General features: G+C 41.3%; 7 protein-coding genes and 3 pseudogenes across 10 annotated transcripts; 3 read left to right on the plus strand and 7 right to left on the minus strand.

Moving 5' to 3' along the window:
- Positions 1 to 5341: 5341 nt before the first annotated feature.
- On the minus strand, positions 5342 to 64205 carry UBXN7 (UBX domain protein 7). The gene is made up of 11 exons (XM_045903084.3): positions 64027 to 64205; positions 44870 to 45017; positions 41497 to 41564; positions 32684 to 32749; positions 29617 to 29729; positions 21378 to 21524; positions 20067 to 20157; positions 19283 to 19410; positions 13818 to 14211; positions 13601 to 13680; positions 5342 to 12102 (listed from the first exon to the last, which is right to left on the minus strand). Exons 1-11 carry the CDS (start codon positions 64187 to 64189, stop codon positions 11941 to 11943), a joined length of 1560 nt encoding a protein of 519 aa, XP_045759040.1. The 5' UTR covers positions 64190 to 64205; the 3' UTR covers positions 5342 to 11940.
- LOC123834926 (U4 spliceosomal RNA) lies at positions 23056 to 23138 on the minus strand (annotated as a pseudogene).
- On the minus strand, positions 29736 to 32671 carry LOC123863484 (mitochondrial pyruvate carrier 2-like). The gene has a single exon (XM_054504251.2). It carries the CDS (start codon positions 32255 to 32257, stop codon positions 31907 to 31909), a length of 351 nt encoding a protein of 116 aa, XP_054360226.1. The 5' UTR covers positions 32258 to 32671; the 3' UTR covers positions 29736 to 31906.
- A 16359-nt stretch (positions 64206 to 80564) lies between the features above and the next one.
- Positions 80565 to 138738, minus strand: RNF168 (ring finger protein 168). Its single transcript, XM_064576052.1, has 6 exons — positions 137723 to 138738; positions 118479 to 118555; positions 112180 to 112359; positions 109976 to 110097; positions 101653 to 101734; positions 80565 to 99349 (listed from the first exon to the last, which is right to left on the minus strand). The coding sequence occupies exons 1-6, from the start codon at positions 138021 to 138023 to the stop codon at positions 98405 to 98407; spliced, it is 1707 nt and encodes a 568-aa protein (XP_064432122.1). The 5' UTR covers positions 138024 to 138738; the 3' UTR covers positions 80565 to 98404.
- A 5646-nt stretch (positions 138739 to 144384) lies between these two features.
- On the minus strand, positions 144385 to 151293 carry SMCO1 (single-pass membrane protein with coiled-coil domains 1). Its single transcript, XM_045903088.3, has 3 exons — positions 151111 to 151293; positions 147517 to 147666; positions 144385 to 147092 (listed from the first exon to the last, which is right to left on the minus strand). Exons 1-3 carry the CDS (start codon positions 151158 to 151160, stop codon positions 146648 to 146650), a joined length of 645 nt encoding a protein of 214 aa, XP_045759044.1. The 5' UTR covers positions 151161 to 151293; the 3' UTR covers positions 144385 to 146647.
- Positions 151294 to 162349: 11056 nt separating this feature from the next.
- LOC135362289 (U1 small nuclear ribonucleoprotein C-like) lies at positions 162350 to 167573 on the minus strand (annotated as a pseudogene).
- A 7116-nt stretch (positions 167574 to 174689) lies between these two features.
- On the minus strand, positions 174690 to 186232 carry WDR53 (WD repeat domain 53). Of its 3 annotated transcripts, none has more exons than XM_064576384.1 (4): positions 186085 to 186199; positions 184747 to 184853; positions 180249 to 180744; positions 174690 to 175569 (listed from the first exon to the last, which is right to left on the minus strand). In XM_064576384.1, exons 3-4 carry the CDS (start codon positions 180726 to 180728, stop codon positions 174973 to 174975), a joined length of 1077 nt encoding a protein of 358 aa, XP_064432454.1. In that variant the 5' UTR covers positions 180729 to 180744; positions 184747 to 184853; positions 186085 to 186199; the 3' UTR covers positions 174690 to 174972. The 3 variants fall into 3 exon arrangements, with proteins under 3 accessions (XP_064432454.1, XP_064432423.1, XP_045759045.1); XM_064576353.1 differs by having other exon boundaries at positions 184747 to 184856; positions 186085 to 186131; XM_045903089.3 differs by lacking the exon at positions 184747 to 184853 and having other exon boundaries at positions 174692 to 175569; positions 186085 to 186232.
- A 34-nt stretch (positions 186233 to 186266) lies between these two features.
- Positions 186267 to 203644, plus strand: FBXO45 (F-box protein 45). The gene is made up of 3 exons (XM_045903092.3): positions 186267 to 186873; positions 194744 to 195100; positions 199418 to 203644. The coding sequence occupies exons 1-3, from the start codon at positions 186550 to 186552 to the stop codon at positions 199601 to 199603; spliced, it is 867 nt and encodes a 288-aa protein (XP_045759048.1). The 5' UTR covers positions 186267 to 186549; the 3' UTR covers positions 199604 to 203644.
- Positions 203645 to 234538: 30894 nt separating this feature from the next.
- On the plus strand, positions 234539 to 235552 carry LOC135362178 (large ribosomal subunit protein eL8-like; annotated as a pseudogene).
- A 4753-nt stretch (positions 235553 to 240305) lies between these two features.
- On the plus strand, positions 240306 to 266742 carry NRROS (negative regulator of reactive oxygen species). 2 transcript variants are annotated; one of them, XM_045903093.3, is made up of 3 exons: positions 240306 to 240412; positions 261115 to 261232; positions 264424 to 266742. In XM_045903093.3, the coding sequence occupies exons 2-3, from the start codon at positions 261128 to 261130 to the stop codon at positions 266392 to 266394; spliced, it is 2076 nt and encodes a 691-aa protein (XP_045759049.1). In that variant the 5' UTR covers positions 240306 to 240412; positions 261115 to 261127; the 3' UTR covers positions 266395 to 266742. The 2 variants fall into 2 exon arrangements, with proteins under 2 accessions (XP_045759049.1, XP_064432581.1); XM_064576511.1 differs by lacking the exon at positions 240306 to 240412 and adding an exon at positions 240429 to 240579.
- The last annotated feature ends 21616 nt before the right edge of the window (positions 266743 to 288358 follow it).

Here is a 288358-nt window from a genome sequence, read left to right on the forward strand (position 1 = left end):
CCTTAAAGGACCAAACTTCTTTGGGGCTTTGTGATAGCAGCTGTAGGTTTTTGTTCTTTAGGGTAAATGTGTGACAGTTGAATTCAACGGTTAGCCCTACAAACAAGATACTTCTTTTAGAAACTACATACTTGCAATAAGCAGTTTTACTAAGTAGGGCCAGCTTTAGTTCAAGTTCTTCACTTCCCTGGGTTACACCTCTACAGTTGCAGAGGCCTGATGAATGCTGACGCGAGCCAAGCTACTCATGCTGTTTGACAAGGTCCAAGTATGGGGGACGATCCTGAAAACAGGAGACTCCACAGCTGGCTCCTGCTATTCTCTTTCATTCTGTTTATGGCAATCTTTGTAATTGTGGGAATATTTCTGGGGTTTCATGATAAAGTGACTACTCATCTTAGTTACGCCTATCTAAGCAATCATAATGAAGCTAATTCCACGAGGCCCCCCAAGCGCCTCAGAAGTGGCAAGATTCTAAGAAAGGAACAGCTTAAACTGTTCCACAGTTCACTATATTTCCTGCGCTATAGAACAAAGTAACAAGACGGTCACGCTCTGTCTAGCACCTTTCTCTTTGCGTATTGTTTTTTAGTTTTAGCGAAAGTCAGTAAGCGGAAATCAATAAAGGTCATGTTAATCATTACAAAGGAAAGATGAAAGAAGGCTATGTCTGTAATCCAGAAAATGATCTAAGATTATCTCGATAAATTGTAAAAAAAACCATAATCACATGTTACGAAAGTATGGAAAAACAAAAAAAACCCTTACATATAAATAAAGTTCCTCCGAGGCTATCAGGAGGAGATGCTTGCAACCTGATCCTGTGTCTGTGTCTCCTCATTCGCCGACGCCGTCCTGTCCTACGAGAGACCCACCCCGGCTGGAGCTGGACTCCGGCAGAATGCCACGATAGAACTAAACATTACCTTTTTACAGATGTGTCAATAATCTTAGAACTTGGCTTGACTGGGGGCGCCTGGGTGGCTCAGTCGGTTAGGCAACTGACTCTTAATCTCAGCTCAGGTCTTGATCTCAGGGTCGTGAGTTCAAGTCCCATGTTGGGCTCCACACTGGGTGTGGAACCTACTTAAAAAACAGACAGACAAAAAATTTGGCCCCACTGGAGACACAGCTACTAGTCACCACTTTGGTGGTGATAGCTCTAGGGAGAAGCAAATGGGAGTCTAGGAAGGGCACAGATTAGAAGAATTTGCCTAATACCATTAACCAAGACTGAAAGGCTTACAAGAACAGGATAGACAGATGTTCCATTCCAAGGGATACTGTGGGGTCTGGAGGTGGGGTCTGAGCAAGGAATAGAGGAAGTTGAGAACATTTCACTGGTAGAAGGGAAGGGGAAAAGATGATGACCATCAGGCCAGTGTTCCCCAAATATGAGTGACAGACTATCAGCTTCCTGTGGGCGGGCTCCAACCTCCGCTTACAGCTGACTAAACAAGAGAGCACATTCCCTTAATTGGAGGGAGAAAAAAAGGAAGATAGATGTTGAAAGAATTGCCATTTACACTAGTCCACTAAAGAGGAAGTATTGTGTTTTCTGTATTAGTATAAAAATATTACAAACTTCAAGCCACCCCAATTAGGCTTCTGTTTCCAACAGCACACTGAGATGGATCTTGGTCTCCAATGACTTTTTCCGTCTAATAAACACTTCACTGTCCTTCTTACTTGACCCCAAGACAGAATTAGGCATAGTTGGCCACTAGATCCTTTTTGAAATTCTTGCTCTTGGCTCCCTTAACCCCCCACTCTAGTGTTTCTCCTCCCTCACTGACTGCATCTCCTTGACTGGGCCTCTTTCTGTTGGTGATCTCCAGACGTAGGTTCTGGACCCTCTTTAACTTTCTCCTTAGTGACCTCATTCTCTCTCATGGAACTAAACTCCGTCTGTAACGCTGATGATTTTTCTAATCTCCAATTCCAGTCTACCTCTCCTCCAAGCTTCATACTTACATGTCCTATACTACTCCTACCCTTGGAAGTTTCATGATGAACACATCCAAAATGATTTCTTCTCCACCAAACCTGCCTGATCACATCTTCCCGCCTCAGTAATGACACCGCTACATACCCACCGCCGGAAATGAGTCGTTCTTGATTTTGCTTTCCTTCATTCCCCCACATTTTAAGTCTCTCCATTTCTACCTTCATAGCGCATCTCTACTCTATACCCTACTTCCCAGGTGCTCTGCCACTCTCTGGCCCAGGTGACCTCTGTTTTACAGTTTGATCATTGCAACTGTCTCTACTCTTGCTCTCCTCCAATTCACTGTCCACTTAATAATGGCTTCTCATTACACTTGAAACATGATCTGAGCTCCTTACCAGGGCCTAATAAGGCCTCTATGATCTGGCTTTTACTCACTTTATGCCACTCCCTTTGCTCGCCACATGCCAGACCCATCTGCCTTCTCGAAAGACCTCAGATCCATCAAAAACTTTGCTGCTCCCCAGCCTCTGCAGTTGTTGTCCTGCTTGGAAGTTTTCCTCCTACTCTTAGCATGGCCACCTTCTTTGCATCCTTCAGGTCTCAGCCTAAATGTTAACTCCCCAACACCTTATTTAAAGCAGAATTCTTGGGGCGCCTGGGTGGTACAGTGGGTTAAGTGTCCAACTCTTGGTTTCGGCTCAGGTCATGATCTCAGGGTCATGAGATCCCGTGTTGGGCTCCGTGTTCAGCAGAATCCGCTTCTTTTTCCCCAAGATTTTATTTATTTATTTGACAGAGAGAGAGACAGCGAGAGAGGGAACACAAGCAGGGGGAGTGGGAGAGGGAGAAGCAGGCTTCTCACCGAGCAGGGAGCCCAATGCGGGGCTCGATCCCAGGACCCCGGGATCATGACCTGAGCTGAAGGCAGATGCTTAACAGCTGAGCCACCCAGGCGCCTGACAGAGTCTGCTTAAGACTCTGTCTCCCTCTCCTCCCCCCACTCTAATAAATAAACAAATCTTAAAAAAATAATAAAAATAAAGCAGAATTATCTATCTGCTTTTCTATTTTTTTTTCCACAGTCTTTGAATCAAATCAGTATTTTTCATTTGTTTATTGTCTGCATTCACTGAAAATAAGTTCCCTGAGGACAGGACTGTGTACGTTTTGCTCATCACCATATTTCTATATTTGGCACACAGTGAGGCTAGTTAAGGTTAAGGATAAGCATTCTGTGGCTGGAAGAATGGGAAAGAATCTCTCAATCCAATTTAGTATTTATGCCCACCCCTTGGCTGGTCCATGTGGCCAGGGAGACAAGGTCTTGGAAGAAGATGGCAAGTCCCATCAGAATACATTGCTGAAGCATGGGGACGAGGAATAGTTCCACAAGAGGAAGAGGAATAACACAAACTGATTCCTGGGGTTACTGTGAGCTAGGCAGTGATCTCAATTTCTATAACACAATATAATCTATCTCCTGGCTTTTCTCCCATTAATTTAAAAATTCCTTTTTTCTTCACTTATTAGAGTTGTGTCCTTAGTCATTATTCCTGGTCTGAAAGACTACATGCTGGAATTGCCCAAGTATGAGTTCTAGACTCCTACTTTCCTAAAAAGCTAACTCACCCAGTGATTTCATGACGCAACCAACATTTACAAAGCAATTACCATCAATGTTCAACATACTACTAGTAGCAGAGAATCTAGCAAAATTATCCTTGATAATGCGATGAATTAACCTATGTCAATAAATACACTTCAGTGTCCTACTAAACATGAGAATATGAGGGCAAGCTCTTGAAACCTGAATTATATTAACTGAAATAATACCTAGGGAGTCTTATCTCACAAAAACAGTACCAAAAAAAAAAAAAAAAACTAATACTGAAAAGTTTTTGATTTTATTTCCAAGATCAAATATTACAACAGGACATTTACATGTATTTATAAAAAAATGCAGCAGTTGAATTTATAGATCAGAGGTTTCCTTGAGTTTGGTCCCTCTCTCAGCACAGTGAGCTGATGTCTTCAAAAGACTTATCCCACTCCCCTCCCTCCCCCACCCCAAATGTCCCACCCCACCCCCCATTCAAGTTGCAGTACCAATATAAAGCAACTGGGTACAACACAGCAAGGATATTCACAATTTGGTACAGCCAAAACCAGAGGATCACCAACTGAAAGACCCTCTTTTTAATTATTTACCTATAGAGTATGTGTATCTATAGATATATCACACCCAGTTATCTAAGATTTCCCTGGTTTTAGAGCAAGTGGAAGTTCCATTGAGTCTTAGCCAGCAGTTACAGCTCTGCTTCACCTAACGGCATGTTTTTCTCCTCCAAGTTTAGATTTTCTACGGCCTCCATGTGTCTTCAAATTTAAGGCTTTCCCTAGCACCTTAATTATCACTTACTAGATATACAGGAGGGTCTCTAGTGTGTGGTGAACAAAAAAATTTAGTGGATGATCCAGTTGCCCCTTGCTCACTGGTCCCAAACCCTTCCTCCCACTTTTGAGAAGAGCTGCAGAAACAAATTATCTCCTAGCACCATGGGATTAAAAGCCCAGAAAACTGACAACTATATGTGCATTTTAGGGAGCACTTGCCAGAAACATTACAATAGGAGCACTGTCTCTGTCCATTATCTTCTTGGATTCAATAACTAAATTACACTACAGATTAAATTTCGAGCCTGTCCTGCATTAAAAACGCAAATCTCACTAAGACCGCCACTTTGTCCAGAATGAAGGATTCCCAGGGAATCTCTAAATACTGTTAGGAACTGCTTGAGAAACACTTTAAAGCAAATACCCCAAGCTGACTTCACTCGAGTCCCCAACCCACCCCCATCCCTATTCCCCAAACAAATTTCATTCCTTGATTAACCTCTCTGAATAAGATGGGAATTGGAAAATGACATGAAAAATGTTTTAAAAACACAATTAGTGAGGACATGCCAGAATCGGGACATCCCAGATGATTCAAAACGCATTATTCAAACTAATGACAAAGCATGCAGAGCCTACAAACACTCCTGAGAGTATCCATGGAACAATCAATACCTACTCAAAAAAGGACTTTTCTTAAAGGGTTAAAAAAAAAAGACACCAGATGCTTAGAAGTTGTTAACAATCAAAAGGAAAACCGTTCTAGAAAAGATTTTTAAAGGAGTGAAAAAATTGTATCTAACAGATTCATGCCAAAGCTTGGATGAAAGCCCCTCAAAGTCCAAGTATCATGTTAGCATCAACTGGTACTCATTTCTCTGTATCTAAGTCTAGAGGATTCTATCAGAGCTTCACTGTCTGTTTCCCAGCAAGAGTTTGAAATAGCCTTTCCAAAACTGAAGGGACAAACATTAGAAAGTAACAAGGCCCAAGTCCCAAAATGGGTAAGATAAACAGCCGCTAGTACAAGCTTGCTACACTCATTAACTAAAAAGTGGAGGTCACATACTACTTTCATTCTAATTAGCAGGTAAAAGGGGATTTTCTGGTGACAATGGTAACTTCATGTGAGGTTTAACTTACAGGGCAATAAATCAAAAAGTTGTTAAGAACATATGATTAGGGTAAAAAACCTATTTAATATTTTGAATCACACCATTTAATGTATTGATATTTTTCATTATTAAGAACACAGAAATCTGAGAACATACTATCAAACCATTTTGTTGAAAGCAGTTTTCTGAGCATCAGCATTGCAGTGTCATTAATTTGAAACAGAAATCTAGTGACATGTACTCTTCTAAAACCAGCAAGCTTGACAAAAGAAAAAAAAAGAATGGCAGGGAATAGCTCCAGACCAAAATCTCTCCCTTATTAGTTAAGATGCTCTTACTGAGTCTAAGAAAAAAGCAAATAAAAAAGATTTTAAGAAAAGGAGAATTCCAGGTCAGAACTATCCAGTGATTTGAAATGCTTCCCATTTTATTTACCACATATTATAAATGAATGATTCATGGTAGCCCAGTTAGATTAATAACTTGTTTTGATACAGATAAAATTTTTCTTATGTTCAGTCCCATGTAGCTTCACTATTCTTCCTATTTGAAAACTTAAGTGACCCCGTAAGGGATATAAAAATCTCAGGGCATTTTGATCTCTATACAGGAAATACCAATAAGCAAACAACAAAAATTTGCTGTTTGTGGCCACAGAATTAAGTACAACAAGGCAACTTCCCCATATTTAGAGATTAATGTGGGATTGTTCTTGGGCAAAATACTACCATTGGTATTTGTATCTCTAATCCAAGTAAACCTGGCCATCTCTTGAAAATACTTTCCTGAAATGTTAAATCGTTTTACTGAAGTAGTTCATATTGGACTGCCCAACTCTACTAGATCATATGGCAAAGAAAGGCTTGAACCAAAAATGATCATGTTTAGGAGAATGACTGAGACTCTAAGCAGTACAACAGCATTCTGTAGGCCAAAGAAAGGGGAGGGGTATCATGGTGCTAGCTGTTCTATATTTGGAATAAGAATTTTTAGGTAGAGAGAGAAAATGAGCTATGAAACTCTTGTTTTGAAACTATTGTTTCAAATTGTTCCCTTATATTTTATGAAAAAATTTTTAAGTGTTATTCAAACTTAGAAATGGAATTTCTTATAGTTAATTTCATTAAAAATCATGACTAATTTTCAGTGAATGGATGTCCAAAAAAATTGAGAATAGAGAATGACAAAGTAAAAGAGAATGTAGGATGAAACGATTTTCTAATTAACAGTCTCATCATCACATCCAGTAATTTAATCACAAGTTCACTTCATGGGGAAACTATCAAGGTTGTCAAAATCTCTATAAAAAAATATTCTTGATTCTAAGCTGTCTCTCTAGTAGTGTTCAAAGACTAAAATACTAAACTTCTATAGAATAGGAGAAATCAAGATAGTGCCTTGATATTCTGTTGGTTATTTTCTGTACGAAAGAACATTCTTGCCACCAGTCTAAACCGTGTACAATGCAATACTAAGTTTCAAGTCAAGACAATAATTGATAATGCTATGCGAGGCAAATCAATGAAGCTGAATATTCATGGGACACAGCTGTCTTTAAGTAGCCTTTTCATTAAGGCTTGTAATACTGGACAACTGCCATGTTCATCAGTTAAGGTTGGTTCTTCCTACTCTCATTTAGTTTGACACAAGCCATCACTTACTCATCAACCAGTATCCTATGATTTACTATTGAGTAGTTAACTCAAAGAGGGCCAGAGACAGAGAGAATATGAATGACCTAATAGAGATATACTCTGTGAGATAAGAAATATTTTTGAAAGTCAGCCTAATTGAATCTTGAAAAAGTTGTTCCTGCCAAAACCAAGTGTGAATTCTACAACTTACACAAATCAATTTCCTAACAACTGCTCAGCCAGTAAAGTGCTTTGTTTAAGCACACAGGTAAAATAAATTTAACTCTGGTGTCAGTGAAATATTTGGTTCTCATTAATTACATTTTAGTCATACTTAACACCGATTAGAAACACAGCATGAAGTTTTTAAATATTATGAATTGTGTTTAAAAGCTCATTACTAGATCTAGAACTACGATATTTTCCTTTTTGGAGATTTTAGTCATCACAGTGAGGTTAGATTAAGTTACTGGGCAAATGAAACTTGGAAACAAAAAAAATACAGGAAGTGATTAACAAGAAAATTTTTAATTAGCCTAGGGATAATATAAAGAGAAGAAATTAGAAGTATAAAATTTTAGAGTGGAAAGAACTTCAAAGATAATCTAATTTGGTGGTCTACAGTCTGTGGGTTCCTGGAGTTTTTGCAAAGGGTCTGCAATTCCATACGCACATTTACATTTTCCTCATCTATGGACATAATGTTATTAATAATTAATCCCACAATTCCCCACTCTTGCCGAATTTTAATATTTTAAGTCCTTTTACTTGAAAAGACTGAGAACCATTGATCTAGTCCAATTCTCTATTAGCAGCAGCGCTGTTACCCAAGTGCACTTACGCCTACACATAGTGCCCCTTTATACACTTGATTTGTACCTGGGGAGAGAAATGAAATCTTTCCTTCACTTTCCAGTTCCTAGTGGCTCCCTCTGGTATTTTCCTAAGTGTCCAAGTGAGATCCTTGCTAGCTAAAATCTTTAGTCCTGGGATCAATAATCCTTTCCTACTTGGGTGCTGGGTGTACCTTACTGATAAAAGTCATGCCCTAAGTCTAGTAGTTACAAAAGGTGGAACTAAAGAATGAATACAGGTGAGTCAAAAACTTTGAGCTACAGTGTTTGCCACTTTTCGGTTTTATTTATTTATTTTTTTTTTTGTGGACTTTCCTAATGAAAGCCTAAGTCTTTCCCCTTTCTAAACTTTTACTGTAATTATTGTTCAGCACCAAAAAGGTAAGCATTTACATGTTCTTCAATGATCTCATGTGTAGTGTATCTTTCCAACTGGATAAAACAGAAGAAACCAGGTATTAGACTTCAAGATATTTCCAACTTTGATTAAGGACTCAGTAAATACTTGTTGACTTTTAGAGTCAAGGAAGTAGAATGTTATAGGAGATTTAAAAACATACACATAGAGAGTTCAATAATCTGGTATGGGTGGGACAAAGAAAAGATAACTCTATCTTTTCCCAAAAATGGTTAAAAAAAGATAAAATTATTTTTTACCCTTTCCATTTATTCTTGGCAAATAATGCCACATATTTTCCTTTCACATTTTCATCAGTGCATCATTTTTTTAAAAAGCAACCATCAGTCCCTCAAAACAGTGGTGTAAATAAGAATTTATAGGCATAGTGCAAATCCCACAAGCTTTAAGGAAACAAAACCAAATGATAATTTACAGAGCCAAACAATAGGAAGATAACCTTTTGGGTAAACTGATTCCCCTGTTGTAGGAGACAACAGCAAGGGAGTGAAAAAAACATGGACTCTGGATGCCAATTTTGATTTTGCCAATTACTAGCTCTGACATCCTGAACATATTCTCTAAACTTCAATTGTGTCCTATCTACAAAATGGGGAGAATATACACTTTGTAGAGTTCTTAGGAAGATTAAAGGAGAAAATGCACAGGAAGTACCTAGCACATGCTAGTTACTCAAAATTAGTTTCCCATTCTTCCCTCATTTGGCTGTTCTCTCTCTTCTCTGGTTCCTTTCTAAATTACAATCAAAAGGTGTTTCCTGTCACTTTCTTCCCCCACTAGTTTTCATTCCATCTCCCTGTATTTGTTTCTTGTCACTCTCAAAGTCTCTCTTGTCGTTTTCCAACCCCCCTGTTCTTTCGAGCTGTTTCCAACACCTACAAGGAATGGCTATTTTTAACTAATCTTACTAGCTTCATTTAATCTATTCAATAAAATCTCTCCTCCACAGAGCAAAGGAATTTGCAGAGGAAATAAGACAAACTGGAGGAAGCTTACTCCTTTAGTGAATTAAGCTCATGAGCGAAGCGATACTCCTTATTTACTCTCCCCATGGGCCTCTGTATCAAACCAGGGATAATTACACTTCTGCCTCACAATAAAAGAAAATCCTCAACATCTTGTACTCTAGACACACCCGCTGTACCTAAGTTGGATCAGTATCTCATGCCCTAAGTCTTTGATATGCTTACTTGAATCATTTTATACATACTCGGGTCATCTCACAGTAAAATCCATGTTGAAAAGTCCCTTTGGTTTCTCATAAATGGATATGCCACGGCTGACCTCATCAAAAAGGCAGAACTACATCCTATCATTAATGAACATGCCTCAGGTTTTTGAGACGTTTTGTAAAGAGAAGTTAGTAAGCAAAAGGATGAAAGAGTCCCACAGGGAAAATTCTTGACTTCACATTTTTGACAGATTTGGGCTTCAGCTGTGACTGCAGAGAGCGGGGCACTGCCATCACAGCACCAAAGCTGGGCATGCCCGCAGTTCTTACCCTGTGCCTCCCTGAATTTTTGCATTTCTGACCTTGTCTACTCAACATGTTTTTAACCCTCTACTGCACCTTTGCTACTATAGAGCTCTATTCCTCAGATAGCAAGTACATTATCCAAGTTGAGAGATACAACTGAGGAACATGAAAACCACGTTTCCTCAGTAAATCAGAAGCTGCTAGTTACTCGAGAGCCTATGAAAAAACACCGAAATGGTATTACTCAGTCACCAATCTAAAGAGAGAACTTTGACTCAAGGTATAAATGAAATTGTAATTATATAAATATATTTATAAATATTTATACAATTATATACTTATACATAAGCACTTACACAGACTTAGAAAAAAATGTAAGAACATTAATTCAAAAGGACTCACTGAAGAATAAACAGAATTTTCCATGATTTCCTTGAGGAGATACATAACTCATTCTTTAGGAAGGATCCCTCTAAATCCAACCATTAGAAACCACATTCTCTAATTGTGTACTAGCAACACATGAGCATCTTTTTTTTTTTAATCCCCTAGTTGCCAAGAGAGTGATCTTAAAGTAGATGGGAACCTAAAGGTCTCTGAGCAATAGCAATTTATGTTCCTCAAGTAGAAGAATCGATCGATCCAAATCCCCAATTGACAAAATAGGCCCATTCTATATAACAAGGTTAAAATTCTGATTTTGCCACCAGAATCATTACTACCCCTTCAGAGGACCCTAAAGCTCAAAATAAGAATTGAGCATACAGTGAAGGTGCTAAGTCAAACAGTATTACATAGATTCAAGATGGCCTCTTCTAAGTAATACGGAAAAAAGCTTTCACCAACTACATTTTGAATGTGGCTTTTGTTGGCAGAAAAACCCCACAACATCTCAAGACTCCTGATAATCTTCTCCACCTCCCTTACTAAATGTTGTCTTATAAATTGAATTTAAAGGTCTTCCCCTTACAGAGGCTTTCAGTTTTGATACCTTTTGCAAGAAAACAGTAGAGGAATTTAAGCTCATTCAGTCACCAGAGCCTTTTAGAAACTACTCCAACCGGGGCTAAAAAAAATGAATCATTCTAACCGCAGGAACATGGTTAGCAACTCTCAGCTGCATCTTCTTCTTTTTCCCCCCAGGACATACATAAGTATGCCTTAAAGCCCATAGGACGATCAATAACCATAGTGGTTACAACTACAAGCCACTGGACTGCATGATTACTGAACAGCTGCCTTCCCATTGATCACTTGTGGACCCAAACAATGGAAGGGCCAAGGGAACTAGTATGCTGTACTGGCAAAAACAGCAAGCACCTTCCTATTCTAATTACCACAAGAGCCTCACTAAATGTCCTTTTCAGGACTAGCAGGATCAATACAGTTTATAAAGTAATAATGAAGAAAGCTGTTTCAGGCTAGGATATTGAAAGCCACCCCATGCTACTCACCCTACATTTAACACTCATTCTGCCAATAACACATACCATGGAAATAATTCTAGCTGGGAACGTGGGAATCCGTTGAAAAAAATTTTAAATATGATGAGCAATAATTATAAGGGATGCTTTTTCCATGTAAACGGAAGCCTGGATATTTTGTCACGTGATATTTCTTACATGAACAACAAAACAAAACATGTGTTATAGAGTTTCTTTTCCCTACCAAAAATGGGGCTTACAAAAAAGGGAGGTTGTTCTTATTCTGAATCTAGCCATTCCTTTACCAAAGGATCTGAGGAGTAACATTATCATTTGATCCCAAAAAAGTGCCGTGCAAGAGACCACTTATTGGAACACACATTTCCTGCTGCCAGTACTAGGAGGTCTAATCCTTACACTTCCATTTGGTCACCAGATTAGGTAAGAAAGAAAGAATAGTAGGAAAAAGAAGAAAATAGAAGAGGACTGAAAAGGTGGGGGGAGGGGGAAAAGAGACTGAATATAGGAGAGAGCAAGAAATAAAAGAGAAGGCAGGTGACTTGCTTGCCCAACTTGGCTCTATGGTCCTATGAGCCAAAATGCATACTTAGTGACATGGTATCTCACAGGAAAGGGAAAAAAGGGGTAAACTGAGAGAGGTCAGGCCATGATGTTAATTTCTTTCCTGTACAAAGACAGTCTCTTGAGGACAAAGGCCTGCCTCCTGTAATGTAATGTCATAGTCCAGATGAGAGAGTTTTCTTCGAGGGAAGTTGGTGAGAAGTTCAAAACGTTCATTTGGATATCCTTTAGACTGGACGTGCTTCACCAAAGCCTATGAAAAATAAGAGAAAGACAAAGCTGTTAGATGGAAATACAAAGAAAGAATATATTAAAGAATTAAATATCTTATATTCATTTCTATCATATCAGATAAGATACGAAGTTATTCTTTTTTTTTAAAGATTGTATTTATTTGAGAGAGAGAGTGAGTGGGAGAGACAGCATCAGCTGGGGGAGGGGCAGAGCAGGGAGCCCGATGTGGGGTTCAATCCCAGGACCCTGGGAACATGACCTGAGCCAAAGGCAGACGCTTAACCGACTGAGCCATCGAGGCACCCCAATTTTAGTTACGCTTTCACACAACCAAAGCTTACCCTTGTGGAAGGGCCAATATAACTCTTTGGATAGGACGATAATAAACCTGCACCCAATAACTTAGGGCCATTAAGTGATACTGAAATATACAGGGTTATGTTTGTCTCCCAAATACACAAACTCAATTTCTATCTGTAAAATTATCATCCTCTTTTTAAACATTTTACCATTTTTCCTTTTTATCAACAATCTGTCCTTCAGTCCACCTGCAGACATCCGTGCCACCTGCGCATTGAATCCCTTCTTCCTTCTCCAAAACCGCGCCACTATGATATCCCCTTTTATAGGTACCTTCAACATCTCACTCTCTACAGATGATTCCCCTCAGACTTAAAGATGCTCACTCTCTCCTTCAGTCATTTTTCCCCTCTGATTATTGCCCATTCGCTACCTCTAGCTTCACAACCAAACTTCTCAAAGAAGTGATCTATACTTGTTCTATCCACAATCTCATCTCCCATTCCCATCCAAATACTAGACCAGGAAGATAGTTCTGGGTATCAGAACCTTCTTGCACTTCAGTCATCCAGTCTTGAAGAATCAGATTAATTATCTCCAGCCACAGCAAGTGGCTAGGTGTGGACAACTGACCCAAGGGGGATTCACTCATAGGCTAAGCTAAGCTAGTCAGACCCATTCTCTTTTCCAGGAGTCAGAAACAGAGGGAAGCCCATTAGCTGTGGACTTTAGACGAAAAGGCCCTCAGCATCACTATGATGAACCATGTACAAGTTGAGAGGTAAACAAAACCCACCAGTATACAGAGAGAAGAATGGTATGAAGCAGAAAATCACAAAAGGGAAACAAAACAGGCCCCATGAGAAAAACACAGAAAAATACTTTCGGTTTTCAACCACTTTGCAGGGTCAGCTACTAGGACACCCAGGAGCCCCACGGATACGATAAATAACTCCACTCCCCTTTTCCAGGTAATAATTTCAGTTGGGTTTCTATACCATGCAGCCATGGAATAGAAAATCTTGACTAGACAAACCCTATGTGACTTGCCTAAGATAATCTGACAAGGAAATAAAGTAATCCAAAGACGCACCACAGTTAAGTTTCCAGTTAGAGGCCAGACTGAATACCATCTATTTCAAAGATTCACAAAGCCAATTATGCCAATTAATTAGTTTCTCTGCTTCTAGTAAACACCTCCAATCAGATATACTTACCAACAGTTTAGCTTGCTCTGGAAGAGTGATCTGTTCCCTTTTTCCATCTGGATACCGCAACATCAGCTGTGCTTTTGGTCCTAAAGGAAGGGTTAAAAAGAAAAGAAAAAAAGAAAAAAAGATAAGAGCTTAAGACATGAGACTAACTTAAACAAATAAACAAACCCCTTCAGTAACATTCAAGTTTTAAGTAAAGCAGGTCTAGAATGTAACTCACCATTTACATCTATGCCCTCCACTATTCCATCTGATTTTTCAGGTGACATCTCCAATATTTCTGAATCCACGGCTGGCAATCCTTGGTGGTTTGTGGCTGCTCCAGGCTCAGTTCTGGCTGGGGGTTCAGTTAGTGGCCTTCTGTTCTCCTCTTTTCTATGCCCCAAATCTTTGTGGGGAGATTTTCTGGACTTGGCAAGATTCTCTATCTCCTCTTCTTCATCAGAGCCACAAACGGATATGAACTCCTCACTGCCAGAAAAAAGTTCAGATTCAGATTCTTCATCTGAGCGGCTATCCTGTTTTGTCTGTGTTGAATCAAAGTGTGTCTCTTGCAAGGAGGCTCTGATGGCAGCTTCTAGCTGGCTGTCTTCACTTGCATCTATAAGGCTCTCCTGCGAGATGCAGTCATAAAACGTGGGTGGAAAGAAAAAGAAAACAGTTAAATCAAAAAATAGATAAAGTCAAACAGGACATAAGAAATTTAACACTCAAGACGCCTAGGTGGCTCAGTCGGGTAAGCGTCTGCCTTTGGCTCAGGTCATGATCCCAGGGTCCTGGGATCGAGTCCCACACGTCGGGCTCCCTGCTCAGTGGGGAGCCTGCTTCTCTCTCTCCCCACTCGTCCTCTCTCTCTCAAATAAATAAATAAAGTCTTAAAAAAAAAAAAAGAAATATAACAGTCAGCTTGACAATATTACTTTCTGCAGAATGTATCTCTTTACTATAGTAAAGTTTAAGCTATTTGAGTACAACAACTTTGTCTTACACAGCCAAGTTGGAATGTATATTTTAAAAACAAAAACTACCACCTGGCATAATGGTGTTGCAAGCGCAGGTTTCCTTTATAGCAAAATGAATAGAATCAAGAAAACAGTTTATTCCCGGCCCAGAAAAATACAAGAATTAAGGTTTTAAATATAAAGCCAAAACATTAGTTTTTAAAATGACTCAACACAGAAAAGGATGTCTACCTCACTCATCACTATATTCTTCAACTAGCGCTGCTTTGACACAGAGGAGGATATCAATAAACTCAGTAATCATCATTTTGCAAAAAACGTAACAGATCTCTAACATTTGTTTTTTGTTGTTGTTTTGTTTTTTAAAGATTTTACTTATTTGACAGAGAGAGTGAGAGAGCACAGCCGGGGGAAGAGCAGAGGGAGAGCAAGAGAGCAGGCTCCCTGCTGAGCAGGGAGCCCAATGCAGGACTCGATCCCAGGACCCTGGGATCATGACCTGAGCCGAAGGCAGCCACTTAACCAACTGAGCCACCCAGGCGCCCCTAACATTTGAACCAAAACAAAACAGCATATAATGAATAGGAAAAACCAACAACTATGTTTCCCCAAACTTAATTACAATGAAGGGTTTCACTGTGATCATGAGAAATGCAAATTTCAACAGTTTTCCCCCAGGTAAAGTTCTGTCACAAATATTGCTAAACTGATTGAGTTGCAAAATATGGGTTGTCTGAGTGGAACTTATTTCGATCTAACTCAAATTATTAAAAAAAAAACTTTGTAAGGTAATCAAAAGTTGAATACTAGACATCTCATGATACTAGGAATTGCTGCTAATTTTTTAAAGGGTGTATCACTAGTATTGTGATTGTGTTTTAAAAAAATAGTCTATCTTTTTTTTAAAAAGGTTTTATTCATTTATTTGACAGAGAGGGAGAGAAAGAACATAAGCAGGGGGGAGCGGCAGGCGGAGGGAAAGGGAGAAGCAGACTCCCCATCAAGCAGGGAGCCCGACGTGGGGCTTGATCCCAGGACCCTGAGACCACTACCTGATCTGAAGGGAGACGCTTAACCGACTGAGCCATCCAGGTGCCCCAAGAGTCTTTATCTTTTAAAGATACATGCCAAAGTATTAATGAATGAAAAAATGAATTCTGAGATTTGTTTCAAAATAATGTGACTAAGATGAGGTATGAATGAAACAAGACTGGCCACCTGCAATGATTACTGAAACTAGTTAATGGATACATAGAGGCTCAATAAATTCCTTCTACTTTTGAATATGCTGAAAATTTTCCACAATAAAAAGGTAAAAAGTATGGGTCGCTAACAAAAACTAAAGGAACCTCATTTCAACTTTTACTATGTGCTAATCATAAAACAAAAAAATTAAGAAAAAAATGTTGAATAAACCTAAGGCTAATCTACCACCAAAAAAGGGCAAGTGCCCACATGACCTGCAATGGCTTTTAGGTGACTGAGCCACCCAGGCGCCCTAAGTCTTTATATGCTAACAACACGACTAAGTCTTTATATGCTAACAACACGACCATCTACATAGAAAATTCTGAGGGATCTACAAAAAAACTAATAGAACTAATTAAATTTAACAAGGCTGCAGGCTACAAGGGCAATGTACAAAAACTGTAAAACACTGCGGAAAGAAATTTGAGACAAATAGAGAGATCGTGGATTTGAATACTCAATACTGTTAGGATGTCAATTTTCTCCGAAATGATCCATAAAGCCAACGCAAATCCAATTAAAATCCCAGCAGCTTTCCTCACGGAAAGTGACAAACTGATTCTAAAACTTATATGGATCTTGGGGCACTTTGTCAGAAAAGCATGCCACTCAGGGTTGTGAGTTTGAGCCCCACATGGGGTGTAGAGATTACTAAAATAAATAATAAACTTAAAAATAAGTAAATAAATAAACAAAGCTTATGTGGATCTCTCTGCCATAGATCCTTCCCATGTTAAAAATAAAAAAATTTTAAAAATTAAAAAACAAAAACAAAACATACGTGTGGAAACACAAAGGACCTGAAATAACCAAGCAACTATAAAGAACAGAGTTTAAGAATTTATACCATGCAATTTCAAGACTTACAGAGCTATAGTAATCATTAAGACAGAAAATATTAGTGTAAAGAAAGACATATTAATCGAAAAGAGTCCATAAACCCACACATATATACGATCATTTTTTGACAAAGATGAGAAGGGCAATTCAGTGGGGGAAAGGACAGTGTTTTTTAACAAAAGGTGCTAGAATAAGTGTACAGCCATATGCAGACAAACAAAAAACCCCAACTGAACCCTATATTGATACTGTATACAAAAATTAATTCAAAATGGATCACTGACTTAAGAACTAAAATATAAAAAAAATGGGATAAAATCTTGAGTTAGGCTAAGATTTCTTAGATACGAGACAAAAAGCACAAAGCATAAAAGTTTATAAATGGGACTTCATGAAAATTTTAAAATTTGCTCTTCAAAAGACTATTATGAAATGAGTAAATAAGCAACAGACTAGGAGAAAATATATGCAGGCCATATGCCTAACAAAGGCTTATTATCTAAGGAACTCTTACAACCCAGTAAGAGACATACAACTCAATAAAAAAATGAGCTGGAGATCTGAGTAAACACTTTAACAAAAGAGATAGTATAAAAGCACGTGAAAAGATGCTCAAATCAAAAACTATAACTTGTAAGTTTTAAACATGCTATTTACTGCACATTAACTATACTTCATAAAGCTATAACTTTTTTTTTAAGATTTCATTTTATTTTAGACAGAGAGAGAGACAACGCCCGAGAGAGCCCACGGGGGGAGGAGCAGAGGGGGAGGGAAAAAAAAAGGGAGAAAGAATCCCAAGCAAACTCTGTGCTAAGCAGGAAGCCCGATACAGGGCTTGATCTCAGGATCCCAAGATCATGACCTGAGCCGAAACCAAGAGTCAAACGCTTAACCGACTGAGCCACCCAGGTGCCCCTATAACTTTTTTTAAATAAAATAAACTTACGGCTAACTTATCACACACACAAAAGCAAACAGATGTGCCTATACGACATGTAATGGCTTAGACTGACTACAGATAGTAACACTGTGTACCATGTAGGTTGATTTTGAAGAATGACACTATTATGGACACTACTAATTTCCTATATCACATTCAGTCTTCTTTGCCTCCTTAACAGAACCTCAACTGTATTTGTCCAAGGACATGTGTCCAGCTAAAGTAAGCAGAATTCTTATCTGTAGCTGTTTACTTTTGTATAGAGGCACTACCCCCTTCTTCCTTGTCCATGCTTGGATATAATGCCTGGGAGCACAGCATCTATACTGTGAACATGAGAACAAAAAGCCAATACTAAGGATAAAGGAGGGGGTGGGGGCAAGAGGAGGAATCTGGTTCCTTGATGACATCCACAGGAGTCATGTCCTAGACTGCCTATGTCAACTTCTTGTTGAGAGAAGAGATGTCTTCCTTGTTTAAGTCATTATTTGTGGGTGTTTCTCTTGCACACAGTTGATCCGTATTTGTAACATTCAGAGAATTTAGTATCAGAAGTGGGGTCTGAGGTACTAGTTACCCCAATCACCTCTATGTATTTGTCCAATGTTATGGTCCCACTCTCCCACTAAAAGCCTTACTTTTGTAAAAGACCTGGTGAAGTTGTAAACTCAGTTTATGTTATTGTAATTCAGCAACTCAAAAGCCCAGTCTCTGGTTTTTGAGAGTAACAGCCTTATGACTACAAAGGATAAGAAACTCTCTGGGTTTTTTATGCCTTAAAAAAGAATTCTACTTAAGTAAAACTTCTCTGGGTAATGAGAAAAGCAAACCAAACCAAAACAAAATACAAAACAAAAACCCCCAAAATACTGCATCTATAGATAAAGATGAAACAATGTTTTTGTTCTGCAGTACTATGTCTACCTAAATAAAACTGCTCTAAGGGGGGAAAAAAAAGAATTCTATACCACTCCTTGGCAAGCACCCATAGCATTTTGTGCCTGTGGGTACTTTATTCTAGGTGATAACTTAAGGAACTGTGTTTCACAGATGCATGATATGGACTGCTCAAGTCATATCCTCTGAAACGAATTTTATTCTCACTGCCATCAAACCCAAATAGCTCCTACAACCAAATGTGAGATTCCCATATCTTTGAAGCTCTCTTACAGGACACTAATCTTGATTCCAATTATCAAACAGGTCTGCCTCATAATAGCATATTATAGAAATTACATATAGAAATAATCTGAGTGGGCCAGAGAGCCAAGCCCCAAAGCTATATAACCAATAATAATGCCCAGCTATACCACCATGAAAGCTGTCTAGGAAAAATACCATTTCCACTGGCAGTGCTGCCCCTGAAGGAGTGGATTCCTCTGTCACTGGGCTTGCCACAGCAGTCGTCCTGTCCACTGCTACATGTTCACATTGTTTACTTCTAAATCCGGTCTCAGGTCACATGCCCGTACCCTAACTGCAAGGGAGACTGGGAATACGAATCTTGTAATTTCACTGAGAAGACTGAACCCTAATGTGGGAAATTATCCAAATATAAGGAGGGTGTCTAAGGTGCTGTGAAACTGTAACTGTCCAAAACTTACGTTATTATATTTACTCAAAACATTTTACACAAGACATTCATATACAATTACACTTAACTGCCCATCACCACTTCTCAGTCATACTTACTGAACGGGCACATTTTTTGGGGGGACTGCTAGAAAGTCCATCCAGTTGCCCATGTTCACCCAGAAATCCTGTCACTTGATCCAAGAAAGAAGATACATCTAATTGGTGCCACTCTACTAGCTTCTGACCTAAAAATTAAAAATGAGGATATATAATAAAATTAATTCTGAATATTCTCATTAAATATTTCTTTGGCACATGCATAATTAAAATTTGTATGGGAACATACATGCCACCCATCAGCATAAGTTACATACTGTCTTCATAAACTAGAGGATACGTTAATTATAACCAACCTAAGAGACTCCGAGCCATCATGACAGGGGCAGCTACTTTATCTGCTGGTATCGCTTATTGCCATTTAAGAAAAAGAGATTCAGACAAAGCAGTATCTATATGAAGCTCAATTAAAATAATAAAATTAGCTCTATCCCCTGCTTCTCTGGTGGGATTACAACCAGTAATTGAACAATCAATATTTTAATGATAGAAAACCTAAGGGGATCCCTTATAAAAGGACAAGAAAGATAAACAACTATTCTTTGAAAGGACAGAACTGTACAAAAATATAAAATACTACCATCTCCCAAAGTTACCAGAAACAGACTCTTAAATACATACTTCACAGATATTTAAACATTTCAAGGGCATGAACAAAAACCCTTTATCTAAATTATTACAAATAATTCTGAAACTGGATCCAAGTCCAATAGTAAAGATCAATTATTGAGAAAACTGAAAGATAAATGAGAGGTTAAAGACTGTAAGCTGACATAAATCTTACCTGTCCGTGGATCCAGGATGGAAACATAGGGGAAATCCCCCAGCTTATAAAACTGTATGTATCTCTGACCTTCCTCACTGTCATGATAAACCTGTTAAATCATTGATATTATAAAAAAGGTCAGCTTCTAACCTTTGGTATATATAAGAATCTTATTCCTACATTAAATAGAAAATGAAAGTTATCTGGTGTGAATTTCCTCAACTTCCTGCCCTCAATCCCTCTGGAAACTTACAGAAACATAAAATCTGTTCTTCCTCCCTTCCCAGTCTATTGCCCTTCCTGCTTATCTGTCCATCTGTCATTCCTCTCAAACATATACATCTTAATAAATCACAATATATTAAGATTATATGGCTCCAGTGCCTAGCATAGTGCTAGACAAAGAGATAACCAATCAACAGGTGCTGAATAAAAGAGTACCATTCAGAAAAATCATACTGAATTTAGGGGCCTGCAACACATGAAAAGGCAAATTAATAACATTAATAGCATAACTTGCATTGGGAAAATAATTAAGTTCATTCAGAAGTTTTTATTTTCAGTTAATTTTTCATAAAATAAAAAATCAGAGCAAGGTCATCTAACTTTAGCTTGATAATTTATATAAAAAGTAATTACAGCCAGCAAGACCCTAAGTGACAAGTCTAAGGACATACAGATGGGAGTATCAAACTCAAGCTAAAATCCAGGCCTTAGGCAAATGTTTTTCCATTACTCCAAGAACTTCTACATCTGCACTGTCAATTACAGTAGCCACCAGAACATGTATCATATTGAAGTACCTGAAATGTGGCTTGTCTGATACTGCTAAGTATAAAATACACACCAAATCTTAAAGACTTAACACCAACAAAAACCCTTGATATTTTAATACTAATTATATATATATATATTTATATTTATAGAGTGAATTTTAAAAATATATTAAAATTAATTCCACTTATTTCTTTTGACCTTTTTAAATGTGGCTACTAGAAAACTCTAAATTACTTATGTGGCTCATGTTATATTTCTCCCGAACAGTGTAGTTGTACATTCTATCAAAATATATAAACTCTTCTGAGATATGAGTATTATATGCTTTACATGGCATGGTTCTTTCTTCCTCCTTCCCCTAGGAGTTCTTCATTGCTGCCCTTATTTTCACTTGTCCTTACTATTTCAGCCATTAGGTGGTTTTATTTTTTCATATGTCACAATTTAACTGTTATTAATTTTTCCCCATTTTATAACCTAATGCTTCCTCCCCAACATCCCATACTACAAAAGTAAAATACCACAAAAATTTTGATTAACTCTCCATCTCACCTGCCAGAAAATGAAATGTTCCCGGATAATATTCTTCACAGCTTCATTGCTCCATACATCACGGTTGAGGCACTGGCATGCAAAGTCTTGTACATTCTGAATGTTTATCATTAGCCACTTATTTTGCATCTGGCCGCACTCTTTGGCCTGCAAGAGTAAAGTAACATAACATTTGTTAGAATCACTTTCTACTTGTAACTGATGTTTCAGAATTCAGAAGCTGTCTTCATATAAATACTAAGTTTTTTCCTCAAGTACAACATCTAGAGTTTTCAGTGTCTATACAGCATTTACATTAATTTGCATATTTGTATATAATTATACTGTCCATTTTCAAGCATTCTTCAAATTTAAATTATCTGCTTTTCATTTATACACTGTTACTTATTTAATGGCTAAATTTCTACTGTACAATTAAACATCTTGACCTAAAAAAGACTCCACAAACAAGGTCAACAAGTCATATAATGTTATCATATTGTCTCTTCTGATCCCTATCCATAAATATCTCCCCTTTTAAACAGATATAAGCAGTATGTATTACTTTGTTGTTTTCTTCTCAATATTTCCATACATGCATATACATACTTCAAAATGTGTTTCCAATACACAGTTCCAAATACCATTTTCATCCCAATTATCAGGCACGTGCTATTTTACAGAATCACCCTAAACACTTCAGTAAGAGCTGCCGAGGGTGTCTTCTCTTAAGGTTGTTATTCCTAAAGGTGGATTTCGAAACCTGAGATCACAGGATCACAGAATATTTCAGAATGATCTCCAAGACTCCCCAGTGTATGGTACAAATATCAATCATGAGTGTGCACTTTTTGTTTCACAGTTCCTCATCACCACAAAGACCTAAGAAATAATGCCAAATAGGAAAAGAATAGCAGGAAGGCAAATAAGCAAATGCTACCTCAAACCTCTACATAAGAACTGAAATGAAAGGCATAGTTTTGAATAATTTTGCCCTGGAATAATATTCTTTTCCTATGAGTTTGACATGGGAAAATCTTAACGATCAATTAACTTAGATTAATGACATCTGAAGAACATAAACATTTCAAAAGTATTATAAGATGTAAAACTAAGATTATCTTCTCTATTAAGGCTTACACAATCTTGCAAATACTGTTATCCTATTTTTTTGTATAAACCCCCCAGAGAAAATAATTTTCTAATATTCGCTACTTATTCCACAAGTGAAAACCCAAGTTCTAAAAAGAAGTATCCATGTATTGAGCCAGGAAGCTGTATTTAACTGGTCAAAGCCTTATTTTAAAGTATAGTATAATAAAGAATCTTATTATATAAATATAATAAAATACCTCCTTGCACCTAGGAAGTAAGAGTGCTCCACTTAACTTCCTTACCTATAGCATTCACATAGATTTAATAAATGGGTGGTAAGTAATTATACTGTCTTAACTGAAGAAAAGTATTTGAGGGATACCTGGGTGGGTTAAGCACCCAACTCAGTAGGTTAAGCACCCAACTGTTGATTTTTGGCTCAGGTCATGATCTCAGGGCTGTGAGACTGAGCCCCGCATTGGGCTCCATGCTGAGTGTGAAGCCTGCTTAAGATTCTCTCTCCCTCTTCCCCCCCATGTGCTCTCTCTCTCCCTCTCTAAAAAGAAAAAAAAGGAAAGAAAAGAGAAGAAAAGTAAAGTATTTAAGAATAAAGGAAAAATTTTCAATTAGCAATAATTGCGCCTCGGATAAACCTCACTGGCTACGATATTGCCACTGTGCAAAGCTTGAGAATAAAGGAAAAAATTAACACACATTCTAGAGAGACAGATTGGAGAGAACATATCCCTTTAATAGGATAAATTTACGTGTCTGCCTCAAATACAAAGACTAAGGAAATAGGAACAAGGAAAACAAGGAAAAAAATGTGTAGCACCAAAAATAATAAAAGTTCAGAGCTTAGGGGTGCCTGGGGTCACTCAGTTGGCTAAGTGGCTGACTCTTGATTTTGGCTCAGGTCATGATCTCAAGGTCATGAGGTCAACCCCCCCTTCCACCCGCCAGTGGGCTCCACGCTCAGCAGGGAGTCTGCTAGTCCCTCTCTCTCCCTTCTGCCCCTCCCCCACTCTATCTCTGTAAAATAAATACATAAAATCTTTTAAAAAATAAAGTCCAGGGGCGCCTGGGTGGCTCAGTCGTTAAGCGTCTGCCTTTGGCTCAGGTCATGATCCCAGGGTCCTGGGATCGAGTCCCACATCGGGCTCCCTACTCGGCAGGAAGCCTGCTTCTCCCTCTCCCACTCCCCCTGCTTGTGTTCCTGCTCTCGCTGTCTCTCTCTCTGTCAAATAAATAAATTAAGTCTTTAAAAAAATAAAAAAATAAAAAAAATAAAAATAAAAATAAAAAATAAAGTCCAAATTCAAAAATGATGCAGAATCATTTGTTTTCTGTGTTTAAAAAATTCGTTTATTAACATTCATGCTTTCATTAATTCAGATTCATTTATGCAACAGACACTGAGAACCTACAATGTTTCAGGTACAGTTACAGATGCTGGCTTATAGCAATTACCAAAACACAAAAATCCCTGCCTTCATGAAGCTTACATTGGGGGGCAAAACCTTATACCAGCAAAAACACCTGAAGATCTGGGATACCTGGGTCACTCAGTTAAGTGTCTGCCTTTGGCTCAGGTCATGATCCCAGGGTCCTGGAATCAAGGTCTTCATCGGGCTCCCCACTCAGTGGGGAGCCTGCTTCTCCCTCTGCCACTCTCTTGCTTTCTCTCTCCCTCTCTCTCTGACAAATAAATAAATAAAATATTTTTTATTTTGTTTTTTTTTTTTTTGTTTTTTTGTTTTTTTTTTAAGATTTTATTTATTTATTTGAGAGAGAATGAGAGACAGAGAGCATGAGAGGAAGGAGGGTCAGAGGGAGAAGCAGACCCCCCGCTGAGCAGGGAGCCCGATGCGGGACTCGATCCCGGGACTCCAGGATCATGACCCGAGCCGAAGGCAGTCGCCCAACCAACTGAGCCACCCAGGCGCCCAATAAAATATTTTTTAAAAACCAAAAAAACCACCTGAAGATCTATTAAGAAATTATTGCTAGAAGGAAGGAGCCAAAGAAGATACAAATTTCATGCAAAGGAACAATGTCTGGACAAGAGGTAAGAGTCTTAACACAATCTCACTAAGTATACAAATTATATGAGTCAAGGACTAGAGGTGAGAGTGGACCATGGGACAATAATGAATCTTCCCTCTTGGAATCTATTAGGCTGTTCTGAGTCAATATTCCAAAGCCATTACAGGGAGACCCAAGGGCAAGTGTGGCTACACCAAACAGAGAGGTATGTGATGGGATTTATCATGACAAGTGGTAACAGTAAAGACTAACCTCTCTCTCAGTCCCAGACAGGTCAGGAAAGTACAAAAAGTAAGGATGTAGAAGAAAAATAATTTTGTTCAATAACAAATATATAGCCACAAAGCTAAAAGGGAAATATTAAAATATGCACAGTACTTTCTTATGGAAATGTTAATTACTTTCACCCACATTTATAGCAAGTACTTTTGAAATTAATAAAGTACTCTTAGTGATTAGGACTAGGTGCATGTGTAACTGAACAACAATTTTAACAAATAAATATGCATTTATTAAAATAAGGAATATCAAGAAAATTGTTTGGATTCTTTCTGTACAATATACTCCAGATTATGCCATTCATTCAATCATTTAATGAAAATTTAATGAGTGCCAACTATTGCCAGAAACTCTTCCAGGCACTGTGGAACGGTAAATAAAACAAAGTCCCAGGGCGCCTGAGTGGCTCAGTGGTTAAGCGTCTGCCTTTGGCTCAGGTCATGATCCCAGGGTCCTGGGATTGAGCCCCCCATCAGGCTCCCTGCTCAGTGAGAACCCTGCTTCTCCCGCTCCCACTCCCCCTCCTTGTGTTCCCTCTCTCCCTGTGTCTCTTTCTGTCAAATAAATAAATAAAATCTTAAAAAAAAAGAATAAATAAAACAAAGTCCCTGTGTTCACGGAACTTAAGGGCTAAATGGAGAAATAAGAAAACCTAAGGGGCGCCTAGGTGGGTGGCTCAGTTGGTTGAGCATCCGACTCTTGATCTCAGCTCAGATCTTGATCTCAGGGTTGTGAGTTCAAGACCTGCAATGGGCTCCATGCTGGATGTGGAGCCTACTTGAAGAAAAAAAAAAAAGAAAAGAAAACCTAAGAAATGTTCCACTGCCCAGGTCAGATCATTCATCCTAAGTGCTTTGCTCACTCAGCTCCAACCACATTGGTTTTCTTGGCTGTATCCGAACTAGGCCTAGGTCTTTCCCGTACCAGTTCCTTTACATTTAACTGTTTTGTCTACTCTTCCCCTGGACCTTTATGATTCACACTCCCTCATTCCATTCAGGTTTCTATCAAATCTCATCCTTTCTTAATCTTCCCTCATCTTCCTACCTAAAATAGTTCTGGGGCACCTGGGTGGCTCAGTCGGTTAAGTGTCTGCCTTCAGCTCAGGTCATGATACCAAAGTCCCAGGCTCGAGTCCCACATCAGGCTCCCTGCTCAGTGGGGCATCTGCTTCTCCTTCTGACCCTCCCGCCCCCCCACCCCCAGCCTCATGTGTGCTCTCTCAAATAAATAAAATCTTTAAAAATAAAATAAAATAGTTCTGTCCCCTCACAATTATAAACATATGTGAAATTTATGAAATCAACCTTGCTTTCAATTTACCGGTAAGAACACTTGTGCTTAATGGCCCCAAACAAACAAAAAATAACCCTCTATCTCCTTCCCTTATTCTATTTTACTCTTTCTCCCAGCAGCTACTGTAACCTGAAATTTCTTCTCTCTCTCCCTCTCCTTCCCACTCTCTCTATATATACATATCAAACATGCATATAAAATACATGCATGTTATATATTGTTTATTGTATGTTTCTCCCTCTAGATTATAAACTCTTTGACAGCAAGAACTTTGTGTAGTTTGTTATCCGCTTATAAGTACCAAATACCCATTTTCCCCTTCTCCCTCTTAGTAACAGAGCCTCCAACTTTTTGCTAAGCATCTGGATTTCCTAGTGTCTCTTGCAGCTAGGTTTGGCCATGTTGTCAAGTTCTGGTTAATGGGATATGAGCAGAAGTGATGATGAACAACTTTTAGGTCGTGCCTTTTTTTTTTTTTTTTAAAGATTTTATTTATTTACTTTTGAGAGAGACAGAGAGAGAGTGAGCACGAGCGGGGGAGAGGGGCAGAGGGAGAAGCAGACTCCCTACTGAGCAGGGAGCCCGATGCCACACTCGATCCCAGAACCCCGGGATCATGACCTAAGCTGAAGGCAGTTTAACTGACTGAGCCACAGGAGGCACCCTAAGTTGTGCCTTTAAAGGGAAAAAGTGTGCCCTTCTCAACCCCTTCCCTCCATGCTGGTTGGAAAGCAAACAAGGTGGTAAGCCATCTTGACTCATATGAAGAGAAGCAAGCAAGACCTAGGGAATAGCAGTGCAAGACAGAAAAAACCACACTTCTAATAACTTTATGTAGCAGAACCACTCTAACAGTCTGGACTTCTATCTTATTTAAGCTACTGTCTGCTTTATTCCTAGTGTCTCTCTCATATGCAGTCAAATCTTTAGCCCAACAAATATAATCCCCATTACCTAGCATAAGGCCTTGTAATTCAAGGCTTCAATAGTTACTGAGTAAACAAGTGAATTAATCAGTCTCTCATGTGGTTAGCATGAACCACAACACTTGAACATACTCTACTTCTAGTTACACTTGTCCAGTTTCTAAACCTGTCAAACTGTGGCTCAAATCTATATCTAAGATGGTGCCCAAACCTATGGGCCCTGCCTGAGCACCAGAGTGTTCCTCTAATTTTCAATATTCACTTTCCTAATCTTCAATGACTTAATTCTGCATATTACCTCCCTAATTTTTATAAAACTAATATACATCCTTAGTCATAATTAAATGCCTACCTTTTGTTAAGTATTTGTCATTTGTAGATTTATAAACAATGAAGTTTGAAGTTTAGTATTATCAGTGAATAAATGGATTGCTGTGAATAATACAGGTCATGAAATACAAAGAATATAACTTAACAAAATAAATCAAAAAAGATTCACATTTTCCCTCAAAGAACAAGCAGCAGAGTAACTGCTTTTATGAACCCAAAGTGATCAAATTAAATCAAGCTCAGTTACTTCATTAAGCCCTAGAGCAACTCAGAAGCTACTAAAAAATGGAAAACCTGGCAAAACAAACACAGATCCTTTTTGTCTTTCATACTGCTGCTATTCTCTCTCAATGGCTGAATTATCACCAGAACAGCAAAAAGGATAGGCAGCTGCCATATTTAGATCACCAGGCCAAGAAAAAGAAAACATCTTTGAGCTGACTAATGAATATCAAAGACTCTCAACTCTAGTCTCATTTACATGACAAAAAGAAATGCTTGGGGCTTCTGGGTGGCTCAGTGGGTTAAGTGTCTGCCTTAGGCTCAGGTCGTGGTCTGGGGTCCTAGGGTGGAGCCTTGCCCTGCCAGGGGCTCCTCGCTCAGTGAGGAGCCTGCTTCTCCCTCTGCCTGCCCTTCCCCCTGCTTGTGCTCTGTCTCTACCTCAAATAGGTGAATAAAATCTTAAAAATATAAAAAAGGAAGAAAGAAAAGAGAAGAGAAGCTAAGCTAAGCTAAGTTTATTTGGTCAAATCATTATCATCTGGATTTTCTGTTACATGTTGCCAAACACTTTCAGGTTTTACAATTCAGAAAATTAAAACTGAAGAACAGACTTAGTTAAATTTTTAATCCTCAGTATTTCATTTAGGCTACTCTAAGAGTATGTCAAAGTACAAAATCTTTTAAAAAACAATCATAATTCACTTCCAAATATGCAGCTACAAACATCATTTTTCTGAGTACTGATTGGCCTACTTTATGCTAACAGGTAAGACCTGAAATTTAAGTAATTTACATCTATGGAAATGCTATTCTGACTCAAAAGAGCATTAACATGCTAGTTAACACACAAAAGCAACTGTTTTAACACTTCAACAGAATATTTAAAATCCTAACCAAACTCATTCATTTAACAGATACTATGCTTCTGTAAAATACTAGAAACTGGGGGCACCTGGGTGGGTCAGTCGGTTAGGCGTCTGCCTTTGGCTCGAGGGGCGGGGAGTGTCCCTGTTCAGCCAGAGTCTGCTTTTGCTCTCCCTCTGCCCCTCCCCCCCAGCTCCTACTTTCTTTCTAATAAATAAAATCTTTAAAAAAAAATCCCAGAAACTGGGTCCCAAGGATTACCAAAATAAAAAGAAACATGTTACCCCTGCCCTCATTACACTTAAAATTTACCAGACAATCAAGTAAACCTGCTCTGGAAAGCTTTTCTTTGGCTTTAGCCAAATTAAAACCAAAAAACTGAAGGAGAATATCTTCTGCAACTACATAGATACTTTTTTTTTTTTAAAGATTTTATTTATTTATTCATGAGAGAGAGAGAGAGAGAGGCAGAGGGAGAAGCAGGCTCCCAAGGAGCAGAGAGCCCGATGCGGGACTCGATCCCAGGACCCTGGGATCATGACCTGAGCTGAAGGCAGATGCTTAACCATCTGAGCCACCCAGGCGCCCCATAGATATTCTTTTAAAATACAACAGGATCCCCATAAAAATATGGGCAAAAGATACCTACAATTCACAAATCGCCAATAAACACAGGCACACTCTTCTCAGTAGTAATCAAAGAAACACAAACTGAAAAAATTAAGATTTTTTTTTTTCAAAACTACCAAATGGCAAAGATTCTTTTTTTTTTTTAAAGATTTATTTATTTGACAGAGAGAGACACAGCAAGAGAGGGAACACAAGCAGGGGGAGTGGGAGAGGGAGAAGCAGGCCTCCCGTGGAGCAGGGAGCCCAATGTGGGGCTCGATCCCAGGACTCTGGGATCACGACCCGAGCTGAAGGCAGACGCCCAACGACTGAGCCACCAGGTGCCCCCCAAATGGCAAAGATTCTAAAGTGATATCACACAAGGATAATGAAAGGATTTTATGAAACAATCTCATATACTGCTGGTAGAAATATAAATCAATGCAACCTTTTAGCTATTTCATACTTGTGTCATACTTACTAAGATGACAATTCTCTATATTCTGGAAACTTTTTTGTTCTTAGAAAGAAAAAAATGGCATTGAAAATGCAAAAGGATTCATAGCTAAGGCTTACAATTTCCAGCAACTTACTGTTTCAAAGCTGCCTTTATGCATCAAATCAATGGGTGGCCGGAAGAGATCTGCAAGGGTAGTTAGTTTCTTATCTATTGCTCCTCCATTTCTTAATTCCTGTTCTTGCCGAACTGCAACACAGGAGGATAGGAAAGTTTCAGTTAGCCAGAAAATAAAAGCCATGAATCTCAAAATATAAACATGCATCAAATGCAAGAATTACTGAACAATGTGCCTGACCTCATGCAAATGCAAATATCTAATGCTGATTCTGAAAAACACACAAAGCATGGTGGGGAGGGAGTCTTAAGACTTAGTGGTGCTCTCAATCCAAATGTAAGGACAAAAGCTGAAAATTACAGTAGAGTCACCTAATCAAAATATTTCCTTCTCATATTCCAAGCGAACTTGAGCACAGGAGAAAAGTTTCATCTCCATTTACCCAGTTCTGAAAGTAAGCCTAATATCTCTGTTGTTTCTACCTACACTGCCAATCTTTAAAGATTCTGGCAGTGAAAGAGAAGGACCACCTGTTGTCACCTTCTCCTGGAAGGGTACAGACTTCCCTGGATGACCTGAATCAGTTTGGGTTCCCCTCTTCAACTCTCTCCAAAGTTACAAGACCTACCTGTGCTGCAATGAGCTCATTATAAATCAACTACAAAATCAAGCATGGTCCAACAGTTTTCCATATATTCTCTAAACAACTTTCCTTTTTTTAAAGATTCCATTGCTAAATCACCACTAAAGCCTCTAAAAGTATAAGGCCAAGAATCTCATTCTAGCTTATTCCACAGAAAGATACACATCTATTCCAAACAACTATAGCCAAAAGGTTAAGAGTGGCTGCTTTGGGTGGTATGGCTTTTTCCTCTTCTATTTTTCAATCCCCTACAATAACCATTTTCATTGTGGTCATTCCTTTAAACTGACAGATACCAGGATTTCTTTTTTTCCACCAATTATTCATTTATTGTTTTAAAGTACAGTTGACATACAATATTCTTTTAGTTTCAGGTGTACAACATAGTGATTCAATAATTATATGCATTACAAAATGCTCACTGTTAAATGTAGTTACCCTTTGTCACCATACAAGTTATTACAGTATTAAGTGACTATATTCCCAATGTTGTAGCTTTCATCACTGTGACTTATTTTATAACTGGAAGTTTATACCTCTTAATCCCCTTCATCTATTTCCCTTATCCTCCCACTCCCCTCTGGCAACAACCAATTTATTCTCTGTATTTAGGAATCTCTTTTTCACTTGTTTGTTCATTTGTTTTGTTTTTTAGATTCCACATATACATGCAATCATACGATATTTTATTTGTCTTTGTCTTTGATTTATTTCACTTAGCATAATAACCTCAAGGACCATAATGTTGCTGTGAATGGCAAGGTTTCATTCTTTTTTGTGACTGAGTTAATATTGCACTGTGTACATAATACCACATCTTCTCTATCCATTCATCTATTGATGGACACTTAGGCTGCTTCCATAACTTGGCTACTGAAAATAATGTTGCAATAAACAAAGGGGTGCATATTTGTTTTCTTAGGATAAATACCCAAAATTATAATTATTGGGTCATATGGTATTGCTAGTTTTAATTTTAGAGGGAACCTCCATATTGTTTTCCATAGTGGTTGCAATCCCATCAACAGTGCACAAGAGTTCCTTATTCTCTACATCTTTGCCGACACTTCTTATTTCTTGTCTATTTCATACTAGCCATTCTGACTGATGTGAGGTGAGATGTCAGGATCTTGAGGGAAACCATCTTTTTCTTTTATTATAGTCAGCATTTAAGTGCTCATTCAAAAGCTAATTAACTTTGTAAATTACCAGATTTCTTACATTTCTCCATCACCCATTTTTTTTTTTTAAATTAAAAGTTTGCTTTCGGGGCGCCTGGGTGGCTCAGTCATTGAGCGTCTGCCTCCGGCTCGGGTTGTGATCCCAGGGTCCTGGGATCGAGCCCCGCATAGGTCTCCCTGCTCAGCAGGAAGCCTGCTTCTCCCTCTCCCACTCCCCCTGCTTGTGTTCGCTCTCTCACTGTGTCTCTCTCGGTCAAAATAAATAAATAAAATCTTTTAAAAAAAAAGTTTGCTTTATTTTTCTGTTGAATCAAGTATTAGCCCCCAGTTTACAGTTTTTTTATGCCTTCCAAACAGTAGCACAGTTAATATCACCTTATCAACAGCCAAATAATAAATCAAATTAGTCCCAGTGGGTATATCCACATCTAGATTGTTCGGGTGGTCAGGAACTCTTGTTTGCTTTAGCTTTTAGTTCTTGGTTTTATCTCCAAATACGAAAGAGCTGAGAAGCTTCTGCTACCCCCACAAAGAAATTAACAGCAAAGAGACTCCAGTTTTTTGGGATAATTACAAGTGAGTATCTAGACCAAATAAACCCTGAGGCCATCAAAACAGCAGACTGAGCTGTGCGGAGCTTCTCTGCAGGTCTGGCCAGGTCAGCCAATCCAGCAAACACCAACCCCCATTTCATAATTGGAGCCCCCCAAAAAACTGTTTTGGGACCTGCCGGGTGGTTGTACAACGGCCTCAATTTCTCCAGCAGCAGGAGCTCCACTTTATTGAGGACCCAGTGGTAGGTGGCCCGAAGGCCCCGGGCACCAGCGGCTGACATCTCTGCGGACAAGTTAGTTGTGGGCGGTCGAGTGGGAGAGTGGCCGAGTGCTCCTCCCACCAGGTAAGCAGGAGCCCAGAAAAGATTGAGGGGGCGGAGGCTCTGTGACCTCCATCACTCTTAATATTCTTCTATCACCAGTTAGGTTAGCATTTGGAACAATTTAGCATAAGGGGAAGTTAGTAACAATCACAGACTGAATTCATAATTTCCTTTTACAATAAGGTGACTCCTCAAAGTAATTAGGCTTGATATTAATCATCTTTTTCTTTTAAGAAAAACTATATAAACCAGGATCCTGATCTCTAGGGGAGCAGTTGGGTGCTTTTCCATTTTGTGGTTTTCTATGTGGGAGGAAGAGAGGGGAGGAGAAAATGGAGAATGAAGAAGCGAGAGAGATATAATAAACTGGTACAAGATACTTACTAGTTTCAGTCTGAAAATCTCGGAAACCATCAAATATTGAACGTGCAGGCCGTCGTCTTTTAGGAGCTTTAGGGGAAAAAAATAGAAATGATACAAAAATTTAAACCTTAATTTTGAAATGGTTCTAAAAACTTCCCTATCTGTAAGTATTTCTTGTTTTAAAACAAGAAACAAGGGAACACTCATAGATTTATAAAGGTGTCCTTCAAAAAATAAAATATTTAAACCATGAGAGATGATGGACTCTGAAAAACAAACTGAGGGTTCTAGAGGAGAGGGGGGTGGGAGGATGGGTTAGCCTGGTGATGGGTATTAAAGAGGGCACGTTCTGCATGGAGCACTGGGTGTTATACGCAAATAATGAATCACGGAAAACTACATCAAAAACTAATGATGTAATGTATGGTGATTAACATAACATAATAAAAAAAATGAAAAAAAAATATTTAAAAATCTTCAAGTCATTCATATAAAATTAAGTCAACCATGTTCAGCCCAACCATTCTGTTTTACAAATAAGAAAATTAAGGCCCAATTAAGAGACTTAACCAAACTTGTGTAAAAGATAAGAACAAAGAAGATTTTAAGGATGACTCCCCATGGTGGTGAAGCTACATACATGCTGCAAATATCTAATTCAGGTTAGCCTAACGGATCTGACTATCTTTTGGTGTAACACCTGAGTGAGTACCTACCTTCTAAACCATATTTACGAAAACTTCTTAGTCAATGGATACACATGTAGAATTATAAACACCAAAAATATTTTTAATTTTGCAAGAAAAATTTTTCCACAGTTACACAATGGGTTAGTGAGAGAAAAGTACACAGAACCAAGATCTTCTGATACCCAGTATAGTATCTATTACACAATCCTTAAGTATTTTATAAAGTCTAGAAAGCAATAATAAAAATGTTATCTTCCTATATGTATATGTTCAGATCATTTGCCAGATCATTTATATACATTACAATAAACAAGGACATTTAACAATTCCTTCAATATGGGTAACAGTTATTAAATTGGCTTATGGCATGCCTGGCCAGCATGTAAACAGAAGAATGCTTCATGTTAATAAATGATGAATAGCAGTAAGATTAGGAAGTATCAAGTCCCCACCCCATGTCAAAGCATCTTTCCCAAAAGTCTGTGTATGCCATTATATAAGATAATTCTTTCTATCCAAGAACAATTAAGTAAAAAGCAAAACAAAATGCAGAACCATATATTTAAAAAATCTCATTTTTGTTTGAAGTATCATCTGTATATAATTTATGCACATTTGTGTATTTATATTAAAGAATCACAATATTATCTCAAGGAAGAGATTTGATTTAAAAGGAAAAAGAAACTTCCATGTTTTAGTTCTATATTGAATTTTATTTATATTTATTTAAACTGAAAATTTTTAAATTTAAATATTTCATTATTTTCTCCTCCCTTCCTCTTTCCCTCCTTTCCTTTATAAAGCAGCAGCAAGGAATGTTATTCTTTCCAATCTTGTAACTATTTTTAATCAAGAGTTCCTATTTCAAATGTATAGGTTTCTAGTAGGAACAATATGGCCTCTCAAATAATGCCTTCTTAAAACTCTTTAGCAGATACTTTTAACCATAACAATTAAGAAAGTAAGGATATCTGATGATAAGGCACAGAATGGCTGCCTAAACAGAGTATATGATTATTGGGGAGGTAGTACACAAAAGGTAACTTTCTTCTACTTTGAAATTGCCAAAGGCAGGCCACTCAATATTCTACATTATTTCACACACACCACCCACTTTCTTCCCACTTTAGCCCTTCTATATCAGGCATCTGATCTCCTGGGAGTCTCCTACTTCCTCTTTTGCTAGCTTTGGATTCAACCCCTTTTACTTCTTGGGCTCATAACCTGCTCCCATTTGTTTCCTCCTTATTTATGCTAAGTCTAACCAAGAACTTCTCCTCAGGCCACACACAACACCTCTAGTCCTAGGACCATTATTATAGGCATACCCTCAGAGATAATGTATTGTTTGGTTCCAGACTACCACAATAAAGCAAATATCACATTAAGACGAGTCAAATGAATTTCTGAGTTTCCCAGTGCATATAAAAGTTATGTTTACACAAAGTTTACCACTGAATAATACAGATTTGAACTGCACGGGTCTACTTATATGTGGGAATTTTTCAATAAATACAGTACAGTACTGCAAATGTGTTTTCTCTTCCTTATGATTTTAGTAACATTTTTTTCCAACTTACTTTATTGTTAAGAATACAGTATATAATACATATAATATACAAAATATGCGTTCATTGACTGTTTACGTTATGGTAAGGCTTCCAGTCAACTGCAGATTACTAGTTAAGTTTTGGAGCAGGCGGGGGGAGAACGGGGGAGGTCAAAAATTATATGCAGATTTCAACAGCTTGGGGGTCAGCTCCCCTAACCCCTGAGTTGTTCAAGGGACAACTGTATACTGTAGCCCATTATGTGTGCAATAGTACTATGTCTAAAAAAATGTACACATTTGGGGCACCTGGGTGGCTCAGTCGTTAAGTGTCTGCCTTCAGCTCAGGTCATGATCCCAGAGTCCTGGAATCGAGCCCCACATCGGTCTCCCTCCTTGGCAGGAAGCCTGCTTCTCCCTCTCCCACTCCCCCTGCTTGTGTTCCCTCTCTCGCTGTATCTCTCTCTGTCAAATAAATAAATAAAATCTTAAAAAAAAAATTACACATTAATTAAAAATATTTTATTGCTAAAAAATGCTAACCATCATTGGAGTTTTCAGCAAGTTGTAATCTTTTTGCTGGTGGAGGGCCCTGCCTCTATGTTGATGGCTGCTGACTGATCGTGGTGGTAGTTGCTGAAGTTGGAGTGGCTGTGGCAACTTCTTAAGATAATGAAGTTGGCTGCATTAATTGACTCTTCTTTTCACAAATGATTTCTCTGTAGCATACAATGTTGTTTAATAGCATTTTACCCACAGTAGAACTTCTTTCAAAATTGGAGTCAACCAAGCGGCACCTGGGCTGGCTCAGTTGGTGGAGCATGTGACTCTTAATCTTGGGGTTGTGAGTTAGAGCCCCACAGTGGGTACAGAGATTATTTTTAAAATAAATAAATATTAAAAAAACAAATTGGAGTCAATCCTCTCAAACCTTGCTGCTGCTTTATCAACTAAGTTTATGTAATATTGTAAATCCTTTGTTGTCATTTCAACAATCTTCACAGCATTTTTACCATGAGTAGATTCCATCTCAAGAAACCATTTTCTTTGCTCATCCATAAGAAGCGACTCCGCATCCATTTAAATTTTATCAAGAGACTGCAGTAATTCAGTTACATCTTCAGGCTCTACTTATAATTCTAGTTCTCTTGCTATTTCTACCCACATCTGCACTCACTTCCTCCACTGAAGTCTTGAACCCTCAAAGTCATCCATGAGGGTTGGAATCAACTTCTTCCAAACTCCTGTTAATGATGTTATTTTGAGGGGCGCCTGGGTGGCTCAGTCAGTTAAGCAGCTGCCTTCGGCTCAGGTCATGATCCCAGCGTCCTGGGATCGAGCCCCGCATTGGGCTCCTTGCTCAGCGGGGAGCCTGCTTCTCCCTCTCCCTCTGCCTGCCTGCTGTTCCCCCTGCTTGTGCTCTCTCTCTCTCTGTCAAATAAATAAATAAAAAGTCTTAAAAAAAAAAAAAAAAGATTTCAACCCCTTCCCATGAATTGTGAATGTTCTTAATGGCATCTAGAATGGTGAATCCTTTCTAGGTTTTCAATTTACACTGCCCAGATCCATCAAAAGAATCACTATCTATGGTAACTATTGCTTAACAAGATGTATTTCTTTAATAATAAGACTTGAAAATAAAAATTTCTCTTTAATCCATGGGCTACAGAATGGATGCTGTGTTAGCAGACATGAAAACAACATTAATCTTGTTGGACAATAACATCAGAGCTCTTAGATAACCAGGTATGTTGTCACTGAACAGTCCTATTTTGAAAAGAATCTTTTTTCTAAGCAGTAGGCTTCCACAGTTGGCTTAAAATATTCAGTAAACCATGTTGTAAACAGATGTGCTGCCATCCAGGTTTTGTTGTTTCATTTATAGGACTCAGGCAGGGCAGATTTAGCATAATGCTTAAGGGCTCTAGGATTTTCAGAATGGTAAATGAGCATCAGCTTCAACTTCAAGTCACCAGCTGCATTAGCCCCTAACAAGAGAGCCAGCCTGTCCTTTGAAGATTTGAAGCATTGACTTCTCCTCTCTAGCTTTGGAAGTCCAAGACAGCATCTTCTTCCAATAGAAGGTTGTTTTGTCTACATTGAAAAATCTGAGCTAGATCTTCCGGATAACTTGCTGCAGTTTCTATATCAGCACTTTCTATTTCACTTTGCACTTTTATGTTATAGAGACAGCTTCTTTCCTTAAACTTCATGAACGAACCAACCTCTGCTGGCTTCAAATTTTTCTTCTATAGCTTCCTCATCTCTCTCAGCCTTCAAAGAATTGAAGAGAGTTAGAGTCTTGCTCTGGATTAGATTTTGGCTTAAGGGAATGTTGTGGTTGGTTTGATCCTCGATCCTGACACTAAAACTTTCTTCTTATCAGCAAGCAACAGGTTGTTTCACTTTCTCATCATTCATGTGTTCAATGGAGTAGCACTTCTCATTTCTTTCAAAAATTTTTCCTTTGCATTCATAACTTGGCTAACTGGCACAGGAGGCTTAGCTTTTGGCCTATCTCAGCTTTCAATATGCCTTCCTCACTAAGCTTAATCATTTCTAGTTTTTTATTTAAAGTGAGACACGTGCAACTCTTCCTTTCACTTGGACACTTAAAGGATACTGTAGGGTTACTGACTGGCCTAATTTCAATATTGCTGTGTTTCAGGGAATAGAGAGGCCCAAGAAGGAGGTGAGAGAGGGAATGGCTGGCTGGTAAACCAGTCGTATCAATTAAGTCCACCATCTTATACGAGTGTGGTTTGTGATGCCCAGAAACAATTATAATAGTACAATCAAAGATCATGGATTATAGATCACCGTAACAAATATAGTAATCATGAAAACATTTGAAATATTGCAAGAATTACCAATATGTAACAAAGAGACATGAAGTGAGCAAATGCTGCTGGTAAAATGGCGCTGAAAGACTTGTTCAACACAGGGTAGCCACAGCCATTCATTTGTAAAAAGCACAATATTTGTGAAGCACAATAAAACAAGGAATGCCTGTACTCCAACCTGCCTCTTCAATATGTGTTTTCTGACTCTTCAAGCAATCTGCTATACAGCAAACATCAGTCCTTTGTATTCTCACTCTATTGCCATGTAACAGAAATGCTGGTCACTGAGGTCTAAGAGGCTAAGCTACAAAATGCTAATAAAAGATTCAAAATGAGATTCATAGAATAGGGGAGTGGGACAGGTGGAGAATAAAAATTTAGTTAGAAGAGTGGCACTGATCACATTTTCACAACTCCCTGTTAATAACTGGCTTAAGAGAAGACATCTGGATTTTCAGATCTGCTTCTGCAATCCGTTGTTATTCCCATAGCTCAAGTAAATGAAGGAAATTAAAAGTCAACCTAACACAGATACATAGTTGTAAAGGGGAGCAGTATTTTAATAGTGTTTTGAGATCACTGTGAATATTCTCCTTTGATACTGTACCAAAACTCAACCAGTAGTAGTTTCTTAAAGGTTAACTGCAGCATGGAATCTAAAATCTTATCAATGAACTTTTCATTATCTGTTCCATTAAAATCCATTGGTCTATGTGGTAGGCAGTCTGCAGGATGGCCTCCAATTATCCCAATTTCTCAATATTCATAACCTGTGTGTGAATATCTTGAATATGGGCAGGATCAAATGGAATGTGGCAGAGGTGAGATGATGGGTTGTCACTTCTAATAAAGATGGTGGCTTTTAAAATGGGCTGCCTTCTCTTGCTCTCTCATTTGCTCTTTGGTAAGGAACTCATGTCTTTAGTCAACCAACAGCCACATGAGTAAGCTTAGGAGATCCTCCTCTACTCAAGCTTTGAGATGATTATAGCTCTGGCTGACATCTTGATTATACCCTTGTGAGAGACCCTAACCAAAGATATCCAGCCAAGCCACACCTGGATTCCTGAACCACAGGAACTGTGAGATAACAAATGTTTGTTGTTTCAGGAAGCTAAATTTTGGAACAATCTGTTACACAGCAATAGATAACTAATCTATCCATCTATACAATTTATCTCGTTGTCTGTCATTTCACATATGCACAGCTTTGTAATATGGTGCACTGGTCAGGGGCGCCTGGGTGGCTCAGTTGGTTAAGCGACTGCCTTCAGCTCAGGTCATGATCCTGGAGTCCCAGGATCCAGTCCCGCGTCGGGCTCCCTGCTCAGCAGGGAGTCTGCTTCTCCCTCTGACCCTCCCCCCTCTCATGGTCTCTCTATCTCATTCTCTCAAATAAATGAATAAAATCTTTAAAATATATATATATATGGTGCACTGGTCATCTGAAAATATTAGTTCAGGGGCACCTGGGTGGGTCTGTTGGTTAAGCATCTAATCTTGATTTCGGCTCAGGTCACAATCTCAGGGTTGTGAGATCAGCCCTGCATCGGGCTCCGCTCTGGGCACGGAGCCTGCTTAAAGATTCTCCCTCTGTCCCACCCCCGACCCCCACGAAAGAAAAAGAAAGAAAGAAAAGAAAAGAAAAGAAAGAAAGAAAGAAAAAGAAAATATTTCTTCACTGAGTTATGCAAACATTCCAAACACCGACCATTTCATTATACAGTAATAATAAAAAATCAACATCTGTTAATGACACCACTAATCTCATCAGAAAGCCTTTAAGTAATGGGAAGTTATCAAGCTCCTAATCATGGATATAAACTTTCTAAAATTCTAATTTTTGCCTGAAAGCTCTTTTTAAAAAAAAAAATAACTGGTAACAAACAATGTCAGTTGTTTGTCTTAAAGCAGTAACAGACCTTTGTTCAGATCCAAGAAAATGTCTGCCAAATGCCTAAGTCTACATAACCATAGTTTGTCAGGAATCTTTCAAGTAAAAATAATGTTCCATAAAAAAAAAAACCAGCTAGTTTAGTTCACAACTCAAACAACTATAAAATTGCTTTTCCTTAAAGTAACCACACTACTTCAGTATGCAGAAGTGCTTTATGTACACATCCTATTTCATAAAACAGAATAGTTTTAAAATGTGTACTTAGGAGTCAAGATTTAATGAAGTTAATTTTTTATTGCTTCATCAAGAACATTATTAGTAAAATAGGTTTATTTAAAAAAAAAAATTGTGAGTGTATGGCAGTGAAGAATTTACAGTTTAGTGCCACTGCCCTGACTCAATTCAGATGCAGCAGTCTGATCCATCATTGCCTCTGAACCATCAGGCCAAATATCAACAATGTAAAAAAAGGCAAATAACTTCTTATGAAAATTATTATGAAAATAGTTTTCACCTTACAGACCCCCAGACCACACTTTGAGAATCACACTTTAAATCAATACTGTCCTAAGAAGAAAATAGTTCTCCAAAGACCTTTATCAAGTTATAATAAGATCTAATAATGAGTGTTAGGACTGACTTCCTAACTCTACAGTCATTCCCATTCCCCTCTTCAATGTCTATTAAACCAGACGTAAAAGGAGGAAAGAGGTTTCAAACGGGAACTCTTTTGCCTCTTTACAACAGTAAAAGAGCACAGAATTTATTTCCTGTAGTCTACCCCACTCAGAAATCCTGCCTTATTCCTTGCAATAAAGAAAAGATAAAGCGTCCAAGGGCTTCACCCCTCAATTTTAAAATCCATTCATAACATTTATATGAAAAAAATTATGAACAATGTTTTATTACTTCTGGTATATTAACAGCACAATGACTGGCTGAATCAAAGTCCAGAAAGCCCATATTATACTTCAATATTCAGTTCTTACAGTTTTTTTCCTCCCATCTTTATTTCTAATCTAGACAGTATATTCTGTTATTTCTCACTACAGTAAACTCTAAAGCTGCCAAGACTGATCTTAAAAAAAACTCCCAATTACAGTGCTTTTTCAAATTAAAACATACCATTTATATAATTTTCTTCATCCTTTTCTTATAATTTATTTCTTCTCCTTTATTCAAGTTTACCTACAGAACTTTTTATTTCTCTGCATTACTGGTATCAATATGTACAAATACATTTCTATGACTTTGCCTACCCACGTTATAACTTTATTTTCTATTTTTTTAATATACCTATTAATACCTAAAATATTTAGCTTGCAAAAGGTAAATAAGTGCTTATTAAACTAAAAGTTTTCTTTAAATCTAATTAAATGTTCCATTTTCTACTGTCTCTCTATGCACCCAGACTGACATCATAATTTTTTGCATGGATTAGGTATTACTTTCTCCTTTGTTCAAAATAGGAATAGCGCTTCTGGAAATTTAGAAAGAGTAAAGACAAGGCATATCAAGACAGTAAGGATATGGTAGTCAAGTAAGTGCCCCCCAAAACAAAAAGTAATCGGATCTTTTATCTAATGATAGATTTGCTTCCATTACAAGGCAGTATTTCTTTTTGCTAATTTTCCTTCTTTTGGCCTTCTACAACAAATATTTTAATCTGGTTCTCTACTTGTAAAGAAGCAACTGTGCAATTTTCCTGAAGGGAGTACAGAATTATGAGATTAAGAACTGACTCTACACTTAAAAGTAATAATCTCTAAGGAAGTCTTCACATCTTTTGATAACTTCATTAAAACCCTAAGGTAACAACAGAGTCCAATAAAACTAAGAAAAAAAGATGAACTTACCACCAAACAAAGGTTCTGGTTCCACCAATATTTCCTGTTTCTGAGGAATTGGGGCACGAACTTCTTCTCTATTAAAAGAAGTAGGAAAATATCAAAAGGAAAACTGTTTTTTGCTACATGTTCTCTCCATAACTATTGTGAATGCATCCAAATTAACAAGTTATATGAACACCAAACTTAGTGACTTTTAGGAACCATGGTGTTAAATAATTGTTAGGTTTCCATACAGAGGTCACCTGGAATAAAAGTACCTGGCATAGATGGCTCAAATGATTTATAAAGAAAGAGAACAAACAGAAAAGAAAAAATATTTCCCCTTTGCTCTCAAGTTCCCTACCCTAGATTCTTTACAGGAAAAAGGGGGGGGGTGGCTTACAAAAAAACAAAAACAAAAAATCAGACAAAAAATGGAAAATATAGGCATAATAAAAGCAGTTATTACATTACTACTATATCAAACAATAGATCATTAAATCACATGTATTAAAATAAGTTTAGGGGTGCCTGGGTGGTCCAGTCTTTGTTAAGTGTCTGCCTTCGGCTCAGGTCATGATCCCAGGGTCCTGGGATTGAGCCCCGCATTGGGCTCCCTGCTCGGCGGGAAGCCTGTTCTCCCTCTTCCACTCCCCCTGCTTGTGTTCTCTCTCTCGCTGTGTCTCTATCAAATAAATAAATAAAATCTTAAAAAAAAAATAAAAATAAAAAAATAAAATAAGTTTAAATAAACAAGCAGTAAATTTTATGCTAGTTATGAAGACAGTTAACATAGGTATTACCTTGGATTATTTATTAAATAAACTCCAATATATCCAGAGCAGAAGTAATTACTCATCTTTTAAAAGCCTATAAACTCGGGGCGCCTGGGTGGCTCAGTCGTTAAGCGTCTGCCTTCGGCTCAGGTCATGATCCCAGGGTCCTGGGATCGAGTCCCACATCGGGCTCCCTGCTCTGCGGGAAGCCTGCTCCTCCCTCTCCCACTCCCCCTGCTTGTGTTCCTGCTCTCGCTATGTCTCTCTCTGTCAAAAAAATAAATAAAATCTTTAAAATAAATAAATAAATAAATAAAAAATAAAAGCCTATAAACTCTTCAAAGTTTACCTCCAGAGGATTTATTAATAACCCATCTCCTCCAGTAGAAAATACTCATTTAGAAATACTGTAAAAATGGCTATGTTCTTTTAAGTATCAGTTTATTTTATAGTTTTAACTAAAATATTAATCTCTGCTGATTAATGTTCATAGCAAGGAAGAGTATGCTCCAAATTTATTGTGTCCTACTCACATGTTAATTTAAGTAAGGCGTAATGTTTTCCATTCAGGTGTTTCTAATAGTAATAACTGAGCTTAAGGCCTTCTTTTTTATATCTAATAGGTAGAACTCCAAAACATACTTTATAAAATAAAGTATGAATACTCATTTGTCAACAAGAACATCCTATAATCAAAGAACTAGTTTGACAGAGAAATCTACAATAAGTCAAAAGATGAAGGATAAAATGTAATTCAAAATTAAGTACATCTGAAGGAATAGATAATGCATCTAAAAGAGGAAACTCTATTAATCCTCTTTCATCAAAGAGAAATAGTCCATTTTCTTAAGAAAATTAAGAATTTAGAAGACATCTTTTACCTAAATAAGTCTTTCCATGATTTCCATGATTTTATAGTATATATATAATTATCTAAATCTAAAACAATTTAATTACTCAGAAAACAAACCTTAATCTGATGAAATACATCAATTAGGGGTTTAGATTAAGTAGTAGTCCCTATACAGAAAAAGTTGATTACTCCATGTTTGAGGGTATCTGTTCCAAGATTGCTAGCTACCCAACAAAATGAAAAAATGGATCAGAAAAAAGAACCATAAAGAGTGAAAATTATAGTTTAGGACAATCAATTAGCAATACAAATAACCTAAGTCAAATTATAATGTAATTCAATAGGATAAGACATTCATCGATCAAAATTATTATTTTTTAAAAGTAGGTTCCACATCCAATGTGGGGCTTGAACTCACGACCCTGAGATCAAGAGTTGCATGCTCTACTGACTGAGCCAGCCAGGCACCCCATATCAAAACTATTTTTAAACACAATTAAAAAAAAACACGTTTTATACAGTGAGAACAGTTATGTTCCCCCAAATCAGCCATGAATACCTGTTATTCAAGTTTCTGTAAACTAAATCATGTTTTCATATTGATTTCCATGAAAAATTTGAGCTATGTTGGGGGAAATGGGATACCAACATCTTAAATATGTAGCCAATACTGATAAGAAAAAACTTTATGAAGTATTAATAATGATCTCTAAAGTTCACTCTTCATGTGGAAACAATTAGTACTCTAGAACCTGGAACTAGATCAATGAAGTAACTATGTCTTGAATATTATTTGGCTTTTTAAATCTATCTCTAATTTAAAAATAGTATCTATGTCTATCTATTCCCTTAAACAGGGAATTCCCCTTGTTTAGTATCTCATGTTGTAAACACTGAGCGTTACAAAGGGCTGTAAGCATTAAAGTCTTATTTAAGGATCTGCTTAATTGTTTCAAAAATCAATGGTTTTCCTTTGAGTAGCATTCATCTCTAATATTTTCCAAAGATGTGGAATTTTGCCCATAAAGTATTCATTTCAAACTCTCACTGGTATCAAATATAAAGGGCAAAACACACAAATTTGTTCACCATTTATTATCATTCTCTACAGAATACAGTTCCATATGCTAAAGGTGCTTCCAATGATTAACCACATGTAACTATCATTAAGGTATAAAGGACTAGAACTATTTTTCAAAAGATTTTCCTGGCAACTCAAAACTCACCTGGGACAATGTAAGAAAATTTAGAATTGGGAAATCAGAGCTTTATTGGGCTTTATTGCCGTATCTGCTATGTAATTACTGTGTAGCCTGGGAAAATGGCTAGCCTTTGCTTCCTCATCTGTAAAATGTAGATAATAATGTCATCCCGTAGGGTTCTTTTGAAGATTAAATAATAGACATGACAGTGCTCTAGAGAATTTAAGGCATATAAGTATAAAAATGTACACAAGACACTTTTTCAGATGCTTTCAGCTTTTAAGTTTTTCAAAACCAGAGAATTAACCTAACTGATAAAAATGCAACTGCTGTAGGGCGCCTGGGTGGCTCAGGTGGTTAAGTGTCTGCCTTCAGCTCAGGTCATGATCCCAGGGTCCTGGGATCGAGCCCCGCATCAGGCAGGAGCCTGCTTCTCCCTCTCCCTCTACTGTTCCCCCTGCTTGTGCTCTCTCGCTCTGTCAAATAAATAAAATCTTTAAAAAAAAAAAAAAAAAGCAACTGCTCAATTTAGGCGGGGTTGCTCCTAACAATAAATAATAAATTCATACTCTGTGTGTGGTCTGACTGTGGAGACACTTGCTGAACTGGTACTGGGCTCTTCAGCAATTCCTCCACCATCCAAAAACATAGTGACTGCCATCTCCAGATTATTGTTGCAGGCTTCGAGCATATGTTTCCCTACACTTTCGCTTGCACCTGAAAAAGCAAAAAGACAGGGAAAAAGTTAAAAAAAAAAGACACCTTCTTACTAAAGGTTCATATTAAAATACAGAATTCCCAAGCAAATTAATAATACCTTTTCCCTTTTAGGATGAATGACTTCTTATTTACATTTACAATGTTAGCTGATTAGTAAATTACACAAAGCTAGAAAAGAAACTACCAGCATTAAAATAGTGGTCTTCCTTCATAGTAACACCAAACTAAATAAAGCATGTCTTTAAATGGACCAACTAGGGGTGCCTGGGTGACTCAGTCGTTAAGCGTCTGCCTTCGGCTCAGGTCATGATCCCAGGGTCCTGGGATCGAGCCCCGCATCAGGCTCCCTATTTGGCGGGAAGCATGCTTCTCCCTCTCCCACTCCCCCTGCTTGCGTTCCCTCTCTTGCTGTATCTGTCAAATAAATAAATAAAATAAAAGGACCAACTATATATTTGTTAGAAACTGAAAAAATGATAAAGAAAAATGAAAGACTACATTCTAGAAAGTTAGAAAATATTTTGTTAAAAAGAATGCATTTCAGTTAGCATTTGTTTCCATTAAAAAGAAAAGAAAGTTTTAATAACAAAGGGAGAGCAGTGAGATGGGACATTTTGTCAAAACTATAACCAAGTCAAAATCTGGTAAGAATGTCAATCTTCAGGGCACCTGGGTGGCTCAGTCAGTTAAGTGTCCGACTTTTGATTTTGGCTCAGGGCATCATCTCAGGTTTGTGAGATCGAACCCTTCATCCAGCTCAGCGCTGGGCACAGGAGCCTGTTTAAAATTCTCTCTCACTCTCCCTCTGCCTCCCCAACCCCCACCCCCACTCTCTCATTTTCTCTAAAAAAAAAAAAAAAAGTCAATCTTCATCATTTAGAACTGACCCTACACACATTTATTCATTTGTAAAACCAGCATAGTCTGTTAGATGCAATGTATATTGGTAAAGCCCTTTACAAAACCAATTTTAAAACATGTATCAAAAAGTACTCCTTCCTTTGTTGACCCAGTAATTTGGGTTTCTAGCCAAAAAAACACTTTTTTTTTTTTTTAGATTTATTTGAGCGGAGTGCACATGCGCACGCTCGGGAGTGGGGCGAGGGGCAGAGAAGAGAATCTTCAAGCAGATTATTCCATGCTGAACGCAGAACCCCACGCAGTGCTTGGTACCACGACCCACGAGATCATGACCTGAGCCAAAAACCAAGAGTCAGACGCCTAAACTCAGCCACCTAGGCACCCCAAAAGATTTATTCTTTTATCTATTCCATATCAAATACTACAAGCATAAATACATCCATATACGTGTCCAATATAGTTTCAGTTAATATTGAAAAACTGGAAACATAAATGTCCAATAATACTAGAATCTAAATTGTAGAATTTATTTGATGGAACATTTTGTGACCATTAAAACACATTGCAGGTTTTCCATCTGGGATGACTTTCCTTCTACCAGAATCATGTACCTTATAATTTCCTTCTAAAGGGGGTGTGTGCGTGTGTGTGTGTGTTTGCTCTGAAAATGTCTTCATTTTGCTGTCATTCCTGAAAGATAATTTTACTGGATATTCTATTTTCAGGCTGATAGCTATTTTCTCTCAGTAAAGACCACATTCCAATGTCCTCTGGCTTCTGTTGTTGCTGCTGGGAAATCAGTTGCTAGACCAGAGAAAACCTTTTTTTATAGCAATCTGTTGTTTTTCTCTAGTTGCTTTTAAGATTTTCTGTCTTTGGTCTTCTGCAGTTTCACACTAATCTGTCCTGGCTGATTTTACTTATCTCCTTGGGATTCACTGCACTTCCACCATGTAAGGATTGTTATCTTTTATCATTCCAAAAAATTCTCAGCTATTTCTATTTAACAATTACCATGCTCCTCCATTCACATTTATTTCTTTCTGGAACTCCAATCAGATCACTCTATGCTGTGCCAGTCTGTTCTTTTTGTAGTTGTTGTTTTTTAATCTCTTCACTGGGTTTTTCATTTCAGTTAATTTTTTTAAAAAATTTTATTTATTTGAGAGAGAGAATAAGAGAGAGAGAGAGCGGGCACCTGGGTGGCTCAGTTGGTTAAGCAACTGCCTTCGGCTCAGGTCATGATCCTGGAGTCCCAGGATTGAGTCTCGCATCGGGCTCCCTGCTTAGCAGGGAGTCTGCTTCTCCCTCTGACCCTCCTCCCTCTCATGCTCTCTCTCTCATTCTCTTTCTCGCAAATAAATAAAATCTTAAAAAAAAAAAAGAGAGAGAGAGAGAGAGCGCATGAGAGGGGGGAGGGTCAGAGGGAGAAGCAGACTCCCTGCTGAGCAGGGAGCCTGATCCCAGGACTCCAGGATCATGACCCGAGGCGAAGGCAGTCGCTTAACCAACTGAGCCACCCAGGCACCCTCATTTCAGTTAATTTTTTTTTAACACACTTTTTTTTTTTTTAGATTTTATTTATTTGACACAGAGAGAGTGAGAGAGAGAGAGCATAAGCAGGGGGAGTGGCAGGCTGGCAGAGGGAGAAGCAGGCTCTCTGCTGAGCAAGGAGCCCGATGTGGAACTCGATCCTAGGACTCTGGGATCATGACCTGAGCTGAAGGCAGCCGCTTAACCGACTGAGACACCCAGGTGCCCGATTTCAATTAATTTTTTAGAACTACAAGTTCCATTTTTGTTTTTTTCCTAATATGCCTAGCCATGTTTCAGAGACCCTTCCTTTATACTCATATTTCAAACTTCTCATTCCTTCAAACATATTCATCAAATTTATTCAAATTACTAAGACAAAACAAACTTTCTGTAGTCTGTGGGAGTCATCCTCTCTTGTTTCTGCTGGCTCTTGTTCATGTGACATGGTTTTTGCGCATTTTGTGATTTTTTTTTCCTGTGATCTCATGTGCCTTGGATTTTTAATTCTGTCGATTTTTGAAGTGAGGGTTGAAGATACATTCCTCCTAAGAGGGTTTGAATTGGTAAATTTTGTAAGGCACCTGTGGGCACTACCAAAGACCATTTTATTTTTTTTTAAGATGTTATTTATTTATCTGAAAGAGAGAGAACGAGCAGTGGGGAGGGGCAGAGGCACAGAGAGAAAGAGAGAAGCTGACTCTCTGCTAAGCAGGAAGCCTGATGCAGGGCTTGACTCCAGGACCCGGAGATCATGACCTGAGCTGAAAGGCAGATGCTTAATGGACTAAGCCATGCAGGAGCCCCAACAAAGACCATTTTATATACATTCTTGACTTAGGGTATTTAAGCCCTCATGGAAAATGTGACCCTATAAAGACCCTTGTTATAAATTCTCAGTGACTATCTCCTGCCACTCTCTAACTGCCAAGGTTGAAACAAAGTCTCAGCTTCATGAAGGGGAAGGGTCTCCTATCAGACTCTTCTCCTTAGGAAGACTACAGGCATTGTTTCCCGTTTCCTGGGTCCTATGAGGCTATCAAAGGAGAAGTTTAAAACCATTCAATTTGGGCAGATTCCACCAGGGTGAAGGCTTCCTTTACATCTAGCTAACATCTGCATTCCCATTTCATTTCATTCTTAGCCTCAAAGTATTCCTTACTTTCTCACCAGCCCATTGATGTGTTTTCAAAAAAAAAATTTTAATACACATTTCACTTAGGATTTTTCTCAGCAAGAGGGTTATTCATGAGCTCTCTCTAGTTTACCCCTAATGCCAGAAATGGAAGTGCTGATTCTCCTCTTAATTTCTTTCATTTGTTTTCTCTTTTCTGTTAGTTTTTTTTTTTTTTTTTTTTAAGAGTTTATTTATTTGTCAGAGAGAGAGAGAGCACACGCACAAGCCTGGGGTAGCAGAAGTCTGCCTGCTGAGAAAGAAGCCTGATGCAGGGCTCGATCCCAGGACCCTGGGATCATGACCTGAGCCAAAGGCAGATGCTTAATCACTGAGCCACCCAGGCGTCCCTCTACTATTAGTTCTAAGGCTTTAAATGAAGCCCACAATACTTCTTACCTAGATTACTACAACAGACTCCTAATTGATCATCATTCTATCTTCTACCTTGTTGCTGCAGCTATGCTCCAAAATACAAGTCTGATTCTCATTCTCTCTCTCACACACACACATCCACTTAAAACTCTTTAATGGCTTTAAAAAAAAAAGTCTTTTTAATGGCTCTCTGACACCACAGTATACAGTATAAATTCCAAAATCCTTATGATCTGGAAAGTCCTTTGTGACCAGGCCTCAGCTCATCCCTCTGGTTTTCCCTCTCCTCTTCCCCATCCTACACAATTCAGTATAGTCATACTGAATTACATGCTTGGAAGGTCCTTATATCCTCCTCATCTCCCCTTCATCCAGTTCATGCATGCTCAAGAACCACCCTAAGTGTTACTTTGGGAATTTGTGTGCTAAGCATTCTCTACAGTACCTCCCCACTCCCATCTCTATGATACACTTCTATTATATACATCAATACACTACTAAGTAGTAAATGTTGGTTTACTTTCTGGCTCCAAGGAAAGAGCAGAAGCTTCTTAAACACAGGCTTTTGTCTTGGTATCCCCAGCACCTAGCATTGTGTTTGCTTGCACATGATCCATGTCTAATAAACTGACTTAGAGCTATCTCACAGTACTTCAGTTCACTAGTTGATATACCAGGAAAGAAAGGTCGGGCTTCAGCCAAAACAATACTTCCATATCCTTTGAATTTTATACCGTGTGCATATCTTAATTCTTTAACTTTCATTTATAAAGTAATATGGTTACACTGTGGAAATCACAAACAACAAATGGGTACTTAAGATCTATCCATGTTCTTAAGATCAAATTTCCAGTGAGAGCATCACATACAAATTTTTTTTTTTAAACCATAAGAGACTTTTTTTTTTTAAGACTTTTTATTTATTTATTTGACACAGAGAGAGAGAGAGTGAGAGAGAGACCACAAGCAGGGGGAGCGGCAGGCAGGCAGAGGGAGAGGGAGAAGCAGGCTCCCTGCTAAGCAAGGAGCCCGATGCGGGGCTCAATCCCAGGACCCTGGGATCATGACCTGAACCAAAGGCAGCTGCTCAACTGACTGAGCCACCCAGGCGCCCTGTCATCACATACAAATTTTAAAAGCGCTCTATCTCAAACAATGTAAAGTGAAAATCACATACTCAAAAAACAAAAACAAAAACCTGTCAGATGACGAAGTAGATACTGCTTTGTCTGATAGCTGACAAAGACATATCTAAGATGCCAGTGAAAAAAACTGAACAAAATTATTTCCTGAGGGGTGCTTGGCCTACTCAGCAGGTAGAGCATGTGACTCTTCATCTCAGGGTCTTGAGTTGGAGCCCCATGTTGTGGGCAGAGTTTACGTAAAGAAAAAGATTTGAAAAAAATTATTTCATGAAACACAAGTGGAAAAACCATGAATACATTATATTAGGATTTAATGTTAAATCAATTTAAAAAATTACAGAAAAGCGTCTGATCATTTGACTTAAGTCCCTAGAAATTTGCATATTTATGTTGGTGAGAAATCTTTTTTGGGAATTGGACACAGAATTACCTTTCATTTGGGGTTGGCTGTATATCTGGGTATATATATGGTCATTTTAGTTACATAGGCCCAGGGAGGCTTTTTCCTTTAAAAAGGCTTCATATATTACTCAAATTTAAGAAACTTCCAACCCTTCTCTCTCCTTCAACTGCAAATATCCCATCAGTCAAACAACAATTCCTACAGTTTCCATATAGATGAAACCACTCCGACCCATCCTTTTCGCTCTGCATTTATCGCTGTAGTCTTCGTTCAAGCCTTTATCTCTTACATGAACTAGTGCATCTCTCTGCTCTTGGTCATGTTCCTTTTGACAGACCTTCTACACTGCTAAATAATGTAAATTTGATTGTCTTCTCTGTATCAATCTGCATTGCTGACTGGAAGTTTTCATCTTTCTTAAGCTGCCAATAAGATTTGGCCCTTATTTACTGCTTCCAAATGATACCCCTCTGCTCTCATTTCATCCCTATACCATTCCCTCCAGCCACACAGGTCTATATAATCTAGGCAGATCCCTTGGTGTTACTTTAGAATGCCATGCCTTTGCATAATATAGTTATATCAAATCAGTCCCCTCATTCACTAAATACCCACTTCCCTGTTAAGTTTTAGACCTTCCTCCTCCCCTCCTCACCCTGAAGTAGATAAACAGATGTATACTTTTCCATGAAGTCTCAATCTCTATCCTTGTCTGTGCTAGCTTTTCCTTCTTGCAAACTTTAAAAACTCACTGAACTTGCCCAGGTCTCACTCTTCTCATACCAGTTCTCTCTCCCTAAGGTCTCAATCAAGCTGAACTAAAAGTTCTCAAGTTCTAGTATGTACAAATTTACATTCTCACCATTAGTAAACGCACTTTTATTTTTTATTTTTTTAAAGATTTTTTATTTATTTGACAGAGAGAGACACAGCGAGAGAGGGAACACAAGCAGGGGGAGTGGGAGAGGGAGAAGCAGGCTTCCCGCTGAGCAGGGAGCCCAATGCGGAGCTCAATCCCAGGACCCTGGGATCACGATCCGAGCCAAAGGCAGATGCTTAACAACTGAGCCACCCGGGCGCCCCAGTAAACACACTTTTAAAAAATGAAATTTCAGGGTGCCTGAGTGGCTCAGTCAGTTGGGGATCTGACTCTTGACTTCAGCTCAGATCATGATCTCAGGGTCGCGAGACTGAGACCCGGGTTGCATTGGGCTCCACACTCAAGCCTGCTTGAGATTCTCTCTCCCTCTCCCCCTCTCCCACACATACTCTCTCTCTAAAATAAATAAATAAATCTTAAAAAAAAAATTTTTCAAAATGCAACTTTTTGAGGGGAAGGAGTTCAAATATCCCAACAGCCAATCTTAGATAATCTTGGGGCAAAACCAGCACAAATTTGATGAACAATTTTGAGACTTATGTGTTTCCATATTATTTGTCATAAAACCTGAGGCTTTGTTTTAGTGCCTTCCTAATACTTTTCCATTATACTTCTTAAATGCTAGTCTAAAAATTCATTTTTAGACTATTGTACTCCATTTTAATTTACTAATCTACACAGCAATTCTGAAAGTTAAAAGGTTCCTATAGGCAGACCGCTCTGGCTGCTTGTTCTAGCAGAGAGATGCATGAACTGTTATATTTGCCTCATAATGAACCCTAAAATACCACCTTCACAAGGCATCCACTAATCTTTTCCTTTTCAGAGAATTAAATCACTGAGTTCATATCATTTTTGGCTCTTGTCTTTCTAGGTGCTCACACTGCACTAAAGCACCATAAAAAGCACAAAGGATATGTTGGTGGGGGAGTGAAACTCCCTCTGCCATAATAGCAACTAATGCTGGCTGCTTTCACTCCTCTGAAATGTGTTCACAAGGAAATTCAACTTAAAAATGACCACTGCATACAAATAGTTGTTGTCAACCTCTCTACCACCCTCCAACTATCAGAACTCCAATACAACTGACTGGAAACCCTTCAGAGAATTTACGGGCTCTGAAGTAAAATAAAAGATGGTATGAAAATCAGGAACTTGTAAAGTCAATCCTCAGGCAAGCTCGCCTGTCAACAATATGGTCTGCCTATCCTAAAAGGTCTAACTGCCTACATTTTTTTTTTCACTTTATTATGCTGCCTAAAATGCAACCACTGAAGAGATTAATTTAGGTTAACAAACATGCTTTTTATTTTATTTATTTATTCTTTTTAGAGGTGGGGGGCAAGGGGAGAAGGGGAGACTCCGCACTGAGTGCAGAGCCGGAGGCAGGGCTTGATCTCACAACCCTGAATAACCACCTGACCTGAAATCAGAGTCGGACGCCAAACCAACTGAGCCACCCAGGTGCCCCATCATTTATTAACTTCTTCATTAGATGTTGAGCTACTCCCTAAAACCCTGTAAATTGAGAGCGAAAATAAGAGATTAAGGGAGTTGCGTTAGGAAAAAAGATATCAGTAGCTTTAGCACCCAGGTGCCTTTTGGAGGAGAGCTAAGGAAGGCCTACCAGAAGTGCTGCATTAGGGTGGGAGGTACCTTAGAGCATGAAAAAGATACTGGGTACCTGAGCATAGAGACACCAAACAGTTGGAATGAAGGTATCAAATTTTTCCTCTGGCCAGTCCTAAACACTGTAAGGAAGAAAAAACATTCTTCATGTTCCCTTCAGTTCCCAGTATAGATATTAAGAGCATGAATACCACTCAAATAAACCTGAGTCTGACTCCTAGTCAAGTTGTGACTTTGATCTAGTTACTAATTTCTCTATAGCTCTCAGTTTCTTAGTTATAAAATGGGGATATTACCAACTTCATGAAGTGCTTGTGTAGATTAAGAAAATTCGTATTAAAGAACTTGGCACAGCTCCTTATTGGCAAATAGGCAAGCAGAGCAAGACATCTCAGTTTTCTCTCGCTCACTCATCTGATGCTATGAACATGTGCTTCACTCATGTTAAACACTCATTTTGTTTTTGTTTTTTTAAAGCAGGAATATAACGAGAAATAATCACTCTAGAAAAAAAAAAAGAACACTCTAAAGAATAAAACAATACCAAAAGATATCTGCTTTAAAGAAACCTGGAAGTAAGAAGCATTCCAGGATGACTGAGAAGCATCAGGAGTGTTGTAGTGGCAGGAGAAAATTTAATAGAAGTATAGGTAAGTATTCCAAAGTTTCCTAGGTCCACAGGTTTATTGAACTATAGATTAAAATATAATTTATTAAAAGGGATTCTACAGGGAATGACTTTAAGACACAAAAATAAAGCTATAATAAAGGAAATAATAACTGTGATATTTTGGGGGCAGACAGTGTCAACACTCGAGGCCCAGAACTGCCATCCTATTTATAATCCTTACTTAACTATTTAATGCTAGAATCTAAGCTGTAGGCAGCATATCCCAGAGACAGCCCTATCATATCTCTGTTGACAATGTGCAGGATAACTTGCATCACTGGCGTTTGTCAGCGACCTGTAAGAAACATTCAAGAAGAAAGAGGAACCTCTACCTATGAATATTTTTTTAAAAGGAAGCACATGCTAAATCCTGGCAAGACTGAAGAAGGTAGTATTTGAGAGGGGCCCAAGAAACAAAGTACACCACTCACTTTCTTAAATAAAGCCAAATTATCTGAGTCATCTTGCTTGTATAATCATTCTTAAAGTATCGCTTGTATCACTTAGTGCATCATTTTATTTATTTTAAGATTGCATTTATTTATTTGAAGAGAGAGACACAGCGAGAGAGGGAACACAAGCAGGGGGAGTGGGAGAGGGAGAAGCAGGCTCCCCGCCGAGCAGGGAGCCCGATGTGGGACTCGATCCCAGGACCCTGGGATCATGACCTGAGCCGAAGGCAGACGCTTAACGACTGAGCCACCCAGGAGCCCCAGTGCATCATTTTAGAAACAGAAGACAACAGAGAGATAATTAAAGGTCCCAGTGTCCTTAATGTCGGGAAGTAGTAGAGCATTCAGTAATGTGAGAGACCATTTTTGGTGTTTCATGACTGGGGGCTAGGAGAGCACTACTGGCATTTAGTGGAGAGAAGACAGGAATGCTGTAGGACATTGAAAATGCCTCCCCTCCCACAAAGACTGCTCACACCTTCATTTCAGACTTATGACCTCCAGAACTGTGAGAGAATAAATGTGTGTAAAGCCTTGCAGTTTGTGGTAATTTGTTACAGCAGCCACAGGAAATAAATACAAGTGCTACATCTTCTGAAGCGGATAGAACAGTCCTACACAACAAAAAACTGTCCCAGCCAAAATGCCAATAACACTCCCACTGAACTAAATAGGAATATGAAGAAGTGAAGGTTAACTGAGGAGGCAGAGAAAAAGTATGGAGAGCTAAATGATATAGGGGAAAGGAATAGTGATCAAGTTTAATCAAGTTGCAAGTTCTACCTATACATTCAGAGGTAATAACTATTTTTGATGGGTCAGCTGTAAAAAATTTGAACTTCTACCTTATTATATTCAGAATAAAACACCTATCTTTTTTAAAGGGGCGGGACTAATAACACAAGTTTGCAGATTTAAACTATCTGTACACTTGTTTATATAGGCTTATTTTTTTCCCCAAAGATTTTATTGGCTTATTTGAGAGAGAGAGAGAGAAACAGCATGAGAGGAGAGGGTCAGAGGGAGAAGCAGGCTCCCCACCGAGCCAGGAGCCTGACGTGGGACTCGATCCCAGGACTCCGGGACCATGACCTGAGCCGAAGGCAGTTGCTTAACCAACTGAGCCACCCAAGCACCCCAAATAGGCTTATTTTTGAGGTCTCAATATTACAGGCAGCAACAGGATGGCTTAATCTAACCCTGCTTCTTAGTGTGTTCAGGCTGCTCTAACAAAAATACCTTTGACTGTGTGGCTTAAACAACAAACATTTATTTCTCACAGCTCTGGAAGCTGGGAAGTCCAAGATCAAGGGTCCAGAAGATTTAGTATGTGGTACAGGCCTGCTTCCTGGTTCAAAGACAGCTGTCTTGGGGGCACCTTGCTGGCTCAGTCAGTAGAGCATGCGACTCTTGATTTTGGGGTTGTCAGTTTGAGCCCTACACTAGGTGTAAAGATTACTTAAGAAAATAAAAAAAAATTTTTTTAAGTATATTAAAAAAAAAAAAAAGAACAAAAACAGCTGTCTTCTTACTGTGTCCTCACAGAAGGGGCAAGAGTTCCCTGGGGTCTCTTTTTTAAGGATACTAGTCCCACTCATGAGAGCTCCATCCTCATTACCTAATCACCTCCCAAAGGCCCCCACCTCCTCATACCACCACATAAAGGGTTTAGGATCTCAACATATGAAATCTGGGAGGGGCACACAAAAATTCAATCTATAATCTATGGCAGGAGCTCCACTTTACTATTTCTCACTACATGAACCCTTTTCATTTACTCCTTCTCTTCCTTGCATCTGTTTTAAGCCTGCTAATGGCACCAAAGTGTATTATTCAACCCAGCCTGTGGTATACAATTCACCAGTGGCCATTTCTTTGCTGCTGCCTCTTAGTTCACACTCTCTCCATTAATGACTTGATATAGGAAATAACCCAAAACCTGTAATGCAGTTATCTCCACCACAGCTGAAGAAAGAATCAAGAGATTTTCCAAACTATAGTAGTCCCTTATGCCTATCCTCTATATCACTTTCAAGTGCCAAAAAAATTAGTCTCTCCTCCACTACTTTCAAGGAACCAAAGTAGAGCAGTCAGACAGAGACAGAGACAGAGACAGAGAGAGAGAAGAAAAGAAAAAGAGAAGAATCCCTCTGTAAAGCCCTTATTATCCCAGGATAGAGAACGGAAAAAATTAGTCTCTCCACTACTTTCAAGGAACCAAAGTAGAGCAGTCAGAGAGAGAAAGAGAGAGAGAGAGAAGGAAAGGAAAGGAAAGGAAAGGAAAGGAAAGGAAAGGAAAGAACCCCTCTACAGAGCCCTTATTATCCCAGAAGGATAGAGAACAGAAATGATAGAGACCCAAAGAGACTGCTTTTTAGTTCTACCTATCCCCCAGAAATGATAACAAAGTAAGCTCGACTGTCCACCTAGGAAACAGGAGTGAGTGGCAGTTGCAAGAAGTAAGGTGAAAGCTAACCTCATCAGTCTCCCAGCCTCAAGTTTTTAAGCATTCAGGAATTGAAAACATTAAAAAACAAAAACAAACAAACAAACAAAAACACCAAAAATTTATACCCAGAAAACTAAATTTATTAAGTATAAGAGAAACGAAATGACTGAGTTAGCGGACAGATAAACAAAGCTCATTTTTGTTGGATCAACAAAGGAAACTATAGTGAGGGTAGTAGTAATATGGTGAAAAATGCATAGGCTAGGAGTAAAGACACCAGAATTCTAGTCCCTATTCTGCCATTACCTAAGACCATGCTACCCAAAGTGTGGTCCTGAGACCAGCTATCTCTAGTCCATGACAAGATTAAAAGAGAAATTCTAAAAATAAATAAGTAAATAAATAAAAGAGAAATTCTAGTGTAAGCATTTCGAAACTTTTCTAACAATTTGATAGAGTAATTTTATGTCTGTGGAATCTAATAATTAAAAGTTCAGGCTTAAAAGATTTATGGACGGCAAATTATCATATGAAAAATGCCCAATATCATTAGTCACTAGGGAAATGCAAATTAAAACCACAATGCTATACCATTATACACCTATTAAAATGACTACAAAATATTAAAAATACCAAATGAACAAAAAATAAAATAAAAATAAAAATAGAGGGCGCCTGGGTGGCTCAGTAGTTTAGCGTCTGCCTTCAGCTCAGGTCATGATCCCAGGGTCCTGGGATCGAGCCCCACATCGGGCTCCCTGCTCCTCAGGAGGCCTGCTTCTCCCTCTGCCTGCTGCTCCCCCTGCTTGTGCTCTCTCTCTCTCTGTGTCAAATAAATAAATAAAATCTTTAAAAAAAAAAAAATAGAATAATAAAAAAAAAAAAAACCAAATGGGCAACTGAACTCTCATACATTGCTGATGGGAATGGTAATCATGACCTTGGAAAACAGTTTAGCAATTTCTTAAAGTTATATACCTATCATATAATCCAATTATCCCACTTTAGGTATTTATCCAAGGGAAATGAAAACTTACATTCACACACTTGTATGCTAATGTTTTTAGCAGCTTTATTTATAATCTCCCAAACTGGAAACAGCACAATTATCCATTCACTTAATGAATGGATAAACAAATTGTAGTATATCCACTCAATGGTATACTATTCACCAATAAAAAGGAACAACGATATGAATGAATCTCAAATGCAGTATGCTAATTGAAAGAAGCCAGACTCAAAAGGCTACATACTGTGATTCCATTTATATGACATTCTGGAAAAGAAAAACAATAGACAAAAAGATTAGGCTATAGGTGGGGGGAGGGATTGACTACAAAGGGGCAGGAGGAATTTTCTGAGGATGATAGAACTGTTTTGCAACTTCACTGTAGTTACAGAATTGTACACAGTTATTAAAATTCATAACTACACATTTAAAAAGGGCAGATTTTACTGCATGCAAATTATACCTTAATTTTAAAAAGAATTTGGGCTTATATTTTCTGTTATTTTTATCTCATTTTTCAAGCAATTAATTTTTATTGTATTTTATAAAAGTACTGGTCGGGGTGCCTGGGTGGCTCAGTCGTTAAGCGTCTGCCTTCAGCTCAGGTCATGATCCCAGTGTCCTGGGATCAAGCCCCGCATCGGGCTCTCTGCTCAGCGGGAAACCTGCTTCTCCCTCTCCCACTCCCCCTGCTTGTGTTCCCTCTCTCGCTGTGTCTCTCTCTGTCAAAGAAGTAAATAAAATCTTTAAAAAAAAAAAAAAATTTTAAAGTACTGGTCCTTGAAGACTGAAAATTAAAAAAAAGGGGGGGGTCCTTTCCTCCAAAAAAGTTTGAAGAGCACTGACCTAGTCATATAAACCTAAGTCACTTTACTGCTCATTTGATTAACTCAGAAATGAGTCAAGATGGTTTTTAAGATATCTTCCAGCCCAGGGGGCACTGGGTCACTCAGTCAGTTGAGCGTTGGGCCGACTCTTGATTTCAGCTCAGGTCATGATCTCAGGGTTGTGAGATCCAGCCCAACATCCGGCTCTGCGCATGCCATGGAGCCTGCTTAAGATTCTCTCTCACCCTCTCCCACTGCCCCTCCCACCCTCTTAAAAAAATCTATGAATATTCAATGATTTCTGGTTTCCTCAAGTGCCTACATAATATCTGAGTTACTACCATACTCCTGATGTTGGAAGTACCATTACATTCTCCTGATTTTCCTCTTAAATCTTTGGTTTCTCTGTACTTTCTTCTTTGCACTGTGTCAGATGTTAGTGTTCCTTCAGCTTTGTGTCTTGGAGCCTACTGTATTCTCAGAGTACACTCTCCCCTGCAAAATGCTATTCACATTTACACTTCAACCGCCATCGCTACAACTCCTCAGATGACACTCCTCTTTCTAGACCCAAATAGTCATTTGTTTATTGAACAGTCCACTTGGAAGTCTCAGGCAGCAACTTATCTGAAACTGAACTAATCATCTTCTCCCCAAACCTCTTCCACTATCCCATATCCTTCACAAATAGCACCATTATATACCTAGATGTCCAAAACAGAATCCTAAGCTTCATTCTGACTCCTCTGACTTCTTCCCATATCTTTCTTCCCTTATCTTCCACTTCTCTGCCACAAACTTATTTCAATAAGGACACCAGTGTCTTTCTTGGATTAAAGCAACAGTTTTCTACTTATCTCAATGCCTACCTCTTCTCCACTATAGCCAAGTAACTCTTTCTAAAAAATCTAAATCTGGTTATGTCATTCCCCCAATTAAATTTTTCATTGACTCCCCACTACACTAGAATACAGCCAAGATTTAACATGGGTTACAAAGCCCTTCCTAATCTGGCACGCCCCCCACTATCTCTTCAGTTCAATTTACTGCATCTCCCACTAACTATGCCCTATTCATTTGGAATTATCATCAACTCCCTAAATCTACTGTCTCTTCTTTCTTGTGTCTTGTATGTGTGTTTATCTGTCCCTCTCTCCTCCAGGCCTTTGTACATGTTCCTCCTGTAGGAAACATCTCTCCTGCAAGTTTTTTTTTTTCTTTCTTTTTTTTTTAAATTAAGTTTTAGCTAAGAAATTATTTCTTCTGGGAAACCTTTCTTTACCTCCATCTTTTGTGCTCCCATAAGAGCTACCTACCATTCTCCCATTGTATTATAATACCTATGTATGTGTCTGTATTCCCATTAACCTTTATGCTTTTTGAGCACAGACACCTTGTCTTGCTCATAGTAGTATTTCCAGGATCTGAACCATGCCAGGCACATAGTAGTCCATCAATACTGAATTTATTAGTAAGATTCCATTGACAACTCAAAATTTATTACCTCTCTAAATTCTGCTCAAACATCATCACCTCCTGAAATAGTTCTTACAATTCCAAGAGTTTCCTCTTGATATCTAGAACGCTTACAACCATCTTTCCTGACAGAGAACTTAAACACAGTTTAATACTAACCCAAGAGAAATGTATTGTAGAAAAGAATATGAATCGAAATTGGCCACAAAGCCAAAAACTCCACATACCACAGTTTCTAATTTCTGTAACAAATATGCATTCATATAACAGTTTTAGACAAAGTTAAACTAAGGTCTCTTCTATAATTTCATTAAGTACATGAGTGCCCACTATGCATGAAGTTTTATGGAATTCTATACTAACTCCTGTTTTCTTCTCAGCCTCCACTTTCTGTTCCCTCACATTTTGTCCTTACCTTCTATTGCCTGTTTATTTTTACCAATTCTATAGAGCATCTATATATTCCCTCATCTCATGAAATTATTCTGATTACATCTGTGCATTTTGTCTATGTGTGGCTGGATGTCAGCCCAAGCTGGTGTTAATGGAATACTGCCATGGTTCAAAACATTAAAAATTGTTCTTTTGGGGGGTACCTGGCTGGCTCAGTTGGAGAAGCATGCAACTCTTGATCCTGGGGTCGTGAGTTCAAGCCCCACACTGGGTGTAGAGATTACTTAAATAAATTTTTTAATTGTCCTTTTGGAATTACATTCAGATCCAGCAGCACATTCCTTCCTCATGTTTTAAAAACTGATACGACTTTTGAAAGCAGTTAACAGTCATTCAAACCCAAGTACGGTGAATATCAAGGGAGATCAAACTGATAATACTGTAAAATGTAGTGGACTATAAAGTAACAGGACTGGTTTTCTATGCAACTTCAAATGACTCTAACATCAACGGTAAAGATATACAGTTTCTCAATGTGAGTATTTCAAAGACTGTCACTTCCCTTGGCTTATCAGAGTTTGATCACAGAAAAAATATTTATGATGTAATATTAATTGAAAAGCTATTCTAGGGGCACCTGGATGGCTCAGTCGTTAAGCATCTGCCTTCCACTCAGGTCATGATCCCAGGATCCCAGGATGGAGCCCCACATCAGGCTCCCTGCTTGGCGGGGAGTCTGCTTCACCCTCTCCCTCTCCCTGCCGCTCCCCCTGCTTGTGCTCTCTGTCAAATAAATAAATAAAATCTTAAAAAAAAAATTGCTGTTGTGAGAGATTAGTTTTTACTTTTTTCAAAATCATTTCATGTTATGATTTGTGTGTGTGTGTGATTTTTTAAGTATTTTTTTTTTTAAATCAAGGGTCAGGGTGCCTGGCTGGCTCAGTCAGGAGAACACATGACTCTTAATCTCAGAGTCGCAAGTTCAAGCCCCACATTAGGCATGGAGCCTACTTAAAAATAAATAAATAAAAATAGGGGCGCCTGGGTGGCTCAGTCTGTTAAGTGTCTGCCTTTTGGCTCCGGTCATGATCTCAGGGTCCTGGGATGGAGCCCCGCCTTGGGGACTCTGATTTTCCCTCTCCCTCTGCCCCTCTTCCCTGCTTGCATTTGTGTGTGTGTGCTCTCTCTCAAATAAATTAAAATCTTTAAATAAATAAAAATCAGTCAATACACCTGAAGCTAAAATAATATCATGTTGAACTCTATTCAAATAGAAATAAGAAAAAAATCGAGTCATTACTTCATACTCATAAATCATATAGAGAGATGTGTTCTACTTAGTGAGAAATAAGACTTAAAATTGTTTTCTGTTCTATTTTTAAAGCCACAGAAAAGGTAAGGCTCACATTTTTGAAAATGCATTGCTTTCACCAGAATGTTGAGCTTCCAGAAAGTAAAATCTTTTTGAAATCACAGCATAAGCTCTTAAGGTCAATTTAATTCATCCAGCAATGAGTAAGTATCAAATACCTTTTTATCATAAAAACTACAATTTTAAAATATATGTGGAAAGAACCCCAAACTTTCCTTTTTAATATATGTGAAAAAGACCAAAGGGGTTAATCATGTGTTTCTAACAGTTAATCACTGTCTTGTAAAAAAAAAAAAATCTCCAAAGTTATTATTTTTTAAAGTTTTTTTAATTTATTCAAGTAATCTCTACACCCAATGTGGGGCTCGAACTCACGACCCTGAAATCAAGAGTCGCATGCTCTTCTGACTGAGCCTGCCAAGAGCCCCAGAATCCTCAAAATTATTAATAGAAATTCATAATACATTAAGAACAATCTAAGGTATTTTCCCTTTTGCAGACTTCCAGATACCATTGTCTACTAAGGGTCTCCGACCTGATTCAGGAATAGAAAGGCCTGTGGCCAGGAAACAAGCCATGTAAGCTAGCATAGAATTAAACCAAATAAGTGAGCCATTTTATCTCACCACACTTTGGGTTTTGTCCATATTTAACAAAAACGCTGAATTAGAAGAAATAATGTGAGGTTCTGAGTTCCTGAAGGGGTGGTAATTAACATAAAAAACTGAAATTAAATAGGTGGCATCTTAAACCAACTCTAGAAAAATCTAAAAATTAATAATAACCACTTCTATATCTGATTCACTACAAAAATTTTTCTATAGAAAAATAATGCTGCAATATTAACTTATATACACATTAATTTTCTAATTTTCCCAATAACAGCAATCTGCTTAGACACTGGGAAATGCATTAGATCTTTAATAGTCCAATCACAAAAGTTTTAAAATATTAAGAAAAGTTGATCATTCCATCCCTCATCCCAATTTTACTTCAAATTTTACTTTACCAATTTTGACGTGATGTTTCATGCCCACCAGCTAGATAATGCATCAAACGTCTAGTTGTCATTGCAGAGCAAAAGAAAAAACTAGCTTTAAATTATAAAACAGCAACGTGCATACAACCTGTCTGGTTAGAACAATATAAAATTTTACTTAACCAGATCTTATATGTCAAACTCTAGGTACATTAACAGTAGAAACATTCTCTGCACCCAACAAATAACCAGATAAAGTACAGATCTGCTCAGAAAGGGAACTAACATTCTAACCTCCTTCCAAAATGACAAACTAGAACGGCAAAATTACACTCAGGCACATGGAGTACTCTTCTCTCAAATCACTCCACAGAGAACTTCATCATTTGCTCCGCCCTCTAATAACTCATGCAAAAAAAGTTCAGCACCATCAGAGAGAAACAAGGCATAGAGAATTCATAGAATGGCTTAGGGCCTTTCCTCCAGGCGGCAAGAGGATCTGCGTGTGCCCTTCGCAGGGGTCCAAAGGAAAATAACCGAGGATTTGGGGGATGCTGACACCCAAAAACTGACTTTCTCTCAAAGAAGTTTCTGCCGCCATCCCTATTTTATCAGCAGGAGGCTCCGGCGCCATCGTCCCAGTCTTTATTATTTTATTATGGGGAGGTGGGAAACGCCACCCAGGATTCCTCCCGGCCTTCCCTATTAAGGTTGGGGGGGTTCCCCCTCATTCTTCTCTTAAAACCTCTGTCTTGAAGGTGCTTCTCAGCACCCCCCCTTTCTAGCGGCCTATCCCCCAGGATCGGTAAAGGCACTGCCGAACCCACCAGCCTCGTCGTTAAGGCGGGAGGGCCCGAGCACGCCAGGGCCACGGCGATGGCTCTGAGGGGCCCAGAAAGGGGAAGGGCAGGCCAGGGACTGGGGGAGAATGACCTGGCCGAGGAAGAATGGAAAAAGGAGGTGAGAGATGCACTGCACCCCACGGCTGCACAGAGAAGAGAAGGTAATGAAGGAGGAGGAGGGCGGTGGCCCGGGTGCGGCCCCCCACCTCTCCCGCCCCCAGGTCCCCGGGCCGGCGGGGGCGGATGAGATCGGCCCATTCCCCGGGTCTTGGATGACAATGGGGGCATTGGGGGTGAGTGGGGGTGTCTCCCTCCACACTGCGAGAAGACCGAGAACGAGGTATGGGGTGCGCGGGGGGGCTGTCTCCCGCCTGAACCCGGAGACCCGACGCCGTCGTCGCCTCTTCCTCAGAAGGGAGGACGGGAGCTGTGGGGAAAGCCCGAGGGAGAAATGCATGAAGGTAAGGGGAAGCCCGGGGCGGAACGGCCGTCCGCTCCAGACCCCACTCTCCACCTTCCGGTAACCGCGTCTCTTACCGGTGATGGCGGTGAACTGCTGAATTAACCCCTTCAGCGCCGAGGACGCCGCGGAGCCCCCGTGGGCAGCCATCTTACCGCCGCCGCCGCTGCCGCCGAACAACAACACAGACACACACGGACCGCCCTCCCCCACTTCGCCGCGCCGTTTGCGCAGGCTCATTGACCGCCCCCAAGCTCCGCCCCCCGCCCCCCGCCCCCCCCCCCGCGGAGATCGGCGCAGGCGCACTTCCAGGCCGGTCCGGGAGCGCTATCTGCTCTCCCGGTTGGTTGGCTGCTCGGTAGCTGCCTCCCGGCAGCATCCTTTACAACCTCTGGTGCCTTCCTCTTCAAGCTCCAAGGCCAGTCTCATAGATGTGATATCTGTTCCTGGTTTCCGAGATAAGCTTCAGCGAGCTCGGCAGATAGTAGGCTCTTTGCGTTTCAACTTCACAAGTTTTATTGACAGACCCAACTGCCGATGACAGTTTTTCCTTCTTTTTTTGCAGCTCCATAGCCCTCTGCTAGGTTTCCTACAGCTCTTATCAAAATACAAATCCTACATCATCGCACTGAAGCGTCTCTCGCACCTGCTCCCCAACCTCCAAACTAATTGCCTAGCTTTCCTTCAATAAATTTGTCAACCCATGTCTCCCCTCAAGGTCTCAGTTTCCTCACCTATAAAACGAGGAGGTGTCATTTAGGTAAAAATAAAACGTGTATTTGTATATATAGTATATGTATATATGTATAGAATGAGCACTGGAAAGTTGTACTCAAAAGGATACTGGTGACGCCTAGAGAGGGGAGCAATAAAGGGGATGGCAAAAGAAGACTCTGAGAGTTTTTTTATCCTTTTTTTTTTTTTTTTAAGATTTTTAAAATTTGGAGTGCCTGGGTGGCTCAATCCTTAAGCGTCTGCCTTCGGCTCAGGTCATGATCCCAGTCAGGGTGGAGCCCCACATCCGGCTCCCTGCTCCGCGGGAAGCCTGCTTCTCCCTCTCCCACTCCCTCTGTTTGTGTTCCCTCTCTCGCTGTGTCTCTCTCTGTCAAATAAATAAATAAAAGCTTAAAAAAAAGATTTTTAAAATTTATTTTAGAAAGAGCGAGCGTGTGGGTGAGTTGGGGAAGGGCAGAGGGAGAGGGGCAAGCAGACTCACTGAGAGCTGAAAATGTTGGGCTGGATCTCATGACCCTGAGATCATGACCTGAGCAGAAATCAAGAGTCAGAGGCTCAACCCACAGAGCCACCCAGGTGTCCCTATCTTTTATTTTTAAACAAAGATAATATTAGTATATTACTTATATTTTTAAAACAATTATAGGGGTGCACTCAAATCTGATGATCTCTCCCTTAATTTATGAGAACAAAATTAAGGAGACTCAATTTAGAGTCTAACCTCCCACCCACATATTTTGCATCTACATAGGAAAATGGCCCAGTGAAAGATGAGAGGAGTCATGTGGAGAACTGACCCATCCTAAGAGTGTGTAAATGTGCTATTGGGGTGAATTAAGAAATAACTAAGTCAGGGGTGCCTGGGTGGCTCAGTCGTTAAGTGTCTGCCTTCCGCTTAGGTCATGATCCCAGTGTCCTGGAATCGAGCCCCGCATCCGCATCCAGCTCCCTGCTCAGCGGGAAGCCTGCTTCTCCCTCTCCCACTCCCCCTGCTTGTGTTCCCTCTCTCGCTGTCTCTCTCTCTCTGTCAAAATAAATAAATAAAATCTTAAAAAAAAAAAGAACCAAAATAACTATAGGGTTATAGCTTCAGGAAGATATGACTGATATCTTACGATTGAAGATATGATTGATACGATATCAGAAAACAGACTCCTGATCAAGAGTATTGTCAATTAAATGACAAAGAATTGGTCCTAGCACCACCTCCAGATTGCTGCAATTCTCTGGGTGTGTTGAGGAATCCTAAGGACCAGTCATGGATTTGGGAAGCTGTTTGGCTCACATTGACACAGAAATGCAAAAAAGGAGAGGAAAACAAGGGCAAGAAACAGTGTGACCTCTTCCTTATTTTTTTGAGAGTGAGTGATAGAGTTTTATTAAGTGAGGATATAGGAAAAGCTCTCAGGAGTGAGAAGGGTCCTGACAGGGTCCTTTCCTTACTATTTTTTTAAAAATCTTTTTTTTTTTAAGTAATTTCTACAACCAATGTGGGACTTGAACTCACAACTCTGGGATCAAGAATTGCACACTCCATGGGGCACCCGGGTGGCTAAGTCGGTTAAACATCTGACTCTTGATTTCAGCTCAGGTCATGATCCCAGGATCCTGGGATTGAGCCCCGTGTGTCCGGCTCCCTGCTTAGCATGGAGTCTGCTTAAGACTCTCTCCCTCTCCCTCTGCCCCTCCTCCCTGCAATTTCTTTCTCCACCCCCCTAAAATAAATAAATAAATCTTCATTTTTTTTCTTTAATTTTTTTCTTTTTTTAAAAAAGGTTTTATTAATTTGAGAGAGAAAGAGAGTGAGAGAGAGAATGAGGGGGGCGGGGATGGGGAGGGGGCAGAGGCAGGGAGAGGGAGGAAGAGGACCCTGGGATTATGACCTGAGCTGAAGGCAGACGCTTCACCGACTGAGCCACCCAGGTGCCCCATCCTCTCCCTTCCTAAAGGCTGTGTCACCATAGCCAACCATGCAAAATCAAGCTCCAAATAAAATGGTAGAACACCACTGACTACAAAAACTAGATGTAGTTATTACTGCAACTAGGACTGAGACCTGTAGATTTATTTCCAAGGTATTAAAATTCAGATATAGCAGTGTGATTTTTCAATTAATCTTGTGAAAAAGTGGTCAGGGTTATGCTATCCACAACTCTAGGAAAGATTCTGTGGAGACTAAAAAATAATCTAAAAGAAAAGGAAGCGGAAATTAATAATACAACTTTGAAAAGCCTTTTTGAATTATTAACAAATATGAAAGATCTTTAGAATCATAAGAAAATTTATTTATTTATTTTTAGAGATTTTATTTATTTGACAGAGACACAGCAAGAGAGGGAACATATGTAGGGGGAGTGGGAGAGGGAGAAACAGGGAGCCCGAAGCGGGGCTCGACCCGGGATTTAGGAATCACGACCTGAGCAGAAGGCAGACGCTTAACGGCTGAGCCACCCAGGCCCCCAAGGAAATATATTTAAATACCTTCTTCAAATCATGGAAAATATGTTAAAAAAAAAACAAAACAAGGACTATTCTCAAAAAAACTGCAAAAATATTACTATTGAATAATGAAAAATTAAAAATTTTTTATTAAAAATTTTATTTATTTAAGAGATAGAGATAGAGCATGAGCAGGGATGAGAGGGAGAAGCAGGCTCCCTGTTGAGCAGGGAACCCCATGTGGAGCTCGATCCCAGGATCCCAGGACTATGACCCAAGGCAGACAATCAACCGGCTGAGCCACCCAGGCACCCCGAAAAATTAAAATTTTTAATAACAAAGAGCAAATATCCCAAAGCTAAATATCAGTTACTATTTGAATTATTTCACCAAATTACACTAGGATTTTGTTTTTAATTTTAGGTCTGGTTTTAAGACTCTGTCTCAAAACAATCTGTAGCATGTTACTGTAATTTAATGGAATGACAGAGTAAATGAGCTAGAAGGGATAGTCAAGATAATCTGATTGGGGCGCCTGTGTGGCTCAGTTGGTTAAGTGACAGCTTCCGCTCAGGTCATGATCCTAGGATCCCAGGATCAAGTCCCACATCGGGCTCCCTACTCAGCGGGGAGTCTGCTTCTCCCTCTGACCCTCCCCCCTCTTAAGCTCTCTCTCTCATTCTCTCTCTCTCAAATAAATAAATAAAATCTTTTTTAAAAAAGATAATCTGATTCAACACTAACATTTTATCATGACTCTCCTGAGACTCAGAGTTTGAGAGAGTTGTTCAAGGTTACAAAATGGTAGGGTAGAGCCTAGAATCCAAATCCCTTAAATCCTAGACAAATGTAGTATACTTTGATTGTAAATGACAATATTTCTTTTGTCTAAAAAATGGATAACTATATTAGATAGCTTTTAAAAACCCAACTGTTGACACAAGACATAGCTAAAACATAAGGATAAAGGTTGGAGGGAAAAGTAAAAAAGATATACAGAGGTAGTATTAAGGAAACGAAAGCTGGAGTAGCTGTATTAATTTCAGACAAGATAGATTTTTTTCCTTTTTTTATTTTTTATTTCAGACAAGATAGATTTTAAAGCAAAATGTATCATTAGAGATAAAAAGGGTCACTAGATAATGACAAAAAAGAACAAATAACCAGAAAGATAAAACAATTCTAAACCTGTATGCACCCAGTAACTCGAGTATATAAAGAAAAATTAATGTTTAAAGAAGAAATTTGACATATGCAATTATATAACACCCTTCTCTCAGGCAAAAGTAGTAAAGATACAGAAAATACTTATTCTATTCAAGCATATGTGGAACAAAATAAAAATTGACCGCAAGCAAGTCTCAACAAATGTCAAAGAATCATTATAATATAGAACATGTTCTCGTAATACGTATCGGTAAATTAGGACTTACTTTAAAAGAATAACTTAAGGGCGCCTGGGTGGCTCAGTCGTTAAGCGTCTGCCTTCAGCTCAGGTCATGATCCCAGGGTCCTGGGATCGAGTCCCACATCGGGCTCCCTGCTCAGCAGGAAGCCTGCTTCTCACTCTCCCACTCCCCCTGCTTGTGTTCCTGCTCTCGCTGCCTCTCTCTCTGTCAAATAAATAAATAGAATCTTAAAAAAAAAAAAAAAAAAGAATAACTTAAAAAGAAACTCATATACCTGGAAAGTTAAAAACAAACTTCTAAATAGCTCTTGGACCAAAGACAAAATAAAAATGATGTATTGTCCAGAGTACCAACAGATAACAGATGTCATTCAAATGATTTATAAAGGAACACATTTTAAAGATTTTTTATTTATTTATCTGAGAGAGAGAATGGGAGACAGAGAGCATGAGAGGGAGAGGATCAGAGGGAGAAGCAGACTCCCCGCCGAGCAGGGAGTCCCATGCGGGACTCGATCCCGGGACTCCAGGATCATGACCTGAGCCGAAGGCAGTCGCTTAACCAACTGAGCCACCCAGGCACCCCAAGGAACACATTTTAAAGGTGTAGGTGGTATATGTGGGAATCAAGGGACAGTGGAGGATCTGGGACCTGCAACAGCAGAATAGTCACAATTTGTAGGTCCAAAGGGATGAGAGAGGTCTTACCAGAATCCCAAAGGACAGAGAATCGTATTTGTAGAGCAGGCCACCTTTTATCAAGTATGACCTCTCAAGGGATATAATCAGCCTGAGGCAATCTCAGAGAAGAGACCAAAGAAATAAAAATTCTGACCTTGCTCTCCTCCTCTTTCATCTCCTGCCAGTAATCCCCACTGGCAGAACCCAACCAGAAGACAGAGGGCATAGCAGCCCACTGATGTCTATATAGGCAGTCTGTGGGCCAGAGAGCAGGGTAAAGAAGGGAGGAAGTGAGTAGATGTGGAGGGGCAAAGGGAAGTTGATAGGCATTAATGGAAAATGGAAAATATTTAAAACTGAATGATCATGGCCATATAGATCAAAATTTGTGGGATACAGTTTTCGCAGTACCTAAAGGAAAGATATGTAAACATAAATGTTTATATTAGAGAAGATTAGAAAATGAGTAGTTCAACATCCAGTGAAGTAGTTAATAAAGGATGGGGCACCTGTGTAGCTCTAGTTGGTTAAGGGTCCAACTCTTGATTCTGGCTCAGGTCACATTCTCAGGGTTGTGGGATTGAGCCCCACCTCCGGCTCTGCACTCAGGGAGGAGTCTGCTTGTCCTCCCTTTGCTCCTCCCCCCACTCACATTCTCGCTCTCTCTCAAATAAATAAATAAATAAAATCTTTAAAAAAAAAGAAGCTAATAAGGAAACAACAGAGTAAACCTAGGGAAATTTGAAGGGAAAAATGCAGGAATCAGTAAAGAAAAGAAAAAACAGAGGATCCACACACCAAAATCTGGTTCTCTGAAGTTACAAGTAAAATTTAAATCCTTTGGCAAATTATATTATGAAAAAAAGAAAAAGACAAACAATATTAGGAATGAAAAAAAGGAACATAGCAGATACAGCAGTAATTTTTAAAATAAAGGAATATTATGAACAATTTTATGCCAATGAATTAGGAAATGAATAAATGGCAGCTTCCTGGAAAAATATAATTTATCAAAACTGACTCAACTATGAGTAGACTTATGACAATGAATGAAGTTGAATCTACCATACAAATAAACAGCCAGACCCAGATGATTTTACAGGCGATTTCTATCAAAAAAATTAAGAGACAGATAATCCCAATATGCAATTATTATGCATAAATAATATGCAAATTATTTCAAAGGGGACAAATAATTCCTTCTATGAGGCTAAGATAACTGTAATATCAAAACCAAACAAAGCAGCAAATGAAAGCCTCACTTAAGGTTACCAAAACAAAAATATTAAACAAAAATTTAGAAAGCCAGTTACACACACACATACCTGTATGCACGTATATATTTATTTTTTAATTGGATTTATCTTAGGAATGCAAGCATAACTTTACAGTAAAAGATCTTTCAATGTAATTCATGGTGGTAGAAAAATAAAAGAAGCCATTTGATCCATTTGATCAGATACAGAAAAATCAATGATATGAATCAACATACCTTCACAAAACAACAACAAAAAATACTTAATAATCTAGGTAGAGAAGAAACTTCTTCAACCTAATAAAGTATATTTACCAGAAGCACAGAGTAAATAAAATTATACTTAATAATAAAACATTTAAAGTATGCACTCTATCACTATTTCTAGTCAACCAATATAATGGAAATTCTAGCCTTAGCAGTAAGACAAGAAAGAATATGGGATGCCTGGGTGGCCCAGTCAGTTAAGTGTCTGTCCTCGGCTCAGGTCATCATCCCACTTTGGGCTCCCTGCTCAGCAGGAAGTCTGCTTCTCCCTCTCCATCTGCTCCTCCCCCCTGCTTGTGCTCTCTCTCACCCCCCCAAATAAATAAATAAGATCTTTAAAAAGAGAAAAAGAGGGTGCCTGGGTGGCTCAGATAGTTGAGCGTCTGCCTTTGGCTCAGGTCATGATCCCAGGGTCCTGGGATCAAGTCCTACATCAGGCTCCCTGCTCCTTGGGGAGCCTGCTTTTCTCTCTGCCTCTCTCGCTCTCTGTCTCTCATGAATAAATAAATAAAATCTTCTAAAAAAAGAGAGAGAGAAAGAATATGTAAAACAATTTTAAAAGAAATTAAAAAGTATTATTATAGATTATATGATTACATAGAAAATCTAAGCAAACCAACAGACAAGTTTTAGGACCAATAAAAGAGTTCAGGTATATTTCTGGATATATAACCAATATACATATTTTATTTTATCTTATCTTATTTTTTTATTTTTAAGTAGGCTCCATGACCAATGTGGGGCTTGAAATCACGACCCTGAAATCAAGAGTCACATGCTCCACTGACTGAGCCTGCCAGGCGCTTTCCTCCCCAGTATACATATTTTAAAACCGTATTCCTAAACATGAGCAGCAAATAGTTTGAAGCTATAATTTCTTTAAAAAAACCCATCCATAATAGCAACTAAGAATGTTTACATGAAGCATGTACCTAAGCATAGATTTAACAAAAATATACTAAGTTTTTTTGTTTTTGTTTTTAAAGATTTTATTTATTTATCTGACAGATAGACAGTGAGAGAGGGAACACAAGCAGGGGAAGTGGGAGAGGGAGAAGCAGGCTTCCCGCGGAGCAGGGAGACCGATGCAGGGCTCAATCCCAGGACCCTGGGATCATGACCTGAGCCAAAGGCAGATGTTTAACGACTGAGCCACCCAGGCACCCAAAAATATACTAAGTTTTATGAAGAAAATTATAAAATTTTATTGATAAACATTAAATGAAGAAATCTATATTCATGTACGGGAAGACTCAATATTATAAAGATGTCAATTTTGTATATGTCAATCAATAAATTCAATGTAATTCCAATTAAAATACCACAGAGTTTCTCAAGTATTTTAATAAGGTGATTTTAAAAGTCAAGAACAAAAGATCAACAATAGTCAACACACTTTTGAAGTAGAAGAACAAGAGGGAGATTTACCCTACTAGATCCCAAGAATTATTATAAAGGTATAGTAACTGAGTGTGTGAGGGATTGGTGGGAGATAGACAAATAGAATACAGAGAGTCTGGACATAGACACAAACATCTGTGACAGAAGTGACCACAGATCAGTGAAGGAAAGGATAGACTAACAGATCCATGACCCCGGGACCAAATAAAATTGGATCACAACTCCATATAAGATACAAAAATAAAAAGATTTAAGAAGAGTGAAACTCTACAACCTGCAGAAGAGAATATAGGGGCCTATGGGAAAGACTTGAAGTCTAATAGAACTGCTTCGCACAACTTAAGGAGGTGATGCCATGCACAATTGGTGCTCCAGGGGGCGCCATTCTCGTGGAACAGAAAGTGATTGCAGGAAAGCCTTCAAGTGGATCACAAAAGTACCGATTAAGGAAGGGAAAGATTTCTTCAAGAAGATATAAAATCACAAATCATAAAGGGAAAAAGTGATCAATTTGACGACATTAAAATTATAAATGTCTGTAATGTAAGCGGTGAGGCTGGAATTTAAACCTAAACAAAAAGGAGCTGACGAAAATGCTGAGAAGTGGTGTGCACAGTAACTATAAAAAGAAAATCCAAAGAATAAAAATATTTTGGTTATTTTTTTCAGTCTCTTTCAGGCGGACCCAGTATTACTGCTATCAAAAAGGTGTATTATCGTGAGACAAGCATTAAGTCATGTAGGGTACTATGTATTCTATCAGGAATCCCTAACTCAGCTGGCTTAAATAATAAGAAAAGTTAGGGCAGGGTCTCTGTCCAGTACCACAGGGCCCCAGCTCTGCTTCTGTCTTGACTTTCCCTCATCTGGCTGATCTTTGTCCTATGCTGGAAGCAAGATAGCAACAGCAGTTCCAAGGATCACATTCAGAGGCAATAACATCCAGAGAAGGAACTACTTACTCACTTTATCTCTTTTAACAGGTCTTTTTTTTTTTTTTTTTAATTGAGAAACATTTTCTAGAAGTCCCTTGGGAGACTTTCCTTCAAAATTTACCAGTCTGAATTGAGTCACAATTTTGTTCCTAAAGCCATCCCTGCCAAGGGATGTGAGAGAAACATAACTGGTTTAGTAAAGCATATGGCGTTGTGGAGGAAGGTGGATGCCTCCTTAAAGTCTGGTGCTTTTAGGAAGGAAGAAGGAGGGGAATGGATGTTAAGTAGGCAATCAGAATCTGTCCCATTCATAAAGCTTCACTCTGAGCATGATGAAATATTCCTCTACTTCCCCCTTGTTCTGATTCTACCTTTACCCAGAACCATCTGAATGATAACCTGTCTCCAGGCTTCTTGATACCAGGAAAGTGGTGTCAGAGTATGTTGGTCACTGGAAACTTCTACTTCTAGTATGAGACTTAAAAATTGGTATTTTGGTGTAGGGTTGGGAGTTTTCTGTTCCTGTGATTTTTACTATTTCCAGAATGTTCTATAAATGAAATTATACAGGATATACCCTTCTGAGTCCGGCTCCTTGCACTTAGCATAATGCATTTAAGAGTCAAGCATGTTGCTGCTGTGTCAGTATTTCATTCCTTTTTATTGCTGAGTAAAATTTCATAGTAAGGATGTATCCACAGTCTGTTTATCCATTCATCAGTTGAAGGTCTTTTGGGTTGTTTCCAGTTAGGGGCAATTATGAATAAAGCTGCTAAAAACTCATGTGTAAGTTGTGTGAACATAAATTTTCACTTCTCTTGGGAAAATACCTAAGTGTAGAATTGCTGGGTCATATGGTGAATGTATGTTTGACGTTATAAGAATCTGATAAATTGTCCAGGGATTTTTAAATTCCAATTTGAGGATGGTCCGGGAATCAGCACCTTAACCAAGTGATCATACTTAATAGGAACTAAGAATGAGACAACTTCATATTTTGTATTCCTATTGTAATGTGTTAGGAAATACACAGCATCACCTATGACATATTCTTGGCAAAATTATTACCCTGAATCTAATCAAGTTTCTAGACCTAATTTTCAGACTACAAGAAATACAGGAAAATCAAGAAAAAAGTTATAACTGAGCCAACCAAGCACCTGAAATAGCTGAAAAAATTTAATCAAAAAAATTTAATCACTGTATTTTTTTCATTTCTGTAAGTTCTATTTATATTTCAAATCTGGTTAATCATTTTTTTAAAAAAATTTTATTTATTTGTCAGAGAGAGAGCACAAGCAGGGGGAGCGGCAGGCAGAGGGAGAAGCAGGCTCCCCGACGAGCAAGGAGCCCAATGCAGGACTCGATCCCAGGACCCTGGGATCATGACCTGAGCCAAAGGCAGACACTTAACCGAATGAGCCACCTAGGCGGCCCTGGTTAATCATTTTTTTAAAAACAATTTCTTGGGGCGCCTGGGTGGCTCAGTCGTTAAGCGTCTGCCTTCGGCTCAGGTCATGATCCCAGGGTCCTGGGATCGAGCCCCACATCGGGCTCCTTGCTCAGTGGGGGTCTGCTTCTTCCTCTCCCTCTGCCTGCCGCTCTGCCTAACTGTGCTCTCTCTCTCTGTCAAATAAATAAATAAAATCTTAAAAAAAAAATAAATTAAAAAATAAAAACAATTTCTTGTTTCTTGAAGATGCTTTCAAGCTAGTATCTTATTTCTTTAAACATGATAATCATAGCTATTTTTTAATCCATGTCTGATAATTCCAGTATCTATTCATTCTGTCTGGTTTATACTGCTTTTCACACATGGTGCCTGGGTTTCTGTGTGTGTGCTTAGTTTTTTGTTTTGTTTTGTTTTGTTTTTTACTGTGAGGTGCTTAGTTTTTGCAAAAGTATTTATGGGAATTCTTTGAGGTCTAAGGTGAAGGCACGTTTCTGTCAAGGAGATTTACCTTTGTTCCTGCCAACCATTTAGGGGTACTACCATACTGGGACCAATTTAAGTTAAACATTATTTTCAGGCTTTCTTTTTTTTTAAAGATTTGTTTATTTATTTATTTATTTATTTATTTATTTATTTATTTATTTATTTATTTGAGGGAGAGAGAGCACGAGTGGGGTGAGGGGCAGAGGGAGAGAGAGAAGCAGACTCCCTGCTGAGCAAGGAGTCCAATGTGGGATCATGATCTGAGCTGAAGGCAGACGCCTAACTGACTGAGCCCCCCAGGTACCCCAATTTTGAGGCTTTCTGAATCACACAAGTGATATGAATTTGGGCCGCAAATCAACATATGAGAGCTGGTCTGGGGCTACATGTTCTCACAGACAGCCCCACTCTCCATTACCCATCTCCAAGACAAGTTTCCCTAGAGCCCCATGGTGACGGGAGGCAGACAGGGTATTTATTTCTGGTTCTCTCTCTCTTACCAGAGGTGGCCTAGTGCTATGGGGAATGTTTCATATTTCGCTCCTTTTATGGGCCAAATTATGTTCACTTCCCTGCCCAATTCATATGTTGAAGTTCTGACTCTTAGTACCTCAGAATGTGACTGCATTTGGAGACAGGGACTTTAAAGAGGTGATTAAATTAAATGAGACTGTTAGAGTGGGTCATAATCCAATCTGACTGGTTTTCTATATAATGAAGAAATGTGGACACAAAAGGAGATACCAGGGATGCCCATGCACAGAGGAAAGACCATGTGAGGGCACAGGGAAAAGGCAGCCCCATCTGCAAGCCAAGGAAAGAAGCCTCAGAATTAAACCAAACCTGCCAACATCTTGACCTTTGATTTCCAGTCTCCAGGACTGTAAGACAATAAATTTCTGTTGTTTAAGCTCCCCAGTCCAGGGTACTTTGTTATGGTAGTCCTAGCAAACGAATGCAACTCCCCACCTTGCATGGCCCTGGCCTTTGACTTCTTTATTGCACACCCCAGGGGAATGTGAAAATTGTAGCTCACATGGGCCAGATTTGGCATATGCCCTCAAAGAAAGGAGACTTCAGTGTTCCTTTTCCTTTCTGAGATTCTACATTCTCTTTGACTTTAGCCCAACAATTCCTTACTATCTTTTGTCAGCTCTTCAGTGGTTTTAAGAAGTTTTGTTTTAAAATAGTATCCAGGATTTTTAGTTGTTTTCTGTAAGACAGTCTATCCAAATACCTCTCTCCACAGACCAGCTTTGTGGGAACTGCAACTCCTTCGTGGTGAGGAGTTAATGTAAAGACATCCACAGTCCCAGTACTGGGAAGACTTCAAGAAGGAAAGAGGAAGGGAAGAGGAAGGAGAGGAGAGAAAGGAAGAGAAGGAGACAAGTGGAGAAAGAAGGAGGGGAGAAAGTGGAAAAGAGGGAGAAGGAGAGAGAGGGAGACAGAGTTGGGGGTGGTGGAGAGAAAAGAGAAAAGTCAAGAAATAGCAGATCAAACATGAGATATGAATAACAGAGAAAAGCAAAGGACAACTTCAAAACTTCAAGCCTAGGAGAAGAAAGAACAGTGGTTTCCATCAAGAAGTCTAGAAGAAAAGTGAATTTTCAGAGAAAATGACCACGAGTACTGTTTAGAGTGATAGTAAGACATCAAAGGGTAAGACAGGAATAACATTTTTAGTTAAATGAGAGCTACTGTATAGTAAGTATAAATCTTAGTGCACAAACTTATAGAACAAAATATATAATTTTATTTTTCCATAACTCCATTTAATTTTTATTATTTCCAGACCAGGGGATCTTCCTGTAGTCCAGAGGTAGAGTAGCCTGGTAATTAATCATCAGTTGATCTCCCAGATCTATAGTCCATCCCCTGGGGGTTTTCTTTTTTTTTTTTTTTAAGATTTTATTTATTTATTTATTTATTTATTTGAGAGAGAGAACACAAGCAGGGGGAGTGGCAGGCAGAGGGAGAAGCAGATTCCCCATTGAGCAGTGAACCCCATGTGGGGCTCCATCTCAGACCCTGAGATCATGACCTGAGCCGAAGGCAGCCACTTAGCCGACTGAGCCACCCAAGCGCCCCTTATTTTTGCTTTTATTTACCACCCTGAGGCCTAGGTTTTAAAATTCAGAAGCCAAGCATTGATTCCTTTCCTTTTCCTGCTTCCTACTTTGTGTCGGCATTAATTAGGAATGGTTTTGGCTGTCTATAGCAAAAAACTTGAATACCAGTGGCTTGAGTACTAGGGAGTTGTAGGCTGGTACTGGTTTGGTGGAGACAGGGCTGATAACCCTTGGCCTTTTCCTCATACTCGCAAGATAGCTTTTGCTGCTCCAGACATCACATCTATGTTTGAGGCAGGAGGAAAGGCAAAGGCAAAGCAAAAACTTTCCCAGAAACCCCGAGCAGATATTGTTGTTTTTCTCATTGGCCATGATTATTTTATAGGGCATAATTGCAGAAAATGACTTTTCATCCAAAAGTCCCTGACCTTCATGATGATGGGACCTGAGTATATGTCCCAAATTAGATTCCACAACGTAAGAACTCCCTCTTATAGGGACGCCTGGGTGGCTTAGTCGGTTAAGCGTCTGCCTTCGGCTCAGGTCATGACCCCAGGGTCCTGGGATCGAGTCCTACATTGGGCTCCCTGCTCAGCGGGAAGCCTGCTTCTCCCTCTGACCCTCCCCCCTCTCATGTGCTCTCTCTCATTCTCTCTCTCTCAAATAAATAAAATCTTTAAAAAAATAGAATGCCTTTAAAAAAAGAAAAGAACTCCCTCTTATAAAGCAGCTCAGTGCTGTGTTCATGATACTATTTGTGGTGGTTTAAAAAAATATCTAAAAATTCTTCGACATGCCTCCCTTCAAAAAATGGCGACTAATCACTCTCCTCTTTAGTGTGGGCCAGATTTAATGACTTGCTTCTAATGAAAAGAACATGACAGAAGCGGTAGCATGAGACTTCTGAGCCACAGTCATGAAAGGCACTGTACCTTGCTCCACCTTGCTCCCTCTTGGATCACTTGCTTGGTGGAAACCAGCTGCCATGTCATGAGAACACCCAAGCAGCTCTGTGGAGAGACTTACTCAGCAAAGAACTGAGGCCTCCTGCCAATAGCCAGCACTGACTGACCTGCAAGGCTCAGTCAAGGCTTTATTATTTCAGTTGAGCCTTTATTATTACTTTTTAAGATTTTATTCATTTATTTGAGAGAGAGAGAGAGAGAGACAAAGATAGCAAGAGAGAGCACGAGCTGGGAGGAGAGAGAGAAGCAGGCTTCCCCCACTGAGCAGGAATTCTGATGCGGGTCTCCATCCCAGGCCCCTGGGATCATGACCTGAGCCAAAGGCAGACGCTTAACCAACTGACCCACCCAGGTGCCCCTCAGTCAAGTCTTTAGATGACTGAAGTCCCAACTGCCATCTTGACTATATAACCTGATGAGAGCCCTAGGCAGAACCACCCAGCTAAGCCACTCCAGAATTTCTGACCCACAGAAACTATGTGAGATAATAAATGTTTACTGTCATTTTAAGTCACTATGTTTCAGGTAGTTTGTTACATAGCAATCGATAACTAATACATTGCCTCTGGGCTCCTCAGATTCTTAGGTAAGCCTGGATCCAAGGTGATTTACTCCCCTGCAACCATTTGAATGATACCTCTTTGTTATCCCCTGAATAGCCTTCCCACTGGAATTTTGGTTCCATTCATTGCACTCCCCAAAGATGTGTCCTTCTTCCGAGCTGGGTGAGTCCTCTGATGGGCCTCGTACCCCTAGACAGAAGAGTGGGGCCATTGATTCAGTTCAAAGGTAACAGAAGCCTGATCTTTCAGCCATGCTATTTGCCTTCTTCCTTCTCACACTGCATCGGCCAGTCTCAGGGCCTAGGCTATCTACCTAAGAGCGAAGATGTGTACTAACCAAACTGGGTATGTGGAGACTCTCTGGTTATTTTCCGGCTTCTGAGAGAGTGTCTTCCCCAAGGCCTGACTTAGTTTCTGCATTAATAGCTGTTTGGGAATTTAGGAATTGTCCATTTTAACCACTAAGTAGTAGAGAGGCAGAAAGAGAGAGAGAGAGAGGTGCTTGCACTTCCCTAAACTTATAGCAGCAATCCTAAGGTCCTAAATAATTTCTCATAATTCCACCCCTGGGTGCTGGGAGCTAGACAGTGCTGTAGAGACTAGCTTCATCCTCCAAAACTCAGTTTCTCCCCACATATCCAGGCCACCATTTTTATAGCAGATTAAGAGGTGTGCCAGATTGGGAAAGGTTTTTTGGGCTTCTCTACTCTGGCAGCTGGGGTAGGTGCCATTGAAATTTCCCTTCTTTTCCTGAAAAGAGGCTCGATATTTTAGAAATTCACCCTGACGCAAGGGTATTATAGAGGCTGTATTAGATTCCTGGAGCTGCTGTAACAAAATGCCACAAGCCGGGTGGCTTTACACAACAGAAATTTATTCTCTCACAGTTCTGGAGGCTTAGAAGTCCAAAATCAGGGTGTCAGCAAGATCACACTTTCTTGAAGGTTCTAGGGAAGAATGTATTCCATGCCTTATTTTAGATTTTAGTGTTACCGCCAGTCATTGGCATTTCTTGGCTTACAGCTATATAACTCCAATCTCTACCGCTGTCGTTACATGGCATTCTTCCTGTGTGTCTTTGTGTGTTCACATGGCCTTCTTCTTTTTTTTTTTTTTTAAGATTTTATTTATTTATTTGAGAGAGAGAGCACATGAGAGGGGGGAGGGTCAGAGGGAGAAGCAGACTCCCTGCCGAGCAGGGAGCCCGATGCGGGACTCGATCCCAGGACTCCAGGATCATGACCTGAGCTGAAGGCAGTTGCTTAACCAACTGAGCCACCCAGGTGCCCTGGCCTTCTTCTTATAAGGACATCAATCATATTAGATTAGGGGTCCACCATAATCCAGTCTGACCTCATATTAACCAATTACAACTGCAATGACCTTATTTCCACATAAGGTCACATTCTCAGGGACTGGGGGGTTAGGACTTGAACATATCCTTTTTTAGGGGAGACACAGTTCAATCCATAACAATGACCTTACTTATCTTTGATTTAGGAAATTTATTTATTTATTTATTAAAGATTTTATTTATTTTTTGACTGAGAGAGACACACGAGAGAGGGAACACAAGCAGGGGGAGTAGGAGAGGGAGAAGGAGGCTTCCCACTGAGCAGGGAGCCCAATGCGGGGCTCGATCCCAAGACCCTGGGATCATGACCTGAGCCGAAGGCAGACGCTTAACGACTGAGCCACCCAGGCACCCCTGATTTAGGAAATTTAATCATGAAGGCAAATTCTAACATGGTAGCCTTCACCGTCCCTTATCAATCATTCTGTGTCTGTCTAGGGAATCTCATCATTCTCTAGGACTCTTTCATGCTCCTTCTCATCACTCTCCACTGGTATTTCTGAATCGGCAAAGGCTGCTGAGGGGTTGCATCAGCTCTACACACCAAATTTCCAACCAGATCACAGCCTTTGTCTCAGGATGACTTGGCTCTAATCCTGGTCTAGGGTTAGTATTCAGTCTTCGAGCAGATATAGGCTACCCCAGAATTCTAAGACATCCTGGATGAGCCCCACAAATAGCCAATACTGATCATGAACCAGAAAGAGTTGTATACTAGCATTACTCCTCTATAATTCAATTTAGTTTCTGCTGGGAGTTCCTGTCTTCTGGGGTGGCAAAATTTAGTTGCACTTAAGTTACTAAGTTTATTTCTTCATGCTTTACCTAAACTGTGTCTAAGCTCTATGGGGTCTTGCATTAGGCCCCCAGGGGGATGCATGTGGTCCTTGCTTGTCATCTCTTCACACCAGCATCTCTGAGATATTGGCACAGCCTTGTTTAGTGTTCCCCCAGACACCATGGGGTTCTCCCTTGTTCCCATCTGCAGGATTTCTTTGGGTCCAAAGACCATCTGGGCTACATGTCTGCATCACCTTTGAGCACACGGGAAATGTTTTCCTGCTCCCATCCCGCAAATGGAGCAAGGGAAGCACTAAGGTTGTCTCTTCTGTTTCCATGTTGTTTTGAAACATATTTCTGAGACATGTAGGGGTCTGGGGCAAAGGGTCTCTCTCTCTAAGGACACATATTACCTGCACTTGTAATACTTCTCCTTCTCCCCCTCTACCAGCCCAGAGATTCCTTATTTGGTCCTAGAACAGGGAATCCTATCTTACTCATGTGGGGGGTGGGGGGATTTAGTCCCCTTTATCCTCTTAGTTCTTGTACTAGGACCATGTAAATTAAACTGACAAAAAACAGATTAATGAGAGGGGGAAAAGTTTATTTACATATGCAACACACATACATGCTAGAGAACTTAGTGATGAGTAACTCATATGAGGGCTTAGAATTTACGGCTTATATACCGTCTTAATAGGTAAAGAGGAGTGGGAAGAGAGGCACTTACACGAAGTTAAATGACTTTTTAGAAAGATAAAAAATGGGGCTCCTGGGTGGCTCAGTCGGTTAAATGTCTGCCTTCAGCTCAGGTCATGATCCCGGGGTCTTGGGCTCAAGCCTCGCATCGGGCTCCCTTCTTAGCAGGGAGTCTGCTTCTCCCTCTCCCACTGCCCCTCTTTTTCTTTCTCTTTCTCTCTCTCAAATAAATAAATAATCTTTTAAAAAATAAGTAATTAAAAAAAAGGAAAGATAAAAAATGTTTGGGTTTGGGGCACCTGGGTGACTTAGTTGGTTAAGCATCTGCCTTCAGCTCAGGTCATGATCTCAAGGTTCTGGGATTGAGCCCCACATCAGGCTCCCTGCTCAGTGGGGAGTCTGCTTCTCCTTCCACCACTCCCCCTCCTTGTGCTCTGTCTCCCCCTCTCTCTCTCTCTCAAATAAATAAAATCTTTAAAAAAAAGATGTTTGGTTTCCAGGGGAACAAATAGGAAATAAGAAAGTTGCAATAATGCTTGTCTATACCGTTATGAGTGGTCTTTCTGTTTCTTTCAGGGCCATAAAATTTCCCTGGAAAAGGAATTTAGGGTAGGTTTTGTTCTTATTCTCCCTTTTGGGAGTAAATCTTCCCTGAAGAGGTATTTACGGCGGCCTTATTTCCTAGGTGTTGTTGCTTTTAGTCACATAAGCTCTGAGAAGGCTATTTTTCTGCAATTGTTGAATCTCAAATGTCTTTACCTTAAAATAATCTTTATACTAAGTGGCATATTTTGGGGTGGCATATTGTGATCTCCCTCACTCAGCATTAGGTATTCTTACAAATTTATTGTTCTTGTGTTGAGTTCTCTCTGGGGGCTAGATTTTGAGACTCAAAAGCCTAAAACTAACTTCTTTTTCCTCTGTTATTTCCTAGGTGAACTTTTCCTGAAGAAATGAATGTCAAGTGGTGCCTAGGTGGTTCAGTCGTTAGGCGTCTGCCTTCGGCTCCAGTCATGATCCCAGGGTCCTGGGATCAAGCCCCGCATCGGGCTCCCTGCTCAGCGGGAAGCCTGCTTCTCCCTCTCCCACTCCCCCTACTTGTGTTCCCTCTCTCGCTATGTCTCTCTCCGTCAAATAAATAAATAAAATCTTAAAAAAAAAAAAAAGAAATGAATGTCAAATAGCCTCGATGACTACATGTGACCAAATAATGCAAGGACAGAATAAAATATTGGTTCCTATCTCAAAAACTGACCCTGCCATACATATGCGGTATCACTGCACCTTCTCAGCCATTCTGTGAGGGTTTATTGTCTGTTTCACAGTTGAGGAAATACTCCGAGAAGTTAGGGCTTCACAGCTAGAAGGTAAATTTGAATCCACATCTATCTGATTCTAGAACTCTATTCTTGTCACTTCACCATAAACTATGTATCGACATTCGGAAGTGTAACCTGAAGGCTCCAGGCCTTATCAGCCGGGGGGGGGGGGGGGCGGGTGTGTGTGTGTGTGTGCAAATGGGGTTACATTAGCACTTACCCAGGTCAGTTGCTCACACAGGATCTCAGCCCCTTCACAATGTCTCCCGAGGAGATTCTCGTAGATGTACGAGAACAAGTATGAAGTATGGCAGCTCTCTTGGCTCCTCTCCGTGGCCCGGAGAACTTACACGGAACTGACGCTCCCACTGCCTGCTGTACCAGGAATAACGACCCAGCAGTCTCGGGGCTTCCGCCAGCAGCCGTGAGACAGTCATAGGCTCACTTCTGAGCTTGCAAGTAGGGTCAGATCACACCGCAGACCGGCCGCCGGGCACAGGCTGGTGGCCAGGTGCGACGTGGTGGCAGCCACACGGAGCAGCTGGGAGCCCAGGCTGAACCGGTTGCTGCCACAGTGGCTGGAATAAGAGGCAGGTAAAGCCAAGGGAATCCAAAGAGATGATGACATGTCCCTACTACGTTTCTCTCTCCCCAGATCTTGGGCAGCCGCCCTCCCTGCTCACTCTCAACTGAGAACCTGAAAACTGGAGCCATCAGGCAAGAACTCCATTGACCTGGAGCCACTCCGCGCACAGATATGGCCGTGTTGCTTGACTCGTCCTGTCCCCTCCCACGACAGAAAAGCCAGCTCTCCTCCTGCTCAAGATCTATCCCTTCTTTTGCCTTTGTGTGGAGAGCACAACGTTCCTTCTCAACGGGACCCTCTCCACTGGCACTTCAATGTGCCCACGTGCGCTCCCCTTCCCACCAGAGCTACACACTAATCGCTCCCCACCTCCTCTCAGAACGAAACCTCCCTACATTGTTGTCCACACAACCACCTCCGTTTTTCTCCCCTCCTACTCACTTCAGAACCACTCCATTTGGAATTCTGCTCACATTGCACCCAGTCTGCTGTTACTGGGGTCATCTAAGACCTCAAAGTTGCTAATTCCTATAGATGTTTATCAGTTTTTGTCTCAACTGAATTTTCAGTAGAATTCGGCATTTGCTTACTCCTCCTTCTTTTTTTTTTTTATTAAAGATTTTATTTATTTATTTGAGAGAGAGAGAATGAGAGACAGAAAGCAGGAGAGGGAGGAGGGTCAGAGGGAGAAGCAGACTCCCCGCCGAGCAGGGAGCCCGATGCGGGGCTCGATGCGGGGCTCGATGCGGGGCTCGATGCAGGGACTCCAGGATCATGACCTGAGCCGAAGGCAGTCGCTTAACCAACTGAGCCACCCAGGCGCCCCTGCTTACTCCTCCTTCTTAGAACAGTCTCACTCTTAGCCTCCGAGGTACCACACCTGCTGATTTTCCTCCTATCTCTCTGGCCCTCCTGCCCTCTCTCTCCTCTGAGGTGTGTTCTTCCCTGGTAGCCATTCACTGTGTCCTCAGGCCTGCCCAGGCCCATCCCTGTTTTCCTTTGTACCGCAGGAAATCTTATCATCGCCGCAGCTTTAAGCACCAGAAATAAATGTGACATACACATTCCAGGTGTTATAAAAATATATTAAATCCTTTTATTTATTTTATATAATTTATATTTAGCAAGGCAGCACATTTTGGGCCTCCTGGGTGGCTTGGGTGGCTAAGCCTGTTGAGCATCTGACTCTTGATCTCAGCTCAGGTCCTGATCTCAGGGTTGTGAGTTCAAACCCCACACTGTGTTCTGTGCTGAGTGTGGAGCCTACTTAAGACACACACACACACACACACACACACAAACCAAAAAAAACAAGGCAGCACATTTGACTTGAAAGAACTGGGTTTTAGACTCCGATCTGGATATAAATTCTGACTTTCCACTTACCGTCAGAATCCCCTTGGGAAGCGTCAACCGCCTGGGTCTCAGGTTCTTCCTCTATAAAATGGGGCATACCATCCCCCTTACTAGGTGTCTATAACTGCACACAATCCCTTCCTTTTTTTTCCTTTGAAATTGAATCTTCACTTATTCCCTTTCTGAACAGAAGAGAGTCAAAAGACCAGTCTGAAGAGTCAAGCAGTCCTCCGTTCAAATCCTTACTCTGCCTCATTCTTTCTGACCTTGGGCAAATTACTCAATCTCTGTAAGTTTCCTTCATCTGTAAAATGGGCATAATAATAGTATCTACCTCACAGACTTGTTGAAAGGATTAGATGAGATGTTAAGCATGTAGCACAGTACCTAGCTCACAGCTGATTTTCAAAAAATGTTAACTCAGAGATATTATCTCATATGTTTAGGCAGTCATATTTCAGTTTTGAGTACCTGAAACTCTAGAATTGTCCCCAAACAAGATGTAATTTAGAAGTGATAAATGAAATTGAATAGCTCGAGGAAGTTGGCACACGTTTTACCAAGGATAATAATAGAATAAGTTAGACTCCTGGGTATGACTCAGAGGAGTATCATAATCCAAAACTCAAACATTTGAGGCCTGTAATTGGGACTTTTTTTTTTTTTACATATGATCATTTAATTTTTAAATTTTATTTATTTATTTTAAGTAAGCTCTATGCCCAGTGTGAGGCTCAAACCCATGGCCCCTAGATCAAGAGTCAAATGCTCTACCAACTGAGCCAGCAAGCCACCCCAATAAGCTATCTTTTTTATAGTGAGGGTGGAGGAAGCTAATAGCTTCTGAATTTAACATTTTTACCTTTATAACCCAAAGTATGTGCGATTAGTAGTGCTGTCCTTGACTAATGTCCAAGTTATAATAAAGACCAATACGCCCTAAGATCACATGATGTCTCTCTTCCTTGAAACTGCTCCTGCATCCCTCCTCACCCAGAGCCCCAGTACCATAGGGGGCATAAATGGGAAAGGGGTTTTGAAAAGCAAAGACAATTCTGGAGAGAGTGACTTGAGGGGGAGAATGGATGCTGGCATCATCCCAGGCAAAGTCTCTCTTCAACAGCATTTCCAGAAAAGCTCTGAATTTTTTTTTTCTTTAAGTAGGCTCCGTGCCCAGCATGGAGGCCAAGGTGGGGCTTGACCTCACATCCCTGATATCAAAATCTGAGTTGAGAGCAAGAGTAGGACGCTTAACTGGCTGAGACACCCAGGCACCCTTACTCTAAATTTTAATTTGCCTTTAAATACCTGAAAATTGGGGCGCCTGGGTGGCTCAGTCATTAAGCGTCTGCCTTTGGCTCAGGTCATGATCCCAGCGTCCTGGGATCGAGCCCTGCATCAGGCTCCCTGCTCTGCAGGGAGCCTGCTTGTCCCTCTCCCCCTCCCCCTGCTTGTGTTCTCTCTCTCAATGGGTCTCTCTGTCAAATAAATAAATAAATAAATAAATAAATAAATAAATAAATAAATACCTGAAAATTCGTCATTGATATGAATAAAAAATATTTTGGAAACAATAAGTAGTCACATAATTGTACAGGTGAATAGGGGCGCCTGGGTGGCTCAGTCAGTTAAGCATCCGACTCTTGGTATGGCTCAAGTTGTGATCTCAGGGTCGTGAGATGGGCTCCTAGTAGGGCTCTGAGGGAGTCGGCTTGAGATTCTCTCCCTTTGCCCCTCCCCTACTCACGCGAGCGCTCTCTCTCTCTCCCCATCTCTAAAATAAGTAAATCTTTTTTTTTTAAAGATTTTATTTATTTATTTGAGAGAGAGAATGAGATAGAGAGAGCATGAGAGGGGGGAGGGTCAGAGGGAGAAGCAGACTCCCTGCTGAGCAGGGAGCCCGATGCGGGACTCGATCCCAGGACTCCAGGATCATGACCTGAGCCGAAGGCAGTCGCTTAACCAACTGAGCCACCCAGGCGCCCCTAAAATAAGTAAATCTTAAAAAAAAAAATAGTACATGTGAATAGGTGCCCTCTCCTCCTCACTACTGGTTAAAAATAGCTAAAATGAGGGATGGCAGAGAGAGAAGAAATAGATGACAGTCTCCAAATGTAAAATGAAACTGTCATTTATTAAGATCTGCAGACAGGATGGAGAAACAGGTGAGGTTCAGTTCTCTTAATTATTACCTTAAAATTACAAGCTTAAAAAAAAAGTCCTTTATTAAGAACAAATAAGTGGAATGAGTATAGTAACTTCAGGAAGTCATAAAGATTTTATTTTCCTGGGACACCTGGGTGGCTCAGTCAGTTAAGCATTTGCCTTCGGCTCAGGTCATAATCCAAGGGTCCTGGGATAGAGTCCTGCATTGGGCTCCCTGCTCAGCAGGGAGCCTGCTTCTCCCTCTCCCTCTGCCTGCCACTCCCCCTGCTTGTGCTCTCTCTCTCTCTCCGACAAATAAATAAAATCTTTCCAAAAAAAGATTTTTTTTCCTCCCTGTTAACTATTTTCCTCTGTGGTTCAGGGATCTCTTGAGACACAGGGGAGCATGTAGGCAGGGGTGTCTTGTGATATGGGAATTATGCTAAGGGTCATTGAGTGACCCATAGGAACCAACAGGCATGGGTTACAGATTTCATGGACTATTTTTTTTTTACTTGAGATATTAATTAATTAATTAAAATTGAGATATAGGAACGCCTGGGTGGCTCAGTTAGGCATCTGCCTTCAGCTCAGGTCGTGGTCCGGGGTCCTGGGATGGAGCTCCACATCTGGCTCCTTGCTCAGCGGGGAGCCTGCTTCTCCCTCTCTCTCTGCCCCTCCCCCCTGCTCATGCTGTCTTTCTCTCTCTCTCAAATAAATTTTAAAAAATAAAAATAGGGGCACATGGGTGGCTCAGTCGGTTGAGCATCTTCCTTCAGCTCAGGTCATGATCTCAGGGTCCTGGGATGGAGTTCCATGTCGGGCTCTCTGCTCAGTAGGGAGTCTGCCTCTCCCTCTCTCTCTGATCCTCCTCTGCTTGTGCTCTCTATGTCTGTCTGTCTCAATAAATAAAATCTTAAAAAATATGAAAATAAACATAATAAAATAAAGATGTAATTTACATGCAATAAAATACATACATTTTAAGTGCACTGTTCAATGAGTTTGCAAGATATGGAACATTTCCATGATTTTCAGTAGCTGGTATGCTTCCTAGTCTAGTTAACAGTACCACTCAGGGACCTGGCAAGAGATAGATGGCTCAGTTAAAACTAGATAATTTGAGAAGAGGGATTATTTATAAAGGCGTGGGCATGGTGTGGGGAAAGCACAAGATGGTTCCTTGTAGCAATGCCAGAGAGCTGTTACCACTCCTAGATCAGAAGGGTGGAGAGGAGGAAGCAGTTACCAGACCCAGGAAAGAGAGGCTGTGTGGTGAGCACTTCCTTACAGGAGCTATGACTCAGGTGAGGGGTGCAGCCAGCCAGACCAGCGTGATCCTGGGGAGGGGTGAGGGAGATAACTATTCCAATCATACCCTCCTCTCCCTCTTATTTCCTGCTAAATACAATTCAACTAGAAGTCAGAGGGTAAGCAAGGCCCCTTACAGGTGATGATCTTCTTGGGGCATTCTTAGGACAAGAGTGAAAATCTGGAAGGGTAATCAGAAAATGTGTTATAATGATGAGTGAGTTTAAGGGAAAGGGAGCAAGACTTCTTGTGGGAAGGTTTTTTTGGGGAGTGGCAAATGGGAAGGAAAGGCCATTTCAAACTCCGCAGTTTCTCAGGTCATATGATCTATATGGGTTAACTACTGATGCATAACAATGTAATCGCAGTGTCTTCAAACAACAGCACATAGATTATTACACAGTCAGAAGCTGGGCACCGCTTAGCTACATTTTCTGCCTGGGGTCTCACAAGCTGCAATCAAGGTGTTGGTGGGGGCTGGGCTCTCATTTGGAGGCTCCACTGCGGGCAGGATCTACTTCCCTGCTTGTGTGGTTGTTGGCAGCATACTTCTCTGCTTCAGTTTTTGCTGGCTGTTGCTTTGAGACTGTCCTCAGCTCCTAGAGGCCACTCACACTTCCTTGCTATGTGAGTTTCCCCAGTATGGCTTCAAACCCTCTTTGCTACAACAGCCAACCTGTGGAGCTAAACAGGTGTAGTGGATCTGGAGCGTGTCATTGGGCAAGAAAGGGAAATGCCAAGGGGTCCTAGAGGTGGCAGATCTCAGAAAAACATCAGCAAGCATTCATTTTCAGAAGGCGAGGGCCCCTGTGGGCCGAGGAACTCCTGTGTGCAGGTCTGGGAACAAATAGGGCCAGGCATAAGCATTGCAGGGGGAGGCAGCGGCAGGCAGGGGGAGGTAGGGGGAGGCAGGGGAGGCAAGTAGAGAGGAAAGGTGAGAAAATTACAGTCTAGTGGTGGCGAATTTGACAGGGAATCCCTTTAGAAAACAGAGGCAGCATCCTTGGCAGCAGCTACTGTGATTGAAGGAAAGGAAGCAGTCAGAGACAAGAGACTGCCAGAAACCGAATGGGATTCTAGTTTGTATGGAAAAATACAAGAATAGCCAGGATATTGTGAGAAAAAAAGAGCAATGAGGGGTGACGTGCTGTATCATACAACTTCAGTAGTTAAAACAGTGTGCTAACAACACACGGATGGAGAGCATGACAATGAAACAGAAGAGGAAATCCAGATATAGACCCTAATATGTTTAGCATATGGTAAGCAGGCGTCTCAGATTAGTGGCAATAATAGGCTTCTTTAAAAAAACGTGATGGGAGGATGCCTGGCGGCTCAGTCGGAAGAGCCTGCAACTCTTGATCTCAGGGTCATGTGTTTTAGCCCCACACTGGGTGTGTAGAGATTAATAAACAAACAAACAAACATTAAAAAATAGTGATGGGAAAACTGAATAAACAATGGGGGAGAAAAGTTGGACGTACTTACTCCCTACACCAGGTTAAACATCCAATGAGTCAAAAATTGAAATGTAAAACACACACACACAGACACACACACACACTTAATTGAGGGGGGAGGAAGGGTAACACCTTTATAGCTGTGGAGAAAATCCTTTTAACAAAAAAAATCAATATTTGTTTTTATAAATGATTGAAAAATCAAATTATATAAAGATAAATTTCAGCGTGGCAAAAAAGAAAGCTTACTAAGTCAAATGACAAATTGGTGTCAAAATATAAGATTAACACTCAGTAACTAAGACCTCAAATCTGAGTTTATTACTTTAGAAATGGACAGGTATGTTGGTGGTCAGGTGATCAGCATTTCACAAAGCAAACTGTCAATCACATATAGGGGAGTGTGATAGTATTGATTATGTTGGAAAGTGTCTACTGGCAGGAGACCACCGATGATTAGTTGACTTTCAAAGCATAAGGCTGTTACTGATTGGTTGGTTTTCAGAGGTGTGTTCAATGAACCAAGTTGTCATTGATTGATTAGACAGGCTTATAACCTGTTCTGGTAAGGTTACTGGTTACCATGGCTATAGAACAATCCATCTTTCTCTCAGAGTGTGGGGACTCTTTTATTCCCATTGGGAAATTTTTTTGTAACTTATTACAAAGAAAGGGCCAATTTTCCCAATACATAAAGAGCCCCTAGAAATCGAGAAGCCCAATAACACAATAGAAAAATAAGAGCGCAAACAGAAAAAATAAATACTGTTCTTAGGGCATTTTAAATGCCTAAAATAAAAAAACTCACCTCAACCTCATTCAAAATAAGTGTTTTCTATAGTAACTGCTCTTAAGACTCTGGAGAAAAACACAAACCACATTCCATAAAATTAAGGTAAAATGACAAAATAATTGTTTCTCTCTTCCCCGACCAAAATAACCTTTTGACATTTAAAAACAATTTAATGGGGTGCCTGGGTGGCTCAGTTAAGCATCTGCCTTTGGCTCAGGTCATGATCCCAGCGTCCTGGGATCAAGCCCCACATCCGGTTCCCGGCTCAGTGGGGAGTCTGCTTCTCCCTCTATCTACGTCCCTCTGCCCCCCTCTCGTGCTCTCTCTCTCTTTCACTCTCTCTCTCAAATAAATAAAATCTTTTAAAAAGATAAAAAAAAAAGGGGGGGGGGCGCCTGGGTGGCTCAGTCGTTAAGTGCCTGCCTTCGGCTCAGGTCATGATCCCAGGGTCCTGGGATCGAGCCCCGCATTGGGCTCCCCGCTCAGCGGGAAGCCTGCTTCTCCCTCTCCCACTCCTCCTGCTTGTGTTCCCTCTCTCACTGTCTCTCTCTGTCAAATAAATAAAATCTTAAAAAAAAAAAAGATAAAAAAATAAAAATAAACAATTTAATGCAAAAGCCACCAAACTTAGAATAAATGTTTCAGAAAAATACATGATACTCAAAGAGTTTTTTAAGCCAAAGAAAAGTTGAGTTCAGTTTTTTTTTTTTTGTACCTTTTGCTACTATGCAGCATTAAAATTGCTACTTCTCCCCCTCCCCCAAAGACTTAGGTAATTAGGCCACTTATCTATTTTTTGGTTTGTGACCTGTTCTTATCAGCAACCCCCCCAAAATCTTTTTCTAAAAATAAGTCAGTTAATATAATTTTTAGCTTTATGCAAATAAAAGCTTTAGGCAGTTTGCTAAGCATTTGCCAATAGAAGGAATCAAGTAAATTTTTTTGTTTACAAGATGCATTTGCAAACAGGCAATTATTCTTGAAATGCTGAGGTTTTGAACACTTTTTAATTCAGTAAATTTAGAATACGGTTGTATAAATTACAGCACTTCTAGCTCTTTGGAACAATTCTCTCACACGTTAAAACCAAATTGATCTAGTATTCTCTTAGTGCCTCTTGCTAAAATTATACAATTTCTCTGCCATCTGATTTTTTTGTAATCTAGGTTTACTCTGGAGAATTACTTCATTATGATCTACTTCAATTACTCAAATGCCCTCCTTTAAATTTTATCCAGGTGTTCTAACTCTAGTATCTCTGAGATGTACCCAGAAATACACTCCTAGGAGCTCTGGGAATTTGGTGATCATGCTGGAGGCCTTAATTTTCCAAAAAGAAATTTTAGAGAGGGGTTCTTGGTGTCCCCGTAGGTAAGGAACTGGGAAGCTGGTAGGGAGTCAGGACAATGGTGGCTTTAGGTGATGTTAGTCTGTGTGATGTGATGCACACAAAACTTACTCTGAATAATCAACTCTGATCGAGATGGGGACACTCAGATATCATGAGGGCAATAGAAACTGACCAGTTGGGAAGGTTCTCCAGTTTACTTCCATAGATCCTTAACAAAGTTTTACTTCTGCATGTTTGTGTTTAAGCATTTTCCCACACATATTACTCCATTTTGTCAGGGTAAGAGCTTTCTGTGGTTTTGCCTTAGAGATTTCAAGACATCGCGCGCCTGGGTGGCTCAGATGGTTAAGCGTCTGCCTTCCGCTCAGGTCATGATCCCAGCGTCCTGGGATCGAGTCCCGCATCGGGCTCCCTGCTCCTTGGGAGCCTGCTTCTCCCTCTGCCTCTCTCTCTCTCTCTCTGTCTCTCATGAATAAATAAATAAAATCTTTGAAAAAAAAAAAAAAAAGAAATTTCAAGACATCTTAGTCCCAGAATCCACTGAAGGAAATCAGTGTGAGGGGAACCACACCTTCTTCTCTCTCAGTTCCGAGCCTGCCATCCCAAAGTCTGCAATGCTATGAAGGACACTTTCCCACTCTCCCAGCCTCCTCCATCAGCAAGCTTCCTGCTCAGTTCTATTATAAGTAGTAGGAGGAAAGGCAGAAAGGGGAGTCTTGTTTTTTACTGTTCCTATCAGTGTTACCCCAGCAGTGGCAGTTGACTCCAATTTCCAAATCCAGCTTTTCTAGAACTAGACTCACTTGACCCTTTCAGAGCACCAGCAGCACTTAAGAGGTTTCTTTCTCAAAGGTCTGAACGCCAATTCCGCATTCCCCCTCCCCCACCTCCTAAGTGCCTCATTCTAGTAACCCAAACTCTTCTGTTTCCCAGCTTTGAAGGCAGTAGGCACTTCCTGCAGTTATCATCTTTGGGTTATCTCAGTGTTCCTTCCCTTTTGTTCTAACACCTGTCTAACCGATTCCCTACACTCTATACCCTCTGTTGAAATATTGTGTTTTTGTTTTCTTAACTGGACCCTGATCAATACACATTTGTCTAGTATAAACCTGAGCAAGGAGTGGGATTCTCATCCTCATCCTGGTACTCAGGAAAGTCTGTGGTCAGTGTAACCTGCAGTAAAAGGCGGACACCCAAACTTTTTATGGGACTTAAGAGATGGAGAGGAATGATACAAAAAATGGACACTCCGTTTATGATCCCCTGCGACAGAAAGCCTTCTGAACTGAACTAGTTCCAGGGACAGAGCCTGATTGTGGCAACCTGGAACTACAAAAGCCAAGTTGAAGAGAAATGTAAAGTAAGTAAAATGTAGAGTCCCCTCAGCTGAACTCAAGGTTGCTCCAAGTCCTGCCAAGACAAGGCAAAATATTCTAGAGGGGAAAAAAATCAGACTCAAAATTTGAAGTCATAATTGTTTATTAAGATCTTCATGCAGGGGGCACCTGGGTGTCTCAGTCGGTTAAGCGACTGCCTTCGGCTCAGGTCATGATCCTGGAGTCCTGGGATCGAGTCCCGCATCGGGCTCCCTGCTCGGCAGGGAGTCTGCTTCTCCCTCTGACCCTCCCCCCTCTCATGCGCTCTCTCTCATTCTCTCTCTCTCAAATAAATAAATAAAATCTTAAAAAAAAAAAAGATCTTCATGCAGGAATAAGAAATGGGTATAAGTAGTGGCTCAAGTCCATCTTTTTAATCTCAAAGTTTTTAGTGTTTCACACACCTTTATCCATACCAGCTGTGAACTAGTACAGGGATTTGCAGACGCCACTTAGGATTTCTGAGAATTCGTTTCCTCTGGGGCCAAGGACTCTTGTGACCTGGGGCTTATAGGCAGGGGTCTCTTGCGATGCAGGGAGCTGCAGACACGCTTGGCAGAGGTGAGTGGAGTGTTCACCAGTAGACAGAAGGTAACTGCAGCTTATTGGATGCCACATTTGGGGATTTATGGGAGCACGAAGTCACTGGATGAAGTGAGACTCTTTCAAAAGTGGGACTGGTGGAGTAGTGAGGTCAGAGAAGAGCCAGGGGGAAGGAACCATCACTTATTCCAGTTCTTTTTTTGAATCAAGGCCTGTGCCAGGTGCTTACCTCTTGATAGCAACTAGGTTGGTTACATTAGGATTCCCATTCACAAATTAAGAAAGTGAGGTAATGAAAGGTAAGCAATTCACCTAAGGTCATATAGGTAGAGACCAAATTCAGAAGGGAATTCTAGGGGCACCTGGGTGGTTGGGTCCATTAAGTGTCCAACTCTTGATCTCAGCTCAGGTTCAGGGTCGTGAGTTCAAGCCCTGCGCTGGGCTCCACACTGGGTGTGGAGCCTACTTCAGAACCAAACAAAAACCATTCTTAGCCCACAAGCCCTACAACAACAGGCAACATGCAGATTTGGCCCCTGGGATGTACTTTACAGACCCTGTGCTAGGGCTTCCAGTTGAGGTCCTGGTGTACTCAACAGGCTCCCTTCCCTCAGGAGGTCATGAATGCTTTTGTCTCATCAGCAGCGTGAGCCTGATGACAACTCTCTGCTTTTCAGAGGTTTTCAGTCTTTGAGCCTCTGCCTGGAGCAATTTCAAAACTCGGCAATTACCTTAATGGGAAAATTGGCCTTGTGTCCGATGACCCTCAAGTCTCCAGTATTGTTATTCCAGTTTCATCAGAAGGCCAAGAGCTCTGCCAGTTTCTGTTCACTAGCAGCAGCCCTGATTCTTGTCCTGCATTCACAACAGGCACATGCTACCAGCAAAACCACTTTTTGGTTGCAAATATCAGTTCACTTCTCATTAAGTCTCCCTTCTCTCGAATCTTAACCCTGAACTTAGTCCTCATTGTTTCAGTAGCTCTCTGATGCTTTTCAGTAGGCAATTTTACCTTTCTTTCTTTTTTTTTTTTTTTTTAAAGATTTTATGTATTTATTTAATCAACAGAGAGAGAGACAGCAAGAGGTAACACAAGCAGGGGGAGTGGGAGAGGGAGAAGCAGGCTTCCCACTGAGCAGGGAGCCTGATGCAGGGCTCAATCCCAGGACCCTGCGATCATGACCCGAGCTGAAGGCAGTCGCTTAACCAACTGAGCCAAAGCAAGAGAGACCACAGAGAGAGAGTGAGAAGCAGACTCGCTGCTGAGCAGAAAGCCTGATGTGGGACTCGATCCCAGGACCCTGAGATCATGACCTGAACCCAAGGCAGAAGCTTAATGGACTGAGCCACCCAGGTGCCCTGGCAATTTTACATTTCTATCTCGCTCTTCTCATTGCTCTCAGCAGGAACGCAGGCCTGCTGCAAAGCTACCTGGAAAGCATAAGTCTTGCTTTTCAGATAAGTTAAAAATAGTACCTTAAAGCTAAATACATTCAAATCAACTCACAATACTCTATTTTTTTCCACTGAAAAAATCTTCCTGAATTATTTTTAAAATGTAAAGGCAAAAAATACCCTTCAGAGTGGTGCAGGCTAAGATTAATAAGCTCCCTTTATCTTGCAATATATATTTTTTATATAAGTTTATTTTTTTAGTAATCCCTAATATTCAACATGGTGCTCAAACTCAAGAACCTGAGATTGAGTCCCGTATACTCTTCCAACCGAGCCAGCCAGGTGCCCCTATCTTGCAACATTTTTTTAAAAAAGATTTATTTATTGATTTGAGAGAGAGAGAGAGCACGCACACGTGCAAGCGGGAAAGGGGCAGAGGGAGAGACCCAAGCCGACTCCCTGCTGAGCAAAGAGCTGGATGCGGGGCTCAATTCCAGGACCCTGAGATCATGACCCCAGCCGAAATCAAGAGTCTGTCACTCAACCAACTGAGCCACCCAGGCGCTCCTATCTTGCAACATTTAAAAAACATTTAAATTTTGACTAGATGATATATTCAGTATGATTGAAAATTCAAAAACTAGAAAAGAACACAGACTGAAAAGTCATTCTTCCCCCCATCTCCCAGCCCCACGGTTTCTCTCCCTGATGGCAACGTTAATTGCTTCTCTTTCTAGACATTTTATGCAAATACATGTATATATCTTTTCATACCAGTAAAGTGGTTTTGCTGTTAATTGCTACATAGTATTTCATTGTACCATCATTTATTATCTACTGATGTGACATTAAGGTTGTTTCTAAGCTTATTATTATAAATAGTGCCATACAAAAATATTTTATACATGTCATTCTACATGTAGGAAATTCCTAGAAATAGAATTGCCAAATTTGGAATTGGGATTTTTAATTTTCTGCTGATACCAACCAACAGATAACAGTGCCTATTTCCCCACACTCTTGCCAAGATTTAAACACACATACATACACAAAAGCAAAACAAAAAAACACCTTTATCTTAACTAATGTGAAGGGTAGAAAAATGTATAAACATTAGTTTAAGTGACATTTTGCATCTTTTCACATATTTAAGAGACATTTGTATTTCCTTTCCTGGGAACTATGTTTCTTGGGAACATTTCTAATTTTCCTTTCGAGTTATTAATTGTTTTCATAATGTATCAGCAGATACTTTGCATAAAGGAAATGAGCTCTTTGTGATGAACTGCATCTACTCCCCGCCAACCCTCCCGCCATTTGCCATGTCTTCCAATTTTCCATTATGGTAGTAGTTTTTGTTATGCAGAACTTTTTATTTTTATGTAGTTAATTTTTATTTTTTAATTGTGGTAAAATACATGTAATAGACCATTTTAATTTTTATTATTTTAATTTTCAGATTCTCAACCTCTGCACTGTTCTAGTGCTCCCTGAGAAGTTAAACACTCTCCTATCCCTCCACAAAAGTGAGAGGAAAAAGTAGCAATATACTCTAATGACTGACACAAAACATTTATTAGTTTCTAACGAAAAGGCATATAAGGTAGGGCTATCAGAAAAACTAACAGAGAAATGAAAATTTATCTTAAGGTCAGGAAAACTTCTTCACAGACAAATAAGTGGTTAAATGTATAAATCCTATATATGTCACACTATTTTTTCCCCTTTTTGGTCATGGACTATTCCAGGAAAATTTAATTATACAACTTTTGAGGAGTTCTAACAGTGTCCACCCTAAAATGTTAAGTGAAATTGCTCTTAGAAAAATACTGGTTTGATGAGAAGACAGATATTAGTGTATTCTGGAGAAATTTGGTTAGTTTCTGACTAGACTTCTTTCCAGCACAATCATTACTCAGAGGGCAATCACTTTTTTTTTTTGAGAAAGGGCAAACTAGATTTTAAATTAGCATCAGAATTCTACCCATAATTACCCGATCAATATCAGAATAGATGCCATTAACTATGCAAAGACTAACAGAATTTCAGTTACAAAATTTGGAGGAAAAAAAATCTTAATAATGTACAAAAATATTGACAAATTTAAGCTAGAATTAGCTCTAGAATGTTTTATTTTTACTTTAAAAGGATGGACAACTAGAGATCAGCAGAAATGCTGTTAAAACTGCTATTTGCTTAAAACTGTTTATATTAATGAAAAAAAGATTAATAGTCTCCAAGTTAAATTTCACAAAATGAAATCACTGCCTTCTGATTTAACTTTCAGGGGTAAGATGGCAAAACCCAAGCATCAGACTCTCTTTTTCTGCCCATAAACACATATAAAAGTCAGCATCAATACAAATGATAATATAAGGAAATAAACACATGGTTATGTCTCAGGTCCCACAACAAAAGATATTATATTTAACTCTCCTACAGTAAAATCCCATTTTTTTTTCCTGGAATAGCAGATTAATAGAAATGTGAAATCCCTAAATTTCAGGCAATTTAGCAATTGATTTTGATTTTGATACCAGATACTATGATGTGAAAAGCTATAAAACCCAAATGTTTTCCATGTCATTTAGCAAAGAAAGGAGGAGGGAGAACCCTCTACCAAACTCCACCGGCTACTCCCTCTGAGGCCCAGTTTCTGAACCCTCACTCAGTTCCAACACTTCCAAATGGTCAACCTGCCCCCACAGAGCTGCACCCCAACTCTTAACTCCTTTTGCATCAAGAGCCTAGTTTCCTTTCTGTCAACTGATTCCTAATTTTCCAGGAAACTCTGATTTTTCTGATTACGCATTGATCATAAACCATTTTAAATTGAAGAAAATGCTATAATGGTTAAAATAATTAAAGTGGAGATGAAAACTAGATTACTTTAGTGTTATGGAAGATGCATTTCAAGTGCTCTGCAAATATATGGGAAAGTGGCAAGAAAACTCACCCTGCCTGGGTTCCTAACTACTCCGTATAGTACCATCTTGCTTTGATTACTAGTTAGGACAAGAAGGGAAGCAAAGGCTGTAAAACATGCATTTCTGGGAAACAGAATGGCACTTGAAGATTTCTTGGGAGTTCACCAAGGCATTTTTATATCCGTAAGGATTGTCAAACTTAGTACATCATAATTATTAAAAAAGCAAAGGATTGGGACTCCTGCTTACCACTGAGTTTGGCAGAAACACATTTATATAGTCCTCCCTTGTAATCACACAGTCCTTTATAGACGATGAGTGTGACCATTATAAAGAGTCTATGACAGAAAAGAGAGCTTCATAATCCAGCTTTACTAGATTATAAAACACTCCTTCTCCCCATGCATTACTTTGTATATCTCTGAAACATCTGAAAAATACTTTTCTGTGACTTACTAGGCTGTAGGGAACTTTTAGATACATTACAATTATCTCTAGAAGAATTTGGCACCTTTCTCCCATTAACTGAATGTTTCAACTGGATCTTAAAAGATGGCTGCCAATTTTCATTTTTTGAGCCTCTCCAAGATTTTGAATGCTCTGTATCAGTCTGTTTTTTGAAGTTCCTATCTTTGGAATTCTTGCTCTGTCCATTTAACAATTTGTCTGGAGGTGAAGATGTAGGACGTAAATGATACTCATCTGGGGATCCTTTTTGCCGGTTTGGCTTCTTTTGTTCTTTATCTACTTCTTTCTGAAGCTGTAACGCTAATAACCTATCCTGTTCTTCTTGTTTATGTCTCTCAAAAAGTAAGTGTTCCAAATCTATCAGTTTTTGGGTAAAGTTGATTTCTGTTTCCTCTTGATCTGAGGAAGCTTCGGGGAACATTTTCCTTCTTTTTGCAGAAACGCATGGATCCCTGACTGCTTCAGACAAAGATTCCGGGTTTTTTCTTTTGGAAATATCTTTACTGATCGATAGACAAGAGTCTTCATTTTCTGTCTCAACTGTATTACTTCCAATTATCTGTGTCATACCTGATACAGTGCACCCACTCTCTGTTTTGCCATAAGGCTTAACTGCAGCTTCCCCAGAGCAGGGAACTCTGCCTTCAGGTCCCTCATGATTTAGGACACTTAGCTCTTTATCATGATTCGTTGGTCTCACTTTGACTTCCCCTTCAAGGCACCATTCTCCACCATCAGCACATAACTGAGGCATGGGTGACTCTGAAGACTTTTCACCCTGTTCTTGAATTTCCACGCATATTTGCCGAGAAAGTATTGGCATATCTTCCTCAATTTCTGTATCTTGCCATGCAGGGCTCTTTACAACACTACTGTCAGTTTCCTGTAGAAAACAGAAAAAGACGGAGTGAACCACAGGAAAAACATCAAGTCATAATACAGAAGTCTAATATCGTGATACTCTGAGTGTTCACTACAGGATAGCATCACTACTAATAACGCATATTAATTCATAATAGTATTTTTATTCTGTGTGCCAATTTAGATTAAGGCATTCCTTCATTTTAATTCCCATGAAAACCTACAGATTAAAACCCACAAACTAGATTCTGTGTATGGTCAATAAGCTCTCACCGGGACCTGACCTCTCTTTCACCTTATACCTCTAGCCCAGAGGTTTTTAGTCCCTTTTTGTGCCACGGACTCTCCACCTTTCAGCATTTTGGTGAAGCTTACAGACCTCTTCTGAATACTTTAAAATATAAAAATAAATAAATGGGATTACAAAGGGAATAATTTATATTGCAACACAATTATATCATTCCTCATGTAATGTGCATCCAGTAATACATTAAATAGTAAGATCTATTGGGGCAAGTCTAATAACTTGTAATGCTGAAGTAGGATGAGTAACAATGGTATTTCAAGAAACCTGCCACAAACATAACATGATAAAAACCTGTGCTTTCCACTGATGACCAAAGGCACAGCTTTTGCTAACAGTATTATGGCTCGATGTCTACATTCGTAATTAAAGGAATGAGAGGTTAGGTGAAAGTAAAGATAAACCTTTTCCTCCATTTAAGTTCATATGTACTCTCTGGATTCTAACCACAGTCCTAGACCTTAGGTTAAGAACACTTGCTTTAAAAAAAAGAGAAAGAAAGAAGAAAGAAAAACAGAAAGAAGAAGAAGGAAAGGAAAGGAAAATGAAAGGAAAAAAAAAAGAACCCTTGCTTTTGCCAGTATGTTTTTCTTTTCACTTATAGGTCTTAGGTAAGTGAAGACCTAGGATTCGTTCTGACCATAGAAAAGCCTTAAGAAAGGCTTTGGTGAAAATCTGACTCAGAACAAAAATTACTCCTTGTTGTTAGAGACCTTAAATCTGTTCTTTTATCTACTTTGCTTTGTCTTTATCATTCCTTATAGCATTTCTTATGAACCAGTCCAGTTTGGACTGGATAAATTCCAGGTTACTTATCTAGTTTTGCTGTGAATATGAACACCAGGGTAGGACAAATATCCCCACCCTACAAAGCCTCTTCCATCCTCAGTTCTAGTATGAGCCAGACCATCTGGACTTGAATCCTCCCTCCAGCATCTCTACTTAAGGGACTCTGCACAAGTCTCTTATCTGCATGTGCCTTAGTTAATTCCTAACTGTAAAATGGGCACAAGAATGAATACCTTACCTTACAGAGTTGGTGCCTGGAGACTGAAGAAAATAATACATACATTATCTGGCACATGGTAAATGCCAATTAAATGATAGGTTTTAAACTACCTAGCTGAGTTTTAAAAAAATTTAGGAACCTCCTAGTGAAGGGTTAACAAAACTTCTCTGTAGGAAATGAACCTTGGTGTCAGCTCACATTTCCTAGTTCTATTCTCCTGGAAACCTAGTGACCTGTGTTACTAGGCCACATAGCTTATGGTAAAAATGACCTTCCTGGTGAATTGCATCTATACTAGGAGAACTATGAGTGATCTCTAAGTACCCAATGGGAAACCAAATCTTGGGGCTTCTGTGACTTACAACTCTTCCGACCTGCTGTGTTCCTTCCCAGGACCCCTGGAAGCTACACCCATTGGTTGTTAATAACTGACTCTTTATGGAGCACAGGGCTTCTAAGCCAGGGTGATTACCACATTCTCTGCATTGTCTCATTCCCAGGCTCTCACTTAGGAGCTCTATAGCGAAGACTCTTGCTGCACAGACATGCCTGACGCTACCCTACTAGCATGCTTTGTTTCTCATCCTCTAATTCTCCCTTAAACTGAAGCTGGGACCAGGGGTAGCCTATTTGGTTTTGCGAGTTTGATTGTCTAAGCCAGGGATCCACAAACCATGGCCCATGAACCAAATTCAGCCTGCTGCTTGCTTTTATAAATAGTTTTACTTGATCAAAGAGAAGTCTATTAGTTTATGTATTGTCTATGGATGCTTTCACACGAAAACAGCAGAGTTGAATAGTTGTGACAGAGACCACAGGGCCACAGAATATTTATTATCTGGCCCTTTAGAGAAGTTTGTTGACTCCTAGTCTAGGTGAGCCTAAGATGACTAAGAAAGGGTATTCCATATACCAGAGTGACTAAAAAAAAAAAGTTAGGAAACTACAAATATTAGCAATCTATAGCATTAGTAAACTTGCCAAACTGAGAACATCTTTAGTATCCACATACCTTAGACGTGGAGTCCTTCCTCCTTTCTTGTACAATTTCAAACTGTGATGCTGACCCAAACTGAGATTTAGGTGACAAATACCTTACCCAAAAAAAAAAAAAAAAAAAGGTTTACCAAAGTTTGAATGGTTTGACAGACAAGTGGCATGTAACCAACATAATAAGCCAGATTACCTACTTATGTAAAGGTTGTCTGGTCTGCTGTTTGGCTGACTGATCAGAAAGAATGTATTTTATCTCCTTGTCTCAGGTTATTTTGGCCTAATTCCCAAGCAAAACTTAAAAGGCTGAGTACTATATTTTAGTGAAAAACAGCAGAAAAGGAAGTAAAAGTCAAATCTAAATATTTCTTAATTCTCAAAAAAAATTTCAAAAGGTAGATTAGCATCGAAACAACGCAAGACTATAAAGTCTTTCCAAAAGTAATGGAAATGACATTTTAAATCAGGAGAAAGGAGATGTTTCTTTTTAATGCCACGAATTCTGGCTGTTTACTACATTTTTAATGTCTACTATTGGGAAAGCACTCATAATTAGATTCTCTACCACTTTGGTATACAGATTTTCTTAGATACATATTTTATATCAACTGTCTGCCTAGAGAAATACAGATACATCAATACATGAGTGTAAGGGCATCTCTAAACTTCTAAGCATCTCTAATAGGCTGTTTGCCACTGAAAACATGAAAGTTTGTACTCTGATGAAAAATGCTGTAAAAAAATGGGAATAAAAGGACAGGTTATGAGATGGTAGGTATACTTAAAAAACTGTAAAAAATCTAAACATATATACAACTATGCTTAAAAATGGCAGAAATGTCCTAAAATGTTGGCTGTCTTCAAGTGGTGGTAACTTTGGGTGATTTTCAAGGAGTATCTAGCTGTTGTTTTTATAATTAAAGAGAACAACAGAAAAATGTCTGATTGCAAATAATATGTAAAACCATAAGTTCCACTGTGTCCAAAGTACCAACGAGTATGTGGAAAAATAAAAATCTAGACAAAGATGTCATATAAAGAGCAAAGAATAATATCCCTTATAGATTAGAGTACCTACACCACACATTTAGTTGATTCAATCTAAATACTTACTCTGCAAACTTGTAAGTACAAGAACTACCTTTTCAATTGATAAGAGAAAACAGGAGCCCAGGGTTAGTCCCTTTTATTTATTTATTTATTTATTTTTGAGAGCATGCGCACGTGTGTGCACATGAGGGTAAGGGCAGAGACAGAGGGAGAGAGAGAATCTTAAGCAGGCTCCATGCCCAACAGAGCCTGACCTGTGGGACATGTGGCTCGATCCCAAGACTCTAAGACCATGACCTGAGTCAAATCAAGAGTTGGATGCTTAACCGACTGAGCCACCTAGTCTCATTTTGTTTCCCAAAGCCGAAGAATCCCTTCTGCCAAAGTTGGATATTAGTTACCAAAAAAGAATTACTATAGCATAATAGTTTTTTTTTGAAATCCATAAGCAGAGAAAACGTGACCAGATACTTATTCAACATAATCAAGAAAGATTTATGAACTGTCCTGAATATTCTTTATGATAACTGGGTAATGTATGAATACATGCTCATCCTAAAAAAGTAAACAGAAATATAAGACATATATACCATCATCCCTTTCCATTCCAATTTGCTTCCTCATACGTAACCAATTGCTTTAAAAATATGATTTCTATATAATACGCACTATCTCTTTTTTAAAACAATCATATTCTGTGACTTCCTTTTTTCACTTAAGTTCTTAAAGATCTAAGAGAGTATGTCTCAGTCTACATCATGAAAACAAACGGTTTACAAGAGAAGAGTTACAAAACATATGTAAGAATACATAGTGGTTCAGGGAGAGGGATACTGACTGGGAAAGGATACCAGTGAACCTTTTGAAAATATTCTGTAGCTTAATCTGGAGGATGGTTTATACATAGGTAAAAATTCACCAAACTACGCTTAAGATTAGTGCACTTTAATATATGTATGTTACCATTTTTAAAAGTTTTAAATCTTTATATTATCATAAAAACCCAAAACTTATCAATGGTTTAAGTGGGGGGGGATCACTGATTTTAAAATCCTTTATGGGGCCTCCTCTTTGTCCCCCACCTCAGAGACAATGACTATCCAGAGTTTTTTCTTACTTTTAAAATAGTTTTATCACACATTTGAATCCCTAAACATGAATTGCTTAGTACTGCATTTTGACCTTTACATATACAGAATCATACTACATGTATTCTACCAGCTTTTTTTCTTCACCCATTTTCATGATTTATGCATGTTGTCCTCAGCTAGATTCATATTGACTGTTGGATAGTACTCAGCTCTACTTGGAGACATCTGGCTGCTTTGGCTCTTTGCTATTATGAATAGCACTGCTGGGAACATTCCTGTACATATCTTCTAGGGTTTCTTTGGCATCTACACCCCAGAGTCCTAGAGTATCAACCTTTTACATTTCCACCTAATATGTAAGTGCTCCTTATCGTCTATGACACTTAATATTGCCAGAAAGCTTAATTTTTCCAATAGGATGAGCTTGAAATGCTACCTCACTGTGATTTTAATTTGTGTTTCCTTAATTACTCATAAGGTTCAATATCTTCTCAAATATATATTAACTTTCAGGTTTCGTTTTCTATGAAGTCAAAATTTTTTACCTATTTTTCTACTGATCTTTTTCTTACTCAGAGGTGGGTATTTCTGTAATAGTACATTACCTTTTTTCAGTTAAGTAAGTTAAAATTTCTTTTTCTTTTTTTTTTTTTTTTGTAAGTAGGTTCCATACCCATCGTGGAGCCCAACATGGGCCTGAACTCACTCATGAGATCAAGACCTGAGCTGAAATCAAGAGTCAGATGCTTACCTACTGAATCACCAAGGCGCCCCAAGTTAAAATATCTTCTTATAGATCATCATTTTATCCTCTAAAGGTGTTTTGATAAAAAACATTCTTAATCTTATAATCTAATTATTTTTTGCTCTTTAAAATATCCTTCCCCAGGACACCTGGGTGACTCAGTTGGTTAAGGATCTGCCTTCAGCTCAGGTCATGATCCCAGAGTCCTGGGATCCAGTTCCGCATCGGGCTCCTTGCTCAGCAGGGAGTCTGCTTCTCCCTCTCCCTGCTGCTCCCCCTGCTTGTGCACACGCTCGCACTCTGGCAAATAAATAAAATCTTCCAAAAATAAAATATCCTTCCCCAAAGATAATCTCCTTCATTATCTTTCTAAAGTTTTATAGTTTGTCTTTTTAATAAGATCTTTCATTCGCCTTAATTGTTATATATAGTATGAGTAGAGATCCAAGCTCATTCTTTCCTCATACAGTCCATTGTCCCAGCAGCATTTATTGACAAATTCATCCTTTTCCCATTGCTCCCAACATGAGCAATGACAACTACTGTACTGGTTACTCAAAGTACCCCAAAACTTAGTGGCTTAAAACAACAAACATTATCTCACTGCTACTGAGGGTCAGGAATCCAAGAGCAGCTTAGCTGGTGGTTCTAGCTCAGGATCTCTTATCAGGGTCTAGTGAAAATGTTGGTCAGTCATCTAAAGGCTTGACTGGGGCTAGAGGATCACCTTCCAAGAAAGCTCACTCACAAAGGTTATTCTGGAGGTCCCACTTCTTTACTGGCTGTTGGCAGAAGTCCCCAGTTCCTTACCATGTGGGCCTCTCCATAGGGCTGCTCACAACAGGGCAGCTAAATTTTCCACAGCAAGTAATCCAAAAGAAAAAAGTCACAGTGCCTTTTAGAACTTAGTCCCCCAAATGTACAATGTCTCTTTGGGTAATTCTATTTGTATACTTAAGTCCAGCCCACATTCAAGGGGTGGAGAATTGGGCTCTGTCTTTTTAAGGGAGTAGTATCAAAGAATTTGTGGACATATTTTAGAAACACCAAAGCCCTCACGGAGGCTGCATAAATTGCTGTATTTCTAAACTATTACATTGCCTCAATTATTTTGTTTATCCATCCCTGTGCAAATACCACATATATTTACTTGTACATTTTAAAGCATCCAACTCTCCACCACACATTTTATCTCTCTTTGGCAGTATCTGAAAGCCCTTTCTCTTCCATATAAATTTTTAATTCAGTATGTCAAGTTTAAAAAAAGGTTAGGATTGGGGGGAGACGAACCATGAGAGACGATGGACTCTGAAAAACAAACTGAGGGTTCTAGAGGGGAGGGAGGTAGGAGGATAGGTTAGCCTGGTGATGGGTATTAAAGAGGGCACGTTCTGCATGGACCACTGGGTGTTATGCACAAACAATGAATCATGGAACACTACATAAAAAACTAATGATGTAATGTATGGTGATTAACATAACAATAAAAATTTTTTAAAAAAGGTTAGGATTGTGATTTCAATTGCACTGAATCTGTTGATCAGTTTGGGGAGATCTGACATTTGGCATCACTGTAATATTAGATATCTTCCAATCCACGAATCCTGCATATTTCTTTAATATGATAAAATTTTATAATATTCTCCATAAGGTCCTACAGATTTTGCAGTAAATTTATTTCTAAGCACTTTTTATTTTCTAATGCTATAATAAACTGAATCTTAAGTTACATTTCCAACAGACTTTTTGTAGATTTTGCATCCACCAAACTTGCTAAACTCTTGATTTTAAAAGTGTATCTCTGACCTCTCAGATTTTCAATGTATTTGCTATATTCCACCTCTATTAAGAATGGTTTCTTTTCCAAGCTCATTACCTTTTGTTTCCTTTTATTGTCTTACTGTGCAGACTGAAATCTCTAGCACAACACTGAACAGAAGTGGTAAATGGCAGGCCACCTTTGTATTTTCCTTAACAGGAATGATTTCCATTTACTACCATAAAGTATGATATCTGGTATAAATTTCCTAGTAGATATCCTTTAACAGGTAAGTTTCTTCCTATTCCCACTTTATTAAGAATTCTCATTCTCATGCTTTTGATATTTAAATGGTTAATAGTTAATAGGTTAACATTAAATCATCATCTAATATTAAGCCAGCAATGTATTCCTGGAATTGTCATTTTAAATATATTCTTGGGGCACCTGAATGGCTTAGTCAGTTAAGTGTCTGACTCTTGGTTTAGGCTGTCATGATCTCAGGATCATGAGACAGAGCCTTGCACTGGGCTTTGCGCTTAGCTCAGAGTCAGCCTGGGATTCTTTCCCCTCCCACTCCCTCCCGCTCTGTTCCTCCCTCTGTCTCTAAAATAAATAAATAAATGAAGGAAGGAAGGAAGGAATAAATAATTTATTTTCAGCCTTTCTCCCTTTTCTTTCTTTTTTTGAAATATTTTATTTACTGTCGGAGAAAGAGAGTATAAGCAGGGGGAGCGTCAGGCAGAGGGAGAAGCAGGTCCCCTTGCTGAGCAAGGAGCCCGATGCGGAACTGGATCCCAGGACCCTGGGATCATGACCCGAGCCGAAGGCAGACACTTAACTGACTGAGCCACCCAGATGTCCTGTTTCTCCCTTTTTCTGATATGTCATTTAAGGTTTTCTAAATACCACTTCAGTTACCTTCCAAAAGTTTGGATGTATAATACTTTCAGTTCTATTATTTCCATCAAGATTTCTTTAACCAATGAATTACTTAGCAGTTTTTCTTAATTTTCAAACACTTGAGTGGTCTTTTTGTTAATCATTTTAAATTTGAGATGAAATCCTATGACACAAAATTAACCATTTAAAAATGTACAGTTCAGTGGCATCTTAGTATGTTTATGAAGTTGTAAAACCCCATCACCTCTACTCAGTTCCAAAATGCTTTCATCATCCCCAAAGGAAACCATGCATGTGTTAAGCAGTAGCTCCCCATCCCCACCACTCCCCAGCCACTGGCAACTACAAACCTGCTTTCTGTCTTTACACATGTACCTACGCTAGCGATTTCATATAAATAAAATTGTATAAAAGGCAGCCCCTTTTTGTCTGGCTTACTTCACTTATCATGTTTCTGAGGTTCATTTATGTTACAGCATGTATCAGTATGTCACTCCTTTTTAGAGCTGAGTAATATTCTGTTGTATGGATTATACCACATTTTGTTTATCCATTCATCCTTCAATGGACATTTGCATTTGTCCATCCTTTGGCTGTCTGAAGTGCTGACAGAAACATCTATGTACAAATATTTGTTAGAATTCCGGTTTTCAATTCTTTTGAGTAGATAGGTAGGAATGGAATTGCTGGGTCATATGGTAATTCTGTTTAACCTTCTGAGGAACTATCAAATTGCACCATTTTATTTCCTCACCAGTAATCGTACAAGATTCCAATTTCTCCGATCCTTGCCAACACTTATTTTCCTCTTTTTGGATTATAGACATCCTAGTGAATATGAAGTGGTATCTAACTGTAGTTTTGATTTGCATTTCCATAATGACTACTAATATTGGGCATCTTTTTCATGTGCTTATTGGCCATACATACATCATTGGAGAAATGTCTATTCATGTCCTTTGCTCATTTTGAAACTGGGTTGTCTTTTAAGTTATATAAGAATTCTTATATGTTCTAGAGATTAGACGTTATCTGTTTTTAACTTTGCTTTAACTTTAATCTACTAGTTTCTCAATTTCTTTAATTTCTGCTTTTAAATTCACCTGTCCATTTTTGTATTTCTAGTAAATTTCTATCTTTATATATTTCAAAGTATATATTTAGGTACGTGAAGATTCATGACAGTTACATCCTTTAAGCAGAACAATATTACATCAATATGAAATATCTCTGCTTTTCTCTTAATGGTTTTTCTCTTGATTTCTACTTTGCATAACATCAGCATTAACAATACTGATACTGAGACATCTGTTTTTCTCTTTCAATAGCAATCTCCGGGGCTCTTGGGTGGCTCAGTCGTTAAGCGTCTGCCTTCAGCTCAGGTCATGATCCCAGGCTCCTGGGATCGAGCCCCGCATCGGGCTCCCTGCTCCGCGGGAAGCCTGCTTCTCCCTCTCACACTCCCCTTGCTTGTGTTCCCTCTCTCGCTGCCTCTCTCTCTGTCAAATAAATAAATAAAATCTTTAAAAAATAAAAAAAATAAAAAAAAATAGCAATCTCATTTAACTGCCCCCCCAAATCTCCATCTCCCTGCTCCAAAATGAAAATTTCTATGAGTTTTGGAAGGAGGTAAATTACCTGCACATATTTATTCAACTGAGCCAAAACCCCTTACATATTTTTACTAATTTATTTTTAAAATAGGCTCCACACCCAACGTGGGACTTGAACTCATGACCCTGAGATTAAGAGTTGCATGACCTACCAACTGAGCCAGCCAGCTGCCCCTGTTTTTAAACTCTAGATTGTGGTTCTTAAACTTTTCCAACTGTTAATTAGTATGGGAAAGCTTATATACTAATAAAATCATCAACTCTACCTGCTCCTGGAGGGGCACTGTGAGGAGACTAAATCCACACCACTACTAAATCACTACTGACTACCTGACTCATGTTTTTTGTATAGTAGAGAAGAAATATAGTGCATAAACTGAGAAAAAAAGGGTGGGGGAATGACCTAGATGCCAAGTTATAAACTTTTTCAGTGAGGATGACCTTGTATGGGACTAGCTTTTCTCATGTGAATCTAAACCAAGAGAAAAAGGAATCCAAATGGTTAATTCTGAGAAAATAGGAACATGAAAATCCTGAGGCATCAAGATAAAAAAGACTTCAGGGACACCTAGGTGGTTCAGTTGGCTAAGCATCTGATTCTTGATTTTGGCTCAGGTCATGATCTCAGGGTTGTGAGACTGAGCCCTGTGTCAGGCTCTGCGCTGGGTGTTGGTGCCTGCTTGGGATTCTCTCCCTCTCCCCCTGCCTCCCCTTCCCCACTCTTTCCCCTCTCTCTTAAAACAAAACAAGACTTCATATCTCTCTTCAGGATAACCAGGCATCTAAGCTAGCACCCTTATTTTCACTTTACATCAATCTGAGACCATCTCAGACCACCTGGAGAGTTTTCAGGCAAAGTTCATGGACCAAATTTTAACAATCAGCAGACTGTATAAGCAAAAACACCAGCATACAGTAAGTGATCAATAAATAACTGATAGGGGCACCTGGGTGGCTCAGTCAGTTAAGCATCTGACTCTTGATTTTGGCTCAGGTCATGATCTCAGGGTTGTGAGATCAAGCCGTATACTGGGCTCCATTCTGGGCATGGAGTCTGCTTAAGATTCTCTCTCTCCCTCTCCCACTGGCCCTCCCCAACCCCCTATCTGTGCACACGCTCTGTCTTTCTCTCTCTCCCTCTAAATACATACATACATACATACATATTCATGTTCACTTACTTATGAATATCTCCAGTATTTGTTTGTTTGTTCTTACTTTTCTTTTGAGACTTGGTTGTGACTGTATCAGATTTTCTGGAATTCAAGGGAGAAGCCAAGACACTTCCATCACAGAAATTGTTCTTCAACAGAAAAAGCGTAACAGACATTATTTAAAGAAATTGTAATAAAATAGGCTATTATTTTGACTAATTCAGAATCCACAATGAAATTTTTCAGGAATTATGCTCACATTTAAATTTTACACATCCTTTGAATAACTGACCATGCATAAATTAGTATAAATAGGATTATGTCCATCCAAGTTGGTCTACATTAATTACATTTTTACTTTGCATTATAAAGCACAAAGGGCATGATGATACAATAATAATCATTTTTCTAATGAATGGCTTCATATAATTATAGCTACCATTTTTCTAATGAATGGCTTCATATAATTATAGCTACCTTAATCTATAGGGGAAAATTCAAAGAGTTGTGGATATACCTGGAATAAAAGGTAATTTTATGTAAAAATAATTTAATTTAGGGATTTAAGAGCATACCAATATCATAAATATTTACTTGCTATCCCAGTCTCACAAGCTTCTCACTACACTACTGGAGAAATTAATATACTTAGTGATGGTAGACATTTGGCCCTGGACCACCAAACTTTCTCAAGTAAACCCAGAATTCTTATAAAATATCAATAGATCTACTGTTTTAATTCCTGTTAAAAACAAGAAGGTTTGGAACAAGACCCTTGACAGGTAAAGATGACCCCAAATTCTCCTCTTTGATGTATTTTCTTACCTATGTCATTTGTTTTTCTATTGATCAATGTCTTTAATTTCCTGATTGTGTACCTTTTCAAAACTATTCTACTAAAATTTTAAAAAGAAGATATATATATATTAAAGAGGGCAGGGGTGCCTGGGTGGCTCAGCTGGTTAAGCTTCTGACTTGACTGTGGCTGAGGTCATGATCTCCAGGCCCATGTTAGGCTCTGTGCTGGGCATGGAGCCTGCCTGGGATTCTCTCTCTCTCCCTCTAAAAAAAAAAGGGGGGGGGGGCATATAATCTAAAACTTGGGTACACTATTATGAATAGTAGGCCTCTCAAAAAAAAAAAAAAATCCCAATTCTGGATATACTTTGTTTGGGTAAGTATATTTTAAGGTATTTGTTGTTTAAAAGCGGAAGAATTATTTTTAGAGGCTCTCAAACCTCAATGTACACCAGGCTTCCCTAGATGCCTCTGGGAATGGTATTCCCTAAATCCCAACCCAGAGAATCTGATGCAGTAGATTTAGAACAGGTACGGGAATTTGTATTTTAAAAGAACCCCAGGTGATTCTGCCAGGTTCTTCCAAATCACTGGGTCCCACTGTACCCTCAAGTCTTAAAGTATGGTTTTATCATCCTTTCTTCTCTTCATGTAGTAATTTAACTACAGCAAGATAATAAAATCCAAGTCTAGTGTATTACTTAAAAATTTAATGTGCTTCACTTTCAAAAAGTGATTTGCATCCATACAATGGAATATTATGCCATTCTTAAAAAGAATTAGATAAGACTATATGTATTTACAGGAACAATCTCTAAGATATATCAAGTCAAAAAAGGCAAGGAAAAAACAGTGTGATTGATACATTCTTTTTAGGTAAGAAAATATAAAATATAGAAGTTAGCACTGTTAATAGTGCTAACTTTTGGGGAAAGAGACTAATTTAGTAATGGAACAGGAATGAGAATACAGAAGTGGGAGGGGAGAGAGGAAGCTTTCACTTTTAATAGCTTTCCTACATACTCTGAATTTACTAACAGAGCAAATATGTAACATGCAAAAAATTTAACAATATGCAAAAAAAAATTTGTTTTAAGTAGAGCAAATATGTCAGAAATTGCTTCTAGTCATGGTGAACACTTCCTCAGATCTTTAAAAACCACATAGTCAGGAAGCGCAGTTGGTTAAGTGGCTGACTTGGTTTCAGCTCAGGTTGTGATCTCCGCGCTCGGGGTGGGGTCTGTTTGAGATTCTCTCTCCCTCTCCCTCTGCCCCTCGGTTCATGCTCTCTTTAAAATAAGTAAATCCTTTAAAAAAAAAAAAGAAAGAAAGAAAAGAAAAGAAAAGAAAAGAAAAAAGAAAGAAAGAAAGAAAACCACATAGTCTAAAGCAATAGGAACATTAATACTTCAAAGTTCTCTCCTAAAACTTACAATATTAATGCTTAGCTTCCTTGCTAGTTCTTCATCACTTTTCACTTGTTCTTCCATCTCTCTTCGCCTTTTTTCTGCCTGTCGTTTTTCCTCCTCTTCCTCCTCTGCTAATAATCTCTGTATGTATTCTTCACTGGCTTTGTTTTCTTCTTCCTCACTGGCTCGTCGCTCTGCCTCCACCTTAAAAATGATTAATAAAGAACACTTCTCTGAACTTTTTTTTTTTTTTAAGATTTTATTTATTTATTTGAGAGAGAGAATGAGAGGGGGGAGGGTCAGAGAGAGAGGCAGACTCCCTGCTGAGCAGGGAGCCCGACGTGGGACTCGATCCCGGGACTCCAGGATCATGACCTGAGCCGAAGGCAGTCACTTAACCAACTGAGCCACCAAGGCGCCCTTCTCTGAACTTTTTTAATATACTTGCAACATTCCTTTTTTTTTTAAAGTAGGCCCTATGTCCAGTGTGGAGCCCAACACAGGGCTTGAACTCATGACCCTGATGCCAAGGTCTGAGCTGAGATCAAGAGTCAGACACTTACCCAACTGAGCCTCCCAGGTGACCGTATACTTGCAATATTTCTTTCTTTTTTTTTTTTTTTAGTTTATTTACTTATTTGAGAGAGAGAACAAGCAGTGGGGAGAGGCAGAGGGAGAGAGAGAGATAGAGAGAAGCATACTCCCTGCTGATCAGGACCCCGAGACAGGGCTCGATCCCAGGATGTGGAGATCATGACCTGAGCTGAAGGCAGACGCTTCACCGACTGAGCCACCCAGGCACCCCTTACTTGCAATATTTCTCAAGAAGAATGGTAAAAGTAATAAAAAAGAACAAATTGGCAAGAATTAAAATGTTTCAAATGGAGTACAAATCTGAAGGCAAATTCCTGCCAAACAGTTCAAGATGTCTCTTCAAGGAAGCCTTCCCTAATCAGCCCAATGGAAATCTTGATCAAACCACCATCCCTCTTCACCGCAGTCCTACCAAACTTTCAACTACACTGTTATAATATTTGTGGAAATGTCTCTAGGTAATACCTTTCCCTGGTTAACTCAATGCTATGTGCTTACTAACTTAGGCCCAGATTTCTGAACCAAACACTAACAAAGGGGATGGAATGATAAAAACTGAGACTAATCAGGGTCTAACCCTGAAGTTAGGAAGAATCCCTCAGGCCTAGTTGGCAGGAGTGGAGTGGCTGCTGAAGCAGCAGCCACAATGGTGATTATGTGATTTACAGATGAGGAAACAGACACAGAAAAGCAAGTAACTTTCTTAGATCATTAATTGGCAGAGTGGAGACTCAAACTCAAATTCTAAGACTTAAGGCCATGCTTGTGGTCATTTAAACTATACTTCCTGAAAGAAATAATACAAGAACCATTTTAGAAATCCAAAGGATTTGACTCAAGAATAAGTCCTTGATCCAGTTCAAGTGTAGGAGACATAAGGGTAAGTTTGTTAAAGACAAAGTTTTCGGGGCGCCTGGATGGCTCAGTCGTTAATCGGCTCAGGTCATGATCCCAGGGTCCTGGGATCGAGCCCCGCATCGGGCTCCCTGCTCCGTGGGAAGCCTGCTTCTCCCTCTCCCACTCCCCCTGCTTGTGTTCCTGCTCTTGCTGTGTCTCTGTCAAATAAATAAATAAAATCTTTGAAAAAATAAAATAAATAAAATAAAGACAAAGTTTTCTTGCTCTTAAAAGAAAGTCATAGGAAAAGACTGCTGTTCCTTCCTCCGCATGTTGGATATGCACCTGAGGTTCAAAACTGTGCAGCCATTTTGCTATTAGCCTGAACTAAAGTACCTGACAGAAGTTAGCAAAAAAATGGAGCTAGAGCTCTGAATGAAACCAACCCTGAAGCCCCTACTACCTTTGGAATTCCAGTTAATTACAATGTTCTTATTTAAGGTAGTTTAAGTTGGGTTTCTTTTACTTCTAGTCAAAAGCATCTTTATAGAACCTATTCTCACAACACTGTTGTAAGGACTAGATTATTCCTTTAAAACCTTTACTTAAGGGACGCCTGGGTGGCTTAGTCGGTTGGGCATCTGCCTTCGATTCAGGTCATGATCCCAGGGTCCTGGGATCGAGTCCTGCATCGGGCTCCTTGCTAGACAAAGGAGCCTGCTTCTCCCTCTGCCTGCCGCTCCCCCTGCTTGTGCTCTCTCGCTCTCTCTGACAAATAAATAAATCTTAAAAAAAAAAAAACCAAAAAACCCTTACTTAAGGAGGCACCTGGGTGGTGCAGTCAGTTAAGCACCCAACTCTTGGTTTCAGCTCAGGTCGTGATCTCAGGGTTGTGAGCTTGAGCCCCACGTCAGGCTCCAAGCTCAGTGTGGACTCTGCTTGAGATTCTTTCTCCCTCTCCCTCTGCCCCTCCTGCTCATGTTTTCTCTCTCTCAAATAAATAAATCTTTAAAAAAATAAAATAAAACCCTTACTTAAGGACACTGCTTAGACCATATGTTGACAATTAAGTTAACCATCATAACTATTTATTTATTTTTTAAGATTTTACTTATTTATTTGAGAGAGAGAGAGAGTGCACAGCGGGGCGAAGAGTAGAGGGAGAGGGAGAAGCAGACTTCCCACTGATCAGGGAGCCCGATGCGGGACTCGATCCCAGCACTCCGGGATAATGACCTGAGCCAAAGGCAGACACTTAACCGACTGAGCCACCAGGTGCCCCGGCCATCATAACTATTATTTTAGGTCTTCTGGAACTTGCACGGTCCAATACAGTAGCCACTAGCAAAGGCAGCTGAGTAGTTGAACTGTGACTAGTCCAAATCTATACGTAGTATTAAGTACAAAATACACAAAAGGTTTTGAAGACCCAGTAAGAAAAAATAATGTAAAACCTTTAGATGTTTATACTTTATATGCTCTTCTGTAAACATTACCCCCCTCTTTTCCCATTAGGTTCTTCACAATTAGCCCTTCATGCTCTCCTCATCTACACTCATTATTTGTGTCCCCCAAAATTCATATGCTGAAGCCCTAATCCCTGATGTGACAATATGTGGAGGTAAGGGCCTTTGGGAGGTAACTGGGTTATAAGGGTGAAGCCCCTATGAAAGAGATTAGCATCCTTATAAAGAAGAAACATGAGAGAAATAATCTTTCTCTCCCATGTGAGGACATAACGAATAGGCAGCTGTCTGCAAGCCAGGAAGCAGGCCATCATCCAACAGCAGATCTGCCTGTGCCTCAATCTTGTACTTTCCAGATCCAGAACTGTGAGAAATAAATGTTTTTTGTTTAAGCCAACCAGTTTATGGTATTTTTGTTATAGCAGCCCCAATGGAATAAGATATCCATAATCTATCACCCTTTTTCCATCCTTTAAGCTCAAAGCTTCAGGGAAATGAAAAAAATCTTTCATAATTAAATGCTTAAGAATCACTATCAAAAACTAACTCAGGGCGCCTGGGTGGCTCAGTTGGTTAAGCGACTGCCTTCGGCTCAGGTCATGATCCTGGAGTCCCGGGATCGAGTCCCATATTGGGCTCCTTGCTCAGCAGGGGGTCTGCTTCTCCCTCTGACCCTCCCCCCTCTCATGTGCTTGCTCTCTCTCATCCTCTCTCTCTCAAATAAATTAAAAAAAAAAAAACAAACTAACTCAATAAAAAATTCACAAGCTAGCAAGATATAAAATAAGCAAAACTCAATTACATCCACATAAAGAAATAATAACCAGTTAGTAGTTTTAACAGGTGAGAAGACAAAAATGATGTAGAAAAATTGGCAAAAGACATGGACAATTCACCCCGCAAAAATTATAAAAATATCCCTTAATTATATGAAAATATAATTTTCCTCATAATAAGAAAAATAGCAAGTAAATCTGCACAGATACAACTTCCAGCTTCTAGTAATGCTGGAGTAAAACACTGGTGGAAGACATCTTCCAACAGAATAGAATTTTAAAACCTGGAAATTAGGGCGCCTGGGTGGCTCAGTTGGTTAAGCGACTGCCTTCGGCTCAGATCATGATCCTGGAGTCCCAGGGTCGAGTCCCGCATCGGGCTCCCTGCTCGGCAGGGAGTCTGCTTCTCCCTCTGACCCTCCTCCCTCTCATGCTCTCTGTCTCTCATTCTCTCTCTCTCAAATAAATAAATAAAATCTTTAATAAAAAAATAAATAAAAAATAAAAAATAAAAACTGGAAATTATATAATAAGCAACCACCAAAGGAACTGGAGAGTGAACATAATCAGACAAACTGCTCCTCCTAGTTTTAAGCCTGGAGCTAACATAATCTAACACCCTTGGAGGAAACTGACCCAGACTTAGGGTCACTTGATATTCTAAAAGGTTCACAGACAATTTACTGGGGAAAAGATGCTCGTTACAATACATGGGGGTAGAATAAGGGAATATTTGTATGAGGAAAAAAAAAAATCAATCTCAACTCCTACCTCATGTCATACTCAAAAACTAACTGAATGGATTACAGATCTAAACACAAGAACTAAAACAAATTTTGGAAGAAACTTTTGTGACCTTGGGTTAAACAAAGTTACCAAACTGCATACCGGGCGCCTGGGTGGCTCAGCTGGTTGAGTGACTGCCTTCAGCTAGGGTCATGAACCTGGAGTCCTGGGATCGAGTCCCACATAGGGCTCCTGGCTCAGCTGGGAGCCTGCTTCTCCCTCTGACCCTCTCCCCTCTCATGCTGTTTCTCTCTCTCTCAAATAAATAAATAAATAAATAAAATCATTAAAAAATTTTTTTCTTTAAAAAAAACTGTATATCTAAAATTAGTAAATTTTCCTATACTGAAATTTACTACAGATAAATTCTACCTCAACAAAGTATTTTTTTAAAAGAAAAACTATGCCAATACCATTTCTCACCCATCAGATTAGCAAAAATTTAAAAGCCTGACAGTACTCTGTTGGCAAGGGTGTTTGGAAACAGGCATTCTCATTGAAAATGCAAAATGGTACCCCTATAAAGGAGAATTTGGCAGTTCTAACAAATCTACATGTCATTTACCTGAAACTTGGCAATCTCACGTCTAGAAATTTACCCTGAAGATCTATATGCACAGTATTGCAGTATTATTTGTAATTAGAAAATACTGGAAACTATCTTACTATCTTACCCTCTCTTGAATAATATGGACTGATTTCCAGGGGATATTACCAAGTAAAAAAAGCAAAGTTCAAAAGAATATATAGTATGCAATATTCAATAAACAAGAGTAGTTATATATCTATTGATCTTTACAAAAAACACCAAAGGAAGGATAAACTACACAGTGATAAAATTAGTTATCTACAGTGTGGTGGACACAGGGTGGATAAGGTACAGGAGGGAGTATCCACTCTGAGAATAACTTTTTATGTTATTTTTACTTTGGGGTGCATGTTAATATTCTACACATTTAAAAAATATACAACTAAATTAATAAAAATGGGAAGGGAAAATGAAAAAAAATCTATCACATAAGAGCACAAATTATATATAAATAAAGCTAGTAACTACTGTGAACAAATGTAAAAAACAGGGGCGCCTGGGTGGCTCAGTCGTTTCACGTCTGCCTTCAGCTCAGGTCATGATCCCAGGGTCCTGGGATCGAGCCCCACATCGGGCTCCCTGCTCAGCGGGAAGCCTGCTTCTCCCTCTCCCACTCCCCTTGCTTGTGTTCCTGCTCTCGCTATCTCTCTCTGTGTCAAATAAATAAAATCTTAAAAAAAAAAAAAGAAAGAAAGAAAAAGAAAAAAAAATGTAAAAACCAGAGCCTTTGTAAAGTACATTAAAATTTATATTTCGGGCGCCTGGGTGGCTCAGTTGGTTAAACCACTGCCTTCGGCTCAGGTCATGATCCTGGAGTCCCGGGATCGAGTCCTACATCGGGCTCCCTGCTCGGCGGGGAGTCTGCTTCTCCCTCTGACCCTCCCCCTTCTCATGCTCTCTCTATCTCATTCTCTCTCTCAAATAAATAAATAAAATCTTTAAAAAAAATTTATATTTCAATATATATTATTTATACAGGCATATATGGGGCACCTGGGTGCTCAGTCAGTTAAACGATTTTGGCTCAGGTCATGATCTAAGGGTTATGGGATCAAGCCCCTCATGGGGCACCGCACTGAGTGCTGAGCATGGAGCCTGCTTAAGAGTCTCTCTCTCTCTTTCCCTCTGCCCCTTCCCCCACCATGGTACATGCATACACCCTGTCTCTAAAAATGAATAAAATATTTTTTTAAACAAACACAAAACTGTATGTAAAATCTGAAACTGAAAACACAAGAGAATTCTTCCAAAAAAGAATAACTACTTAGTACCTACCTTGCTTATCTCCTCCTCATACTCTCTTCTCAATTCCCCGGGTCTACTTAATAAGCGAACTGGCTGACAGTCATCAACTGTTTCAGATCAAGAAAGAAAATAATATTATAGGCAACACAGAATTTTATGGCTAGCTTTGGTTTTTCATTAAACCTGTATTAATATGAAAACGTGAAATTAGAATAAATGTACAATTATTAATAGCTATAGCAATACCTTCTCTGTGGAGTGCCATTTTATTTTTTTCTAAAGATTTTATTTTTAAAATAATTTTAAGTAACTCTACACCCAACATATAGTTCAAACTTACAACCCCGAGATCAAGAGTCGCACGTTCTACTGACTGTGCCAGCCATGAGCCCCTATGAAATTCCACTTTATTTTATTTTTTAAAGATTTATTTATTCGAGACAGCGAGCATGCACACAAGTGGGGGAGGGGCAGAGGGAGAAGATGACTCTCCCCTGAGCAGGGAGCCCAACAAGGGGCTCAATCCCAGGACCCTGGGATCATGACCTGAGCTGAAGGCAGACACTTAACCAACTGAGCCACCCAGGCACTCCTGGAATTTCATTTTAAAAGAAAGTCCAGGGGTGCCTGGCTGACTCAGTCAGTGGAGTGTGTAACTCTTGATGTTGGGGTCGTGAGTTTTTTTTTCTTAAGATTTTATTTATCTATTCATGAGAGAGAGAGATGCAGAGGGAGAAACAGGCTCCCTGCTCCGCAGGACCCTGCCCCAGGACCTTGGGATTATGACCTGAGCTGAAGCCAGTCACTCAACCAACTGAGCCACCCAGGAGCCTTGGAGTCATGAGTTTGAGCCCCATGTTGGGTGTAGAGATTATAAACTTAAAAAAAAAAAAAAGAAAAAGAAAAAGAAAGTCCAGAGGTTTTCTGGTTCAGAATGGCACATGAATACATATACTTAACTCTTGTTCTAGAATCTATTAAAATAACAGTATTAAAGGCATTTTTAAAAAGTAATCTTACAACAGCAAAGAGATTAGGGAAGGGTCAATCAGTTAACAGGAAACTTTAACAAATTTCTAGAAAATGGGATGGTGATGTAAAAGAGACAACTTATACATCAGAATGAAGAAAAATGCAACCTTTGGAAAGGAAAGTGAGTTAGGAGATCTGCCCCGTATACTGGAAGAGCAGCTCAGACTCAAAAACACAAGGCACAATAGAGACCACAGTGAGTAAGTGTGGGACAGGGAATTAAAAGTTCACCATCTGTTAAATCAGAATACTTGGCTGGTAGGCATTTCTTCCTACATGTGTGTGTAAGTGCATATATGCACACTCAAAAGTTATTTTTATTTATTTATTTTTTTAAAGATTTTATTTATTTATTTATTGGAGAGTGAGCGAGAGAGAAACAGCACGAGAGAGGAGAGGGTCAGAGGGAGAAGCAGGCTCCCCGCTGAGCCGGGAACCCGATGTTGGACTCGATCCCAGGACCCTGGGATCATGACCTGAGCCGAAGGCAGTCGCTTAACCAACTGAGCCACCCAGGTGCCCCTCAAAAGTTATTTTAAAAATTTTATTTATGTATTTATTTGAGAGAGAGCATGAGAACTTGCGTGAGCAGGGGACGGGGAAAGGGAGAGAAGCAGATTCCCCGTTGGGAGTGGAGCCTGACCAGGGGCTGAACCCCACAACCCTGAGATCATGACCTGAGCAGAAATCAAGAATCAGATGTTTAACCCACTGAGCCACCCAGGAGCCCCTCAAAAGTTATTTTTTAAAGAAACTGAATTGTCTGGACAGGGCCAGAGAGCTAATATGAGAGGTGGTGACACAGAACAAAGCCCTCTAAAATGTGGCACGTACGGTGGCGAAGCGTAACAGCCAAGCATAACCTCAAACAATGTCTGCCAGTCACCACTGCCAATATACGTACAAGGAGCGTTATTCTAGGCCCTCATTTTTATTTATTTTTTTGAAGGGCCTCATTTTTAAATGTGAAAGTAAAACCAAGGATCATCGGACATTTCAAACGAATCTACAGGATTAAAGAAACACTAAGTCACAATGAGGGGAAAAAAATCATCTCGAGTTAAATCTAGAAAAAGAGAACACAACTGCTCTTTTACAGGGGCAGCTACTACTCAACTCCAGCTGACTACTGCCCCGGGGAAACTTGGGTCGTCCTTGCCATATTTTCTGATTTTTTCAAAACAATCCGGAAATCCGTATTTTATTTTATTTTTTTAAGATTTTATTTATTTATTTGACAGAGAGACACAGCGAGAGAGGAAGCAGGGGGAGTGGGAGAGGGAGAAGCAGGCTTCCCGCAGAGCAGGGAGCCCAATGTGGGACTCGATCCCAGGACCCTGGGATCATGACCTGAGCTGAAGGCAGACGCTTAACGGCTGAGCCACCCAGGCGCCCCCTGTAGTTTTCTTTTCAACAGAAGTTTTGATTGTTGTTGTTTTTATGGTGGTAAAATGCATATAACAGAAAATTTACCACTCAAATCTCTTTTTTAAAGATTTTATTTATTCATTTATTTATTTATTTATTTTAGAGAGAAAGCGAGTTGGGAGAGAAGCAGAGGGAGTGGGAGAGAGCTCTCAAGCTGACTCTCCACTGAGCGTGGAGCCCCAGGCAGGGTTCAGCCTCATGACTCTGAGATCATGACCTGAGCCGAAATCAAGAGTCCGGCCAAGTTTGGCCTTCATATTTTTTTGTAAAGGAAGTGTTATTGGAACAGAGGCACTCATCTATATCAATGGCTGGTTTTGTGCTTACAATGGCAGGAGTTGAGTCACTGCAACAAAGACTACATTCATTGCCCACAGAGCATAAAATATTTATTATCTTGCCCTTTATGGGAAAAATTTGCCACCCCCTGAGCTGTCACATCTGGTATTACACTACCTCTCTACACATACCCTATCCTCCTTTTTTCAAAGTGCTATCATTGAAGTGCTGCTGTCCCTCCTGTCTTCCTGGGCTTCGTTTCTAGCCCCTACTATTTTTTTCAGGAGACATATATTTCTCACTCCTGTATTTCCCACTGTATTGCCTCAAATGAATCCTTCTCAACAGCTTAAATAAGAATTTGACATACTTCATTGCTACCTGTTACGGAGTTACATTACTGTTTTTAGTTCTTCTACGAATTTGCAAACTGCTGGTCTGCAAGCCATGTAAAGCCTGCAGACATGTGTTATGTGCCCATTCAGTGCCAGCATTTAAAATTGGGAGATTTCTCTCTCTGTCAAATAAATAAAATCTTAAAAAAAAAAAGGGGGGGGGGCGCCTGGGTGGCTCAGTCGTTAAGCGTCTGCCTTCGGCTCAGGTCATGGTCCCAGGGTCCTGGGATTGAGCCCCGCATCGGGCTCCCTGCTCCCCGGGAAGCCTGCTTCTCCCTCTCCCACTCCCCCTGCTTGTGTTCCCTCTCTCGCTGTATCTCTCTCTGTCAAATAAATAAAATCTTTAAAAAAAAAAAAAAAAGAGGGGCGCCTGGGTGGCTCAGTTGGTTAGGCAACTGCCTTCGGCTCAGGTCATGATCCTGGAGTCCCTGGATCGAGTCCCGCATCGGGCTCCCTGCTCGGCAGGGAGCCTGCTTCTCCCTCTGACCCTCCTCCCTCTCATGCTCTCTGTCTCTCATTCTCTCTCTCTCAAATAAATAAATAAAATCTTTAAAAAAAAAAAAAAAGAAAAAAAAAAAAGAAAAAGAAAACTACAGGAGGATGGTTTGTTTCCTTCCCTTAGAGAGTAGCATGCTCTTTGTGGTCATTTTGTAGAACAAAAGCCACCTTGGATAATCACCCATTGTTAATGTTTTGGGTGGCAACACTGGATTTTTACTTAAAGATTTAAAATGGCTTTGGAATAAACATTAAAAAAGAAAAGAAAAAAGAAAACCACAGGGCTATAATGGAGACAGTTAAGGTTCCATAACAGTAAACCAAGATTTAATATCTAACCTAACTTCAGCTTCATCCCCCTCAAATGTAACCTTTAACCACCCAAACTGGAATTTCCTGTAGGCAATACCCTGAGAGGCCCCTTCCCCTTAGGAGGGCGACCTTGCCTAAACACTGCATTCCTTGCTAATAAATTATTATTTGTTTTTATGCTTTAAATGTTTTAAAATATTTATGTGTTTTTAATTTATTTTAAATATTTATCTGTTTTTATTTAAGAGTGAGAGTGGGTGGGTGTGGGGGGAGAGGTTCAGAGGGAATCTCAAGCAGAATCTCAAGCCAACTCAACGCTGAGTGCCAAGCCTGATGTGGGGCTCGATCCCACAACCCTAAGATTGTGACCAGATTCGAAATCATGAGCCAGACTCTAACCAACTGAGCCACCCAGGCACCCCATTATTTTTTAAATGGCTCTTCTCTGCCTTTCCTTCCCTGCAGCTCAGAGGAGCCCTCTACTGCTTGCTGGGTGAGATGCTGCCCAAGTCATGAATCGTTCAATGAAGTCAATTACATCTTCAAATTTACTTGGTTAAATTTTGTTTTTTATTTTTTATTTTTTTTTTTTTACAGATTTTTTCCCCAGTTTCTTTTTATTATTTATTTATTTGTTAGAGAGAAGGAGAGGCAGGCAGAGGGAGAAGCAGGCTCCCCGCTGAGCAGGGAGCCTGATGTGGGACTAGATCCCAGGACCCTGGGATCATGACCTGAGCCGAAGGCAGACGCTTCACCGACTGAGCCACCCAGGCATCCCTAAATTTTGTTTTTTAATACTTCTATATGATATCAAACATTACAAAATTAAAAACAAACAACAAACTGGGAGGAGTTATTTGCAAATACATAAATCAATAGAGAATTAAATTAAATTTTCCCACTGTACTTAATATTGCTGTCTTACAGTGAGTGTTCTTCCTGAGCAGCCAAGATTCACTAAAGGAATTTTATCCTCGGGCGCCTGGGTGGCTCAGTCGTTAAGCGTCTGCCTTCGGCTCAGGTCATGATCCCAGGGTCCTGGGATCGAGTCCCACATTGGGCTCCCTGCTCGGCAGGAAGCCTGCTTCTCCCTCTCCCACTCCCCCTGCTTGTGTTCCTGCTCTCGCGCTCTCTCTCTGTCAAATAAATAAATAAAATCTTTAAAAAAAAAAAAAAGGAATTTTATCCTCATACTCTTTATTTTATTCTGAAAGAAAAATCCGAGTTAATCAAAGAACTGAATGTTCAAAACTGGACCAAAACCAAAAATCACAATAAACCTAACTTGAACAATTAAGTTGTTTATAAAATTACTTTCATCACTCAATTTGATTCTGCTTGCATCATCATGGAAATAAAGTTTTCTTCTCCCAATTAAATTTGTTCATCTAATCTTCTTCTAAAGCCTGTAGGGTTCCTTGATTCTTCTTAGTTTCTGGTGGTTTACCAGCAATCTTTGGTATTCATTGGCTTGTAGATGAATCACTCGAACCCTCTGTCTTCACAAACAATCCGGAAATCCATATTTTATTTATTTATTTTTAAAGATTTTTTTTTTAAAGATTTTATTTATTTATTTGACAGAGAGATAGACAGAAGAGCACAAGCAGAGGGAGTGGCAGAGGGAGAGGGAGAAGCAGGCTCTGCACTGAGCAGGGAACCCGATGCGGGACTTGATCCCAGGGCCCTGAGATCATGACCTGAGCCGAAGGAGACACTTAACCATCTGAGCCACCCAGGAGCCCTTTTCTTAAGATTTTATTTATTTATTTGACAGAGAGACACAGCGAGAGAGGGAACCCACTGTGGATTTTTATATCATCCTCCTTCTGTGTGTGTCTGTCTCTGTTCAAATCCCCCCACCTTTTTAAAGATTTTATTTATTTGACAGAGAGAGAGAGACAGTGAGAGAGGGAACACAAGCAGGGGAAGAGGGAGAGGGAGAAGCAGGGTTCCTGCCGAGCAGGGAGCCCGATGCGGGGCCCGATCCCAGGACCCCAGGACCACGACCCGAGCTGAAGGCAGATGCCCAACGACTGAGCCACCCAGACGCCCCTCAAATTTCCCTTTTTTTTTTTTTTTTAAAGATTTTATTTATTTGAGAGAGAGAATGAGAGAGAGAGAGCACATGAGAAGGGGGAGGGTCAGAGGGAGAAGCAGGCTCCCTGCTGAGCAGGGAGTCCGATGCGGGACTTGATCCTGGGACTCCAGGATCATGATCTGAGCCGAAGGCAGTCGCTTAACCAACTGAGCCACCCAGGCGCCCTCAAATTTCCCCTTTTAATGAGGACACCAGTCACAATGGATTAGGACCCACAACACCAATGACCTAAACTTGACTAACTCTGTAAAGATTCTATTTCCAAATAAGGTCTGAAGCATTAGAGGCTAGACTTCAACATATCTTTTTAAGAAAAATACAATTCAACATATAACAACATATAATTGGTCCTCAACAAAAAACTATAAAATATTACTGAGAGAAACTGAAGACCTAATGAATGGAGAGAGAGCCTATTTTCATAGGTACAAAGGCTCTATGTTGTTACAATGTCAATTCTCCCCAAATTGATCTAAAGATTCAACACAACCCAAATCAACCCCTACTATGCTTTTGCTAGAAAATGACAGGTTGATGAAAAAAATCTACATGAAAATAGAAAGGACCTAGAATACCCAAAACAAACATGAAAAATAATAATAAAGTTGGAGAGCTATTACTATGTGACTTCAAGACTTTCTATATGGCCACAGCAATCAACAGTGTGATTTTAACATTAAAATCAACAAATCAATGGAACAGAATAGACCCAAACTGTGTAAGGAAAGCCGTTTCAATAAAGATACAGGAATAAGTGATATTCGTATAGGAAAAAATTAACCTCAACCTCTATCTCACACAATATTCAAAAAATTTGAAATGGACCATAAACCTAAACAAAAGCTAAAACTTTATAAAGATTTTAGAAAAAAACATAGAAATACTTTTTTCAAAGATTTATTTGAGAGAGAGTGCAGGTGTGTGCGTGGGGGTGGTGGGGTAGGGGATGGGAAGAGGGAGAGAGAATCCCAAGCAGACTCCCTGCTGAGCCCAGAGCCTGATGTGGGGCCCAATCCCATGACCCATGAGATCATGACCTGAGCCAAAACCAAGAGCTGGATGCTTAACTGACTGAGCCACCAAGGTGCCCCAGAAATATTTTAATATTACTACAGAGGATAAAGTTTTTTAGGACACAGAAAGTCATAACCATAAAAGGAAAAGTTCATTAATTAGACTTCATGAAAATTAAAAATTTCAGCTCAGGGCGCCTGGGTGGCTCAGTCGTTAAGCATCTGCCTTTGGCTCAGGTCATGGTCCCAGGGTCCTGGGATAGAGCCCCACATCGGGCTCCCTGCTTTGGCGGGAAGCCTGCTTCTCCCACTCCCACCCCCCTGCTTGTGTTCCCTCTCTCGCTTTGTCTCTCTCTCTGTCAAATAAATAAATAAATAAAATCTTTAAAAATAAATAAATAAAATAAATAAAAAATAAAAATTTCAGCTCAAAAGACTACCTGGCTGGCTCAGTCAGTGGAGCATGAGACTCTTGGTCCTGAGGCTGTGAGTTTGAACCCCACGTTGGGTGTAGAGATTACTTAAAGAAAAAAAAAAAAAAAGATCTTGAAAAAAATTTTCAGCTCATCAAGACACCATTAAGAAAATAAGCACAATAAGTAAATAAAATCTTTAAAAAATAATAATACACAAAGATAACTTAAGAAGCAAAAGATTCAGACACTTCATAATGGAAGATATATAAATGATTCAACACCATCAGTCACCAGGAAATGCAAATTAAAAGTACAATGAGATTGGACTACAATCAGAATGGTTAAAATTAAATAGATAACACCAAATGTTGGTGAGCATGTTGTAAATGAACTGAAGGTGTCCCCCCGACAAATTCTATGTTGAAACCCTAATCTAACCCTATAGTATTTGGAGGTGAAGCTTTGGGAAGTAATTAGGTCAGAAGGGTAGAGAGCCCTCCTGAGTGGTTTTAATGCCTTTACAAGAGGCCGGAGAGTGAGCCAGCTTTCCACCAGGTGAAGACATAACCAGGAAGAGGGCATCCACAAAGAATAAGTCAGACAGCATCTTGATCTTACACTTCCCAGACGCCAGGACTATGAAAAAATAAATTTCTATGTTAAAGCCACCCAGTCTATATACTTTGTTACAGCAGCCCAAACTAACACAGATGCGCAGAAACCAGAATTTGCAAACACTGTTGCTGGGATTAGAAAATAATACAACTATTTTGGAAAATGATAGTACATAGTTTCTTATACAACCAAGCATGTATCTACACCGAGCAATTCTACTCCTAAGTATTTGCCCAAGAAAAAAATGAAAATACATGGCTATAAAAAAATAAAACAACAACAAAAAACTATTACAAGAATCTTCAGAGCAACTTTATTCCTGTTAGCCCAAACCTGGAAACAGCTGAGACACCATGAAGTGCAGAACTGCCAACAAAGTATAATATAGTCAACCAGTAAGATGATACTTAAAAATAAAAAGAAATAAACTACTAATACCCACAAGATGAATCTCCAACTTTATACTAAGTAAAAGAATCTTACGCTAAAGATATACACTGCATGATTACTATTATAGGTTGAATTGTGTCCCCCAAAAAGATACGTTGAAGTCCTAATACCTGTATTAAGAATGGGACCTTACTGGGAAACAGTTGTTGTGGACATAATGGACTTCATATTGGAGTAAGGTAGGCCCTTAATGCAGTATTAATGGTGTCCTTATAAAAAAGAAGAGAGAGATACAGAGTTGAGACAGTCATGCAGAGACAAACACAGAGGAAGAATGCCATGTGACTACGGAGGCAGAGATTGGAGTTATGCAGCTGCAAGCCAAGGAATACCATGAACTATCAGCAACACCCATGAGCTAAGAGAAAGTCACGAGAGAAGAGAAGCGAAGAAAGAAAGAAAGAGAGAGAGGCATGGAACAGATTCTCCTCTAGAGCCTTTAAGAGAACACATCCCTGTTGACACCTTGATTTTGGGCTTCTAGCCTCCAGAATTGTGGGAAAATAAATTTCTGTTAAGCCACCTAGTTTGTGGTACTTTGTAATGTCAACCCTAGTAAACTAATAGAATTCCATGTATATGAAATTCTGGAAAAGGCAAAATGAATCTATGGTGGGAAAAAATAGAAACACTGGTCGACTTATGGAGGGTAGGGGTAGAGATTAACTGGAAAGGAATGAGGGTACCTTCAAGGGTGATGGTAATATTCTTTATTTTTATAAGGGTTCATGTTACAAAAGGTTATACAAATGTGAACACTCAGTGAAGGTACAACTAAGATTTGTGCATTTCACTGTATGTAAATTTACATTAAAATGAGTTATAAGCTAACATTGATCCCTCATAATATGTGTACTTACATTATTTAAAGGGAAAGTGAAATAAATGAAAAAAAAGATAGACTGACAGATGGACAGATGAAAGATCTGTGACACAGCAAATATAAAATACTGTCACGGGGGGGGGGGGGGGCGCCTGGGTGGTTCAGTCATTAAACGACTGCCACCCGGATCCCGGGGTCCTGGGATCGAGCCCCGCATCGGGCTCTCTGCTCCGCGGGAAGCCTGCTTCTCCCTCTCCCATTCCCCCTGCTTGTGTTCCGTCTCTAGCTGCCTCTCTCTCTCTGTCAAATAAATAAATGAAATCTTAAAAAAAAAAAAAAATACTGTCACGGGACACCTGGGTGGCTCACTCAGTTAAGTGTCTGCCTTTGGCTCATGTCATGATCCCAGGACTCTGGGATTGAGCCCCGCATCAGGCTCACTGCTCAGCAGGGAGCCTGCTTCTCCCTCTCCCTCTGCTTGTGCTCTCTCTCAAATAAATAAATAAATAAAATTTTAAAAATAAGAGAAGAGAAAAGAGGAAAAGAAGAGAAGAGAGGAGAGAAGAGAAAAGGAAAGGAAAGGAAAGGAAAGGAAAGGAAAGGAAAGAAAAGAAAAGAAAAGAAAAGAAAAAAGAAAAAAAGAAAATACTGTCGGGATGCCTGGGTGGCTCGGTAAGCTAAGAGTCTGCCTTCAGCTCAGGTCAAGATCCCAGGGTCCTGCTTCTCCCTCTGCCTGCTCTGCCTGCTGCTTCCCCTGCTTGTGCTCTCTCACTCTCTCTCTAACAAATAAATAAATAAAATCTTTAAAAATAAATAAATAAAAATAAAAATAAAATATTGTCACATCTGGTTATGGGTATATGAGAGTTCACTATAAAATTCTTTCAACTTTTCTGTATGTTTAACATTTTTCATAAAAATTTTTTTCATAATAAAATGCTGAAAAAAATAAGTATACTACCAAAATTTCTTAAAAAAAAAAAAAAGAAAACAGGGAAAATTGGACAGCCACATGCAGAAGAATGAAACTTGACCATTCTCTAACACCATTCACAAAGATAAACTCAAAGTGGATGAAAGACCTCAATGTGAGACAGGAATCCATCAAAATCCTAGAGGAGAACATAGGCAGTAACCTCTTTGACATCGGCCACAGCAACTTCTTTCAAGATACATCCCAGAAGCTAGTGAAATAAAAGCAAAAATGAACTTTTGGGACTTCATCAAGATAAAAAGCTTCTGCACAGCAAAGGAAACAGTCAACAAAACAAAGAGGCAACCCACAGAATGGGAGAAGATATTTGCAAATGACACTACAGATAAAGGGCTGGTATCCAAGATCTATAAAGAACTTCTCAAACTCAACACCCAAAAAACAAATAATCAAGTCAAAAAGGAGGCAGAAGAGATGAATAGACACTTCTCTGAAGAAGACATACAAATGGCTAACAGACACATGAAAAAATGTTCATCATCATTAGCCATCAAGGAAATCCAAATCAAAACCACACTGAGATACCACCTTACACCAGTTAGAATGGCAAAAATGGACAGGGAAAGAAACAAATGTTGGCGAGGTTGTGGAGAAAGGGGAACCCTCTTACACTGTTGGTGGGAATGCAAGTTGGTACAGCCACTTTGGAAAACAGTGTGGAGGTTCCTCAAAAATTTAACAATAGAGCACCTATGACCCAGCAATTGCACTACTGGGTATTTACCCCAAAGACACAGATGTAGTGAAAAGAAGGGCCATATGCACCCCAATGTTCATAGCAGCAATGTCCCCAATAGCCAAACTATGGAAAGAGCCAAGACGCCCTTCAACAGATGAATGGATAAAGAAGATGTGGCCCAGGGGCACCTGGGTGGCTCAGTCGTTAAGCATCTGCCTTCGGCTCAGGTCATGATCCCAGGGTCCTGGGATCGAGCCCAGCATCGGGCTCCCTGCTCTGCGGGAAGCCTGCTTCTCCCTCTCCCACTCCCCCTGCTTGTGTTCCCTCTCTCGCTGTGTCTCTCTCTGTCAAATAAATAAATAAATAAATAAATAAAATCTTAAAAAAAAAAAAAAAGATGTGGCCCATATATACAATCGAGTATTACTCAGCCATCAGAAAGGATGAATACCCAACTTTTACATCAACATGGATGGGACTGGAGGAGATTATGCTAAGTGAAATAAGTCAAGCAGAGAAAGTCAATTATCATATGGTTTCACTTATTTGTGAAACATAAGGAATAACATGGAGGACATTAGAAGAAGGAAGGGAAAAATGAGGGGGGGGAATTGGAAGGAGAGATGAACCATGAGAGACTATGGACCTGAGAAACAAACAGGGTTTTAGAGGGGAGGGGTTGGGGGGAGGGGTTAGCCTGGTGATGGATATTAAAGAGGGCACGTACTGAATGGAGCACTGGGTGTTATACGAAAACAATGGATCGTGGGTCACTACATCAAAAACTAATGATGGATTGTATGGTGACTAACATAACATAATAAAATTTAAAAAAGAAACAAAGTAAAACCAAGTGTTGCCAGAATGTGGTTCAGCTACAACTCTCATACACTACTGGTACGAGTATAAATTGGTAAAACCACTTTGGAAAACTGTTTGGCAAGATCTCCTAAGGCCTACCCTACCTGTAACACCCACCATGGGGTAGTCTTAGGCTGTACTAAACATTTAAACTCAGAAAATGACCACAGGACCACATTTGGCATTAATCTAACAGCATGAGAGCAAGGAAGCCAGATAATTCTTGCTCTACAACAACCAACATTTCTTACAGCAACAATAAAGGCACAGGTTCCCCACAAGGAACATGCTCAGTTACAATGGTCACTGTGCTCAGAGGAGCATAAAGCACAATATCCCAATCAGTATTTATAATTCCTGCCAATAGAGGGGCAATTTGTCAGCTGAGGATCATATTTCCCATTAAACAATGTTGCCTAGTAACATCATTAACATTCTTACCCTCAGGTTTTGGGGAAAATAAAACTAGAGATTTAATCAAAGGATGGATTCTCATCTAGCACAGGAAAGGATTTAACTTTTTTTTTTTAAGATTTTATTTACTTGTCAGAGAAAGAGAGCACGCACAAGCAGGGGGAGTGGCAGGCAGAGGGAGAAGCAGGCTTCCTGAAGAGCAGGGAGCCTGATGTGGGACTCAATCCCAGGATCCTAGGATCGTGACCTGAGCCGAAGGCAGACACTAACGTATTGAGCCACCCAGGAGTCCCAGGATTTAACTTTTTATTCACACTCTGTGACCCCCAAATTCCATGCTTAGATATATGAATATATCCAACAGAAATGGAGACATATGTTCACCAAAATACAAGTATAAAAATGTTACAGCACTATTCATAACAGCCCAAAATGCCCAGTATCAATGGACACAGAATTTTCCATTGCTTTCACTATTTAATATCCACACAACATAGTACTATACAGCAATGAAAACAAACTGCATCACATATATCATGGATCAATCTCCCAATATAATGGTGAGCTAAAGAAGTCAGACACAAGATACAAGATTCCATTTTTAAAAGGTTCAGAACAGGAGCGCCTGGGTGGCTCAGTCATTAAGCGTCTGCCTTCGGCTCAGGTCATGATCCCAGCGTCCTGGGATCGAGCCCCACATCGGGCTCCCTGCTCCTCGGGAGGCCTGCTTCTCCCTCTCCCACTCCTCCTGCTTGTGTTCCTGCTCTCTCTCTCTCTCTCTCTCTGTCAAATAAATAAATAAAATCTAATAAATAAATAAATAAATAAAATCTAATAAATAAATAAATAGTTCAGAACAGGTAAAAGCAATCTATGGTGTTACACATCAGAACAGGAGTTACCGGGATGGCAAGTGACTAGACTGGACCACAAGGAGAACTTAGGCATTCTGGTAAAGTTCTGGGTCTTGACCTGAATGCTGGTTATATAGACACTTTCACTTCAAAAACTCACTGAACTACAGATTTATGATTTGTACACTTTTTTTTTTTTTAAAGAGGGAGAGGAGGTGGGGAGAAAGAGCGTGCTGGAGCATGTGCACATGCACTTGGGCAGGGGAGGGAGGGGCAGAGGGAGAATCCCAAGCAGGCTCCATCTCACAACCCTGAGATCATGATCTGAGCCAAAATCAAGAGTTGGACACTTAACTGACTGAGCCACCCAGGAGTCCCTGATTTGTACACTTTTGTATGTATCTTATACTTAAATATAATTTATATGAAAAACAAAGCAAGGAGAACTAACATCCAGAACACTAAAGTGAGGAGATCTGTAGACCAGTTCTTCAACAAAACAACTACAACTGGAGAATGGTATAAATAACTGGTCATATAAAAATCCCTGGAAACTGTCCTAGGAACATACAGCAAATGAAGAAATATTTCCCCCAAATTTACTAAATCTCAGTAAGAAAAATGAGAATCTTCGGCACTTGAGCCACAACCTCCCCCCAACCCCCACTACCAAGCTAAACAAGATGGAGGCTCCACTCCAAGTGGGGTGGCCAAGCCAGGGCTCCATGTCTCCCCAGCTCCTGGTATAGGGCTATGGCATCCCTCTGGGAGGAACAAACTGCCAGCATGTCTTATCCCTTCCAGCTCACTGTTGCAGAGGCTGAATTCCAGGTAAGTGGACCTGAGAGACTGTGGGCTCCCTTCCTCCATCCACTTCATATGCACAGAAAGGAAGCATTACCCTAGGCACAGCAGGTAGAGAATACTAGGGCCCCATTGCCCTCATCACAGTTCATTCATAGGGCAGTTTCTAGGGCAGGCAAGCCAAGAAGACTGGAGGCTACTATGCCAGCCATCTGTCCTGTTCATAAAGAGAGAAGCCAGCCATTGTCTCTGCCTCTAGGTCTAGAGCACTGACGCAGATTTTGCCCAGGGAAAGAGGCAGACCGTAAGAACTGAGAGCTCCAAAGATCTCCCGCAAAGAAAATAGGTTTATTTAGAACCGAATGTGGAGAAGTCCAAGCATAACACCAGTTTGGGCACCTGACCTGGGTGACTCAGTTGGTTAAGCGTCTGCCTTTAGCTCAGGTCATGATCTCAGGATCCTGGGATGGAGCCCGCTTCTTCCTCTCCTTCTGCCCCTCCCCTACTCTCGTGGTTTTTTTCCCCTTTCTTTCTCAAATAAATAAATTAAATCTTTATTAAAAAAAAAGAGAAAATAACACAAATGTCAGTGATAAGCACTTAAGAGAAGGCTGATGGAGAGCTGTCAGCAAAATGGCAGAGCAGGCAGCTCCAAGCTCTCATCCCTCCATAGAAATAAGAAAAACCAAGCAGAAACTATCAGAGCCAACATTGTCAGAACTTTGGAAAACAAAGGTTTACAGCAACCAAGAAAATAGTGAAGCAAGAAAAAGGCAACTTCAAAATAGTAGGAAAGTTTTGTGGCATTTTTACTCTTGCCCACCTCCTCCTCAGTGTAGTGGCAGTCTTGAAGGATATCTACATTCTGAGAATGGGACACCGGTTCTGGAGGGGGTGGAGCATACCCAGGGAAGACACAAGCTCCAAAAACACACAAGACCCCCAAACTTTCACCTTGGGCTGATTCCCTAGGCTCAGTGCAAGTCTGGCTAAGAACTGAAGGACTGCCTCCGCACTGAACCAATGTTCCAAGACAAAAAGGTGCTTTTTTTTGTTTCTTGTTGTTTTTTTTTTAGCTCCTGACATGCAAGGAAATCTGTCAAAATGCTAACTGAAAACAAGCTAAAGCACAGAGACACAGATGACCACATACAACAAGGCATATAGTCTTTACAAAAATAGTTTGGCAAAGTTAGTAAACAAATGGACTATTACAGCCTTCAACAATCTAAAAAAAAAAAAAATGGTAAACTGGGATGCCTGGATGGCTCAGTTCATTAAGTGTCTGCCTTCGGCTCTGGTTATGATCCCAGGATCCTGGGATGGAGCCCCACATCGGGCTCCTTGCTCAGTGGGGAGCCTGCTTCTCCCTCTGCCTGCCACTCCCCGCCCCCCCCCCCCGCTTGTATGCTCTCTCTCTCTGACAAATAAATAAATTAAATCTTTAAGAAAAAAAAGGTAAATTCTGGGGAAAGGGAAGACTGACCTACAGTATCACCACACTGTTACAGTCAAATGTCCAATTTTCGGGCGCCTGGGTGGCTCAGTTGGTTAAGCGACTGCCTTCAGCTCAGGTCATGATCCTGGAGTCCCAGGATCGAGTCCCGCATCAGGCTCCCTGTTCAGCGGGGAGTCTGCTTCTCTCTCTGACCCTCCCCCCTCTCATGCTCCCTCTATCTCATTCTCTCTCTCAAATAAATAAATAAAATCTTTAAAAAAAAACAAAAAAAATGTCCAATTTTCTCAAAAAAAAAAAAAAACACAAGGCAAAGAAACAAGAAAGTATGGACAATTCAAAGGAACAAAATAAACTAATAGAAACCATTTTTGAGGAGGTCCAGACATCAGATTTACTACCTAAAAACTTTAAAACAGCCATTTTATCAACAAATGGCACTGGGAAAACTGGGTATCTACATGTAAAAAAATGAAGTTGGACCCTTACCCCATACCATATTTAAAAAATTAACTCAAAATGAATTGAAGACCTAAATATAAGACCTATAAAGTTCCTAGAAGAAAACAGGAAAAAAGCTTCATGACATTGAAATTTAGCAAAGATTTCTTGGATATGACACCAAAAGCACAAGCAACAAAAGCAAAAATAGACAAATAGGACTACATCAAACTTAGAAACTACTGTGCAGCAAAGGACACAATCAGCAGAGTGAAATGTCAACCTATGGTATGGGAGAAAATATTTCAAATCATATCTGATAAGGAGTTAACATCTAGAATATATAAAGAACACCAACAACTCAACAATAACAAAAAACCAAATAACCCAATTAAAAAATGAGCAGAAAAAGACTTGAATAAACATTTCTCCAAAGAAAATATACAAATGGCAAAAAAAACACATGAAAAGATGTTCAACATCATTAGTCATTAGGGAAATACAAATCAAAACCACAATGAGACAGCATCTCATACCTATTAGGATGGCTCCATTAAAAAAAAACAAAACAGGGGTGCCTGGGTGGCTCAGTGGGTTAAGCGTCTGCTTTCAGCTCAGGTCATGATCCCAGTGTCCTGGGATCAAGCCCCATGTCTGGCTCCCTGCTCAGCAGGGAGCCTGCTTCTCCCTCTCCCTCTGCTGCTCCCACTGCTTGTGCTCTCTCACGCTCTTTCTCTCAGATAAATAAATAAAATCTTTAAAAAAAAAAAAAAAAAGCAAAACCCAGAAAGTAAGAAAGTAACAAGTACTGACAAGGATATGGAAGAATGGAGTCCTTGCACATTGCTGGTGGTAATGTAAGAGTACGGCAGTCCCTCAAAAAACCCCCATAGAATTAGCATATGATCCAGCAATTCCCTTCTGGGTACATACTCAAAGAAGTTGAAAACAGGAACTCAAAAAAATACTTGTACACCACTGTTCACAGCAGCATTACTCACAATAGCCAGAAGGTATAAGTAACCCAAGTGTCCACTAATAAACAAAATGTGGTAAATACATTCAAGGGAATATTCAGCCATAGAAAAGAACGAAACTCTTTTTTTTTTTTTTAAGTAGGCACCATGCTGGGCATGGAGCCCAACGAGGGGCTTGAACTCATGACCCTGAGATCAAGACCTGAGCTGAGATCAAGGGCTGGATGCTTAACCAACTGAGCCACCCAGGCGCCCCAGAAAGGAATGAAATTCTAACACATGCTACAATATGGATGAACCTTAAAGACATCTAAGTGAAATAAGCCAGACACAAAAGGACAAATACTATGATTCTGCTTATATGAGATACCTAAAGTGGTCAAATTCATGGAAACAGGAAGTAGAATGGTGGTTAAAAGGGCTGGAGGGAGAAGGAACTGGAGAGTTACTATTTAATGGGTATGGAGTTTCAGTTTGGGAAGATGTAAAGAGTTCTGGAGAAGGATGGTGGTGATGATTGTACACCTGTGTGACTATACTTAATGCCACTGAACTGTACGCTTAAAAACAGTGGAAATGGTAAATTTTGTGATGCATACTCTACCACAATTAAAAAGACACAGACACTAGAAAAATAAATTAAAAATAATAAATTAAAAAGACACAGATACTAAGATACCACTTCACACCTACTAGGATGGCTATTTTAAAAATAAAAATAAAAAACACCAAAAAACCAGAAGATAAGTGTTGGTGAGGATGTGGAGAAACTGGAACCATTATACATTGCAGGTGGGAATGCAGAATGGCACAGCCCCGTGGAAAAGTTTGGCAGTTCCTCAAAAAGTTAAACATAGAATTACCATATGAGGAATGCCTGGGTGGCTCAGTCGGTTAAGCGTCTGCCTTCAGCTCAGGTCATGATCCCAAGGTCCTGGGATGGAGTCCTGCACCAGGATCCCTGCTCAGCGAGGACTCTGCTTCTCCCTCTCCCTCTCTGCCACCCTCCCCCCGCCCCATGCATGCTCTCTCTCAAGTAAATAAATAAAATCTTAAAAAAAAAAAGTTTTGGAAACATAGTGATGATGGTTGTACATTGTGAATATAATTACTGCCATTGAATTGTGCACTTAAAAGGTTAAAATGGCAATTTTTATGCTATATAAGAGCGCCTGGATGGCTTAGTCGTTGGGCGTCTGCCTTCGGCTCAGGTCATGATCCCGGGGTCCCGGGATCGAGCCCCACATCGGGCTCCCTGCTCCGCGGGAAGCCTGCTTCTCATTCTCCCACTCTCCCTGCTTGTGTGCCTTCTCTATCTCTCTGTCAAATAAATAAATCTTAAAAAAAAAAAAAATTTATGCTATATATATTTTACAATTCTGAAAAACCTAATGATGTGAAATACCAAAACCAGTGAACTGTACACTTAAAATGTATCAATTCTATGTGCAGATATCAATAAAGCAGTTTTAATAAAGTGTAACTACTGTTGAAAACATCATTAAATGGCAAGTATGTTATATATATTTAGCACAATAAAAGTAATTCCCAAAAAAAGGCAGGTACACCAGAGCACAGGCACCATATTCAAAGCCTAGACAAGAAACACTGCGTGGCTTATTGATCACATTAAGTGTGCTAGAGTCAAGTGTTCAGTATGGGGCACAGTGAATAGCTGCTGAGTCTACAGGGTGGAGGGCTTTAAATAAGAATAACTGAACTAGATGGAACTGGTCACTGAAAGCTAGTTGAGGTTCACTGCATGCTTAAGGGAAGAATTAAATGAATGGAGATGTAGTGCTGTAATCAAGTAAGTTAAGGAAATAACTGGGGCTTCTGGGTGGCTCAGCTGGATAAGCCACTGCCTTCAGCTCGGGTCATGGTCCCGGGGTCCTGGGATCAAGTCCCACATCAGGCTCCCCCTGCTCTGCACGGAGCCTGCTTCTTCCTCTCCCTCTGCCTGCTGCTCCCCCTGCCTGTGTTCTGTGTGTAAGTAAATAAATAAATAAATAAATAAATAAAATCTTTTAAAAAAAAGAAAAGAACTGACAGTTCTTTATGGAGTTCAGTAATACAGGAATCCAGTGCTTTTTGTACTTCTGGGGTTGCTCTACTGACTACTGCTTATCTGTGAATATTTATATAACTTTCCCATGACTGAAGGCTCCATGTGGGCCATTCTTCTGGGTTTGTTTCTTTGTTGTCATTTTCAACCCAACAAACAACTGAACACAGCCTGGGCATTCTAACAATGAACAAAATGTTACCATCGACCTCAATCAACATGTTGGGGCCCATAAAACCCAAATCCCCGAGAAAAATTTAGACAAGTATTAATCGGCTTTTTATCCTTTCCGAAAATGGATTAGTGGTGATTCACTTTTTAAAGGATTTTGATTTTTCAGACAACACGCACGCTGGGTTTTACTCACCGATTTCCTCTGACTCCTGCCCAGAAACTCTAAGCTTGCATTCCTTTGGATAGTGTTTTTGGATTAATTCCCACAGTTCCATGTTGACAAGAGAATTTCTTCGGGTATGGTATCGGGTCCACGAAGAGACCCGGCGGCGACAGAAGGGACAGCATAAACTCGCCTTTTCGACAGTCGATTGGAAGCATGGGTTACAGAGCGTGTGGTTACAAGGCAGTGTTACGGGCTCGATTAGGATTTCCACACAGATGCGGCACTGGCATTCCGACAAGGAGGGGATGGCGGTTTGGGGTACAGCCATTTTAATATGCTAAAAAGGCATGCTCAACATCAATACCTGAAAGAGAGAGAATCTTATTTCCGGCCCAACTACGAAGAAAGGAAATAAACACCTTTGTGTTTAATATTATGCCCAGCAGCGTATCAGAATTCAGAGACTGGGAGCATCACATAACGTCTTGAAGCAAAAAGGCGCTCTGCGATCCAGGGAAACAGGACTACTCTGGAAGGCGGCGTATTTATCCATGTTTAAGACAAATGTCGGGTAAGGAAACGAACCTTTCCGTCGGGAGACCTAGGCTGCTCCGAGGCATTAACACAACCGTTGTGGCAAGGCTGGCAGTGCGCTCCAGCTCTCCCGCGCGGCGGGAGGTACGCGCCAAGTCCCCTCCTCCCTCTTACCAGCTGAGGGTGCTCCCTTAGCTCCCGGCAGCCAAGCCCGAGGCCGCCCAGGCCCGAAGCTTCGGGGCCTCAGCTCCGAGAAGAACGCTGTTTCCGCCCGGACGCCGAGCTGCGCGGGAGCAGGACTTCCGTTTTACCGTTGTTGTGGCGGCAGCACGCGAGCCCCCACATTCCAGCTTTCGTGCACCTGGAGCCGTTTACCGGCGCTCTGAGCCCACAGTCCCCTTCCTTAGGTCCGCCAAAAATTCCTAATCTTAGCAGTGGTGCCGTAGCAACCCGACAAGTCTAGCGACGTCACAACTGCCCACCCAAACGGCCCCTCCCACCCAGAGAACGACGCAAGGGCCGACACAGCTGACGTTCGGCGGGGCGGGACTTCCGGGTCCTGTGAGCGCCGCCCGCCCCGCCCCGGCCCGCCCCCTGCCGGGTGGAGGGCCCTCCCCTCGCGTTGCAGTGCCTTCCGCTGCGGAAACTCCTGAGTGTCGTGAGGATCATCTCTGGCAGAAAAAGGGAAGCCTCGAGGCAAATTAAAGACCAAACAGAAATTTTAAAAATTCTTCCCTCTTCTTAAAATTCTAGTCCTCAGGCTACTATTCTGTTTCTGCTATCTTGTACCAAACCTCTTAGGTCGCTTTCTAGAGTTCTTAGGAAGCATCTCCTAGGTTGATCTCCTAGAAAGGATGTGGCCAGAGAATTCGCAAACTTGATACAGTTTAACACGCACTGCCCGTGCCTTCTCTGACACACCCCTTCTGAAGTCTGAGGCCTAGGGATAGGTTGTTTTAGGATTGCCTTCCCTTCTAAGTGTTGTCCAAAACTGACTTCTTGTGTTCCGGGGCCGAAATTCGTAAGGCAAAGACAGAGCTTGGGTATAAAGAAGGAAGATAGTTTATTGCTTCGCCGGGCGAAGGAGGCTGCAGCAGGCTGATGCCTCCAAGACTGCAAGCCCGCCCAGGGCAAAAGGTTGAGGGATTCGGTAGGCATTACAGGATCTGGGCAGTTTCGACAGGAATCTGGTACGTGCTGTCCCCACGTTTCTTATGTTTTCAAGGTGGTCTCAGGACTAGCGCTGCCATGGGCCATCCAAGTCTCATTACTAAGTATCTACATCACCCAGTTCTTGGAACAAAAGGTTCTACAGAAAAACAAGTGAAAGGGAGGGGAGGCCTCAAGAATGAGGAAGAGAACAATTCGTGCAGTTTAAAGTCAAGATTTGCTGAAGCATTAGTGTGTCCATCTTAATTTCCATCCATTCATTTCTTCTTTATTTTTATTTTTTAAATCATGTTATTAATTTTTTAAATATTTGTTTCAGGGGTACAGGTCTGTGATTCATCAGTCTTATATAATACCCAGTGCTCATTACAACACATACCGTCCCCAGTGTCTATCACCCAGCCACCCCATTCCCCCACTGCCCTCCCCTCCAGCAATCCTCAGTTTGCTTCCTAAGATTTAGAGTCTCTTATGGTTTGTCTCCCTCTCTGGTTTCATCTTTTTTCATTTTTTCCTCTCTCCCTGTATGATCCTCTGCCTTGTTTCTTAAATTCCATATATCAGTGAGATTATATGATGATTGTCTTTCTCTGATTGACTTATTTCGCTTAGCATAATACCCTCTAGTTCCATCCACGTCCTTGCAAATGACAAGATTTCATTTTTGATGGCTGCGTAACATTCCATTATATATATATATTCCATTGTATATATATCACCACATCTTCTTTACCCATTCATCTGTTGATGGACATCTAGGCTCTTTCCATAGTTTGGCTATTATGGACATTGCTGCTATAAACATTGGGGTGCAGGTGCCCCTTCAGATCACTACATTTGTATCTTTGGGGTAAATACCCAGTAGTGCAATTGCTGGGTCCTAGGGTAGTTCTATTTTTAACCTTTTGAGGAACCTCCATACTGTTTTCCAGAGTGGCTGCACCAGCTTGCATTCCCACCAACAGTGTAGGAGGGTTCCCCTTTCTCCGCATCTTTGCCAACATCTGTCGTTTCCTGACTTGTTAAGGTTAGCCATTCTGACCAATATGAGGTAGTTTCTCATTGAGGTTTTGATCTGTATTTCCCTGATACCGAGTGATGTTGTGCACTTTCATGTGTCTGTTAGCCATTTGGATATTTTCTTTGCAGAAATGTCTGTTCATGGGGCGCCTGGGTGGCTCAGATGGTTAAGTGTCTGCCTTCAGCTCAGGTCATGATCCCAGGGTCCTGGGATTGAGTCCTGCATTGGGCTCCTTGCTCAGCGGGGAGCCTGCTTCTCCCTCTCCTTCTGCCTCTCCCCCTGCTCATGCTCTCTCTCTCGGTATCTCTGTGTCTCAAATGAATAAATAAAATCTTTAAAAAAAAAAAAAAAGAATGTCTGTTCATGTCCTCTACCCATTTCTTGATTGGATTATTTGTTCTTTGGGTGTTGAGTTTGATAAGTTCTTTACAGATTTTGGATACTAGTCCTTTATCTGATATGTCATTTGCAAATATCTTCCCCCGTTCTGTTGGTTGTCTTTTGATTTTGTTGACTGTTTCCTTTCCTTGGCAAAAGCTTTTTATCTTGATGAAGTCCCAATCGTTCATTTTTGCTTTTGTTTCCCTTGCCTTTGGTGACGTGTCTAGCAAGAAGTTGCTGTAGCCGAGGTTGAAGAGGTTGCTGCCTGTGTTCATCTCAAGGATTTTGATGTATTCCTGTCTCACATTGAGGTCTTTCATCCATTTTGAGTCTATTTTTGTGTATAGTGTAAGGAAATGGTCCAGTTTCATTCTTCTGCATGTGGCTGTCCAATTTTCCCAACACCATTTGTTGAAGAGACTTTTTTCCATTGGACATTCTTTCCTGCTTTGTCGAAGATGAGTTGACCATTGAGTTGAGGGTCCATTTCTGGGCTCTCTATTCTGTTCCATTGATCTATGTTCCTGTTTTTGTGCCAGTACCATACTTTCTTGATGATGACAGCTTTGTAATAGAGCTGGAAGTCCAGAATTGTGGTACCTCCAGCTTTGCTTTTCTTTTTCAACATTCCTCTGGCTATTCGGGGTCTTTTCTGGTTCCATACAAATTTTAGGATTATTTGTTCCAGTTCTGTGAAAAAAGTGGATGGTATTTTGACAGGGATTGCATTGAATGTGTAGATTGCTCTAGGTAGCATAGACATTTTAACAATATTTGTTCTTCCAATCCATGAGCATGGAATGTTTTTTTTTTTTTTCATGGAATGTTTTTCATTTCTTTGTCTTTCTCAATTTTTTTCATGAGTGTTCTATATTTTCTGAGTATAGATCCTTTCCCTCTTTGGTTAGGTTTATTCCTAGGTGTCTTATGGTTTTGGGTGCAATTGTAAATGGGAGAGAAACTCCTTAATTTCTCTTTTTTCTGTCTCATTTTTGGTGTATAGAAATGCAACTGATTTTTATATCTTGCCACTTTGCTGAATTCCTGTATGAGTTCTAGCAATTTTGGGGTGGAGTCTTTTGGGTTTTCCACATAGAGTATCATGTCATCTGCAGAGTGAGAGTTTGACTTCTTTGCCGATTCAGATGCCTTTTATTTCTTTTTGTTGTCTGATTGCTGAGGCTAGGACTTCTAATACTATGTTGAACAGCAGTGGTGATAGTGGACATCCTTGCCATGTTCCTGACCATAGGGGTAAAGCTCTTAGTTTTTCCCTATTGAGAATGATATTCGCTGTGGGTTTTTCATAAATGGCTTTTATGATTTTGAGGTATGTACCCTCTATCCCTACACAGTGGAGAGTTTTTTGGGTTTTTTTTAAGATTTTATTTATTTATTTGACAGAGACACAGTGAGAGCAGGAACACAAGCAGGGGGAGTGGGAGAGGGAGAAGCAGGCCTCCTGCCGAGCAGGGAGCCCGACACGGGGCTCGATCCCAGGACCCTGGGATCATGACTTGAGCCGAAGGCAGACACTTAACTAACAACTGAGCCACCCAGGTGCCCCCAGTGGAGAGTTTTAATCAAGAAAGGATGCTGTACTTTGTCAAATGCTTTTTCTGCATCTATTAAGAGTATATCATATGGTTCTTGTCCTTTCTTTTATTTATGTAGCGTATCACATTGATTGATTTGCGGATGTTGAACCACCCTTGCCGCCCAGGAATAAATCCCACTTGGTCGTGGTGAATAATCCTTTTAAACCATTCATTCATTTTTTAAAAAAATATTTTGTTTAGGGCGCCTGGGTGGCTCAGTTGGTTAAGCGACTGCTTTCGGCTCAGGTCATGATCCTGGAGTCCCTGGATCGAGTCCCGCATCGGGCTCCCTGCTCGGCAGGGAGCCTGCTTCTCCCTCTGACCCTCCCCCCTCTCATGTGCTCTCTCTCTCTCATTCTCTCTGTCTCAAATAAATAAATAAAATCTTTAAAAATATATATATATTTTGTTTATTTATTTGACAGAGAGAGAGATAGCGAGAGCAGGAACACAAGCAGGGGGAGTGGGAGAGGGAGAAGCAGGCTTCCCGCAGAGCAGGGAGCCCAATGTGGGGCTCGATCCCAGGATCTTGGGATCATGACCTGAGCTGAAGGCAGATGCTTAATGACTGAGCCACCCAGGTGCCCCCATCCATTCATTTCTATAGCAGTTTCATAGGGCTTGGAAAACAAACTACAGGGCTGCCTCGATCCTGGGGCTTAGCTGTCATGTGCATCATTTATGGTGTACTCCTGTATTATTAAATTTCAATCTAGAACAATCAAAATTACAAAGGAGGTAAAAAGTATTTTAACATTTTATGCATTCTGAAATAAGTTTTTCCACTTTGATACTAAGTTCTTGTGCTGACACCTGATCCTACCATTTTGAATTCTATGAAAAAAGTAGGTTTTGGGACACCTGGCTGGCTCAGTTGGTAGAGCATGCGACTCTTTTTTTTTTTTCTTTTAAGATTTTATTTATTTATTTGACAGAGAAAGACACAGCAAGAGAGGGAACACAAGCAGGGGGGAGTGGGAGAGGGAGAAGCAGGCTCCCCGCCAAGCAGGGAGCCCGATGCAGGACTCGATCCAGGGACTCCAGGATCATGACCTGAGCCGAAGGCAGTCGCTTAACCAACTGAGCCACCCAGGTGCCCGAGCATGCGACTCTTGATCTCATGTGATCTTGGGCCCCACGCTGGGTGTAAAGATTACTTAAAAATTAAAAAAAAAGAAAAGTAGGTTTTGGCTAGAAAAACCACAGGAACGAAATAGATTGATCCCTAGTACTTAAGAACCAAACCAAGAGGCAGAAAATAGAATGATCGTTGCCAGGGGCTGGGAGAGTTACTGTTTAATGGGTACAGAGTTTGTTTTCAGATGGATGGTAGTAATGGTTGCACAATATTATGAATGTATATAATACACTGAACTGTCCACTTAAAAATTGTTAAGGTGTTAAATTTTGTTATATGTATTTTACCACAATAAGAAAAAATTTTTAAACAACAAAACCAAAAGAAAAGGAAAGGAAAAGAAAAGAAAAAAAACAACCTGAAAAAAAACCGAGGCCTGAGTTTTTGAGGAAATGTTACATAGATGTGGAGGAAGAGAAGAAAATCACTGTGTGAATACAGTCTTTAAGGTCTTTTGGGTTTGCTGAGACCATTCAGGTTGGCCAGATGGTTTCAGATGGAGATAAACCAAGGATGTGTGGGCCCTTGGTAGAGAGTTTTGGGAACTTTCATTTTGTTTTAATGTGAATTCAGAAACCTGTTGTTGTCAATCCACTTGTCCATGATATCAACACTTTAGCCTAAAATTTCAGCTCCCTAATATGGTCCCAACCTTCTTTTCCCTGTGGAACCCCCCTTTATTCTTTCTTTTTTTTTTTAAGGTTTATTTGAGAGAGAGAGAGAGCATGAGCGCAGTGGAGAGGGGCACAGGGAGAGGGAGAGAAACTCAAGCAGACTCTGTGCTGAGTGTGGAGCCAGATTTGAGGCTGGATCCCATGTCCCCAAGATCATGACCTGAGCTAAAACCAAGAGACGGACACCCAACAGACTGAGCCACCCAGAAGCCCCCTCCCATTATCCTTTTATTTTTTTAAAAATATTTTATTTATTTAACAGAGAGAGACACAGTGAGAGAGGGAACACAAGCAGGGGGAGTGGGAGAGGGAGAAGCAGGCTTCCGGCTGAGCAGGGAGCCTGATGTGGGGCTCGATCCCAGGACCCTGAGATCATGACCTGAGCCGAAGGCAGACGCCTGACAACTGAGCCACCCAGGTGCCCCCCCCATTATCCTTTCAAACATTCAACTATGATCTAGTCGCTAGCATCCAGATCTTGTGCTTTCAGGCCATAGTTTGAAATCTTAACTCATGAGTTACTTTGGTGCTTTGCCTACTTGAAGGATCAATTCAATGTGCTTCCTCCAGGAAGTAGTCCTCAATCTTCAATCACACAGTGATAACCCTCCTCTGAACTCACCTAATCATGTATTGCCTACTGATAGTGGTTTTTACTGTAGTCTTATTATTTAACTCTTAACATTTTAATTTATATGTTCAGGTATTTATGTCTGTGTAATGGATACATTTTATGTGCTTCCTCAGATTTCCTTGGCCTTGTTTACTTTCTGGACCCATAGTCCCATCGCTTCTCGGCCTTTTGACTAAGATCAAGTGTGGACCCATAGTCCCTTGCTCTGCCTGGGGCTGACCAGTTGCATTTCTAGAATCTCTAGCTCTTTCTACCACTTCTGGACTCCAGTGAAACATTGCACTGAGCAAGGCAGGCACTGGCTTTCTACTGGCTGCTGGGAGGACTTAAATGATGCATCCTGGAAGTAGAGTGGTGGGGGCAGTTACTCCCCATGGAACAAACTTCAGCCAACTGAAAACAGTAGACTAAGTGAGCATGACAGAGAAATTCCCTTTCCATATTCCTTCCAAGGCATGGTTTCTCCAGTGTGTCTGGGGAGGACAAGGAAAAAAAAGTGCATTTTTTTTTCAAGATTTTATTTATTTTTTATTATTTATTTGTTTATTTGAGAGAGAGTGAGAGAGAGTGAGCAAGGTGAGGAGCAGAGGGAGAAGCAGGCTCCCCGCTGAGCAGAGAGCCCAACACGGGGCTCAATCCCAGGATCCTGGGATCATGACCTGAGCCGAAGGCAGCCGCTTAACCGACTGAGCCACCCAGGCGCCCCTCAAGATTTTATTTTTAAGTCATCTCTACACCCAACATGGGGCTCAAACTTACAACCTTGAGAGCAAGAGTCTAATGCTCTACCAGCTGAGCCAGCCAGATGCTCCAAGACTGAGTGCATTTATCTACCAAGCAAGCTGCTGTGTCATGGCTCATTTTCAAAGAGGGCCAGCAAGGTAATACATCATATCGTATTACTTCGAATCCTCTACCTAACTCCTTCCAGAATGTTACCTCATTTTGGTTAATCTGAATTTGTACCTCCCAAATAATGCATAAGCACTTAACCTTTACCTGGAAGACAGGGTCCACATTTTTAAATGTTTCTGTTATTCACAGCACCTAGTACATGGCATTTGGTGTTCAATAAAATTTTTTTAAGATTTTATTTTTAAGTAATTTCTATATCCATTATGGGGCTTAAACCTACAACCCTGAGATCAAGAATCATGTGCTTTATCAACTGAGCCAGTCAGGCGCCCCAGTAGATACTTTAATATATAGTCAATGTGTAAGAGTTCCCTTTCCAGTGTAAAATAACTATGGTAGTGTACTGGAGAGAAAGTGCATAACATACAATATATATTAGGTGTTTTTATTGTTTTTTTGTCTTCTAGTATATAGTACATTCACATGGTTCAAAATTCAAAATGTACAAAATGGAGTAACAGTGAAAAGAATTCCTCCTACCTTTGACCCCTAGCCTCTTCATTTTTTTCCCTGAGAGAACCAATGTTCTTACTTTCTAATGTATCTCTCCAGAAGAAGCTTATGAAGTTTATGGATATATTAGCTTGTGTGTGTGTGTGTGTGTGTGTGTTTGTTTTTGCCCTTTTTTCTACTTAACAATATATAGGAAATATTTTAAAATAATACATCTTGGTAATAACTCCTTATCATTTTACAGTTACACAAAGAACTTCTTCATTCTCTTATATTGCTACACAGAAAGTATCCATTGTATCAATTTATCATAGTTTGTTTAAGGCTCCCCCCACTTTTGCTATAAAAATAAGCCTGTGATAAATTGTACATACATCTTCTTTTCTCCATTTGCAAGATAAACTGCTAGAAGTAGAATCTCTTGGTCATCAAAGTTAGCTTCTGACTGATGGCATCAACTCTTTTAGGGATGACTTTTGCTCTTCGGGGGACCTCGCTGCTTTCCCCTTCCCAATGACCTGCACAGCCCTCAGCAAACTATCCTGCAGAGCCTGGTTCTTTACCATGTTAGTGATCAGGAAAGTGACATCCCTGATATACATCTGCCTCACTTTAGCACCATAGTATTCTGCCTTGTTACCATGGGCAATAAAGAAGGTACAAAGTGCTGTGATATCTCCTTCTTGCAGCCCACACTCCTCCAGGACAGACTCCCACATGACTCTAACGCGCTGGTTCTTGACTTTTCGTTTCAGGACAGAGGCTAAGGTGGGAAGACCTTGCACCAGGTCTGGCAGCTTCTCAAGCACACGAGTGTGCAAGCAGATGAGTACTTCGATGACGTAGCTGTATAAAATATTCAGTTCCATTGAAGTGAATCTACAAAAAATGTGGAGAGCTTCTTAATCAGTAGAACTCCTTATGTACAAACATAAAGCTAATTCTATCAGGATACAACCCACGAGAAGAACCAGCGGTTGTATTTTAGAAAATATTTTAGAATAGGGCCTGCGCTACATGGGATAGCTTCGTTCTCAGGCCCCTCACACTACACATTTCTCGACAGCAGAGGAGTTATGTCACCCATCTCTGTGCTAGCAAGACACTGTCAGACGAGAGACACTGTGACGAGATGTATATGGCAGTACTGGTGAATCAATGGGTGCTCAAATTAATCTTTTTTGAATGAATTGACCTCTGAAAATATAATTTCTTCACAACCCATTGAAGTTTAAGTTTAGAATGACCACTGCAAGCTTTCACAAAGCCACATAATTCCACCTCTTTCTCACTGGATACTCACTTGGTTGCCAGAACTGCTCTCCACAGCTCATCTTGGGCTGCCTGGCTTGCCAGAGCCTTGCTATGCTCTTCAAATCTCTGGGTCAGACCATCCTTGGTGCAGTCCAGTTCTTTAAACTGTGCTTCTAAAGCTTGGAGTTTGTGGTCTACTCTATAGGATGAAAGAATCAAGCGGGACTTTAGGACAAGGGACAAAACCTTAGTTTTGCCTTAAGGTAAAGCTCTAATACATTGTTTATAACCGCCATTAATTTGGGCAGCTACTTAAATGATGAACAGATGTTCCTATTTGCCGTTCGCTCTAACCATCATCCTACGTCCTATATTCCTTATATTGCCAAACCTTTTAATCGTCTGATTACTTGAATTATCTGCCATGTCTTGATTTTTCTATTGTACTTTATATTTTCAAAAGTATTTTAGGGGCACCTGGCTGGCTGAGTCAGTGGAGCCTGCAACTCTCAATCTCAGGGTCTTGAGTTCAAGCCCCACATTGGGCATGGAGCCTACTTTAAGAAAAGAAGTACTTTTTTTTTTTTTTTAAGATTATTTATTTATTTATTTGACAGAGAGAGACACAGTGAGAGAGGGAACACAAGCAGGGGGAGTGGGGGAGGGAGAAGCAGGGTTCCCACCGAGCAGGGAGCCCGATGCAGGGAGCCCGATGCAGGGCTCGATGCAGGGCTCGATCCCAGGACCCTGGGATCATGACCTGAGCCGAAGGCAGGCGCTTAACGACTGAGCCACTCAGGCACCCTGAAAAGAAGTACTTTAAATACAAGCATTACTTTGATTCTCACAACAACCATAAGAAATGAAGCAGTCATTTTTATCATTTTACAGATAAAGAAATTGAGGGGTGCCTGGCTGGCTCAGTCAGAAGAGCATGAGACTCTTGATCTCGGGGTCATGAGTTCAAGCCCTACATGGATGTAGAGATTACTAAAAAAAATAAATAAACTTTACAGATAAAGAAATTGAGTCTCCAAAAGATTGAAACCTAATGTCATAGCTAGCTAGTGCTGGGACCAGTATTTAATAAGGTGTATTTCTCTATTCTGACTGCCCAAATTCTATCCTACCTTCAGGATAAGCTCATTTCCACTGTTTGCTTGAATTCCCTAGCCTTTCTGCCTGGAGATCACCCTGCCGACTTAATTTTCACAGGGACTGCCTTCATTACCTGTCACTCCCCACCTCCAGCTTTATTTTTAGAGTTAGCATTTCATGAATGAAATTGTAAGCTTTTGGAGGGAGGGAATCAGAGACTATTTCTGAGACATCTTTTAAAAAAAAATTTTTTTTTTTTTTAAGATTTTATTTATTTGCGAGAGAGAGAGAATGAGAGACAGAGAGCATGAGAGGGAGGAGAGTCAGAGGGAGAAGCAGAGTCCCCACCGAGCAGGGAGCCCGATGCGGGACTCGATCCTGGGACTCCAGAATCACGACCTGAGCCGAAGGCAGCCGCTTAACCGACTGAGCCACCCAGGCGCCCCTCTGAGACATCTTTATACCTGTCCCCTAATACCTAGCAAAGGCCTTAGACAGAAGTAATAAAATAACGTCTCATCTGATTCACATCCCTGATGTGAATGAGTTGCTGAGCTGTGTAACCCAACATGGGCATTTGGGGTAGCTCTGAACAACCTTAATCATCAGGGGGCGCTGTGGCACCAGAATTATGTCAAACTGAATCACAGGGAACTGAAACAACACAACTCACTTGCCTGAAGACCCCCACATTGTTTTTCATGAAAGAAGTGATAGATAAATACACATACCACTTCCCTGAGCTTCCAAGTCCCCAGTGACCTGAATACTCTTAGAGTTGCCCAGGTTCTGTCCTTGGCCATCTTTTCTTCTTGGTCCTCACTTTATCTCAAGGCTAATTCAGCTTCAGGTACCACATCTCTCCTAAGCTCTAGACCTGTTATCTTTAACTGTGTTTTGTGCATCTCCACCTGGATGGAGACGTCAAACTCAACTGTCCTAAACTGAACCTGCTAACTATCCCCCCCAACCACCCCAATCATCAGAAATTACTATGGTGGAATTTTCTCACTGTTTTGGATATTTTATTTACATATAGATAAGGCCCTCTATGAAATGTGTGGTGTTTCGTAGGAGTGTAAGCCTGCAGGACCTAATATGGCAGTAGTCTCCGTTTGCATGTGGAAACAATGTCATCTGGCATACTGTTGGTATTCACTTTGACACCTTTAAGACTATATTGCTTATAGGTCATCTCTAGGTTGAACTCTGGAGGGAAACTCTAGCTTGTCAGTCAGTATAAAAGTTCACAATGATTAACAGTTTTTGGGAAGCCTCTCACCAAAAGGCATTCCCACACCATTCCAAATAAATCCTAAACAACATGTCTGCAAATCCAAGTCTGCTTTCTACTACAATCCCCCAGTTTAGTTAGTGATATCACCATCTATTCAATTGCTTGAACTAGAAATCTCAGAATAATTTTTACCTTTTTTTTCCTTCCTCTCCATTAATGCCTCTAAACTATCCCTTCCTCTCCATCACCACTAAACCAGTTAATAACTATTTTCACTTTGACCTAGGATTATAGTAGCCTAACTGAATCCTTGCTTTCAATTTCTGCTACTTCTAATCCATCCTCTAGAAATATGCTTCTTTTTTTTTAAGATTTTTAAAAAATTTATTTATTTGTCAGAGAGAGAGGAAGAAAGAAAGCACAAGCAGGGGAAGCATCAGGCAGAGGGAGAAGTAGGCTTCCCACTGAGCAGGGAGCCCAATATGGGGCTTGATCCCAGGACCCTGGGATCATGACCTAAGCTGAAGGCAGACACTTAACCAGCTGAGCCACCCAGGCATCCCTAGAAATATACCTCTAAAACACAATTCTGTTCATGTAACTCAACTGATTATCTATGTTGTCCATTGATACAGTTAGAGCCAAATTGGATATCCTCAGGAGGATGAACATAAAGCCCTTAGCCCTTTGCTCCCTTCTTCTGACAGTCCTCTCATATCCTAGTCACTAACCACTTGCGACATCTAGCAGCTGACTGAACACAGCACACGATTCCAGGCTTCTGTGGCTTCCAAGTACTTTTCCTCACTCCAGAATTCCTTCCCATATTTTTCTTTCTCATAACTTTTTACTCATACTTTAAGGTCCAGCTTAAATGTCTCTCTGTGAAGTGTTCCTTTTCCTAGTATAAAAGGCAAAATTAATTGATCCTTTCTTCATGTTCTCATAGCCCTTTAGGAACATTACCATCGTAAGGTCATAAGGTCAATCACATTCTAGTATTTATGAATACTTCTGTTATCCATATAGGCTTTGAGCTCCTTGAGGACAGAAACCGTATTTTACTTATTTTGTATACCTAGAATATAGCACATGCATTAATTGAATGGAATTCACCTGGGAGTAATTTTTCTTTCTTGTTTAGTTATATATATTTTTAACCTGGAAGACTTAAACCACTTTAAACAGAGACAGAATTCTAATTAGCATGTCTATAGTTCTTTGCCTATTTTTATTCTTTATTCTTCTCTTACCCATCTTCCCAGAAAAGCAGGCAATGCTTGCTCCCTCCCTGTAGCCCTTAGCAACCTTTTCATTGCCTCCTTCAAGGATATCAGGGCTGTGGTCTCATTGTTCATCTTCTTAAGGCAAAATGAAAGGAAACCAAACAAGGAAAACAAAAACCTAATGGAGGTTTGAATCCAGGGTTTTCTGCTGTCTTCCACTCAGCAACAGGCAGCAGCAGTATGAGTATTTGATCTAATTCTGCCTGAAAGGTCACTCAGTACAAGAAGCTTTTAATAGCTTGTACATCCAAATATAGTTCCAGAGAACTCATCTTGTGAGCACAGGTGTCTTAGAACGCACATATTTGCTTTTGTAAAATGAGCCATAGTACATCAACATAGCAAAACAATCAGATGTAATCGTGGCTCTGTGTGTATTCCAATAAATGTATATATGGTTATATACAAGGGTTAAATTTGATGGAAATATTACTCTCAAATTTTAACAGCTTCATTATTCAACTATAACCTAAATTAGGTTTAAAGAGATCCCCAGACTTTCTATGATGTATTGTATCAATGCTAAAAATCTAATCATCCTTAGAAACTAATAAATATAATTTATTATATTTATATATATAAAATATAAAACTAATAAATACTTATTGAGAGTTTCTAGTATTAGATTAAGTATTGAAAATAAAAACAGACAGGGGTGCCTGGGTGGCTCAGTCAGTTAGAGGTCCAACTCTTGATTTCGGCTCAGGTCATGATCTCGGGGTCGTGAGATTGAGCCCCGTGCTGGGTGTGGAGCCTGCTTAAGATTCTCCTCTCTCTGTCGTGCTGTCTCTCTCTCTAAAAATAGATACATACATTCATACATACATATGTATATATATAAATACATAAATAAGGAAATAAACACAGACATAAAACAGGACCCCTGAATTCAATGTGTTTAAAGTCTAATTGGGAAGACAGGACATATACTTAAAAAGAAAATGTATATAAAATGTTGTGCACCAAATAGGTACAGACCATAGAAATCATAGATGAGAGAGTAAGTCACTAAAGCCTTGGGTAATTGAGAAATGCTAACATTGAAGGTAGGATTTGGGCTTAGCCTTAAAGGAAAAGTAAGTCTCTGATTATCAGAGAAGATAGAGAAGGGTATTACCAACTGGAGTAATGTGCGCAAAATCACAAAGCAAGGTACATGGTGCGGTCAGGAAACAATGGGTGGATATGCCTTAAGCAAAAAATTCATGTGAGGAAAAAAACAACATTTAATAAGATCTTAATACAATTTTATTTATTAAAAAAAATCTAATAGAATCTTAATATTTATTTATTTGTTTGTTTGTTTGACAGAGAGAGAGAGCACAAGCAGGGGGAGCAACAGAGGGAGAGGGAGAAGCAGAGAGCCCACCATGGGGCTCGATCCCAGGACCCTGGCATCATGACCTGAGCTGAAAGCACATGCTTAACAATCTGAGCCATTCAGGTGCCCCTGTATAAATAAAATCTTAAAACAAAAAACAAAACAAAACTCAGCCACGTTTTACCATTTTTAAGTGTATGGTTCTGTGGCATTAAGAACATTTACCCTGTTGCCCAACCACCACCACCATCCTTCTCCAGGACATTTTCATCTTCCCCAGCTGAAATTCTATACCCATTAAATACCAACTCCACATTCTCCCCTCTCAGTCCTGGAAACTACCATTCTACTTTTTGTCCCTATGAATTTAAGTCCTCTAGGTCCTCATATAAGTGGAATTGTATACTATTTGTTCTTTTGTGACTGGGAAGAAAGCTTTTCTGGTGCAAAACACACACACATAGTAGAAATGGTCTCTCTTCATCCCTCCTATTGTTGAATCTTCATGTAATGCCTGGTACTGCAGCAATCACCCTTTTATGACCGTGAGGGGAACCAGCCACAGAGAACAAGCCAGGACAGCAGAGCAGACAGATGAAAAGAACCTTTCACAACGCAAAGTAGTATGAAAGTTCCTCAAAAAATTAGAACTGGAAATCATATGATCCAGCAATCCCATTTCAGGGGATATATTAAAAAAAAAATTGAAAAGAGGATGTTGAAGAGGTATCTGCACTCTGATGTTCCTTGCAGCATTACTCACAATAGCCAAGATATGGAAATAACCTAACTGTCCAGAAAGAAGGAAATCCTGCTGTTGTTTCAACATGGATGGACCTTGAGGGCATTATGCTAAATGAAAAAGCCCAACAGAGAAAAACAAATACTGCAGAGTATCACATATGTGGAATCCAAATAAAAAGTGAAACTCAGAAACAGAAAGTAGAAAAGTGGTTGCCAGGGGTGGGTGATGTGGTTTTGAAATATAGGTGAGGTTCGGCGGGGTGAGGTCCAGAGCTGATGAGCAAGAAAGAATTTTGAGACGTCTTTGGTGCAAAATGGTGGTTTTATTAAAGCATGGGGACAGGACCCATGGGCAGAAAGAGCTGCAGCACCGGGGTTGTGAGGGGTGACTGATAATATACTATGGGGTTGGGGGAGGTAAGGAAAAGGGAGGTTTTCAAAACAACTTTCATATGCCAAAGAGGACCGACCTACAAGATACCAGAGGCCTTGCCAAAGAGGACCGACCTACAAGATACCAGAGGCCTTGCCAAAGAGGACCGACCTACAAGATACCAGAGGCCTTGCCAAAGAGGACCGACCTACAAGATACCAGAGGCCTTGCCATTGTCAGGTTAAGGTTGTTTTCCCCTCTAGCAAGGTATTAACATTAAGATAGTTGGGAGAGGGCGCCTGGGTGGCTCAGTTGGTTGGGCGAGTGCCTTCAGCTCAGGTCATGATCCTGGAGTCCCGGGATCGAGTCCCGCATCGGGCTCCCTGCTCAGTGAGGAGTCTGCTTCTCCCTCTCCCGCTCCCCCTTCTCGTGCTCACTCTCTCTCTCAAATAAATAAATAAAATCTTTAAAAAAAAAAAAAAAGATAGTTGGGAGATTCCTGGAAGAATGTCACACACGTCCCACCCAGGAGTGGGGGGTGGGTGTAGGCTGCCGGGTGTCAACTTATACTTTGTCTTCAGCTAGCCTTTTACTCCCTCATCAGTGGGGAGTGGGGGAAATAGGGAGAGGCTGCTAAAAGGGTAAGAAAAAAAAACCCCAAAACCAGAAACCTGTCCCAAATTTACCTCCCCTAGAATAATTCCATTGCTAGTGTGCTTATTGTAAGGAGTAACTTTGCCTTATTGATTACGCCTTTTTTATTTGGGCTTCTGTACTTTTGTTTTTTAAAAATTTATTTATTTGACAGAGAGAGAGAAAGAACACAAGCAAGAGGAGCTGCAGGCAGAGGGAGAAGCGGACTCCCCACTGAGCAGGGAGCGCGATGTGGGATTCGATCCCATGACCCTGGGATCTTGACCTGAGCCAAAGGTGGATGCTTAACTGACTGAACCACCCAGGCACCCCTTGGGCTTCTGTTCTTAAGGCATTAACAGTTCAGTGAAGGATACTTTATATATCAAGTTCCTCTTTGCTGAGGTTTCTTCTGAAGCCCTTCATTTGTTTTCTTATGGGTAGGTCAGTGGCCAGAACCTTGACAAGGAAATAAAACAGAGAAGGAAGGAGAGAATGGTGGAGACTCTGATTTAAGCTGGTATCTCTGTCTTCTGCTCACTCAGAATAAGGCATTGTGGAACCCTGTCCCCAGAAGAATGTTTAAAGCAGGGCAAAGAGTAAAAAGTTCTGCTCTGGGGTCTCAGGTCATTACCTGAGCTGAAGGCAGACGCTTAACTGACTGAGCCACCCAGGTACCCCCCACTGACTGCCTTTTGTCTGTGTAGACCTAAGCAATACCTGCCGATCACTCCATCCTTGATTGCCCGATTGCCTTTTATCTGTCCAAACTTTTGTTATTTCCTGATCTTGTCTGCTAGGCTCATCTTTATTTTTTAACTAGTGAATTTGATTTTTCATTTATTTTTATTTTTTTAAAGACTTTATTTATTTATTTGACAGAGAGAGAGGGAACACAAGCAGGGGTAGTGGGAGAGGGAGAAGCAGGCTTCCCGCTGAGCAGGGAGCCCGATGTGGGGCTTGCTCCCAGGACCCTGGGATCACGACCTGAGCCGAAGGCAGATGCCCAACGACTGAGCCACCCAGGTACCCCTAATATATCTTTTGTAATAAATCAGTAATAATGACTAAACTGTTTCCCTGGGTTCTGTGAGCCATTCTAACAAATCATCAAGTTTGAGGAGAGGATAATGGGAACTTCTGATTTATAGTCAATCAGAAGTGCTTGTGACAACTTGGGACTTCTGATTGGTTTCTGAAGTGGGGACAGTCTTGTGGGACTAACTTGCAGGGTCTGCGCTAAATCTTGGGAGTTAGTTTTAGAATTGCATTAAATTGTAGGACACCTCGCCAGTGTCTTCCAAGAACTGGAGAATTTCTTGGTGTGGAAAATCCCATACATTTGGTGTCAGAAGTATTGAGTATAGAGAGGAAATGGTGCTTTTCCTTTCAGACTTATCACAAAGTGAACACCCTCATGTAACTTTAGCCCATATCAAGAAATAAAATATTGCCAACATGCCAGAATTGGCCCGGACCTCAGGGGCCCTCCCAATGATTGCTCTCCCTCTCTTCCCAAAAGGTAACTACTTACGTAGTTTTATAATGTCGGTGAGGTTTGGTGGGCTGAGGTCCAGAGCCGACAGCCAAGAAAGAATTCTCAAGATGTCTTTGGTGCAAAATGGTGGTTTTATTAAAGGACAGGAAAGAGCTGCTGCACCGGGGTTGTGGGGGTGACTTGGAGTTGGGGGGGGGTAAGGGAAAAGGGAGATTTTCAAAAGAACTTTCATATGCTAAAGAGGACCTACAAGAGACTGGAGGCCTTGCCATTGTCAAGTTAAGGTTTTCCCCTCTTGTAAGGCATTAACATTAAGATAGTTGGGAGGGGCGCCTGGGTGGCTCAGTGGGTTAAGCGTCTGCCTTTAGCTCAGGTCATGATCCCAGGGTCCTGGGATCAAGCCCCACATCGGGCTCCCTGCTCAGCGGGGAGCCTGCTTCTCTTCTCCCTCTCTCTCTGCCTGCCACTCTGCCTACTTGTGTTCTCTCTCTCTGTCAAATAAATAAATAAAATCTTAAAAAAAAAAAAAATTCAGATAGTTGGGAGCTTCCTGGAGGAATGTCACACATTTCCCACCCAGGAGTGGGGGGTGGGGGGCAGTTTGCAGGGTGTCAGCTTATGCTTTGTCCTCAGCTGGACTTCTGCTGCCTCATCAACTACTCTGTCTCATTATATGTTAGTCTTGCCTATTTTTTTACCTTTTTGTAAATGGAATCATACAGTATGTATTTTAACAGCTTTATTGAGATATAATTTGTATATCATATAAATGACCCATTTTAAATGTGCAACTCAAGAGTTTTAAGCATATTCCCAGAGTTGTGCAATCATCACCACAATCAATGTTGAACATTGACATCACTACAAAAAGAAATCTTGTACCCATCAGCTGTCACTCCCCATTCCTTCCTAATCCCTCCACTCCCTGCCCAAGGATTAGCAACCATTTATCTACTTTTTGTCTCTATAGATTTCCTTGTTCTGGATATTTCATATAAGTGGAATCACACAATATACAGTTTTTTGTGACTGCTTCTTTTACTTAGCATAATATTTCCAAGATTCATCCATATTATAGCATGTATCTATATTTCATTCTTTTTTATTGCTGAATAATATCTCATTATGTGGTGCAATGGACTGAATTGTATCCCCCAAAATTCATATGTTGAGACCCAGTGTGACTGCATTTTGAAATAGGGATTTTATTTATTTTTTATTTTTTTATTTAAAAAATTTTACTTATTTATTTGAGAGAGATAGAGAGAGCAAGAGCAAGGAGGAGAGGCAGAGGGAGAGAAAGAAGCAGACTCCCCACTGAGCAGGGAGCCCGACATGGGGCTTGATCCCAGGACTCTGGGATCACAACCCAAGCTAAAGGCAGATGCTTAACTGACTGAGCCACCCAGGTGCCCCGGAAATAGGGACTTTAAAAAGGTAATTAAGGTTATGTGAGGTCATAAGGGTAGAGGCCTAATCCAATATGACTAGCGTCCTTATTAGAAAAGGAGATACCAGGGATGTGCATGCATAAGAGAAAAGGCCAGAATGAAGACACAGTGAGAAGGCAGCCATCTGCAAGCCAAGGACTGAGGTCTTGGGAGAAACCAAACCTATGTACACTTTGATATTGGACTTCCAGCCTCCAGAAATATGACAAATACTATTTGTGGTTTTTAAGCCATCCGGTCTCTGGTATTCTATTATGGCAGCCCTTGTAGGCTAATACAAGAACAAATGGAAATTCTAGCACTGAAATATGCAACATCTGAAATTAAAAATGGACTGGATGAATTATGAGCTAGAGATGAGAAAGAAAATGATGAAGGATAGTTGGAAGAAAAGCAGGCAGGGACAAGGGGCACATGCCCTAAGAGGAAACCACCCTTAAAAAGATTTTATACCACCCTGGAAAGAGCCCTCTACCCTTTCCCACATGATAGGTGAATGACAAAAATCTGATTGGATGACAGGCTCATGAAGGGTTAATCAGATTGAAACAGCCCACCAACAAGCCCATAAAAACCCCTAGACTTAGAAACGACGGTGGCAACCCTCTCGGGTCCCCATCCTCCTCGGGAGCTTTGTATTATCACTCAACAAACTTTGCTTTACTATCACTCAATAAACCTTGCTTTGCTGCCTACCACTTTGTCTGGTCTACCTTTTCATTTTTCAAAGCAGCGTGACCAAGAACAGTGGGCACTAAAGGAAAAGAAATCCTGTAACAAAAAGATCAATGAATCTGAAGACAGGGCAATAAAAACTCTTTAAACTGAAGCACAGAGAAGTAGGGCTGAAAAATAACAGAGCCTCAGTAAACTATGAGACAATATCAAGAATTCTTACATATGTATATATTAGAGCTCCGGAAAGAGAGGGAGGGAGGTAGAAAAAAATATTTGATGAAAGAAATGTTTCCAAATATGACATATGACATATATAATTCCATGAAGTTAAAAGAGGCCCAAGCAATGTATGTATGTATGTATGTGTATATATATATAAAAACATACCAAAGGTGACAGTATTTGATAACACTGTGTTGCATAATTGAAATTTGCTAAGAGAGTAGAAATTAAATGTTTTCACTGGAAAAAGATAAATATGTAAGGTGATGTATGTGATAATTAACTACATGGGTGGAATCCTTTTACAATGTGTGCATATATCAAATCATCACACTGTGCACTTTAAATATCTTATAATTTTATTTGTCAATAAAGCTGGAAAAAAAAGAAAACCATACCAAAGCACATCAAAATCAAATGGTTGAAAGATAGTGATGAAGAGAACATCTTAAAAGCACCAAAGGAAAAAAAAAAGATGCATTAAATACAGAGAAATAAAAATAAACATCACTGCTGATTTCTCATCAGAAACAATACAAGCAGGGGAAATTGGATTATCTTTGAAAACAATTAAAAACAAAGGGAAAAAAACTACCAACCTACAATTCTCTATCCAGAAAAATATCCTTCAGAATTAAAGGTGAAATAAAAAGACATTCGTAAATAAGAAAGATAAGATTGGAGTAGGGTGGGCCCTTAATCCAATATGACTTAGTATTGTCTTAGTTCTTTCAGGCTGCTATAAAAAAATATCACAGAGACCCGGTAGCTTATAAACACAGGAATTTATTTTTCATAGTTCTGGAGGCTGGGAAGTCCAAGATCAAGGCACCAGCATGGTTGCCTTCTGGTGAGGGCCCTCTTCCTGTTTCGTAGCTGGTGCCTTCTTGTTGTATCTTCACATGATGGAAGAGGCTAGGGATCTCTCTGGAGTCTCTTCTGTAAGGCACTAATCCCATTCACAAGGCCTCCACCCTCATGACCTCAGCACATTACAAAGGCCCCACCTCTTGATACCTTTGGGGTTAGGTTTCAACATATAAATTTTAGGGGGACATGTTCAGACCATAAGTGTCTTTATAAGAAGGGAAGAGACCCAGAGAGACACACATAAGGGCAGACTGTCATGTGATGACAAAGGTAGATTGTACTCCTAGAGGCTGTAAACCATGGAATGCCAAGGGTTGTTAAACTAGGAAGATGTAAGGAAGGATTCTCTCCTACAGGCTTCAGACCCTGATGATAATTTGTTTGCAGACTTCTAGTCTCCAGAAAATTCTTAAGACATATTCTTTTATGTCTTAAGCCACCCAGTTTATGGTACCTTGGTATGGCAGTCCTAAGAAACTAATATGCATGTGTCCCTAGAGAAATGAAATGTATATCCAGAATATATTTATATTATGAATATTTATAGCAGCTGTATTTATAATAGCTTAAACTAGAAACATCCTGTTTCCATCAATAGGTGGATCAATTGACAAAATGTGGTATATTCATACAACAGAATATTACTCAGCATTAAAATTTAATTTGCCATGGATAAATACAACAAAATATACAAATTTCCAAAACATTATGCTTAGGACAAGAAAAGACACTATGATATATGATTCTATTTTCTTGAAGTTTGAAAATAGGCAAAACTTATCTATCATGAGAGATAGTGGTTCTATGATAGTTATGCCAACAAATGGTTGTAAACATTTGTTAAAATTCAGCTATATACTTAAATTTTTAATTATGTAAATTATACCCAACATGGTTGATCAAAAATACATACTGTAAAAACTTGTAATGAATGTTCATAGTAGCATTATTCATAATAACCAAAAAGTGGAAACAACCCAAATGTTGTCCATCAATTGATGAGTAGGTAAATAAATTGTGTTTTAGCCATATGTGTTAGTCTTTTGTGGCTATCGATATGATTTTTGGAGTAGTGTGGGGGTCTGGAGCCAACAGCCAAGAAAGAATTCTTGAGACATCTTTGGTCCAAAAAGGTGGTTTTATTAAATCATGGGGACAGGACTCATGGGCAGAAAGAGCTGCTGCTGACTCGGGATTGTGAGGAGTTATTGATTATATACTTTGGGGTTGAGGAAAAGTAAAGATAAGGGAAGTTCCAAAAGGACTTTCATATGCTAAAGAAGACTCACAGGTTCCTGGAGACCTTGGTATTGTCAAACTAAGGTTGTTTTTCCCTCCAGCAAAGCATTAACATTAAGACAGTTGGGAGTTTCGTGGAAGAATGTTACACTCTGCCTATCTCAAGTATTTGTCAATGGGGTGCAGGTTATAAGGACATTTAATTTTATCTACAGTTCCCTCTGCCTGTTTTCCACATCAGCTACCATGTAGAATACATATGGGCTGGATGGCATTTCATTTTCTCGTAGTTTTGGTGGCTGGAAGTCCAAGATCAAGGTGTCACAGGTTTGATTTCTCCTGAAATCTCTCTCCATGGCTTGCAGATTTCTATCTGCCTTCCTCACATAGCCTTTTCTCTTGTTCATGCACCTCCCTGGTGTCTCTTCTTCTTGGAAGAACAGTAGTTATAATAGATTAGGGCCCCACCCTTATGACTTCATTCAACCTTTATTACCTCTTTAAAGTCCCTACTTCCATATATAGTCATATTGGGAGTTAAGGCTTCACCATATGTATTTGTGAATGTTAGGGGAACAATTTAGTCCATAACGTTTTTTTTTATAGTTTTCATTTCTGTCCTTATTTATGTTTTCCTTAAATCCTGACAACATTTATAATACCTTTTTTAAAAACAGACTTTAAATGCCATTTACTTCTATCATATATGTCATATAAAGTTCTGTTTCTCCTGACTAATTTTTCTCCTGAGTATAGGTCACATTTTCTTGATTTTTCAACGTCTATAGGATTTTTTTTAAAAAGTTCACCCATGTGAAGTGACAATTCAGTGGATTTTAGTATATTCACAAAGTTTGTACAACCATCACCAAATCTAATTTTAGAACATTTTCATTCACCCAAAAGGAAATCCCATACCACTAGCAGTCACTTTCCATTCCTTTCATGCCCCCAGCCCTAGGCAACCACTAATCTACTTACTAGCTCTAGTAAGAGAATGAATTTGCCTATTCTCACCATTGTCTAGTAATTTTGTTTGGATGCTTGTCATTATGCCTGTTACATTGCTGATTTTATGGATTTTGGTGTGTTCCTTTAAAAATGTTGAGTTTGGGGGCACCTGGGTGGCTCAGTTGGTTGAGCGACTGCCTTTGGCTCAGGTCATGATCCTGGAGTCCCTGGATCGAGTCCCGCATCGGGCTCCCTGCTCGGCAGGGAGTCTGCTTCTCCCTCTCCCACTCCCCCTGCTTGTGTTCCCTCTCTCGCTGTGTCTTTCTCTGTCAAATAAATAAATAAAATCTTTAAAAAAATAAATAAATAAATAAAAATGTTGAGTTTGGGGCAGTAGTGTGGCCGAGTGGTCTAAGGCACTGGATTTTGGGGAAAAGAATTTGAGTTTTATTCTGGTAGTCTGTTTAGTATGAATTAGAATGGTCCTTTCAAGGCTTGTCATTAAGCTTTGTGATGATGGCTCCAGAGTAGCCTTTTCTGTAGGTCTCACTTAGTCCTACTGAATGCATCAGGTCAATAAAGTTTCTCAACACCAGTCTCCCAACAAGATCTCCTAACACCAAGGTCTCTCTGATGGTTGTTTAGCTTACAGTTCTCCAGTAGGTTTTCTTTGCTTAGCCTCAAGGGGTCTCATCCTACCTTTGCACAGCATTGTATTTGGCCAAAGACATAAGGAAACTCCTATGCAGATTTGTGGATCTCATTCTCTGCATAGTTCCCGTCTCTGATATTCTGCTCTATAACTTTTAGCTGCCTCAGTTTCTACAGGTTTTGACTTTTTTCTCCTCAGCTCATCAACTCTGCCATGCCTTACTTGGGATCCTCCTTTTTTTTTTTTTTTTTAAAGATTTTATTTATTTGAGGGGTGCCTGGGTGGCTCAGTCAGTTAAGCATCTGCCTTCAGTTCAGGTCATGATCCCAGGGTCCTGGGATTGAGCCCCACATCAGGCTCTCTGCTCAGTGGGGAACCTGCTTGTCCCTCTCCCTCTGCCTGCCACTCCTTCTGCTTGTGCAAATAAATAAAATAAATAAATAAATAAAATCTTAAAAAAAAAGATTTTATTTATTTGAGAGAGAGAGAGAACATGAGCAGAAGGGAGGGTCAGAAGGAGAGGGAGAAGCAGACTCCCTGCTGAGTAGGGAGCCTGACATGGGGCTTGATCCCAGGACCCTGAGATCATGACCTGAGCTGAAGGCAGATGCTTAATGGACTGAGCCCCCCAGGCACTTCTCCTTTTTTTAAAAAATTTTTTACGATTTATCTATTTATTTGAGAGAGAGGGAGAGTGCACGCAAGCAGGAGAGGGGAGAGACAGAGGGAAAAGGAGAGAATCTCGAGCAGACTCCATGCAGAGCATGGAGCCTGATATGGGGCTCGATCCCATGACCCCGAGATCATGAACTGAGTGGAAACCAAGAGTCCAATGCTTAACCGACTGAGCCACCCAGGCACTCTGGAATCCTCCCTATGCTGATATTTGGTAAATGCTACCAGGAAGAAAGCTAGGGAAATTGTAAGGCTCACTTCATTTGTTCCCCCTTCTCTCAGTAATCACTGTCCTGTGCTGCCTGTGGTACAATGACAAAAATAACTATTTTACATTGTTGTAGTTATCTAGTTGTGTATGACAAGAGGATTAGTCTGATACCAGTTACTCTGTCATGGCTAGATGTGTGTATTATTTTTTGACTGGTTCCTTTTTGCCCAATATTATGTTTGTAAGATTCATGCTTGTTTTTTGTTTTTTAAGCTTTAAAATTATATTTCATTTATTTATTTATTTTTAAGTAATCTCTACCTCCAATGTGGGGCTCGAATTCACAACCCTGAGACCAAGAGTCACATGTTCTACTGACTAAGTTAGCCAGATACCCCTCATGCATGTTGAGTGAAATATTTAGCTCACTTTTTATTTCTGTATATTATTCCATAACTGAATATATCACAATTTACTTGTACATTCTATTGTTGGACATTAGAGTAGTTTTCATTTTGGAGCTTTTTTTTTTAAAGATTTTATTTATTTATTTGACAGAGAGAGACACAGCGAGAGAGGGAACACAAGCAGGGGGAGTGGGAGAGGGAGAAGCAGGCTTCTTGCCGAGCAGGGAGCCCGATGCGGGGCTCCATCCCAGGACCCTGGGATCATGACCTGAGCCGAAGGCAGACGCTTAATGACTGAGCCACCCAGGCGCCCCCATTTTGGAACTATTTTAAATAATACTGCTATAAACATTCTTGTACCTGTCTTTTGGTATATGAATTCCTTTGGGTATGTATCTAGAAATGGAATTGCTGGATAGGCTATGCATATGGTCAGTTTTACACATACTGCCAATTAGTTTTACGAAATAGTCGTACCTGTTTTCACGCTCATGTGCAGTTGTATGTGAGTTCCAGTGACTCCATGTTTCAACACTCGATACTGTCAACTTTTTATTTATTTATTTTTTTTAAAGATTTTATTTATTTGACAGAGAGAGACGCAGCGAGAGAGGGAACACAAGCAGGGGGAGTGGGAGAGGAAGAATCAGGCTTCCCACTGAGTAGGGAGCCCTATGTGGGGCTCGATCCCAGGACCCTGGGATCATGACCTGAGCCGAAGGCAGATGCTCAACCGACTGAGCCACCCAGGCGCCCCGATACTGTCAACTTTTTAAATGTTAGCCATTCTGGTGGGTGTGTTTTAGCTTGTACTTTCTGGTTTCCAATGCAGTTGATCACCTTTTCATATGTTTATTGCCCTTTTGTATGTCTATTGGCCTATTGATATCTTTTGCCCATTTTTCTATTGGGTTGTCTGACTTTTTTATTAATTGATCAGTTAATCAGTTATTTTTTCATTCTAGATTTCAGTCCTTTGTCAGTTACATGTGTCCCACATATCTTATTCCACTCTGTGGCTTGCCTAGTATCTTCTTAACAATGTGTTTTGATGAACAGAGGTTCTTAATTTTAATGTAGCCCAATTTATCAAAGTTTTCATTTTGATGTCTTCTATTTGAAATCTTTCCTACTTCAAGGTCATGAAAATATTCTTTTTCTTTTAATTCAGAAGGTTTATTACTTTACCTATCATATTTAGATCTGAAGCACACCTAGAAATAATTTTTGGATTAGTGTAAAGAATCAATATTCATTTCTTCTCCATATGGACATACAATTGACCAAATCCCATTTATTGCAAAGACTGTCCTTTTCGCACTGCTCTGCAGTGCATGTTTGTCATTAATCAAGTTTGCATGTTCATAAATATCTATTTCTGTTCTCTATTCTGCCCCATTGGTCTATTTATCTATTCTTGTGCCCATACCACACTCTTAGTTATTGCAGCTTTATAATAAGCATATCATATAATGTGAGTCCTCCACCTCCATTCTTCAAGTTTAACTGGGCTATTCTATATTCTAGACCATTTGCATTTTTTTTAAAGATTTATTTATTTATAAATAAATAGAGAGAGAGGGAGAGAGAATCCTCAAGCAGGCTCCTCACTCAGTGGGGAGCCTGACAGGGGGCTCGATACCAGGACCCTGAGATCATGACCTGAGTCAAAATCAAGGGCTGGCCACTTGACTAACTGAGCCATCAAGGCGTCCCTAGACCATTCGCATTTTCGTATAATATTTACAACAATCTTCCTAATTTTTATAACAGTACTAGCTGGGATTGATTAGAATTACACTGACATCTTTATATTATTTAATCTTCTAATTCATGAACATGATAAAACCCTTCTTTTAGATTTTCTTTAATTTTTCTCGATCATGTTTTACAGTTTTTATCTGTAGGGTTTTTGTACGTTTTTCATTATATTTATTAGTAAGTATTTGATGTTTCTTGATGTTATCATAAATGGTATTTTTAATTTTTCCTTTATTGTTGCTGTTATATAAGAACACAACCATTTTTTTGTATATTTATCTTTTTATTCAGCAAACTTACTAAACCCATTTTTAATTTTAGCAATTCGTCTCTAGATTCCTTTGATTTTCTGAATACACAATCATGTCTGTAAATAACTGTTTTACTTCTTTTTAATTCTTACGGCTTTTATTTTTTTTTCTTGCCATATTGTACTATCTAGGACCTCCAGTAGAATGTCAAATACAAATAATTGTGTAGATATCTTTCTCATCTCTTGTTTCCAATATCAGAGGGAAATGTGTCAATATTTGCCCTGTTCCTAAATAATTCATGTATCAAAGAATAAATCACAATGAAAATTTAAATTTTATATCAAAACAATAAAAATAAAATGTTATATCAGAACACTAATGAAAGTGTGGCACATAAAACTAACAGGATATAGCTAAAGCCATACTTAGAAGAAATTGTATAGCCTTAAATGCATATATGCTAAAGGTTGGGGAGGGCGCTAAAAAATCAATGAGCTAAGTGTCCATCTCAAAGTGTTAGGAAAAGAGCAAATTAAACCTGAAGATTGCAGAATGAAGGAAATAATAATTGGAGCAGGAATTAAACAGAAAACAAATAATAGTATTATCCAAGGCAAATATTGGTTCTTTGAAAAGGCTATTAATATTAATAAAAACTCCTGACAAGGGGCACCTGGGTGTCTCAGTTGGTTGAGCATCTGACTCTTGATCTCGCTCAGGTCTTGATCTCAGGGTCATGAGTTCAAGCCCTGTAGGTTCCATGCTGGGCATGGAGCCTACTTAAAAAAAAACAAAAAAGCAAAAAAAAACCCCTCATGACAAGACTAATAAAAGAGGATATTACAAATTCATGACACTAATTTGAAAATACATGAAATCCAGTTTGCTGTATGTATCAATAGTTTGTTCCTTTTTATTCTGAGTAGTATTCCACAGTATGGATATATCAGCTTGTTTAACCATTTACCTATTTAAGGAATCTGGGCTAATTCCAGTTCGGGGCTATCCATGAATAAAGCTGCTATAAACATTCATGTACAGGTTTTTATGTGAACATATATATATATATTTTAAGATTATTTATTTATTTATTTGACAGAGAGAGAGAGACAGTGAGAGAGGAACACAAGCAGGGGGAGTGGGAGAGGGAGAAGCAGGCTTCCCACAGAGCAGGGAGCCAGATGCAGGGCTCGATCCCAGGACCCTGGGACCATGACCTGAGCTGAAGGCAGATGCTTAATGACTGAGCCACCCAGGCACCCCTGAACATATGTTTAAATGCCCAGGAGAGCAACTGCTGGGTCATATGGTTTTGGCATATTGTTTGGTAGGAAAATGCCCAACTGTTTTCCAGAGTAGCTGTACCATTTTACATTCCCACCAGTGACAAATGAGAGATCTAATTTCTCCCACTTTCTTTTTTTTTTTTAACTGAAACGGTTGACAATTTTATTTTCACATTTCACAATACCAGTGAAAATTGCCTTTTTTTTTTTTTTGGTCCCACTACTCCCCGGGCAAAAACTATTCTCTCTTTGATAGGAAGGGGGAGCAAGTCTTGTCCTGCTGTGAGAAAACACCCAGAGTCACAGCACCATGATCTCCTGGTGAAGTAGAACAAGTAATATAAAATGAATAGAAAGAGGTCCTGTCTCTCCTTATCTGTCTGGTCGAGTCCTTCCTGGCAAAGTGGGCACCATCATAGGACGGGCAGGAGGTCTCATCATTGGGGGCCCAGGCATCATTGGCATGTGGCCTCCCACAGGTGGCCTCATTCCAGGAGCAGGTCCCACTGGCATCATCCCAGGAGGAGGAGGGCCCATCATTGGCATCATGGGAGGGCCCCCCATATGGGGCGCTGGCATCATACCAGGGCGAGGAGTAGCCGGGAGACTGGGGGGAGGTGGGGGAGGAGGAGGAGGAGCAGAGAATGGAGTAGGAGGTATCTTCCGTTGTTGAAATGCGGCGGTTGTTTTGTCAATCAGGTCCGAGCCTGCTCTTCCATCCATTTCTGATAGTAGTCTTTCACATTCTCTTTGTGTTTCCTACCACTGCAGTGTAGGAGAGTCATGGGTGAGGTACGTGTCACAGTAGTCACAATAAAACTTAGGCGTGTTGCTCTGCAGGCCATTAGCCACTCCGTCCAGTGCCGCCCGGAAATGACGCTTCTCCCACTTTCTTACCAGCATTTGGTGTTGTCACTATTTTTTATTTTAGCCATTCTGACAGGTATACAAATCAATTTAAAAATATTTCATTCAGATTATTTAGTATTTTTTAATGATTTTACTTTTAATTAATCTCTACACCCAGTGTGGGGCTTGAATTCACAACCCTGAGATCAAGAGTCACATGCTCCACCCACTGAGCCAGCCAGGCACCCCCCACATTATTTAGTATTTTTTTTTTTAAGATTTTATTTATTTATTTGAGAGAGAGAATGAGATAGAGAGAGAGAGCATGAAAGGGGGGAGGGTCAGAGGGAGAAGCAGACTCCCCACTGAGCAGGGAGCCCGATGCGGGACTCGATCCCGGGACTCCAGGATCATGACCTGAGCCGAAGGCAGTCGCTTAACCAACTGAGCCACCCAGGTGCCCTATTTAGTATTTTTGAAGGGTGAGTTGATCTGCAACATAATGAATCTCTGATGGTACTAAATTAGGTTTTTGAGGGATAGGACTTGGGCACCTAGATATTTTTCAAATCTTTACTGGTGAATCTGATTTGCAACTAAGATTATGAAGACATCTTGGTCTCAGAGGACAAGAGCTTTGAAGGAAAAGTCATCCTTTGAAGAAACAGCCATATCCATTGATGGGAATGTCATAGACAATGAAAATATGTGGTAGGATAGTAGAGCTGAATGACATTTCAGAAATACAAACAAGGATTCTATAACCCTGGAAAATAATATTTTTGGAAAATAGTTTTTTAAACTTTGGAAAATTCAAAAAATTAATTTTATTTCTTTTAATTTTTTTCCTTTCCCCATCTCCAAAATGGAGGTCTACTTAATTTTAAATTTTGGTATCTAAATAATAAATGGTTACTCAGAGCCATGAAGAATTCCTTACTAACAAGAAAGAAAAAAGAAAGTTAGTTGATAAAAAGATGTATAATTGTCCAACTCACTTAGAAAAGAAAAAAATAGAAAAAAGTTTAGATAGGGACTAATCCAGTTACCTGACTAATTTGAGGCTACCAAAATCTGTGAACACCAGGAAAGTTATGAATTATGTCTCTAGGGGGCGCTGAATCTCTACAGAGCAATGCAGGAAAGGAAAATACTGAAAATTCTAAGAACCAAAAAAGGTAATGCTTCATGAATAGCATCGATTAGAAAAATAGAGCGTATTATTAAGAAAGAAGCAATGCTAAGAGTAAGCGATTTAAGGGAAACAAAGAGAAAAGAGAAATGTCTGCCTAGTCCCCACTCTGGCTTAAGGAGTCCAGTAATACTCCAAATCACCCCTGCCTCTCCAGTGCAGCCAGACTCCTGACTAATAACAGCTCTGTGCCATTTTGGAAAGCTGATGGTAATGACACCAGAATGGCAAGGACCAGTCTGGGCAGATAAGGTAGGTCTAAGTAGCCAAACCTGCCCAGCTTCTTGTGCTCCCTACGTGGATTTATGGCCCTAGGACCCACCCAGTCACTGAAATCAAAAACTTGGGCTTCATTCTTGACTCTAATACCTCCTACTGATTATGTGACTAGTTCTCCTATCTGGCCATTTTAGAATTTATTTTGAGCAATCCATGTTTCTCCAAAATATCCTCTTCCACAGCAAACTACTGGTTCCACCCTTGCTATTTCCCCACATTCTCCGGCAACATCACTTAGTGCTAGTCTCACATGGAGATGCTAAAGGCCACTCAAGAAGATTTTCAGGAGGGCGCCTGGGTGGCTCAGATGGTTAAGCGTCTGCCTTTGGCTCAGGTCATGATCCCAGGGTCCTGGGATCGAGTCCCGCATTGGGCTTCCTGCTCCTTGGGAGCCTGCTTCTCCCTCTGCCTCTCTGTCTCTGTCTCTGTCTCTCATGAATAAATAAATAAAATCTTTAAAAAAAAAAAAAAAAAGATTTTCAGGACTCTACATGTTCATGCATTCAAGCTTGAGTACTGTATGTTGGGTTTTTTTTTTTAATTTAATTTTTTTATTTATTTGACAGAGAGAGACACAGAGAGATAGCAAGAGAGAGAGAGAGCACAGGCAGGGGGAGCGGCAGGCAGAGGGAAAGGGAGAGGAGAGGGAGAAGCAGGCTCCCCCGCTGAGTGCCCACTGGGCTCGATCCCAGGACCCTGGGGTCATGACCTGAGCTGAAGGCAGACACTTAACAACTGAGCCACCCAGGCACCCCGAGTACTGTACGTTTCTAGAAGAAAAAAAATATTAGGCTTCTAGGATTAGTAATTACTTATTATATTGAAATTACTTTTAGTGTAATGTTGCTTAAATATGTCCAAATGCAACATTAGGTATCAACTTCTTTTAACTCTTACGTGACTATAAAATGAAAAGAAACATACATATTAAATACAAACTAAATTACAACTAATAAAATTAAATTGTCAACATTAATTTATTGTGATAGCTGGTGCTGTTTTGCTGAAGCTAAATTACCTCTCACATGAATTTGGCACTAACTGCTTTAGAGGAGGTTCTTTTGCATTGGGCAAGTTGATAACTACCTTGGACAGAGTAATGACTCAGTTATAAGACATTTCTCTAACTGAATTACGTGCCTCACTTGGTTCATGCATTCTTACTTTATAAATTTTAGATTTACAGAATTTTGTAAAAAAAAAAACTACTTATACCTGGTATTTATTTTAAAGCATTTTTAAAATTTCATTCCTTCCTTCTCTTCTCTCTTCCTTTTTCTTTTTCTTCTTTCTTTTCTTTCTCTCTCTCTTTTGTAATCTCTACATCCCACATGGGGCTTGAACTCATAGCCCCAAGAACAGTCACATGCTCTTCCAACTGAGCCAGCCAGGCACCCCTAAAACATTTTTAGATTTTATTAGTTTTTTTCAGCCAAAGATACTCTATGACATGATAAATTCTTCCTGTTAACTTCTGCTACTGCTGTTACTGGAGAACTGATAACAGCACATTGGAGAGGGGGTTTATTGATGCTTGTATTTAGTGACTATTGGCTCTGGGGGACTGGTGTCTGTTGAATAACAAACCAAAGTGTTTCTATTGAACACAGTCCCAGTTTAAACTCTTGTATTCATATTTCTAACATCATAACTTTCAAATTAGAAAAAGGATGGAAAAAACATTAATTTGGGGCACCTGGGTGGCTCAGTCGTTAAGCGTCTGCCTTCAGCTCAGGTCATGATCTCAGGGTCCTGGGATCGAGTCCTGCATCGGGCTCCCTGCTCCACAGGAAGCCGGCTTCTCCCCCTCCCATTCCCCCTGCTTGTGTTCCCTCTCTTGCTGTGTCTCTCTCTGTCAAATAAATAAATAAAATCTTAACAAAAAAAAGAAGAAAAAAACATTAACTTGAATTGTGAAACCTAAGGGAAAAAAATCCTAATTTTAAGTGAAAAATTAGTAGTGATAGAGCAAGACACACATTAATGGTGTGAGAGCTCTAAACTTTCTATTTACAAGGGCTTTGGTGGTTACAGGTTTGGAAAGAGCCCTAGGACACTTGTCTTGAAAATGCACTTTTTGGGGCACCTGGGTAGCTCAGCCAGTTGAGCGTCTGCCTTTGGCTCGGGTTACAATCCCAGGGTCCTGGGATTGAGCCCCGTGTCAGGCTCCCTGCTCAGCTGGGAGTCTGCTTTTCTCTCTCCCTCTGACTGCCGCTCCCCCTGCTTGTGCGCTCTCAAAGAAATGAATAAAATCTTAAAAAAAAAAAAGAAAATGCACCTTTATAGCCTGCAGCCTTTTTAAAAAAATACATTTTGAATATAATTTGCATACAATAAAATTCAATAATTATAAAAGTATGATTTTTTCAGCTTTGACAAATATTTAGTCATGTGACCACAACCACAATCATGATAAAGATCACAGAACATCACCCCTATCACCCTCAGAAGTTCTCTTGCACTTTTTTGCAATCAATCCTATACCATACCTCTGACCTCTGATAATCTTTGTCTACTTTCTTCTTTTCCTTTTCTAAAATGTCTTATAAATAGAGGTGCCTGGGTGGCTCAGTTGGTTAGGCAACTGCCTTTGGCTCAGGTCATGATCCTGGAGTTCCGGGGTTGAGCCCCGTGTCTGGCTCCCTGCTAAGCGGGGATTCTACTTCTTCCTCTGACCCTCCCCCCTCTCATGTGTTCTCTCTCAAATAAATAAACTCTTAAAAAAAAAGTCTTATAGGGGCGCCTGGGTGGCTCAGTTGGTTAAGCGACTGCCTTCGGCTCAGATCATGATCCTGGAGTCCCAGGATCGAGTCCCACATTGGGCTCCCTGCTCAGCGGGGGGTCTGCTTCTCCCTCTGACCCTCTTCCCTCTCGTGCTGTCTCTCATTGTCTCTCTCAAATAAATAAATAAAATCTTAAAAAAAAAAAAGTCTTATAAATAGAATCATACAGTATTTTGTATCCAGCTTCCATCATGTATTTTTTTTTTTTAAGATTTTTTTAATTTAAGGGGTGCCTGGGTGGCTCAGTCATTAAGCAGCTGCCTTCGGCTCAGGTCATGATCCCAGGGTCCTGGGATCGAGCCCCACATTGGGCTCCCTGCTCTGCGGGAAGCCAGCTTCTCCCTCTCCCACTCCCCCTGCTTCTGTTCCCTCTCTCCCTGTGTCTCTCTGTCAAATAAATAAAATCTTAAAAAAAAAAAAATTTTATTTATTTAAGAGAGAGACCACAAGTGGGGTGAGGGTCAGAGGGAGAAGCAGACTCCCCACTGAGCAGGGAGCCCAATGTGGGACTGGATCCCGGGACTCCGGGATGACGACCTGAGCCGAAGGCAGACACTTAACCAACTGAGCCACCAGGTGCCCCGGCCATCATAATTATTATCTTAGGTCTTCTGGAACTTGCACGGTCCAATACAGTAGCCACTAGCAAAGGCAGCTATTGAGTAGTTGAAATGTGACTAGTCCGAATCTGTATGTAGTATAAGTACAAAATACATAAAAAGTTTTGAAGACCAAGTAAGAAAAAATAATGTAAAACCTTTAGATGTTTATACTTTATATGCTCTTCTGTAAACATTACCCCCCTCTTTTTCCATTAGGTTCTTCACAATTAGCCCTTCATGCTCTCCTCATCTACACTTATTATTTGTGTCCCCCCAAATTCATATGCTGAAGCCCTAATCCCCGATGTGACAATAAAATTCTATAATCATAAAAGTATGATTTTTTGAGCTTTGATATTTAGTCCATAGCTTGCCTTTTTTTTTTTTTTTAATTTTATTTGAGAGAGAGAGTGCAGAGTGAGTGACAGAGAGAGAGAGCACGAGCAGGGGTGAGGGGCAGAGGGAGAGGGACAAGCAGACTCCGTGCTGGGCAGGAACCTGATGCAGGGCTCGATCCCAGGACCCTGAGATCATGACCTGAGCTGAAGGCAGATGCTTGACTGACTGACTGAGCCACCCAGGTGCCCCAGCTGCTTTGGTTGTTTATGGTTTACCTCATTAAAGACTCAAGTGAAGCCAAGCTACATTTCTGCTCTAGTAAACTAGAGAATTCTGCTCCCCATGCCCTAATAGTAAACTTCCCTTTTGCTTAAGCGGTCTGAGTGGGTATGTTATCAGCAAGCAAAATAAGTTTAGGGCTGATGTTTCAACTCTGGTTTAAATACTTCTTACCTTATTCCCATAAATTTATTCAGACTCAATAGCTAAAATGATGCTGTACTTGGGTAATTTTTCAAAAGATCCCTCTAAAACCTCCAGAGATTAGCCATGAGCATTAGTCCCTCCTGATATTTTAATATTAGAATCACTGGATAAGCATCATATTATGATGATGGTATTTTCATTTCATTTAACAGTGGCATGAAAGGTACCTTAGAGGATTTCTAATTCAAGCCCTTCACTTTCAAGGACACTAAAGCCCAAATTGGACAAGAGCCTTGCCCAGTGCTGGAATTAGAACCTTGTTTCTGTCATTACTCAGGCCAAGGTCCTTTGCCAATAATAATTTTTTTTTTAAAGTAATCTATGTGCCCAACATGTGTATCAAACTCACAACCCCCAGATCAAGAGTTGCATGCGTCACCAACTAAGCCAGCTAGGTACCCCTACCAATGAATATTTTAGGGCCAAGATGGTATTGTCCTTTCCTCAAATTCCAAGTGAGATCACTCAACAATATTTATTGATGGCCCACTTAATTGATCAGGACTCTTAGTTGCAAGTTAAAAAAAAAAGGCTCTAGGAATACATTTCTTTCAGGTAAGGTTGTTTCAAGGCTCAAAATCACTGAGTATTCTCTCTCCCCACCTCTAGGAAAGACTTTCCACAGGTTGGGAACCTGTAGACTCACATCTTACCAGCTTATCTATCCCAGCAGTACATGCTGGATTATCCTTGGACTTCTCAGTTATGTGAGCAAAAAAACTACTTTTTACCCCCTTAAGCCAATTTGAATTTGGTTTCTGTCACTGAACAAGTGTTCAGACTAAAATCACACTTATTAAAGAATTCTCCACAAACAAGGGTAATGATAACCAGATTCTCTTCAAAACCTGGAATGTAAGAGTAGTTAGTATAGGGGCACCTGCGTGGCTCAGTTGGTTAAGTGCCTGACTGTTGATTTCGGCTCAGGTCATGATCTTAGGGTTGTGAGATCCAGCCTCCATTGGGCTCAACACTGGGTATGGAGTCTGCTTAAGAATCTCCCTCTCCCCCACACCCCCTGCTTGCCCTCAAGCTGTCTCTCTAAAAAAAAACAAAAACCAAAAACAATAGTAGGCAGTATAAGTAGAAGCAGAAAGAACATGTAGAGAAGAGAGCAAACCAGGCCATGATGAAAAGGAAATTACTCTTGACATACTATCTTGGTTTCTATTCTTTTTTTTTTTTATAAAGATTTTATTTATTTACTTGAGAGGGAGGGAGAAAGGGAGAAAGAGAGAGAGAGAGAGCACGAGTACACGTGCAGGGGGAGGGACAGAGGGAGAGGGAGAATTCCAAGCTGACTCTGCGCTAAGCCGAGTCCGATGCTGGGCTAGATCCCACCACCGAGATCATGACCTGAGTCAAAACCAAGAGTCGGATGCTCAACTAACTGAGCCACCCAGGCACCCCATATTCTTTACCTCTTCTATCTCTTCTCTACTTTTTATCTTCTTAGTCAGAACTTCTTATTCATAACTTCAGCCTATTCTTGGTTCTATCAGCACCACAGCTTGGATTACTGCATAATATCCTAAAGCTGATTTGACCCTGAAGCCCTTTTCTCAGAAACAACAAAAAGTAATTGTCAGCAAAGCCTTCTGGGCTTAACACAGAACAAGCAAGAACAGGTTTCCTCTTCCAACTTGGTAAGACTCCTTATGACATCCTAGGATCGGAAATAACCAGTTATAACTAATGTGGTGACTACATTTGGAATAGATCACATGTGGGCTTCCCTGAAGCAGGAGGCTTGACAAGACAACCACAATCCTTTCCAGGTAAGTAATCATGCCTGCAATCTTCCTCATTCTTTGTTACTTAATATCTTTGAGTCTCGATTACTGTAGCAATAAAATGAGGGAAATCACCCACATCACGGATTTGGAAGAAGAAATGAAACCTGTAAAATGGCTGGTATATGGCCATTACTCAGTGAATATTAGTTCTCTTCCCTCAAATTTTAATATGTCATTTACTATATAAAGTATTACCCAAATGCCTTATAATTTATACGATGGAACAGTACTATTCCACATATGACAAACATTAAGAATGACAAGAATGAAGAATCAGGATTTTTTTTAACCTATAAAAAGTTGCTGCAGTTTTTCAAATAATTTTATTGGATTTAAAATTCTTTTAAGGGATATACAGATATACAACTAGTTTGATCAGCTACTAATATATTTTGGTATCCCTTTATTCTTGTACTCAGGAGCCAGTTCACCTTTTCTCCATGTTCAATACTTAGCTTTGGTAAAATTTTGCCATGTTCTTCTTCATCTGCTACTGGAGCATGAGTGCTTCCACCCTGCTTGGTATAAGCTGCTCTTTTAGTTTTCTTCCTGTGAGTAGGTTTTGTAGGACTCTTCTGTTTTTTTTCAACTTCACTGCTTACATCCCACAACATTATCTTCCCATCATTCCCTCCAGTAAGCAGCAAATAGGATTCTGGCAAAAAGCAGACCTGGGATACTCCCAAAGAATGGCCCTTAAATCCCAGTTCTTGTTCACACTTAACTCCCATCACCCTAAAGATTCGAACCTTACCATCTTCTGCACCACAGCTAAAAATATTGCCACATGATGCCACAGACACAGAGTGGGCTAAAGCAGGGTTTAAAAGCTGACCAGGTGATTGTGGGCTTTCCATCTCTTCTGTTTCATCTTCCTGCAAATTTGTAATCCAGAGTGGCCGTGCTTTATGAAGGTTCCACAGCATTACCTTTAAATAAGAGGAAGTTACATAGTCAAACAGAGGTTTAGCCATTTTGCTCAACTATTATGCTTACTCCACTTCTAATAAAGTCATCAAAGTAGTCTGACAATAATTACTATGACACAGTTCCAGCAATATTAAATTTTTATTTTCTTTCTTTAAAAGATTTTATTTATTTATTTATTTATTTGACAGAGAGAGAGAGACAGCGAGAAAGGGAACACAAGCAAGGGGAGTGGGAGAGGGAGAAGCAGGCTTCCCACCGAGCAGGGAGCCCGATGCAGGGCTCGATCCCAGGACCCTGGGATCATGACCTGAACCGAAAGTAGACGCTTAACAACTGAGCCACCCAGGTGCCCCAACAATATTAAATTTTTAAAAGTTCATATGGCACCACAATATGCCAGTGGAATGCTACCCTGGTGCCAAAACTAGGATGCCAATGGGCAGTAAGGTAGAATTTAGAGAACAAGATCCTAAATAACTTCTGATTAACAACCCCATTAAAGTGTAATCCACATTCTTAAGTTTCTTTAAGTCATTGTACCCTCATCTCTGCAAGTAAAATAGAAGACTATGAAATTTATCTTATTTTTAAATATTTCATTTATTTATTTGACAGAGAGCACAAGCAGGGGGAGCAGCAGAGGGAGAGGAAGAAGCAGGCTCCCCGCAAAGCAGGGAGTCCAATGTGGGGCTTGACCCTGGGATCATGACTTGAGTTGAAGGCAGACACTTAACCAACTAAGCCATTCAAGAGCCCTGAAGATTATGAAATTTATTAATTTTAGTCTATGCCGGTTTCAAGTCAAAAAGCCTGTCAATTAAATAAATGAAATCTGGAATACTTTCTCTTTCCTTTCACACTACCTAAATTACCCATTTTAGGGGCTTACCTCTCTATCCCTCTAAGAAGGCTTTCCTAACTATTCCAGCCTGCTTCTCTCTTTCCCATATTTAATTTCTACACTACTAACTAACATATACTACTAGCTTGTCAGTTTGAGATTTAATTCTTCTTTTTAAAAAATTTTAAGTAGATTCCATGCCCAATGTGGGGCTTGAACTCATGACCCCAAGATCAAGAGTCACATACTCCACTGCTAAGCCAGCCAGGAGCCCTGAGATTCAATTCATCTTTGCTAATGTCTACACCCAAAGTGTTTTCAGCAGATTCAACATTTTTTTGTATTTACTGAAATCATCTAAATGTGTTAACAGTCATCCCAGATTCTACCAATCCAAGAATCATTTCCAAGTACTGAAGATTCCCAGACTGTTCTTGCCTGGACATTCTCTATACCACTTTACTCTTCCTAACTGCCAAAGATTCTACAATGTTTTACAATTTCTCAACCAGTGGTTCAAGCGGTATCACCCTAAGCAAGAAAGCAAGAGATACTGAGAAACGAATACAAAAGTTTGAGGTATATGGTCCTAAAATATGTCAGAGGGGGAGAAAGTGGAAAACTGGCAAGTGTTCAGAAGTGAATGCAATCACATCCAAGTGACCCTGCTTAGGAATTTTTCTCACCACAAAAACATTTCTTTCCACACAGGAGAATCATCTTCAAGGAAAAAAAGCCTCTTCTACCATCCTGATCCTTAAGTGTTGGTACTAGTGATCTTTCAAACTCCGGAAAGAATAACTAACCTTTGAACCATTTATTTTCAGATGTGGAAAGGAAGGGCAAAAAAAATCAATGTGTATGCCACAGAAATATATGATGGTCTTAAATTTCCAAAGGTCTTTACGAGAGAAAACTATATTTGAGTGATGGCCACTGATGTATTTATTTAATTTTATTCTTATACTTTACACACATATCTTATAGCTACTTAATAAAAATTAAGCAGTCTCGGGTACCTGGTTAAGCGTCTCAGTCAGTTATGTGTCTGCCTTCGGCTCAGGTCATGATCCCAGGGTCCTGGGATCAGGCCCTGCATTGGCCTCCCTGCTCAGCGGGGAGTCTCCTTCTCCCTCTGCCTCTGCCCCTCCCCCAATTCATGCTTGCACTCTCTCTCTCTCTCAAATAAATAAAATCTTAAAAAAAAAATTAAGCAGTCTCAAATGTCTTAATAAATCACTTTAAGGTCCCTGCCCCTCCAAGTGTGCTTTGCTTAATTATTTAAACCTATCTAGATTGAAGAATATAATTTCTATAATTTCTGTAATAACAAAGATAGGTACACTGTGTGTGGCAATAATTCAATTCCTGCTTTGAGATAAAATATTTGTTCAGAGAGAAAGCGCTCCCCAAATTAATCTTATAAGAATTCCCTTCTACTACTATACCTATATTCTTGGACCCTTCCATAGGCTGGCTGTTCTTAAAGTTCATTTTTTTATTTTTAAAATATTTTATTTTATTTACTTGTCAGAGAGAAAGAGAGAGCACAAGCAGGGAGAGAAGCAGGCTCCCCACCGAGCAGGGAGCCCGATGTGGGACTCGATTCCAGGACCTGACCTGGGATCATGACCTGAGCTGAAGGCAGATGCTTAACCGACTAAGCCACCCAGGCGTCCCCTTAAAGTTTAGAATCATACTGGATAACCAGGTTTTAAGAAGTAAATTGTGGAAGATATTACAGTTTCAACTTCAGTGAAGGAAAGTAATTTCCTAAAGGCATAGTTGTGCTGTCTTACCACTGTTGTTACAGCACAACCCAATAAAGAAATTAATCTACAGTGAATTTTTAGCAAGTCTTGGGAGTCAAATCAATTATGTAATCTAAATCTCCTTCTCACAAAATATTTATATCCTCTACTGTTCTCTAGCAGCTGTCTGCCACTCTATCATCTTTCCTAGAACTGGAGGCAAAATGATAAATTCTGGATGCCCATTTCTTACTAATCTGAGAAGTACCATGCCTAAGTTAATGAACCAGTGACTGACAACTGGTATAGGTTAAGGATAAAAGAATGACTAGTCAAAGAGACACTGTACAATCTGTCTACTAAAACAGATATCCACCTGGATGTGTTAGGTCTTTCTGCACAAGCAAGTAGGCAGGTTATACCACGAGGGTAGAAAATGCAGGTTTGTAAGGGCTTGGTCAAGACCTACGAGTGGAAAAGGAGTTTACAAGTCATAGGATCATTGTGCACCTCAAGTGTAGAATGAGTCTCAGTAGAGGAACTATACACATTTTTGGTAAGACAATTTTTTATTGTTTCGGGACTGTCCCAGCGCTGAAATCATCATAAGACAGCCCCTGGTTCTGCCTACTAAATACCAGTAGTCTGGGGGAGGGTAACAGCAGTCATTATGAAAACAGCAACAACCAGCCTCGTTTATTTCTAACTGATGAGGGGGTGAAGAGGGTAGAGAAGGGAGTAGTAAATACTGCTGGCCGAAAAGGCAGAAAGACAAATCTTTGATGCTATTAATGGAATCATACTCTTGAAAGATACACAGTTAAGAATGTAGATTAAATGCCTAGAACAGTGCAGGGCACAGAGGTCATGAGTCGACAATGGTTCTCTTTCTAGGAGTCACCTGTTCCCAAACCAAGAACTTCTTCTACTACATTACTCATGATATCCTGCCTGGCACTGCTGGCGTCACAGAAAAAACATACAGGCTTTGGAGCCAGAGAGACTGAAGTTCGGAATCTCAATTCAGGCAGCTATGTGGACACTTATTTCAAACCCCAGTCTCATTTCTAAAAAAGAAAGAGTGAGTATCAGGGTGCGACTAGAGTGAAAACCAATATATGTAAAGCACTGGCAAGTACTAAGTGCTCACCAAAGAGAAGCCATGATCGTTCTCACTCCAGTGATACAAGATTTACTTTTAAGAGCAAGTACATCTGCTATGGGAAAGTTCAAGCTATCTGAAAGCTCTCCTTTATTAAGCTAAAATCTGGGGGTGCCTGGGTGGCTCAGTCAGTTAAGCGTCTGCCTTTGGCTCGGGTCATGATCCCAGGGTCCTGGAATCGAGTCCCATGTTGGGCTCCCTGCTCGGCAGAGAGCCTGCTTCTCCCTCTCCCCGCTGCTCGTGCTCTCTCGCTCTCTCTCAAATAAATAAAATCTTAAACAAAAAAACAAACTCTGCTTCCCTAGGACTTCTGTTTAGACTAGCACATTCCACTTTTTTCTCTCATGAAAACCAAGAATTAAACACTTCCATTTCCCCCACAAAATGGAGTTTCTAGATATATCTAACTCTCCTGATGCCTTTCCTCTGCATTTGGTCTATTTGTGATGTTCCTTTTAAAACTCATTGAATGCAGTGCTCTGACCTTGATCACCAATACACAATACTTCAATTGATGTACCACAGAATTTTAAAGAAAAAATCCCAGTCCCTCATTAAAACAAACAAACAAAAAAACCCCCACAAAAACAAAACAGAGTTTGTAGAGAGTGGGTGATAACGTCTGCCTTCAGCATGCTCTTTTGTTTAAAGATATTAAAATCAAATATTCAAATTCCAGAGTTTATCACTTTTAAGCATAGAGAAAGGAAGGCTAAAGGATAAATGATTACTTTGTGAATGAAACCTACTAGGCTTTGTCAAGTTAGCATTAAACATGCAGTAGAAGTAAGGCTTATGATTCATACATAGAAAAGACATGTCAGTAGAGAACAGAAAATGCAAAGATATATTTAGCCTGATCAGTAATCCGATCGTTACCAAACTCATTTAGAAATTACCCAAGTACTCTCTGCAAAGCATTACCTGCATATCCAGTCCACAGGATACCAGGCTCTGAGGCCTTTGAGGCCGAAAAGCTACAGAGGAACAGATATTGGAATGTCTCTTCAGTGATCTGCTAACTTTCTTATTTTCCAAGTCTAGGATTTTAATTGCCCCGGAGTCATCAGCAGAAGCCAGCAGGTTTTCAGTTTCATTCAATGAGAGACAATTGATTTCTTCTTCATTCACATGAAAATGGTCCAAGGAACCTTTGAGGGATCTGACATCCAGTAAGCTAATGGTTTCTCCATGTGATGCATAGAGCTTGGTGGGGCAGGAGGGAGAGAATAAGACACTGGTAACATCATCAGCCCCTTGGAAGCGTGTATGTCCTAAAGGAGTCCCATCTTCACCCCAGGCCATGAGATCACCGCTCTCTGCTCCAGAAGCCACTAATCCTTCCTGACTTGCATTCAGGCAGAGAATAGGAGAAGAATGTCCACCAGTCCACTTGACTGCCATTATGGCCCAGGAGACTCTGTGAAGAGGAGGGGGGAAAAACTATAATCTCTTATTTATGAACCTGATGGTAGCAGACTAATGCAATACGCAGTATTTCATTTAAATATTTTTAAAAGATATCTAAAAAAAACTTAATTTTAAAAAAGACATTTGAAGATCAAGTCTACAAAAGCTTAGTTGGACACAGGATTGTGGGGTACCTGGCTGGCACATGCATAAATAGGTTTTTTTTTAAGATTTTATTCATTTATCTGACAGAGAGAGACACAGCAAGAGAAGGAACACAAGCAGTAGGAGTGGGAGAGGGAGAAGCAGGCTTCCAACACTGAGCAGGGAGCCCAATGCAGGGCTGGATCCCAGGGCACTGGGTTCATGACCTGAGCCGAAGGCAGACGCTTAACTGACTGAGCCACCCAGGCGTCCCTTTTTTTTTTTTTTTAAGATTTTATTTATTTGGGGCGCCTGGGTGGCTCAGTTGGTTAAGCGACTGCCTTCGGCTCAGGTCATGATCCTGGAGTCCCTGGATCGAGTCCCGCATCGGGCTCCCTGCTCGGCAGGGAGCCTGCTTCTCCCTCGGACCCTCCCCTCTCTCATGTGCTCTCTCTCTCTCATTCTGTCTGTCTCAAATAAATAAATAAAATCTTTAAAAAAAAAAAAGATTTTATTTATTTGACAGAGAGAGACACAGCGAAAGAGGGAACACAAGCAGGTGGAGTGGGAGAGGGAGAAGCAGGCTTCCTGCGGAGCAGAGAGCCCAAGGCGGGGCTCGATCCCAGGACCCTGAGATCATGACCTGAGCCGAAGGCAGACGCTTAACGACTGAGCCACCCAGGCACCCTCTATTTTTTTTTTTTAAGATTTATTTTTTAAAGTAATCTCTACACCCAAAGTGGGGCTCAAACCCACAACCCTAAGATCAAAAGTCGCATGCTCCATTGACTGAGCCAGTCAGATGCCCCTCACTTTTCCTATTTTTATTAGGCTGGTCAAAGCGGCATCATAGATCTACACCAGTGATGCTCCAAGTTTGGCCTCCAGACCAGCAGCATCACCTAGGAACTTATAAATATAAATTGCCCAATACCACCCTGGACCAACTGAATCAGAAATGCTGGGGTTGGGGCCCAGCCATGTGTTTTAAGAAGTCCTCTGGGTGATGCTGATGTACACTAAAATTTGAGAATACTACACCAATAATCATCCAGGGATTTGGTTAAAAATGTAGATCCTTGGGTTTTACCACCAGAGACTAATTCAGTACATTATTTAACTTTATTCTCAACACAACCCTTCTGTTTAGTATTATTCCATTTTAAAGATAAAACTTGAGTTTCAGAAATGTTAAATAATTTGATCAAAGTCATCTGGTCCTTAGGATTTGTACATGGGATCCAATGTAAAGGGATCCCAAACTTTTAAATACGAAGACCATTTTCTAACAATTCCACTTGACAATAGTTTTTAACTTGTTAGTATTCTCTGAAAGTGCAGAAAATAACCAAAAGCCACAAATAATTCATTACAGCTTTTAAATGTACTCAGGTATTTTTATTATTTTTTGAAGTTTATTTATTTATCTCTAGACCCAACATGGGGCTCAAATTCACAACCCTGAGATCAAGAGTCACATGCTCTACTGACTAAGTTAGCCAGGCACCCCACACTCACATTTTTTTTTTTTTAAGATTTTATTTATTATTTGACAGAGAGACAGTGAGAGAGGGAACACAAGCAGAGGGAGTGGAAGAGGGAGAAGCAGGCTTCCTGTCGAGCAGGGAGCCCGACGCGGGGCGCAATCCCAGGACCCTGGGATTGTGACCCAAGCCAAAGGCAGACACTTAACGACTGAGCCACCCAGGCGCCCCTACTCACACATTTTTAATTACCTTATTACCCACTTATACTTAACAGTACTTATTGTACTCATGTACTTACGTACTTATGTACAAAATTTAGACTTCCTGATATACTAGGCATCCCAGACTTATACAATGAAATTGCCACATAATTCTACCCTGCCTCAACTGTCTGTTGGGTAAAGCAAAAAAAGGAAATAAGGGCAATTTATATAACTCTAACTGTTCAGACAAAAGGAAGCAAGCAAATCTACCTGAACAAATTTAATGTTTCATTTCACAAGCCAAGGGAGAATTTCTCTAGTGAGAAACTGCCATAGTTGCTTTCATATTTTCAGATATGATACCTGAATTCAATCCAATTGCAGATAAATTTCCTAATATTGTTTTGAAAAATAATTTAAAATACTGGCAACCTGCCTAAAGTTTCTATTCCCGACACAAAGCTTATTTCCTCCCATTTTTAGGCACTTACACATACACAAAATAACGAACTAGACTGCTAAAAAAACCTCTAATCTTTCAGTAATCAAAGTAACAGAGGGGTGGGGGAGTAACAGAAACATGGTCACAAAATCATATACAGCAATTTTCATAAAGACAACAAAATGGGAAAGACAAAAATATACTTTATTTCAGCAGAAGCACTGAATTAGAATACAGAGGAAACTAATTTCGAGACTGAAGCAAGTAAGTTTTAAAGGAGAGGTCTGGAGAGGAAATGACTCAGAGAGAGGTAAAGACAGGGAACTCTGGTGGTTGGATTTTTGCTGACAAGTAATGAAATAGTAGTTAATTTTCTACCATAAAAAAGACTTTTGCCAAATGTTCAAGATAAACCAAGAAAAAAGGACACTTAGCACAATTTAAAATGAAAGGTATTAACAATATTTAGGCCTAGGGACTGCCATCTGTGGTGACTACTGACTTGTCATATAATATAGATAATATACTACCTTAAAATACGAAGTTTGTAGTAACCATTGAAAAAGCCACTTAAGTTACAAATAATTTTAACTCCTTTCTTTAGAGATCTGATCATTTATTTCCTACATTAGTTTTAGTTTTTCTACAGTGAAATCAACTTTAAAGTCCTGAAGTCTGCCCTCTACAGCTTTAGGATTTTGTATGCATAGAGGTTTTGGATCCCTACTGGGATTTTAGGTTTTATCTAAGACGAGAATGAAATAGGGTTTCTTGTACTTCTGTTTCTCCATCACATTATCTACCCACAGGGGACCTAAGTAAATGCTGACTGGCAGACAAAGTTTTAGTATTTTCTTCTGAATATAATTTTTTTTAATGGAAAAGATTAATTCAATTTTAAAGACACATTTGGTTAAGCTCACCCCAAAGTGTGAGACAATAAATGGATTTTGTACTTAAACGAACTATTATAAATAACAACACTGTTCCCATAAAATTTTCCATAATGGAACCAGTAGTATCTATTAATCTCACAAGAACAAGGTCAGCTCTACCTTCACCTCTTAAACAAATTAAACTTCTAATCTCTGCATCACATGGATAATATTTACTGATCACCAACCTAGTCAGAAAAATAAAAATGGAGACCTATTATCTTATGCAGACTATTAATCATTGAGTCAACCAGAGCCCCCCAAATCACATGTTTAGTCTACAAAATTAAAATTGTTATTACTTAAAACATACCCAAAGACCACCATGAAAAACTATTAAACAACAGACTGCTGTGGTAGAAGGCAGTGGGAAAAAAAATGTAATTGAATCTGGGTTAAATGAAAACAATCTTTCAGAAATGAGTTGTCAAGCCACTGTTTCTTGTTTTTCTCCTACTGGGACTGGAAAGCCTACCAGAAATAGGTAAGTGCCATTATCTCCATATTCAGGTATCAGGTCAACAAACTTCTCATAGGCAACGTCTAAAGGGTAATGTCTAAACAGCAATTAATCATGTCCTACTGTGAATTACTCTAATTAGATAATAGTTTCCTTCAACACCTAATGAGATCATGGAGTGGGCAGCGAAGGGTGGGGTATCTTGAGAGCAGTTTTAGAAAGGGTGGAGGGCAAAGATGGAAATTCTGAACAGTCAAAGTGCAAGGGGGAGGGGCAAGGTCAGGAGGGTGATCTGTAGAAAGAAAAGGACCTAGTCATAAAGAAAATCTTTTCCAGGGCACCTGAGTGGCTCAGTCGGTTACGCATCCGACTCTTGATCTCAGCTCATGTCTTCATCTCAGCGTGGTGAGTTCAAGCCTTGCATTGGGCTCCACACCGAGCATGGAGCCTACTTAAAAAAAAAAAATTAAAAAAAGATTTAAAAGAAATTTAAGTGCCTTCTCAGACAAACCTAGACCTCCTTCCTTGGATGTCCTATAGTTGAAAGTTGAAAAATGAATAATAAAACTCCCTAGCCTGAGATTACACTACCATTCAAATAATATAAGGTAATCATTATCACTATAGTAAGTATAAGTCAACTTTTCTTCACATGTTTGGGTTTTCCAAAGTTGGTCTTGATGTGGAGAAGCTGGATAGCAACCAAAATGATTGAAGGCCTGTGGCATCAGCACTAGTAAGGAAAGAATCTGGGTTACTAAGCTGGGAGAAAAAAACATCTGGGAAGAAGGAACTAGCAAATAATAACCAAACACCATTTACCAGAGAGTAGAGAAGATAGTTGCTGTTGTTTTTAATGGAGAACTAGAAATGTATTATACACGGCAGGGGAACTACTGGAAAGATCTCTTACTACGTAAAGGCAAGACAGTGGAGTTAACTACTAAGGAAATCTGTGAACCCTATAATTATCTCAGAGTTGTTTTGAAAATTATATAAAACCCGAGTAAAGGACCCTACCAGTGCCTTGTTCACATGATGGTTAGTATTTTCTCTCACTAAGCATTCTTTAAAGGCTGTCAGAAAACTTTTGGCCACCTAGGAAAACGCAGTATGACCAAATAATGCTTAAATTCTTTCTCTTCCCAGAAATCATCTATAATTACAGCCTTCACATCATTCTCCCTATTGGAATGTCTAATTATATAAAAACACGCTGCCTTGATCCGCCCACTAATCGGGTTAGTAGGAAAGAATGGGAAAGGCTACATTTTGTCCAAAAAATGCAGTACTTAATCAGCAATTACACGGCACTTTTAGGCTATCCAAACATTTGGGCGGGGGGTGGGGGTGATTCAAATGACGACCTTACTTGCCGAATACACGCTAGGACACATGTTCTGATTAAGTACCACTACCAATAAAGAACAAAAGGGTCTGACCAGGAGAAGACGACCTCAGCTGCCGAAAGTAAAGGAAGAAGATCCAATTCAAGCCGAAGGTGGCGGAGCTAGGAACTGGCTAGCAAAGAGAGGGAAATTTCATGCGTTAGGTTGGAGTCTGAAGCAGAGACATGACACAGGGAAAGGGGCCCAAGAAGGCCGACGCGAGAGCACTAGATCAAAAAGAGGAAAAGGCACCAGAGGACAGCCACAAAGCCACAGGGGCCAGCCTCATACCTGCGCTTCCCGCTTCCCTCCTCGGCGCCTCGTGATGACCTCACCCGTGGGCGCCCAATCCCACGTAGCGTTGGGCGCGGGGCGCCTCAGCCAAACAGTCACATCCGGGGCCGAGAGGAACCGCGAGCGAGCTGGGCGTGCGCCCTTGCTTCGTGCCCTCAACCAGTATGGCGGAGCCGCGGGCGCGCCGCGGGGAGGCCGTGCGAGTCCGGCGGTTCCGACGCCCGCGCTGAGCCGGGGAGGAGGGGCGGGGGACGCCCGTGCGGCCCGTGCGTCTGCCCTCAGTGAGGCGGGGCGCGCGGCGGACGCCCCCGGGCAGGGGCGGGAGTGGTGGAGGGCCGGTGGTTGGCTGTGAAAGGGGCGGTGAGCGAGGTGCTCCGGTCTCAAGGCGAGGCTTGGCCTCCCCAGCAGAGACGGGGGGAAGCGGCAGCGGCAGCGGCGGCCCTTGGGCCGGCTGGTGAGGCGATGGCGGCGCCAGCCCCGGGGCCTGGGGCAGCCTCCGGCGGCGCTGGCTGTAGCGGCGGCGGCGGCGGCGCGGTCGGCGGCTCGGGCTCCGGGTCCGGGTCCGCGGGGGCAGGGGGCCGGCTGCCCAGCCGGGTGCTGGAATTGGTGTTCTCCTACCTGGAGCTGTCCGAGCTGAGGAACTGCGCCCTGGTGTGCAAGCACTGGTACCGCTGCCTGCACGGTGATGAGAACAGCGAGGTGTGGCGGAGCCTTTGCGCCCGCAGCCTGGCAGAAGAGGCTCTGCGCACGGACATCCTCTGCAACCTGCCCAGCTACAAGGCTAAGGTGAGGGAGCCCCGGGCCACGCCGCTGCCCCCAGTCCCGCTTCTCTGCGCCGCTCTCAGTCTCAGTGCTTCTCATCTAAGCTCTGAGTCAGACGTCTCACCTCACCATCCCGCCTTTGCACGGCTGCAGTCAGTACCTTACCTACCTCACCTCCCCCCTCCGTAAAGATCCTCTTCTCTTTCAAGTTCTGCTCCTTAACCCACCCCACTTCCGAGATGCACTTTTTAAAGGACCACATAGTTTGCAATTCCTGGTTTCCACCACTCATTCCACTTTCCACAGTCTTCTCCCAAAAAGATAGACCCCCCCCAACCTCCCCATTATTGTACCTTTCAATACTCTTACCCTGTTTTTTATTAGATCATCTCAGCTGCCTTAACACCGGCTTAGTTTCTAAGATCTTTGCTTTCATCCCACATTCACCTCACCTTTTCCAGGCTCTGATTTTTAACTGTTTTTTCCCCCCCTATTTTCTCCTAAGTTCTCTAATTCCCTCCATTATGTTTCAGGCTTATAAGTGAGTGTGGTCCTAGACATTCTGCTAACTTTCAAGATACAGGCTTTAATAGAACATTCCCCACTTCCCCCATGGGCACCACTTAACCATCCTAATGCTGCCTTGTGCCACTATTATTGGCTACTTCCCTGCCAACTTTTTCATAGTTCCACCTTGGTGGTGTGCCTCTTCTGTTTCATTTGTCATCTAACGTGCTGATTGCAGTTTTGCTGCCTTTTTGCCTCCTAGATTCTTGGGCATATTCCTGCCTTCTTCATATACAGATAAAACTGTCAAGTAACAGGTAATGGTAAGGTTGAGAAGATTCTTCAGGCAATATAAACAAAGGCCTGAAGCTTGAATTCAGTTGGATGGATAACAGCTATTCAGTATAGCAGTCACTGGGAGCATATATGAGAGAGGATGAAGTCTGCCCTAGAATGTGGTAAACATAAAAAAATACATTAATAACTAAAAAGGGTAGATACCCTTTTTCAAACTGGACTGCCAAGGAGGGGAGTCAGAGTAAGAAGTAAATTTGTTTTTCCATGTGAAATAGATTTAAAATTTATTCTTCTGTAACAAAGGAGGTTTTAGTTTAATATGGTAAGGAATATTGCCATTATCTATGTCAATTATTAAATTTTCTATTAAGTGAAGTAACATGTTAATTTACTAGGACAGTATTTGTACATGGTGGATGCTCAGTGGATACTAGTTGTAATTTATGTAGTAGAGCGCAGAACATTGCAGTTTTGTCCTGCTTTGCCTAAAAACAGGTAGTCTTCATACATTTTATTTAGTTTTAATTTTTTTATAAAGTTTATTGTTTTTACTTATTTTCATCTGAGAACTTTTTGTAATTGGTCTGTAATAGATACATTTACATGAGTAAAGATTCATATAACAATATGTGTTAGGTAATGTGTTCATGTGAGTCAACATGCAAAAGAAGGAAAATAATATCAGCAAAATGTCTTCCTTTTGCCCTTGTCTGCCAGCCACCCAGTTTAGTTTCCCTTCTTGGAGGCAACCTGTGTTACCTGTTTCTTTTGTATCCTTCCAGAGATATTTTAGGTTTCTTAGGTTTTTAACACTTTATATGTCTTTCTACCACACGCATGATAGGTATTGTAAACTTATACTAATCATATGTTCTTTCAGATGTTGCAGAACTTTTCTTGAATGTCTTGAGAATAAAAAGATCAATTCAAAAGAAGTCAGATAGCCTAGTAGAAAGTCTTCAGTCAAGTAGAGGAGAAGAAAAATGTATAGAAATAACTAACACATGATAGAAATTGCTCCTGTTAGAGATATTATAAATAGTATATACTGGAAGTATATATATTCACACACACTAGAATTTCAGTGAAAGGAGAGATGTACAAGTTAAGTGGAGGCTTGGAGAAGGTTTGAGGTTAGGGTTATATTTGAGCTGAATTTTAAAGATAGGGAGGATTTGAACATTTTACTAAGAAGAAATACCCTGAGCAAATGCAAGACAAGAGTAAAGCAAAGGCTTTGTATAGCATATATTTTTATTTTAAAAAATGTGAGTGCCAGGCACTGTGCTCAGTTTTGCAAATGCAATGGTAAATAAAAACAGACACAAAATTCGAATGGATGCCTTGCTTATAGAGCTTACAGTTTGGTGGGGGCGGGGATAGATATTAATCAAATAATCACAGTTATAAAATTGCATCTGTGGTAGGTACTATGAAGGAGAGGTGCACAGTACTCTGAATGTCAGTAATGGAGGATTTGACCAAGGTAGGGAGGTCAAGGAAGGCTTTCTCTAAGGATATAGTACATGAAATAAAACCTGAACAGTAAGGCTAAGGGGAGAGAAAAGAGCCTTCCAGGAGGGAACTTGATGAGTATGACGGATAGAAAACACATCAGTGTGGCTGGATCATAGAGAGCAAAGGTGAGACAGGTTTGAGAGAAGATGGAAGAGGTGGACTGACGCCAAACTATAGGGAAGCCATTTTGAATTGTAAGCAAGAGGGGGTTAGGAGTGTGGGGATTGGTGGTGTGATTTTTTTTTTTTGCATTTTTAAGAGGTTATTTCTGACTTTGGTATAGAGAACAGATTGGAGGAGGACCTTAGAAATATGGGTAGATCAGTTAGGAAGTGGGTAGTGTAGGAGATGGGGAAGAAATTTAGGAAAGATTTAGGAAGTAAAATCTACAGGACTTGGCAATAGATTTCAAATAGATTTGAAATAGCGGTGAGGGAGAGGGAGGTGCTAAGAATGACTCCTAGATATCGCACTTATATAATGGAAATCACCTGGGCTGGATTTAGGAGGAATAGCCGTGAATAAAATTTTGGTAGAGTAGAATTTACAGTGTTTTTGAGACATCCGAGAGATTTCAGATGGGCAGCTCTTAAGAGTTTGGAGCGTAGAGGAAAGGCTAAAGATATAAAAGGGTCTAGTGAGATTGAATTGAAGAAGTGGGGAATATGTAAAGGTAAGTTGAAACTAGATATATCATGGATGTTCTTGGCTTATAGGCTTCATTGTATAGTTTGGGCTTTGTTCTACCATCGTAAATCATAGACTTTTTTTTTTTTTTTAAAGATTTTATTTATTTATTTGAGACAGAGAGAATGAGAGGGAGGAGGGTCAGAGGGAGAAGCAGACTCCCTGCCGAGCAGGGAGCCCGATGCGGGACTCGATCCCAGGACTCCAGGATCATGACCTGAGCCGAAGGCAGTCGCTTAACCAACTGAGCCACCCAGGTGCCCCAATCATAGACGTTTGAACAGAGGAGTGACAAATAAGAGTTGTGCGGCCATAACATGAATTGGACAGAGCAGGGCTTAGTACATATGCCAGAGGTACTTAAGACCTGAACAAATATGTAGGGGAGAGAAGAGGATGTCTGGGAGAGCTATAGCAGAGAACAAATTCACACAGGTGGACAGCTGACTGGGAGTGAATGAGATGAAGAAAGTCTAGATAGGATTTCCAAGGAGGCTGTGTAACTAAGAGGAGGATGGGAACAGGCATGGGATAGCATAAAACTGGAAAGTATTGTTGCCAGTCTATTTAGGATTTGTCTTCCTCTTAAAAGTTCATATTTTATATGTCATCAAGGAACTTCAATTATTTCAGTCATACTTAGCATCTAATTATAACATATTCTCTAATTTTTAGATCTAGATCCTAAAGTAGGTCTTAAAGTTGTTTGTTATAATGTAAAATTTATTTATTTATTTTTTTAAATTTTATTATGTTATGTTAGTCACCATACAATACATCATTGGTTTTTGATGTGGTGATCCATGATCCATTGTTTTCGTATAACACCCAGGGCTCCATGCAGTACGTGCCCTCCTTAATACCCATCACTGGGCTAACCCATCCCCCCTCCCCCGTCCCCTCTAAAACCCTGTTTGTTTCTCAGGTCCATAGTCTCTCATGGTTCATCTCTCCCTCCAATTCCCCCTGCCCATTTTTCCCTTCCTTCTCCTAATGTCCTCTATGTTATTCCTTATGTTCCACAAATAAGTGAAACCATATGATAATTGACTTTCTCTGCTTGATTTATTTCACTTAGCATAATCTCCTCCAGTCCCATCCATGTTGATGTAAAAGTTGGGTATTCATCCTTTCTGATGGCTGAGTAATATTCCATTGTATATATGGACCACATCTTCTTTATCCATATTCATCTGTTGAAGGGCATCTCGGCTCTTTCCACAGTTTGGCTATTGGGGACATTGCTGCTATGAACATTGGGGTGCATATGGCCCTTCTTTTCACTACATCTGTGTCTTTGGGGTAAATACCCAGTAGTGCAATTGCTGGGTCATAGGGTAGCTCTATTTTTAAATTTTTGAGGAACCTCCACACTGTTTTCCAAAGTGGCTGTACCAACTTGCATTCCCACCAACATAAGAGGGTTCCCCTTTCTCCACAACCTCTCCAACATTTGTTGTTTCTTTCCCTGTCCATTTTTGCCATATAATGTAAAATTTAGATTGTGCATGAGACTGTGAGACAGGAACTATAGATTGTTTTTATTTATTAATTTGCATATTTTTCCATTTCTTTTTTTTTTTTTTTAAGATTTTTTATTTATTTCACAGTGAGAGACACAGCGAGAGAGGGAACACAAGCAGGGGAAGTGGGAGAGGGAGAACCAGGCTTGCCGCTGAGCAGGGAGCCCAATGTGGGGCTCGATCCCAGGACCCTGGGATCGTGACCCGAGCTGAAGGCAGACGCCTAACAACTGAGGCACCCAGGCACCCCTATTTTTTCCATTTCATCTGAATTTTTCAGATGAAAAACTATCTTAAAGATAAGGATATAAATAAAAGAAAAATTATCAAAAAATTATTGAAAAGATAAGGACACTTAATCACAATGTCAATATCAATGAAGTATAAAGAAATTAACAATAATTCCTTAATGTAAATGATACAGTGTTCAAATTTCCAATTGTTTCATAAATGTCAAATGTTATAGTCTTATTTTTCAGTTTAATCAAGATCTATATAAGGTTCTCATGGCAAACAGTTGATATATCTCTTAAGGCTATTTTAGCCAACAAATTCAGCCTCCATCTCCCCTAACTCCCATTCCCGCCAACTTATCTGTTGAAGAAACCAAGTTGTTTACCTTGTTTCCCTCAGTCTGGACTTTGCAGATTTCATTCCCATAGTGTTCCTTAACATGCCCTTCTGTTCTAGACTGAGAGAAGTTTGATCAGTTTAGTTAAGATTAGTGTTGTTGTTGTTGTTCTTGTTGTTTTTCAATATATTTTCTACTAGAATCAAGTGGTTGGGTTGGATACAGACTTTTTTTTTATTTAAGATTTTATTCATTTATTTGTCAGAGAGAGAGAGAGCGTGAACCAGCAGGGGGAGCGGCAGGCAGAGGGAGAGGCAGGCTCCCCGCTGAGGAAGGAGCCAGATGTGGGACTCTATCCCAGGACCCTGGGATCATCATGACCTGAGCCGAAGGCAGACGCTTAACCAACTGAGCCACCCAGGCATCCTGGGTTGGATACAGACTTAAATGTTGTTTGGTGCCAACTATGATGGATAAGAATTTAGGAGAGAGAAATTGGGGATTGGGTGGTTCTGGTTAGACCACCTTCATAGAGGGGCGCCTGGGTGGCTCAGTCGTTAAGTGTCTGCCTTCGGCTCAGGTCATGATCTCAGGGTCCTGGGATCGAGCCCCGCATCAGGCTCCCTGCTAGGCGGGAAGCCTGCTTCTCCCTCTCCCAGTCCCCCTGCTTGTGCTCTCTCTTTCACTGTGTCTCTCTCTGTCAAATAAATAAATACAATATTAAAAAAAAAAAAAAGGCTACCTTCATAGAGATGGCAAGACTAGATCTGGTCTTAGAGGATATAGGATATGTTGGAGGAGGAAAGCAGGTGTATTACAGACAGGGAGAATGACATGAAGTTAGAAAGGGAAGTAGGAAGAACCAGACCTGGAGGGCTTTGAAAGCCAGAAAGAATAATTCACAGTTGATATGGTAGTTAGTATGGAACCATCAAAGGTTATTGAACTGGGATGAAATGTAATAGAGGTGCTCTTTTAGAAAGATAGGTCTGGAAAGGATTTAGGTAGAGAGTTGAGGACTGAGTTCTGGAGAGTTTTAGGGGGCAGAAGTAGGATGGTCACCAGAAAAGAGTACGGTGAAGAAAGATCAGTCCAGAGTAATAGGAAGAAGTCATAGAAGTTTGAAGAAGAGGCTGGCAACAGTGTCTTTGTGACAAAGAGAAGAAGGATAGAGAAAAAACAGTTGGTAGTTACAAGAATTGGGGAATAGACATAGGTAAGTATTAGTTAAATATTTTTTAATGAAGATTTTATAAAGTATTTTGTATTTTAGTTGTTAAACCCTCTTGAGTCTTTTAATACTTAATATTTTGGGGACATTTTACTCCCCCATTTAATCTTATGTTCTGATTTTTTTATGTGCTTAAAAGTAGGAACAAATAGGAAAAAATTTAGAAATACTTCAGTATTACAGCCTTCTAAATCAAGCAGGGGTTTTGTTTGTTTGTTTTTGTCTGTGCTCTGCAGTGCAACAGTGAAGCAGTGAGGTACTGGCTAATAATAACTGAACACTGGATGAAGGGATACCTGACTTCTCTTTGGAGTTCTTGCTCTAACTAGATGTTGACTTTTAGGTCCATGTCCTCATCCCTGTGTTGCACTAGGTCCCTTTGAGGCCCTTCCTAATGCTGAAATCTATGATTCTGGAGTTGGTGGCTCAGGTTAACTAAAGCAATAGGCCCCCAGTCTTTGGCTTCTTTGAGGTAGTTTGAATAAAGAAGGAATTTTCAGAAAATATACAAATCAAGCACTTTATTTTTTCTCCCTCCCCCAAATCAAAAACTTTAAATTATTAAAGCATGAGAAGTGTTTACTATTTGTGCAGAGTAGAGATTTTAGTACTGTATTTTGGAAGCTTAAAAAACTGGTTAGTGAAGGTCAACTAATCTGTCCTATCAATGGCGGCTGCTCTTAATGACTATCTCTTTATAAACTCTAGTGTTTGAAATTAGATGCTATCTACGGAGTTATTTGATTTGGTAAAATGAGAGTGGTGCTGTCTCAATGTATGAGTAATAACTAGCAAGAAAGCTGAGGATCTAACATAATTTGTGGTTATTAAAATTTTTCATAAACTTTAGAGCTGCTATGACTAAGTTCTCTATTAAAATATTTTTTATGGCAGCATTGCCAACATGAAAACTATACATCCCTTAACTTTTTGATATAAAAATACTAAATATAAACAAGACTAGAGAAAATAGTTTAAGGAACCTCCCAAACCTGTCACCAAGCTTTACCAGTGATTAATTCATGGACAGTCTAGTTTCACGTTTACCCCACCCACTTTCCTACTCCAGCCCTGGATATTTCAAAGCAATTCTGAGGTCATGTCATCTGTAAACATTTCAGTACTATCTCTAAAATATAAGGATTCTTGTGTATATCTTTTGATATTTTAAGAAATGGATTTAGAGAAATAACTACAGTTGAGAATTTTGATCAATGAAGATCAGTAATGAAACAATGTGACTTAAACTTATAGTTCTCACTTTATTGTTTAAAAACATGGAGCATAAAGGCCTACAATTTGGTACTTTTTTTTTTTAGGAGAGAGCACACATGAGTAGGGGTGGGGTGGGGAAGGGGCAGAGGGAGGGGAAGAGAGAGAATCTAAACAGTCTCCACCCCCAGCATGGAGCCCAACCCAGGGCTCAATCTCACGACCCTGAGATCAAGAGTTGGATGCTTACCTGACTGAGCCACCCAGGTGCCCCTAAAGTTTGGGTACTTTTTAATGTTTAAGAAAAATCAAATTTCTATTTCTTTGGTCTGTTTTTCATCTTTTCAGGTACGTGCTTTCCAACATGCCTTCAGCACTAATGACTGCTCCAGGAATGTCTACATTAAGAAAAATGGCTTTACTTTACATCGAAACCCCATTGCTCAGAGTACTGATGGTGCAAGGACCAAGATTGGTTTCAGTGAGGGCCGCCATGCCTGGGAAGTGTGGTGGGAAGGCCCTCTGGGCACTGTGGCAGTGATTGGAATTGCCACAAAACGGGCCCCCATGCAGTGCCAAGGTTATGTGGCATTACTGGGTAGTGATGACCAGAGCTGGGGCTGGAATCTGGTGGACAATAATCTACTACATAATGGAGAAGTCAATGGTAGTTTTCCACAATGCAACAATGCACCAAAATATCAGGTGAGAAACTGGGTATTTTCTCAGTTGTGGGCCTTTGTTAAATCATGCCTTGACTTGTTTTAAATTTACAGAGTTTTATATAGCAGCTTTATATGTCTTTTGGTAATTTAAAATAAATAGTGTAACTGGCCTTTCTTTGCTACTCTAATAATCTTTTAGTATTTCCATATTTGTTTCCTGATACATATTTGATTTTGAGCAATCTGTCTTTGCCCTAAATTGGGAGTTGGCAAACTTTTTTCTGTACAGGGTGGGTAGTAAATACTTCAGGCCTTGCGGTCCATGTGGTCTCTGTCACAGCTATTCAATTTTGTTGTTATAGTACAAAAACAGCCATAGATGTTATGTAAATGAGTGAGCATAACTGTGTTCCAGTAAAGCCTTATTTATGGTCTGCAGGCAAGATTTGGCCCAACGACCATAGTTTCCCAGCTTGTGCTCTAGATTGTCATCTTTCCTATATCATGGCACATCCAAATCGACTTTTTCTAGACTTCTTACTCCCACAAATGCACCGTGCACATGCACACACATACCCTCTGCTATTCATTAATCTGTGGATTAATGAATCCTCCAAAGCTTCTGGAGGTGTCAGCGATTTCTATAAGACAGGCAAATTCAGGCAAACTACTGCATTTTTTTATTCTTTTCATCTTAGCTTTATGCCATACTCACTTGATTCTGTGGTCAAAATTATAGTTCCTATTTGTAAAAGTCATATGATTATCATAGAGTCAGCTGAGTTTAAAACACAATAATCTGATAAGAAATTAGAAGTTTTAAGGAATTATAGACTTAAAGACAAGGAGTATTATTAGAGTCATTTCATAATGATAACAGAGTTAATCAGGTAGGGAGACATAACAAGGTAGGGAGATATATGTGTAAACATATATGCACCTAAATAACACAGCTCCAAAACACATGAAGCAGAGACTTACAGAACTGAAAGAAGGAATAGAAAATTAGCAAGTACAGTTGGAGATTTCAGTACTTGTCTGATGCTAATATAGCAACTTCAACTTTCTTATGCTTACTATTGCAAGGTATCTCTTTTTCTCTATTTTTTTACTTTTAATCTGTCTTTGTGTTTAAAATGGGTCTCCTAGAGGGCAAATAATTGGGTCTTTTTAGCTAACCCAATCTCATAATCTCTGCCTTTTGAGTGTTTAACCCATTTACATTTATTGTAGTTGTTGGACTGCTTGATGCTGTCATTGTCTTTCTATCACTGAAGCTATGTTCTTGTTTAAAAAAATCTTTTTTCTCTGGGGCTCCTGGGTGGCTCAGTCGTTAAGCATCTGCCTTCAGCTCAGGTCATGATCCCGGGACCCTGGGATCAAGCCCCGCATCGGGCTCCCTGCTCGGCGGGAAGCCTGCTTCTCCCTCTCCCTCTGCTGCTCCCTCTGCTTGTGCTCTCTCTCCCTCTCTCTCTCTCTCTCTCTCTGTGTCAAATTAATAAAATCTTTAAAAAAAAAATCTTTTTTCTCTTTGTTTTTTGGATCAGATAATCGCTCCATCTTCAAGTTCACAGATCCTTTCTTCTTACCTATCAATTCTTCTATTAAGCCAGGCTAGTGAATTTTGGTTATTTTACTCTTCAGCTGTAAAATTGTCATTTGTTCTTTTTTGTAGTTTCCATTTCTCTATTGAGAATCTATGTCCATTTATCAATTTAGATTTTGCTTTAATTCTTTGCACATATTTGTAATAACTACTTTGAAGTCTTTGTCTGCCAAATCCAACATGTAGGCATACTTAGAATCAGTTTCTATTGACTGCTTTTTTTCCCCAGAGTATGAGTTGCACTTTTTCTTTTCATATCCAGTCATTTTTAAATTGAAAATTGGAAATTATAGATAATATGTAGTAGTAATACTGGAATGTTTTGTTTCTAGAAATCACTTTGTTTTTCTGAAAAGTGTAGATGTTCTAGTAGGCAGTTAAGTTGCCTGGATTCTTCAAACTGTAAACTCTGTCTCCCCCATGGTGTACAGCAGCTAGGTCTTTGTCAGTTTTTGGGGGGAAGGGAGTTGGCTTCTAGCTGCTACTTTTCCAGCCTGATTCTGTGGGAATTTCCCCTGTGTCTGTTTAAGACAGTGATCACACAATGATTTGGGTAGTTTATTCTTGGATTTTGGGGCTCATCCTTTTTGTGGTTCTGTTGCTTATGGAGTTCCTCCTCTAAGTTTCCATTTGTTTTGCCATTTCCCAAGTTTTGCCCTCTGACACCTAAAGCTAGTAAGACTTCTGCTTTCTGCTCCCTGTGCCGTATGCATGCTGTACACTCAATCAAAGGTGAAGCAAACTTGCAAATCTCACCAGGAGTGGTTCTGTCATCTTAGTTTCCATCTTCTTTAAAATAAGGATAAATATTAGGATAGATGGGAGGATTAAGTGAGATAATACAAATAGTCTACGGCCATACCACCCTGAATGCGCCCGATCTCGTCTGATCTCGGAAGCTAAGCAGGGTTGGGCCTGGTTAGTACTTGGATGGGAGATAATACAAATAAACCACAAAATGAATACCCAGCAAAATATTAACTTTTCATGTTTGTTGTTTGTTTTGTTGGTGGCAATAGTGGTGATGGTGATTATGATGTTTTTAGGTCCATAAAATGGGGTGCAAGTTAATCTGTGAGTTGGGCAAAGGGAAGAAAGAAGCAGATGTTTGTAATTGTCCGTGACAGGAAATACAATGAAGGAAAGAAACAACAACAGCAGGAATTAATATAATTGGGAAGTATTAAATTCTGATTTTTGATTGCAAATGTTAGGACTTTCTGCCTCCAATTGTATAGATGAAACAACCTTTTGTAGGTTCATAGTATAAAAATAAAACATCCTTATTTGCTTACTTTTCCATGTGGGAAAAAAGCTGGATATATTGTGCTTCTGCTTTAGTTTAACAATCAGTGCTGCTGTTTTTATAACAAACAAGTGTTTCAGAGCAGTGGCCCATAAAATGACTAATAAGCTTATTCTGCTTCTTTAGAATCTATAGTCAGATTTGGCTCTTCATGATTATATAAGTTCCACAGTATATGTGGAACTGCTTGTGAACTTTAAAGGTTATGTGTTTTTTTATTATAGTAACTTTTTATTGTGATAAAATATGCATAACATTATTGTTTTAACTATTTGTAAGTGTACAACGCAATGGCATTAATACAATGTGTATATCCATCACCACTATCTATACCTAAGACTTTTTCATCTTCCCCAACACAAACTCTGTGCTCTTTAAACAGTAACTTTCCATCTCTCCATTTCTCCAGCCTCTGGTAACTTCTATTCCATTTTCTGACTCTATGATTTGAATATTGCAGGTGCTTTATATAAGTGGAATTATACAGGGGCGCCTGGGTGGCTCAGTTGGTTAAGCGACTGCCTTCGGCTCAGGTCATGATCCTGGAGTCCCGGGATCGAGTCCCGCATCGGGCTCCCTGCTCGGCGGGGAGTCTGCTTCTCCCTCTGACCCTCCTCCCTCTCATGCTGTCTCTCATTCTCTCTCCCTCAAATAAATAAATAAAATCTTTAAAAAAAAAAAAAGTGGAATTATACAATATTTATATTTTTGTGTCTGGCTTATTTCACTTAGCATACTGTTTTCAAGGATCATCCATGTTGTAGCATGTATCAAAATTATATTTCTTTATATGACTAATATTCTGTTGTAATATAGTGTAATAATTTGAAAAGGTTAGATAGCTTTTTTTTTGGTAAAATGTACCAAGTTACAGATTTTAGTAGTAAACTTCTTAAGAAAAGCCTTTAAATAAAGAGTAAATAAAATCTGGGACCTGTTCAGGGGGAACATTTAAATTTTTGTTATTAAATGTAGATCCCATCTTAAAAAAAAATTTATAGGGGCGCCTGGGTGGCTCAGTTGGTTGGGCGACTGCCTTCGGCTCAGGTCATGATCCTGGAGTCCCGGGATTGAGTCCCACATCGGGCTCCATGCTCGGCAGGGGGTCTGCTTCTCCCTCTGCCCTTTGCCCTCTTCCCTCTCATGCTCTCTGTCTCTCATTCTCTCTCTCTCAAATAAATAAATAAAATCTTTAAAAAAAAAAAATTTATAAAACAAGCACTTGTTATGAAGTTGATGTATGTTGTTTCTTCTAGGTGTTTCTCCCTGACCAGAAAACTTCTCTGATCATTTTTCCAGATAACTTTATATTCTTAATATTTTCTTAATTTCTTAATAATTTCTTTATATTCTTAATATTTTCAACTTGTTGATTTGTATCTTATTTCTTCTAGCTATGCCCTTGGTGAGTTTCCTTCTAACCTTTTTTTGTTGTGTGTTTGCAGATAGGAGAAAGAATTCGCGTCATCTTGGACATGGAAGATAAGACTTTAGCTTTTGAACGTGGATATGAGTTCCTGGGGGTTGCCTTTAGAGGACTTCCAAAGGTCTGCTTATATCCAGCAGTTTCTGCTGTATATGGCAACACAGAAGTGACTTTGGTTTACCTTGGAAAACCTTTGGATGGATGACAGTCGCTTTCTTGGGGTGAAAGACAGAATGGAGGAGATATCTGCTTGTGGAAAGTAGAATCATGAAGTGACAGTGTCATACATGCATGCCCAAGAAACATCCTGAAAAACACATGAAATTGTTAACTGGAGAAGCAACTCTATGGCAGAGCTTATCTTAGTGTTTCCTCTTTGTACTGGGCCAGAAAAATCCTCAGGGTTGCAGTTGGTTGAGTGGGCAGTTGACATATGCATGTTGCAACAGATTTTGTCTCTAAGTTAGCAATGTGTCATTTCCAACTTTTAAGGTGAGATTTTAGAGATGCTATAAAAGGGATAAGATAAGGAAATAGGAAGATTTTTAAGTAGTGTGTTTGTGAAGAAAGACTGATACTGTTTTACAACTGCCTGTTTTTTCTCCAGACCCTTTTTTCCAGCCAGCTTGACTATTAGAAAAGTATGAAACTGGTTGGGTTTTATTTAATATTTTTAATATATTGAGAAGCATGGTCTGCCTGGACTGCACTTCTCTAACAGTGAGATGTAAAATTGTGCAGCTATTTTAAAAGTTGTATATATAATAAGTGTGTAAAAAAACTGTAAAAAAAACAAAACAAAACAGGACAAAGGGGTTGCTTTGTTCTAGTTCAATTTCTTAAAAACCACTACATGGTACAAAATTAGAATAACATTTAGGGAAAATTAGGTAACTACAAAGAAGAGGATTTTAAGAGGAGATGTGTTGTATTGGCTCATTTTTACATTAATTTGGTTTACAGTTTCCATAGCTATTACAGTCTGGTATTTTTTCTTTTAATGATCAAAATTATTGTAAAGACCCCTCAGTGTCCTGGTTTAAAATTGAGGGAAGGCAAATTTTATTTCTAATCATACATAGGTCAGTAGTAATAACAATAATGTGCATCTTATAGTATCTGGTTTTATATTTTGGCCTTTTGAGAAAGTGTCTCATAACAATATAGAACATTGCCATTTGCTCTTACAGGCCTCAAATATGAAAGCGGTTAGTCACAGACCTTTGGAGAAGAATTAATGGTCCTTTTATTTTGTAACTTTATAATGCTGTAGATACTATAATTTTTTTTAAAATTTCATATTGTTTACATCATGGCAACAAATCTAAGCCTCAAACTCTTCATTGGGGTTATCAAGAAAATGTTTACTCACCCATCTGAAACAGTGCCAGCCTGAACCCAGGTTAAGAATGTTCTTAATCTCATTATAGATAATTGCCCCCATGGGACTTGAAATAAAATACCTTGTGCTGAAAATGAAAACTTCAGGTTGGCAATATTTTGAAGGTTTCCTTATAGAAGAGCTTGACATTAATTCCTAATTTGAGTTTTTGACTAATAAATCTAATTTCACTAATACTCTTGAATTAATAATCTAACATACACAAGCTGAGATTTTCTTTTGTTATAAGAGAAACAAACATCATCTTTCTGTATGAAAGTATAAATGTATGTTTTCAGATGCATCTTTGTGATAAGAATTGACTAAGGCAGGTGGTTCTTTGCCTTTCAGCTTATTGCTGTGTGTAATTTTGTTTTAAATCTAATCAAATTAGGGACAGACAGTAAGCAGCTGGCTGGAGTTCTTGGCTTGCTCCTTGAGAGTTAAGATTATCAATACTCTTATGAAGCAGGGGATTTCAGTCATGAACAAAGATTTATTTTTGCCACTTGACAGGTTTACAAATATTTATTGTGTATTTGGTATGTTGCTTACAGTTGAAATCTGTTAAAGATCCTTTTCAATATCCATGTCAAGAAGAAACCTGGAAACCATATTTAATAATAGTACAGAGTGAAATTATATGTTAAATGTGTTAGAGAATGTAGCTGCTACAGAAATTGATTTTTCTTGGTGCAGAACAACTCAATTTGGCAAAGTTTAGAATTTGAAGAAAAGAACTGGTTCAGGATGAAGGTTGATAAATGATAAGACAATAAAGTCCCTTATGTGCTTGGTTTTTTTTTTTCAGGGAGTGATATAGCCAATTCCAAGAGCTTTTGCTGAGAGTTTTGTTTATAACTTCTGTTTTGTCTTATTAGTATAATATTCATTTGTAACAAAGTTTTGAAGGTGCTGAATGGAAAACAGAAACACATGGTTATTGCACATTCAACCTAGAATCAAATAATTGCTTAAATATTTAACAACAAGCCATTCTTAAAGACTTAAATTCTCTAATAATGCTATTTGCAAATTTTATAAAATGGAGGTTCATATTTAGAATGAGCATCAGGGGAATGAGGAGCCTTCATTTATAACCTGATATTTTATTACTGGAGACCATTAGTTGTTGTACAGAGAATATTAAACCGTTACAATGTTTAAGGAAAAGGAATCTCTCGTTGGTGCTGAGAGAGCATTCAGGTAGAAGACAGTTGCACCTGAAGGTTAAGTATAAATCATCTAGACCAGTGGTTCTCAAACTTAGCTGTGCTTTGGAGTCATGTGCATTTTGAAAAATATTGATGCTTGGGTCCTATACCCTAAAATTCTGATGTTGGTCTGGGATATGACATGATCATAAGGATTTTTTTGAACTTCCTAGCTGATTTCAGTATGCTGCTAAGGTTGAGTTTTAAATTCACCTTAAGTTTTCTCATCTGCAAAATTAAAAAAAAAAAAAAATCCTTGCTCCCTCCCTTCACTACCTCACAAGCATATTGAAGAGAAAGGAGAAAATAATAGGAAATACTTGTATGATGGATAAAATGTGTTATTGAAAGACAAAGTAGTATTGGTTGTATTTCAACTAAAACTATGATCAGGAAAGGAAAATGTGTAATTGAATTTATTTTGTTGACTTGGGAAACTGGGAGCATTCTCTTTGGTTCTTTAGGGAAGCATGCAGATGTGTAAACAAACAATACTATTAATTCATACTATGGTCTTCTGTCATACTTGAGATAGGCTGTTTTAATTACCTGGTTCTACATAGGAAAGAAATATTGAGGCTTAAAGTCTGTAATGGCCAATGGCTCATGATTCATTAAAACTTTTCATACAAGGAGTTCTGTGGTTAATATATTATTTCATAGTTACCATTATTTTTTTCATTATCTACTTGAATATTAAGCCATTTATTTCATCTTCATTCTTATGTAAGTTTATAGATTTTATAAAGCACCTGAAGCAAGTTGGTTTTGCCCAATTGAATACTTAAAAGTCATGGCTCAGTGATTAGGCATCTTCTGCCTTTTAGATATGATTTGACCTGGGAAAGAGAGTTGCGAAAATAACAGCCCTAAACCATATAATAGGTATTACAATTAACTTTTGATTTAAGTCTCCAAACTGCTGTTTATATAGACTATAATACTAATATTTTTTGATCTTTTAAAAAAAATAAACAGTTTTGAATAACTAGTAAAGAGTTTTAAAGATTACTTTCTGGAAATCAACACCATCATCATCAGGACCCCTCTGAAACCCTCCTGGAAGGAACAGTCCATAACCAATCCAAATAGTACCCTCATAAAGCATTCCTAATTTCTCTAGCTGAATGTAATCTTTTCTTCCTTGAAATTTCCCTATTTTTATATTTATACTTAACTCATGCTATATTACTTTATACCTTATATAAATTTATATTTATTATTTGTTGGTGTCTTATCTCCTCTAAACATCTTAGGACAGGATCTCTGATGGATTCATCTTAATGCCCACATCACCTGAGCCCAATAGGCAGGTGCTCACATATTTGCTGAAGGAACAGAGAATTATGTAGGCAGACTAAAGCTGCTCTGAGGTTACAGACTATAACAAAAGATAGATGAGAAAGAAATTCTGTATCCTGTTGAAGGGAAGCACTAAGGAAAGGGATATAAATCTGAGGCTAATAAGGAAGAAATAATGACTGTGAATGCATTTTAGCCATTCCCCTTTATTCTTAAATATTGATAAACTGATTTAGTTTTTGGTGTAGATTTCTTATTTGTTTAGAATTAAAATTAGAATTCTGTATTTTAATTTTTTTGAAATTCTGTTGTTTTGCTTTAGTTTCTTAATAAAAAGTTAAAACATTAACCACCTGTGACTGATTACATTTAAAACAACTTTTATGTCTATTGGTCGGAAAGGAAAACTGGGGTAGCTTAGTAGCCAATTTGGTGATGGAATTTATGTATGAACTGCATGTCTTTTAATAATGGAATCCACATTTCCCATGTTTAGAATGGAAGGTGAACAGGGAATAGTAATTCACTAGGATCCTGTTCTCCTATCACCTCCACCCCAGGTAGGTTTGATAATGTTTGCCAAGAGTTACAAGAGGCAAGCATGGCTGAACACTTGTGATCCAAAAGCTTAACTGAGAATTGGTTGATCATGTTGCTAAAAGTTGCTTGACTCATCAACCTTTTTTAACAGGTTCAAATTTTACAAAGGGTTTTAATTTCCTAAAAAGAAAAGTAGGTATAGAATTTCTGTATTTATCTTTTTTGTTTAAGGAGAGCTTTACTGTCTGTTGTCCTAATTTCCTTTTTGGATCCTCCCCCCCTCAGAACCATCTGCATTTTATTTAATGTAGTCATTAAAATATTATTGAGGGCATGTTCTATCCTCTTCAGTGTATGGTTCTTTAAAAGAAATAGTCCCTCAGAATTGGACAGTGTTGTTAATTAGCTTGTGTATATAGGATTTCATGATGAATGACTTAGGAAGTAAGACTCATTTAGGGAGTTCTCCTTAGGTTACCTGTTGACAGTCCTTAATTTCTGTTTCTTTTTAGACAAGAAAACATACAAGAAAGAGTTTAGGGAAATCAAGTCCTGTCTGTCTATTGTATGATATTTAGTAAATTATATTGTATTTCAAAAAAATTATATTTCTGCTGCCTTTTTTCCTTTATAAACAAATTAGAGATAAGATTGAGTAATGGGAATAGGTTTTGAGGTCCTATCTCCCTTGAGAAAGGCTCCTTGAAGTAATTTATTAATGCTAATATCTAAAGTTAGATTAATTAGAGGCATATTGTAATGGAAATAGGCCAGATATCTTTGTTTATTGTAGTGTAGCTAACCTGTTCACATTTTCCAAACAGTGTTTAAAAAGGTCTTTCATTTGTGCCCCTTTGTTGGTCACTTTTACCTTTAAGGAAAAGATGCTTTAAGGCTGGAATGTGAGTGTTCAGTGATTCCTCTCCTCCTTCAACAGGCCAGAGTGATAACAGTTAATGACCAAATGGCCTAGAGCAGTAAAGGGTGTGGACAGATGGCTGCTTGCTGAACGGCATGTGAGTAGCAGAGACGGATACACAGTTTTGGGGAGCCGCCAGATGCATCTACCCTTCCAAGCACAGTTTTACAGGAATAGTGAATTTAAGTGCCTATGGAGCCACGGGGAAGCAATAGTGACTCCCTAGGCCAACTCTGGTTTTATGTGGCCACAGGTGACCCATGGCTTCTGAAATTGTGGAGATTTCCTGCCCACCTAGCTGCTGGTCGCCTACTCAGTATTTAGAAAGAACAAAAACAGAAAAGAATGTCCAAATTCATGAAATAATTTTATGCACCTATATGTATGTACCAGGGTCTTGCTGGGTCCTAGGGATGTACAGACGAGAAAAAAATATGGGCTGGTTTTTGTTTTTTTAAGATTTTATTTATTTTGAGAGAGAAAGAGTGAGCATGAAGAAGGGGGAGGGGCAGAGAGGGAGAAGCATGACCTGAGCTGAGCGCAGCTGCTTAACTGACTGAGCCACTGAGCCACCCTAAACATGGGCTGTTTTAAAGTTGTTCACAATTGGGGCGCCTGGGTAGCTCAGTTGGTTAGGCATCTGACTCTTGCTTTCAGCTCAAGTCATGATCTCTGGGTCGTGAGATCAGGCCCCATGTCGTGCTCTGCACTCAGTGGGGAATCTGCTTGTGATTCTCTCCCTTTGCCTCTGCCCCTCTACCCCAACCCCCTGCTCGTGCTCTCCCCCTCTCTCTCGCTCTCTCTCAAAAAATAAAATAAACTTTACAGAAAAATAAAAATAAAGTTCACAATCAAGTGAGAAAGCATGTAGAAATAGACTACCATGAAAGAGCGGAATAATTGTTTTCATGGACCAGTGAGGCATGGGAGAGAGGGAGTATTTGACTTAATCTGGAGTGATATTTAAGCTGAGTCTTAGAAGACAAATACGAGTTAGTGAGGGTAGATCCACTGTTGCAGGCCCGTGGGATAGCATGTACATGAGACAGAGGCACAAGTGGAGACGGTACATACCGGAAGAGTGGTGGGAGAGGATATGAAACGGGAGGACTGGGGCCAGATATAATTGCCATGCTAAGGAGTTTGGGTTTCATCCTATTTGTCATGGGGGAGCCCTTCAAAGGTTTTCAAATGGGGTCATGGCATGATCTGTGGTCTTGGACGATTACTCTAGCTGCAAAAGGCAGTGATAGAAAAATGGGAGATGAGTCCGGAGGCCTAGGCAGGAAATGACGAGGACCTAAAAGTGACTGTAAAGATGTGAAGGAAGGATGTATTTAAGAGACCTTCAGGAAGGGCGCCTGGGTGGCTCAGTTGGTTAAGCGACTGCCTTCGGCTCAGGTCATGATCCCGGAGTCCTGGGATCGAGTCCCACATCGGGCTCCCGGCTCAGCGGGGAGCTTGCTTCTCCCTCTGACCCTATCCCCTCTCATGCTGTTTCTCTCTCTCTCTCTCAAATAAATAAATAAACTTAAAAAAAAAAAGAGACCTTCAGGAAGAGAAATGGACACCATTTGTGTGTAGAGGATGAGGCACTCTTTTTGGTGTGGATATCTGGGAGAATTGTGGCATTCTATTAAGGAATTGAAAAGGAGGAATAGATTGGAGGAGAAGGTGATGAGTTCCATTTTGAACACACTGAATCTGAGATGGAAATACTGAAAAAGCAATGGGAGTTACGAAGTCTGAAGTTAGAGAGGCAGCCAACAGGGAGCGGGAGCTGCTGACACGTTGCTTTCCTCACTGGTTCTGCTAGCCCCACAGAGCCCCACAACCCCGTGGGCAGAGGGAGAAGACACTGAAAAGACAACGCACTGCCCCTCCAAATGGCGACTCTATCAGGTAAAGACTGGTGGGTTGTTTTCTGTTTTAGCTCTTGTGTGCCCTACATCTCTGAGAAACAATCCTAGCCCTTCAAAAATTTTGATGTCCCCTTTTAAATCTGTAAATGTCCTATCATTTTGGTTTTCAGGCGAGAACACGGCTGCAGTAGTCCGGAGTCCTACGTTCTAAGTGCTGGCAGTGCTGCCATGACATGATGCCCAAGCCGACTTCTTCCCGTCTAGGGCCATTTCTTTATCTGCTCAACTGAGGAGGTTGTCCCAGCTCAGTGGTGTTCATTTTAGGATGCCCACTAGAATCACCTGAATGGCTTTTAATTTTTTAAACAGCTTTGTTGAGATGTAATTGACATACAATAAGCTATACATATTAAAGTGTACAGTTTGATAAGTTTTTGTGTTTTTTTCAAGATTTTATTGATCTGGGACACCTGGGTGGTTCAGTCAGTTAAGTGTCTGCCTTTGGCTCAGTTCATGATCCCAGGGTCCTGGGATCGAGTTCCGCGTCAGGCTCCCTGCTCAGTGGGAAGCCTGCTTCTCCCTCTCCCTCTGCCCCTCCCCTGCTTGTGCTCTCTCTCTCTGACAAATAAATAAAATCTTTAAAAAGATTAAAAATATTTAAAAATCTAAAAAAGATTTTATTTGTCAGAGAGAGAGAGAGCACAAGCAGGGGGCGTGGCAGGCTGAGGGAGAAACAGGCTCCCCGCTGAGCAAAGTGCCCAATTTGGGACTCGATCCCAGGACCCCGGGATCATGACCTGAGCCAAAGGCAGACCCTTAACCAACTGAGCCACCCAGGCGTCCCACTTTGATAATTTTGACATCTGTATGCATCCATCACAATCAAAAGACTATATACCTGGGCAGCTTTTAAAAAGTAGGATACCCAGGCAAATGAGATTTGATGGCATGGGGGATGCACTCAGGCATCAGTATCAGTTTGTTTTGTTTTGTTTTAAGTTCCCAGGTAATTCTCCCTTGAACTAGGAGATCACCAGTCAGGACTGATTTTTGAGGAGCCTGAGAGTGGAGGCAAAATCTCTGTTTTATGACCAGGAAAATACATACCGAAAAACAAAAACAAAAACAAAAACCAACTAACCATATGCTGAGAGCAAATCTCTGGCAGAGCCAGAACTAGTACTGAAGGCATCTAATATCTCTTCTGTTGTTCCTTCTATGACCCTTGGTGAGCTACATTTATGCAGTCATTTAAAAGAGGTCAGTGTCCTTGGGGTGTCTGGGTGGTGCAGTCACTTGGGCATCCAACTCTTGGTTTTGGCTCGGGTCATGGTCTAGGGGTCGTGGGATGGAGACTGGTGTTGGGCTCCATGCTTGGTGTGGAATCTGCTTGAGATTCTCTCTCTCTCTCCCTCTGCTCCTCCTGCCCGTGCTCGTATGTGTGCACACACACACACTCTCTCTCTCTCTCTCTTTAAAATAAATAAATAAATCTAAAAAAAAGAGAGAGAGATCAGTGTCTTTTTTTTTTAATGTTTGTTTATTTATTTATTTATTTATTTATTTATTTATTTATTTATTTATTTATTTATTAGAGAGAGAGAGAGAGCATGAGAGGGGAGAAGGTCAGAGGGAGAAGCAGACTCCCCGCCGAGCAGGGAGCCCGATGTGGGACTCGATCCCGGGACTCCAGGATCATGACCTGAGCCGAAGGCAGTCGCCTAACCAACTGAGCCACCCAGGAGCCCGAGATCAGTGTCTTTATCAGGATTTTTTTCAGGGACAGTGTAGTTGGTATCCTTCCTGAATCAGAGTAGCAATGAAATATGGTGTTAAACCAAAACTGAAAAGCTGCACCTGAGGTTTGTCCATCTTAGAATCAAACTTTTTACCACTTTGAAAAAAAGGAGATATAGTCACTAAAAATTGCAGCAGGAAAATACACAAAAATAAAGGGAAGAATATTTAATCACAGAACAGTAGTAAGTACTGTCGATATCTTCGTACATAGCCATCCAATGTTTTGTATACAAACTTTAAAATTTTTTTATCAGAAGTGAAGTCATCCTCTACCCCCACTTGTTTTTTTTTTTTTTAAAGATTTTATTTATTATTTGACAGAGAGAGAGATAGCGACAGCAGGAACACAAGCAGGGGGAGTGGGAGAGAGAGAAGCAGGCTTCCCGCCGAGCAGGGAGCCCAATGTGGGACTCGATCCCAGGACCCTGGGATCATGACCTGAGCCGAAGGCAGACGCTTAACGACTGAGCCACCCAGGTGCCCCTCTACCCCCTACTTGTAACCAGCTTGTTACATAACATTACTTCCCTGTGTCATTAAATAATTATATCAACTAAAAAAAATTGCAACAGGAAAGAAATAATAAAACCTTGTTTTATGGGTTGAGTTGTGGCTCCCCCAAATTCATATGTTGAAGTCCTAACCCCCAGTACTTCCAAATATGACCTTATTTGGAAATAGAGTCATTGCAGGTATAATGAGTTGAGGTCATACTGGAGTAGGGTGGGCCTCTAATCCAGTGTGACTGGTGTCCTTATAAAAAGAGGATATTTGCACATAGACATGCACACGGGGAGAACACCATGTGAAGAGGAAGGCAGAGACTGGTATGATGCCGTAGGAGCCAAGGAATGGCAATGATTGTTAGCCAAGCCCCAGATGCTAGGAAAGAGGCATGGAACAGACTCCTCCCTCACGGCTCTCAGAAGGAACCAGTTCTGCCACACTTCGGTCTCGGACTTCTAGCCTCCAGAACAGTGAGATGGTACATTATCATTGTCAAAGCCACCTTTTTGCCGTAGCAACCCTAGAAAACTAGTACACCTGGTAAGTTTTCTCTTTACTGATCCTGATATTTCTCTGTGGAGACAACGTTGATGGTGTGTCTGGTGGTTTGTTGGAACAAGGGCCAGGAACAATTTTAGGGGTGTGATAGATTTGTTGGGAGGTCTTTTGTCAGGTTACATTGGTAATGTTTGGAAAGTGCGTAGTATAGTGACTAAGTCAACACTGCTTGGATTCAAACCCAATACTACCACTTACTAGTTGTGTTACTTTGAGGAGGACATTTGATTTCTCTGTGCCTCAGTTTCCAAATTATCTGTAAAATGTGTAGAATAGTACTACTTCCTTTAAAGGATGTTGTGAGGATGAAAGGAAAGGCACATTGAGAGGCTTAGAATAGTGCCAGGAACATAGTACGCATTCAGTACATTTCTCAATATTGTTACTGAGCTGGTCTACAGTAGGTAAATATCATTAGGAACCAACTATGAGAAAAAAAGCAATTTTTTTTGTAGGTTGTGTGTGTGTGTGTGTAAAACAACTTCTAACTCATTTGGTCCTAAAATTGGGAATAGGAAACACTTAAAAAATATTTAAAGCAACAGAAACTTGAAGTAGTTTAAGCAAAAGGAGTTAATTATAGAGATACATGGCTATCTCACAGAGGTCAGTGGCAAGAATATAGTTGGACTTCACGAGAGACTTGGACAAGACAATGGAAAGTCATCAAGAGTCTGGGAGTATCACCTCTTCCTTGTCCCTGAGACAGCACTCTGCCTAAACTTTCTCTTCTACACAGTCCACACTGTGGAAAAATAGTTGCCAATACATCTCCTCCTTTTAAGAAATCAACCCAGGACAAGATTGGACTCTTCGTCCTACTATCAAATTCTGAAGACAGGGACGCCCCTTCCCACTGCTAGTCCCATCGGCTGTGGTCAAGGGGTGGAAGCGGGTTCACACAGCACCTGGGAAGCTGCTGGGATCCCCGTCTGAGCCCCTTTGGCTGGCGGAGGTGGTCGGTGGGAGGCAGTCACAGAGAAGAGAGGCTGGGTACTCCACAGACACTGACAAGCATGCTTTTATTTCAAAGTTTGGCCATGTAAAGAGTAGCATTCTTAAGGAATCCAAGAATACAAAAAGACAAAGGAGGCTGAAAGGGAGGGAGAGGACCCACTTCTTGGGGCCAGACTCAGCTCTGAGGAGGAACAGACACTGCTTGGGCAGCAGGGGCTGCATTTCGGCAGGAGCTGGTCTGCTACGCCAAAGGCAGGAATAAAAAGCTCAGGTCTGGGCGCCTGGGTGGCTCAGTCATTAAGCGTCTGCCTTCGGCTCAAGTCATGATCCCAGGGTCCTGGGATTGAGCCCCGCATCGGGCTCCCTGCTCGGCGGGGAGTCTGCTTCTCCCTCTCCCACTCCCCCTGCTTGTGTTCCCTCTCTCGCTGTGTCTCTGTCAAATAAATAAATAAAATCTTAAAAACAAACAAACAAACAAAAAAAACCCTCAGGTCTTTTGGACCTAGAAAAAAGAAACTGTGCTTCTTGCCTCAAGCTTCTGTTCCCTGTGTAAGAGAGAGAATAAAGGAGGGTGAGGTTGGAAATTCAAAGGAAAGCCAGTTCAGCGATCTGCTCTTTGTTTGGCTCATCTTGGGTCATTACCATCCTGTTGCTCACAAGCTGCTCATTTTGAGCATTAAAAATTGGGGTGATGGCTTTGTTAATAAGTTGCGCCCTCTCTTGCGGGCATGATGCTTACATACTTCATTGGATTCTTTTCCGAAGACCCCAGAGTTTAATTTTAGTTGCTTTGGGGGCACTGCACTGAAGTGAGGGTCACAGTCTGGAGGGGAGTTTGGTGATGTGGTAAACTGAAGAAATATTTTAGGGAAAGGACAGGGTCTTAGAGAGGGCTATGATAACAAAATACCATGAACAGGGTAGCTTATGAATGACAGAAATGTATTTCTCACAGTTCTGGAGACTGGAAGTCTGAGATCAGGGTACCAGCCCCGTTGGCTTCTACTGAGGGCCCCTCTTCTGACGGCAGACTTCAGACCTTTATCCCTCTGTCTGCCGCTCCCCCTGCTTGTGCTCTCTCTCTGACAAATAAATAAAAACTTAAAAAAATTTTTTTAAATTTTATTTATTTGAGAGAGAGTACATGTGTGCACGTGAGAGAGATTGACAGAGAGAACAAATGGGGTGAGGGGCAGGGGAGAAGCAGACTCCCCGCTGAGCAGGGAGCCCGATGCGGGACTCGATCCAGGGACTCCGGGATCATGACCTGAGCCGAAGGCACACGCTTAACCAACTGAGCCAGCCAGGCGCCCCAGGCTACAGGTTTTGACATAGAAAAGGAGCTCTTATGGGAAGATGGAGCCACACATCTGCCCAGAGGGGGCTCAAGAGGACCTGCTACATCCTCAGGACTCTCCTCCCTGCCCAAACCTGGATGTGTCCCCTGATTGCACAACGTGCTGTGGCCTGCCCTCCTTCCGGACCCCATGAGGAGTGCAGGGCTCTTCCCTGCAGGGGCCCCTCCTGAGAGGAAGCACAAGATCTGCTAGGTGACAAGAGGGCCCTGCCCACTGTGCCTCTCTCGTTCAGGGCCTTATCAGCAGCCACTGGTGGAAAATGATGACTGAGGCTTTCTTATCTCTTTCCATCAGATCATGACTAACAGTAAGAAAAAAATTTAAGAGCCTCTGGTGTAGATAATTAATCAAGAGCTCACCCTCCATTTGTGTCTCCAAATCTGTTATAGGAGAGAAAAACGGATGTTTTCAGCAGATAAGTGACCAGCTCAAGTCACACAGCTTTATGTTTCAGAATCCGGATTTGAACCCAGATCTCTGCCTCAAAAGCTTGGTCACTATCCATTCAAGGAGGAAGCAGACAAGCAGTCAACGGATCACCAGGGGGGTGCTCTTCAAGAGGCAGACGTGAGCAGGGGTGGTGGCTGGCTTGCCTGGAGGGACTGGACATACTGACAGATGTTTTATTCTTCAGGCTTGGGAGACAGTCCCTATCCCGAAGGCCCGTTCAGGGTCTGGACTAGCTCCTCTCTGCTTCCCTCCTCACCTCTGCGAACTAATCCCTCTTAGTCTGCCTATTAATTATAATCAGCACTAACTACACAATCCCTGGCCTATGTCTGGCTTTCCAGAGAAAACACAAGATGCCCAGTGAAATTTGAATTTCAGATAAATCACTTTTTAGGTTTAAGCATGCCCCCCACCAAAGTTGAATGAGATAACAATTATGCTAAAGAATTATTTGGTGCTTATCTGAAATTCAAATTTCACCGAGTATCCTGTATTTTTATTTGCGAAATCTGGTGACTCCAAAAGCCAGCCAGAGGCCTCTTGTCTGGTCCTGACTGTCAGCAGCCTTGGTGACCCGTGGCTTTTCTGTGTAGCATCCTGATAGCAGGCTGGCTGGGCTCCTGGTCCCCCCTGCCCAAGCACTCCTCATCTGCCGCTGTCCGTGCCCCGGCATGAGAAGTTCTCATCATATTTTCTGGCTTTGCTTCCTCTGAGAGCACCTCGCTGGCACCACAGGCTGAGCCTGAAGGTAGAAATTGGCAGAAGTTCATCTCAAAGGAAATGGCCCAAGAGGACAAAATGTTGAAACAGCAGAAATTTGTAGCCTAAACTCAAGGCATGGACTGTTAGAAACATCCTTCACTTTGCGCACTGGAAAAAAGCAGACATTTTTGGTTACTTGATTCTTTCGTCAGTTAGAGTTCTTGGTCTCTCTCCTCTCCTCTGTTCAGATACTTACTAAGGACCTACCATGGGCACCACATTATCAGGCAGGCAGAGACAATAAAACTTTGCCCTCAGGGATCTCATGGTCCTGCAAGGAAGCCAAGACCTGTCCAAATACCTGTAACAAACGTGGTAGAAAATGATACTGGCCCGAGGGAAGTGCAGAGAGAATGCTGTGGAACTTCAAAGGAAGAAGAAGGCATTTTGGGGGAAGCAAGGGGTTCAATCCAGGCAGCCTCATGGAGGAAGTGTCATCTGAGCAAAGGATATTTATCAAAGGATGAATACTGTTTAAACATCTTTCAATTTGCTAAACATCAAATCATTGAACACTAAGTGATTAAGAGCATTTCATCAATTTGTCAAATGATCAGCTCACTAAAACCTTGTTTCTTTTAACTATTTGTAGAATCTATAGTAATCTGGGTGGTTTTTTTTTTTTTTACCAAGGCTTCCAAATAATTTTTTTTTTTTAAATCTCTGGTGATATTCATGTCCCAAATGTCAGAAATATTATAAGGTTGATTTCTCTCTTCCATCCAATTTTAAGTCCATTTTGCTTGGGCACCTGGGTGGCTCAGTCAGTTAAGCGTCTGCCTTCAGCTCAGGTCATGATCCCGGAGTCCTGGGATCCAGCCCTGCATCGGGCTCCCCACTCAGCGGGAAGCCGCTTCTCCCTCTCCCTCTACTGCTTCCCCTGCTTGTGTGCTCTCTCTCTCTCTCTGTCAAATAAATAAATAAAATCTTAAAAAAGAAATCCATTTCACTGCCTCCCTAGGCTTCTGTGACTGCACTGATTCCCCTTGTTATCCCCTGCTCCTGATACGTGCTTGAAGCTTTCTCTACCTTGTGACTATTCCTTTATAATTTTGACGTCTTTGAAATAAACAGAAGAGTAAAGAGAATAACAACAAACACCCTTGTGCCCGCTGTGCAGCTTTAACAAATCTTAACATTTTTGCCATATTTGCTCCAGATAATTTTTTCCCAGAAACAAAAAGCTGATATAGTTGAAGCTCGTACATGCCTTTGCCTGTGATTTGATCCCTTTCCCTTCCCTTCCCCTCCAGATTCTGACAGTTCTCATTCCCATGTTTGTTTTCTACATATGCATGATTCCATAAAGAATGCTTATAGTTTGCATATTTACAAACTATACATATATAATACTGCTTATGTCCTTTTATAATGTTATATCCTCTGACTTATCCAAACTTGAACGTAGAACTGTTAATTCATTGTAAATTACTGTATAGTATTCCATTTTACAAATATATTCCAATATATTTATTCTTCCGTTGATGACCATGTAGGTTGTTTCCCACTTTTTATTAGTACAAACAAAGCTGGGATATATTCTATACAAATACTATCATCTCTCTAGAATATTTTACTAGAAATGGCACTCTTGGGTTATGGCTGATGTTCAGCTTCACCTTTGCTAGACATTGCCAAATTGTTTATCAAATATTTGGACCAATTACTCTCATGAGCATTATTTCTGTTTATCACAGGGATGAGGGCAGAACCCACAGATAATACCCGATATAAGCACGTTTCAACTGCAGGTGTAAGGGGATGTATGTGGTACCCCAGATTCTGACCACTTCATGGGCAAGTGCACTCAGGCCAGGCACAGCTGGACACACCATGCACTGTGTGCAGAAGGACTGCAGAGTTCCTGTTGCCACACATGTTTATGAAGGAGTATGGAGGAATCAGGATCGTCTGACCAAGCTGGCTTTGTGATTAAGGGGTCGGCCTTCCTGGCATGAGAAATGTGTTAGAAACAGCCTAATAATTCAGAGAATTTATAGACCAGAGGCTTTGCAGCCCTCCCTGAAGAGTCAATTTATTGCTAGGCTGTCTGAGAGAGGCTCAGCATGGTTATTCAGGTGAAAAGCTGGTTTATCTCTCTGCTATACACCTTGGCCCTGGGAGCTTATTAAATATAGGCTTTCGAACCCAGAGCGAGTATTAGTTAACATTGTGATGAGTTTGCATCATGGGCTCTGAAAGGTATTTTGATAAAAAGTATTTTGAGCCTTTTTGTTCTTTCTGTAGTACAAAGGGAGAGGATTTAAACAATTTTAATATAGGTCTTTAATCTACCTAGAACATATTTTTATTATGGAGAAAGTAGTTTCGTTATTTAAAATGATGTGATTAATATGTATTGCTGCTTATTGAAGGGTTTATGCTTTCTTCCATTGACTTGCAATGCCCCCTCTGTGCTTACCAATTTTCCATATATGCATGGGACCCTGTTCTATTTCTTTGGTCTATTTATCTACACATAGGCTAAACCATCCACTCTTAGTTATTCTTACTTTATAATCAGTCTTACGATCATTTTTAAAAGAGCAACTCCATCAAACTTGTAATTTTTAAAAATTGTTTTGATTATTCTTAGCCCTTTTGCTCTTCCATATGAATGTTAGACCTCGCTTGCCAAGTTACCTGAAAGTTCTGTTGTGGTTTGTATTAAAAGTAGAAAATAGAGGGCGCCTGGGTGGCTCAGTTGGTTAAGCGACTGCCTTCGGCTCAGGTCATGATCCTGGAGTCCCGGGATCGAGTCCCGCATCGGGCTCCCTGCTTGGCAGGGAGCCTGCTTCTCCCTCTGACCCTCCCCCCTCTCATGTGCTCTCTGTCTCTCTCATTCTCTCTGTCTCAAATAAATAAATAAAATCTTTAAAAAAAAATAAAAAATAAAAAATAAAAGTAGAAAATAGAGAGATGGCTGGGTGGCTTAGTTGGTTAAGTGTCCAACTCTTGATCTCAGCTCAGGTCTTGATCTCAGGGTCAGTTCAAGTCCTGCATTGGGCTCCACTCTGGGCATGGAGCCTACTTAAAATAAATACATAAATGAATAAACAAATATAGAAAGTATAAATCAATATACATATTGAATTAGTAGCTTTGGGAAGAACTGTTATCTTTATGATAATTTGTATTCTCATCCATGATCATGGTATATCTCACCATCTTTTAGGAGTAGTACCTGGGAGGCCAGAATATTACCCTTACTGCTGATAGAGACCAGGTTGGAGGATGTGCCTTTAGGTTAGATAACCAAGTGCTTAGTAGATCAAGCCAACAAATATTAGTAGGCGTTCAAAGAATGTATGCAAATAATCTAATAGATACAGCTATATATAGGACACTGTCAGCAGTTTGCTCCCCAAGAAGAAGAAAAACAGAACTGAGCCTGGCATGCCCAGATTATTCTTCCTAAATGTGCTATTTAATGTCACCCTGTCCTCCAAGGAGCAGAATGAGTAAAGGGGCAGGGTGACAGAGTGCCCCACCAGCAGAGTTCCTTTCAAATGGATAAAAATCTTACAAGTAGGAAAGAGGTGTTCTTCCTTAGAGGTACCTAAGGTGTCTGGTTTCTTTAAGAATGAAATTTGTTTCCCATTACATTTTTCATTGGTTATTAACAGTATATAAGAATTCTACTGGTTTATCTATGATGACCTCATTTTCAGCAACGTTAGAACAATCTTATGGGATATACACTGTTATTATTCCTCTTCTAGATGGGGAAACTAAGGCAATGAAGAGTTTAAATAGCTTGCTCAAGGTCACAAACCTAGAAAGTAGTAGAGCCTGGCTCTAGGCTAGGCAGTCTGATTCCAGAATCATCACACTAAATCCCCACACAAACTTTCACACTAATGCATGGTATCCATTGTATGGATGACCCATCACTTATTTACCCAGTCCCTATTGATGGTCATTTATCTTATTCCCTGTCTTTCCTTATTACGGATATGCTGTAGTAAATAACCTTGTATATGTGTCATTTTAAACACATATGGGATAAATTTTTGGCATAACAAGGTGTCCTAGGTTCATCTTGCACCTTTCCCGTTCCAGACTTGGAGCCTAATTGTTTTAGCAAGAAGCCCTGGTTTCTTGTAGTAGGGAACGGTATTTAGAAAATAAAATCTGGGCATTTCCCCCACACAGTAAACACTGTGCTTTAGGAAGGTTAATATGTTTCAGATAGGCCAGAGGGAGAAGATGGGTGGTTTAGACCTCATTAAAATCCTTCGGTCTCAGGGGGCGATCTCTCCTTGTTCTGCCTTGACCTCTTTTAACAGGCCTGTATGCTTATTATAAGCCAGACATTTCGACATTTTCCGCATTAGTGTGTTTCTGTATTTAAGATACTGTGTTTTATTGCCTACCCCTTGGAGTATTTTATTTTATTTATTTATTTTTTAAGATTTTATTTATTTTTTGACAGAGAGAGACAGCGAGAGAGGGAACACAAGCAGGGGGAGTGGGAGAGGGAGAAACAGGCTTCCCGCTGAGCAAGGAGCCCGACGTGGGGCTCGATCCCAGGACTCTGGGATCATGACTTGAGCCGAAGGCAGACGCTTAACGACTGAGCCACCCCGGCGCCCCTACCCCTTGGAGTATTTTAAATGACCCTGGATGTGGAAAGGGGCCATCCTCCAAAAGGCATCCCTCTTCCCATGTCCAGCAGGGTTCTCCCAGCAGGGGGCAGCAGTGACACACTTCAGGTGCTAGGGGGAGGGGGAGGTGTGAGGGGCCCTGTTGGGAGGAGCTTGTAGGAGGAAACCCCTAGAGTGGAAAAAGTTAACTAGTTCCTCAGTTCCACTTCAGAGCCAAACACACACCCTGTGGTGGGTTAAGCCACAAACACCATGTTTTCTGTAAAGCTGACGGGTTTTTTTCTTCTGGAGGGAGGAGGATGCTCTCAATAGTTTTGAGGACCTGACTTTTTGTTATTTTCTTTTCCTAATTCTTTATCTTCTGCTTTTGCCCATGAAAGTTCTAGTTCCTCCAGCTTTCTTTCTCCTGTTCTTTCATTTCCTCCATTTTCCCGCTGCCATGATTATTAAGCAATCTACATAATCACCTTATTGACACCCAGTAACTCTGGGAGTAGAGATGCAGAGAGTGGGAGGGCACAGCCCCCGGTTCCTCTAGCTCTTCGCCTCCCCCCAGAAGGATCACATTTCTCTTCAAGACTTTAATCACCTCTAATCGTAGGCCTCTGACACTCTCTTACACATCTTCACTCACTTGCTGGATCCTCTGCAGAGACAGGATGAGTGTGGGCACCCACTTGCAGTCTGGCCTGTCGTTTGGTCTGCTCCTACATGTCATGTGGGGAAGGCATCCTGGGGAACAGAACGTGTGGGGCTGGGGACCAAAGCACATTGGTGAGGGACAGTTTTGCAGGGATTCCCAAAGAATGTGACCCTAGAAACTTCTCCCCACTTCCCCCTCCCCAAACCCACGGTGCTGATGCTTCTACAGTATCTCTACCCTGGCATGTTATAGTAGAGGCGGTGTGGGGAGTAGAAAGCACATGGGAGTTTACCACCTCAGGCCTGGTGGCACTTGGCCACAAACCACATGCTGATTTTCCTGCTGTGTGGTTTTGGCCAATCACTTACCTTCGAGCCTTAGTTCTCTCATCTGCGCATGAAGTTAACAGTGCCGTCTGTAACCACCTCCCAGAACTGAGATAGTCACGTAAGATAATGATATGATGAGGTTTTATAAACAAGAGAAATCTTTCAAAACATCATTTATCATGACTATTTCTTCCTCAAGAGTTTTTTGGCTCCTGTTTCATGGGCACAGAATGAGGTATTGGGACAAATTGGATTCTTGAAGTTTCCAGGGCTATCAAGAGGCAAGACAGGACAGAACAGAGTGGGACTATTTCTAGGGACTTGGCTTCTAGCCTTCTCTGAGAGGACGGGTTTCTCCCCCCCCCCCCCCCCCCCCCCGTGGCCAAGAGAGACTAATAAGGTTATCTACCTCTAGAATTCTGGTCTAGACAAGACCACCAGAGAGTCATTAGTCTCGGACCATTTCCCTGCCCCTCACCTAAGCCTAAACTACACCAGATGGATAAGAGAAAATGTGGCAGATAGTCTGTTTATTAGGTGTTTCCAGGGAAATTCCATATCCTCTCCTGGTAACTCAGAACTAAGTATGTTTTACGGTGAGTCTGCATATTTTATTTTTGCCCTTTGGCTGCAGTTGAAGGTTTTGAATGCTCTGAGGGAAGGAAAGCCTCTATTCATCTTCATATCCCATCTAAGCCCAGCACAAAATGGCCCTGGGGCCCACTTTGTTGACCTGATCTGTATTGTTCTGTCCTCACCAGAGCTAGAAAATATGCTGGTCCCCATTCTTTTTTTTTAAGATTTTATTTTTTTATTTGAGAGAGAGAGTGAGAGAGCCAGCGGGTGTGCACAAGTGGGGGGGGAGGGGTAGAGGCAGAGGGGGAAGCAGGCTCCCCACTGAGCAGGGAGCCCGATGCACGCATGACTCGATTCCAGGACCCTGGGATCATGACCTGAGCCGAAGGCAGATGCTTAACCGACTGAGCCACCCAGGTGGTCCCCATTCTTGAAATACAGTATTTGCAAAGTTCAAAAGAAACCTTGCGCTATTTTGGCTTGCAACTTCTCCCCTAACTCTTCCTCCTTGGGGGGGCCCAGTGGGATGGGAGTAGGAACTGGAAAGACTGAACTCCCATTTCTGCTCAAGGACAGGCCCCATGATGGCTTAGCTTGGACTCCCCTCCCTTTCCTTATCAAATGAAATCAGCCACTGAGGAAATTGGCTTCTCCAGATTGTGAGAGACAGGAAGCAGCGCTATGAGGCAGGGTCCAGGAGGGAAACCAGAGAAATAGCTCAAGGCCCCGCTCAGGCAGTGCCTGGCCCCGCCCTGGCCCCTCCTTTCCTACAGCTCTGCTTGTTCTGACGCCTCTGGCCTCACACACCCCTTCCCTGGGTCCTGGCATGTGAGGCTGAAAGGGACTGTAGAAGTCAAGGCCAGTCCTCTCAAGTCTTCCAACCTGTGCTTGATCCTTCCAGAGATGGGAGTTTGGCTGCTTCCCCAAGAAATCAGCTTCGTTTGGCCTTTTATCAAGCTGAAATCTGCTTCTTGCCGTTCTTCCTGCCCTCTCTCCACGGGACAGCCCTTCAGATGCCTTGGGTCGTCTCCAGGCTGACCACCCCCACCCCGGGAAGATCCTGATAAGAGTATGAGTTTCTCAGAAACTCGCAAACCTAAAGGGAGTCAGGACAGGCACTTCAGTGGGAAGGAAATGTTGAGAACAATGCCCTTAGTGAGCTCTTTCCTTGCCAAAGAGCCTGGTGTTTACCCTGATGTTTACTACAACCTTGACATATTGCCTTTTCCTCCTCCTGTGTGCCTAGTGTCTTCTGGGAAGATTTTTCTCCCCATTCAGCTCACTTTATTAATTTTTGCTAACATATTTAAAAGTATATTTAAAGACATCATGACATTTTGCTCCTAAATACTTCAGTATATATATATCTTTAAAACATAAGAATATTTTCCAAGGGCGCCTGGGTGGCTCAGGCAGTTAAGCGTCTGCCTTCGGCTCAGGTCATGATCCCAGAGTCCTGGGATCGAGATCGGGATCCCTGCTCAGTGGGGAGTCTACTTCTCCCTCTCCCTCTCTCTCTGCCCCACCTCTGCATGTGCTCGCTCTCTCAAATAAATAAATAAAATCTTTAGGAAAAAAAAAGACTGTTTTCCAGCAGAGCTGAAATCAAAATATAATACCTAGCAAAATTAATTATAATTATCTAATACTTAATCTATATTTAAAATCAGACCAATGTTCATCCTTGCCCTGCTCTTGGGAGGCTACACAGCCCTGAGCCAGCCTACTTGGCCAGTCAATGCTTTTTTCCTCAGCATATTATCCCTTCATGACCCAGACTAATGTCCCTGAGACTTTGGGTCCCTCAGCTGGGTGCTCCCAGTCACGTGGCCCAGGGGCCAAAGCCTCTGCCCAGCTGAGCACCATGCCGTACAGTTGTGCTGGGTTACTGCAGAGGGGACGAGTGAAGGCTAAAGCCCCTGTTTTACCGGGGGGTTGTGTCTGGCTGGATGAGCATGCCTTCTAAATCGCACAAAGATGCTGTAGAGCAGAAGCCCTGGACTGGAGCTGCTGGGGTACTGCCAACGTAGTAGTTAATCCTTCCCCTGACAGTTCAGCGTGCAATTTAACCTTCAGAGAAGCATGGTCTCTTGGTTGGGGGGTTCCGAAGTTCCGAATACTTAGTCTATCCCCAACATCAATAACATGTCCAAATCCCCTCTGAATAAAGCGTGGTATTTTGAGTTCCCCAACCTCACCTTCCTTTCATGCATTTAGATTCTTTGTTTAAAAAATGTTTAATTTAAATTTAATTTAGTTAACACATACGCTGTATTATTAGTTTCAGGGGTAGAATTGAGTGATTCACCAATTGCATGTAACACCCAGTGCTCATTATATCAAGTGCCCTTCTTAATGCCCATCACCCAATTACCCCACCATCCCCCCACCCACCTCTCCTCCAGCAACCCTCTGTTCCCTAGAGTTAGGAGTCTTGTGGCTTGCTTCCCTCTCTGTTTTTATCTTCTTTTTCCTTTCCTTCCTCTATGTCCATCTGTTTCATTTCTTAAATTCCACGTATGAGTGAAATCATATGGTATTTGTCTTTCTCTGAGTTATTTCACTTAGCATAATACCCTCTAGTTCCAACCACGTTGTTGCAAGTGGCAAGATTTCATTCTTTTTGATGGCTGAGTAATATTCCATTGTATATTTAAACCCCATCTTCTTTATCCATTCATCTGTCAATGGATATCTGGGCTCTTTCCATAGTTTGGCTATTGTGGACATTGCTGCTATAAATACTGGGTGTATGTGCCCCTTCGAATCACTATTTTTGTATCCTTTGGATAAATACCTAGTAGTGCAATTGCTGGGTCAATAGGGTAGTTCTATTTTTAGCTTCTGTTTTCCAGAGTGGCTGCACCAGCTTGCATTCCCAACAGTGTAAGAGGGTTCCCCTTTCTCTGCATCCTCGCCAACATCTATCATTTCCTGAGTTGTTCATTTCAGCCATTCTGACCGGTGCGAGGTGGTATCTCATTGTGGTTTTGATTTGGATTTCCCTGATGCTGAGTGATGTTGAGCACTTTTTCATGTGTCTGTTGGCCATTTGGATGTCTTCTTTGGAGAAATGTCTGTTCATGTCTTCTGCCCATTTCTTGACTGGATTTTTTGGTTTTTGACTGTTGAGTTTGATAAGTTCTTTATAGATTTTGGATACTAGCCCTTTATCTGATATGTCATTTGCGAATATCTTCTCCCATTCCGCAGGTTGCCTTTTAGTTTTGTTGATTGTTTTCTTTGCTGCATGCATTTAGATTCTTACATTATGCCTGCAGCAATCCCCTCCACCGGTTTCTCTCCCTCCTTTTTTCTGACTCACTGCTTGCAATAGCCTCATGAATTCACCAAAAAATATAAACTACCTTTAATCTTTTATCCAATTCATAATGACTATCACTGACAGACACAATCAATAGAAAATAAAACTGACGGGCACCTGGGTGGCTCAGTTGGTTAAGCGACTGCCTTCGGCTCAGGTCATGATCCTGGAGTCCCAGAATCGAGTCCAGCATCGGGCTCCCTGCTCAGCAGGGAGTCTGCTTCTCCCTCTGACCCTCCTCCCTCTCATGCTCTCTGTCTCTCATTCTCTCTCTCTCAAATAAATAAATAAATAATCTAAAAAATCTAAAAAAAAAAAAAAGAAAAGAAAACTGACAATTGCTTATAATGAAACATAAAAAATTTTTAAACTAAACATTGAAAATAAAAATTTTAACAAAATTAAGGCCTGCAAAATTTGAGGCAGAAAATTTGGACTTTGTAGGGGCACCTGGCTGGCTCAGTCAGAAGAGCATGCAACTCTTGATCTTGGGGTTGTGAATTCAAGCCCCACGCTGGGTGTAGAGGTTGCTAAAAATAAATAAACTTTAAACAAAGAAAAATTATATCCAAAATGTCCATTGAAACAACTCATAAGAGTTGTTAAGGCAGTTTCAGTTGCAAGGAACAGAAAGATCAACTAAACTTAGCTCAAAAAGGGGGGAGCAGAGAGGGGATTTAATGGCTCCTACAACTGTAAAGTCCATAATAGCTCCTTCAGATGTAGTTTGGTCAGTTTAGTTTCCATGCAGGCCTCTAGGTCCTGGCCTCCTCTGTGTGCTGGCTTAGCCCTCAGCTGAGGTTTCCTCATGGCAACAAAATGGCTGCAGTGCATCTAGCCTTCACATCTTCATACCACATTAGGCAAGGAAGAGAAGGGAACTGCTCCCCTAGAAGCCCCCACAAAAGGTGTTTTCAAACCTCATTGACCTGAATTAAGTCATGTCCTACCTCCTGCCATAATAACATCTCACTGCTTCAGCCAGGCGTGGGGTTAGTTTCCCTCAAAGTTCCCATACTGCCTGTTGGAGATATGGTTCCTGGACAAAAGCTGGGGTAGTCACTTGGAATAAGGAAATAGATGTGATGGTGAGGGGCAGGGATGCAATCACAATGTCACCTAAAATGATAGAAACTTTAGTAAAATTTAATATAGATCAGACATAGATAAAGAAACCAAGCAATGAGACAAAATTTAAAAATTTAAATGAAGAAGAATTGATTCTGGTGAAAAAATGTTTCAGTTGACTAAACATAAAAACATAAAATGGAAATGTCTCCATGTCATAGAAAGATGATCAAAGCATTAAAGTGACCTGGTGTTTGTTCCAGAAAACACATTCCTGATGAAAATTAATGTTGGCATAATTCATTTGAAGTGTTTGCATTGCAAACCTCCTTGGGGACAAGACGGCAAAGATCAAAATGTTGTGTAGTCCCCTACACTACTCTTGGGACCACTGCCCCTTTGAGGTGCCCACAAACCATTCATTAATAATCCGTTTTGGTTCTGGAAATCAGAATAAACACAATGACTTGTGGTGTGTGGAATTGAATTCTCTGTTTTGAACACTGTAATGAGTGCCTGCTTCCACAGGTCTGTCCCTTAGACAATGCTTCCAGGGTGATTCATTCACAAATCTTCCCACACTCTGGAAGGTAATTTGTTCTGGTCAGATTCCTGGAATTCGTATAGAGACACTGGGGTTGTCTCTTGCCCCTTTTTCTCCCACCTTGAGTTAACTTTTCCTCTGGGTGTTTCTGTTCTAAGAACATTCCTGCTGACAGAGAAAACAGAAGCAAAACACAAATTGAGGAGTTCTGCTTTCTCTTTGTCACCCACCAACATGACAGCATTGACCACAAATAGCATATCCCTTTTTTGCTTTGAATATGACTTTATTCATATTCACATGAGGCCCTTAATGGGCCTCTATTCATGTGAGGCTTTCACTTTCTCAGAAGTGTGTTGGGCATCCGTTCCATGTCCTTGTGCTCACCAGTGGTTATGCACCTCTCTGTTCATCTTAGGCTTCCTTTCTCGTACAAACATATATGTAACTATATGGCTTCTTTAAGCTCCTTTCCCTTTTTCACTGACTTGGGATCTTATGGGTAAAGTGACTGTTATTAAGAAGTTACTAAATTCTTGAGCGTCTTTCTAAAGTCTCAAGCCCTGTATTTTCTTTCAGTTATTAAAATCAAGGGAACACATCTCCCTGTGCGCTGTCACTCACCATCGCAAACTTCAAGACCCAGTTGCTTTCTCGCAAGGTTCCTGTCACTTCCACTCTGCCAACCAATTCCTCCTTTTGGCCAAATTTAGGCCCAGAGTGGCAGTTCCCCTTCCTACTTCCTCTGCTCTCTGGAAGATGAAATTGTCAGCAAGCAATAATAATAGCTAAGGTCTATGGAGCACTTGCTGTGTGAGAGGCACCTTTCCTATGGGGAAGCCGAGGCCCAAAGAAGATAGGTCTCTGCTCAAGTTCCTCCTCCTGCCACGTGCTGAAGCATGAGTATTAGAGCCAGAGTGTGACTCTGGAGCCCAAGTTCTGCCTCTGGTTAAAAGAGCTTGTCACACAGTCTGGTTTTACCTGGACAGACATCCAGCCTGCCTGAGGATTTGAAGATCTCCCCGCCACCGGCTGCATCTCTCCACTTCAGGGTCATTTTCGTGACATGGAGAGGCTGGTGGTCTGATTTCTGGATCTCTCTTCTCCTTCCACATTCAGCCTTTGATCCCTGTGACCTACAATCTGACACCCTTTCCACTCCTAACTTCCCAGGATGCCTTCATCCCCTTCCAGGACAAGTCAAGTAGGGAGGCTTTTCTTAAACGTCTTTGCTTCCTCCTCCCAATGGACCATCTTGCACTCCTCATAGACACGGCTGGCAGAACGAAAACAGGGGCACACTTCTGGGGGCCACTTGAGGTTAGCAATGGATTCCAAGTAGAATGGTTATTCCTTGTGGCTCCTCCTCGAAACAGTTCTGCTCTTTTTGTTTGTTTTTCTTTTTCTTCTAAAGTTACATGAGTTTGGAGAGGTGCTACACCTTTTGGGTTTCTTAAGTAAACCCTGTTTCATTTTTTTTTTTAAAGATTTTATTTATTTATTTGGCAGAGAGAGACACAGCGAGAGAGGGAACACAAGCAGGGGGCGGGGGAGAGGTAGAAGCCGGCTTCCCGCAGAGCAGGGAGCCTGACGTGGGACTCGATCCCAGGACCCTGAGATCATGACCTGAGCTGAAGGCAGACGCTTAATGACTGAGCCACCCAGGCGCCCAGTAAAACCCTGTTTCAATTAAGCTGCTGCCCAAACCTCCTCCCTTTTCCAGTCATTGGGAGTACATCTGACTTACCCCAAGTAATAAAAAACCCAGTCATCACAATCTGTATGATTGAAGGGATTCTAAGATTGAAAGAAGGATCATTTCATTAAAATGATCTTAAATTCAGTATTGCCAAATTTAACCTATAAACCACTATAAACTTAGAAAGTACTATTTTCTTGTCAATAATTCCAATTATAACAACTGTGATTATAATTATATAGAATTATTATTTCAGAATAGTTTAAATAGTAATTATAACCCAAACTGCAAGTATTTCTACCACATAATCATAAGGCAATTCTGTCAATTTTGAGCTGATTTCACCTATAAAAGTTTGTTGTTTATTAATGTTTCCACTAATATTTTTGGCCTGTTTTAAATTATTCAGTTTTCCTGTTTTATTATCAAGTTTTGGCTAACATATAACTCTTGTTCTTTAATGTGTTTCCAGGCCTAACTTATCCTAAAGTATACCCACCAAAAACACAATTTCAGAATATCAGATACAACTGTCTCTGAAAAGAATTCTATCACTCATGCAACTCATTTCCTTCTATGGTGGTGGACTCTAATTTTTGACTTGTGCCAATTGAATTGCAGTCCTGGTTTCCTTGAGAGTCCAACAGCTTTGCTCATAGCTGAATGTAATGTATTCTTATTCTTTTTTTTCTCTCTTTCTTTTTTTTAGAGAGGGGTGGGAGGAGCAGAGGGAGAGGGAGAGAGAGAATTTTTTTTTTTTAAGATTTATGTATTTATTTGAGAGAATGTATTTATTTGAGAGAGAGAGAGAGCAGGGGTAGTGGGGGAGAGGCAGAGGGAGAGAGAGTCTTAAGCGGACTCCACATTAAGCATAGAGCCTGATGTGGGGCTCAATCTTACAACCCTGAAATCATGACCCGAGCCAAAGGCAGCGCAGAGCCCAACAAGGGGCTCCATCTCACGACCCTGAGATCATGACCTGAGCTGAAATCAAGAGTCGGTCGCCCAGGGCGCCTGGGTGGCTCAGTTGGTTAAGCGACTGCCTTCAGCTCAGGTCATGATCCTGGAGTCCCTGGATCCAGTCCCGCATTGGGCTCCCTGCTCGGCAGGGAGTCTGCTTCTCCCTCTGACCCTCCCCCCTCTCATGTGCTCTCTCTCATTCTCTCTCTCTCAAATAAATAAATAAATAAATAAAATCTTAAAAAAAAAAAAAAAGAGTCGGTCGCCCAACCTACTAAGCCACCCGGGAGCCCCTAATGTGTTCTTATTCTTTTTTTTTTTTTTTTAAGAATTTATTTATTTATTTGACAGAGAGAGAGAGCGAGAGCAGGAACATAAGCAGAGGGAGTGGGAGAGGGAGAAGCAGGCTTCCCGCGGAGCAGGGAGCCCGATGCAGGGCTCGATCCCAGGACCCTGGGACCATGACCTGAGCCAAAGGCAGATGGTCAATGACTGAGCCACCCAGGTGCCCGACTGCGAGGATCCTTGACTGCACCCAACAGAAACTGATTCTGGCTCCTTTGAGCAGGAGAGGGATTCCTGGAAGGATAGTAGGTAGGTGTCAGTGTGAAGGCTGAAGATCCTGATGAGCAAATGAGCAGCACCGAGGGGAAGTGGGCAGCTGCCACCACAGCCGTGGTCGTGGCAGGGGACGGCCTGGTTGGAGAGCTGTGTCACTGTGCCTGCTGTCCCTGGCGTTGCTGCCACCAGGGCCTCAGACCGCAGAGCCTGCTGCCACGGCCTCTGGAGCGGTCAGCTTCTTTGCAGTGCTTACTCCAGACGCATGGTTCTTAGCACAGATTCAGCTGGTTGAGGCTGGATCATGCAATCCTACCCTAATTTCCAAGGGATGGGGCTCTGTTTCCTGCCAAGACCAGGCAAAGAAAGACTCCCCTACATAGTTGAGGGGTTTGGATGCCGACCACTCCTCAGAAACAACCCAGCAAATACTAGTATAGATCCAAGTCTTGGGTGCATGGTCTTCTTTTCCCCAAACAGAAGGGAGTCATTTCTGCGCTCAGAGGAATGAGTGTCCCTTTCTCTTTAACAAGGAATACCAGCTGCCTGGAGTTTTTTGATAGATATATAATGATATATAATTAATTTTTACATTAAATTGTATAAATTTATAAATATTTGTGTATTTATTGTCTTTATAGTATACTTAAAATAAATGGATAATATATTAATATAGTTTAATTAATACACATATTAATTAATATAAATAAAATACACATATTTTTGGTTTAACGAAATTCTTTAATAAAATTTATAAAAATGAATATTTAAGAATTTTCTCAGCTTAAATTGTTTTCCTTTTCCACCCCCAAAGAAAATACGAAATATACACTCAAAACTATAGTAACATTCTCTAAACAGGACTACATTAGCGTTTAAATTGCTGAAAAAATCAAGAGAATTCCAAGAAGTGATTGCAGGGATTTTTTTCCTTTGAAAAACAACTGACAGTAAAGTAATTTAGATAAAATTATTTTGCGCGGTTGTCAAAAGTTTCTTGAAGCTCTCATTTCAATTAATAATAATTATGCATGTATAATTTAATATACAACCATCTCCAACACAGGATTAATGATAATTGTATTTTATTTTATTTTTTTTAAAGCTTTTCTTAGTCAAGGCCAAAGGGCTCTTTATTTCACATGTAGAAAGAAATGTTTCTTTTTATATATTTTTTTAAGATTTTATTTATTTATTTGACAGAGAGCACAAGCAAGGGGAATGGCAGGCAGAGGGGGAGAGAGAGAGAAGCAGGCTTCCCGCTGAGCAGGGAGCCTGATGCGGGGCTCGATCCCAGGACCCTGGGATCATGACCTGAGCCGAAGGCAGACGCTTAATGACTGAGCCACCCAGGCAGCCCCCGGATAATTGTATTTTAAATAAGAAATCTGTAGCACTCCCTGCAGCGGCACATATACTAAAATAGGAATGATAAATTTAAAAAATCTGTAACTTCAAACTCTCCAAAACATAACATTTAAAAACATTTAAATAGGTGTTAAAGGGAGAGGTCAATAGCAAGGAAATATTTTTACTTTGGAAAGCTGAATATATATACTCAAAATACTGCAGAGCTACAAAGAGAAACTCGGCGCACTTTCAAGGTCGTGTGGTCAAATACTATGTCATTCTGTCAGTATAATGTTTCGAGCATTAAGATGTTGACAGTTGGGGGCGCCTGGGTGGCTCAGTTGGTTAAGCGTCTGCCTTCGGCTCAGGTCATGATCCTGGAGTCCCGGGATCGAGCCCCGCATCGGGCTCCCGGCTCAGCGGGGAGCCTGCTTCTCCCTCTGACCCTCTCCCCTCTCATGCTGTTTCTCTCTCGCTCGCTCTCTAAAAAAATAAATAAAAATCTTTAAAAAAAAAAAAAAAGATGTTGACAGTTGGAAGAATTAGGTGGTATTTTACGTAAGTAGAGATAATAAAGTGAATAGGATTAATTGCGGCAGGTTTTTGGGGAGGTGAGTAGTGAAATCCCTAAGCGGGTAGTGACAATAACCTGGGAGAGGAGATTCCTGAAGGAGGGAATTTGCAAGATGTGTGTGGGACACGCATCGTAACTATGGTGAGAAGCAGTGAAGAGGAAGAATGTCCTTCAGAGCAGCAAAAGGCCTAAATTCAGCCTTTGCGCTCAGGGTAGGCTAATAATAATCGGTTCTGATAGGTCGGTCATCCTCTGAGGGAAAAAAAAAGATCTCTCCTCCCTGTTTCCGGCTCACCAGCTTCCCCTCCTCTGCGGACCCCACCCTGCCCCAGCCTGTGGCTAAACTGCCCGACTGCCAATGACAACCCACACTTCCCAGCATGCCTTGCACACCCCAGAAGCCCCAGGCCCCACCATTCATTCTGTTCCCTAGCTGAAAGCAGCTGTAGCAAATCACCCTCCAGATTCAGGGTGCCCACCACCGGGCCTCTCGCTCTCTGGGCGCCTCTCCCCACTACCTCCCTTGGCTGTGGCTGAACCTGCTACCACCTGACAGCAAACCACACTTGACACAGGAACGGGGAGGAGAATGGGGCCCAGGGCTCTACTCCTCTGTGAAATCAACAAGGTTGTGCGCCTTCTCCTTCCACAACAGGCTGCTTCTGAGCCTTCTGCCCTTCTTTCCTCTCTCCCAGGGTCTCAGGAGGCCTGGCAAGGGGACCCCTGGGGTAATCTTTGTAACATGTAGAGCTTCTAGGTGTGTGTGTGTGTGTGTAGTGAATTTGGGAGCTTTTGACCAGTGCTCTGTGGCACTTTGCACTTTGTCTCCATAACCAGCACTTCCTTCTCTCCCAAGCACTCCCTTGCTTCTAAGGAACCTGCTCTTTGTCCTACAGCTGGCCTTCAGGCCTGCACCCCTCCCTGTTTGAGGAATCCTCCCACCCTTTTTTTTTTTTTAAATTCTTCTGTGTCCCTGAGCAGCCAGGACCTTGTTTCATGGTTATGCCTTTCCTTCTGCTGCCATTCTAGAATATGCCATAGCTATTGGGATACCCCATCAGGCTGTGGGACAAGCCAGGCTTCGAATCCTGATGGGAGTCCACCATTCTGAAATCCAAAAAACTCGGAAAACCATGATTTTTTTGGTGAGTTTGGCACAAACTTACTTGGTTGCAAAACCTGACCTGAGCCGACAAAAGCCTATTTTGTTCACTTTATCTTTTGCCCACGGAATGTGGATATGTACGTTTGTTGGAAAATATTAATGTGGTGATTTGGGGGTGTGGTTCTAGACCCTGTTGAAAGAATTAGCTGGCATATGCACTGTGTTACCCTTGTAAATCATGAAAAATTATGATTTTTTATAAAAGTATTTTTATTTTATTTTATTTATTTTAAAAGATTTTATTTATTTATTTGACACAGAGAGAGCACAAGCAGGAGGAACAGCAGAGGGAGAGGGAGAAGTGGGCTCCAGTGCAGGACTCGATCCCAGGACCCTGGGACCATGACCTGAGCCAAAGGCAGATAGATGTCCAACCATCTGAGCCACCCAGGTGCCCCGAAAAATTATGGTTTTTGAAACACTTTTGGCCCCAGGATTTTGGGATAAGGACCAATTATTTCGGACGAGTACTATAATGCCACACGAAAGAGGACTGGATAATTAATTATAGACAAACATGTGACAGAATACTATGGAGCTAATCAAAATCATATCCATGGAAACTTAAGGACATAGGAAAACAACTCCAGCGTATTGTTATGAATTATTTATGTAAGTTTTAAAAAGAGCACATGGAATCTGATCTTTATATTAAAAAATATTGCTTATGCAAAGGACAAGCTTGGGACGCAGCATACCATAATGTCAATAGGGGGGTGTCTCTGTATTGTGCCTGTCTTTGATGTTCTTCTCTTTAGCTTTTCCAGTATCTATGTAATGCTTTTATACTCAGAATTTTTTTTAAAAAACCACTAACTGTTACCAAAAACAACTTGGTACTGACACTTTTTACTGTGTGGCCTCGGGCAAAACACGTGATCAACCTGAGCCTGATTTTCTCTTTTGTAAATTAAGTCTATGACTACCTACTTCACAGAGTTGTTGAGAGAAAATATACCTGGGCAGGAGATTGCTTGGTAGGTGGCAGTTTTTTTTTTTTTTTTTTTTTTTTTTAAAGATTTTATGTATTTATTTGAGACAGAGAGAATGAGAGACAGAGAGCATGGCGGGGGAGGATCAGAGGGAGAAGCAGGCTCCCCGCCGAGCAGAGAGCCCGATGCGGGACTCGATCCCAGGACTCCAGGATCATGACCTGAGCCGAAGGCAGTCGCTTAACCAACTGAGCCACCCAGGCGCCCGGTGGCAGTTTTAATAATAGCAAAGGGAACTTACATACCAGGCTTGTCTTGGGCGGCAGCAAGATGAATAGATCCCTGGACCGCCCTCCAATCTTTTTTTTTTTTTTAATATATATATATTTTTATTCTTATGTTAATCCCCATACATTACATCATTAGTTTTAGATGTAGTGTTCCATGATTCCACCCTCCAATCTTTTTTTTTTTTTTAAAGATTTTATTTATTTATTTGAGACAGAGAGCACATGAGAGGAAGGAGGGTCAGAGGGAGAAGCAGACTCCTTGCCGAGCAGGGAGCCCCATGCGGGACTCGATCCCAGGACTCCAGGATCATGACCCGAGCTGAAGGCAGTCACTCAACCAACTGAGCCACCCAGGCGCCCCTCCACCCTCCAATCTTAAAAGTTTATAAAGAGGACCTAATGGGGCTCAGTCACATATACCCCGCAGGTGTTTTCTTTTTTTTTTCCCCCCGCAGGTGTTTTCTTTTTTTTTTTCCCCCCCGCAGGTGTTTTCAACATCGTGTCTCCATCTCAAGGCTCTGTCCTTGGAGCAGCCTCTGGGAGTGGGAAAGGCAAGCGGAACCCACATTCCCAGGACAGGGGAGGGGGTGAGGAGCCTGCAAGCACCCAGGTCCAGCTCATGGGCCGATCAGTGGTCATGTCTTTTTTGATCACGTTCCCCAGCGGGACCAGATCATGCAAGGCCTTGAACCCTTGGTAAGGACTCGGATTTTTTTTTTTTTTTTAATTTTTAATTTTTTTTAAAGTGAATGTGTGTGTGTGTTGTTTTTTTTTTAAAGATTTTATTTATTTATTTATTTATTTGAGACAGAGAGAATGAGAGACAGAGAGCATAAGAGGGAGGAGGGCCAGAGGGAGAAGCAGACTCCCTGCCGAGCAGGGAGCCCGATGCGGGACTCGATCCCGGGACTCCAGGATCATGACCTGAGCCGAAGGCAGTCGCTTAACCAACTGAGCCACCCAGGCACCCTGTTTTTTTTTTTTTTTTTAAAGATTTTATTTATTTATTTGACACAGAGAGAGCACAAGCAGGGGGAGTGGCAGGCAGAGGGAGAAGCAGACTCCCCGCTGAGCGGGGAGCCCGATGCGGGACTCGATCCCAGGACCCTGGGATCATGACCTGAGCCGAAGGCAGACGCTTAACCGACTGAGCCACCCAGGCGCCCAGGCCTCGGATTTATAGTCATCAATTATGAAAAAGGATTTCTCAATGACCAAGAAGTGATTTTTCTCAAAACTTCAACCTCTCCAACCGCTCCGGAGCAAATGACACTTTAACCGTCATTCATTTAAGAAATTCTTGTTGCTAAAAAACGAAACAAACAGAAACAGACTCATACAGAAAACAATCTGGTGGTTCCCAGAGGGAAGGGGGTGGGAGGATGGGTAAGATAAGAGAAGGGGATTAAAAGGCACAAACTTCCAGGTATAAGATAAATAAATCAGGGAGATGACATATACAGCATAGGGAATACAGTTAATAATATTGTAACGACCCTGTATGGTGACAGATGGTAGCTAGGGCTTATCACAGTGATCACTTCTTAATGTATATAGATGATGTTGTACCCCTGAAATGAATACAATATTACCTGTATTGTATGCCAACTACACTTCAATAAAAAAAGAAAAAAGAAAAAAATTTGCTGGGCACCCACTCGGTGCTAGACCAGGTATTACTGGGGATGCACACCAAGGTGAACAAACCATAGTCTCCACCTGCCAGGACCCCCAGCACCAGGACAGACAGAACTGGAAGAAGAATTGGCCATGGGCAGCACTGGACAGAACTCTACAGGATCAGAGTCCTGTAGAGACATGAAGAGATACCATCATCTCTCCTCCCAATCTCTCCTTGACATGGCTCTATCTCACACACCATCTTCCTTATCTCTTCTTCAGTCTTTGACCCCAAGCCCGGTCCCATCTCGGAAGGACACAGTTCACATGCTGCCTCTTCCACAAAGCTTCCTCTGGAGTCACCCACTAGTCGTTGGTGCATCTCCCATGACTCCTCCAGCACCTCATTCCTGTCCGTCCTTGAGTCCCCCCAGCTCTGCCCTGAACCGAACCATGCCTACTGTGTGTGTCCCGCCCCCTCAACGTCCCAGGGCTCCCCGTGCCCGGGCACCGACAGGAGACTTCTGCCAGAATCTTGTCGTCTTCGCACTACATGAAATCTCTGATCATATGTTGATACCGTCAGTGTTTCCAGAAAAGGAAGAGGCAGTGTCCACACAGAGGCCAGTCGCTGGAATTAGTGGCTGATGGGCTCATTCTCCAGGAGAGTTTTGTGAACTGTGTGAGTCCCCACCTGGTGGGCAACAAGGAGCAAGAGGAGCTGACCTGATGATTTGAGACCCACCAGCTCCCCAGGATGGTTGGAGCAGAGGAGTACACACACCAAGCAGGACCTTCAGCCAGGACAGCCTCACTTGCCCTCAGTCTTGGCATTGACCCCGAAGCTCTTCCAGGACTGGCATCATGAGGGGTTGAGTGGTTCCAATGTGGGTGGTGGCCTCTCCTCTTTCCGTTTTTGATTTTTTGTTCTTAAAAACCACATTCCAAACGAGGGAAATGAAACTACTGAAGACTCTCCCCCAGCAGCCACCTGACGAGGGGCAAGAGAGTAATTCCCAGTTAAGGCCCCAAAGGAAATCCCCTCCCTGTCATGTGCTGGGGCCGGGAGAAGTGGGGGAGGCCCTAGCTCACTGCTTGGCCAGGCCCAGCCATCGAGGTAAAGGGCCAGATGGTCGGGCTGTCGCCTGGGCGGAGAACCTGAAGCAGAGTGGAAAACACCACAGGTGGAGATCTCGCTGGGGAGGCTTCCCAGAAGAGGGGTGCCCAAGCCTTGGGGATGGGGAGGGTTGGGGTAGGCAGAGGAGAGACCATTGCAAGTAAGGGAGGTCTTACTTGTACGACCCTACTGTACAGGGAGTATAGAGTGGGGAACATTTGTTCTGTGTTTAGGGAAATTGTGAGCAGATCGGACTGGATGAAACCCACTCTCTCCCAAGATGCAAAAAGGAAAGAAGGCGAAGAGGAAGAAGGTGGCCCCAGCCCCTGCTGTTGTAAAGAAGCGGGAGGCCAAGAAGATGGTCAGTCCCGTGTCTGAGAAAAGGCCCAAGAATCTTGGCATCAGACAGGAAGGACATCCAGCCCAAAAGGGACCTCATTTGACAAATGGCCCCGCTACATCTGGCTGCAGCAGTAAAGGGTTATTCCCTATAAACGTCTAGAAGTGCCTCCCGGGATTAACCAGTTCACCTAGGACTTGGACCACCAAACAGCTACTCAAATGCCTAAAGTAGCCCAGAGACAGAGCAAGAGAAGAAGCCAATATTGTTGGCCTGGGCTAAGAAGCCGCCTGTCTTTTGAGCTGGGGTTAATACTGTCACCACCTTGGTGGGAAAACAAGAAGACGCAGCTGGTAGTGATTGCACATGACGTGGATCCCACTGAGCTGGTTGTCTTCCTGCCCGCCCTGTGTCATGAGATGGGGGCTGCCTATTGCATTATCAAGGGGAAGGCCAGGCTGGGGCGTCTGGTCCACAGGAAGACCTGCATCGCTGTTGCCTTCACACAGGTTAACTCGGAAGACAGGGGAGCTCTGGCTAAGCTGGTGGAAGGTATCAGGACCAATTACAATGGCGGATATAATGAGATCCACCATCACTGGAGAGGCAACGTCCTGGGTCCAAAGTCGGTGGCTCGCATTGGCAAGTTGGAAAAGACAAAGGCTAAAGAATTGGCCACCAAACTGGGCTGAGTGTACATGTTGAATTTTCTGGACATAAAATTAATAAAAGTTCTCTTTCAAAAAAAAAAAAAAAAGACTGGATGAAACCCACTTGTAGACACATGCTGAACTATGGAAGGTAACAATGAAGAGAGGCGGTAGGCACTGCTGGAGTTTTCTCTCCCTCTCCCTCTGCCCCCTGAGCTCCCCCCCACCCTGCTCACCTGCACACACACACCTCTCTCTAAAATAAATAAATAAAAATCTTTTTAAAAAAAGAAAAGAAATATTTCTGAGTTAGAGTCAGCAGAAATGGGTGACCAGTTGGATGTGAGTGGTGGTCTTCAGGGGCTGGACTGCCTGGATGCAGATGCATGAGGCACCTGGACTTTCTTCTCCAGTTGAGAAGTGCCCAGCTCCTTGCTTTCACCTCAGGTCTCCGCGGAAATGCTGGTGTCCTGCTTGACACTAAACTTGGCTTTGTTATACAGTTGAGCAGGAGATGGGTACAGACTCCACAACACATGGAACAGGCTCAAAGAAAAAGCACATAGTCCCCCAAATTCTCAGCATCCCCAGGAGGGATGTGCTTGGCTAGGGCAGGGCTGGATGCATCATCGGTTGCGTTCCAGAGGAAGTACCCTGATGCCCTCTGCCTCAAGCAGCCTGCATGGGAGGGGGTCCGATCCTGAGCTATGCAGTCAGGGTACAGTCTTGCTGGCATGAAAAAGTGCTGTTTTCAGGGGCAGAGCAGCATTGATTTGACCTGGAAGTCTTAGGTCCTTTCAGCTTGCTCAAGACGAGAGGGAGAGCTGTTGGTGCTATTTGCCAACAAACTGGCTTGTCTCCACATAGCCATCAAAACCCTTGGTTTTCTAAGGATTTTTTCGAGGGGTAGCAGCTGCCTTCCTCAAAATAAATTCTGTGAAGATCCTTAATGTATAAAACATTTACAAGTGGAATCGCTTGGGATAAGGAGGGGATGGAGTGCCTGGAGGCCCACCAAGCTGTCCTTAGGGACCTCTGAGGACCCCACAAACCTGTTGAATCTGATTTTAAGGTAAGAAAGGCCACAGCAAGCCATGAAAGGGCTTTTAAGCAGGGGATGAGACCATCCAATATATATTTTAGAAAGCTGCCCATGGCTGCTGGGTGGACTCAACATCAGAGACAGCCCGGTTTAAGGTGGCTACTGAAAAGGTCCAGACGTGAGTGGATGAATCTAGACCCAGGGCAGTCGCAGAAAGGATAAAGAGTAGGTTTGGATTCAAGAAACATTTCCAAGTTCGGGTGCCTGGGTGGCTCAGTCCATTAAGCGTCCGAATCTTTTTTTTTTTTTTTTAAAGATTTTATTTATTTATTTGACAGAGAGAGAATGAGAGAGAGAGAACACATGAGAGGGGATAGGGTCAGAGGACGAAGCAGACTCCCCGCCGAGCAGGGAGCCCGACGTGGGACTCGATCCGGGGACTCTGGGATCATGACCTGAGCCGAAAGCAGTTGCTTAACCAACTGAGCCACCCAGGCGACCAAGCCTCCGACTCTTGATTTCAGCTCAGCGTGTGATCTCAGGGTCGTGAGATCGAGCCCCGTGTCAGGCTCCACACTCAGTGGGAAGTCTGCTGGAGTTTTCTCTCCCTCTCCCTCTGCCCCCTGAGCTCCCCCCCGCCCCCATGCTGCTCACCTGCACACACACCCTCTCTCTAAAATAAATAAACAAAAATCTTTTTTAAAAAAGAAAATAAATATTTCTGCGTTAGAGTCAGCAGAAATGGCCATTAACAGTGATAGCCGAACAAGGGGAGAAACCGGCTGGGACAAAGGATAAGAATTCAGTTTAGGCTACATGGTGTTGCAGCCACTCTGGGAGGAGTTGACTGACCCGCAGACAGTGAAAAATATAAGTCTGGATCTTCTTGGGAAGATCTTGAGAGAGAATGTTGGCGCTAGAGATTATAATCCAGGAGTTATCGGCATATAGGTAGACACAAAGGTGGGTACACACAGGTGAATAGAAAATGCATACCGCGAGAAGAAAAAGGCCTGGAAGTGAGCCTTTGTTCTCTTTCATTTGATTTTTGTTTAGTTTTATCATTAATATCATCATTATTACCACTATGAATGAATATTTTAGGGAACAAAGAATTTGCTTGGTGTTTGGAGCAGGAAGGACTTGCTCTTGTTTTTTTGTTTGTTTTTTAAAAGGTTTATTTATTTATTTATTTGAGAGAAAGAGAGAGAGAGAGCAAGTGCGTAAGTGGGGTGAGGGTCAGAGGGAGAAACAGGCTCCCCGCTGAGCAGGACACCTGACACGGGACTCGATCCCGAGACGCTGGGATCATGACCTGAGCTGAAGGCAGACACTTAACCGACTGAGCCACCCAGGCGTCCCTCTTGTTTTCTTAGGATGGACGTTCCAAGTATAATAATGCCACACAGAATCACAAATCAACAGGCTACAAGAGATGCTAGCCAACGCTCCAGGACACTTCAACCCTCTAGCTCTGATGGGAAAGAACAGAACTGAAGATCCCTTCTCTGACTCTCCTAGTGTGGTTGCCTGCATTTCTCACTCGGGATGTGGCAGACACTGTAAATATTTTGCCTTCTCCACTAGATTAAAGCTCCTTGAGAATAGGAGCTATGCGATAATGCACATAAAGCTCTTAGCATAGTGCCTGGCACCCCTCTGATGGTGGCTATTATTAATTCCATTATTCTTTTGACCTGTTGGCAAGAACTAGCAGAGAATGTTATACATATCAGGTACAAAAAAAAATTCATCCATAAACCTATGATCAAGAAGTTCATGGCACTCTGAAAGTCCATCACAAAGCAATTTCTGTGTCTTTTTCTTTTTTCTAATGTGCGGGACACATAAAAGGGGATTATTAATAAAGATTACCTGAGTGGATGACTCTTCCAAAGGTGGACTCTCTCCTGATTGGAAAAATGCATGTTCTACCCATTCCCTAAGTCTGCTCCAACTTGACCCTTGGATGTAACCTTGGAGAAGAGTTTCTGGGTCAGCAGAGCTCATAGGCAATGGTTTGCCACCCCTCAAAATCTCTAAGACAAGAAATTCAAAATGGATTAAAGACCTAAATATGAGACCTGAGACCATAAAAATCCTAGAAGGGAGCACAGGCGGTAACTTCTCTGACATCGGCCTTAGCAACATTTTTCTAGGTAGGTCCCATGATGCAAGGGAAACAAAAGTAAAATGAACTTTTGGGACTTCATCAAGATAAAAAGCTTCTGCACAGCAAAGGAAACAATCAATAAAACTAAAAGACAACCTAATGAATTGGAGAAGATATTTGCAAATGACATTTCTGATAAAAGGTTAGTATCCAAAATATATAAAGAACTTACACAACTCAACACCAAAAAGACAAATAATCCAATTAAAAACGGGCAGAAGACATGAACAGATATTTCTTCAAAGAAGACATACAGATATGGGGGGCACCTGTGGGGCTCCATCCAACTCTTGGTTTTGACTCAGGTCATGATCTCAGAGTCATGAGATAGAGCCCTGTGTCACGCTCCATGCTCAGCATGGAGCCTGCTAGAGATATTCCCTCTCCCTCTGTCCTGCCCCTGCTTGTGCTCTCTAAATAAATAAATAAAATCTTAAAAAAAAGAAGATGTACAAATGGTCAAGAGAAACATGAAAAGATGTTCATCATTACTTATCATCAGGGAAATGCAAATCAAAACTACAGTGAGATATCACCTTACACCTGGCGTAATGGCTGAAATAAAAAACATAAGAAACAAGTGTTGGTGAGGATGTGGAGAAAAAGGAATTCTCATGCACTGTTGGTGGGAATGCAAACTGGTGTAGCCACTGTGGAAAACAGGATGGAGATTCCTCAAAAAGCTAAAAAAATAGAACTACCCTATGATCCAGCAATCATACTACAAAGAATACAAAAACACTAATTCAAAGGGATACACGCATCCCAATGTTTATAGCGGCATTATTAACCAAGATATGGAAGCAGCCCAAGTGTCCATTGATTGATGAATGGATAAAGAAGATGTGACTATATATACATTCATATATATGTACATATGCGTATGTGTGTGTGTGTGTGTGCACGCGCGCGTGATGGAATGTTAGCCATAAAAAAGAATGAAATCTTGCCACATGGATTGAGCTAGAGAGTATAACGCTCAGCAAGTCAGTCAGGGAAAGACAAATACCAAATGATTTCATTCATATATGGAATTTAAGAAACAAAACAAGTGGGCAAAGGGAAAGAGAGAGAGGCAAACCAGAAAACAGACCCCCCCCCTTTTTTTTAAGATCTTATTTATTTATTTGACAGAGACATAGTGAGAGAGGTAACACAAGCAGGGGGAGTGAGAGAGGGAGAAGCAGGCTTCCCCCCGCCCCCAGCAGGGAGCTGAGCAGGAAGCCGAGCAGGGAGCCCCATCCCAGGACCCTGGGATCATGACCTGAGCCGAAGGCAGATGCTTAACGACTGAGCCCCCCAGGCGCCCCCCAGAAAACAGACTCTTCACTGTAGAGAACAAACTGATGGTTACCAGAAGGGAGGGGGGTGTGGGGATGGGTCAAATAGGCGATGGGGATTAAGGAGTGCACTTGTTGTGATGAACACCGGTGATTAAAATAAAACTTCAAACCAAACCCAACCAAACCCAAAACTCTAAAGCAAGAAAGCCTGGGGAGCCTCGGTTAGGACTGCTGGGAGACCCTGCAAGTCACCGGCCTCCTGGCTCACCCGGAGGTAGGCGGCGGGCACTGCGCCCCGCCGGCCGCCCCCTCCCATCCCCCTGCCACCGCCCGCGCGCAGCAGTTCCCTGTAAGATGCCTGCTCTCTGCTGAGTGCTGAGTCGCTGAGCGGCTCGCTCTCCATGTGACTTCAGTTTCCGTCCGTTCCTTCCGCAAGTGCTAAAATAATCTGATGCCCCAGGGAGAAGAGGCAGCCCAGCCCCGCGTTCGGCTGCTCTCGAGGAGGCCGGAGCCCCGGGAGAGGATGCGCCCCGCGGAGCCGCCTGGGCCTGCGGGAGCCGTGAGTATTTCCTGCGGGGCGGCCCTGCCGGGGTGGGCGCGCTCGGGCGCCGCTGGGTGTAGGAGGTCGGTGTCCGTGGCCCACGGCCCGGGCCTGACGGGGAAGTTGTGGCTTGCTGCCTGCAAACGCCACCGCTTTGGTGCTCAGTTTGGGGCCCACAGCTCCGGGTAAGTGGAAAAACCTCCCTCTGGGAGCACTTCGAGCTGAGAAAGGTGGTGTGGTGTAGTGAAAACAGTGGAGGCTTCAGATTCCTCTTTTGAGGCTTTGAGTCCTGGCTCTCTGGGGAGAATTTCTGAGCCTCAGTTTCTTCATCTGTGAAATGGGCACGATAATGCTCCCTCCCTGGGCTGGGTGACTGGAGGTAATGAGGCTATTCTGTGAACACTCAGCGTGCTGAGTGCTTGGCTCTCCCTTCCTCCCCCACAACGTGGTTTGAGAATCACCATTTCATAGATGAAGGCACCGAGACTCATCAACAGCAACACGTATTTATGGCCGTCTTAACGTGTGTAGGTGTGTTCAAGGTGTTGGGGATAGAACTTGAACAAGACAGGCAAAGCCCCTTCCCCAAAGTGTTTGTCCTTGGGAAATTCTGTAGGGTTCTGTTACTTCGACTCTCAGCTAGTAAGTATCAGAGAGAAACTAAACCTCAGGCCTCTAACCCACCCCTTGTCCAGTGCTCTTTCCAGCCCTGGTGGCCTCTCCATGTGGGGCAGATTATAGAGGGTTCGGCTGTATCCCCATGCACTCAGGAACTGACATAAGTAAGGAGCCACTGACCAGGCCCTCAGAACGGGCTGCTAGCTCACGTTGCTCCAGAGAGAAGGTGGCCACGTGTCCAAAAGTGCCTGGGACTATAGGAGGCTGAGCAGGATCCTAAGAATGGAGCCCCTGATAGGACTGGTCCTAAGTGGTGCACTTCCAGGGGAACGGAGGGGACCCCACTGGAGGTTTCTTCGCTGATGGGTGCAGCCTATAGGAGTCTGGATGGTAGAAACATTCACTCCATGGAGCCGGCCTTGCGAGACCGTGTGTGCCCCCTTCTCCTACCTTCTCCTACTGGCTGCACTGCTCAGACTGCTTCTGTGGATGCTGATTGTTGGCTGGTCTCATAGCCCTGAGACTTACTTCTTTTCCTCACACAACCATAGGTGTGTACATGTATGTCTGAGAGTTCCTAGAGGTGATTTAGGGAATCATGGGCCAAAAAAAAAAAAAAAAAAAAAATAGAACAAAACAAAACCTTGATTCTTGCCTTTAGGTTAAAAAAACAAAAAACAAAACAGCCAGTTTCACAAAGAAGGTGTTTTCATCTAGTGGGTCCCCTCATAGGAACTTCATGAAAACCATATAAACCTGATCCCACATAGTGCTTACACCTGTCATCCAAGAGCAGGAACCTCCCAGAGAGCAGGGCCTGGTGGCTTTGGCCTGGGGCCTGTGTTAGGAATGCATTGACCTCTCTCTGTCCCTGACTTCTTTCTTCATCACAGAAGAGTGAGGCCAGTACCAATTATAATTTTTGTTCTGGCTGCAGTGTGCATCCACACCACAAAGTGTAAACTAGACTCTTGGATGGACAACTAGATGTGCCTCCCACTATCTTCAGACCCGCATTTTAACCACATAAGTCAGAGGACAGTGGGCTTTCAACCATGACTGAAAAACATTATCTTTCTCAGGACATGCTGTATGCTCAATGATGCTTAGGACGTGTCTGCATATTAGTGACAAATATTTTTGCCCTTGATAGAACTTCTTTATTATACTCATTTCCCACCCCTCAAACTATTCTTCTCAACATCATTGAACAAATGTTATGTGTTCATTGTGTGGGGGCTTCTGGGCTAAGTTAGGTGATGATCTCTGAATGCTCACAGAGGTGAGGAGAGGGATAAAGGACACTGGTACTTGGATCTTATCAAGCTTCACAAGCAACTGTAAACATGAGTTCAGGGGTCTTTTAATTGCAACTGACAAAAACCCAACTCAGCCTGGCCTCAAAGAAAAAAAAAAAAGATTTATTATTTTAAATAACCAAAAAGTCTATGTGGAATAGCTTCAGGCATGGCTGGATCCAGGTGCTCAAACATTACCAGCTTTGCTTTTTTCTGTTATTAGGCAGGTCCTAAAACTGGTGGCAAAGATACTCCCATTGCTCCATGAATTCAAAGAACTGCAGCTTCAAGCTTAGTTTCCACCAGTTTGGCGTGAGCAGGAACAGAAAGCCTCTTTCCCAATAGTTCTAACAACAATCCTTCTGTTGAGTCTCATGGGCTTGTTGTCAGTGATGTACCCATTATAAGCCAATCACTGTGGTTAGGGAAATAGAGTGCTCTGATGGACTCAGCCTGGTGCTTAGGCCCCTCCTTGGAACCAGGGATTGAGGTCAAACCCAAATAAACACGGACTTCTTAAGAAAGGAAGAGGGCTGGTTGCCTGACAATATAAATGTACTTAACACTACCGAGCTTTACACTTAAAAATGGTTAAGATGGTAAATTTTATGTTACGTGTATTTTACAATTAAAAAAAAAAAACACAAGGGCACCAGAGTGGGGCAGTCGCTTAATCATCCGACTCTTGGTTTTGGCTTGGGTCGTGATCTCAGGGTGGTGAGATGGAGCTCTGCACCCTGCACAGAGCCTGCTTGGGACTCTCTTTCCCTCTCCCTCTGCAACCCCCCTTGCTCGCTTGCACACTCTCTCTCTCTCTCAAATAATTTTTTTTTAAAAATCAAAGAAATAAAGAAAGAAAAAGGAAGGTGTGGTTTCCTCAAAGGGGAATTGAGGAGTTGTTACCAGAAGGAGAAATGATCGTGGGTAGGAAAAACCAACTGATTTCCAGAGTAAATGGAGTCAGGTGCTGAGACCAAACCACATGTGTCTTCTCACTTTAATGCATGAGTGATTTCAGACTGAACAAAGGGAATAAAGGAGGAAGTAGAACGCTGTCATGTTCTCAGCAGCAAGGTGGGCATGAGGAGCAGGGCTAGTACCTGTGATGGGCTGAATGTGACCACGAAGCCCTGTGAGGACACAGGGACGCCCCAGGTCCAGCCCCAACCCAGAACATCGCTGTGGTCAGGTGCTAGTTATGTTTGCAAGAGCCTCTCTGCTGTGCCTCCTGGAAAGAAAAGAACCGGGAGGGGATTTCTCCACAGAAGTTAGCACTTGAGCTCTGTCTTTTTACCTTGACTCTTGTCAAGCAGGACCAAAATGTCTGAGGCAGCCCAGTACTCACAGTGCCAGCAGGCTCCTCTTGGGGTACACATCATGTTCTCCAATAACCTCATGTCATTCCCTTTTAGATGTCAGGCTGGATACTGGTTCCTCCTGGTCCTCCCTGTTACTCCTCGTCTGGTCCAGCCATTGTCCCTTGGGTCTCTCCTGCCTTTCCAGTGTTTCCTTGGGGGCCCGACCAGATGCCAAGGCTGGGTTCTCCCGCTCAGGTCATTCCACGCTTGGCCCTGGGTCACCTCCTTCAGCTTCAGACACGTTAATGGTCTCCCTATCGCTGCCCAGACTGACACCCTGAGACCTCCTCATGGGACTCTCCTCATGGCCTTTCTCTTGTTTTAGGTTCTCGAGCCCTTTCTCCAATCCCTAAACTGAAGTTTCCATTATATTTAGTAATACTGGCTTCTTATTTCCTTCTAAATGCCCAGATTTTTTCTAGGCTTTCTAGCTCCTTCTGCAGAACTGTAAAGGCCCTCATCTTTGTCACAGGTACACTCCATGGCATTCACAGGTTACCTCATCCCAACAAAAGCCCCGTGGCCCCTTGAACACTCAGGGGCGCTATTCAGAACATTCAAACACTGCACGATACAGGCAGGCACTGTTCAGTCGGAATGGACATTGTCATTAGAAGCAGGGTTCTGGGGCCCCTGACGGGGCAGGTGTTACCTCCTTGGTTGTTGGATCATTGTGGGGTCCTGGCAGTTCCAAGAGAGGGCCCGGCTCATGGGGTGTCTATTTACCAACAAGTACAAACCTGTGCCCCAGCTGAACATTCACTCAACATGTATTCCTCCCAGGCAGGTGCATATCCAGCACCTCCTACCTGGGCCTGAACTCAGCTCTGGTTTTGGCTTTGCCGAACAATTACCTTTGCCCTTTCTGAGCCTTGAATTTCCTATCTGTAAAATGGAGATAATGAATTTGAAGCTAGATGTTTGCGCACCAATGTTCACAGCAGCATTACCCACAATAGCCAAAAGGTGGAAACAACCCAAGTGTTCACTGATGGGTGAATGGACAAATAAAATGTGATCTATACATACAATGGAATGTTATTCAGCCACAAACAGGAATGAAGTTCTGATACCTGCTATCACATGGAAGGACCTTGGAAACATTATGCTAAATGAAATAAGCCAGGCACAGAAGAACTCATATATGGCACCATTCCACTTACAGGAGGTACCTAGAATAAGGGAATGTTTAGAGAAAGAAAGAACAGTGGCTAGCAGGAACTGAGGGGAGGGAGGACGGAGAGTTACTATTTAGTGGGCAGAGTTTCGGTTTGGGATGCTGTGAAAGTTCTGGAGAAGGATAATGGTGAGATTGCATGGCAATGTGAATGTGTTTAGTTCTACTGAGTTGTGTACTCAAAATGGATTAAAATGGTAGATTCTATGTGTATTTTACCCCAGTAAAGACGGGAGGTAATAATGTCTAGTCTGTAGAAATGTTGCAGAGTGCCAAGTGAGATCAAAGGTCTGTAAGAAACCTTTGCAACCTCAAGTGCTATTATTGCCATTATTATCCAATAGCAGTAATTTATAATCCACTTGTTTTGGCTTTATCCAAGAATTCCCTAAAAACCATTGTTATTTTGGGGGGAAGGTTTTGTTTTTAAATCACATTGCTCCCATTCCTCTGTGAATTCAAATAGGTTTTAGAGAAGAAAAAAACAACAACCTTAGAACAGATACCTACCTTGCCAGTACAATTTGAGGGATTTTGAAAAAGACAAAATGATCTCCCCTGCCATCCTGAAACTACACCATGAAAACTTTATTACTTTTCACCATTACCTATCTAAATACCCATTAGAGAGCAGTGCATTAAAGAGGGTATCAGTCACTCACACTGCAATGTCAGCTGCTTTCTTCCTAATTTTGGCTGAGGACACTAAGACAGTGATTATCAAATCTTATTTTTTTTAAAAGATTTTATTTATTTATTTGAGAGAGAGAGAGCACAAGAGGGGGAAGGGTCAGAGGAAGAAGCAGACTCCCTGCTAAGCAGGGAGCCCAATGTGGGACTCGATCCGGGACTCCAGGACCATGACCTGAGCTGAAGGCAGTCGCTTAACCAACTGAGCCACCTAGGCGCCCCAAATCTTATTTTTTTTTAACAAGACAAACTTTCCCCAAATAGCCTTTGCAATCTCAATCGAGATTAAATTAATTAAACTGATCCAGAAGATTGAATGAGGAGTAACTTTATTTTTAGTTACATCACTTGATATGCATTCTAAAGTATTTAGGGGGAAGTATGCTGATGACTGCAACCTATTTCTAAATGCATCAAAAACTAAGATGGATTAAAGGCTGGATAGAGGATAGGTAGAGGTTGTGTGAAAAAAGCAAGTGTAGTGAAATGTTCAGAGTAGAAGCTAGGTGGTGGGTATACCAGCAATCCCTGTCAAATTCTTTCAACTTTGCTGTATGTTTAAAATGTTCATAATAAAATATTGGGGGGAAAGTTAAATTACTAACAATACCTAGTAACTGCTCATTTTCCTTTTCATGAACATAAAAATCAAATAATAAAAAAAAATCTGTAAGAGCTACAACTTTCTATACTATATTATATTATATTATATCATATGGATCATTGCTCAACTGAACTCTTAGGATGTGATGAGAAGATGACACATGTACTGGGTCTTGTAGGATGAATAGGAGTTTGGCAGCTGGAGAAGACCAGAAAAGGGCATTTCCCACAGAGGAACCAGTGTGTGAAAATACATGATTTAGTCATGGATAGCAAATATCCGGGGGTGGCTGGCGCTTGTGGTATTGAGGTTGAGTTTTGCTGGATTCAGACTAGGTTTCAGTTGCAGCTCTGACATTCTCTGGCTCCGCAGCCTACACCTTTGTGAGCCTCAATTTACCATGTATGAAATGGAGATAACATTCACCTGCTAGGATGTTGTGAGGATCGTTATATGCAAAGCCCCTGGCACAGCATTTATCCCCAGGTGAGCACTCAATAAACATTAGCTGTTGCAACTGAGAGCCTGAGAAGCAAGTTGGGAGCTTGATTCCTACCCCACTGAGCTGGGCAGTCCTCCGGAATCTGTATCGTGTCATTCCTCAGTCGGGCTCTTTCTCAAGGGAACCAAGGTTGGAGGGGCGGCGGTAATGTATTTCCACTCCGGGCCATAAGCCTTGGTTCTCACCTATAACCCCTTTCCTGCCCATAGTCTCCCACAGACTCTGGGTGGTCTTTCCTCCTCCGAACGTCCCCAGGTCCACACTCCGCGGCTCAGACGGATGAGAGAAGGTAATGCCGCTCCTGTCTTATTTATTTCAATGCCAGCTCCCTGTTTACACGGAGGAAACCTGCCTTCCCTTTAATTCTGACACTACCTTGTCTTACTAATCAAGTCCACACGTTTCATTATCTTGACAACGTTTTTCACACACATTCTCTCCTTCGGTCTTGACACGACCCTGTGAGATCAGCACGGCACTGACGGCCTTATTGTCACCCACGGCCACTCTGGAGTGTGAGAGAGAGCAAACTTGTGATATTGAAAGGAAATGACAGGTTTGAAACTAATGCATCGTTGCTTGGGTGCCTGTCCACAGAGATTATGTGGGTCTCTCATAAACAAAGGTGACAACACGTTCCCACCACCAGCCCGGTAAGAGCAAGGTGTTGTCACCCCACTGGGAGCACATTTGCGTTTTTAAACCTGTGGCCGTGGAACAGGACAGAGTGAACTGACCTCCGTTCACTCTAAAGGGCTGACCCTGACCACGTAGGGAAGCCGGCTGACTCCTTTGTAGCCCTGAGGACACAAAGTCCGGCAGGGTAGTGGTTAAGCAGCACGCCACCACACACTGGCTGCCCGGAGTTGTCGTAGGAAGAGCCCAAGAGAAGAAAATCTGCCGTGGCCTTCAGCCTCCCTCCAGGCGCGCGCAGAACCTCGGCCATTCCCAGATGAAGCCGCTTCTCCCAAGCTCAGGTGGCATCGGGCTGATCAGGTGTGCGAGGCTGGGGTGGGAACCAGACATCTGTATTTTAAACCAGTGCTTGGGAACCATGGCCCCACCTTCCCTGTGGCACTTTGTCCATATCATCTCATCTCTCTGACCTGAGTGGTCTCACCTCCAAAATACTGGGGGGTAGTCCCTTCAGAAATGCTACAGTTCTCCAGAAAAAAATGGTCAGGTACTAAATTTGAGTGAACGTGCATGTGCCAGAGGAGTCATGTGCAACCGATGTGTCCTTTCTCACATACCTACTTAGGGCCACACGTCCAAGGAGCATCCCAATAAGTTCAAATGGTACAACTCCTCGCTTATTTGTGCAGGCTGAGAGTAGGATCCAAGTCCTAGAAGCAAATAGGAAGGGTGAGCTCCCACCCAGGGTAGGGTTAAGCCCAGGCAAGTCGATAACCTGCCAAGGATGACGCTGTAAATATGACAAAGACTATTTTTTGAACTCTCTTTGAAAACTTGCCTTACAACACAGGCATTATGATTCCTGTTTTCCTGGGGAGGAGATCGAGGCCAAGAAGTTGAATGACGTACTCAAGGTCAAGCCAGGCTTTGAACCTGTTCCATCTGTCCCCTTAGCCTGCGCCGTTCCTTCACCCTTCCCACCACCTTCCCAGAAGCTGGACTGAGAACATGCATCTAAATCTAAATCCCCTGGACCCTGAAAATGAAAAATAATGTCTATAAAACAACTTACTTTACTTATTAGTCAATGATATTTTTTCTTCCATTAACTCCAAATATGATAGTTTTAAGCACACTCACAATAATTTCAATTCTAAGTACCTATAAGAAATTCTCTATTTTAGTGATATTTATTAGGCTCTCATTATAACATATTTTAATAATAGATTGATTCCATTCTTTTAAAACTTCTCTTTTTTTAAATTTTATTTATTTATTTGAGAGAGAGAGAGAGCACAAGCAAGGAGAGGGGCAGAGGGAGAAGGAGAAGCTGAGCAGGGAGCCTGACATGGGGCTCAATCCCAGGACCCCAGGATCATGACCTGAGACATGTAATGGACTGAGACACGCAGGTGCCCCAAACTTGTCTTAATATAGTAATTGAAGTTGATTATTGGAAAATTAGAAAACACAAAGAAGCAAAAATACAGATAGGAAAAAGCAAATTATCAGGTGCAATTCTCCCCACTGTTGAGATTCAGATGTGTGCCTTTTCAACTATTTTCCATACACATGCAGGTGAATGCATATTCCTTTAGCGAACTTGGGGTTATACTATACATTCTATTTTACATCTTCCTTTTTTCTTAATATTTTATTATGAACATCTTTCCATATCGCTAAATATGTTGCCACTGAAGAATTTTTAATTGCAACACAGTATTCCCATCATATGGTTGTAGCATAACATATGTAGCCAATTCTTTCTTTGTTGGACTTGTAGATGGTTTCCACTTTTAAAAATTATTATTACTAATATTGCACTGAATATCTCTGTAAAAATATTTTTACCTACATTATAATTCCTTTGGATAAACCCCTAGGAGTGGAATTATTGAATCAAAAATAATCTACAGGGGCGCCTGGGTGGCTCAGTCGTTAAGCGTCTGCCTTCAGCTCAGGTCATGATCCCAGGGTCCTGGGATCGAGCCCCATCTTGGGCTTCCTGATCAGCAGAGATTCTGCTTCTCCCTCTGCCTGCTGCTCTCACTGCTCGTGTGCTCTCTCTCTCTCTATCAAATAAATAAATAAAATCTAAAAAAAAAAAGTAATCTACATTTTCAATGTCTTTGATAAATTTTGTAAAATTGTCCTTCAGAAAAAGTGTGCCAATTTTCTCTCCCATCTTCAGGGTATAAGAGAGTTCTGGAGGCAAAGGGTCCTCAAAAGCCATTGTGTTGCCTATGTTTTAACAAGTTCATTAGTAAGAGAGAAAGCCAGGGCGCCTGGGTAGCTCAGCCGGTTAAGCATCTGCTGTCAGTTCAGGTCATGATCCCAGTCCTGGGATAGAGTCCCGCATCGGGCTCCTTGCTTAGTGGGGAGACTGCTTCTCCCTCTGCCCCTCCACCTGCTTGCTCTCTCTCTCTCTGTCAAATAAATAAATAAAATCTTTTAAAATTTTTTAAAAAAGAGAGAGAGAAAGCCAGAGAAGCAAATTATGAGGTCTGAATTCACACATCAAAATTCTAAATACCGTTAACCCAATCCTCAGTATGCAAGTTCCCTTTATTTTTTTTAAATTTTTAAATTTTTAAAATTTATTTATTTGAGAGAGAGAGTGCAAGTAGGGAGGAGCGGCAGAGGGAGAGGGAGAAGCAGACTCCCCACTGAGCAGGGAAGCCAGACTGAAGCTGAGGTTGATCCCAGGACCCCAGGAACACGACCTGAGCCAAAGGAAAACGCTCAATCGACTGAGCCACCCAGGCATCCCTTCAAGTTCTTTTTAGACGTTTTTGTGGTGTGAACATTGATCCTTTACAAAATATAGGAATGTACTAATTCAACCAAAGATTACAACTGGTTCTTTTTTTTTTTTTAAGATTTTATTCATCTATTTGAGAGAGAGAGTGAGCGAGCGAGAGAGAGCACAAGCAGGGGTGTGGAGGAGAAGAGGGAGAGGGAGAAGCAGGCTTCCCACTGAGCAGGGAGGCCAGTGAGGGGCTCGATCCCAGGACCCCGAGCTGAAGGCAGACACTTAACCGACTGAGCCACCCAGGTGCCCCTACAACTGGTTCTTTACTTTTATAACTATTCTTCATTTTCTTTCACATATAATACCAAAATCATATTTAAAGTATCTTTGGAATTAGTACACGTTTTGGACATTTATCCAAAGAAGATGTAGAAATAAGTCAATAAACTCATGTAAATGCTCAACATTGGTTAGACATTGGGGAAATGCAAATCAAAATCACAAAGAGATAGCACTTCACACCTGCTAGGATGGCTGGAATAAAAACGACAGGAAATAACCAGTGTTGATGAGGATGAGGAGAAATTGAAACCCTCATACACTGCCGGTGAGAATGTAAAATGGTGCGGAAACTGGAAAACAGTCTGGCAGTTCTTCAAAATCAAACAGAATGATGATATGTCCCAGCAATTTCATTCCCAGGGTCTATACTCAAGAGAATTGAAAACATGGCCAGAATAAGCAAATCCATAGAAATGGAAAGGAGATTAGTGGTTGCCAAGGGATGGGGGAAGTGACTACTAGTGGGTATAGGGCCTCATTTTGGGGTGATGCAGATGTTCTGGAATTAGACTGTGGCGATGGCTGCACAACTTTGTGAATATACTAAAAACCACTGAATTGTATACCTTAAAAGGGTGAATTATATGGTATGTGAATTATGTCTAGATGTTTATTTTTTATTTTTTTAAAATTTTATCTATTTGACAGAGAGAGAGACAGAGAGGGAACACAAGCAGGGGGAGTGGGAGAGGGAGAAGCAGGCTTCCCGCAGAGCAGGGAGCCCAATGCGGGGCTCGATGCTAGTACCCTGGGATCATGACCTGAGCCGAAGGCAGACGCTTAACCATCTAAGCCACCAACGCGCCCCTATGTCTCCATTTTTAAAGTATACCTTGTAGCTTATTTGTAGGAAAAGAGAGCACAAAGTGTTTTTAAATTTTTTTAGACATTTTTCTTAGATTTCATAGCTACTTATCAAAGTAATCCTAAACTCACTATTCAAAAGTTGAATAGTTTTTATCTTGAATCTATATTTCTTTCTTTCTTTCTTTCTTTCTTTCTTTCTTTCTTTCTTTCTTTCTTTCTTTCTTTCTTTCTTTCTTTTCTTTCTTGCCTCGATCAGAAGGACTTGGGCCCCCCTCATCTTGAATTTAAAGTTTGAGCTAAAATGTTATTCTTGCTTTCCTTTTTCTCCCTTCTTTCCTTTTCCAGACTACATTTTAAGCAATAAATATATCTTGCTAAACCATTTGCTTGGTGTCAGTACAATTTCTCCAAGCAAAAATCTTGCAAATCAAGTTAGTTTTATGTGCAGATTCTCATAAAACAGAGATGATGTCTACAATTATCTAACATGATGATTTGTCAGTACCCAAAATAAGTCAATTTTCCTGCTACAAGAATCTAATTAGTTTTAGAGTACACTTTTTTTTTTTTTTTTAGGGAGGGAGTGGGGGGGTTGGGCAAGGCAGTGAGAATCTTAAGCAGGCTCCACATCCAGCACAGAGCACCATGTGGGGCTCGATCTCACAACCCTGAGATCATGACCTGAGCCAAAATCAAGAGTTGAACACTTAGGGTGCCTGGGTGGCTCAGATGGTTGGGCGTCTGCCTTCGGCTCAGGTCATGGTCCCAGGGTCCCGGGATCGAGTCCCGCATTGGGCTCCCTGCTCCTTGGGAGCCTGCTTCTCCCTCTGCCTCTCTCTCTGTCTCTCATGAATAAATAAATAAAATCTTTAAAAAAAAAAAAAAAAAAGAGTTGAACACTTAACCGACTGAGCCACCCAGGCACCCCTAAAAGTGTTAATTTTTTGTAACTTTTAATTTTGAGACCATTTTGAACTTACAGAAAAATTGCAAAAATAACAAAGAATTCTCATAAATTCTTCACCTCCATTCACCATTTTGTCATGTTTGGTTCCTCTCTTTCTCTATTTATTTATTTAAAAATATATATATGGGGGTACCTGGCTGACTCCGTCAGTAGAGCCCACGACCCCTAATCTCAGGGTCATGAGTTCAAGCCCCACACTGGGTATGGAGCCTACTTAAAACACACATACACACACACACACACACAGGTATTTTTTTCCTGAATGATTTGAGAATAATGTTGCAGGGCGCCTGGGTGGCTCAGTTGGTTAAGCGACTACCTTCAGCTCGGGTCATGATCCCGGAGTCTGGGGATTGAGTCCCGCATTGGGTTCCCAGCTCAGCAGGCAGTCTGCTCCTCCCTCTGACCCTACCCCCTCTTGTACTCTCTCTCTCACTCTCTCAAATTAAAAAAAAAAAATGAGAATAATGTTGCAGACATGCCCCTTTACCTCCAAATAATTCATATATTTTCTAAGAACAAGGATAGTCTCTTACATAGATGTAGTACAATGATCAAAATCTAGACGTTTAACATTGATATAATATTGTTTTTTGTTGTGGTGGTTGTTTTTAAGTAGGCTCCACGCCAGGCATGGAGCCAAATTCGGGGCTTGAACTCATGACCCTGAGATCAAAACCTGAGTTGAGATCAAGAGTCAGACACTTGACCGACTAAGCCACCCAAGCACCCCTATATAATACTGTTATTTCATCCATGGTTTGTATTCAGATTTTGCCAAGTACCCCAGTAAGGCCCAGTAGTAACTTGACCATTTAGTTAAGGAGGTGTCTGCCAGTTTCTCCACCATAAAATTGCTATTTTGCCTTTATAAGTAATCTGTAGAGAGGTACTTTAAGACTAGATTAATATCTTGTTTCCCAATAAATTTTTGCTCTTTTGTTTTCCCATCCCTCGATCATTCTTGCCTGTAGGTTACACTTTGAAAAATACATTGCTAGATTCAGATTTCAGTCACTTTCTCTAATTTTCATAAACCTTGCATGCATTTTGTTGTCAATTTTGTCCTTTGTGTTTAAGCTTATTTTTTTAAAGATTTTATTTATTTATTTGACAGAGAGAGACACAGCGAGAGAGGGAACACAAGCGGGGGTAGTGGGAGAGGGAGAAGCAGGCTTCCAGCAGAGCAGGGAGCCCGACGCGGGGCTCAATCCCAGGACCCTGGGATCATGACCTGAGCTGAAAGCAGACGCTTAACGACTGAGCCACCCCCGCACCCCTGAGTTTAAGCTTATTAAAGAGCAAGTCTTATTTTAGTTAGCTCTGGCGCCTGGGTGGCCCAGTCGGTTAAGCGACTGCCTTTGGCTCAGGTCATGATCCTGGAGTCCCGGGATCGAGTCCCGCATCGGGCTCCCTGCTCAGCCGGGAGTCTGCTTCTCCCTCTGACCCTCCTCCCTCTCGCTCTCTCTGTCTCTCATTCTCTCTCGCAAATAAATAAATAAAATCTTAAAAAAACAAAAAAAGCTTTATTTTAGTTAGCTCCTTTTCGTTGCCAACATGCAATAGTTGGGCCAGCCCTTGGGGGGTCAAGGGTGGAGATGCTATCATGAGAAAACATGGAGCTTGGAAATGGATCTGACCCTGCAGAGAACCATCAGGAACCCCAAAGGCAGCCTCAGAGCCCATTCTTGCCACCCAGCCTGCAGGGCCCACCATCTTGTCACTCTTCCTCTTCTACCTTCTCTGATCTCTGCCCTCTGTTGACTGTTTTCATTCTTTTCTGTTCATATGTCTTGTAATCTAACTCATAGCTCCTGCTTCCTCATGGCAAGATCCCTCAAAAATTCAATTCTACCTTCTCTCTGTGCCTCTTAGCTCCAATTTCCACTGCTCATTACCTAATTTCGGGCACCTGATTGGCTCAGTCAGTTAAGCGTCCAACTCTTGATTTTAGCTCAGGTCTTGATCTCAGGGTCATGAGTTCAAGCCCCGTGTTGGGCTCAACACTGGGCATGGAGCCTACTTAAAAAAAAATTACCTAATTCTCTCCCTTGTCTCTGCATTGGGATCATTCAGAGGGTGCTGGCTGCATGTAAGGATTGACCTCCTCTGGCCAGGTACTCCCCCAAGATTCTATCAGCTTGATGGAGGTGGAGGTAGAGGTGGAGGTGGTGGGAAGGTCATGTGTTTCCCCTGAGGCCTGCCTCTTAGAGGGACTGCAGGTGTGGTGGACAGAGCTACTGACCAACCTGGACAGTGGAAGTTATATTAGTGCATCAAGTCAGAACACATGATCTAACACTCTGGTGCTCCTTTCAGATAGGAGAGAAGCTATCTGGAAGCTCTAGTTTGAATGTCAGATGCTAGAATTCTCAGGATATCTTTAAGGTTTATGTTAAAATGCATTTTTAAAAAAGATTTTATTTATCCATTTAACAGAGAGAGACACAGCGAGAGCAGAACACAAGCAGGGGGAGTGGGAGAGGGAGAAGCAGGCTTCCCACCGAGCAGGGAGCCTGATGCAGGGCTCGATCCCAGGACCCTGGGATCATGACCCGAGCCAAAGGCAGACGCTTAACAACTGAGCCACCCAGGCACCCTGTGTATATGCATTTTTAACAAATGTTTACTGAGTATCCTTCTAAGGAGAATATTTGAAAAATGTTATGTTCCAAGAAATACTGGGACAACAAATTACCATTATTACCCCTCTTCTTTTAGGAACTCCAACATTTATCTCATGTTCCTTGTTTATTTTTATTTTGAAAAATTTCAAAATTTACAGAAAAGTTAAAAGAAGGTATCATGCTAAATTTATCTTTTGGTAATATTTTGCTTTAATTTTCTCTCTCTCCCGCACCTAGGCCATGTGAAAGTAGGTTACATAGGGGCGCCTGGGTGGCTCAGTCATTGGGCGTCTGCCTTCGGCTCAGGTCATGGTCCCAGGGTCCTGGGATCGAGCCGCACATCGGGCTCCCTGCTCGGCGGGAAGCCTGCTTCTTCCTCTCCCACTCCCCCTGCTTGTGTTCCCTCTCTCGCTGTGTCTCTCTCTGTCAAATAAATAAATAAAATCTTAAAGAAAAAAAAAGTAGGTTACATAAATTGTAGATATTGTGAAACTTCACCCCTAGATACTTTAGCATGCATTTCCCAATAAAGGCACTTTCCTACATAGCCAAAAAAAATCATTTTCATACCTAAGAAAATCAGCAATAATCTGATAATATCATTTGTACATAATACTGTCTAAAAACACATCATTCGGTACACATGTAAATTTACCCCAGTTGTCTCAAATTTTTCTGAGATTTTTAAAACTCCAAAATCTACTTGAGGTACATGCATTGCACTTGGTTATTATGCTTCTTCTTCACCTGTAATCAGACCTCCCCTTTTCCCCTCCACTGCCTTTCTTTGTTTCAAAACTTTGACTTCTTTGAAGAGCCCAAGCCAGTTGTCTCATAGGACAATATACAGCCTGGATCCGTCTGATTGTTTCTTCATGACTGGGTCCAGGGCAAACATTCTTGGCAAGGGTACTGCTCTGTGTTTCCCAAGGCGCCCCACCTGGAAGCTCAGAGTGTCAGGTGGTCTCACCACAGGAGATGCTAAGTTTGAACATTTGGTGAGGGCTAAAGTCATTCTAATTTTTTTGCTACGGATCAAAGAGATCAAAGCTGTTTGCCTGAGGTTTTCAAATACTTCTTGGTAGTAGGAATTATTTGAAATGGTCACAGACTGGGGTTTCTGTCCTTTATTATCTGTTCTCTGTGGTGTGTGACCAGCTGCCCTTGCCTTTCTCCCAGGATCCCAGGTGGGATTTGCTCTTTTATTTTTAAACAAAGGCAGATTCCCTTTCTGTGGAGACCTCTAGCTAGCACCTGTGCCTTTCGTGTTCACGGGTGTCAACCTCACACATTCACACCCTGCACTTAGGCATTCTCTGCTTCTAGAGATTTCTTCCCCTCACACCAGTCCATAAATATTTTTTTTACAATTTTAATTAATTAATTAATTATTCGTCAGAGAGAGAGGGAGAGAGAAAGCACAAGTAGGGGGAGCGGCAGGCAGAGGGAGAAGTAAGCTCCCGCTGAGCAGGGAGCCCAATGCGGGGCTGGATCCCAGGACCCTGGGATCATGACCTGAGCCGAAGGCAGCTGCTAGCCACCCAGGCGCCCCTATAAATATTTGTTTCTGACACCAGTACCTCTGAGCTACCATCTTTCTCCAAAGACCCCTTTGTTTAAAGCTTTTCAGCTTCTCTGATTATTTTGAGGAGAAAATTCTCAATTACATGCTAATGTATGTATAACACTCTTAACACTTACTGATAGCACCTTTAGCAAAGAGGGTGCAGTCCCCACTCTGTAGTGGCAGTGGTGAGACGGGCTGGGGAGGTGAGAGTGTGGGAGTGAGGTGATATTCAGGGTGCCCCTGGATATTAGAAATCCAGCATCCTTTCCTGAACATGAATCAAAACCCTCCCACACAACAAAACCAAAACTCAAGTCAGAGTTATTCCTTAGTATTCCCAAACTTTCAGTATGAGATCTTTTAACGTATAAAAAATACCCCTAGATTGGCCTTTACATGTGGTTGTGTTTTACTACCTGCTGATTAAGACATTACATCATGACAGAAAACTATTTAGAATTAATCACCCTTAAAAAAAGAAGTTTTATTTTATTAATACAGGAAAATCCACATGCATTTGGGAAAAAAATTAGTATACATATATGTTTAAGTGTTAGATGATCTAACAAAACTAGGGATGCTGCTGCACATCTGAACGATTTTGATTTTTGTGACGACAGGGACATGGAAATGTCAGGACCTCAAGAAGGAGAGACCAGTCGGAAGATTTCACTCACCTTCTCTTCCCCGTCCATTGCAAAAGCAAGCAACACCCGCACAACCCCTCACTGAGGCCATTCCTTGGCCTGCATGTTGCCATCTTCCATTCAAGCGGTCCTAAGCCCAGAACTGAGGTGGGGATGGGGATGGAAAGTGGGGATGGGGATGGGGATGGAAAGTGCTCCCCAGGATTGGGACACCCTGTCCAAAAGGAGTTAATGTTCCCAACCCTTTCAGCCCGCAGGACCATCCACTTGGTCTTCTTTCACCTTACTTGGCTCAATGAAGCTGGAGGTTCTCCGTACTATTTTGTGGAAACAGAAAAAGCAGCAAGCATACTTTCTAAAACAAAGAGGAATTTTTACAGCTGATATGCATTCTCCTTCCTCACTGTTAGTGTTCTCTTGTTCTAGAATACAGTCTTGATTCATGTTGCTTTTATGAAATGAATCTGTTTTCACCACTTATTTATTATAACTAGGTATGCACAGAGAAAAACCAGACAAAAAGCTGTATCGTATTTCTGCCTAAAAAGGAACAGTGTATAGGGGTGCCTGGCTGGCTCTGTTGGTCGAACATGCGACTCTTGATCTTGGGGTCAAAAGTTCGAGCCCCACGTTGGGCATAAAGATTACTTAAAATGGGCGCCTTGGTGGCTCAGTTGGTTAAGCAACTGCCTTCGGCTCAGGTCATGATCCTGGAGTCCCAGGATCGAGTCCCGCATCGGGCTCCCTGCTCAGCAGGGAGTCTGCTTCCCTCTCTGGCCCTCCTCCCTCTCATGCTCTCTGTCTCTCATTCTCTCTCTCGCAAATAAATAAAATCTTAAAAAAAAAAAAATTGCTTTTAAAAAAAAAGATTACTTAAAATAAGTAAGTTAGTTTTTAAAAAAGGAAAACTGGGATTGATATGGTTGAATCCCAGGTTTCCATGATAGCCAATTAGAATCTCAAGACAAATGATTGCACAGGGATGCCATGAAGAACTGGAGGTCCTAATATTTCAAGGACTTCTTAGAGAAGAACCAGCAAGGACATTTTGTGATGACTGAACACAAACAGAATAGTTAGAAGATGAAGAAGAAATATAAATGCAATACTAAGAGGACTTCACTGTAACAGAAGGTAGGCTTTAGAGTCTTCATATCTCCAGGTGAGATGTGTTACGACATGATACAGGACTTATGTCCTGCTCGCACCTGGGTCACTAGTGTCTTGTCTTTCAAAGCTTTTTATTAATTAGAAGCTCACAATCTTTGGCATTAGCCATGATCATGAAAGCCAGGACTGGATAAACTATAGAGAGACCTTATAGAAATTGTTAACTGAATAAAAGAATATAGAACTGTAGACTCTGATTAAAAGAGAAGAGGACTTACCATTTTTTGCCTCCACACTTAGAAGGAACTCTTCAATTTTGTTATCTGGCTTAAGAAGATGCAAACGGAGTCTGTTGATGCCATCTGCTTCTCGTGTCAGGACCTCAGCTCTTATAGAGGGGACTTTCCCAGTGGTCACCCAGACCCGGAGGAGACGTGATACTTATTCAAACCCTATTTGGGTTGATTCGCAGTTCCTCTGTGGCTCCTGCAAGTGGTTCACAGTCCATGAAATGGGAACCATGGATCCAGGCCCTGTTAATTATAGTGAGGGGAGGTTTCAGGTTACCTCATTTAAATTATTAATGTCATACTGCCTTGATTGCCCTCCATGATAATTATTTTCTTTTCGCTTCTCTTTCTTGGAGATTACACATAACAACCACTCAACCAGCTCAATAGTGTTTGAAACTCATAAATAATAATTATGTTATTAACTATCCTCATAGTTAATGAAGCATTTTCACATATATTGCCTGATCTCATAAAAACTCTGAATAGTTATTATTATCCCCATTTTATAGAGGGATTATCTGAGTCTTAGAGACTTTATATGAATTGCTCAAGGACGAAGAACAAATACTGGAGCCAGAATTCAAACCCTGGTCTGTCTGGTTCTAAATCCCATACTTTTCCTGTGCTGCCTCATGAGAGGAGTTGCCCAGAGGGAATGGCAATAATTTTTTTTTCCTGGTTGGCTGGGTTTAGGAGGAAGGAGTAAATATATTTTAAATTTGCAAAAATTTTCTCGTCGACCCAGAAATTAAAATTATACTCTGGGCATGACATCAGGCCCATCTAGCATTCCAGTCTAAAGAGTTACATTCTCCCTGAAGAAATCGTAATCTTGCCCTGTACACATCTAGATTTGGCATTTCGGTATAAATTGAAATGGCTTTTCTGGAAGGGTCATTGTCACAACAGCATGTACCATCCCAAGCCTGACAGAGGGGGTGAGGGAGGAAGGGGGGGGCAAGTCCATGGTTGCCATTTCCCTGTTTGTCTTCGATAAAATATAGGACGCCCAGTGAAACTTGAATGTCAGATAAACAATGAATTTCTTTAGTATAAGTATGACGCAAATATTGCAAGGGACATATTTACATTAAAAAGTTATTTGTTGTTTATCTTACATTCAAATGGCATCCTGTAATTCGCTAAGTCTGGCAACCTTATCTCAAGGTGGGCAGTGATCCCAAGGTTGTTTCCTGTGTGTGTGTGTGTGTGTGTGTGTGTGTGTGTGTGAGGATCCTAAGGACAAAGCCCATATGGCTCTGCTTTAGCCATCTGTGCCCTGTACATGCCATAAGGTAGTAGTTCCGTACAGGTGCAGAAGCGGAAGGAGGGCTAGGACGGGGATTCCCAGTGTCCAGCAAAGACTGATGAATTCTGAGTGAGAGGTTCCCTCTGTGGTAAGGAGAGCTGACCTGACCTGAAGTGAAGGCTAAAGTTAATTTACCTGGTTTCACTTTGCTTTTCTGCTAGTCTGTTTTCACTGGTGAGTATTCAGATCTGACCAGGAAGTTAAAGTTAGCCTCAGAGATGTGTAAACTCATTCAAAGAAAGAGAAAGAGGAAGGGGCCCAAGGTGGCCTGGATGTGTGAGGCAGAAAGGTCTGTGGGTCTTCTGGAATAGGTGAGGAGGTTCATATTAGGGAGCAGGCCCTGTGGTCCCTCCCGGGGGCGTGTCAAGGAGAGGATGGTGCAGATGAAATGCTGGTGCCAGGCACTTGCCTCTGATTGTGAGGAACAATGCCAGTGGGCTATCAGCCCTCCCAACAAGAGGGCAGTCAGTTCAACAGCACCTTCAGGGAGAGAAATTATGCTGCTTACTCATCCTGGAGCTCAGGGAGGGGAGCCTGGGGGCTGCTCTCAGCCCTATTCCTAAGTTGATCTGGAGCCTGGAATAAGCCCTTATTATCTCTGGGCCTTTGAATGTTCTCCTGTAAAACTGTGATGGCAGAGGATATACCAGATTTCCATTATGGTTTCTCTTAGTTCTAAAATTCTGTTGGTATATGTATAATGTTAAGCCTTCTCATGGTTCCTGTTCTGTGTTCACTGGCCAGATAAGAGGGCTGGCGACCACACTTCATCAATAATCCTTATTATATCTGAAGATGACTTTTCATTTGCCCCTCAGTTTTTTTCTCTTATCCAGGCAAAACATCAAAGTCCTTTTTTTCAAAGGGCTATATTCAAATGAGTTAACCAATGAGATCTACCCTCCTAAAAGCCTCGTGTCAACACAGTAATTAGTAACTCTATGGGACCAGAAGCTACAATTAATATTTCAATCCCAGTTCACCATTCGTTCATTCATTCATTTGTGCAGCAAATATTTATCGAGCTCAGGTGAGGCATCAGGCAGATTTGAGCTTTGGGAGGAAAACTTCAACAGAACGACAAAACATGGCAAACTCCAGGTGACCTGAGACCTGCTTCCTCAAGTCCTTTGGCTCTCTTCTGCTGGTGGGCTCTTCAAAGTTTCAGTGTTCGGCCACCTGTCCATCAAATGGTAGAAGCAAAACAAAAATAAGTTCTAGCCTCCAGTTGCAGGGAAAGGTTGAAAGTGTTGGCTAACCTGAGGTATTTGAAGAATCTGTGGGTTTCCACCTTCTTCTAGCTGTGGGCCTCCAAGACCAGACATAGCGGGGAACCGGCTCCTTCTACTAAGAGTGCAGAGCAGCCCTTGGGGATGTCCTTCTCTGACCCACTTTTTCTCTGCCCTCTGTCCACAGTGCTGCACTTGAGATGGAGTTACTGCCCCTCTGGCTCTGCCTGGGTTTTCAGTTCTTGACACTGGGATGGAGAAATCGAAATGGAATGGCCACAGCTTCCCAAGGGGGCTGCCTGTTGGTGAGTTTTCCAGGGAACTCTGAGCTGTCGGTTGCTTCTGTCCTGACAAGGATCGGTCCATTGGGAAATCTGGTGGATTGTCCATCAAAGAGGGCAGGGAATGAAGGAGTCTGGACCACCTTGCAGCTGCCTATGTGCAAGCTGCTCCTTAACCAAAGGTTAGGACGATGCCTGGGGAAGGCCGGGCAGTCCCTGCCCCATCTTTTTCATACCTGCTGAGGACAGGAGGCCCCTGAGGTCAGTCACCCAGAACAAGAAGACCTTGTTAAAAATCTGGATGATCGAGCTCCACTCATGGTATCAGAATCCCTGAGTAGGGCGTAGTACAGTTGGAGAAGCCCTGACTCAGAGCTTGCGTATGAGCCAATAGCAAGTGCTCAACAACTGTGCTGCAGAGTGACCTCCTAGATCACGTTCAGGCTGAAGAAGGTCCAGGGAGTGGAGAGCTGAGCTTTTACAGTTTGCCCTCCCCGGGGCTTTCAGCCTTTATGTGGAAACAGACTTGGCTCATAACAACTGAGCACATTTCTGGAAATTTTCTCCCTTGCCTATAAGTCTATGAGATCAAAAGTCTGCTTAGGAAACATACATTTAATAAACATTCCTTGAGTCCTATTATATGGTAGGCACCGGGAAGACAAATTGAATGTTGGGATAATACCTACATTCATCGCTCATAAATCTCAAAAACCCAGCTGGTCATGGTTCTTAACCATTTTTAGTAACCTCTAACCACTATGCTGTAATATATTCCAGTAGGGAGTGGGGGTTATGAGCCAGAGCAGGTTTAACACCCCCCCTTACTGGCTGGTGACATTGGTGGGAGAAGGGGCACTCTGTGTCTCAGTTTCCTCCTCTGTAAGATACCGAATAGTGGTACCAGCCAATAATACCATAGCACTGCATTGTTACGATGATTAAATGAGTTAGTGTATATAAAGCTCTCAGAACAGTGCCTTGTGTGTAGTAAGAGCTCTATGTTTTATCTAGTATTACTGTTGTTAGTCTCTGCTACAACTTCAGGCTTCCATTATCCCCTTACAGAGACAATCGAAGATTAACTTCACAGTAGCTAATTCAGGAGGGAATCAGGCATAGAAGGAGGAAGGAAGAAAGTGTGAGTTCTTTGATAGCCTTTCAGGGTTCAGGCTAGACACTTGCCTGACCCTCTCCAGCCTGGTGGGCAGGAGCAGGGGTGGGCTGCCAGGGAGCTCAAAGAGTGGATTCCCTGTGGCTCTTGAAAGCCTGAGAGTTTGCGAGTCCAGCTATCTGCAGTGCCCCTCCTTGCCTATGCCACGTGTTATCATAAAGTGGACATGATGAGGTTTCCTTGGGCTCTAACAGCCATGTGGTCCTTTTGTAGCCCTTCAGTGGGGCTGCAGGGAATTGCAGAGGTGGGACCCCAGAGCTGCAGCTGCTGTGCTGAAACAGGGTCCCACAGCTTGAAGAAAGCCCCTAACCACAACATTCTCCAGAGAGTCCCTGTTAGGGGGAGACCAACACTTATTCAAATAAGGAAATACATTATTTCTGCATGGAGAGACGGAGTTTTGTAAAGACTCAGTTATCCCCCCAGTTAACCCGTAATTGTAATGCAATCCCAATCAAAATTCCAAAGACTTTCGAGGGGAGGGGAAGAGTGAAAAGAACTTGACAAAGTCATTCTGATGTTCATCTGGAAATTAGAAACAATTCCAATGCTCAGCAATAGATTAATTAATCAAATCATGCTAATCATCATAGCTAACATTTATCAAGCACTTACGTCCCAGGTTCTGTTTTGTTTTACATAAACAATCACATTGAGTTCTCAAGAAAAAAAAAAAAAACGTATGAGAAAATTATAATTTCCATTTTACAGGGGGAATAATGAAGGTCCCGACCGGTTAGATGACAGCCCAAAGTCACCCATTTGTTGAAAAGCAGAACCAAAATGGACTGACCCTAGAACTCTTGCTCTTTAGCACTGTGCTATTCATGCAATGAACTAATACACAGTTGCTTAACAGAATGTGGTCAGATTTATTTTTCTTGCCACAGCGATATGTCTGTACACATTATCGAGGGTGGTAAAAGTAGATTACTGGACAGTTTGCAGAGTGTGGTCTCATTAAAAAAAATTTTTTTTTCCGTAATCACTGGCCTTATCCTACTGACCAATCCTTGAAAAGGAAGGCCATTATTCTTCTATCTTATCCCTTAAAACTTTTTTTCCTGGACACCTGACATCCTGGTGACTGATTTTTTTTTGCCAATCTTGTAAAACACTGGGCTGCGCTAAAGCATCCTGAGGCTTGTGTGATTTCTGCAATAAGAACAGGGTCCTCCCATCCACCCTACCTCCTTATGCTGCACCGTCATGGTGGAACAGCACCCGGGAAGGGCACTGAATTGGGCATTAGGAGCTCCGGGCTCTTGTATCTGCAATGCCATTGGCTCTTCACTTCTGTCCAGACCCCACTTCTCTGTACCATTCAGAGTGGTGATGAGCTCTAAAGTCCTTTTAAGCTGTAATACTGATCAATCCAGAATGTAGAGGAGCATCCCAGGCAAAATTACTTCAGGTGAATTGAAGATGCCACAGCATCTCGGTTGTCTGGCGTTGACCCCGTTGGACGCACAGGCGTTCTGGGAATAGCGATAAGGATGCGACAGTGGCCGTTTGCGTGAGTGGTGCTCACCGTGTCAGGCGCTGGGCGGCCTCCCATCTAAGCCCACTGCAGTCCCCTGAGGTGGGCGCTCTCTATCTTCGTCTCCATTTTTCAGAGGAAGGAACAGACTTAGGCTAAGTTATCTGCCCACATGGGAAATAAATGGCAGAGGTGGGCTTCAGACCCGGGTACAGCCTTGGTCCTCAGTCCCTCTCACTGCTGAAACCGAACTGCGAGCACAGTTGTCACTGCTCAGAAGCCAGCGGACAGGAGCTCAGATCTCCTCTGACACGCAGTGTGTTGTGGGGGAGGCCTGGGACTCAGCTCCCAGTGACTGTTTCCACGTGACGGTAAAGAACAAAGAGAAGCTTCCTTCTGTTCTACATTTTCCTATCCTCCTTTTTCTTAAAAAAAAAAAAGATCTCTAGAGCCACTGCCCGCACTTGCAGGAATCGTCCGGTGACCGGGCCGGGTTTCTGCACATAAGCGGCCGCCTCGGAAGCCCCCTCCCTGCTGACCCTGGTGTGTTTCTGGACCTAGGTTGAGGGAGTGGCCGACTGCCGAGGGCAGAACCTGGCGTCGGTGCCCCGCCACCTCCCGCCCTACTCGCAGAGGCTCATCCTGGACGCCAACCCGCTGAAGGCCCTGTGGAACCATTCCCTGCAGCCCTACCCTCGCCTGGAGAGCCTCAGCCTGCACAGCTGCCAGCTGGGGCGCATCGGCCGCGGCGCCTTCCGGGGCCAGGCCCGTCTGCGCAGCCTGGCGCTGCCCGACAACTCCCTCTCCGAGAGCTACAGGGACACGGCGGCTGCCTTCCGCCGCCTGCAGGCTCTGCGCAGGCTGGACCTGTCGGGGAACTCCCTGACAGAAGACATGGCGGCCCTCATGCTCCGGAACCTGTCTTCGCTGGAGTCCGTGTCCCTGGCGAGGAACACCATCATGAGGCTCGACGACTCCGTCTTCGAGGGCCTGGGGCGCCTCAGGGAGCTGGATCTGCAGAGAAACTACATCTTTGAGATTGAGGGTGGCGCTTTCGACGGCTTGACCGAGCTGAGACGCCTCAACCTGGCCTATAACAACCTCCCTTGCATCGTGGACTTCAGCCTCCGCCAGCTGCGCTTCCTCAACGTCAGCTACAACGCCCTGGAGTGGTTCCTGGCGTCGGGCGCCGAGGCCGCCTTCGAGCTGGAGACGCTGGACCTCTCTCACAACCAGCTGCTCTTCTTCCCGCTCCTGCCCCAGTGCGGCAAGCTGCACACCCTCCTGCTGCAGGACAACAACATGGGCTTCTACAGGGACCTGTACAACGCCTCTTCGCCTCGGGAGATGGTGGCCCAGTTCCTCCTGGTGGACGGCAACGTGACCAACATCACCACCGTCAACCTCTGGGAAGAGTTTGCTTCCAGCGAGCTCGCCGATCTGCGCTTCCTGGATATGAGCCAGAACCAGTTCCAGTACCTGCCCGCCGGCTTCCTGAGGAACATGCCTGCCCTCTCCCACCTGAACCTCAAGCAGAATTGCCTGATGACGCTTCACATCCGAGAGCACGAGCCCCCCGGGGCGCTCACCGAGCTGGACCTGAGCCACAACCAGCTGTCGGAGCTGCACCTGGCCCCGGGCCTCCCCGGCTGCCTGAGGAGCCTCCGCTCACTCAACCTGAGCTCCAACCAGCTCAGGGGCGTCCCCGCGGGCCTTTTCGCTGACGCCGGTAACATCACTACAGTTGACATGAGCCACAACGAGATCTCCCTGTGCCCCCAGCCAGCTGCCTTGGCCCGCCCGGGCCCCCCACGCTGTGTGGACTTCCGGAACGTGGCATCCCTGAGGAGCCTGTCTCTGGAGGGCTGCGGGCTGCGGGCCTTACACGACTGTGCGTTCCGGGGCACCGCCCTCACCCACTTAGACCTGTCCGGCAACTGGGGCGTGCTGAACGGCACCGTCGCCCCTCTCCGGGATATTGCCCGCACGTTGCAGGTCCTGTCTCTCAGGAACGTGGGCCTCAGGTCCGGCTTCACGGAGCTGGACTTCTCTGGGTTTGGGAACCTGAGGGACTTGGATCTGTCGGGGAATTCTTTGAGCAGTTTCCCACGGTTCAGGGGCAGCCTGGCCCTGCAGACCCTGGATCTCCGCAGAAACTCCCTCACAGCCCTTCCCCAGAGCGCGCTGTCCGAGCAGCTCAGCAGAAGTCTGCGGACCATCTACCTCAGTCAGAATCCTTACGACTGCTGCGGGGTGGAGGGCTGGGGGTCCCTGCAGCGCCTGCACACCATTGCCGACCTGCACATGCTCACTTGCAACCTCTCCTCCAAGGTCATTCGCCTGCTGGAGCTGCCCGGAGGCACGCCTCGGGACTGCAAATGGGAGCGGGTGGACATGGGCCTGCTGTACCTCGTGCTCATCCTTCCCAGCTGCCTCACCCTGCTGGTGGCCTGCACCGTCATCTTCCTCACGTTCCGGAAGCCTCTGCTTCAGGTCATCAAGAGTCGCTGCCACTGGTCTTCCATATACTGACCTGGCTACGTGCCAAGGTGAGAAGCTGGGCCTGTGCATGCAAGAACAAGTCCTCCGCCAGATCTCCAGCTCTGATGCGGAGGACAAAGCTGGTGAATTGAGGTTTAAGTTAAAAGTTTCAAATGTTTCCATCCCTCGTTGTCCCCAAGCCCTTCCTCCATCATTGTGATTCACCCTCATCATCCTGGTAAAATATTTATTAAGCGATGTTCTGTGACAATAAAACACATGTCTCTTAAATATTTTTTAAATCAAACTCGGCTTGTGTTTTCTCTTTCTTTAACGTTTTTCGGGAATTTCACCCAGATTACTTTACAGCATCCTCCCCCCGGGGTGACAACATGGAGCTGACTAGAGAGGGTAGCAGTTCAGAGCTCCCTGATGGCAAAGACAACTCCAAGAGCTTGTCCTGTGGGTGTGAGGGTCCGTGCCCTGGGGGGGGTGGGGGTGGGGGTTCACCAAGGACAGGAGTTTCCGAGCCGGGGGTCTGAGATAAGAGTTCTCAACTCCTGGGGCGCCTGGGTGGCTCAGTCGTTGAGCGTCTGCCTTCAGCTCAGGTCATGATCCCGGGGTCCTGGGCTCGAGCCCCGCGTCGGGCTCCCTGCTCGGCGGGAAGCCCGCTTCTCCCTCTCCCGCTCCCCCTGCTTGTGTTCCCTCTCTCGCTGTCTCTCCCTCTGTCCAAAAATAAATAAATCTTAAAAAAAAAAAAAAAAAAGAATTCTCACCTCCTGTCGTGGCCACTGCAGCCAGGGTGGGCCTGAGTGCCCTGGGTTCACGCCTGCAGTTTGTGCAGGCAAGCATGGCCCTCTCATGGAAGAGTTCAGAGAACGATAACCGGGCCTGGAGTTTATTCATGCAATAAACTGAACACCAGGCACAGTCCTTGTTCTGACGGAAAGGAAAGAGGAATGTAGAAAGGAGTGGCTTCTGCTAAGGCTTCCGCGTAGGCTACCGCTACTCTACTCTTCGCAAAAACCACAAACAACTCAGCAGAGGTTGAGCATCTGCACTCACGACATCCCTGGTTTTCTTCTCCTTCCCTCAGTGAATAGAGAACAGCTTCTGTGCTCCTCTGTGAGGAAAAGACGACGAAGACACAGGCCTTGCCCTTTTGGTAGTTTAGAATTGACGCTGTCCTTGCCCTTTTTATCCCTGTTTATCGAATCATAAAGGGGCTAAAGGCAGGCGTGGGGCTGGGGGTGAGGGGGTGGGGAGAGGACAGAAAGCCCACAAGCTGATTCCTATTACCACGGAGACTAAATGTCAGCAGAAGTGTTTAGGCCACTAAGCAGAGAGAGAAAAGCAGCGGTCTTAATTTGACAAAGCAGAAACTTCCCTCGGCGCTCTACAAGGGCATAAAAGGCCGTTTGGTAAGGCTCCACACTCGAGCACCTGTGCCAGCTAGCTCTTGCCTGTCCCGCCCCCCCCCCCCCCCCCCCGCCAGTGTGGCTCTCTCCAGCCTGAGCCCCAGCCCAGAGCCTTGCACACCCCTCAGATCGCCTTGGAGCCTCTGTCCAGGGTTGTTCTGGGCGAGCCCCGGCAGCCCATGTCCCTAAGACCAGACTCCCCCGATTTCCTCCCCCGATCCATACAAACACTTTTTCCTGGGGTCCTGCTGTTTCCCAAGGTAACAACTAGCTAACGAGACAAACGAATCTTTTTTTTATTATGTTCAGTTAGCCACTGTATCATTAGTTTTTGATGTAGTGTTCCGTGATTCATTAGTTGCGTATAACACCCAGTGCTCATCACAACACGTGCCCTCCTTAATGCCCATCACCCTGTTACCCCATCCACCCAACCCCCTCCCCTCTGAAACCCTCAGTTTGTTTCCTGGGGTCCATAGTCTCTCATGGTTCATCTCCCTTTATGATTTCTCCCCCTTCAGTTTTCCCTTCCTTCCTCTACGGTCCTCCATGCTATTGCTTATGTTCCACGAATGAGTGAAACCATATGATAATTTTCTTTGTCTGCTTGACTTATTTCAGTTAGCATAATCCCCTCCAGTTCCATCCATGTTGATGCAAATGGTGGGTATTCATCCTTTCCAATGGCTGAGTAATATTCCATTGTATATATGGGCCACATCTTCTTTATCCATTCATCTGTTGAAGGACATCTCAGCTCCTTCCGCGGTTTGGCTATTGTGGAAATTGCTGCTATGAACACTGGGGTGCAGGTGCCCCTTCTTTTCACTACGTCTGTATCTTTGGGGTAAATACCTAGTAGTGCAATTGCTGGGTCGTAGGGTGGTCCTCTTTTTAACATCTTGAGGAACCTCCATACTGTTTTCCAGAGTGACTGTACCAGCTTGCATTCCCACCAACAGCATAAGAAGGTTCCCCTTGAATCTATCTGCGGCTTGTACATTTATGGCTTCTCTTGAGTTAATGTGTCACCCCTCGCATCAGTTACTGTTCTTAGTTTCTTGCAACCAAGGATGCCTCTGTCTGATTTAAGCAGCATGCGGGTTTAGTAAAAGGATATTGGGAAGCCCAGACTCTCTGGAAAGTCTGAGGCACAGAGTTGGGAAATGGGCAGGAACCGGGAGACTACACGGCTGTTGGGACCACAGCCCAAATCATGCCATAAACAATCACTGTGAGGACAGGACAGCAGCCACCCCCTTAGTGCCAGACAGCACAGTTTGCCCTGCATCGTTGACAGCTCTGGACAGGGCCACCACCACCGGGCCACCACCACAATGGTCACCCACTGCCCAAATGAACAGCCTCCCAAATTCTGCCATCTTGTGTCCCTAGCTCCTGAGGCACAGTCCGGAGCAAGTGGAGCTGGTCGGTTGACCTTAGGTCATGTGCCCCTGCCCAGGCAGCAGAAAATGGGTTCTGCTTCCTATAAATACTTACAAGGGGTGGAGTTCTCAAAACAGGAAGGGAAGTTCAATGTTAAGAAGACAGAAAGAAAGACAAATGTGTACCACACCCTTTCAGGCAGCATGTGCACTTAGCAGAGGACTTCGTGAAGCAAATTCTTAGCATGAAGGAATGACTTGAGGGGTCGGGCGAGGCTTTCAAAGCCACTCGAATCACACCATGTAGCTCACCACCCACTCTACTTGTTCTTAGGGCCTAGCCTCGCGGAATGGCAAATTGCAAAGACGTTAGGACAGAGCCCTCCTCTTGTCTGTGGTAGTGACTTCAGAAGGCTGTGGCCTTTTCTAAGTTGATTAGTCCATCACTAGGGTCTAAAGGTGATTTCCCAGGTTATTTAAGTATGGTGAGAAGAATGGGAAGAGCAGGTGGATTTCTGCATCTGATCCTGAGCTATGGTTCACCAGCAAATTCTGTACCTTTGTCCTCCTTGGCCCACCCCTCCCTCCACCTGCAGGAGAAGAGTACACTCTACTATCCACTCTGAGCAGGTCAGAGGCATGAGGATCCACAGAGCCTGTTTCGAGTTCCATGGCAGGACCAGATGGTGTCTGCCTAAGACCTCCCAGACAACCAGATTGAGCACCAAGTGGTTCTTCCTCAGTGGGTGGGAAGTGGGGGCCACCTCCAGTTGCCGCATGCCAGATTATTCAGAATCAAAGATAAATAATGTCAGAGATTGAACTGTTAACCTGGAAGATAATAATTCAGTTTTTTAAAATCCAGTCATAAAACAAGAGCTTAAGTTTTTCCTGGAGGCACAAAATAAGTTGCTAGGGGTCAGCTGATTTTTTGGAGGCCCCTTGCAAAAAATTGGCTAAACTATAATCCTTGTTTCCTATCACTAGTCATCTTTTGTCATGGATCCATCCAGGGCCCGCTTTTGTTTCATGTGCCAGATAGCTTCCAGGTGCCCCTCCAGATCCTCTCTCCACCCTTCCCTGTCCTGCCCCAGGAGCCTCAATGGGCTCCCTTGCTCTCTGGTTTCCGACTGTAATTGGCTAAGAAGGAGCCTTGGCAGATCAGAGAGGAGGAGGATGGTGAGGTCAGGATGTTTATTCTCCCCACTGCTCCCTATGGATTTGTCTCAAAGTGGCTGCACTCACAACCAAAGTTCACACTCCTCTTAAGGTGGCCCTTTCTACACAAACCTCTGCGTCGAGGTGCTAGGAGCCTCTAGAGGTGGGTAACAGCTCTGTCATTACCAGCCCCGTGTGATTACATTAGGCCTGTGGTTTGCCTTTCCCGGCCCTTCCCTCTGTAAACAGTCTCCTTCTAAATCCTCCTCGACTTATCCTTGTTTGAATATGATTCCCACATTTACCCATCTGGTTCCAGTGGGACACTGAGGAATGCAGTTGGCTATTTATTAATACTGAACCAGAGAACTCTCAGTCCTGGGGTCCGAAAGCCATAGAAGGCTAAGGATCCAGGCAGAGGTAGAGAGGCAAATCCCCTGCAGATGGTTGTCTCTCTCCAGATTGGAGAGGGAGAAGTTTCCAGGCTTGGAGACCTTCTTTTAAAAAGTGTGGGTATCGTGGGGCACCTGCGTGGCTCAGTTGGCTAAGTGTCTGACTCTTGATTTCCGAAGGTTGTGAGATTGAGCCCCATATCGGCTCTGCGCTGAGTTGGGAGTCTGCTTGAGATTCTCTCTCTCCCTCTCCCTCTGCACCCCGCACTCTCCCCGCTGACGCTCGCTCTAAAATAAATAAATAAAATATTTTAAAAGTATGGGTATTGTGATGGCACGATGCCAAAGAAAACAGGCAGTGGGGCTAGGAAAAAAGAGTCATAAAGCAAAGAAAAGGAAAATACTCCTCACTAACTGGGTGGTCTTCTCCGTCCTAATCGTTAATTACTAAGTGCTTATTTGGGGCTAAGCTTTTATATGGAGGATTTCACTTAACTTGGGGAACTCTCAGGCTGAGAGCAGTTTGGTTTTGCCCAAGGTCATACTGAGCTGGGGGAAAGACGTCAGCACTAAGCTGAAGAAGAGAAAAGAGCTTTGGCAGCTTGACTATCAAGTCCACCCAACCGTCCGTGGACAGCACCCCCCAGGCGGCTGGCAGCCGCTGACCAGCACACATGGGCCGCCTAAAGGCCCTGTGGGGAGGTTCACGTGGGGCACAGGTGAGCAAGTCCACGGTATTGAAGACCTGCGAGAGTTCAGGCAGCTCTTGGTCTCAGCGTCACCATGCATGGTGGACAAGGCCCCTAAGCCCCAGAAAAGACTAACGGAGGAGAACTGCCGCACACAGGCCTCCACATTCCACATAGAGTCTCTTTCACATTGTACTTCTCAGGGCTCCTCAAACACTCTTTAGTGACTGTTCCCAAGAGCTGTTTGTGTCTTTCACACTTTCGTTTTCGTTGTCCCATCTTTATGCCTGTGCGATGGGGATCCTCAGCAGCCTTTTGGCTGTTCTTGGTCCCGTGGACATTCCTCAGGCACTCAGTCATGCACTCCTGCCACCTTCAGATCCCTTAGTATGGAAAATATGGAAAACTAGATTCCTAACTTCTGTCATATTTAAAACTCTTATCCCTGGACACGATAGTCCCTCCCTTTGCTTATTTCAAGAGTGTTTAGCTTATAAAGGGCAACACGAACCATTTTATGTATAAGCCCATGCACAGTGGTACTGATACCAACTGAGTCTGTGTCACAATGATTAACCCCTACTTTCTTCAGGCAACCCCTCATGTTGCTGAGACTGAGAGAAGTTTCTCGCATCATCTCAAAGTCTTAGGGGAGGTGGCATTAGCAGATCACAGTTTGAAAACAGCCTTTCCCACAAATCTCCAAAACACATTATCTAAGAAGAGGGCTTGGGGAAGGTATATGGCCAAACCCAATTTGAATGGGGATAAAATTGGCTTGAACACTGGACTGGCCTAAAAAGTACAACCCCAAAGGGGCCTCTGGGCCTCCCAGGGAGAAGTGGGGCCAACATGGGGAGGGCACAGAGAGTAAGCAGGAGGGTCATGCTTTCTGGAGGGTGGGTGTGTTTCTTTCTTTTCCGGCTACTGTTATCGATGTGATGCGGTAAGCACATCCCTTCAGCTGAATGCCCTGGAGAGGAAGCCCCGAGCTTCCTGTTGTCTTACCAATGCCGCAAAATGCAAGCTAGAAATAAAGAAAAATGGGGAAAAGAGGAAGAAATGGGAAGCTCCTCTGACTAGGTCAGGGATACCAGCCTCCAGGAGGAAACACAGCTCACGTTTTCATGGAGAGGTAGAGGAAAAGGCACATCCCAGATGTCAGCTGCTTCTCACATCAGTCAGGATCCAGAAAATCATCTCTCTCTATAAAAAGGACCTTTTTTTTTTTTTTTAAGATTTTATTTACTTATTTGCCAGAGAGAGTACAAGCAGGGGGAGAAGCAGGCTCCCTGCTGAGCAAGGAGCCTAACATTGGACTCCCTCCCAGGCTCCTGGGATCATGACCTGGGCGGAAGGCAGATGCTTAACCAACTGAGCCACTCAGGCGTCCCTAAAAAGGATCTTTTTGAAAAACAACAGAATAGACAACAAAGTTGAAGATCTTAAAAGGAAGAATAAAGAAATGTGTATAGGGAGATACTGCCAAAGAAATACACCTACCCCCCTGCTTCAATGCTGTTAAAATCCTTCTGTTTGTGAGACTTCACCCCCAACGTTTTGCAGTGTTGGAAAGAATCACATTCAGTTTTGTTTTGCTGCTGCTAGCATCTTAGCCATCTACGAGATACTTCCTGAATTTAGCTGAAATAATATCCTGGCCCCTGGGGTGGAGTAAACAGGTGGTGCCAACAGGTCCCCATACATACATATTTATTTATTCATATCATCAGGAAACTTATCACTTAGCAAAACAGCCTATCCTTGCCTTGCATTCCACTGGCCAGCTTTTTTCTTCAGTTCTTCAAAAAGCCAGTTTTATCCCCATTAAAATCTGCTTTGACCACGTACCTTCCCCAAGCCCTGCTCTTAGGTCATGTGTTTTGGAGATCTGTGGTCTGTTTTCAAACTGTGGTCTGCTAAAGCCACCTCCCCTAAGACTTTGAGACGATGCGAGAAACTTCTTTTAAGCCAACCCTGACTTTCCTGAACTCGATTTCTTTAACAATATTATCTTCCTCTACTGCCTGTGTTTCACATCACAGAACATCCTTCCTCCGAAAGAGATAAAAACAACAAAAATTCCACTGTGATCATAACGGTCGATTAGAAAAGGAAACTCCCTCCAACTTTCTAACTTTTCAAAAATGTCATACTTTCCCCTCGAAATATGACTAAGTTTGGCATCCCCCAACTGCGTGTCCTATGGTTTTCCTAACTGTCCAACTATTGGCTGCCTGGGACGTGGTGACAGAAGCAAAGAGACACAGACATCCCGGGTGCTAGCATCACCTTGCTTTCTTTTTTGTTACATCCAAATTTGTTTCCAAAGATAATGTTTTCCTACCTCATTCTACTCTTCTTTATCAGAAGCTCCAATGGTATTTAAATTATCTTCTGGACTGACGGTTCTGGAAGTTTATCATATATTCTGCAATATATATCATATCCCAGAGAAAAGACCTAATGTTCGTGTCAAGGGACAACCTGAAGTGCAGAAGGTCTGCAGAGGGAGGTGCCCGGCTCTCTCAGCTGTTTCTCCTTGGGAGTGGGGAGCACTGTGAAAAGACCGAGTTAAGTTTTCTTTACCTTTTCACTGTTGAAACAGAAAACTGTCATTAATTGCAAAAATGGCTACAAATTCTACTAAAGCATTAATTGAAACCAATACAATGCAAGTGGTTCATTAAGAAAGGAAAAACTGGGGGCATTTGAGTGGCTCAGTCTGTTAAGTGTCCGACTCTTGATCTTAGCTCAGGTCTTGATCTTAGGGTTATTAGTTCAAGCCCCATGTTGGGCTCCGTGTTGGGCATGGATCCTACGAAAGGAAGGAAGGAAGGAAGGAAGGAAGGAAGGAAGGAAGGAAGGAAGGAAGGAAGGAAGGAAGGAAGGAAAGAAGAAAGAAAGAAGAAAGAAAGAAAGAAAGAAAGAAAGAAAGAAAGAAAGAAAGAAAGAAAGAAAGAAAGAAAGAAAGAAAGAACTGTACAGATCACCAGGGACACCTGGGTGGCTCAGTCCTTAAGGGTCTGCCTTTGGCTCGGATCGTGGTCCTGGGGTCCTGGGAACGAGTTCCGCATTGGGCTCCTTGCTTGGAGGGGAGCCTGCTTCTCCCTCTGCCTCTACCTGCCTCTCTCTCTCTGACAAATAAATAAATAAAATCTTTTAAAAAAAAAAAAAGAAAGAAAGTTTAAATGATCATGATGTAAAAAAAAAGAGGGAGTTAACATTATGTGGATTGGGTAGAAATGAAAACACAGTACAGCTCATGAGTGTGACAAATTGTTGAGCAAGATCAATCTATTTAATGGATCTAGAGAAAGTAGTTGCCCAAGTTAAGGCAAAGACACAGAGGCCTTTACCTAAATTCCAGTTTCACACGGATTTTAGTGCCATCTGGATATTGTATGAGGATCGACGGATGAAGAAATTATACATGAAGAAAAAAAAAGAGGATCTAAAAATGGAAAAAGAATGCAATATCACCATTTTATAAATATTAAAGGATAAAAGCTTAACAGAACAGTAGAAATTCAAAGTGTGTGAAAATAATGAAACAGTTCAGTGGAGATATTATCAATAGGACAAATTAATAACAAAAAAGACTTAAAAGGGAAAGAAAGTAAAGATAATTTCATAAACACGGTTGCATTCAGAAATGAAAATGACTGTTTGCATAAAGAGTGTGTTCACAAACAAGAAACTGGTATTTGTGAAGTCACTCTTGGGAATAGAGTCCTGTGCATGAAAGGAATGAAGGCACAGATTCTTTAAAATATACTTTGTCCACTTTTGGCTGCTGGGACTTGTATTCAGGTTCTCAAGGGGAGAGGAGTTCTTGCAACTATTCAGATTTCTCTGGGTTTTGGGGGTCCCACACCCCATCCTCCTCCCCAGGGAGGTAGAACAACTTTGTAGTTTTTAAGTTAATTCAAACAAATGGTGGAACATTTTAACAACTGGATTTTATTTTCTTCTGATAGCTATTAACTTGAGTACTCTCCCCTTTTTGGCATTTAAGACCTCATAAATAGGCACAATTTGTTTCTCAGGCCTCAAAGGAAGAATATTGCTGATACTTTAATTACTTAAGAAGCTCAGTCTCTGGTGGCTGGCCCTGAAATCCGTTGGGTCGTCACCGAATTGATCATCCTTTCCCTTCCTGATTTATTTAATCTTTCCCCACCAGTTTGCACCCACTCAACCCCTTTTCTTTCATTTTTAGGTACTCTTTTTGGGTGTATTTTTGTGAGTTCATGACCAAATTTTACTTCTTTGGGGGGTCCAACGTTGAGGTATTTGCCCCATAGTAAGTCTCTGTACCCTTGCAAAATGTTGGACTTACCGTTTATTTTTGTATTTTGTTTGTAGTTTTAATCACTGACTCATTTAGGGAGATGTAGCTCTGTTGCACGGTAACCAAGATGGTGACTGTCATGGCTCGTTTGTTAAGACTTCACTGATGCCTGAACTTTCATGTCCATAAGGTTTGTTCATTTTTAGAGGACAATTTAAGTTTGAGTTGGTAGCTGAAACTACTAGGTTCTCATATTACTGGGTTTCAATATTAAATTCTAGATCCTGCTTAATTTCTGGCAGGGTATGACAATGCTTGTTCTTCACCTCCTGTGAGATAACTGAGTATATAGTCTCTTCCGGGGGCTTGTATCAAATGAGGGAGGGTTGCTGTTTGAATGATCCTGCTCCTTTGAGTCCTCAATGACTAACAATTTCTACCTTCCATGGGACATAGTCTGCTTCCCAAGCCCAAGCTATTCTTTTCTACATAAGTGATTTTTTTTAGCTAAAAAAAAATTTTTTTTAAATAAAATTAGACAGAGTGGGGGGTCACCTTAGGTAAGAAATGGAGTGATATAAAGGTGCCTGGTGTGCTGATAAGCCCAAAGATGATATTGAAGCAGCCTTAGCCTCTGCTACACACTTTACCTTATTGTGTATAACTATGAGCTTCCAGATTTTTTAGAACACTTGTATGGATTTTTGTTTGTTTGTTGTCTGTGTGGCTTTTAGCCAATTTTGGTCCAGTAAACCTCTGAGACTGGTGTGTCTGAGCTCTACCTTTCTCTTCAGGGTCCCAGGATCCACCAGAAACCTCCCTCTTAATGCCCCCCAAATGGGCTGGAATTCCCCTCTGCCACAAACCAACTGACAGCAACTGAGGAGAACAGGGCAAGAGGAAGGTTAGAAGTTACCAGGCATGACAAGGGGTGCTCTGTTGCAGAAGTGGCCACAGGTTTCTTGGTATCAGTCAACTGGAGCTTAAAAAAAAAAGAAACAGCTTCATCACCCCTCTGCCACATCCTCAGATCTGATGTCCTTATCAGGGAATTACAGCTGAGTGTCTTCCCTATGATTTCAACATCATAGACCTTTTAGTTTTGTTTAGCCTTTAAGAAGAGTCATTCATTTGCTTGGGGCTTATATCAAGTCAAAATGCCCAGAAATACCTTACTCCTTGTTCCATGCCCTTCAGCGCTCTACAATGAGGAAATGGGCACAGATCCCTAAGACATTTATCTATTCAGCAAATATTTAGCGAGCCTCTGCTATGTGTCAGGCATTACTTACCGCTGGGGATTCTTACAAAGCTATTTTTCTTCTCATTGGTTGTCACTTATGGTTACTTTTCTTCACTTCCCTCTCTTGCTCCTCTTCCACTGCTCTTGACTCTCCTCAGTCTCCTTGAGACCTGAGTCCTGAACTACTACTCTGGCGAGTACACGACTGAGGTACTCCTTGCTATATTTGGGGGTTACAAAAAGAGTGTGTCACAAGTATAACATATGCTCTTTTCTGTGTCTTCAGTTTTCATAATTTAATGTGCTCCTGAAAGACGAAAGAGTTTCTGTTGCTGTGTCAAACATGCATTTGCCACATAATTCAAATCTGCACAGGGGCCCCTTTCTATTCTTGATTCTAAAGCTGGTGGCACAGACATAAATCCATCACAGATCCAGTCATCCAAAAAATACTTTAGTCCCAGCTCTGAGCCTCAGAATCTCAAAGAAACTAGGAAACAAGTAATATTGTCTTGAGCCCTGGAGCCAGTCAATGGCCTAGTTATACTACTTTCAAATCCATTCCTGACCCTTACTTGCTTTGCTCTGGATCCATCCACACTAATATAGAGAAATGATTGAAGAAAGAAGAAGAAAGAAGGAAAGAAAGAAAGAAGAAAGAAAGAAGAAAGAAAGAAAGAAAGAAAGAAAGAAAGAAAGAAAGGAAGAAAGAAAAAAAAATATTCCCTACAGAAGAATTCCAAATAATGCATGTAGATATACTCCACTCTAAAAGGCAAAACAACCTCCCCCATCCCCTTTGGTTTTGAGTGTGGGCTGGAGTTAGTGATTGGCTTCCAAAGAATATGGAGAAGGAAAAATAGCAACTTTACAGTGGAGGGATGTGGCAGGCATCACTTTAACCAAGTGATCAAGATTAACATCACCAGGCATGTCATGTGGATATTATGCACTCTCTGATATGATGTGATGAGATGGGCACTTCATCTCTGTGGTATTCTTTCCAAAAATCCATAACCTTAGTCTAATCATGAGAAAAACAGAAGACAAACCCAATTTGAGGGACATTCTAGAAATACCTAACCAGTACTCCTCAAAACCTCCAGGTCATGAAAAACAAGGAATGACTAAGAAACTAATAACACAATGTATTATCCTGGGTTGGCTCCTGGAAGAGACAAAGGTCATTAATGAGAGAATCTGGTGAAATATGAGTCTAGAGTTTAGCTAATAGTAAAGTACAAATGTTGGTTTCTTAGTTTTAACAAGGGGAAACAAATTGGGAGGGGTATGACAACTTTTCTATAAATCTAAAATTATTCCAAAACAACAAGTTTATGTAAAAAGCTTTCTAGCAACACCAACTAAAAGGAAAAAGCACAAATTTTCAATATCAGGAAAGTAAATAAGAATATTGCTACAGATCCTACAACACTCAAAAGATTATAAGATTACATAACTATCTTCGTGCAATAAATTTAATGATTTAGGTAAAATTAACAAAGTCCCTGAAAAATATAAGTAAACTGATACAGAAGAAAGAAAAAGTCTGAATAGTCCTATAAATTAAATCTGTAATTAAAATTGTCCCAAAAAGAAAATTCCATGTCTAGATGGCTTCACTAGTGAGTTCCTCAAAATAGTTAGGAAAGACAGAATATAAATATTGTTCAAATACTTTCAAAGAGTAAAAGAAAAGGGAATTCTTTCCAATCTGTTTTATGATGCTAAGATAATCCTGATATCAAAAAAGAAAAATTACATTACATTACACAAAATTATTTTTTTTAAAGATTTATTTAGTTGAGAGAGAGAGTGTGCACATGCAAGGAGTGGGGGGAGGGGCAGAGGGAGAGGATCTTCAAGCAGACTCCCTGCTGAGCACAGAGCCCAGTGGGAGAATGGGGGGCTCAATCTCATGACCCATGAGATCATGACCCGAGCTGAAACCAAGGGTTGGACACTCAACCCACCAAGCCACCCAGGCACCCTCACAAAAGAAAATTATTAACCAATAAATATCTTTCATGAACCTAGATATAAATATCCAAATCAAAATCAAATCCAGCAATATGCCAAAAAATTATATTATATCACATCTTGATCAGTAATGCCACGTTTATTTCAGGAATTCAAGATTAGTATAACAGTTGAAGTAAATCAATGTAAATTTTACATTAAAGATTAAAGGAGAGGGCGCCTGGGTGGCTCAGATGGTTAAGCGTCTGCCTTCGGCTCAGGTCATGATCCCAGGGTCCTGGGATCGAGTCCCGCATTGGGCTCTCTGCTCCTTGGGAGCCTGCTTCTCCCTCTGCCTCTCTCTCTCTGTCTCTCATGAATAAATAAATAAAATCTTAAAAAAAAAAAAAATTAAAGGAGAGGGCGCCTGGGTGGCTCAGTTGGTTGAGCAACTGCCTTCGGCTCAGGTCATGATCCTGGAGTCCTGGGATCAAGTCCCACATCGGGCTCCTTGCTCAGCGAGGAGTCTGCTTCTCCCTCTGACCCTCCCCCACCATGCTCTCTCTCTCTCTCTCATTTTCTCTCTCTCAAATAAATAAATAAAATCTTTAAAAAAAAAAAAGATTAAAGGAGAGGGGCGGCCCGGGTGGTTCAGTCGGTTTAGCATCTGCCATCAGCTCAGGTCCTGATCCCGGAGTCCTGGGATCAAGTCCTGGGATCAAGCCCCACATTGGGCTCTCTGCTTGGTGGGGAGTCTGCTTCTCCCTCTCCCCCTCACCCTGCTCAAGCTCTCTCTCACAAATAAATAAATGGAATCTTTAAAGTAAATAAGTAAGTAAGTAAGCATTAAAGGAGAATAACCATGTAATCATCTCAATATGCAAAAAAGTATTTGACAGAATTCAATACCTGTTAATGACAAAATACTCAGCAAACCATTAATTGAAAGAAACCCTTTTTTTATTTATTTTTTTTAAAGATTTTATTTATTTATTTGAGAGAGAGAGAATGAGAGAGAGCACATGAGAGGGGGGAGGGTCAGAGGGAGAAGCAGACTCCCCGCCGAGCAGGGAGCCCGATGCGGGACTCGATCCAGGGACTCCAGGATCATGACCTGAGCAGAAGGCAGTCGCCCAACCAACTGAGCCACCCAGGCGCCCGAAAGAAACCCTTTTAATCTAATTATCCACACAAAGCCTGTAGGTGTCATCACACTTAATGCTTAAATATTGAACACTTTCCTCCTGACATCAGAAACATGATTGACTGGTGGTGCTGTCACCACCAATATTCAATGATGTACCAGAGGTTGTAGCAATTATTATACAGCAAAAGAACAGAGGCATAAAAATGAGAAATAAAGAAATAAAACTGTCATTATTCACAGATGGTATGACAATATACACAGAAAATCTAAAAGAATCTGCAAATAAACTCTTAGAATTCTTAAATGAATTAACTAAAATTGCTAGATAGAAAATCAATATGCAAGAACCAACTGCATTTTTATATGCTCTACAATCAGTTAGAAAATGAAAATCTTAAAAATGGAACTTATAATAACATAAAAACGCCAAATACTTAGAAATAAATATAATGATGTACAAGAGCCCTATACGAAAACCTACAAAACATTGCTAAGAGAAGTCAAAGACAATATATCAATGGAGAAATATACCATGTTCGTGGATTGGAAGACTCATATTGCTCAGATGCTGCATCTCACCAAATTGATCTATAGATTCAATGCAATCCCAATCAAAATCCCAGCAAGATTTTTTTTTTTAGAAATTGATGGAAAGATTCCAAAATTTCCAACAGAAATGCAAAGGACTTAGAAGAGTCAAGATATATTCAAAAAGAGCAAAGCTGGAGGAGTTACACTACCAGATTTCAAGGCTTAGAATAAAGCTACAATTAATCAACACTGCATTGTATGGTGGTAAGACAAGCAAATACATTCATAGAAAAGAATACAGAATTCAGAAATAAACTTAACACATATACTGTCACTTGCTGTATAACAAGGGCACCACTGAAATTCAGTGGGGGAAAAGGTGGTCTTGTCAATGAGTGGGACTAGAGCAACTGGATATTCTCACAGAAAAAAAAAAAAAGATCCTCTATCTCATATCATCTATAACATTTCATTTGAAATAGATCATAGACCCAAACGTTAAAACTAAAACAATAAAATTTCTAAAAGAAATGAGAGCATATCATTATGACTTTGGGGTAGGCAAAGATTTTTTAGGCAGAACACACAAGGCAATACACAAAAGAAAAAAATGATGCCTTAGATCGATTAAAATTAAGATTGGATATCAAAGAAACACTATTGAGTGAAAATCAAGCCTTATACTGGAGATTTTCACAATATGTATAGCCAACAAAGAACTCATTATCAGAATATACAAAGAACTTCTACAAATCAATAAGAAAAAAACCCAACCATCTAATTCTTTTAATGGGCAAAAGACACAAACAAGATTTCACAAAAGAGGATATCCAAATGGACAAATAAGCACATAAAAAGATGCTCAAATAAAGAAAGTACAATTAAATCCACAATAATTTACTAAGACTCATTCATTACAATGACTCAAATTTTTAGGAGAATAGTAATACCAACTGTTGATGAGTAGATGAAATAACTGAACTCTATCCTGGTGGGAATGCAGGATAACTTTGGGAAATAGTAGGATAGTATGTACTTATGCTAATTTTATGCCTATCCTACAACCCAGCAATCCCATTCCTAGTATACATCCAAGGAAAATCTCCATCAAAAGACACGTGTAAGGATGTTTCTAGCAGTTTTATTCATAATAACTAAACACCAGCAACAAGCTAAAAGTTCATCCCTAGAGGGCTGGATGAATTTTGTTGTGATATATTCATAGAATGGAATACCACACAGAGATATAAAAGAGTGAATTACTGTTACATACTACAGTGGATGAATCTTCCCACCCTACGTTGACCAAAGAAACTGGATGCCAAAGAAGGCATTCTGTTTGATTCAATTATGTTCAAGAAAGATGAAAACAATCTATGGAGGTAGCTTTCAGAGTAGTTGTAATCATTGAGGGGGTTGGGTATTGACAAGGAAGGGGCATAAGGGAGTCTCCTGGCGTGCTGGAGATGTGCTATACCTCCATTCTGGTGGTATTACATAGGTGTATATATGAAAATATTCACTGAATTGCACATTTAAAATTGATGCACTTGGGGTACACTACTGGTTCAGTTGGTAGAGGATGCGACTCTTGATCTCAGGGCTGTGAGTTCAAGCCCCATGTTGGGTGTAGAGATTACTTAAAATCCTTTAAAAAAAAAAGATTTATTTATTTATTTATTTGTCAGAGAGAGAGAGAGCAATAACAGGGGGAGCAGAAGGCAGAGGGAGAAGCAGGTTCCCCACTGAGCAAGGAGCCCGATGCAGGACTTGTTCCCAGGAGCCTGGAATCATGAACTGAGCCAAAGACAGACACTTAACCGACTGAGCCACCCAGGCGCCCAAGATTACTTAAAATCCTTAAAAAGGGGGCACCTGGGTGGCTCAGTTGGTTAAGCGACTGCCTTCAGCTCAAGTCATGATTCTGGAGTCCTGGAATGGAGTCCTACATTGGGCTCCTGGCTCAGTGGGGAACCTGCTTCTCCCTCTAACCCTCTCCCCTCTCATGCTGTCTGTTTCTCTCTCTCTCAAATAAATAAAATCTTAAAAAAAAAAAAATCCTTAAAAAAATTGACACACTTTGCTACACTTCAATAACGTAAAAAGAACTATGGAACAACAATAGTAACCAATCTAGACAATAAAAACAATGTAGACAACAGATAATAGAAGTCAGGACCAATGTAGTGGATGTGGAGATGGATGTTTGGGCTGGTGGGGAGGGCAGGCTTGTAACTTCTGAGTTGACTCTTCAGGACTTAGTAGTATTAACAGTGACACCAACTCCTTAGAAAGAGAGAAAAGTGTAAAAATAGCCATCTCATAATGACTAAATACATTTCTTTTCAATTGTATCTTGTATCTTAAAGTTGACTTTTGCTTTAAATGTTTGTTATAAATATTTTTTTCAAAAAGTGAATTGCCAAGGGTTACAACCCAGCTTAGGAAAAGTTGCCAAGGGGCTCATTAATTACCTAACACACACACACACACACACACCCCAACAACAACAACCTGAGAAAAAACAAAAACAAAAAAGGAGCTCTGTCAATCAGGCCTGTGAATAACAGAGAGAAAGATGCTTTCTCCAGCAAGTGGTGAACGTGTGGCATTAAGTATGGAGCTGACTGTACTTTTCCCTCGTGGAAGAAGGAAAGAGATGCAGATATGTTTGTGGAGAGGATGTTTTTCCAAAGAAGGATGTAAACAAAATATATTGAACCAACTTAAGGCAACTGGGCTGTTTATAATTATTAGGATCGATTTGGCAGGTAACAGATGAGGTTCCTACAATAACAAGTTGCAGCCCAAACTGGCCACACACACATAATGTTCATTATCCAGCAGGTATAAAAACAGTCTTAAAATTAGCTTCGTGGACTTGATGAGGCCCCAGGGCTCTGTCCCGTTAAGTACTCCGTTTCACTGGAAACAAGGCATTCTGTGTCCAGGTCATACCACAGGCTTTGTTAATGAGCATAATGGATGTTAGAAATTTTTGACTGCTGAAATTAGTAGTGTGCCAACGTGTGTGGGTTCTCCGGAAATCCTGAAGAGCATCTCGGCCATTGCATGGTCAGGGTCACAGGCCGGTGGCCCAGACCCCAGAGAATGGCACTCTGGGCTTGTCTCCTAAGTGGTCCTGTGATCCAGAAGAGTCCTGGCCTTTTGAGTTTGACAAGATGGTAGCTGAATCCTCATGGGAGAATAATATTTCACTTCTTTCAAGTGAAATGGAGTACTTAAAGGGACAGAGCCCTGGGGCCTCATCAAGTTCTCTTTTTAGAGGTTGTAAACATCGGGGGTGGGGGGGAATGTAGAAATCACAGCTACAAAGACAGGTGAGTTCTAAAAGAGCCTACTGGATGGATTGTTGAAACCAGTGTTCAAATCCTACCTCTGCCACTCACATGATGCTGGGTTGCTTACTGTTTACTTCACTCTGCCTTAGTTCCTTAATCTGTATATTCCAAACAGAAATTCGTTGGTGAGGAAATTCTCTGAAAGGAAATCCAAACCCAGCAGATTCAAGCGTCTGACATTGGCACACTCCTGCCCCCTGGTGGTTATTTTTTAGAACTATGTGGGTTGTGGTAAGGGCACAAATAAAATGTGGAAACTGTAAAAACAAAAATCATGAGATGCCTTCCTTGTAGTGCACATTAGCTTTCTGATTGTTAATTTTCTTGCTCCTCCGTGCTTTTTCCCTCCTACTCTAGTCCAAACACACACTGCAGGAAATTTCCAGAGTCATCCAATTACCCCAGAGGAACTGTAGTATATTTGTTTGCATTTGTATATTTCCTTCTCCTCCAGATCTCAAGGATGTGTGGAGCATAGCCATGTCTTCGTGTCATTAGCATGGCCTTTTTAGGAGGTGTGACCACAGAGTCAAACAAAACCATGGGAGATATACAGAATCCACCAGAAGATCATTTAAATATGTAAAACTATTGTAGCCCTAGCAGGTAGAGAGAATATGAAAACAATTCAAGATTGAATGAAACAGGGCGCCTGGGTGGCTCAGTCGTTAAGTGTCTGCCTTCGGCTCAGGTCATGATCCCAGGATCCTGGGATCGAGTCCCACATCAGACTCCCTGCTCGTCGGGAAGCCGCTTCTCCCTCTCCCACTCCCCCTGCTTGTGTTCCTGCTCTCGCTATCTCTGTCAAATAAATAAGTAAAATCTTTAAAAAAAAAAAAATATTGAATGAAGCAGTAAATTGAATTTAATTAAGAAGGGAAGCAACTGAGGGTGCCTGGGTGGCTCAGTTGTTTAAGCGACTGCCTTCGGCTCAGGTCATGATCCTGGAGTCCCTGGATCGAGTCCCGCATCAGCCTCCCTGCTCAGCAGGGAGTCTGCTTCTCCCTCTGACCCTCCCCCCTCTCATGTGCTCTCTCTCTCTCATTCTCTCTCTCAAATAAATAAATAAAATCTTTAAAAAAATAAAATAAAATAAAGAAGTGAAGCAACTGAGTTATGGAACTTTACCCATCCTAACTAGGTGACTAAGTGGAAAGAAGTTCAAGAATTATCAGGGCTTTTAATTGGACTCAACGGAATGGGATTCCCAATCCAACCGCATTGGTAGAAAAAATTTCTTTCTAAAAAATTTGTATTTTTCCTGCTTTTCATGACTGTGAATGTGAGTTTGGAGCTGGAGAAAAGACAGGAAACAAAGACAGAAGGGAAAAGAGTAGGAGGAAGATCTCAGAAATTCAGGTGGGGTGCTAGAAGGGATGAGAGCAAAGAGCTTGGCCCCCTTGCCTCTTGGTTGACCGGGGCTCCTGTTCTGTCATCCCACCTGGATACCCCTTGGCAGGTGCTGGTTGGGGCCCCATTACTACCCTAAATATCAGGAGCTTTTATCGACTAGACTTTCTTCCGCTGAGGTGGACTCGGGCCTAGCCCTGGATGAGGTCGTAATGTGGCCGAGGTATCTGGGTATGATTCAAGAGTCCTGGAAGGAGAATTATGAGTTTTGGGCTCCAGCTCTAATAATTTGCCAAGCCACAACCTCCTGGAGCCTTGATTTCTTTATCTGTAAAATGAATGTATCTTTTCTCTCTAGCTCATAAGTTTAAAGATCAAATGTGTAAAATACATGGGCAAGTTCTATCACTGTCAAGCAATGGCATTAAAAGCTAGTATGTGATAATCTGCTGCCTCCAGCCTCCCCAGATCAACCTGATGGCGCTCTCAGATTCTCCTTCCTGTCTGTCTTTCCCCGTCCCCTATCATGACCTGCTCTGTATATATAATTGCTATCCACGCCTAAATAGTATTAAATCAGAGATTTATACAATTAAATCTGAAATGGCTATAGCTTGTTCAGAAATATTTGCATATTAAACCTTATCTCTGTTTGAGTAGTAAAAACATTTAGCTCTTGTTGAAGAAATGTGAGCCAACAGTTTGTGGTAGGGAAGAGAAGCAAGGCTATCCTGTGCTCTGAAAGCACTTCTTTTATGCCTGAATTATCCTGTCTAAGCTGGAATTCAGAATGAATCTTTGGATCAGTATTTTTTTTCTTTTTTGGAACTATATTTTAAAAGGACAGCTTTAGAGAACCTAAATTCCATTTTTTTCTATGCATATAGTTTGTTTTTTAGTTAGGATCCTATTACACGTACAGTTAATGGTCCATTGAGAAATGTACCAGTGAGAGGGTTTAGTGCACAGATTCTGGAGCCAGCTGACCTCGGTTCAAATCCCAGCTCTTCTATTTATTAGTAGGCCGTTGAAATGCTGTGTCTCAGTTTCTTTATCTGTAAAATGGGGGAAATTAATAATACCTACCTCCATAGATTTATGGGAAAGATTAAATAAGTTAATAGGTCTAAAACAGTGTCTGGTACTTGGTAAGCATTAGCTAGTATTTATTCTAATTACAAGTAAAAAATTTCAAACCATTCAGAAATTTGATTTTAAAAATTAAAAATCCCACCTAAACTCCCAAGCTCCCCACCTCCCACATTAACCTCCCTCCCCTCTTCACAGGCAACTGTTAACGGTTTCCTTGTGATCATCCTTCAAGAGTTTTTACTGATACATTTTTCAAATCATGGGATTATAATATGCTCACCTTGGTAGCTTGTTTTTCTCATTTAACTGTGTAACTAGGAGACTTTTCCAGGTCACTGCGTCCAGCCCTACCTCCTTTTCCCTATGCGCATCACAATATGCCACAGCATGGACAACTCTACAGTTTATTTAACCAATGTCTTTTCTTTCTTTCTTTTTTTTTTTTTTTCCGCAGCCCGAACCGGGACACGAATAACCACGTTCATGAATAACATGAATCACGTCTTATTGATGGATGCTCGGGTTGCTGCCATTTTTCCACTATCAGGTTCACTTCTGACACATTCTTTTCTTTTTGTAATTCAAAACCATCCAGCTGAAGCCCAGCAGGACTTCCGCATTTCAGCACAGGAGCTCATTTCCTATTGAGCAAAGCTTCTTCCTCAGGTCCGCTCTTGCCACACCCTGCACTGGTGGGGGCTTTTCCACAGAAAGAAGAAGTGGAAGTCTCTCTCCTGGGCCTTAGGAGTAAACACGCTCACTCCCTCGATGGAGATGCCTGGCCCACAGAGCACCACTGCCCCTGGGGCTCCTCATGCTTAGCAAGCTGATACAACAAAATCAACATCACTTGGCCTGCTGTCCATTGACTGTTATATGTTTTAACAGTTCTGGCCACAGACAGGATGCCTTCCCATAACAATGCCTCACCGCTTAGTCGAAGCGACGTGTGGGTCAGGGTGGGCCTGTCTCTTCAGCGTCATCCCAACATACATGTCTGTTTTCAGGGGTCTTTGGCTATTGGTTTACTTGTCGGGAATACTCTTTCTAATCCACTCTAGATTTTTTTTTTTTTGAGAGAGTGAGCCAGCAAGCACGCACATGTGCAAATGAGCAGGGGTGAGTGGGTGGGGGTAGAGGCAGAGGGGGAGGCAGAGGGAGAAGCAGGCTCCCCGCTGAGCAGGGAGCCCGATGCGGGACTCGATCCCAGGACTCCGGGATCATGACCTGAGCGGAAGGCAGACACTTAACCGACTGAGCCACCCAGGCGCCCCTCCAATCCACTCTAAACAGACAAATCTCCCTTTGAGGATGAACTGAAATCTGATCCCTCTTTTGAAGCTTTCCCAGTCGCTCCAGCCTACACTAATCCTTCCCTTCTCTGAATCTGTTCAGCAAGAAGGCCTTCTGAGTGTATAGCACCTTGTGAAGGGGAACCCCTGGGCCACACACAAATGGCCGAAGAACCAGGGGTTGTGGGAAGGTTCCAAATAGAAGGCCACAGTATACATGAATCTCATAGAAATCATGTTATTACAAGAGGAGAGGCCAATAAGTGGAGAGACACTTCGGAATTTATTGGAGTTAATATGAACCAAAGGGAATCATAGATTAGAAACAGGAACATCCACAACTAAAAAGAAGGAAAGCAAGTCTCAAGAAGTGTTTCTCAAAGAGCCGTCTGGGGGATTTGTTAGAAATGCAAATTCTCAGGCCCACCCCAGACCTACTGAATCAGAAACTCTGCAGGTGGGTGGGGCCCAGTAATCCGTGTTTTAACTAAACCTTCCAAGTGAGTCTGACGCACATGGAAGTTTGAGAACACCTGGCAGCAGAGAAGAGACTTCTGCAATCCAAAGTCCTGTGAGTTGTAAGGTAAGTAAAGAGGACTCTAGGTGCTACCCATGCTCCCCACCACTGTCAGCAGCTGCATTCTGGATCTGGTGGTGGAAAGTGAAGGAACAGATCCAAGAAACACATGGTCCTTCATTTTAA

Source organism: Mirounga angustirostris, unplaced genomic scaffold (genome assembly GCF_029215605.1).
Source record: "Mirounga angustirostris isolate CCGP_5_RB_7025 unplaced genomic scaffold, mMirAng1.0.hap1 SCAF_1, whole genome shotgun sequence".
NCBI classification, from domain to species: Eukaryota; Metazoa; Chordata; class Mammalia; order Carnivora; family Phocidae; genus Mirounga; species Mirounga angustirostris.

Excerpts from the sequence above, each read along its gene's own strand:
- SMCO1 (XM_045903088.3), bottom strand. The coding sequence starts at position 151,160 with ATGAACAATGAGACCACAGCCCTGATATCCTTGAAGGAGGCAATGAAA. Across the intron at positions 147,667-151,110 it reads TTGAAGGAGGCAATGAAAAG|AGTAGACCACAAACTCCAAG; the intron begins GTTGCTAAGGGC and ends TTCATCCTATAG. Across the intron at positions 147,093-147,516 it reads AGAGCAGTTCTGGCAACCAA|ATTCACTTCAATGGAACTGA; the intron begins GTGAGTATCCAG and ends CATTTTTTGTAG.
- LOC123863484 (XM_054504251.2), bottom strand. The coding sequence starts at position 32,257 with ATGTCAGCCGCTGGTGCCCGGGGCCTTCGGGCCACCTACCACTGGGTC.
- FBXO45 (XM_045903092.3), top strand. The coding sequence starts at position 186,550 with ATGGCGGCGCCAGCCCCGGGGCCTGGGGCAGCCTCCGGCGGCGCTGGC. Across the intron at positions 186,874-194,743 it reads TGCCCAGCTACAAGGCTAAG|GTACGTGCTTTCCAACATGC; the intron begins GTGAGGGAGCCC and ends TCATCTTTTCAG. Across the intron at positions 195,101-199,417 it reads ACAATGCACCAAAATATCAG|ATAGGAGAAAGAATTCGCGT; the intron begins GTGAGAAACTGG and ends GTGTGTTTGCAG.
- RNF168 (XM_064576052.1), bottom strand. The coding sequence starts at position 138,023 with ATGGCTGTACCCCAAACCGCCATCCCCTCCTTGTCGGAATGCCAGTGC. Across the intron at positions 118,556-137,722 it reads GCAGGAGTCAGAGGAAATCG|TTGATGACTGTCAGCCAGTT; the intron begins GTGAGTAAAACC and ends GATCTGAAACAG. Across the intron at positions 110,098-112,179 it reads GGAAGCTAAGCATTAATATT|AACAATTTCTGTGATGGAAG; the intron begins GTAAGTTTTAGG and ends TTTCTGTTGAAG.
- NRROS (XM_045903093.3), top strand. The coding sequence starts at position 261,128 with ATGGAGTTACTGCCCCTCTGGCTCTGCCTGGGTTTTCAGTTCTTGACA. Across the intron at positions 261,233-264,423 it reads CCCAAGGGGGCTGCCTGTTG|GTTGAGGGAGTGGCCGACTG; the intron begins GTGAGTTTTCCA and ends TTCTGGACCTAG.
- UBXN7 (XM_045903084.3), bottom strand. The coding sequence starts at position 64,189 with ATGAGCCTGCGCAAACGGCGCGGCGAAGTGGGGGAGGGCGGTCCGTGT. Across the intron at positions 21,525-29,616 it reads ATAAAGGCAGCTTTGAAACA|GCCAAAGAGTGCGGCCAGAT; the intron begins GTAAGTTGCTGG and ends TTACTCTTGCAG. Across the intron at positions 14,212-19,282 it reads CCAAAAAATGTGCCCGTTCA|GAGAGCCTTATAGATGCAAG; the intron begins GTAAGTATGACT and ends TGCATCTCGCAG.
- WDR53 (XM_064576384.1), bottom strand. The coding sequence starts at position 180,728 with ATGGCAGTCAAGTGGACTGGTGGACATTCTTCTCCTATTCTCTGCCTG. Across the intron at positions 175,570-180,248 it reads CCTGTGGACTGGATATGCAG|GTAATGCTGTGGAACCTTCA; the intron begins GTAATGCTTTGC and ends TCTTATTTAAAG.